General features: G+C 40.0%; 3 protein-coding genes and 1 long non-coding RNA gene across 6 annotated transcripts; 3 read left to right on the forward strand and 1 right to left on the reverse strand.

Moving 5' to 3' along the window:
• Positions 1-5,755: 5,755 nt before the first annotated feature.
• Positions 5,756-20,439, forward strand: LOC124064909 (pituitary tumor-transforming gene 1 protein-interacting protein). The gene is made up of 7 exons (XM_046399771.1): positions 5,756-6,035; positions 6,297-6,343; positions 7,047-7,155; positions 9,369-9,474; positions 11,190-11,255; positions 15,291-15,337; positions 19,980-20,439. The coding sequence occupies exons 1-7, from the start codon at positions 5,915-5,917 to the stop codon at positions 20,027-20,029; spliced, it is 546 nt and encodes a 181-aa protein (XP_046255727.1). The 5' UTR covers positions 5,756-5,914; the 3' UTR covers positions 20,030-20,439.
• A 3,414-nt stretch (positions 20,440-23,853) lies between these two features.
• cdk14 (cyclin-dependent kinase 14) lies at positions 23,854-187,402 on the forward strand. Of its 3 annotated transcripts, XM_046400560.1 has the most exons (15): positions 23,854-24,356; positions 33,341-33,372; positions 78,288-78,533; positions 85,062-85,156; positions 85,777-85,856; positions 88,785-88,879; positions 92,218-92,280; positions 103,579-103,702; positions 111,858-111,978; positions 116,121-116,214; positions 128,633-128,696; positions 133,233-133,281; positions 139,765-139,904; positions 145,944-146,094; positions 182,754-187,402. In XM_046400560.1, exons 1-14 carry the CDS (start codon positions 24,263-24,265, stop codon positions 146,057-146,059), a joined length of 1,413 nt encoding a protein of 470 aa, XP_046256516.1. In that variant the 5' UTR covers positions 23,854-24,262; the 3' UTR covers positions 146,060-146,094; positions 182,754-187,402. The 3 variants fall into 3 exon arrangements, with proteins under 3 accessions (XP_046256516.1, XP_046256518.1, XP_046256517.1); XM_046400562.1 differs by lacking the exons at positions 23,854-24,356; positions 33,341-33,372 and adding an exon at positions 58,896-59,373; XM_046400561.1 differs by lacking the exons at positions 23,854-24,356; positions 33,341-33,372 and adding an exon at positions 66,557-67,484.
• A 5,080-nt stretch (positions 187,403-192,482) lies between these two features.
• Positions 192,483-197,061, forward strand: fzd1 (frizzled class receptor 1). Its single transcript, XM_046400559.1, has one exon. It carries the CDS (start codon positions 192,850-192,852, stop codon positions 194,509-194,511), a length of 1,662 nt encoding a protein of 553 aa, XP_046256515.1. The 5' UTR covers positions 192,483-192,849; the 3' UTR covers positions 194,512-197,061.
• Positions 197,062-208,070: 11,009 nt separating this feature from the next.
• On the reverse strand, positions 208,071-241,552 carry LOC124065172. The gene is made up of 4 exons (XR_006844372.1): positions 241,200-241,552; positions 214,901-215,120; positions 214,327-214,422; positions 208,071-211,136 (listed from the first exon to the last, which is right to left on the reverse strand). It is a non-coding gene; the product is annotated as an uncharacterized LOC124065172 (long non-coding RNA).
• Between the last annotated feature and the right edge of the window lie 32,816 nt (positions 241,553-274,368).

The raw sequence follows: 274,368 nt of genomic DNA on the forward strand, positions 1-274,368 counted from the left end.
AACAACTGAAAATAAACATAAAATGGTTCCAAATAACTCATCTGGCATAATTCAAGTCTCTGGATGCCCAGAGATCTAAAATTGTTTTTTTAACAATTGATTGTATATTATTTTCAATTATGAAGACATAATTAATGAAGAAGTTGTTGTTTTTTTAATTTTTTTTTTCTAATTTCAGAATGAGAATCAGAAGTCTTTATTGTCATTGTACAAGGAATACAATGAAATTGTAACAGCCTTGGAGTGGTGTTATTCTAGATCTACATTTAAGTATGTAACAGACAAGACAACACAACTTCCCATTTTTACATGCGAAGGGCTTTAGATAACATCATAGCAACATCCTCAACTTAAAGTGCTCAGACAAAATGGAAATCAAAATTCCATAAAGTCTGGGCAAACACTATCAGATGAACGCAGATGAAGATCATGAGATGTCAATAAAAGTTCCAGAAGAGCTACTAATTGGACTTGTCTATGGGGGTTTGATTGTTTTCTCCAGAATGAACTTTGAGCCTCAAAATTATAAATTATATGACATTGTGTTGTGGATTTTTTAAAATGACAAAACATTGTTAAGTTAATGAATTCTGATCTCTTCTACTGAGTATAACTACATGACCCTGTCAGAAGCAGATTGTTTTGCACACTGAAGAGCAGCAACAACAAATAAAAATTCTTTCTTAGAGGCACCTGGTGGGACAACTGTGGAGAACACCTTATGATAGAACATTAACGACCAATTCCTGGAAAGGCATTTTCTTATTCCTATCCTAAACATCATAAACCACTCATATGAGTGTTCCAAATCAGATTCAATAGACAAACCTATCAAAATCAAAAATCAAAACAATTGTATTGTAATTGTAAATCGCACTTCCTTTCAGCTGCTGAGGACCGTCTGTTTATGGGGAGATTTGTAATATTCATAATACAGAGCTTCATGTCCTGCTGTAGGAAATCAGTCAGGCAACATTGCCACGCCAGCAACATCTAAATAGGAAAAAGCTGTCAAAATTCTCAGCAAATTAATTAGCAAACATGGCACACATCACATTGTGGTGAATCGGATATGCATGTTAGTATTGTTTTAAGTCATTTTTATTTCCACTGGTAACTTGGTTAAACCTGACAAACAAGTGTTTTAGAGTAGGAGAATGACTCAGGACAGGAGTGTGTGAGGGCACCGATCAGACAATATGGCACAAATTTGATTTTTTTTCAATTCTGATTTAGGACCACTTCCATATGTGGTCCTAAATCATATAGTCTATGCACACAAATGTTTTCACTTAAACTACCCAATTAGACCTCTTGTGAAGACTGTGCTTGATTGACAGCTCCTTCACGCTCCTTTTAACTTTGTCTCACCTGTTAGTTTATACAGTTTGTTGTCGGCTCAACTTAAAACAGGATCAAGTACAGCAATTTACTTCCTGACCTATATCGCTGACAATACAATGTATATTTTTATGTGCTAAATACATTCCAGCTATAAAATGCCCCACATCCTGCAGTCAGAACGCAGTGAGATGTGCAAAACGCGCAGGTGCTGCTAACAAAAAAGCTAATGATCCACCTCACCAGAATTCAGGCCCTCCGAACAGAAAGACACAGGAAGCTTTACAAACTACAAATACAAATTACATTACAAATGATTGCAATTAGTGAACTCGACTTTATGCCTACAATCTGCATTAAAATATTCAGAATGCTCCCATGATATGACTCTATGAGAAAGAGAGTTGAGTATCCCCACACAGACATTCATTCGAATTTTCATCATTTCAGTTGATGACGTTATACTCTCTACAGTGCTTCAATTCTGTGTACAACTTTACCAACACCAACGCTTAATGTAGCCCTCAAGACTGAATTTAATAGATGAAGAGTAAATACATTTATTCAGTCATGATTGGATCTCATGAGGTAATGCCTTGCAGTCACGCTAGATAATTTCTCTTTACACTTTCATTCATCTGAAGGCATCCTTTTGTTTTAAAGTAAAAGGAGGAATATGTCTGTGCCTGTCATGATTCAGAGAAGAAAGACTGAAAGGTTCTTCTGTGTTCTGAAATCACTCACTTCACCATGTGTGGTTGACACTCATTGAATTTATGTATGCAAAACAGAGAATGGGTCTGTAAACGTTTATTTGTGTTGGTATTAGAGCTAAGGGTGGCTGGGTGGTGGTGCTGGAGTGGGAGTGGATGGGGGCCACAATTTGGAAAATTTTGTCCATAGTTCCTAATGGCTGTCCTGGGTTTGACAGCACAGTTGTAAAAATGACACTCATTTTACTCCTCAAGGAGAGCAAACTGTTAAGCTTCTACTGTATAGGGTGTAGTGAATGACAACGGAATGGCACAGCTTAGAGGTCTAATTAGCCTTGCATGAAGACTGCCCCATGGTTTCCATATCGTAACTCCAGCCATAGACATTTTCAGGTGAGAGTCACACTCTTGTCAAGTCCAGGAAACTTTCTGTTATATATTTCATCTCTTCTTTCGCTAAAATGATGTTTTCTAGATAACCTCTTATCATAAATTATAACGTTGTTCGTCAAACTGACAGCCATTTGTGTCTCTGCGGAAAGGCGATGCCATCCAGACAAACAGCCCTGTGTGTTCCCACATTCACTCAGTCATTCAGACAGACCATTAACCCTCATTATCCCTCACTGATCAGCCTTTCAAATGCAGCAGAGAGAGAGCTGGGGGGGGGAAGCCGATTAGGACCATTAAAACATGACTCAGCTGTTGGAAAATCTAAGACTGTCACTTTGTCAGGGGCTGAACTTTTCTCGTCTGTTACAGTTAAGCTGAGTGATGCTGTTTTAGCACAAAATCAGACAGCAGCATGTGGTTAAGTTTGCATGAGCTTCCATCAAGACAAACTAAACTACATGCCTTAATAATCTTACCTTTTTCAGCATATTCTTCAGCAATTACTATTGGGGCCCATAGGAGATATTAGCAGTACTGAAGCTGAACTACTCACTATTATATTATATTATGTTATATTATATTAAAATATAAGGTGCAGTGCCTAGGCCTTCTGCAGAGCTTATTTAGCATCTTTCAGCTGTTTGTTTTGGATTTAGGGCCCTCAGCTTTACTGTCTGGGTTCACATCAGTATGTTTTCATAAGCTCTGTTAAACCCACTGCACACTACCTGCCCTCACAAAACAGCAGACAGACACGATTAGTAACTAGCTGGTGAACATAACATAGCATTTAGCAACTAAAGAGACATGATGTTGTCTCTGGAGTTCACGGAAACCAAAGTGGACCTTATTTATCAATTAAAACAAATAAAACTCCATTAATGCTAATGTTTCTCTGTGCCTGTATGCAGTAATATGGAAAGGATATGTGAAAGTCAAAGTGTAAAGGTTCTGTTTAGAACTTGTTGGGGGCAACAGAAGGACAGATCAAGGATCTTTCAGGATCTTCAGCCTATAATCTGTTTTAACATGAATGAAGGGGCTTTATTCATTCCCATCATACCAGTTATTTAGGTTAGTGCAGTATTAGTGGGAGGGTGGAGAGCCTGTACCGCTTGTTCTAACGTCTAGACAATGTGTTAACAATGCTGGAGGTAGAGGTAGGTGGAGATGTGTTCAGTTTGTTCACTGTGCAGGTGGCCAAATATTGATTATTACAACCTTAAACAAAGGCAGACTAGTCTGATTATAACAACCAACCGCACAGATTGGTAAATGTTTTGCATTCACTGACAGTAAACAGTAAAAGACATTCCAAACAATAATTCAGCATTTTAGCACAGGCATCTCAGAACAATGTGCAATTTATATATACAGCTAAACATTAGCTCTTATGTGCTTTTCTTTATCTGGTGTGCATTTTTTTTATTATTTCTGTTGCTCCACATTTTAAGTCTTAGTCTTCATGAAGTCCACAGCCAAGCTACCAGCGCTGTGAAGCTGTCTTACAGCACAGAACCTTATATTCACCATCTTAGCAACTGCCATTAGTTTACAGTTTTATGTGGTCATAAACCAAAGTATTGGAATAATGTACTGATGAAATTTTAGAGAAACACCAAAGTGATCAGGGTATCAGGGAACCATGGGTATCAGTGTCATATTTTGAAACAACCCATGTCTGAACATTTCACATTTCGTCAAAGTCACAGTTAGCATAATGATGTATCTAAGTGGTGATTACTGCTTCAAGGCCCGCCACAAGTGTGGGTAAAACAAAAACCAACTCTTGTCTCATTATTTTTCAAACAGTTTGGGATTTGGATGTTTGAGCTGTTAGTATGATAGGAGTCTTATCTCATGTGAGCCTTTCATAAATGAGTTGACATATATTGAAGTAGTAGAAGAAGAAGAACTTTATTTACATAGCACCTTTCAAAAACCAGACTTCCAAAGTGTTTAACAATCATTTCAAAAGAAAGACCAACAAATCATATACAAATAGAAGGCAATAATCAAAATATAAATTTTATACAACCGCTGAGATCTCCACAGAGGTTTGAAAGTTTAACGTTCACTGGACAATGTTAACGTGTTTAAGATCTCTGCTGTCTTCCTGGAGACAAGTGGTAATGAGGATGGATCGCTGTGTCACCTGCTGCAGCTCGAAATGAGCGTGTCCAGGCTCAGCTCGGGTGGGATGGTGTTCACGAAGAACACGTGCATTTGTCATTTACATGAACTTGTAGAGAACATAAAATATCAGGAGCTCATGCAAAACCTGTCAAACACCTCATTAACAGACAGACAGATGCAGTCATCATGAGGATTCATGACTTCAGGGTAGTTCCTCCTGGGCAGAGAGCCAGACGTGTGTGACATTACTGCCACCTGCTGGTCACCCAGGGTCAGAGGCTTTTCAGTTCAGTTTTCATTAGAACGCAACACGCTGGGTTGCATCATGACGCCATAGCAGATAAAAAGTGGTAACACAAGAGTGATTTCGCTCTGAAAGGATCACGTGTGGTCACTAAAACACAATTTCCTCTCAGTGATTGCAGTTAAATAGGTGTTGCCTCTTCCGCCTCCAGTCAGCTCACACATAGCCTACACAATGTTATGGACTTCAAGATTCATTTTCAAAACACCAATGACTTGACATTGAAAACAAGTTCTCAGTTGACACAGACATCTTTTAAAACATTTACTGACATGGGCAAATCTCAAGGCCATAACCACTGAGTCAACATTTAGAGGAACCAAATCTGTCAGGATCTTCATCTCCCATTAGTTTTTCAAGTTTGAATACATTTACATACCGGGTTTGATATGGACTTCATCCAGCAGCTGAGCTACAGCCTCACCACATAAACAACATAAAACTGCAGTAGCCAACACAGTTAACACTTCAAACGGTGGTACTGTAATAATAATTTGTTAAGATTGGTTATTAGTAAATTACGAATGTGTTTGCTAATTATTATTAGCTGTTGACGGCGATGCATGGTTCCTGCAGCACAGCAACTGTTTCACCTATATGTTTTATGTCAACATATTAAGGGGGTGCACCTTTTCCTTTACATAATTGTGCTTGCATATTTTCTATCTTTATTTATTAATTTATTTTTTATTTTACTTTATTATTTACTGAAATAAATGTATAAACCTAATAGAAAAAGAAAAGGCGTAAACATGTAGCTGCGTTTCATTACCTGTTAATTTTGAGCGGACGGTCGTTTGTATCTTCGGTTAAAAGCATAACTCCTCCCGCCCGGGCTGTCAAGATTACACCAAACGCGCTAACCCAAGACGCCCAGGAAGTGACAGCACATTAGATCCAGGGCAAAACAGCAACAACAGTTTATCGACAGAGGCTCAATTTAAGAAGGGCAAGTGTCGAAAAAGTGTCGACCAGCAGATATTCTTTATTTTTCAGACGCAGTCAAACTCGGTCTGCTGTTTTAATCATGGCTTCTTTTACAACCGAAAGACAAACACTGACCACTTCGGTGTTTTTTTGTGCCGTCGCAGCGTTTGTTAGCTTTGTTAGCCAAGGGGAATGCCAAACAACTCCACCACCACCGACTCGTAAGTTCAGTCTTGGTTTGAAAAGCAGTAACGGTGCAATCCTCGTTGCAATTGACAAAAGGTAGCGGGTTTTTCTGCTAATAAGAAACTTTAATGACAATTTGTAAGTAACGCGAGTTTAGTACTGTGAAGTACTAAAGTACTAAAGTGAAGTAGTATTTCCATAATACGTCACACTGTACACTGCAGCCACAGTGCTATTAATTGATTTTTCTACTTTCGAGTATCGTCAGTTCCATTTTTGGTTATCTCTCTTTTCAGACTGCTCTGCCTACAAAACCTGTGACGACTGTGTTCCACATGCCAAGGTAACGGTGCCAGGAGCAACTCGGCTGCAGTTTTTGCAGATTAGATCAGACCTTTGCTCAACCAAACTAATCTTCTAAATCGTCATTTTATTGTCCCTTGTTTGTTTAGACAGTGACACAGTCAAACCTACTGAACCTCCCACGACTTGACCTGCTTTAAAAGCCGAGTGTGCCTTTACAGATGCGCGAGAAAGCATAAATGCGCCATATTTTGTTTGATGTGACGGTTTTTCGGTGCAAATGTGAATAAAAATATAATGAGGGCAGGACACGATCTGATGACCTTGTCGTCAGCGTACACCTTTGATTTATGTAATGCTGTAACTAAAGATTTTTTTTCCCATGATTCATTCCTCTGATTGTTTCTCACATTAATAGTTTGATATGTAAAATGTTAGCCAGATTAGCTTCAGAATGTCCTAAATCCCAATTTGATGTCTTCATATTGCTTGGTGTGTATGTCAGTCAGTCTAAAATCCAAAGATGTGTTCAAGTTTATTAACACATAAGACAAAGGATCACAGCAAATCCTTAGAAATTAATGTAAAGCTAGAGTCAGAACTGATTAATTGATTAGTAAAGTAGGTGCCGATTAATTTACTATTGATCGATAAAATTGTCAGCAGGTTCATTGCAGGTTCAGATCTGGATAAGCTGAAGCATAGCATGTGGATGGTTTGATGTTTGTGTTTTATCTGCACAGTGTCTGTGGTGCCTCACCACCAACAACTGCACAGAATACCCAGTGAGCTGGTTGCTGCCTCCAGCATCAGTATGCAAGTTGTCCCAGGCCCGTTGGGGAATGTGTTGGAGTGAGTTGGTCCTGTTTCGATGCATCTGCTTTTCTCTTTCATTTGTCATGCTACAAGATTGCAATCATTCTTCCCACGGATTTCTTTCTGAAAAAAGTAAATGTTTAAAATGGTTTTACTGGATTCCATTGGAGAAGGAAACGCAAATGAATTAGTGAAGTAGGAACATGTTTCAGTAATCGGGGTATTGGGTTGCGGTGTAATGCTGGTAGTGATATCAGGAAGTTGATTTAATGGTTCAGTACTCTCAAAATATTTAATTTCCATTTCCAAATGCCAAACAAAGACCTTACACAAATACAGTAAAACCTTTATAAGGTATGTACAACAATAAGATGCCTGTAAAAAATAAAAATAAAAACAATGCAATTGCAATAGTGAGAAAAAGAAAAGATTCAGCTTTATAAGATACTGCTAGTTCAGGTGGTAAATAGCTGTGTGATATGTACAGTGTGGAGATTCTTTTAGATAAACTCTCCCGTGTTACTTAAACATTTAATTTAAACGTATAGAGGAAACAGCTGCAAATATCCATATATCTATACTATAACCAGATGAGTAAAGATGTCAGTTGGCAAATAAATTGATGAGGCCATGAGGCTGAAAGAGGTCTACATCAGTTCAACACAGAAGTTGATCGAGCGTATTTTGTGCTGCACTGACTGACTGCTCATTGGTGCATGCTGCATACTGTAGGCTATTGGTTATCTAGTCTCAGTGTTTCTGCTTTTATCTGTAGCATTTCTCACAACTCTGCTGTGAAGAATGCAGGAAGACACTGTAGTAAGGTCACATGCTTTTCTTTTTGTTCCCTCATCTGTGACGGAAAGGGCAGTATGGGGCCTGTCTGTAACTTTGTGCACCTAGGTGAAGTCAGGCTGTGCGTGTGCTAACTATATCAGTTCAGTTGTTAAAGGCATAATAAAAACAATTTATACTAAAAGTAATCTCTCTCACTCATCAACCATGACCACATCATGACCCACTACTCTGCATGGACTTTGCCTTCTGTCTCTTTTTTCTTATTTTCCCCTGTATTCTGAACATTTCTGGGCATCAACCCTTGGGCAGTGGTTTGTAGCCCCCAGCCAATAACAGCACAAAGTCATGACTCTATGAAAACGTGGCGACCAGGACACACCACAGTCTGTCTCTCTTCTGTTCTCATTTTGTCATAACGAGACACACAGACAAACAGGGCATGGAGACAAATAGTAGACAGGATGCAGCTTGCATTTGTGCTGTAACTCTCAAAAAACCTTTAGGGTTGTTTGGAGGTGTGGGGGTGTTTTTATTTGTGTTTCACAACCTAACCACTTAGAAATAATCCCAAAATACAGTCTTATTTCTCAAACTGAGCACTTTATTCTCACTGAACACCGCTCCCTCTCTGCATTCATTCTCTAATCTCCACTGCTTGCTCTAGACAGAGGTTGACAGTGGGTTATTAGTGCTTTAACTCAAGCAACAGATCTGAATACTTCCTTCACCACTGCCTAAGATCTCTGCTGCAAGGAAAGGTCCTGCACTGAAACTGTTACTTCTGTAAAAGTGTGTAAAGCATAATCAGAAAAATTTACTTAAAGTATTCAATGTAAAAGCAGGATAATGTTCCCTTTTATATATGATCTATTGTTATTTGGGTTTTTTTGACTCATGCATTCATGTAAAAGTGGGATTTTACTGCTTTTAGTTGAGGTGGCTAATTTTGATTCGAATACTACCTCCAGTGTGAAGATCTGATGCACGACAAAACATGATCATTCAGCTTCTGTGTTGCAGTGATGAAAGTTTGTAGTGATGTCAGCCTATTTCAACAGATTGCCAATAGCAGCTGAGCTCATTAACCTTATTCAACAGTGTAGAATTTATCTTGTGTTTTGATTTGTGGTAGTTTTAGAGTCTAGGAACTAAGGAACTAATTTACATCCTTTTTCTCACTGTGGTTATCTGATCATTGCTGCGAGTTCAGGTGTTTTATCACTGACTTTGTCACTGGCTTTTGATGTCTTAGTTATGTTTTCATTGGAAACAGAAGTGTAGTTCACAGCTTGATCGTTACAGTGTGATGACTTGTAGTGTTGCAGAGATGTCAGCAGATGGTGCCATTGCTGTTTCAGTTTCTATATTTCTGTATTTTAAGCGGAAGTTTCTTTGTAATATAAAATCTATATATTACATAAATGTATTGTTTGTCATCTTATGTGATTCAGTGAACTTTGAGGCCCTGATCATTTCCATGGCCGTCCTGGGAGGAATAATCCTCATCAGCATTGCTGTATGCTGCTGCTGCTGCTGCTGCAAGAAGCGTCAGTCAGGGTAAGATAAATTAGTGTAAATGTAATGTATGTTTTACTCTACAGTGTGCGTACCTGTACGCTAACTAGACTTGGACCAAAAATCATGACTTACTCAGGTAAGTTAATAATGCAGTGCAGGTAACTCCAACGCTGACTGTAGCCTTAAAAAAAATCACTCTATAGGTTAGTTAATAACTCTTTGACACAGTGTCAAACATTAAGATGCTTTGAAACTTTTTTTTTTATATATTATAAAGTGTCAAAAGTAATAAAGGCTAGGTGTTGCTGTGTGATTAGTCATTGATTTAAAAAAACAAAACACATTGTATGTGCCTGAGATTTGTTTTTTGCTCTGTTTGCTGTGGTACTTGGTGTTTTTTATTTATTCTAGTATTGGATCAAAGTTCAAAATTCTTGTATCTGATCATGATAAGCTTCTTAAAGATTTATTGTAGCGCTGTTGCAGTGGATTACATTAATGCCTAATATATCTGTAACGTCACTGTGCAGGATGGGGGCGGGGGGTATGAATTGAATTCTGGTGTATTAGTGTCATTAAAAAAATATTTGTTGAGCCAAAAAGGGTCATTGACAGTGATATTTTTGAGGCAGTTGAAACTCTCATACTGCTGCAACCCTAACACCAATACTATGAGCCTGTTGCAAAGTAACTCTGAGCTCGTAAACAAGGAAAGTGTGTCAGCCGTGTCTGTGAATCAGAAGGTCTACTTCGGTGACATTACTGCTGGGCACAAATAAAAGGAGTTCTTAATTACTCTGTGCTAAACAACTGCTGAGTGCAGTGAACCCTCTGAGTTAAGCATCCATTAATCTGGGCTACATTCACTCTTGTAGCTTCATCATTTTCACTTCCTTTAAAAGACTCTGTGTGTGTGTGTGTGTGTTTTCTGATTGTGGTAGAGTGCAATGAAAATGTCATGTCAGTCAATCAACTGCAGACTGGCCTGTCACAAAGTGACAGTCTTGTGGATATACGAATCTCGTTCATGTCTATCATCTGACAAAAAAAAAGTGGGATGAAGAGCACGCCTGGAACACACACAGACACACACCAAAGTGTCCATTTTACATTTACTGACAGGAAGTTGTATTTTCTTACCTCCTGATTGCACAGCTGCCATTAAAAGAGATCATTCCTTTATCAAAGGTGACACATCTTGCATCTATAGCAAAAGCTTTGACTTTAGTTAAGTGTGCCTGGGTTCCAGACCTTTAGCAGTAATAATACACCCAAATAATAACAGTAATATGGTGGCTACTATAGACAAGACAGACACTGCTGCTGTTTTCTGCCCCACTCTAAAAAACCTTGACGAAAACAGTGTGTTGCATGTCTATGCACCAGACGTTAAATTTTGGCAGATACCTTGGTCTGTGGTGACTGCTTAGGGAAAACTGAACCACCCTCTCTCGCTGAAATCGGTTCAAGTGGTGGCAGCGTCAGACTGAAGATTGAAACAAAATTAATCAGGCAACTTATGAACATCAATATCCCTTTTCACAGGCCACAGAGCCAATTCAGGAATCAAATACAAATCCTGCTCACAGAGAATTTGAATCAGTGTAACTTGTAAATTATTATGTTTTGTGAAAAGAATACCCCTCTAGCAATTGTGGCGGTTTGTAGGTGTACGTAATTTGTTAGATTAGGATGAATGTGTTTCTGTTGTTCTCTGGTGCTGATGCTCTGTTCATGCCTCCTTACATCTTCAGGCCTGACAGAGATGAAGAAAGATATGCCAGGAAGAGAGAGGAGATCAAACAGCGTGCAGAAGAACGGTAAGAGCTTAACTCCAGGCTTAAGTAAAAATGGGCTGAAGCTGTCAGTAACTCAAACTGTGTTTGTTTAACACATTCACTCTGCAGTAACCTTCTCGGAATTTAAGCTTTCCAGTGAAGCCAAGATTGTTCTAAGGTTTGGTTGTCTGATGCTATGTCGCTCCCATCTGGTTCAAGCGAAAACCACACAATGTAAATGTAGTAGTGCTGAGAGGTGGGTCTGGAGTCATTTTCACAATATTAGCAGGATAGTTTCAATGAAATTAATTTAGGAAGCAAAAAAATATGGAACCATGACATGTTGTGATCATATTACAGTATGATAATGCTGAAGAGTTGATAAACAGTGCTATTGAATTATAGCCCACCTTTAGAACAAAGATGTATTTGATTTCAGCTCCCAGTGCTATCGTCTTAGTGGAGTGCATACCTCTGCAGGGTTTCCCATACATTCATTTATTTTTGGCAGCCTGGCACAATATCAACATTAATTTTCCTCTCTCTCTCATCATGTCTTTCCCACTCATAAACTTTTACTTGAGCAGGTTACCCTGATATATTAATGGCCAATTAATCTTTGATGACCCCCTTTAATTTTATTATTATTATTATTATTATTTTATCCATTCATGTTAACAAAAGCATTTGCAAATAGTTACATTTCTTTGAAATTTTGCATCTTGGTGGTCTTATTCAAAAGTGGGTTGTTTTGTTTTTTTTCCAAACATGCTGCTCATTGAGGTAGATGGATTAATCTGTTTGGCCGATTAATCGACATTAAGCGGGACATTATACAAACAGTGTCGGTATTGGCTTGATCGTGGCCAGTGGCTATGCAGCCTCCATCTGTTAACATCTCAAATGGAATGACTAACTTTGAAAGAAAATAAAATAGTTCAAAAAATAAAATTTGCTTCTAGCTAGATTTTAAGAGTTAGTTTTGATTAGTTATTTACTTATTGATTACTTTTGGGTCAGATCTTCAGTTCCATATATATACATATATATATAATATGTATTCAGTTTCTAATAAAGTCAAAGATTAAATTTATTTTTTTGATGGCTATGGGGGATGTCGGTTGTTGACCTTTTCCTCCAACAAACATCACATCAATATTATATCAACCAGTTGACCTCCACCTGTTCCCCATCTGACAGACAGAAAAACAATACCAAATACGTAAGCTCTTTGGATGAGTTAATAGCAATACTGATACTAATATAAATTGGTCATTTTCATCTTAAATGACTGGATGGCACAGACTGAAAAAAAGTGCAGAATAAGAGAATGTCTTAAAGATCTAATCCTATTCTTTCAGCATGTTGCATGTTTTTTGTCTCTCGATATCCCAACTGGACCTGCAGCTGAATAGTTGATACTATCGAACAAAAAGGGCTTTTGTATGTTTGGGGTTCAAGCAACTGGTGTGTGTGTGTGTGTGTGTGTGTGTTGACATGCAACCCCAACAAGTCCATGTCCCAGAGGAGGAGCTCAATGCTCCTCCACTTGCATCCCAAAACACCAATTGGATTGTCAAGGCTGAGCAGCTGCTCTTTGGTAATGTGGTCATAAATAGAGAGGGCTACATCCTGTGGAGTACCATGCACTGTCAAAGAAACAATGTGTTATTCAGAATCATACAGCAGCATGTGTTGTAACAGTCAGTAGACCTGGAAGTCTTCCTGTTCTACACTCCATAAATGTTTCAGCCTCATCTTTCTTTTCACTGTCTGTAATCCCAGTGCATTCAGCCTCAGAGGATGGCTGGGTGAAGTGTTGGTAAGCGGTGCAGTCGTGCAGAAAGATAGCCAGTAACTGTGGCTTATTATCATGACTCGCAGTGCTGGGAACATGAGAGCTGGTTCTGTTTATGTGTGTGTGTGTGTGTTTGGGGAAAAAAGAGCCTGTGAGTTGAATTATCCAATCTCTATGAGCTTTTTCTCTCATGTGCCAAAGAATCAAGTCAGGGTTTGCTGCAGTGAGCGTGATCTCGTCTCTGAAGTCAAAGTTAGTGCAGTGACCTACATAGATGCTGTTCATGCTGGGAACAGGACATTCAGAGTAGATCGGACCCATCATGGGAAAGACTAGTGTCTCTAGACACCGCTTCCTGGCCCCTAGAGAGTCAGCTCACTGCGCTGAGCCTTCTGAGCCCGAGCCCGAGTGGGTTTACAGCCCACGAGGGAGGGACCTATACAGCTTTTTGAGTGCTTAGTGATATCATTACTTAGGATGCAGAGCGTGCAGTTGGTGCCGCTCGGGGTCTCTCATTGAAAACCGTGAAAACAAAAGACATAGTTTGCTGACATGGTGAGGCAGTGTGAGATCATGGAAGTTGTTGTTAAGCAAACAACCACCAGCACAGACGAAAATCTATCTGACGCAGCTCGGGTCACAGGTGATGTTTTAATCAGGTTACGTTTAGTCACACTGACGGACTTCCCTGCTCGCTCTCTGACTCTCTGCTGGAGCCAAATGAAACACGCCACTAACTTGAACAGATTTGCAGATCTCACTGGGTTTGGACATTGTTGGAAACATTTGGGATAATGTCAAGTGTACAGTTCAATGAAATATATAACAAAGGTCTCATTGTTGATAGTCATTTTAATGCAGAAATTTTATTTTTTTTTAGAAAAAACACAACTAAATCTTTTATTTGGTAATAGGATTTCTTAAGTTGGGCTCATGCGTCTCAAGGGTTTTAAAGGGACATACATTGAGAAAAGTTGGAGAAGAAATGAAACAAATGTGATAGAATTTGGATCATCAACACAAGTGTGTGGGAAAAGAATATGAAGAGCCTTTTGGAAGCGCTGGACCTGTTGCCTTCAGGTCTAACTCGGCGTTTCCACAGAGCAGTGCATGAAACGATTCCATCTTTTGCTCAGCCTGCCTTCTTTCCGCTTCACTTTTATCGTATTTCCTTATGTCACTTGTTGAATGCAGCCATTTTTTTTCTGTGGAAGGAGTGTGAACATGTCATTCAGTTAGTTTCACACAAGCTGGCAGCAGGGTGGGGAGGACAGATGGCAGGCAGAGCTCAGCCGCTCTGATTGCTCACAGATCACTACCTGGAAATAAAACGCTGATTGATTTACAGCAACTCTTTGTGCAGAGATGAAGTGAAGTGACGCCCCTGGAGGTCCAGAGCACAAAACCTCCTCCCAGGCCTTTGTTAGTCATCATAGTGGCTGAGTGAGGAGCTGACGGCAGGCCCGTTGCTCTCTTTGTGGATCACTGCCAGCTAAACAGTAGCACTGAAGTCAGCAGTGAGTGAAAATGTCACTCAACACCCCACAACAAGCCAGCGTTAAAATTCCATAAGATATGAGAACATGCCTTTTCGTACTTGGTTGGCTGTTATAGACGGAGAAATATTGGGAAATAAAAAAAATGTGTTTTTCATTTTTCATCCTGGATATTGCTGTACCTCGTATTGATGTTTTGTCCGGATGATACAGTAAACAAATGGAGCTGCATCATACTGATGTGCTGTATCACCCAGCACATCAATATGATATTGATAGCATAGTAAGAGACTATTATATGGGAGGCTCTCTCTCTCTTTTGTTAAACAGCTGTTGTCTTTTCCTGGTCACTTTCACGCTAGATGATAGAAAGTTTTTATTTCTTTGTAAAACCGTTCATTCACGTATGTTTTATCATATCAGCAGTTCCAACAATCATTTTCTACATTTGCTTGTACGTAGTGTATATCTTTTCAAAACCAATTAACGTATTTCCTAAATATCAACACATCATCAACATCAAGATGTTGCATGAGCAGAAAAAACTGGCCTCTTATCAGGGACACAGTGTGATTTATAAAGTAAATGTGAAAGATCACGTTAACCATACCTGTGGTGACATTTTAGCTCGAAAAATGTCAAACATTTGAAAATGCTGATCAAAATAGATAGCAGTTAATTTTCTTTTGACAGACAAATTGATTAATGAACTAATCATTGGAGTTTGACACTGAACTGCTGTTGTGGAATAACTGTGATCCTCCTTTTCTTATATATATACAGGAAGGTGGAGAGAAAGGCAAGGCATGATGAGATCCGTCGGAAGTATGGTATGTATGAACCTTTACCGTATTGCCATGCATTCAGCCTCTTTAACGACAGTCTGTGCCCGTCTGTCCTAATGATGGATACACCTGCTGCACCTGAGCTGATCAGTAAGCCGAACGCGGAGCTGCACGTAGACCGCCCCTCCTCTCTGTTATGTTCCTGTCAGCTTTGTCTCAGATGAACGTTGAATTGGTTTCAGATTTTCCAGGACATCGTAAATGACAATCATTCTCTAACCCCAGTGCCAGGAATACATTATTCAACAGTACAGTATATGGCTTGTCCTCAAGGTAATTCAGGTCGCATATAGATTACGCTCACTCCTGTCTGCTTAAATCAATTTAAGCATAATTTATTATAAGCTGGTGTCAAATGTAAATGCCCTCATGGCTGTGAGCGGGATTGTACAGGTCACTGAAGCAACAGACGAAGAACAAAGAGAGCTCTTGGTATCATAGCCCCGCAAAAAAAGATGACTTAATGCATGGGACACTGTACAAGATTACCTACTCTCCATGAGGCACCAAAATGTTTAAGCCGACATTTTAACAACTTGGATTCTTATTTTGGTCTAACGGTGTTGCTGTGGTCAGCACTGTCACCTCACAGCAAGAAGGTTCCTTCTGTGTGGAGTTTGCATGGTTCTCCCTGTGCCTGTGTGGGTTTTCTCCGGGTGCTCCGGCTTCCTCCCACAATCCCCTGCACAGATAAGGGATATAGGATATGGATAGTTTCTTATTTTCACATTATGGTAATTTTACACTCATTAAGAAAATTCTGAAGGTTTTGGAACATGGTAACAAGCTAGATTATCTAAACCAGTAGTTATTAAAAATCCTTTACCAAGATCCCGCAATCCGATAAGCATTCATATGTTTTATTACCAACAGTGTATGAAACCTATGACCAAAATTTTCAAATATTCAGTCATTGTCACTTATGGATGGAATTACGGTGAAAATGAATGATTCCCCCTTTTGCTGAGAACCCTCCCGAAGACCCCCGATAGAAAACCACAGATCTAAACCAATGTGATTGGAGGTAAAGGTGAGCCCACCCATAAGGTGCGCCTCGGCCCTTTGTGTTCTCTTTCAAACAAGTCTGGTTCATAAATAAAAAATAAAAACTTGCTGGAATTATGACCCGTGAACTTCAGTGCGGATGTGCATGAGTGAAGAAAGCTGATTTTAGCAATGCAGCAAAAAGTTTGACTGGAAGATTAAGCCTGTGATCTGCGATCCGATGTCTGTGGTCCTGCTCAGTGCTGTAAAAGAGCTGACTGAGCTGTCGTGTGATCAAACGAGAGGGGATTACTTTAAGGTGACGCTGCGTACTTTAAAACACATGCTTCTTTTTCTGCAACAGCTTGCTTGAGTAGAGCTGATTTAAGTGTTTTCGATTGGGGGTGGAAAAGAAATTAAAGCAGCGGTCCACGATGAATGAGATGAGATACATGCTCTCAGCTTAAACACTGACCTCAGTCAAATGTTGGTGAAGGGAACCTCCCTCGACAAAATTCCCCAGGTCAGAAAACCCTGTGTCATCACCGCCGCACATCTCACTTCCTCCGTGCATTACCCTGGGATGCAACCCCCGTTGTGTCCTGGCATATTTTACGCCACTGAAATAAACAACTAATTCGTGCCATTAGAAAAAAACAGAGCTAACAGAAAAATGTCTTTGTTTAAATAAGCTGGTGTCACGAATAGGTGTAGATGTATAAACGTGATAACTGTCTACCCGGTCGTGTTTCTTGCCCCCATTGGACTTCTCTGATGTCGTCATGTTCTCAGATTTCAGCAGTTAGCTTTGTGACTAGATTTTTACCGATGCCAACAGTGGTCAAAATTATATACAGCAATATATATATATATATATATATATATCTATATGTGAAAAAAGAGATTCAGGTTGAAATGAATCTTATGGTAGAATTTAACATCGGCACCTAAACATCACACAGCATTGCTGCACCATGATTTGATCAGTGTATTGACAGACTGATAAATCACTTCAAGCCCAGCGTAGAGCTGCATGACAAATAAAGTTCAGATAAAGGTGACACTGACGTTAACAAAAACAAAACATTGCCTCTGTCAGAGTTGTGATAAAGAGGGAATCATTCTTTTTTTTTTTTTTTTTTTTGCTGTTGATGTGGAAGTTGTGTGTGAGGATTTCCTTCCCATTGATTAACTCCTGATGCTCTGTGTGCTTGTGTGTGTGTGTGTGTGTGATTCCCCTGGCAGCATCAGTGAAGTAAGATGTCAGGTTATGTGGTTTTTGTGTATGGACAACATGACAGATTGATGGATGGCGGTCTGCTCCTCGGACTCTCCTCCTCTCATTAGTTTTCTTCCACGGGGACTGCAGACGAGGCTGCACTGCTTTCGTACTCCTCCTGGCCTCTTCAGTAAAACACAAGCCAGGGAGCTGCATTTCAGCTTCTGTGGGACTAAACACAAAGTCGTGTTATCTCCTTAAAGCCTTGGCTCACAGTTGCTGATGAGGATCATTGAAGGAGGCTAAGGATTCCTTGAGGGACAGAGAGGAGGTTATTCAGCAAAATGAGAAATGGTCCCGTGTCACTGTCACTTCAAATTATCCCAGTGAGGGGATCTGAATTCTGACCACAGGTTTGATCTGGGCACTGTGACTCTCAGCACAGCCTGTATGCATCACACAGTTGTACAGTTTAGGAGTAAATCAGTACAATCCTGGATAGAATAAAAGCAGCATTCTGCTTGCTGAGAATTCTTTTGCTGTTGTTTGTTTGTTTCATTCAAACAAAGACATGATGCAACAAAAGGCCCAGTGTGACTAGGCTTGCCCTCCAGATTAAAGGAATAGTCGACCATTTTGAGAGTGAGAGGGGAATTTGATGTCTTTGGGTTAAAGGGGAACTTAAAGCTTGTCACATCAAAGTCTGTTCACAGGCGATCTACTGCATACATGAAAACAAGTTGTGTGAATTCTGATCAGTGTGCTCACGTGATGTAACTTGATTCTGCGCTGGTTGGGGTCAAAGACTACAAACTGAGAAAGGAAACAGGAAAAAAAACCAAAACAAAACTAGCTCGCTCCTCATCTCTGCTGGAGGCCAGAGACTCCATGCTACGTTACCCTCCACTGTAACGCATCCAGATTTCCTGCTGAACTGCTGGTGATCACGTTGCATTGTGGGTAACGTAGGTGCCAGCTTTTGACAAGGAATAAGAATGTGTAGAATAAATAAAAGATAAAGCTGAATTTTGAGTCGATGATGAGTCCAGTGTTACAAGAGTGCGACACTGTTGGTGGAGTACTCTTAAGTGTAGAGCTGGCGTCAGGATATGATTGTTCGAGATTAGTATAAAGATTGGAAACGGCAGTGAACAGCTAACTTAGCTCTGTTCAATGACATGGAAAAATGACACCCACCAACACTTAAGGCACGGTCATACTATGTCTGGTTTGCTAAATCTGTTTAACGGAAATGAACAAAAAATGAGGGGGAGTTATATACTGGGGCCGTTTCCTGCTATTTCTCTTGCTTTCAGTCTTTATGCTACGCTAGCACGGTCGCGCCACAGACGTGACGCTGATATCCGTCTTCTCATCTCATCCATGGGACGAAAGCAGATGTTCATTTTCAAATGTGTTGAACAAGTCCTAAGTTGTTCCACAGCAGACACTACTGTCTGACATCAGCAGTTAGTCTAAATGAGTCTAACCTCCCCATGCTGACATCTCATGGTCTCATGCTCAGGTTTCCTCCAGCTCATTGAACTTGTTGGAGGATGTCCGTGTCTAATGACCAGTTTATGGTTTAGAAATCCTCAAATTCTCTCGGGCTTTGGTAGTCCTTCGGTCCGGTTGCTGTTTTGACAGCAGCAGTGTTTCTGGTTTGCTTGACTCGCAGTTAACTGTTTAGTCATCATGGACTGCAATAACACAAATAAGACAAAGCTACAGTGAGTATATACATACACACACACATCTGTGGCTTGATGTGTTTAAATTTCTCTCTTTCATACAACTTTGGATTTGTTGTTCACAATACTGTAGCTCAAAGAAAGAACACTCCATGAATCACTTATTTTTACTTCAGCCCTGAAGCCAACAAAGAAGTACACGTTCATGTTTTACTCTGAGAGCAACATTAATGAAAAATATCTTTCCACTGAAGGAGTTTTGTAAAATCGGAGGAAATTTCCCCCAGTGATGTCATCAGGGTTACCTCGGTTTGGCTTGCAGAGTCTCACGGTGTGCATTTTAAAAGACGTGGGGAGGTTCCAATGAAAGAAGTACATCATTGACCTAGTGTTTTATGAAGCTTGATTCAGGTAAAAGTCAGGATATCACAACCATGATGTTGTAGGTGAAGAGTCATTCTGAGAGATGTAGAAAGAAATTGTGGTAGAATTGGATAAATTCAACAATTTCAGTCATGCACTGAGTACATCTCAACAATGTAAAGAATATCTCTGGTGGATTTTCCATTTAACTTAAGTATGCCCTTGAACTGTATTATCCAATGTACATCTCAGAGGCCCTACTACAGAGATCCATGGAAAAAGTAGCAAATCTAAGCAGAAGAGCACAACCCATCATGAGCCACAGTGAGCTTCTGTGTTTTCATTCTGTCTCCGTCTTTCCTCTGTGCAGGTCTGATCGGTGACAGTGACCACCCATACAGCAAGTTCGAGAACGAGTAAAGCAGCCGCACTGGAGGAGTTCCACAGGAAGCGTGTTGAGCTGCTCTTACGTTTTAGCTTGGAGTGATGCCTGCTTCTCGTATAAACCGCAACACTGCAGGATTATCCAATTCAGACAAAAATCACCACATTACACTTTTCAAATAACAACAAATCTGATTACAGAAAATTCAATTTTTTTTATTTTTTTTTTGCCTCCCGATTCTTGACATGAATGTTGAACCTTGTTTTAAAACTTCTTGCCAAGTTCTTTGGTCTTTTTGAAATTTCATTGTATGAATTGTTGCTTTTAAATGTTGTAGTTTCATGTCAGTTTTTGCACTTTGTACATACAGTACTGATTTTAGCAATACGAGATGATGATTGTACGGCTTGTGTTTTGACACATGAATAAAAATCTTCTCTTTTAACAGTGAGGTTTTGTTCATTTATATTGTAGGTAAAAATAGTTTTGTTTTGCAGTAACGCTGGCTGTTTGCAGGGTATCTACAAAGTTTTGAGAGGTTTTGGAGCTTTTCAGTGCAGAAAACCACTGACCACTGAATGCAGCAGCAGTGTACAGGCCCGGAAACTCATAATGACACAGCACAAGACACTGAGAACAAACAGTTCATCAGCTTCTGCCCTCACGCCTGTGGACCTACTGACGGCATCTCAATTAAGCTGTTAGAGGAACTTTAAAAGTGCTGTTTAGTTGCTGAAATGTAAATTTTTACGATTAGGCTATCTACAGCCTTTTTCTTAAAATAGTTTCCTATGCAGCGACTCTTCTTTGGAGAGGCAGTATGGCCATGGAGCTGATTACAGCCGTTACAAAACCTCCTATTTTTATGAATGTCTTTGAGCTCTGATAGAGAGAGACTTCCCTATTTGTTTTCTGTGTGCAGCTCATAATGTCAAATCATTGGATTATGATTGGATTTGATACTCTGAGCAAAATGATTGGTAGATGTTGGCGTGGTTTGCAACTCTAAGTGAATAATTATGATTTGCATTGTTAGTGCACATCAGTTGATCATTAAATTTATATGATCTTTATATAGTGGGATGTAACTAAATGTATTTGTACATATTCTCTGAGTATTGGCATTTTTTCAAAAGGAAACATACTTTTTACTCCACTATAGTTAGTTCACAGGTCTGAATTCTAGTTACTTTATAGTTAAATATTCTTCATTCAGAATGTATCATCACTATATAAGAGATGAAAGTGACATATTTCATCATTGGAGGGAACTCACTCCAATGAAATTCGTGCTCTGCATTTAACTCACCCAAGTGACGTGCACACACACACACAGCAAACCCGGGGCAGTGGGCGACCGCATGCAGCGCCCGGGGAGCAGTGGGGGTTAGGTACCTTGCTCAAGGGTAAATTACCCAAATTGTATGTTAGTTGTATATTAGGTCCACCTTGACCAGCTGCATTAAAATGCCAGTGTAAATAAAATGTCATGAGAGCTAGGGGATCTACAGTGTGTGATAATGATAATGATAATGATTTGTTGGCTTTACTTTTGCAAAAGACCGATATCATCACACGTCTTAAAACATTTCTTCAGATAAGTAGCACCCAACTGTAAACGAAAATTCACAATTTCACAGGGATTAATAGTAAAATTACACAATGCTGTTAATTCCATTCAGTTTTATTTGTATAGCACCAAATGACAACTAAAGTTGTCTGCTGAAAGTTTCCAAATAGAGCAGGTCTCCACATGGAGAGTGCGATAAATCATGTCCCTCAGCTACACTGAGAACAGATCCATGCATGTGATCACAGCTAAGATAACCTTCAATCTTTACGGTAACATCAGCTTAACCCTTTTGTTCTGTTGGCACCGGCTCTAGGTTCTTGTTGTAAAAGTACTTGTATCTTTTACTGAAATAAAAGTAGAAACACCACCGTGTGAAACACAACAAAAGGGTCACAGAGGACCTCCTCAAAGGTAGCGTTATACTCGCAGCCATGACCTTAACAAGCAACTGCCAAGATGAACACGATGTCTACAAAAAAAAAAATGTGGTGGCATCAGGCTCGCCCAAAGATATGGCTACGACCCCTGTAAAGGTCGAGTGAGTGTGCCACCCCCAAAAACTGTTCGTGCTGCCTCCCCAGCATAAACATACCTGTGCTGCTGCCGACATCATCCTCTTTCTGTCAGGTGGCGGCCGCTGCTTTACTGGCACGCGAGCTCGGACATCGGCCTCACATTTTTGTCTACATTACATTATTATTTGGCTCTAAAGCCCTTACCAGCCCCCCCTCCCTTTTTGGCATCCTGGTTTGTGTGCAGGTCCTGGTATATCAGTATAGCAGTTTAAGTTATCATTGCTTCTTTAGGATGAGCAGGATTATCGGTGGTCGTGCTGGGTCTGGGCCCTCTTCCACGGGTCAAAGTGTTCAGTGGGATATCCACAGTTTCTTCAGCCTGTGTGTGTTCCTCTCATTGATTTCTCTAACATCTACAAACGGCCTCTGGGGAGAAGTTACTGTACCAGAGCAGCTTTCTCTGCTTGCATTACCTGACAGGCTTTCAGGAAATCTTTCAAATGCAGTTAACTCACCGCCATCTGGTTCCACCGGTATGCAAAGTTACTTTCAGCGCCATAGCAACTTGAACGCCTGTCAGCTTCTTAAACATGTCTCCTCAGCATTTGAACATAAGCCCCATAGGGGATGTCTTTTCCTGCCATATTAAAACATTAGATTCGTTCCATGGATGCACTTTTTTTACAGACTGTGGTGTGCTGCTGCATGCTGGATCAGGACAAACACATTATAACGAAGGGCCGATTCAAAGTGATGATGCTGTGCATTCGTCTCAATTACCACTGTGCTCCAGTCAAAGTGAACAGGCAGCAGCGTGAAAACACTTTCGGCGCTTTGCAGTCCACAGATGTCTTCAGACCGCGCTGATCTATATCACTTTAACAGATGCAGAGCTGGGACTCGTTATTGTATACATACACCGCTACGCCATTGTTCTTCTGGTACCTCTGAATTACCGATGCAGCTGCCGTGGTGACTGCAGTACAGACATGATCAAACTGGAGATCCCAGCCAGCACATAAAGACACATGACAGAGGCAGAATGGAGCTCATGAGCTCACTGCTGCAGGATTTAGATTATTGATGCAGGGTTTGGATGGCTCTGATAGCTTTAATCTCAAAGCTCTCTTTAATCCCATCTATGTACTCCTGTAAGTTAACTGACAGTATATGTGATATTATTGTGGCAGAAATGGACTGCTGGATATTATCATCAAATGACAGTCAGCTGTGAGTTTTTGCGAAAAGGTCAGAGATGACATGAATAGGAGTATGAATCATAATCATGGAAAATCATATTATTTGATCATTCATTATCTCAAGTCATCTGCATGGTTAGAATATAATACCTAAATATTTCCTCCAATGCAGGAGGTACAGAACAACTTTGTTGGTGTACACAAACAGCACACACACACACACAGATTTTTGTGTATTTGATTTAGGAATTTATCTTCATTATATTAAATAAATCACAGCAGTCGAGAAGATCAACTTTGCTCTTCTCAGATGAAATGAGGAAAGGCGCCGCTGACCTGCACACAGTGACCGGGTCTTGCAGAGGGCAGCAGTCTCAAGCAGCAGCACTGACATCAATCTGGTTCACCATGAAAATATTCCTCCTCCTGCAACACATTACAGGGCGGGGTTGGCTCTGTGACGGACACTCTGCGGGGCGAATAGACACGCGGTGCTCCCACGGAGTCCTCCAATCCTCGCGTCCAGGGGCGGGCTCTTGGAGGTCGAAACCAGAGAGAGAGAGAGAATCCCAAAAATGACATCTAGATTGCGGTGAAGCGGGGAGCGACTGGGACGCTGAGAGAAGAAAGAAAGAAGTGAGCGCAAGAGCTCAGTTTAAGGATCCTAACCAATCCAGACGCAACAGAAAGGCGCAGCAAATTACGCACGGTTTCCTCTTTGGATGCCTCTGGCTCCAGCACGGACTTTTCTCGCATCTTTGGAAATGTAGTTGCCTTCTTGGGAAAATCTCAAGAAAGGCATTTGTTGTTCTAAGTAGTTGATGAGAGAAGTGAGAGCCGCTGAGGCTCCGTTTCCTGTTTGCCAGCGCGCTGCAGCTGGGCTGAAGAAGCCCCGCAGGGCTGAGTGAACGCCGGTCCTCCTTCCCCGCTTCAAACCACAGCCAGTCCGCAGCGAAACTCGGTGGAAAAAAAAAAAGAAAAATGTGCGACCTGATGCCAGCCTCCCAGCCCGCGGAGAAAATCGGCAAAATGAAAAAGTTGAGGAGAACTTTGTCTGAGAGTTTCAGAAGTATTGGTGAGTAGCGGGATGTGTTTTCCATTTTGCAGTTCTTTGTGTAAAGCCAGAGTTGAGAAATGTCTCCAGCAGCAGCAGCAGCAGCACTACAGCCTGCTGCTTCCTCCCGAGGTGATGTCTGCTCACAGTTGGTGCTTAGCAGCCATGGAAAAACCCCATTAACTTGGCCTGTCCATATTTCCTTTACTCCCCCCCTTTTTTTGTTTTAAAGTTTATAAAGAGTTAAAAGGCAGTAAAAACATCGAAATGTTTTCCTGGAAATCTGAGGTTGAGAATTTGAGGTTGATTGCGCAATTCTGATCCTCAGGTTTTCCAGAAATATGATCACAACCACAGCTTCAGAGACCTCGTTGTGTGTATTTTTCCGGTCCAACCTCATGTGCAGAGTGTGCTTTGACATCTGCATAAATACAGTTTTATTGTAGGGAAATAAATGCCATGTAGGAACAAACGTGAACTCTGTGTAGGCTCAACTGGTTTTTACAGTGCAGGAGGTGAAAGCCCGAGGACTCAAAGTGAATTATTTCACTTAATTCACCAAAGGTGGCAAAACTGAAGCAGGTACTGTTGAAAACCAAGCTGAGCAATAATGACATCAGTCATGTGGGGTTGAAACTGGTGATCTGATCTGAATGTGCTGATTTGTGTTGATTAACTGATTAATCCTTTGGGTTCACAGTTGGTTTGCATCAAACAAACGCCAAAAAAAGAAAGAAAGAAAGAAAGAAAAGCAGAATATCTGAACTGGACCTTTATTTATATTTGCCATTGCCAAACCAGTTTTTAAATTGCTAAATTTCCATGCAAGTTAACTGATTGATTCATCTTCATTTTTTTTAAAATAGTTCAGCCAATCGATATTGACCACCCAAACACATTCGGGACATTTGGTTAGTGTGATTCCTCGTTGCTTATCAGCCACCATACTTTACTTTACTGTGACACAGACGGATCAGCTCGTACGTCAGCTCTGATCATCGTTATAAGTCATCACCGTGGTCATCAAGCATCATCTTCAGCATCGTGTTCCAGTGTCATGTACAAATGTACTGGATCATAAAAGTCATCATCCGTCACTGTGCTGCGTGTTTGAGAAATCAGCATAGAAAGGAAAAACAAGCACATTTCCTTCATTATTTCACAAGAAGGAGGCACATTATAAGAAGGCGTTGCTGCAGACTTTGCCGCCGTTGGAGCAGAACTGGATTTTTGCAGCTGACGCTCTTTAAAGCTGATGACAACAAGTCGCCCATTCAGTTTTTAACAGAAAGTCAGTGCTGTTATTATTAAAGAGGATGTTTTAAAGTTAGTGTTGTCAAGATATGTGCTACACGGGACATTTTGTTAGTAACTGTCAGACATTCTGATCATTGAATAATCCACCAATAATAGTTCAGTTAAACAATTGATTGATGCCTCCATAACATGGTTCCTCACTGGGGGTGCTTGGTTAGATTGTGGAGTAGCTCATTTGATTAAAAAATAATTGAAAAGGATAAATAATTGAAATAAAAAAAATAGCCCAACAGGCCAGAACTAGAAAACTCACAGATGTTACTAGGAATCGGCCAATATGGTTTTCCCAGGACCAAATGAGACCGTTATTTGAAACCGATGTACATTTGCAGTAAAAAAAAACAACAAAAAAGCAAGAATCTTAGCATTAAAATTTAGAAAAAAAACAATGATGCAATGTAACTAAGTATAATTTTCTTAAGTACTGTGCTTAAGTATAATTTTGTTGCTAGTATTTCAATTTTTTGCTACTTTTTTGTACTTCCACTTTGCTGCATTTTGGAGGCAAACACTGTACTTTTTACTCCACCGCATTTACCGAATAACTTTAGCTAGTAGTTTCTTTGCGGAATCAACTTAATAAAAAAAAAAAATAGAAATCTACTATTTTGAACAATTAGTTTTAAATGTATTTATCTGCAAGCTGACCCAAAAAAAGCACAGTTTTTTTTTTTTTAGGTTTCAGTCTTAAAAACAAAGAAAAGCACCGTATGTTCACATTTGACCAGCTGGATTAATTGGAAAAAAAAAACACATAAGTGATCAATTGAGTATCAACATCGTTGCAGTTTTACTGTCTGCCAGCAGACTAATTTGTTAATCAAACAACATCAGTGCAGTGTTGGTAGTTGGGCGTTGGCGGTGAAACGTGGGCTGTGGCTTTGTGCAGGAGAAGTGCGTTAGAGATAAATCCCTGCACCACCACTGTCATCACGCTCTCTTTTCTCTCTCGCCTTTTAAATATCTAATAATAACTACTGTGCTGCTAAAGTTACCTTGTATGCGACTACGTGAATAAAAGTCATCTCAGATATTTAGCCACATCACTGGTTGTCAAGGTGCGCCCATCATACCTCTTCTTTCTCTCTCTCTCTCTTTGCTTTGTTTTCTTTCATACACACAAACGCATCCTGCTGCTGACACACACACACACACACACACACACACACTCTATGGCCTTTGAAGCAGCGTGTGCAGAGATTCAGCCCGTAAGAAAAGATGAGAAATGAACAGAAGTGAGCTGGGGTCGATGTTGTGGGAGAAGAAAGATTGGCATTGACTTTTCTGCTGTGCTGACGCTCATCTCCTATTGGCCATCTTTCCTCCCATCTAAATCAACACATCTGAGCATCGATTGGGCTCTCGCTCTGCTCTACGGACGCTTTAACAAGCACATTCAAGAGCCAGCTTTATTGTTTACGTCCTTGTAACAGTTTTGGTCCAAATGGTCCCAGTGAGCAGGGCAGCGTCACATTTGAAATTAATGCTCTGTGTAACGTGATGCATTGTGGAACTTTTCATTTTAATAGCTTCAAACCTGGTTAATGAGCCGGCGCTGAGTTCTAAACCTTTTGTGAACTGTGAGCCCAGGTTTGGTGCTCAGGAACCAAGTCATTAGAGAGCTGTCAGTTTGTCATGAGGATGCGAGGGTGGCAGGTTTTGTTTATAGGATAAACAAGAAGGCATCGGATGGATAAAACGCAGCCTCTCAAACCACGATTAAGGCGTTCTTATTGAGGATGAATCAAAAAACAAATCAGCCGTGACCCCATCATTAAGAGACATGTGGGACCCTGACCCCAAGATTAAATATCTATGGATTCAAGTTAGGTTCTACCTCAAATGAATCATTTTTCCACGTTTATGCTGTTTTATAGTCTTTTTCAAAAAAAAAAAAAAAAAAACTTCTGAAATTATTTCCTCATTGTCTTCCCCTCAGAACAGTTAATTATTATTTTTCTGCAGTTGTGAACAAAAGGTCAGTCCCATCCCTGGACAATAACAAAACTCGACCAGGGAAGTAAATTAACAAAGCACTGCTGCCGTCGAGGTGGCCCTTGAGCAAGGCAATTAACCTTCAGCTGCTCCTGAGGAGATGCAGAGTGGCCAGCAGATCAGAGTGTGGCCGTGGCTTCATGGTGTAAACGTGTGTTTAAGAGTACATTGGAGCAAAGCTGGCACGTTCGCGGCCCTGGCCTCCCTGCTGCAGTTTGCACAGAGGGAGTCAAATCTCCTTACAGCTTACAGGCAGGAGTGGCTGATCTTCTATCATGGTGTATGTAAATGTTATATGACAGTAGCAAGATATAGTAACTGTTCTGTAACTGTAGCCGTTCTTCATCACATTTGATCATTTTCTTCCTTTATTTGGATCTTACGAAACTGCCAAACTAAGATTCTGTCAAAATGGAAGCTTCGAGGTGACACGAGGACAGCGATTTCAAGTCTTACGGGTTAACAGGCGCAAATAAATACCAGGATGGCTTCAGTCAGTGCAATATCAAAAAATAACACAAGAGAGAGGTGCATTTCCACTTCCAGCTGTCGCTCTCACGTCACCTCAGAATGTGTTACGCACTCGTGCTGCCCAACTCATCGGCTGCATTTTGCGTGAATGGTGATGTCACGCGATAACCCGGCCCGGCGTGGCACAGTCACTGAGGCGTGGCTCCTGTGGTGGAAACGGTGATGGCAAACACTTCCGGTGTGCACGTTTCTACTGCTGCATGACACGTGTGTCGTGTCGGTCACCCCTACTCGCGGGGCAGCGAGGAGAGCTGGATCCTTCTTCCGAGCCAGTCAAACGCTGTGGCCTCATTACCGATGACACTGTCACTGCGAGGGGCCTGTGGCGTCTCATGTTAGTCAAGGCTCTTCTCTGTTCTCTGTTCCCACAGTGGGGGAATGAACTCTGCTCTGCTGGAGTCAGGACAGCCCATGTTCTACTGCAGGCTGTAAACACACCTTGTCAGTCCACACCTACACATGTCATGCTCAACCTCAGCACTTGTAATGTACCCCCTGATGTGCTTTTGTTGTCACTTTCACTTTTAGATGACTTGTAGCGCTTGTTCCTATCAGGCCTTTAATGTCACGTTTTTCCTCATTCCAACGTTTGGAAAATGATGACAATTTGAAGCCTTGTTGGGGTGTGTGTGGCAGTAAAGACAGATTGTGTTGTCTCTAACCCTGTCTGTGATCAATATGTTTAAATGTCAATACAGCTGATCACTTGATAGAGGTGTTGTCAGTATGTCCATGTTTATTTTCTCAGTCAACTTTTTGAGAAAGTGAAAGTGTGGACATATGTTGTTTTTATATGTAGAAGGCATTTCTTGAATTATTGTGGAGATGGCACATCTATGTAAATGGTTATAAAGTCCTGAAGAGTTTTTGTGCTTACCTGGATAAATCAATACATTTAATATACTGTCAGTTTTAAAAAATACCTAATGAAGACTGAGGTTTGTCTGTATTCTGGTCATAAAGTTACTTCAGGTGAATTTATCCACACATCAGTGATGTTAATTTACCAATGAAAATGCTTTCTCGCTGTGAGAGGCAGGTTGGCCTTCTTAATGCTTTCCTCACTGCTTTGATCAAAAGGCAATTTTATCCAAGTGAGAGATGCAGTGTGAGAAGCTAGACACAGTAATGAGGTGTTGTGGGTTTTAATCCAGAGGTGCCATTTTTTTGTGTGTGTGTGTCTTTTTCTACAGTGAATTAGGACAAAAACAGTCTTCTTTCCCTTCTGTAACACTTTATGTCTCCCTCTTATCATTTCTATCAGAGAGTGAATCTATTCTTTTCTGTATGCGCTCAGGAAATAAATATAGTATAAAGATTATCTGAACAAGAGCTCTCTGACGGCATCTCACCCGTCTTAAAACCTGAATGTTTTGACAGATGAACGTTCTTCACTGAATGCTCCTAAGACAGCACAAATTTTTGTCTGGGATTTTCCTTAAAAAGCTTTAAAAAACATCTTATTTATTTTTATCACATGCAAAAAAAAAAAAAAAAAAAAAAAAAAAATCACATGTAATAAGTTTGTGGTCAGCGCACATCCTCTCTGCACTGCTGGGTATGCTAACAACACATAAATGTGAACTGATCTCTCCATATGAATATGCGGATGTGAAATACTGTCATATCCACAATAGATCATTGTTTGTGTCAACGTGTGCTTATTTTCTGCCTACATACCACTGCCATATCTCTATGAAACTGGAGTCTCATACTGACCCTATAATACCGAAACTTGCAGTTTTTAAATTTCAGTTTGTAACATATTGATGGCACAACAACGTTGATTCCACCTGCTGTCAGTCTTTATGCTTAGCTCAGCTAATTGCTGTCTGGCTGTAGTTTCACGCATTACGGATTGAAAGTACCCGTATTGATCTTCCCATCTTACTTTCTACAGGAAAACAAATCAGCATATTCCCAAAATAATGAACCATTCCTTTAACTCTCATTTATTTAATTAACAGTGTCTTACCAAGCTTTGGCAGGTGAACATTTTAGCCAGTGGCCATTGATTTTAGCTGTAGCTCTAAGGACAACTTTGGCTGGCAAGTTTAGACAGTTGTAAGTAATTAACAAAGTCTACAAAGTGGCAAAACAGCACCAAGAAAACCCTGGCTCTCTGGTTTACATTCTCTCTGCATGCTGGTGCCTGTATGCTACATATACACCCTGTCAAAGGCCGGTAATTAAGCTTGACATAAGTATAACATTGGCATTTGAAATACAATGTGGCAGTGTTTCTGTGGTTTGAAAACCCCAACAGAATAGCATGTCTTGCTGTGGTTAAGTGATCTAGGTGATTGTAACATGGTAGCTTTTGAAATTTAACAACATTCGGGATAGTTGGATAGAGTTGTTTGAATCCACTCTTTAACGTGTAAACAATATCATATTGATGTTTTAAGCTTATCGCCTTAAAATGTTAGGAATGTAACTTCGGTGTGTCATTATCAGTCAGAGAAAAACAGATCAGTATCATATGATAATACAGAAAGGTGATTATAATGAGATTTTTCACATTACAGCAAGATATTTTCACATTATTACAACATTCAAACATATCATGTTATCACAAGAGACTTTTTATTGTACCAATGTAAGTTTGCATGTTATGTAAGATATATTGGTCGACAAGGTGTCCATTATGTAAAGGCTTTCAGCTTGGGGCTGAACCTGACCTATCTGTCCGTTAATTCCTAATAATGGATCCTTTGTTGGTCATTATCTTATTTATACCATGGTCGCTTAGCAAAGAAAAAATAGACCATTCATTTTTTTTAAAGTTTTACAACTTGGCTACAGGAGATATTTCTATTTAGTTTCTCAGTTACGAGCCAGAAAGTTATGCTGGCAAGATTCAAAGTCATAATGCTGCATACAGTCGGCATATAGTGCATATAATTTGACAGTATGTTTAAAAAGAAGACAATCTAATTATTCAGCCATCTTAGTGTCTATAAATCTGCCTTAAGCTTTTCACCAAAAAATGATAGTCAGCTCCAGCTCCAGTAATATTTGGTGAAACTGTGAACGTGGAAACAGAGTTGAGGATTACTTCAAGCTACAGCAGTTTGAATACATTTCCCACTAAATATTTTCATATAATGATTATTTTCACTACGAAATTTTAACTCGACAGTATGAAATGCTTTTCTTGTCCATTGTGAAGTAAATCTTAGGTGTCAGCCAGTGCTGAAGCTTTATTGTCTACCTGCAGCCTAATCCATTGTATTGAGTGTGGATTTGTGGCTGTGATGATGCTGTCTGGAGTGTCTGGGAAGTCTTTGGGGAACGTGTGTGTGTGTGTGTGTGTGTGTACGTACTGATCCTCTGAGGACAAGGAAGCAGCAGTTTAACGGCTCAGTGGCTGGGCTGACAATGCTTCCGAACACTCACTCTGACATAAAAAAGTCATTTCACCATGAATCAGCCCCCAGAGCAGTCTTTTAGCCATCTGTACTGCCTTCCTCATTAGACAACATAATCATGATGAGGAGTTAATAACTGAAAAAAATCATCATTTGCCTTTTCAATAATGCTTTCCACAAGCATCTTGAATTATGAGAGTGACTCAGAAATCAAAGCTGCAGAAACAAACAAACTGTTTAACCTCCTCCTCATAAATGAAGAATATTGATGTCAAATAGAACACTGCCTTCCCCTGCAGGAAATCTGGGCAACGCAGTGGATTGTCAGTGTGGATGTAGACATAATAAATTATTGAAAAGCTTTTTATATACTTATACTATTTGAAGGGTTTCTCTTTTTTTCTCACTGAAGTATGGCTATTTCAGAAAGAACAGTTGTAGTTCTGTTTTGTGGGAGATCATGATACATCTGTATATGAATAAACCTAACCATAAAGTGGAGACCATACAGCAGCATCATGTCGCTCTCAAGGATCCACTATGACATACAACACCAAAGTCACATAGATGAACCATCACTAGTGCCACTAGTGGCATAGTCAGCAAAGCTGCCAAAAAGTGGTCATGTGACCAGGCCTGTCACAACAGCTACTCTTGTTGGATAATATATTGCCCCAGAAATAAATGCCATAAATGAAACTATTGAGATTTGAGACTTTTTATATAATCAATATACAGATTCTATGAAAGGAATATGGAAAAAATATTAAAATGTCCTACATAAGTGAAATAGAAACAAAAATAAAACCACACCACCAGAACAAGTAAAACCCACAGGCTTTTCCCAAAAACTGCATGTAAAGACAACAGACAACACTGAGGTGAGCACAACTGATCGAGGTTGTGCACATATATTGATAAGCTGATATGTGTATCTATGATAAATGAGATATCTATGATACATTTCTTCCTGTCTGTATACATGTTCCCTGTAGTCAATTTAAAAAAAAAATGATTAGAAAACCTGAGGTGGCTTGGAGTTTTTGACAGGTCTGCCAGCTCTGCCTACCTAATTTACATCTCAAATTATGATCAGTTTGAGTCTGCAAATTCAGTCTTTAACCCGTTTATGTTTATATATTCTCAGACAAAGGATATATGTATATATATATATAGGTATATATATAATTTGGCCTTATTAATGTCAGAGCTGTGATGTCATTAATGTGGTGATGATCCCTTTGATATAACCTCAGGCTGTAATGCGTTACAACAAAGTTTACTGTTTTAAGCAGATTTCACACAAAGACATGATGTCATATTGTAAATACCACTTGAATTTCTGCTAATTAGGATTGACCACAACCACAACATTACGTGAAAACACTGAATTTATAAACTCCATTTTAATAATAGGTTGAACAAATGTGAATCTCAGAGTGTTATTTTTGAACCGGCTGACATAAAATGTGATTTACATGAGCTGTCTTTACAAGGGTTTTAAAAAATCACAGTTATTAATCTGTCTTTCTCTCTCTTTCTTATTTTACCTATAAAAGTTCACTTTTCTTTTTGGGCAGAGTATAAAATGTTGCTCGCTGCCCTGATGAAACTCAAACCAAACCTGGGCCCTCACCACTTTAATGAACGCTGCATGAATACCTGACAAATTTCAGCAAAGTGACAAGGTTCTTTGTTGCCTCTCTTCCCTGAAACTTTTTATTTTGTTCATTCATCAAAAGATGTCAATACGATAATGTCTGATTTTATCTTCCTTTCTTCTTTTTGCAGCTTTCAAGAAAGAGGACAGCGGCTTTGATGAGGTAGGATGAAAACAAGTGAATTTCAGAGAGCTTGTGACATTACTGGCCCAGTTTCAGGGCTATACCCGTGTTACATATACATAATTGTTCACTAAAATTATTCATCAAGGTCTTGTTGGCCAGATGTTGTCAGGACTGCATTGCAGTGCATTGCAGCTGATTTTTTTTTTTTTTTTTTTTTGAGGTGTGGGGGTCTGAATGCTGCTATAACTCAGTGCATATGGTGTGTAATATATTCATGTGTAGAGCATGGTGGTTTTTCCTCTCATCTCTGAGACGTCCCTCAGGGTCAGTCAGTCGCCGTCACAGAGCTTCTCTGGTCTGCCAAATGAGACTCCACCAAATGCACCGATCAGATTCTCTATGCATGAGTCCACCCAGGGCTCCAGACTTGTTTCACATCCATCTCATAACCACCTCAAAACACTGTGCTCAATGTGCTGAGGTGAAAACTGTGTAAAAAAAACTGTGTTTAATCCCCATTATTCATACTTTGAAATTCTGTCTCTGTCTCAGTGGAAATGAGTGGTTGATGAACCCATCGTAAGCTAATGACCAAGGTCAGCTCATGTCCGCATTGATAGCTGAGGTTGTACACATTCATGGCCTCTTCTCATTCACTGTGACTAGGTAGCGTGATCTGGTGGATTGAGTGCACGTTTCTCCTGTGCTGCATGATGCAGTATAATGCAGGCACGTGCCTATAATTCCCAGAACCCTTTTCCTACCCTGGTCTCAGAAAAATTCACACTAAATGGATGAAATGTGGTGTACAAACGTGCCAAGTGAACAGCATATTAAAAGAAGTTTCCTGTTTAAAAAATATATATTTTTGGATTTTGGCTAAAAATTGGCTTATATGTATTGTATATTCCAGTAAGAGATGAAGCGCATATGAGTTAAAGCTGCATTTATATGTTTTTTGTTCCTGTTTACATGTTCAGCAGACACTGAGTAACATATCATTCATTTGTAGTTTTACGCAGTATACTAATATTCAGTTTCTACTTAGCTCTGTTTTAAATTGTACCAACCACTTGAGAAACAAACCTACCTCTTTAACTGCTAAATGCTCAATTCTGTCAGTAACAGATAGTCACAAACTGTGTCTGCCTGTCAGCACGTAGTGTTCAGTTGCTTGGTCAGAGCTTTTTCACTGAAATATGCTGCCTGAGAATCCTCACACAGTAAAGTAACAGACCCTGAAACTAAAAACCAAAAAACGTTGCAGACCTGAAGGGAACTGGAGAGTTGGTGGTCATTCTCTGTGGGTTTGTCAGTGTGAGTGATGTGCTTCACATTTCACTCAGCCATTTTAATCTTTAATATAAAAATACTGATTATCTCTGCTTTGTAGGAATGAATTTACAGCCAAAAAGGTAATTTTTCCATGGTCTTAAATAGTAAGTGTGCTGTTTTATTTACCATAACGTGCGTGGTATTTTACTGAGTGTGAGTCTCCATGTAAAATCAAGAAATTATAAATGATGCTTTCAGGAGTGGGCAGTAACATTTAGAAAATCAATTAAGAAGCTGTTTATGGTTAAAATAATCAGACATGAATGTACAACTCATATCAGAATCTAATCATAATCGAATCATAAAGTGGTCCTGCTCTTCGACTGTCAATATTTTACACAATGAAATTAAACACCAGTGATACTGAATGGATAGTTGCCTCAGTGTAAATGGTATTAGAAATTAGTCTCAGATCATATTTGTTGGATTGAGTAAGCCTAGGTGCACCTCTGTTTCTGTTACTTGTTGCCACAAATCCATCATATCCCAGAAATGTATTAATTTATCCTGTAGATTATTTTTATTCTCCCAGGAACGGTGTGATGGTGTTACAGTGTAACATATCGATTCCTCTCAGATTGTCTCTCAGCCTGCTGTTGTAGGCAGCTGGTTGATGAGGCAGTCAATAGGTCTGAAAATACTGGCATGTTGTGTTTGTATTGACAGGGAAATCCTGCTTGGTTGCTCTTTTGAGTTAAAGTAACAGTGAGTGTTCATCTGTGCTCAGCCTGCACCTGCTGCAGTTGGCCACCTAAAGCTCTGACCTTGTTACAAACAACCACATGGCCGCTAAGCTTTCGGAACATTTCCAGTGTGTTGTCCGTGATCAATAAATAAGTGATAAGACAGCTGGATGCTGTGTTTATGTGGCAGACATGTTGCTGCTGTGGTTGGTTGTTATTATATCTATCTAGATATACTCTATATGCATATATAATGTTCAGATATTTATCAAATATTTGGGGAGCAGTATACCTTCCAATATTCAAACATAGAAAAAATCATTGAAAACAATACCCAACCCTTTTTAAAAGACAACAAAGGCACATGATGTTCTTCACAGATTAAAAGCATAGTATGCAGGACTTGTCAGCTGCTGTAAGCTATTCTAGAGAAAGACTGATTATTGATTATTGAAACTCCCTCCCAGATTGTCAAATTGCCACCAACCCAAAACGGTGGTATGTGACGTATCTTTAATTAACGGGTCAGGAAAACATATGAATGGATCATTTTACAGGCTATGTTTCAAAGGAATTTTAGATGGTTGACATTTATTATATTGTATAGAATCTAAAATGTAGATCCTAAGAGGTGAAGAAAACCACTTTCTACCTTCCCTAGCTTTGGGAATTAGTGTCTTGGAGCTCCAGATGCTTTTATCCAGAGAACAAAATTACTGTTAGCAGTACAGACATCCTTTAAATCCAGCATCGTGCACTTAAACCTTGAAGAAAGCTGACATATTCACATCTCATCTGGCCTCATATCAGTCCTCTTGTTCAGCATGACTTTTTCTTGGTTCCATCTGATTTCATGTGTCACATATTCACCAGAAGAGGAGCAGTTTGCTCTCATAATGTTGTCAGCTGGAATGTGGTGGTGCAGTGTGGTGCTGTGGCGAGAGGGCAATGGAAGAATGCTACACTGTAAGCTTTTTCCATTGAGAGAAATTTGGAGAAACACTTATTTTTGTTGGCGAAAAGACATGAGAGCTCAGACACTGCAGACGTCACATGTATTTGGCAATGTGGCTGTTTGTCAAGTTTCCTGGGATTATTTGGATAAGAAGATGTAGCTAATGTTCTTGTACAGGAAGGGACTTTTGGGGTGAAACAACGTGAAGCAGACCATTTCTAGAAGCCAGAGCCATGAGAATTGGCTTGGGCCATTTGCTATAAATGGGCCTTGCTGCTAAAGAGGAATGTAAAGAATTTAAGAAGGAAAAAGACTCCTTCCTGTCTGCCAACATAATGTTTGTAAGAAACTGAATGATGGCCTACAGCTACAGTCAACAAATGGGAGTATGACTTGTGATAGTATATGTGCATGTTTTCGTATCTTCTGTTTATCTGGGAGAGGCAGAGACTGGGAGCCTGTTTGCCAGTTGTGTCTGTTGAATTGATTATCATTTGTCATAGTGAATAGGAAACTATGCGTCTGTTTAAAGCATAGGCATGGCTGGTCAGACTGAGAAGTGGAAAAGGAAGATTCTTCTTGCTTTTCTTTCGGCGGTTTGATGCCTTGACATAAAACCATAAGTATGCAGCAAAACTGACACAGTAACATCACATTTGATAAAACTTGATGTGGCAGAAAGCCAGCAACTCCTCCAAACTGGTCTTATTCCCAAAGGCATCAAATTCTACCAGTTTGACACATCCTTTGCAGAAGGTACCCTTGTGCATCAGGATGAGACACACCAGGCTTTAATGTACCTCCAATGCAAACACATCCACACAATGTAATTTACAAAGGGAGATTCAGGTTTGCAGGATTTAGTCAGACATAATGACATGTGCAAGGTGGCCACATTTCTTCCAGGAAAGAGAGGAAAATGACTCTTCAGATATATGATAGGAACCACATTCTGGTTATTAGATTAGGTGCTTTGGACACCCTTCCATCCACCCTAACCTCCCTAAGTGGGTTTGTTGCAATATAACAAGGTCATGCTTTTTGTGCTTTTGCTTCTCAGAGACTTATAGTCACGACTCAGATGGCCATAAGAGGTCAGTTATCAGAAAAAATATGAAGAGAAGAACTTTGTGGTGTTCAAGGAGTTTTATTTCTGATCAAACTGCTATTCTGCCTTGAATTCTCTGACCAAGGAAGGGAATCTCTGCTTCCGTGTGAGTTGTTAGAAATGGATGAAAGATTGGAGAATACCAATTGCATCCTTGTGCTTCTGTGCGTTCATCGGCTGTGACTCTAATGGAAACAGATACTGAAACCTGACTAGCTACAACACCTGTGATGCTGAAATAGCCCTAGGTAGACTGTGGTTATTGACTTGTCTCTGAATATCTGCTTTGTGTGTGTGATTTTATTGTCATGAAATTGTCTGGAACATTGAATTGACAGGTTTTGTTTAAAGTTTTTGATTCACTGATAGAAGTCCAGATTGCTATGAGGTTATGATTTTCTCATTAGCCATCTTTGAACCGTTGTTCTCTTTCTCTCTTGTGTGCTTTGTCTCTTTTTCTGACTCTTTGTCTCTCTGCATTTTGTCTTTGTCACACTCAAACTTCATTATCTTTTCTCAGTTCAATTGGAGCCGAATAATTTCATGTGTTTGGTGTCAGGATAAAAAATGAATGCAGCGAATGTGTTTCTTAATTACTGGAAGCCCTTGGAGAATCCATTAAAAGCAAAACGTTGTCATTAGTTTCAGGGAGCGTAAATCACCGTGGAGTCTGTAGAATTCTTTTTTCTTCTTTCTTTTTTTTTTAGAGGAAAAATTGGTGCTTCCATGTCATGGGTCTCATCTGTTTTTGTCATGGTTTGAGCCTGAAATTGTAATGTTCCATCTGCATTCAGAGCAGGATTACGGTAGACTAAAACAATCTCAACCTTTTCCAAATTTCTTCTTTTACTTCCTTGAATTACCATTTGAAAGGCCGCCAAATATAATTCAGCAGCCCATTTAAACATGAATGCTTTATTTTTGGCTAAGACATGAAATCTTGTAGATTCAAAGCAAAAAAAAAAAATCATCTTCTCACCTTACACTGTTGTTTGTAGTCATGATTCAGCTTTGGGAAAGTCACCTAATGTTCAGTACATTTGTGATACTCTGAAGTAGCCCTGTACTGTCAGCTGCCTGTAATTGGATTTCCTAAACATTGTTTATATGAGAGACCAGGTTTCTGTCATTTTGGCAGGGAATTATAGAAATATGGTCTTCCCAGCTAGTCTTCTCACAGATAATGTGTGCTTCTGAACCACCTTTGCTTGTACACATGCATGTAAAAGAAAAAAAAAAAATCAGTCAGTGCTGTCTTCTGTAATAAACATAAGATAACTAAGTCACATTCTCAAAACAAGGTTTGGGGTATGGGAGAAATGTGATTACTGACCTGCATGTATATGTGGATTTTACAGAAACCAGGTTACTTCATTGTATCTAAATGCACTGTCTGATTTTTCAGCATAATGTGGTTTCCTCCCTCTTCGCAGTTCTTTTGTCTTGTGGCAGTGTGTGGCAATACATGTAGTATACTTGAACAGATGTTTGAATTAACCATGACCTCCTACCCTGATCCTGAACTGATCTGGAGACATAAGCTGAAATAGAATCAGAGTGGACAAAGTGGCTGACATGGTTTTTTTGATGTATTTTCCCATGTGAGACAGCCTCACAGGTTGATTGACAGTTTTGATCACATTAAGTAAACGTCTCTCTCAGACGGTTAATAAGCCCTGATGAATTTAGAAATGCCATCACCATCTGCTCTGTCTGTTTTCATAAGATACTGTCCCATTACAGCTAGGGGGATACATATGTGGATTTTCCTTCATGTATACTGTATGTCTTTTTGATTCAACATCACCCCTTTTCTAAGAACAAGGTCAGTTTCATGACTGACTATTGACTGAAACATTTCCCAATAGAAAATTAGCATGCATGGAGGGTTTAACAGCAAAGGCACAGTCCCTTTCAATTGATTTTTTTTTTTTTCTGGTTGAAGTTCAATTACCAATGTTTATTTTGACAGCTTTGAAAATCCCAGTCAATGTGTTGCATTGATAGTGTTCCCTCAAATGCCAAAAAAGGGCTCACTGTTTATCGCTGTGAAGAGCCCTTGGCTTTAATGTGTTGCATGATTGTGGATGTAAACCTTGACATGAATTCAATAAAGTGTTGAGCCAGAACACAAGAGGTGACTGGGGAGGAGGAGAATAAGCATTAGTACCTACCAACCTGTAAAACAGCAGAGACTTCTGGTGAAAGAAGGGGATGGGGTGGGTTCGCAGCAACACATGGAGTGAATTCTGGCCCATGACTTTGATCAGTTCACCTTGCTGTGAATGTTACCTTCCATGTCACCCTCTCTACTATGGTCATACAGTCTGCGCACTTTATCAGACCCTCAACATGCCCCCCCAAGTGAACCATTATAAGAGATCAGCCCATAGTACTATAATGCGTATAAATGACAGGTGAGGGTTTAGGAATGACTTAAGGTTAAACCATTGTAATGGTTTGTCACTAATGACTTTTTTTGTTTGTTTGTTTGCTTCCTGTATCAGTACCTGGAAGCCATGTTCATGAGAGATTTCAAAGACTAACACAGCAATATATGTTGGTATGTTAAAGTGCTGTTGACAGTGTGCAATATAAAACTCAAATATAGCTCTTATGTCTTAATAAACAAATCGTCAATCAATTACAATTTTTTTATAATTGATGATTCATCTGAGTGATTTATCATGTAACAGGATAAAAAGTCTATAGTCATGCTAGCAGAATATTTGAGCTAAATGCTCCACCAAAACCACCAACAGAATGTGAAGAAGGAAAAGTGCTGGTGCTCAAAGTGTGTCAAAGATGTCTATGTATATGTGTTGAAGAGATATCTACTTAAGTTTAAAGGAAATAGTCCATTAGTATCAACTCTCTTCTTAAGTTTAATAAATAAACAAATTAAACTGTCAGGAAGAAAAAAATGTCAAGAAAGGGAATATTTTGAGACTTTTTTCCTTATTGGATAGAAAATACAACTGCAACTTTCTGAATTCAAGTTTCTCTATTTTACTGAACAAAGACAAGCTTAATTGTTTTAAAGCAACGTGGAACACAAAATTAAACTGTCAATTATAACTGTCAAAAATTAAAAACTGTTTATCATTTTTTTTTATCAACAATTATCATAAATCTGTTTTGGTTGAAATAAAGCCTCAATTCACACAGTAAGATTTTAAAATATTGCTATATTAGCCACCATTTTCAACCCCTGCTCTTCGCCGTCTTACTCCTTTTTTGCTTCTCGTCTCTCCTGTTTTCTTCCATCTCTGTTGTCCCTGGACCCAGAGTCCTGGTTGGAAGCATTGTAAGCCATCTTTGTACTGTATCCCATGTGACTGCATGACCTCCGTCGGTCATATGCATGGCCCCAGTAACGGGTCTAGCCGTGTTCAGTGGGAGGCTGCTGTTACTGAGATAACTAGCAAATGGGAGCAAACAATACAGTGAGCAACACTTACTTACATATAAGTTCCTCTTGTGATGCCCTCTCTTTGTTTCTAGCTTTCAACATTTGGCAAAGTATACACATTGAACCTTTAATAAGCTGATTTAGCAGTTTCAATTTTTACCACATTCACTGTTTTAGTACAGAGTATTAGTATTTGCTAAATAGCACTAAACAAAGATAGCTGAGGTTGATGGGGACGTCTTTAGTTTCACAGAAAACATTTGACACTGGAATTTGTATGAAATTTGAGACTCACAGTGAACTAAAAATGCCAATCTGATGTTTGTGTTAGTAGAAAAATCAAGACATCATCAAAATCTTTAGGAATCACCAGGTTGTGAGACACATTTTGGTCATTTGAATACTTTGGCGTTTGTGGCGAATAGGCGGTTCATTCATGCACATTTCAGAATAAATTTTAATACCTTTAGTTTTTGCCTCACTTTACATCTAGCACCATCATCAGTTCAAATTTCAGTCTGCCCTTTACTTTATGACTAAATCTCTAAAACTAATGACATTCCCCAAACTTTATTTCGTGTTTAGTGTTAATTAGCAAATGTTAGTATGCTAAAATGCTAAATCAACATTTTCAAGGTAAAACTTGGGTTAGGATTGGCTAAAACCATCAAGCTAGTATGGTTGTAGGCCTTTAGCTTTATTAATACACTGGTTGTTGAGAAGATAATCAGTGATTCTGATCACCGACCATTTAACCATGAACGGCATGTGTATCCACTTATTAAGAGGAGAGTTTTTGTTTCATGGACTAAATGCTATTTTAGAGGCTTTTCAAGACTGACAATAAATCACAAATGAGGAACAGTTAATGAGAGACAATGAGAAACAATTAATAACATGTATTTTATGTCCTGAAACACACATAAACACATAAGAAAGATAAAGAATGTTTAAATGTCTTCCGTACTTGGAAAAAAAAACAAAAACAAAAACAAAAAAAAAAAACGGGTATTGGTTGAACCTAAATGATTATCAGTGAAAGAATGAAGAAGAGGGCTCAGGCTCACCTTTCAAACAAAAGTCCTTTGATGTGATTATATGTGACGGACTTCATATGATTTCAGTGTCACGCTTTATATTTTCTGAGGGACAGGCAGCCTCTGCACAGTCTGTAATGGCAGACACAATACATCTCAGATAGCTATTGTCAGACACTCATTGTCACTGTCATATCTCAGACACAACATTTCCAGTCGGTGGCACGACGTCAGCCTGCTAACTAGCAGAGGATTGGAACAAGCTGCAGCGTATACATTACAGTAAGAGAAACGAGCTTCTGCAGCAAAAAACACTTGATGTCTTATTTATTATTCATTCACTCCTTTTTATACTCCTGGGAAGTGTGATTGTGTGAGGTCACACACTGACTAGCATGCTGCTCTCAGGATTGTCTGGCAGCAATCACAGCCAGGAATTCACACATGTGCTCACGTTGTGCTGCTAATATAAGCTCCTTTACATGCTATCAGTCACTTCCATTTGGAAAAAAAATGGCAGCTGTAGTAGAAAAGAGATGCCTAAATATTGAGTCAGAATGAGATTAGTCTTGACCTGGTCAGAGGAAAAGCAGTGAGAGAAGAAAATATTATTATACTGTGACTGTGTGTGATTTTGAAGCTTATCACACTTTAAAAAATGGTTTTAATTGTTTTTCACATAAAGCATACTCAATCTTGACTCTGTCATTAGTATACTGCTGTCTCCACTGCATGCTTGATCCTGTGCCAGCCTATATAGCACTCAGATGGTACCTTGCTCTCTTCCTTCAGGCCTATAGAGAGACAATCAGTGTCTGATTGATTGCAGCAGCATTACTGTACAGAAGAATTCACCATCCAGCACGCCTGAGGGACCTCCGTGCTTTCAGCAGTAACCTTTGGCACTTGTGTATAGGTACTGATCACCTGAATATAGCACGGTGTTGAGTGTCTAATGGAGTCCAGTCAGTGTGTTAGGATCACTCATTACATTTACACCTTTGAAATGAATTCCAGGTATTGCAGTGCATGTCTGTTGAGAGTCAGCAATGAACATGCACATACACAATAAAGTAAACTGCTCAGTTCTTAATATAACATACTGTAATGTGGTTGCGTTAAGCTGCGGAGGGGCTCTCCTGGGTGCTAGCATCTGAAGCAGCCAGGCAGGCAGAATCACTGAGTGGATTGTATGTTCTTTCTATATGTGTTCATGTCACCAAGTGTTAGTTGCAGGCTTCATGTGGTATTGATGTTTGTAGAGCAAACCTGCCAGTAGTATGTATTTTGATATACTACTTTACATTTAATGTTTCAATTTTTATTTTTAATGCTTTTTCCAAACAAGCCTTCACCAGAGCACCTTGATGACTGTTCTTCCAGGCCTAATACTGTAACAAATAAAAAGTGGTATCAAATGATCAGATTGCATCAATAACAAGTGGCACGTGCTCACAGCCATTTACAATAAATTGTGCACATGAATTAAGAGAATATAATGAAGACAACTTGGTGGAGGAGAGGTGGTAAGTAGGGCTGAGTGAGTACACAGCCAAGTGAATGCAAGCCCATTCTAAGGACTGATACAATACATAGATAATTTAGCCAGTTGATGCAGATAATCATGTACTTGCTCATCTCTTGTTGGAGGCCACCAGTATCCTGCCACAGCTCGTCTTTCATCAGTTTAGTTGGTTGATGACACACTAAATATGCTGTTTGCTGCCTGAAATAGCTTTGTTTCCCTGAATTTTAATGTCCCATTTTTTTAAATGCATATAAATGTTTAGGGAGATGACAGAGGTGGGCCTCCTCATCTGAAATGAAGAGCACGTCTGCTGTCAAACACTGTGGAAACCTACAGGTTCCAGATTATATCTATATATCTCAGTCCAAAAACAAAACTGTGGTTACCCATTTGACTCATTTACCGGAGATTAGACATTAAACATTATTTCACATTAGATTAGAAAAGGTATTTCACTGTTTGTCATGTGCTGCAATCATGACTGAATCCATAAACTCATCAGCAAACACAGATATATAGACTCCGGGTCCTCTCACCTAACTGATAAGAGCGGACACAGCAGCCTGGATCTTCAGTTAATGTGGTGACCCAGAGCAGAGACAGATGGTTTGGACTGTCAGGCCATGGACGATGTTGGGTATTGTTAGGAGTTTGCCCTAATAAACCAGGTTGTCATTTATTTATTTATTTCAAGTATTGTAGGAGGGATTTTTGCCCTTATCTAATAGACAACAAATGACAGGAAATGATGGGAGAAAGAGGGAATGACACGCGACAAAGCCAACCCTAACCTGATACCACAGCTTTTAGAAAAGGTCAGTGATTGCTACAGCTGTAGATAGTGAGTAAGTGGCCTGTGGTGACTGAGTGAATGCGACTGATACACAAAATGTTGCAACACTGCAGCATAACACACTGACAAAGGAACTGTGTTGGTTCGCTGTGGTAATGTGCATTGGTCACATCATGGCCAAATCAAGTTAATAAACACTGAATTATTGATCTGGTGTATCGACTCAAGATAAATGTCTGTTCTCTACTATTTCTGTGAATTCCTGTGTATAAAGTATTCATTAAAGAGCACAATCTAGTAATTTGTGCACACAAATTATTAATTAGAGAGCATGTGTCATAATGTACATAAATATATTCCCCCCTGACCTCTGCTGGACTCTGAGCTTTAAACTTTTGCTTTTCCTGTGTTCTTGTGAAACCTCCTTTATATTCTTTAAGGCAAATGGCTAAATTGTTATACTAAATGAAATTGGTAGAGCATGCCAAATGTTTTTACGTTGTCTCTGGTCAGGTGTACCACCGGGTGAAATCAGAGTTTTAGTTTAACACCAGTGTCACCTTGGTATGTATTGGTCTTTGTGCAGTCACCAGATCCCACTGCAGGGCAGGATCAGTGTTTAAGCTCTGTGTTTGAAAATCACTTCAAGAAGTCCTGTTTGACCTCTGAGCTCTTCTTTTCTTTTTTCTCCCTCTTTTGCAGTAAGAAACTCATAGACACCTTTATGTGCTCCTTTCTCCTCTGTGTGTGTGTGTGCTCTTGTATTTGGTTTTATTCTAAGATTAGCACTGAGATTAGGTTTATGTTGGAGTAAATATTCCAATCATAAAGCCTCCATTAAAGCCACAGATTGAATCTAACTAATGACTACAAGATACTGACTTCATAAAGGCTCACATTCCAAAAAGATCCTTTTGGGGTAAAGAATCTCATAATGTGATTCTGTATAATTTACTTGGTGAACTGTTTCCTAAACTCACATGTTTTATGTCTTAAAGTTGATACATCTTAAACATGTGCATTTAGACATTCAGCAGAGACAGAGCAACATTAGCTTTTCTTTTCATTTGGAGTTTTGTCTGGGGCCACCAAAGAAATTTTCGGTCCAATAGTTCCTCTTCTTCCCGTTTGCTGTTTGGTGCTGAACAGGTAGTGTACAGTGGATTTATAAGAACTTGTAAACAGCTGCCCACTGCTGTTAACAAGATTAATAATAAGTAGAACTAGAACTAGAACAGTAAATGTAGTGGCTGCAAACCAGAACAGAGCTGAAAACTGCTTAAAAGCACCACAGAGCAGAGAGGGTTTGTTGCTGCTGTCGATGCCTTTCACATTACACATCTGAAATTTGATCAAACGGATTGATCAGTGAAGCATTATAAAATACTTCACCAATTTAATGTTTCACTCCTGTAACATTTTTGACCTCAGGATGGACGTTTTTCTTGTAAATTTTTAAATCCAAACTTGGTGCCACAGAAGCAGAGATACTGTCTTTTTATTTTATTCAATGCATGCTTCATCATTGTCAAAGTCTATATTAGCCACATTGCAACTCGGCCGCTGACTGTAGGGTCAAAGATTAGGATTAGGACATTAGCCTTAGCCAGCTAAGATAGTGTAGCCTTCAGCCACAAGCCTCAAGCAGAGATGAGGAGTGTGCTTCAGAGGGCTGGTCAACTCCACATCTTCACATTTAAGTTTTAGAACTATAGTATTCAACCGCAACCTACACTGACTTGGTGACTTCACTTGGTGACATTTTTCAGACGTCGCACAGTTCCCCTTTCTGTGTTCTAACAAGTTCTCTAGTAGAAGTAAAAATAGAAATAGCATCAAATCAAAAAATATGGGGTAAGGTGCGGCAAAGTGGGTTAGTGCACTTACCCGATGCATGTGAGGTTGAAATCCTTTCATATCGGCAACCTGGGTTCAAGTCTGGCCTGCGGTCCTTTGCTGCATGTCTTGTCTTCCCCTCTTTCTCACCCTGCATTTCCTGTCACTCTCTCTAACTGTCCTATCCGTTTAAGGGATTTTTGTCTCACCTGAATCCCTTACTAGTCCAGCCATTATTCCAGAATACTATTGTGAAGAGAATAAAGAGTGAGTGTATCTATTTGATAACAGAGAGCCAAAACACATGTGGGATCAGAAGATTATCAATTGCTTTGATGAAGCAAATTAACAGATTGCGCAGGGAATGTTAAATGGATAAAAAAAATAGCAGAAAGGGCAATGGAGAAATGGTGTATTGGCTAAAGGGAAAATTAAGTATTAAAACTACTAATATTTGAAAAATATACATCTTAATTGAAACAGTGGTAAACCATGCTAATGCAACTAGTAACCTGCAAACGTTTGATTTGACAAGGGCAGGTTTTGGGTAATGTCTATATGATTGACATGTCTCCTATTACAACAAGTGATGGTGGTTGCTTCTTGTTTGTCTCAACTCAGTCAACCAGGCTCTGTTCCCCTTGACCTAAATTGAATCCTTCTGGTTTTGGTAACTAACAAAGGTAGCAAATAATCAACGCCCCGAAATGTCCATCACTGACCGTACATCCATGTTTTTCTACAGCCCATAGCTCAGGTCTGGAACATAGTGAGAGTTAAGAACTGGGGCTTGAATAAATGAATTTACTCAATGGAAGTTAAAAATATGCATGCGATGATCTGCTGTCCCATTCCACGAGGCCAATTTTAGTATATATCCTTTTAGCTTCAGTGAACTCATTAACTTTGAGTGCTGTGCATGTGTTTGCCTCCATATGACTCCCACTGTAGCGGCTAATCCTGACTGACTGATTGTCACAGTTCAAGTTGTCGCCACTGGCCATGTTTATTTGGCTCTGTCAGTCTGATTTGTGACAGCTGCTGGCTAATCTGCGTGTTAGCCTGTGAGGGGTCAGAAATTCTTCCAATCTGAGGATGATGGCTGAGCTGAAAGTGAACTGAACGACTGTTAACACTCCATGTGCTCACTCAGCTCTCATCTCCTTCTGGAGAAGTCCATATTGAAGAGTAATTTAATTTTACTCAGTATAACTTTCTCATATCCCGCATCCAAGGATTAGCAAAGATTCTCCTGCCATCACACACACACACCAGCCTCTGGGTCCCGAAGAGGTAATTCTGGAAGATGTAGTATTGGGTATATTTATAGATGGGTTCTTGTAGCCTTCATGGACAGCAGGAGGCCCTGAGTGTTAGCACAGGGGCAGGTATAGCATCTCATTATAAATTTGGAGTCTTTAATTAACCCTGTGCTAATCGGCCCTTGAGGTAATCTAATGGATTAAATATTGCTGAGGTATTAAAATGCAAATGGAGATGAGGAGCTGGCCTGGTGGGTCTTGTCTTGAAGCATGCCGTGATGATGGTGTCGAATGTGATGTCACATCCATCATGCTGGAGACTGTAGAGCTCCCCCATATGCTCTGAGGTTCTGTGCTGTTGGTGTGTGCAGGTAGGAAATGGGCCCTGACTGTGCACCAGAAGAACTGATAGAGGAAGGTGATTCCAGGAAATGAGACATTAGAAGGGTAATGGAATAGGATATAACTGTGAATCAGCCTGACGGTTATGTTGTGAGTTTAGTGGGTTAGGCAGGCAGTCATGCAGATTGCTTATTACCTTTGCAGGTTTGAAGGCCTACATTCCGGCTGGCCTTCAGAGGCTTCAGTGTCCATTCTACCCAACAAAAGGAATGTGTGACATTTCTCTAATTGTTCAGCCTTTGGAAATGAAAATGTAAATGTTGTCCACCCATGGTGCAACAGAAAATGGAACCGGTCCTCACCAGAGAAGTGGCAACATCGGTCTTTTGTCTAATGATCATGATCATAATCTAATGCTAAATAAGTAGTTTTTCCGGCAGACTTGCATGATCACTTTGTTAGTTGAAGGAATTTTGGTGGTGGGGTCATCAAAAACACTGGGATATTTCTTTCAGTTGCTTCTTTATTGGACTGGTTTATTACTGACCAGTTCAGTTCTGCACTGCAAAATTAATAGGATTAGGTACAAATAATACTCCTAAGATAAGATAAGATGAGAACTTTAAGATAAGAACTTTATTGATCCCGCATGAAATTGTTGAGAAAATACACTAAGCTGTGCAAATAAAATGTTTGAAAAGAGAATGATGATAAAACCTTGCTCCAAATGTCCTGATTTTTAATGATCAGAAGGCCCAGCAGGTCTAAAATCATCAAAATATACACACCCCTGACACAAAAAAAGCAAAAGTTTAACATCAATGTCCAAGGTGTTTGAAAGATTGACTGATGAAATGGATAAACTGACAGAACTCACCATCCTTAAACTTTCATGGCAGGGCTGAAATTAGGCTTTCATTGCACTTTTCCATCATTTCTTGTCTCTCACAACAGGCCACAAGAATTGATGCCAGCTTTGAATGTCAAGGTAAATATTGCTTTTAATGAATGGCCTGTGTGTGGATGGAGTGAGGAGTAATAAAATCATGCTTTCTGACCTTTAGAGCAAAATAAATACCAGCTCTTCTCTGTGACAGAATATTATTCTTCCCTTGTCTAAATCTGGAAGTTGTTTTCACCATAGCCATTAGAAGAAGGGGTCATGGTTTGGTCATGGTGTGCATGCCAGGTGTTTTGTGTGAGTCTCTACCTACACACATTCGTGAAAGGTTGGTAATGTGTAAACGTGTTTTTGCTCCAACATTTCACCCCCATCCTTAGACCAAGGAGGCCCTTGGAGGGAGCATGACATTTTTAGGAGGCCAGAAATGGAAGAGGGACATGGGAACATTGTGTCTCAGATTGTGGATTGCAGTTTGTGGGTTGAGGTTACTGATACATCACTTTGCTCATAAAATGGGCCAGCTTGGGCCTTTTTTTTTCTTTTTCAAATTGAATACTATTCACTTGAGGTTATGAAGCGATATGATGCAGCTTATATTCCTGTTGTACAGAACCCACCAGCACCATGAAAATGACAGGATTGTTTTGAGGGTGGAAGTTCATTCTAGACATTAGGAGCACTGGTGTATTTGTGACAGTATAATATGAACTTAGATTTCATTATCTCAGTTGTGATTGTAACCCGTGTATTCCACACGGCATATGATTAGTGAATAACAATGCTCTAGGCTAAGTGAGGAGCCAGGTGTAATAAGCTGTAGCCACGATGAAAGCCCAGGCAAGGTAAGTGATAAACAACAGAACAGTTGTAAACAACTCCTTAACATATTTGGGCCCGGAAAAACTAACTGAGTCTTTAGTCTCTTGTTTGTTGTGTATGCTAATAGTCCTTTATGTGTGTTTGTGTAGTGTTTGTAGTGATCACTTTCAGTGTTAGTCAGTCCACTTTCCCTTTCAATGGTAACTTTTCCTTCAACAGTTATTGGAAAGAGTGTATGTAGCAGTCCTGGTGACTGGCAATGTCCTGCCGCCAGGTGAAGTATCCAGGGAGGTATTCCTATGTCCTAGCAGGATCGCACTGGGAGGCTCGTAATCAATGGAAATAGTGGAAAGAGATGTTCCGACCCGTTTTTTAAATATATTGCTCTGTATGTTGTACAACAACCAACAGCAGAACAACAGCAATGTTAACACCAAGCACTATATACTATGTACTGCTCGGTACTCATGTATTAAGGCCTTTTATCAATTCAAAATTATCAGGTCAATTCAGTAGTCTTATTCACTGAACACAGTAAACTAATGTATACTGTTGCACACTGTAGTACTATTTTAATAACATCAAAATATACCCGGTGCTGTATTAGGAAAATTGCAAGCAATCCATTTTACTATTATACCCATACTCTACTAATGAAAATACATTGATAATACAATCATCAACTGATGATAAAACTCATCATAAAGAACAATCTACCATTTTGCCATACCTCTCCTCAGAAATACACTTGTGCAATTCACACATCTACTCTTTACAACAAGGAAAAAAAAATAATACAACTGTACCCCAGCTAACTGAAATATTAAGTTTGTGGTAGTGCCATTAATCAACACTTGTCGCTTAAATCCTCTGTCAACAATAAATGGTGCTGAAACCTGGCCACGAACATTCTAGCAACGCTAAGCGAGCATGCAAGAAACATTACATTAGCATTAACATTAGCATCATGCTGCTCATTAGCTTACAGGGATTATTGGAGCTGGGAAATGTAATTTCTCTGTGCTCCCGATTAATTCTCCCCAGTCTGCCTTCTGTGTCAGGCACTTAGCTTGTCAGTTATACTGATTTTAGTCCACTCTGCAACTTTAATTCTGCTCTTAGTGTTGTCTTCAGTCGCTATCGCACACGTGTCTCTCCCTCTCATTTACACACAGACAAACTGACGCAGTCATGTCAAGACCGAGTGTCTTCCTTAGCCTATTTCTAAAGAGATATTTCAGTGTATATGTGCATATATCTTTTCACTGGTTTCTTGTAGCTGGATTACATGATCATTTTAAGTGTTTATACAAATGGAGCTTGTCTTTGACCTCACTTTTTTAACTAAGAAATATACCTGTTTAGCATCTTAGCGTGTGGATACCACTGTGCCAAAATTAATTTCCTCCATAGGTTGGCTGGGCTTAGCACTAGCAGGATGACATAGACATTTTATTAGTCGCTGTTGCACTATATGCTGATAGTAGAAAAGCAATAGCCCGCCAATACCCTACCATCAAAAATGGTACTATACCCCATTTTATTAGTAGCTGTACTTTAAAACCTTTTAAGAGAATGACAGTGAATGATAGTGGGTGTGCTGTCTCTGTTCTGGTGAAAAAAGGAGCGGTTTGAGTGCAAGTACATGTGGTCTTGCCACTGTCCAGAACGAAATACAGTGTTATTTTGATTCCATAGCTGCCCATGGACACCACAAATCCTGCCTGTAAAAGATGTTTTAAACTCATGCAGACCAAGGGCCCTAACATGTCCGACTTGCCCTCAAATTTCAAAGTCAAATAAGTGCAGAAAAGATTCTTTCCCATTTTTTTCACCATTGGAGTTAGATGAGGGAGATAAGGGCAGTGGTAACTGTTTAGGACTTTTGCCGTTTAGCTGTGGCAAACATCTATATATACATAATACGTTTATATGTAACCTGGTAAAGTTATCTGATTAGGCACATTCAACTGGGAGCAGACCCTTAGGTAGACCCAGAGCTCACGGGAGGGAGGACATATCTCACCTGTTTGAGGAATGCCTTAGGATCCCTCAGGAGGAGCCTGATGGGTGGATGGATGGATTGAATGATGAAGGGACTTAAAATAGAGTTGATATGGTCTGGCAAATTTCAAGACCATTTATCCTGTCATCAAAGACCAAAGACCAAAATCTCAAAGACCTCGGGGAATTCATGGAACCCTAAATTTACTTACCTAATTCAAAAGACAGGAAGGGAACCTACAAATGGTTCGGGTTAAAATTATATTGACAGGGGATTGTGCACAGTTCTGTGGTGCTATAGGCGAAGTGCTGCATCTCAAGCAGCTCTCCACTTGAGAGGAAAGAAGCCTTGAATCCTCTGGCTTTGGTAGTGGTAAACTGTTGAATGACAAACTGCTTTATCTGGAGCTAGATAAGGGAAGGTTGCAGCATCCTGCAGATAGCAATGCAGCCGCTGAGGATGAAAGACATCTTTTGTTGCCAACCCAGATTCAGCAAGGGAGCCTGTCAACAAAGCAGCTTTTGCTAGCTGTCTGCAGCAAGGAAAAAAAAAAGAAAAAACTGTCATATGGCCGCCTCACTGTTCTGTAGACTTATTGTGTTGTTTTGTGATGTGCAGAAGTTGATTTCATTGGGCGTATGAGAAGTATTTAACAGGCAGCATGAGTTAAATGTGCTGCCTGTTAAATACAGAACCAGTGCATTTAGTCACCAGTGTAGTGTTTAATGTTTTATTATCTATAAATACGTGTATTAGCCTCTTTGTTTTGCTTGTGGGGTTACTGTAGTAAAAGTGTGTCTCAAATTTCTAAGGTTTCTTTAAATCCTTTTTCACATTTTACTGTTAAAAAGTCACTGCTGTCCATTGAGATTCCAACTGGACCTATTTGTTAGAACTCAGAGAAGATAAGATAATGCTTTATCAGTCCCATAACTGGGAAATTACAATGTTACAGCAGCAAACAGGATATAAAGGGTGCAAAGCATGCAAGGATAAGGGAAGGATGAGCATTCAAAAAGAACTAGGGATGGAAACCTGTCACATGGTAATATTTTTCAGCGTGTGATGCACCATTATTTTCAACTCTTTTAGTTCTGTCGGGACTGAAGAGTTGGTTATTCAACTTTTTAAGTGTATTCCTGAGTGGTGTCCCTGGGGCTTCTTAGCTCATAGACATTTTTGGTCAAAATGGCTCTCATGTAACTATCAGAATAAACAAACTTCAGTGGCTGGTTGTTTTGAGGTTTGTTTGTTTGTTGTTCTTTTTCCCTTAATGTTCCTTTAGTTGGTTCAAAATAATTCTGTCTGCGCTTGTTATGCCTATATGCCAACTCATACACACATATCATGTTTCATTGAACTGGCTGCTCAATTAGCTGTCCATTTCTATAGCATTTTGCAGTCATGTCAGCATGTGTTGCAGTGCTGATTAAATATTCAGACTTGACATTTTTCTGTTGTGTGTTTGGCACGTTTCTGCAGTGCAACGGTCTGGGGCCACCAACACACATCATCCATGTTTATGCTTGTTGCGTTGATTTAAATGAGGTTTGAATGAGGAGACATAGTGTGCCACCACCATCATTCAAGGATGATTAGATGCTTTAATATAGGCACCAGCTGCTGCACACCATTTAATCACCAGTATCAACATGAGAGCTGAGTGCCTCCAGCTCTGTACAGCTGCCTGCCACCTACAGGACTCTCCCTGCTTCCACTGTTCCTCACTCACATACTGTATTTTGTTCTGTGCAATATGATCCAATGTCTTTGGCTGCACCATAAGCCCATTTTATTGTTTAAATGAAATATTACATTTTAAATTTTTCTGTTCAGACTCAATGCAAACTAACTTTTTAAAACAAAATTTCATTGTACACACACACACACACAAACCCCCAAAACCCTTTGCAGTGATTTGTCAAAATCCAAATATCCTGTCCATAGTACATAGTACTTGATTAGCTGGATGTCCTGTAAAATCAAAATAGATCACTTTCTCCATCTGCGTTTGCATTTTTATGCTGGCTAATAAGCAAACATCTGGGAGACATAAAAACAACAACAACTATGAAACAAGTCACCTCAAGCTGTGGCCTTTGTGATGATAAATCACTCTCACATTAAGCAGTGTTACGGTTTGAGGGCATGACAGAAAAAGGCTGACAGAGGGTCCATACATGTATGAGCTGACCTCACCACCATGCTGCATAACCCAATGTTCTAAGGAGTGAGTGAAAATACTAACACACCCCTCATACAGTCTGAAATATGAAAGTATGTTTCAGTATGAAAAGTCTTTCTGAGCCATTGCTGGGTGGGTCACAAATGATATCATCTCAGATGTATTTACTTGTGCTCCCTCCCATATACTGATGGTCAGAGAGCAACAAAGTTCTGGAAAACACAAGAGGATCATGAGACTTTAGTTAGTCATGTTATCATCAAAGCTCCCATTATATTGATGGCCCTGTGTGTCCTACCAACTCTACTGTGTCATACACTATTATGTCTAATAGTACTGCAACCAGAACGAGCGCCAGTCATTATTGTTGCTAATATACTGTAAATAACACCAGTACTAGTGCTATTAATGTCATGCAATGAATTCTAACTGGTTTCTATGACAATGTATCTTGACAAGGACGAAAATTATGGTCAGTCGTCTAAAAAATGCTCGTCACAATTTCCCAGATGCCAGAATGATGTTGCTTCTTTTGTCCAACCAACAGTCCAAAACCCAAAGAGTTGTCATTCACTTTTAGAGAGGACAAAGAAAAGCAGCAGATGCGTACATTTAAGAGAGTGGAACCTGTTAAATGTTTGACATTTTTGTTGTTGATGAAAGTTAAACAATTAATTGATAGTAGGAAACAAATTTTCTTTTGATTGATCAATAGATTAATTGAATAATCATTGCAGCTGTAGTGATCATATATGGCTGTTTTCACTGGCTACCTGTTCTGTATGGCATTGACTTATGGCTGAGGTCTGCTCCAATTTATATATGACATGTCTCCTGTGCATAGATTAGCAGGAGGTGTACATCCCACCTCTCCTTTAGACACAAGCCCACAATTGTCAATTGTCATTTCCTGCCTGGTGATTAGTCAGGAAATGAAACTTGCCTTTTCTAGTTTCATTTCCTTCATTACCACTGAAAACACATGTTAAAATACACAGTACCATATATGCTTTAAATGCCGCAGTTTGTCAGCCTTTACATGGGCTTTAAAGTTTGAATTTTCACGAGACGTAGTTTTGTTGATCACTGCAGTGAATTTAGCCTTGGCCTGTTTGGCTGCAGTGAACTGTGATTTCAGTGTGATGGAAGTCTCACATGTTCTGGTAGGGGGGTATTTGAAACCCTGCAGACTTTGATATCACTGCATACATGTCCAATCGCTGTTTTAAGTACACGTGGTTGACAGATTGTCTTGTCTTTAAATTAGTCACAAAAACTCAACAATAACAATTCAGCCATTTTTAAGCGGGGTTTCACATGCTGTGTGATAACTTGACAAGGTCTTCATTTTAAGATGTAAGAAGATATGTAGAGTGATCAGACCTTTGAAGCTGTCTCATATGCCAAGAAAGTAACATGCTCATTCATGAAGTCAGTGTCTGCCTTTTTTTTCTTTTTCTTAAATCTTTGCTCTATTTTATGTATTATTGGCTGAGTACTAGTTTGTCCAAATGCAGCTGAAGGTTTTATATTCACTGACAGATTGTCTTTGTGAACAAATTCCACACAAAATATAGTTTCACTTATGTCCTCAATATATCCAAGATCTCATTTTGCCAACCTGTAGGAGACTCATTGCCATCTGCTGGCCATGCAGAGCTTTCATCCTGTCTGCACTTTCTGTCAATGTGTCATCTTCTACAGCACTGACAACCAGCCAGTAACACACAGCAGCCCTCTACATTTGTCTCATTCAGAGCAGCTCTTGTCATTATTTCAGCGCTGAGTTCATGCCTGACAGTGATGCCTTTAGACAACAATCTGCTTGACTGATTCTCACAATGAAGGCTGTGTGAGACATTTTTGTTAGCATCATTGCCCCTGCAGCCAAGTCTTCTCTTTTACTTAAGTCTTAAAGGCTGCAAGGAAGTGAAGAGTCAAGCCAAGGTCAATCCCGCTTTAGAAGTCTCACTTTTACAGCTTCGTACGCCTTGGAGAGTGTGGCAGGTTAGCTACAGTAAAATGTAAGCGCTAATCTGAGGGCCTGGAGCAGTGTGCTTTGTGATGAATAGGGATTATAGTGCTTCTTTAAATTCCGCAGCAGTTCTGTCTGTTTCATGTGCTCGTGTTGTATCATCCTACTGATTTGCATTCTGATGCTCGTCAGCAGCACAGAGCTGCTGTTTTTCCCTCACTGCGAGCAAACTGCAGTCTGATGAGCTGTTTGACCACCACTATGAAGACGAAATTGTCTCAGGGTTCTTTCCCTCAGGCTGACCTATTGTTTTATGAATTAGTTCTAAATTAATTGCAACACTGAGCTTGGCAGACAAAATGCAGTTTTGTTTGTGATTCGCTGTCTGCTCCTCTATTGATCTGCAGGGCCCAGAGGTGGCGGGCAATGTGGAGCGCACTGCAGAATAACAATGATAGAGTGATGGAGGGACAACATGGAGGCTCTCTTTTTTCTTCTGGAGAGCAGCCAGAGGCATCAGCAGGATCCTAAATCCTAATACAGACAGTGGGAGGGAAGGACAGCGCACAGATGTGCTAAGGGGAAATTTAGGCCAGTCACGGGTGTGAATATCACTGAGCATTTGTCCACATGCACAAGCACACATGCGCACATAAACACACACAGACACAGAAACCTATATAAACAGCTGGAGCGCTAAGAACAGCAGCTGGGTGCTTCATCCTCACTAGGTCATTCAGTTCTCCGTCATGGCCAGCGTTAAGTGGATATGGTGCTTCTGCGGCATTATACGCTTTTGTCCTTGTCCATCGATTGGCACTTTTCTGCGAGAGGTAGGTGCCAGTTTGTTGTGTTGGAATTCTTTTTTTTATAGACAAGGAGGAGTCAAGGTCAGCAGCAGGCCAAAACTCATCGTTATATTTTTCTCTGTAGCTTTACAGAGTTACAGTCACACACTCTTTAAGGAATCTGACGGAATGTGTTTCACAACTTCTTGTGTCTGTGCCCATGCAGAGTATACAGCCAATTACAGCATGCAGGCAGCATGAGGTAGGATTCATCTCTGAGTGTGAACACACTGGGTTCATTTTAATAGCCACCTGAGGCGGGTCCTGCCCCTCTGATCTCATTCTGGAATTTTCCAGTTTAGCTTTAACTCCTGTAATGATATCCAGCTTCTCTGGCAGCTTCTGTGTCACCTTGTTGACGAAACACAAGGTTGATGTCAACTCAGTGAATGTGTGAACATCCAGCTGCTGTTCATGTGAAACGATTTTCCGCATGAATTTCCTACTTTGAAGTAAGCTTCAAAGTAGGAAAATAACTGGCATTTCACACCATGACATTGAAGTTTTATACACTCGGACAACCCTTTTCAGGATAATATCAGGATGAATATTCCACAGGGGGGAAGGTAATGAAACACACGTCTAACTAAACTTATATTGCGTTCACACTGATTCAGACAAGCAGTAGATGACAAATGGGATATAATTTTAGTTGACAGGAGTAGGTGAGTAAAATTAGGTAAACCCAGCAGAGAATACTCCAAGCAGGTGGATGATTCATGAGTCTATGTGAATTCAGATGAACTTTGAGCCAGTTACTAAAAAGTTACCAAAAGTCATTAGTTACTTATATACTTTACTATTATGAGTCAGATGAGGGGAGGAGGACAGGACGGGCTCAGCCACTGTTCCTATCCCAATCCTTTGCTCGCTAGGCTGCATTTGAGCGCACTTTGCAGATGTGCTAAAGGATGTTCTGTCTGTTTGTATCATGTACACTTGGTTTTTATGCTGCCAAGTTTAGAGACTAATGAATTGGCATTATAACACTGTTACTGGATCTTGATTACCATGGAAACAGCCAGCCTTCAAAACTTTGAAGCATTTGGTTTGAGCCTGATTGTAAATTTATTATTTTCACTTTTTACTTTATTATTTATTTTAAATTGTTTCAGTTTTCTGTCACACTTTGGTTAACAAAACTACTCCGGTTTGAGTTTTGGTTTCACAGGGAAAAGATCACAATAAATGAAGAAATCATCTCTGTTTGAAGTTACAATTAAGTCTCCTGAGCCTAAAGTCTCCTGTAGGTTTCATCAAGGGTTTAAGTTTGGCTAGCTCTCCTGCACACAACACTTTGTGTGATGCAGGACGTAAAGCACCGTCCCTGGGTTAAATACCAAGTCTTTGGAGAGTCCCAGCTGTTTACAGTGCATTCAGAAAGTCCTGTTGTTTTAAATAAATAAGGAATTCAATAATAATAACAATACTAAAATAATTATTCACTGAGCAACAAATGGGGTTTGATAAATGAAAATCTGAAATTGAATGTGCAGATAAACTAATTTGGGCTGTAATGTACTAGGATATGGGAAGATAAATCTCATGGATATGTGCTTTTTTTCAAGATTAAATTACTCATAAGTAATATTAAATCACCCCTCCTTCCCAAAAGTAGAAAATCCCATCCAAATGTGCCAATGCCAACTCCATGTACATTTTTATTTGGCTGCACCTCTACATTAAATGGAAACATTTGTACCATGTGTCCTGTCATTAAGCTTTCCATACTTTGTATTATGAGAACTGGTTGAATCTTCACTTGAAAGAACAGATTCTCTCTGGCTGTGTGTCACGTGCCTGTGCCCACAGGTGGATCGGACAGTAGAATGATACTGGGATATCCAGGTCAGAGAAATTCATCAGTTATTTGATGTAATGGATGTGGATGAGGAGTTAGCCTCTATGATCATGTGACTCATCTGGATGAATCCTGTTATAAGGCTGGTGTAGGTCTGTTTGCAGCTGAAAGAAAGAATCCCTGTGATGACCAAAGAGCCAGCTGTGACTTCACAGGTCTGTTGCTTACTTTACTTTTAATGCTACAATTACTTGTTGGCGAAGCGTAAGCTTGTGGTGCAAGTTGCTGCAGTAATAGAGATGAAAATTTATGTGGAGATATTATTCAGCATTAAAAGTGAATGTGGTTGTTCATATATTTTTCACATATTCTACCTTTCCATCATGCCAAAAAGACTTAAGGTAAGACAAATATTCCTTTAAACTGTGTGCTATAGTGTTGTCCAAGGTGAAAGTTGACAATCATAGACCAAATCCAACACAGTGGTCTTAGATCACTTGTGAGACTTGTGCACTTACAGCTGAATTATAGCCTGTGTTAAAATTTAGTATCTAGAACAGTGGTTCTCAACCAACACCCCCTCACCTCATCATGACCCTCCTGCCACCCCTCCTCCAAAAGAAAGGAGCTATTAGTATGCTGAAGACGGTAATGCTAGCATGATGATGACATTATTATTATTATTATTATTATTATTATAGCAATAGTAACCGTGGATGTTTAAGTATTGGAATGTTTATCAGTAGCCTAAAGGCTATGACTGAGGAAAGACCTCAAGTGCTAGAATTCTGCCAGGGCTATGGAACATTATATGATCAAATTCATTGTAAAATTAATTTCAGTTAAGCCACAATTAAAAGCAATGAGGGCCTCAATTGGCCAATTATAACATGCCAATAAGACCTATATATAATTCGAAATTTTAAATTAACTGCTATTTGACTGACGGAAGGAACAAGATGGCGGCAGCAGCCTGACGCCAATTTAAAGTAGTCCAACAAATTAGCAACTTCCAGCAAAGAAGAACTTATGCTGATTAAAAGGGTCAAATTAGTGTGAACCCTGTGCTTGGTGACTCGCTGGCAGCTTTTTAACTGCAGGACACAGAGATGTCAGTTCTAGTCTGAGTGCACCGGAGTCCACAAGATTCGGAAGGTTGCAGCACTTCGTCTGCAAGTGGAGAGCTTGGCTGGATCCCTGCTTGACGAGGTAGGACGTGGGAACTTTTTCGGCTGCTGTCAGCCTTCGAAAGCCGTCAACCACTACCTGCTACAAAAATGCAAAACATATATTTATTTATAAACATATTGAGTACTCTTTGTTTGTACAATATATCTGTACAGTATATTCTCAGCTTAGGGAGGGAAGTCAGTGTCGTAGTTGTTATGAACAGTAAGAAAATGCCGCTCCACATGTCCCTTCTTCGGAATAGCAATTGTAGACTGGCAGATGAGACAAAGGCACTTCGAATATTACAAAATATGACATTACGAAAAAAAAGTCTTCCTCTCATTCCGTATGGAAACGGTAGGTTTTTGGCTTTTTACTTGGTCCAGCTCCCCCACTCATTTTTATACCCTTTCTTTAATTTAGAAGAAATAAATTGGAGGCTAACTAGGCAACTCGGTAGCTAGCTAGCTAGCTAGCTAGCACGCTCTGCGCATGCGTGGTTGGTTCAGATGTCAGACTGGTTGCCCTGTATGTCAATCAAGTGACAGATTTCACAGTGAGGATGATAGGCTGACGTCTATTTTTTTTAATGCCGTGCTATCTACCCACGTTCGGTCGCTTACTGACTCGCGCCACGACGCGCGCTTTGCTATGCGTGTCTGCGCTGTACCCTGCGGTGGGCGCAGCGCAGGCCGCGTTCGGTGTGAAACGGGAGAACGCTAAGCGCTTTGTCGGAATTTGTTTAGAGGCGTTGCTATGGAGATAGCATGCCGGTAGTAGGAACACGAAAGAACCTGCGGCGCTGGTATTTCTAATCGCACTCAAAATACATAGTTACCTATAATTTCATGTTCAAATGAACAGTGTTTGTTCTGGTATATACATTGTTATACATTGTGATGAATAACAGTGACTAACGCCCCCCGTTTGTGCCTGAGTGCCCCCCTTTCAGCTGTCTCATTCAAAACGCCCGCCGACTTTGTCCAAACGCCCCCTGGGGGGCGGTACCGCCCCCGTTGACAAACACTGATCTACAATAAGAATATGTTTTGGCTAAAAAACAACAGTATCTCAAACTCACATTGCAAAATGACCTGTCTACATTACCCTCTGTTCCCTGGCTATGACCAGATCAACACACTTGTCCAGTTGTAATATTTTTCAAAACAGAGTTATATAGATGGATGGCATCTTTGGCAGTTGGCATCTTTTCTTTCCTTTTTCATTTGAATGTGCATTGTGGGTCACATTCATCAGATAATCTGACACTCTTCAAACTTGATATTGTACACTGTATGACACAGATTGCCACCAAGACTTTATTAGACTTCTCTCACACTGTGTGACATGCAATAAACCTAATATATTGTTGTTATTGCACAATGTGAAGATGCCATTAGAGTAAAGAGTGAAAGAATTTTCATGAATGTCACCGTTGTAAAAATGGTAAAAATGTGTACGTAATTAAGAATAGAACTACCTTAAACACATATAAACAAGTGCTATTACTATAACACCTGCTGTATCTTCCAGTAAGTGATGAAAGTACTTACGTTTAAAAAAGTTACCATTTATAAGGGAAGAACGCATTTTCTTAAATTGTGTAAAAATGCCCATAACTATTTCTGAAGGATTTGTTATCTATACATATAGGACTTACAGTCACTAGCAGTAAAAGCAAACTAAATTGTGAATACCTGTGGCTTTATTGTAAAGGGTGCATGGTTTTTAACTACATATGGGATGGATGAAAACCAGGTTGTTATGACCATTGAAACTATAGAGACAGAATAAAAGAAATACAATGAAAAGACTGTTAGCAGTAGTGTAAAAATGATTAAAAGTCTAAAATATGCAAGAGCACAGTAGTATCAGCCTTAAAGTCTGTTGTAGGATGTTTTATCATTTACAGTAATCCATCTTCTTGTGTTTAACCGTAATAACTTTAACAGTATCAGGTATCACATAAAGCAGACTGCATAAGAATCCCTTTGGCTAGTCAGGCCAGAGCAGACATAAGTACATGAGCAAACATACAGCTCAGAAGAAAACACATCACTGTTTAATCAGACCTCTGTGTGCTCCATATTTGAGCTCTGGGCTACCAACCATCAAGGACCAAATTCCACTGAAATTAGCCTTTGATGGATAAATCAATGTGAGCCTCCTGCCATGCTGGCCACTGTTTAATGAGACAACATCTCAGTGGTTGGGTTATGGGCAGCCTGTGGCCTGACTGTTTGCTCTCTTCAGTAGCTGTGACACTGAATGACACTTTGACTTTGAACCAGCTGAATCAAACACCTTTGGTACCCACTAATATTGCACATTGTATGGAAGGATATTGAATATTGAACATGCTTGGATATTGATTACATGGTCAAAATATGTTCACAAATTTTACTAATATAATGGTATTTTGTCAGAAAGTCACTGATCTGAAATAATGTATTATAATAATGAAGTACAGCACGAACTAAACACAGAGACTCACTCCCATGTTTGTTCATTGGGTTTTCTCACAGTTGTCTGTCATTGCAATGCAGCTCAGAAACCAACTCTGATCTCTCAGGTTTACACAGTAGAAGCACTGTACCTCAACAGTAAAACTCAAATGATAACATACCTGAAATCAAGGTTCAAGCCTCTGCAAGTTGATTTTTAAAATAAATGAACATATATGAAGAGCAATGGCCCTCTAAAAGACAGGAAAAAACATTAAACAAACAATATAACAAAGCTTTATATACAAAGTTTATATCTCGAAAAGACCAGTTCTTCGATTATAGCTACGTTTTGTAAAAAGTATCCACTCCCTTGGTTGTTTTCCTCTTTTATTGCTTTTAGTCAATATAATTCAGATTTTTTTATGACAAAAATTCACAAAAAAAAACTCTTTAGTGTCAAAGTGAAAACAGATTTCTACAACGTAATGTCAGTTAATTCAAGATATATAATCTAAAATAAGTGACTGAATAAATATTACCCCCTTTAAAGTGACTGACCTGATTCAGTAAAGGTCCAGCCAAATGGTGTCTCACAATTAATGAAATGGAGATCACCTGAGTGCAGTGAATGTGTCTCACATGATTATAGTATAAAGACACCTGTGTCTGGAAGGTCCGGTCACTGGTTAATCAGTATTCCTGGCTACAGTTACAGCATGAAGATAAAAGAACACTCCCAGCAACTCCAAGAAAAGGTTATTAAAAAATAAATGTAAGGGGATGGACACAAAAATTTCCAAGTCTCTGGACATCCCCTGGAGTGGGGATGGCACATGTGTAAATCTGCTTAGAGCTGGCCATCCTCCCAAACTGAATGACAATACAAGAAAGAGACTAGTGAGGGAGACATTACAGACACATGAAGGAATTAAATAGTTCTTCTATGTTCTATGAGATATAGATAGATAGATACTTTATTGATCCCGATGGAAATTCAAGATAGAGCATAGAACAACTGTTGTCCGGGTTCTTCACTAGTCAAAGCTTTATGGAAGACATTGTTGAAGAAAGCTCATATTAAATGTTGACTAGATTTCACCAAAAGGCATATGGGAGACTTCAAGGTCAACTGAAGAAGGTTCTTTAGTCTGATGAGACCAAATTTGAGCTTTTTAGCACTCAGACACGGTGTTTGGCAGACACCAAACACTGCACATGACCACAAACACACCATCCTCACCGTAAAGAATGGTGGTAGCAGCATCATGCTGTGGGGATGCTTCTCAGCAGCAGGACCTGGAAGGCTTGTAAAGGTAGAAGGTACAATTAATGCAGCATAATGTGGGGAAATCCTGAAGGTCAATCTGATTCAGTCTGCAAGAAAACCAGGACTTGGGAGAGGATTTATTTTCCAGCAAGACAATGACCCAATACATACAGCAAAAGCCATACAGAAATGGTTTAACAACAAGGTGACAATAAATAGTAATAAAAACAATAATGTGAGTGTTCTGGAGTGGCCGAGTGAAAGTCCAAACCTCAATCCAATAGAGAATCTGTGGCTGTACTTGAAAAGGCCTGTTCACACCTGATCCCCGTTGCAACCTGACAGAGCTTGAACAGTTTTGCAAAGAAGAACGGAGTAAAATTGCAGTGTCCAGATGTACAGGCCTGATTGAACCTTATCCACACGGACTCTGTGCTGTGATTGTGGCCAAAGGTGCATACTGACTTGAAGAGAGTGAATATTTATGCAATCGCTTGTTTCACTTTATATATTTTTTAATTAATTGACATTACTTTGCAGAAATCTGCTTTTGCTTTTTTTCATGATTCCGTAAAAGTAGTAAAGGTGAAACTGGGTCACTGGACCAGTCTCAATGCTAGGATAAGCTAACTGGCTGCTGGCTATTGCTTCATATTATCTAACGCATCAAGAAAGTGAATGAGTGTATTTTACAAAATGTTTAACTGTTCCATAAGGATAGAACAAATACTTTTGGTTTTGGTTTCTTTGCTATTTAAATTATAGGTGAGATTTCTTTATAAAGCTGACTTTATGCATAGAGGAAACATTATGCTGAAACAGGAAAGGGACAAACATTTATGGTTGCCACAAAGCTGAAGGTACACTGGCAAATGTGTCCTCGAAAGACAAATGTTCTTTATTCAGTGTTATTGTTCTGCAGGCTAGATCTGCAGTGATAAGACCGTTAACTGATAAGTTGATAGAAAGAAAAGTAATAATCAGCTATTTTGATAATCGATGAATCGCTTCAGTCTTTTTTCAAGCAAAAAGTCAAACATTAATTTGCATTAATTTGAGTTATTGGTCTTTGGACAAAAGTAGCAATTTGAAGTTGTCGTTTTGGGCTCTGGGAAACTAATGAGCATTTTTCTGATAAAGTGGATCATCAGTTAATCAATTAATTGTGACAATAACTGGTAGATTAATCAATGATTAAAATATTTGTTAGAGGCAGCCCTTCTACAAGTGACCTAAAACGTCTATTTTACACCATGGTTTGTCTCCGTATGTGCTGGAACCTCTCTGTCTGTTTGTCTCCAGTTCTCATTCTCTGCTCATCACACATCCAGTCAGGCTGTTCATTGTCTCTCTGCACTATCTCACCTTTTACCCCCCGATGGACCCCCAGTCAGCTCAGTGGCCCATATACTGTGTTATGTTTTATCTACTTCCTGACCAGAGGGTGTTTTGTGTGCAACGCTGAATAATGAATGACCTGCAAGGTTTTTTTCCCCAACTGTTCTGCATCTCTCTTCCACACATTTGAACCCTATGTGTGTGTGTGTGTGTGTGTGTGTGTGTGTGTGAATTTGTATATGTTTACAGGGTGAAATCCTGTTAAAATGCAAATAATCCCCTCTGCACTTTTTATGGTTTGAGCTGATTGTTGTCTGCTGTGGCTTGGAAATCGACTCCAGTTTAGATCCAGTCTGAGCGATCATATTGTGAATTTCACACTTTCCTGCCTCACTACAACACAATAGACATGGTGTGGTTCCTGTAGCAACAAGCCTGTCAGTCAAGGTCATCCATGATAGAAAGAAAGAAGGAGCTAGGAGAAACAGGGTGGAGAGTGAGGCTGACTGAGAATGTGAACAAAGGAAAAATCTCCTCTATCTGATGATTTGTATTTTGGAGCGTGACAGAGCGTGACATGATTTGGGAGGCAGCATCTCCTCTGTGTGGACTAACAAACCGGATTAATTGAGTAAACAGGTTATGGAAGTCTATACACACCTTGTGACACACACACACCTCCTGCTCTTCTGTCCAGTTCTGTTTAAAATTATCATCATTAACTCACCATTTTACTGTATCTATCACTCATTTCCACGTGACGTTTGAACTATTACTGTCACATATATATTCATACATTCATCTACATCTGTCTTCACCTAGTGGTTATTAGAAGGAAATGCCGCTACAGAAAACAACCTGACGGAAGATAAACCACTTATCCTCGCCTCATGTGTCATGGTGATGGCTACACCTATGAGACATTTCAACTCTTCCTTAATGAATATGAACTCCCATGGTGTTAGTAGTATATAACTTGTCTTTTTTTACCTCTGTGTTTTTCTCTCCTACCCTTTCCCCATTTTCTCCAAGTTATTTTCTAATGGGAGACAGGTAGAGAGGGAGGTGAGGCCATCGGTGGGTTTATTGTAGTGGTAAAGTGGTCGAGACAACATTAGGAAACACAGCATCAACAGGCAGTGTGTCAATATGTGCAAATGTGTCTGTACTAGTCTGTAGTAGTGACTGTGTGCCTGATAAAGTACTTAACTATAAGTTAAGTAAATTGACCTAATACATTGTTGAGTACATTGTCCACTGGTGTTTCTGATAGTCATTTGATCCATATTTATATATTCGTCAAATGATTGTCAGATGATGACAACAGTCCTAAGTTTTTGTATATTACGTGTATGTAATATGTCTTGGTCGATCATGCAGTCCGATATTCAGCATTTTTCCAATTATCTGTATAATCTGTATCATGCTTTGATAACTTTAGATAGTTATTGATACAGACAAATGTAGTTGAGTAAAATGTGCAATGCCTCCATAATATTGGGAAGTAAAGTCAAATAAAGTTGCAGAAAATTAATAATCAAGTTAAGTACCTCAAAATTGTGCTCAATTCATAACTGTTTTTCTTCTTGTTCCCCAAATTAAATGTTTTGGGCTTCACTGTGTAAAATTATGCATATGCGGAGTCTGACACCATGAAGCTGCTTTCACATTCATTGCTGAAAGTGTAAATTTTCTCTGTGCTCAGTGAAAATCCGATTTTAAGAGGCGGAGCCTACAAGCATGATTTGTGACATCACAAACATTTTAGAAGCCAATCCTGGACTAACATACAGCATAGAGGTGTGATGTGGAAACTTGAAGCCTCCACCACTGTGCACTGAGAATAGATCTTACAGTGAAGGAGGAGACATGTACTGTCCAGCAGGAAAACATATTCTGATATTTGCATATTCACCTTTTAAGATGAATAAGTGCAATTTAAGGATATGTCATATGTCAGACACACATTAGAAACTTGAATGCATGCCTTCATACATGTGTGAAGGGGATCTTTATGTATAGTACTTGAGTAAATTGCACTTATTGTACATTCAATCACTGGTGATTATAAAGATTTTTTATTTTAATTCAAATGTATATCTACTGTTGGTCTCCTTGATTACTAATAGTCAGTATCTGTATGATTCTACTTTTTTGGATGAAGGAGGCAATGCGTTATATTTTGTAAACAGACTTATTATTTTATTTTTTGTGCAAAAACATTTGTTGAATAATTGGTTATGATTGATTATACTTATGATTATGATTTGGTGCGCTGTAAATCTTTGTGAATTTCTCTTGGAGTGGCTCGAAGGTCATGAGCAAGCATCTAAAGAGGTGCCGCAAGGTAGTCGCTCCTCTCCCCTTCCATATTTTGGAAAACACATTATTACTGATAAAGAGTATGTTGTTGTTCAACATTAAGCATGATGATTAAGGTTTGGTAAAGACATCTGGCTGTGTCTTTGTTAATGTTATCTGAGAATGTTATAGCAATACTCGATGCTGTGAGCTGGACATAGGTTTCATATTTCAACTGAGGTGCTGCAGCCCAGTGAGGCAGATAAAAACAAACCCAGACCGACACAGTTCATCTTCACTTAGCCTAGCTCAGCTCAGATTCACACTCATTCATGTCGTGGCTGCATCCTTGTATCTTCAGCTGCTAGCTGCTGCAGACACTGTTTGCTTCCTTAAACTCCTTTGGGCTGTACCATCTCAGCTGAGTGGGGGTCCTCCAGGGTTTCAGGATGTCCTCACCGGCAAACGTTTTTTCTCTCATCTGCTGCATCACACCCATTTGCAGCCCCCCCGCACCCCTCAGCTCCTCGTGCCTCATGAGCCAGAAGCTCACAGTCTCTCAGGGCTGTTGGCCAGAAACAACGCAGCGTCTTAATACCCTCCGCCGCCTCAGATTCCACTCCCCCCTCTGCTTATAGTACAATCTCATCATTTCCAGCTTGCGAAGGGAGCGGAAGAGAGGAAAGAGAGAGAGAGAGGGAGGGAGATGTTTTGAGCTGGTTTGCAGGGAGAGATTGGCCTGAATGCGTTCTGTCTGCTCTTCAGAGGCATCCAGGTGAGCTGTTTCCTCCTGGAAGGTAAGAAGCAGACTGAGATTGGTGATTATTTTGTCCTGCGTCCATTGTCATCAGCCCCCCCACCCCCTTCTTCCCTTAGTTCGGTTACATCGTTTCTGTTAATGTATGTGTGTGGCTGAGCATGAATAGTATTCCCCAGACATAGCACACACACACACACGTAATACTGTATGAGGCGATGTGCAGGCATCTTGACATATGTGCTTTTATAGAGCAGATATGGATTGTAGATGCGTACATGCATAGTGTGTATATGAGTGTGTATCGTTTAGGGTTTTTTCTGTGTGTGTGAGGGGGGAGTGAAGATGGTCTACCTGAGTATCTGTGTGTCCCAGTGGTAAGAACGTGACAAGAAACTCCAGGGACAGGAAGGAAGTAGCGGGAAAAGGGAGAAGATGGGGGAGAAGAAGTGGAAAAGGAAGAAATATAGTGTGTGTGTGTGTATGTGTGAGAGAGAGAGAGAGTGAGAGAATTAGTGAGAGAGAGAGAGAGTTCTTCTGTTTAGCTGTATCTGCAGTTTTTGCAACAAAGTCTCAATGTTGCCTGATACCACCCCAACAGACACACACGCACACACACACACACACAAATACTTCCTTCATCACTATCACCACTACCACCAATCCCTTCTGTGCTAAGAGGTAGCTTAATTTCCATTGTGGTGATGATATGGATGCTGATGTTTACTGGTCTAATGGACGGGATGGTCCGCTGCAGCATTTTTCTGCTCACTCTACAATATGTCGTTCCACTTCAGGCAAATTTGTAACACGCTTGCCTTTTGCGAGCCTGGAGGGATGGAATGTGGGCACTGTGGGGAGAACAAGGAAGAGAGACAGGGACAGGCCTTTTACCATCTGTGGCAGTGTCTTGTGGACACTTAGCAAGGCTTTCTGCAGGGCCATATGCAGCTCCTGGGGAAGACAGCAGGCCGGGCTGTTAGGAAGGAAAGAAAGAGAGAGAGAGAATAAGGAAAGGGCTGATAACTAGAGCAGTAGAATATCAGGATGTCATGTGTTTGAGAAAGGATGAGTGTTGTCAGGATACAGGGCCAAATGTAGAGTAGTGTCCTCTTAACTGAGAAGCAACAAAGGCTCTTTTTTGGCAGAGCTTCAAATGCAAAGCTTTCATCAGTATATGCGAGAAAAAGTGTAAGCACAGCCTGTCTTTCTCTGTTTTTAGGACACATATTTTCTTTTATTTAGCCTTGACGGTATATTATCCTGTTCTGTGGTTGCTACCAGAACTGTACCCTTGGAATGCCTGTGCATAACTTTTGCTTTCATTGTGACCTGGCAAATCTGTGTAAGCATTTGTGTAGGACAGATGTCATTTCAGGTAGGCTTTACAAAGGTGCCAGTTCTTAGGTTCACTATGCTTTGAACAAACAAGGTTGTACAAACTGTTAAGTGACCACATCGGAAGACAAAAGTGATCAGAGTGACAAAACCTTACCGTCATGGTCTCCCCCTAGCTGCTTCTCACTGTCTCTCTGATCTTTACATATCTTTGGAGGCTTATTGCAATGAATCATACCTGGGGTGGATGAGGATGCATACTGCCGGACAGTCTCCAATGGAAAACATTCAATGTCTTGTGGTGTTGAAAGGGTTTTAGCTTGAAAGAGAACATCATACAGTGACTATTTTCACAGCTTCATACACATGATGGCCAATAGATGTTTAAAGCCAGGTTAATTGTTGGACAGTCTGTTTTGCAAAACTACTTTACTCCACTGGATGAATCTAATAAGGACTTTGTTTGAAACAAAGGCCTTCATCGGCTTGCTTAACACAGTACCCCATTGTTAACCTGAAAAACACTTGGTTTTATGGAAATCTTTTTAAAATTTTCTACTCATGACCCTGAAGACAAGACCCTGAACTCTAAAATGACAATGAACCCATCTGCACTGCAGGAACTCTTTCAGGAGCCAAGCAACCATTTTGGGATCTCAGGAGCCTTATCTGTGTTGAGACTAGAACATGGACTAAATTTAGATGCTCTGCAATAGTTTCTTAAGTCATAAATATCCCTGCTCTTGAGGTACTACATTAAGGTAGTCTGGGCACTATTGGGACTTTCTTGCCCTGAACATTGCTGATGTCGTACACAAACAATCTGTCTTGTACAGTGTTTTATTCAAGAGGGACCTGCACTGTGCCACGTGTAACATGGGCATGTGAGGGCATGGAATAGACCATCCTTGTACTGTTAATTTACATTATAAACAAAGTTATGAGGATGCACTTTCTTGGTCAGAACCTTTGTCATAAGTTATTTATGGCTTCAAGCTGTGAACAGTGTATCCAAAAAATTTGGGAGCCACTAATTTAGACATCGGGAATGTAGGCTGGCTCTCTGATGCTGTATACAAGGAAGAAATATTTGAAAGCAAAGATTATCTTCTTTAGTATTCGTATTACCTGTTTGTTTTTATCTTGTCCTCAGTGTACTGTACCCTTCTAGCCATGTTTTGCTTGTCTCATGTAGCGGTTACTACCAAACTGGAATATTTAAGCATGGCTTTTGGAAGGAGAGGTCAGGAAAGGGAGTATTACTCTTCTGTAAGACCTACAGGCCTTTGACAACAGACAATGATTTTATTCAGATGCATTTTCACAGAGTGGAGTCAATGGTACACAGTGTGATTCATATGAAGTGTCCACAGAATGAAGGTGTTTGCTTAAGTGGCTCTTGTGCTAATGAGTCAGCAGTGAATTCCCAATTAGACTTGAAATCCATATCCAGTTAATGCCATATTGTTATGCTGATTTCATGTGGACATGGAACATGAGACACCAGGCTTTTTTCACTGTAAGCACCACACATCAGAGCATGCTAAAGGCCATCAAAATATGTTTTAATTGTTAAGTCACTGAAAAATATGTCAACAATTTCAGAATGAAATGTCATGAGATTTTGTACAGACACCCATGTTTCTGAAAGGAGGTATCTGAATTACCTTGGAGATCCTCTGGCCTTTCACTTAGCACCGCCATGAGCCTGACATTTTAATTTCTATTTATATATGTAGTTTAAAAAAAATAAAATCTAATTACATGATAGACTGGCATGAAATTTGATTCTGCCATTCATACTCCTCGCAGCATCAATTGGAATAACTTTGGTAATACCCTGACATTTTCCATGGACAAAATTTCAATGTGTACAATGTTACTTCGGCTCACTCCAGCACTGAATAAGCTGAAATCAATCAAAACACATACTTTGAAAGGAAAACATGCATATATATTAGGGTCAACAATTGCTTGATGTTCAATGTAAATTATAAAGCTGTGCTTCTACAGGAGGTTTGTCTAGTCTTAGTAAAACACCACACCCACTGATTTCATTGGAGTTATCTCAAGCTGGGCTCAGAGAACACAGATTTTTAACAGAAAGATTGGGTTATGAACTGTCAGCAGGTAGGCAATTAGAAAGCAGGTTCAGTCATACGAGAAAAGACCATCAATTTGTGTTGTTGGAAATGCATGACCTTCCGTCTTTGTGAAGCTTTACCCACATTAGGATCTAAAACCATTATTTTTGTCTCCTGTGAGCCCTCACTTCTAATGCATTACCAAACTGTCGGGCTGTGTGCATACATGTGTATAAATGTACAAATGCATGTGTTGCTAGCAGTCTTTGAATTGGTTTGCTAACATCAACAGATACAGGTCTACAATGATGAATGGTATGGCTGAGGGCACATGCACTTATCTTTAGGAAGGAATAAAAAAAAAACTGACATTAACACCTTTGCATTTAACAAAGTGAAAAATTTCACAGCCTTATATGACAGTGTTCTTGAAGACGAACAAGGGTGATTGGGGCTGCAGGGACTGGAAAGGAGAGAAATTAGTAGGGCGGAGGCAGAGGTAAGGAGCTGGCCACGTCACAGCCATTCTCCTGACTGTGTGCTCTCCTGAGGCCATAACTGCTGGGAAGACAGCCAATTTAGTCATTTATATGTCGATGCTTTTTATTCTCCAAAATACCAATCAAAGGCAATGGTCGGCTGTACTAATCAGGAGGTAGAAGGCCTGGCTGAGTCACTAACTGGCCAGAACATTTTCTCCTCCAAAAGTCTGCTGGACCTCAGAGGCTTCCTTCACTCTGGTTGGCAGGCACTGGTCGTTTGAACAGTGAGTTGAACAGTGTGATAATTTGCTAATCCTTTTTGACATACACTCAGTTGAAAGAGTATGTATTATTTTCATTATTATCATTAAGTTCATTCATTTTTGTAAATGTGTTTATTCTGAATTTGTTACCAGCAACATATTTGAAACAAGTTGGGACTGGCGCAAAAGCCTGGGAAAATTGTGTACTGCACAAAAAACACCTGTTTGGAACATTGCACAGGTAAACAGGTTCATTGGTAACAGGTGATAGTATCATGGTCAGGTATGAAAGGGGCATCCTCAGAAGGCTCAGTTATTCAAATGCAAGAATGGAGCAAGGTCCATTTTGTAAAACTGTTGTCAATAAACATAGTTCTTTTGCAAATTATTGCTTTTTGTTTTACACAGCATCTCATCATCATTGCAGTCCTAGATCTACCACCTTTTAACGATTTTACGATTGATTGGCGATTGAATGCGTTTCGAAACTTTGAGTATATTCTGGTTTTGAGGAGTGTTTGCTTGAGTGAAAGTCTTGAAAGTTGCTGTTGTGGCATTGTGGGGTTTCTGGGGGATTGAACCCTATTAAAGATGGTCATTATACATGAAAATGTGAAAATATTATACAGATCTATCATTTCAAGGATCTGTTCTGTTTTCTGTTGTGGCGACAGTGGTACTTGATTCTTCAACAAAGAGCCACTATCTGGGGCATCAGTTGGCTGTTGGGATGTTTCATTCCACCACATATGTTAATTAAAATTCTCATCCACAGTATCTTAAGGCTGGTATTCAAAATTATAAAGAGCCAGAGCAACAAAGTAACAAAAATGCATTTCCATATTTTATTTTGCCTCTGTTCTTAATGAGAGTGAGTTGCAGTGAAAAGTCACATTGGGTTTGTCAAGAGGCCAACAGAACTCAAGGATATGGGAAACTAGTCTGGTCTGTGCCAAAAATGAAAAAGTATTGAATCACAATATACCCTCTGCAATATATTAAACCTAACAGATGAATAAATCATATTAATTGGAATCTGTGTGAAGAATCATCACCATCAATCTTAGTTATTGGCTTCTCTAACCCCAAGGTATGGGAAAGCGCTCATCCAAAGTGATGCTCAACCATGTCTAAAGGCAAGCGTTTTTATAGATGGCCATGGCCAAAGGTAGTGTGAAATATTTGCTCAAATGGGTGCGTAACAGTACACGCTTTTGGACACCTTGCCCATATAAGTGGTCAGAAATGGACTAGATACCATACTGACTTGTCAGTTTATCCCTCAGTTAGATCTTCTTCTGTTAAAGTGTGAGTCATCTTTGTGTCAGTTTGTCATTCCTTTTTGTTAACCCTTCTCTGGTTCAAACCTCTGTCAGCAGGCAATGACCAAGGCATCGCACAACAAGTTGCTGTGTTTTAGGAGGCACCAGCTATATTTAACGCGTGCGCACACTCACACACATCTGCCATTTAAGAACACATAAACAAAGGCTTGTGTGCTCCAGACAGTGTGGATGGGAGGAGGATGAGGTGTTTTTTTCCAGTCTCTCCTCTGGTGTATCGTCTCACTATCGTCCTTAGCCCAGAATGATGAGCCCAGGCAAGCCGATAGCTCTGCTTTGTCTCAGTAAAATGGAAACGCATTCACACAGTGGGTAAGCCCTGAATGTGGCCAAGTTAACATGGCTGATAACTGTGAGTAAGCACAGCACATAACTATGTTTTATGGCTGATTGGTCTTTTATGGCCTCTGTGGTTCTTGCCATACTTCAAACTAATGTCATCAGTAACTACTCCTCTGGAGATAGTTGCATTAGCCTGGGCCTGCCCACTGTGTTGCTGCCTACCTTTTCCATTACTGTATGACAAGTGTAAGATAAGATAAATCTTAAATGATCCCTGTGGGGCAATGGGGTCACTGCAGCAGTATGGAATAAATTATAGATAGGAAAACAATGCAGTTTATCACCATTTGTTTAATGTGAGTGCATGTGTGTGTTAGTATATCAAAATGGTGGCGATGGTGATGGGGGGGTGGGGTTGTATTAGTGATTAAAGAGACTGTCGTTCAACCAGAATCAATATGGTTTTAATTGCATCCGTGGTGGGGTTTTCCTGTTTTGACGTTCCCATCCTGGCAACACAGCTGCCACAGACCAGTGAACACAGTCAGCCTTCCCATTATGCCTGCACTTCGCTTTGAATGCTTACACTCTTACTTGTGATATTAATATAATATTCGCTGAAAGCTAGAGTTATTTTTTTCCTCCTTTTTTTATATTGTAAATGATTAACAAGAGCAGACAAGCAAATTGCAGGATGTAAAACCAAAACAATGAGCTGATGGATGCTAAAATGCCCTGTATAGCTGAAAGCAACTGCAAATTCAGGTGACATGTTACTGGATGATTTCACATAAAAGTAGTTTTTCTTTGTTAGATTTTGGCTCAATCCCAGTCTGGACTCAGATTAACCACTTTATGGGCTATCCCAAACCAACTAAGGTGGAGTATAATTGGACAGTTCTCCATTATTTTTGCTAGAAAGCTGTTGTTGTGGATAATTAAGGAATTATTATATAAATGTTGTGTTTTTTTTCTACTTAGTAAACATTATTGTGTCCATACACACCTACATTTTACTGTTGTATGCGTTAGTGTGAATGAGTGCGATGGCATGATGGAGCCATGGAAGCCCCACGTCTGTTTTTTTTCCCATCTTGATGCTTGTGTTAGTGAAAGGTGCTGGATTTAGAGGCCCTCTCTGGCCCTTAATCACATGCCAAAGTAACAGATTTAAGTAAAATGAAGTTGGAAAACCCAAAACACAGATTTTCTGTATTTTCCATCACATATACAAAATGGTTTATTTCAGGTAATACTAACATGACAGAGAATGAGTAAGGAGGTTTGGCATGTATGAATACCTAAATAATTGGCCTTGATGCCTTATATCTCTAGTGTGATGTTTTCAGTGATGGCTTATGTCGGCATAAAGTCTGCATGTGTTTTGGATCAGCTCAAATTTATCTCACTGATATGTCCCTGTCCTGTCCCTCTAAGTCTGACAGATGACAGATGTTTTTGTCTTTTGATTTTAAAGTGGTTACTGTTTTGTGTGGATTTAGTATTGAACGTACAGGTCAACCATCCAGCCATCCAGCTATCTCTCCATCTATTTTAAGGTGCTTGTTCTGATCAGGGTCATTGGACCAGTAAAACAACAGAGTAGTCGATTAGGGATGGGTTCAGTAGCAGTTCTGAATAAATATATAGTGTTTGCAGTGGACTCAGTATCACACTGGGGATTCTGTTGTGCTAAAAGGATTTCGGGCTTTTGCCACATAATTAGTCACTGCAAGTGAAAACAATGTTTATTCCTCACCAGGGGACTGTTCTGCATCTGCATCAGAAGACAACCCAGTTAAAATAAATTCTGCCAGTTCACTTCATTCAGCAAGTATCAAATGTTACCCATTTTTCTGATTGTATGCTGCACTTACCTGAAGGCAAAAAAAAAAAAAAAAAAAATCATTTCACTGCTGCAGGTGACAGAATCTGACAGGTCTGCTGCAGCGCACTCGTCCTTCTCAAAATGACACAAGTTCTTGCTTTAACATGATGGATGGTAGATGGATATAAACGCAAGGACTTATCCTCCCTTGCCATGAGTAACTTTTGGCAAACGTTACATTTGACCACAGTTTTGTTAACCACTGTAAAGACACTGAACATTTAAGTTAAGGCGGTCAGCCATGTTCAGTCAGTCAGTCAGTCAGTCAGTCAGTCAGCTAGCTGTATCCTTACAGATTTCTTTAGCATCAGGCAAGAGGCAAAAAAGACAATCTAAGAGTATTTCACCACCTTGGAAACAGCTCCATAATGGGACAACACGCCTCCCTATAAGCAAATCGAGCCTTTCGCTTCCAGCTCCTACTAAAGGGTCTCCAATTGGCCAGCCACCATATGATTCACACAGCCCAAAGGATTGCTACTCCCTCATAAGATCATTTGGGTGTTATGACACATTTTAAATATTTTGCTCAAAACCGCAAATGAAATTTCAAGGAATCATCAGTGTCATTTCATTTCCTCAGAACCATGAATGTCTATATAAAGTCTGTGCCAATCCATCGAGTAGAGACTGCAGTTATTTAAGATCAATCATGGTTCACGTACATGGAACAGTTCATCAAGGCAGGGGATATTTTGGGAAGGCGAGCTCCGTGAGCATTGCTACTGCAATCAAGCACAGGTGTGTTTTGTAACGCTAGAGAAGAGTAACATTGTAGCTAAAGGGGGTATCATATTCCAAACTCAGTACTCAAAACAGAGTTAATGGAGAAGGGCCTCACAACACAAGACCAAAACAAACCGTTGCTGTCATTCACACAAACAAACACCTCAGTGAGAAATCTTCTTTCGTGCCACAAGCAGGAGGAGGAGTGTTTCTGGTTTAGTGAGACAGAGGTGTAGCAGATTATCTATGAGCATGACAGAAAGGATACTTTTGCACTTTCTAGGAAACCTAACACACGTAAAAAAGGATATCCATGCACACCATGAGGTTAAGTTGGATCATTTACAGCACTGACATGTGACTAACATGTGATGTCTGCTGGTGGTTAGTATTGGGATCCTTTACACAAGTAAAAGTAACAGTGGCACAGACAGTAAAAACATAGAAATTCAGGAATTTGTCATCAACAAGTACAACTCTTTTCCAAGTTCTGAAAAACTGGTGACATTTTCATCCTTTCTGTCATGTCCCTCTGACTCTGATGACTCTCTGACGTGCTTGGAACATATCCCTTGTTGAACACATCCTTCCCAGACACTCTCATCATCATCATCTCATCAAGTATTGATGCCATGTAGTGTGATAGGTCCTAAATGATGGTATTTGTTTTTGTTACTTTATGTGCTGTTTCAGATGACAGTTTTTGTCAGTGACAACATACTGGATATGCGTGGGACAGCTTGGCTGCCTCATTACCAAACTCCTCATTCCTTTTGTGTTTCTCTTGCAACTTTCTCCTGTCAGTTTCCTTTCCCATTTTACATGCTTGTGTGCGTAGATTTTTTTATAAATATATATTTTATTTCTGGCTTGAAATGTGTGTTGAAATGTGGTGCAACATTGCTACATTTTTAGTCCTCACTAACTTTGTGTCAAAATCTGGGATAAAAAGGCAAACTGGACGAATTCATTTAGTTTTTGAACAGTGTTATCTAGATCTGGGAAGGTAGCCACAGACTTCAGATTAGAAAAGTCTGGTACACTGCGAAATTCAGAGAGATTTACTATTGATAATAAGCTTAATCAGCACTTTGTGAGCCCATTTGACAAGGGCTTGAATGTAACGGACATTCATTTATATGTAAATGTCCTGCAGTGCAGGTTTAATCAGCTAAAGTGCAGAGCAGTTAACTGTACCACCGTTATTACCATAACTGCCAGTTATGCTTTTTGCTATACCATATTTAAATATTATCAAACAATCTACTGCTAATATATTATTTTAATAAATATAAGTTAAACTGGTGTTGCTCTGTATGTTCCTATAGAAAAAGTTGAGGTAAAAGATTCTGAATGGTCGAGCAAAAATTGAATCCATTAAAAAAAGCCAAATGATTATTATTATTTTTTTTTTTGTATAAATGAAATAAATTTGTGATTATTCTTTGTGCAAAATATGTACCATTCTATGTAGAGCACAAATACAGAACTCGCTCTCATTTAATTTCTAGAAAATAATCACAGTTTAAATCTCGATTTTTTTCAGAGGGAATGAAATATCTTCCTGCCATGCTCTGTGTTGCATTCTGGATGGTTTGTAGTAAATTACTGTATTTTATCAGCCCATGTGTGAGAGGCATATGTATGACACGACATCATGGATGACAAGAAAAACATAAGAAGTCATTTCAGAAGTTTCCACGCAGAGAATGGAGCCTGTCTAGTGAGAAATACTGTGGTGTGTCCAATGAAACCTGGCCCATGTTAAAGGACAGGCCAGAGAACTGTAAGATGAATCCTCCTTGTGTATTAGAGTAATTAGAAGTTCTTCCTGCAGGGGAGCCCAGGCCTAAATATTTAATCTGAAGGGAGCCGTGGCAAAACATGTCATGCCACCTGCATCTTTTGTGTCCAGCATACACAGTCCATGGTGCAGGAGCAGCTGGTAAGGTGCTTTGTGTTGGAAAACGGACAGGGAGCGTGAAGAGCTGTGGGTCTGGCCTGATGGGCTTGTAGGAGACAATCTGTAGCATGTCTACACAATTGTATGGATGTGTAGATGTATGTCAGAGATAAGGCGGAATTGTGTGAATGCAGGTTGGGAACAGCATCCGCCGGCGGTGTGTGTGTGTGTGTGTGTGTGTGTGTGTGTGTGTGTATGCGCAGCAGAGCCGACAGAGGCTGGAGCTGTTTTGATCATAGAAAAGAGAGATGGAGATAAAAAAGACTCTCATCCTAGCAGAGAGGTAGCAGCAAGTCTCTACAGGGAGGGAAGAGACCCAGGCTGACAGAGAGATGAAAAACAGTCAGGATCTGGAAGGCGGGAGCACAGTCAGTTTTTGGCTGCACACTGGTAATCGCAGATGGATTTTTTTCTTTAATGCTCACTTTTATCTTCTACCTCTTTTTTTTTCTCTTCCTCTTGCTTTTTTGACAGATATGTGTCACAAAGATGTCCACACGCAGCTGCCAGGGAACAGACTCAGTCATCAAGCCCCTGGACACCATCCCTGAGGACAAGAAGGTGAGAGTGCAGCGCACGCAGAGCGGCTTCGACCCGTTCGAGAAGCCCACCAGTCAGGTGAAAAGGGTCCACTCTGAGAACAATGCCTGCATCAACGCCAAGAGCTCATCCGCCGGCAAGGAGTCACCCAAACTGCGCCGTCACTCCAGCCCCAGTTCTGTAAGTACACCTTTCACATACTGATGGAGCCAGTTACACAGTTAACCTAAAATTTATCAATACACCAAAATATCCATCACCTTTATCTACCTATGTTTGCAACTAACATTGCATTTTTATCACTGTGCACTTAGCAAACACTGTCCCAAATCAATAACAGTATCCTAGTGAGTCTTTCTCACATCTGATTGGTTGGTCTTTGCATCACCAGGGATGGTGGAAGTATTGTAACTCTTGCTAGACAAAACTTTCCTCTTAGAATTGAAAAGGTATCTTAATAAGTAATACAATGTATCCTTGCTCACAGGCTTGTAGCCGTTTGGTCTGCTATGGCAAGTATTTTATGGTGGCTACTGTGATCAAACTTTAGACATTTTGATGTACAGGAGTGAGTAACACAGTGAACATGCTGTACATCACATGTTTTCTGCTTCGTGCCCTTTGTCCCATTTTCACATGCTCTCTGTCAGGCAGCCTAATGATGACAACTTTGAAGGAACAGCTCCGTAGTTTGAGAATTGTGCTCGTTTGCTTTCTTTTTGTGACAGGAAAAGATAATATTAATCTCATGTCTGCAAAGGTGATTAGCCTAGCTTAGAATAAAGATAACAATAATTCAACAATACATGAATTTTGTATTTGTGCTCTCTCTCAGTCTGTACTGCCGGTTCTCAGATAACCTGAACACAGGTGTTAGTGTGGGTTTTCATGTAGGAACAATGACACCAAACAATTACAGCAACCTCACTGTGATAACAAGACTCAGAGAAGCTGCATACAGCGCCTGACTGGTGTTCGCCAAGAAATAGTCACAGTATGTAACAACTCCCCAAAAAGCGAAGAAGAAACAATAAAGCTGAAGAAAGACCACAGGAAGAGCCACCATCAGCAATGGTGCTGATGATATTTGGTAGGCAGTTACCTCTGTTTGAGTTGATAAACAGTGGGTGAGAAAACAGTCATGCCAGCGATGCCATGGAAACACAGCTTGTAGTTAGAGCTTGTAGCTTGTAGTTATGAGATAGGATGGGGGTAGAGGTGGTAATTTTATTTTCTTTTGCTCATAATTAGTCACTCTTTATATAACTTTTAAAGTCACAATCAGCCAGTTAGACATTGAAAGACTAGCCCAACTGAACAGAACATTCAGTTGGGTGTTTGTAAGCACAAAGTAATTCTATAACTCTATGTTGGATGAACAAAAATTCAGAGATACGACCGAAAATAAATAAAGCGGACCTTCCACCTAAAGTCATTAATGTTACAGTTAATGAAACTCACACTTATAAAGTCACGTTATTTTTTTATCCCTTTACAGTGTGTGCAGATCTTGCTGTCGACCTTCTATTCACCACCAATCAGATGGCTAAGACAGCCTGCCTGGGAATGAAAAATTCAGGGGGAAATGTCAATACTGTTAGTCACTGGTTAGTTAATACACTAATTGCTGCTGATAACAATGCAGTCAAGCCAGCGTCCGCCTTCTGAGTGCTGAAGCAAAAAAGAAAGCTGTAGGCTGGATGTGATCAAATCATATTTTTTGGATAAAACAGGTCACTCCCACATCCACTCTCAATGTGACCCTCGCCATTTTGTTTGTGAAAATTTGATCAAGTTAAATTCTGCTCCAAGTGACCTAGACAGGGTCAATTTAACAGGGAAGTGCACTCCCATTCATCTTTTTCAGTGTGCCTTTTTAATAAGAGCATAAATAAAACTTAAGTGGAAAAAGTAGACATTGGAGAACAAAATCAAGAAATATTGCAAAATAAGTTTTTGCGCTTGTCTGAGGTGTTAAAGTTGATGCATGTGTGATGACAACAGACAGTATATAAATGATGACAGACATGAGGCATGTCACCTAATTATCCACTGTCGAGACGAATGCATTAGATCAGCGTGTATCGGTGAGACCGTAACCTTGCGCACGTTAACACGTGACATCAAACATAAGTGTCATATTTCGTATCACATTTTCGGTTTGACAGACGTGCTTTTAATGATCTCACTTATCAGTTTATCCAGGGTAGTTGGGAAGTTAGTGGGACAATGGATTTTGAGTAGTGACATGTCGACCCTGACCACACTGAAAATTAGGCCCTTGTTTGGAGCGACGTTCACTGGAAGCCGATTAAAAACAAAGGAATCACTGCTTTCACGTGCCTTTAAAAGTGGTGGTTTTTCTTTTGAGGTTGTTATATCATTCTGTAGCTTCCCAGTAGTGTTCCTTATGAATTCAAAGGTGCACACTGCCACACTGGTACACATTTTAGCAACAAAATGCTATTTTCCCCAAGCCTTTCTTCAAACTTCTTCACGTGACCAAACGCAGGTTTCTGAATATGACTGCGTATTAACCTCCAAGCTGCAGGTCTGTGTGTGCTTGAACACAGTGGTGGCATGATTAAATGTTTTAAAAAGCCAGAAAAGAGCACAGATAGAGTTGTCCATCTGTAGAATGCACTTGCTTGGCTTTGACATACAGCTTTTCATATAAAGTCAAGGCACCAGGCACATCTGTATTTCTCAAGTGTTTTGTTTTGGCGTCCAAGATTTGTCTTTTCTCCACCTAAAATGAATTTCCCAGCCTGTGTTCCATCACATGTTTAATTGAAGGTTGTTAACAAACAATATGATTTTCTTAATCATGCAAATACGATTTTCAGGTTTTATACATCCGTGGTTCCTTTTTTTTAATTTAGCTCCAAATGTGAAATGCCTAATGAATGTGCACGTAAATACGATTTAATGCGTGTGATATGAGGCTTGACTGATTGCCTGCCAGCATCGCTGTGAGACACTAATGAATTGTTTCATCCATCAATAGGAAAACGTGTAAAGTGGCCTTTTCACAGGCTTTTTGTTTCAGCAGCCCAACTCTCTTAGATTTCACATGCAACCTCTTGGACAGAAAAAGAGGTTGTGGCTTTCTTTTTAGCTTGTACTCAGATGGATTTTAATTAGCATATACTCTTTATGTGAATGCTGCACTAATGTCAGTTGGCTTAATTAAAACCTTCTAATTGCTGCGTTTCTCAATGTACCCATTAGGCTTCGTTCCTTCATACCTGTTCCATTTTGGATGTCTCAGTTGGTAAAATTCTGTGTACTCACTGCTAACGAATCTATTATCAAAGTTTTAACTTTTTTCACTCTTTCTTATTGGCAAAGACCAATATAAATCCTCTACACAGATGATGTAGATCTTTTTGATAGTAGCCTTTGGCTGTTTAAAAACTTCAAATTCAAGTTGCAGCTGATTATACAGGCTGTAGCTAATCTGTTTTTAAAGCACTCTTTAAAAGCCATTGCTGTACTCAGTCAAAGATTGCATGTGAGGGAAAACAACACTTTATAATAAGAAGTGGAATGTGTATAGTTCAGACTGGCACCTCTTCTCAAGTCAAGTCATTTAATTGATCATATAATGTCAGTCCCATGTAATATCTCAGTGAGACTGTCATGCATATCAGTTGCTTTGGACAAAAGTTGTGCCCAAAGGCCTCCAGTATTTGAAAGAACTAACTGGTTAACAATAAGGTGTAAAAGAGAGTATAGGCACAGTTGTTATTTCATTGTGTCAGGAACATTTAATTAATGTTTCATATCTGATATTGCCTACCTTGTTGTCAGTGTGCATTAGATTAAATAAGAGGTTGAAAGAAATCTGACTTGATTAGCAGCAGTTGATTTGATCCTGAATTCAGATAAAATGCAATTAACCCTAAATAAATGGTTTGGAGGTTTTTTCATCCTCATTGCGAGTGGTTTTATTAGAACCATTTGGTCATGTGCAGTCATCATTAAGTATCATTTTCCTCTTTCTTGAACTGAATTCCTTAAGTCTGATTTAGTCACGTAGTTCTGTGTTGGATGAGGGACTTTGATGTTAACATATGTTTTTTTTTTAAATAAATATAAAAAAGCACAGCTGTAAAAGATTGATGTGGAACAGTGTAGACAAAAGCAAGACTTTATTTGCGGATGAAATATGCATGAGAAGGGAATCTCTTTGTAGTCCAGTCTCAGCGTCACTGAGAGAGAGGCAACATGAGTCTCTCTGAGAGGTTCCTCAAGCCACCAGGAGGAGAACATCTTACTGTCCAACTGAGTTGTTTCACAGATAGAGTTACACTTCCTGCTTGATCCCAGGAGGAAGTCTAATTTGTTTAGAGAAGCGCTCAGAAATGCTGAGCATATTAGAGCTGCACAGGATGGTGAGATAACAACAGAGGGAAGATAAAGCAGTGAGGACAGCACAGATGTAGCAAAGATTGCACTATGCCACATTCTGTGGAGGTGTGTGTGTGTGTGTGTTGTGATGTGAGAAGCCAAGTTTCTTGGAGGTTGTCTTGGGCTTTCTATAAACACATGAAAGCCTGGGATTTGCTTCCAAATAAATTAACAATGCCAGATGGTAGCACTGTGAATTCGTGCATTGCAGTGTCACTGTCAGATGAACACAAGAGCCGCCTGCTGATGCCTACGTACAATGCTGAATTTAAACAGGTTTTGAAGTTGTAGTGTGTTTATACTGGAAAAGTGACTAATCAGACATCCAAAAAACAGTTTGTTCCTTTCTGTTCTGAAGTACATTATTGATTCACAATACAACGAAATGAAGCTACTTGCAGGTGCAAAAATCACTGTCATAGGAACACCAGTGTGCGTCAAGTCTCCTGTCACACTGCCAAAAAAGTAGTAGCACTAGTTTACTTTCTTTGGTTGTTTTCATAAAAAAGTACCTGATACTCTGCTATAGTCATATGGTGCACAGTGGACACAATTAGTAAGGAAAACACAACACAACGCAGTTTTATGCTGACCTGGTTCCTTAATTGCTTCCCCCAGTAGCTGCTCAGCAACAGAATACTGCTTATCTTCTGGGTCTGTTCACACTGGATTTTTGTAGACAAAGAGCTGTAAACATGAAGTTATGCAGACTTGTTTCTTGGACAGTTTTGGTGATGTCATCACCTCTACATAAGCCATAGAGAGAGAGAAAGCCATCATACTTTGAAAATCATGACCACCAGTTGTGGTTGCCTCTCGCAACCAGCTTATAGCAATAGCAGTGAGCTCCGGAAATTGCTTAAAGAGAGAAAGAAACGATTCATTTAACTGTTGGTTAGCAAGTCAAGGTCAGATAATCTTCAACACAGTACTCTACAACAAACCATCACAAAAGCATTTGATTTAGAACTTTGTAGCCCTCTTAAACATACCAGCTGAAAGAACGCTTTTACTAACAAAAGCTAATTTCTTAAAATGTTTAAGCAGATCTTCTTACAAGTCAAAATGCCTGATGTGGACATAAGCACTTACCAGCATATCAGGACCCACCAGTCTGTATCAACTTTACCTCTTTAATAGCTCATTTTTTGGAGTCAGGAGCTTATAAAAACTTGTTCTTTGCCCTGTTGGTAGCGCATCCCACCACAGAACAACGTTTTTCTGTTGTTTGCTAGGCATTAGAAGTGACAAGGAGGAACCTTTATGCAATAGAATATCAATAGAGAGAGATGAATTGTTTCCCCTCCAGTGTTGGCAGTCCTTAATTACACTCTGTCTCCATGTGGCACAATCAAATTCTGGTGACTGGCAGGTTGTATCTTATGTATATATTAATCTTTTGTGATGTCATAAAGCGCTCATGAAGAAATAACTTATTCAGAGCGTTATCAGTGTTATGATATCGCAAACAACTGCATGTCATAAACAGTGACAAAAATATTTTGTACAGTAATATGTAGGCTAGTAACCGAGCGATCACACACTTTTTAATGAACTTACTGACCTGCCAAGATACACAGAATAGGATACAAGCTCAGCAGAGCACAGTTTGAACTGCTTTTGATCAGGGAAAATCCTGCACACACGTGCTGACATGCATGCAGGTTACCATGGAAATGTTTTGCATGAATATACATCGCTTATGCAGAGCAGTTTTAAGATCGTTTAAAACCCATGCTAACATCACATCTACTCACAAAACACTGCATTTGATCTGTTTGCTTTCAAGCCACAAACAAACTGTATCAGTCTCTGGAAGTGGACCAAAACCCTCCTTTTCAAGCAGTCTTGATCCAGTCCATGTTCCATATCAGCGTTTGATTGACAGCTTTCATGCCAGCTCAAACAAACCAAACAGTATCCAACAATGTTCAATTTTAAAGTTTTAAGTTTTCAGGGCATTTTTCCAACACATTCACTCCTGTGCTTCATTTCCTCCGAGCTGTAGTTGCCACTGCTTTCTCTGTAAATGGTTCACAATGAAAAGGGTCTTAAAGTTATGAGCCAATGTTTAAATGAAAAGCAGTCTTCAGCATTCTGAAGACTTTGTGAAACTCTCTCTCCTCCTTCTCACTGACATTACACCTCCCAGATGATACAGTGGGGAGCCTCCAGATTTTAATATCTCTCACAGACTTGTAATGTCTTGTGTGAAATCCTCGGAGAGCTTTCTTTTCTGGGTTACTGAATTCATCCTTTTATATTACCTTTTCATATCTCTTTGTTTTTCCTTAGCCTACAAGCCCCAAGTTTGGAAAGGCAGATTCCTATGAAAAGCTGGAGAAACTGGGAGAAGGTTCATATGCTACTGTTTACAAAGGAAAGAGCAAGTAAGTAGTGCATGCATGTCAAATCAGGCCTAATCCAGTCACTCTTTTTTATAGTTCATAAGAGCCACTCATTCAGGCAGCGAATATTACATTTAATTATACAGGAGCATTGCTGTAACTGAATGAATTAATTAAATGGAACAGCAATGAAAGTTACACAGTCTCGTTTTATGTAAATAATATTTTTAATTTGCAAATCTCACGCATGCAGTGTCATTTATTTTCATCACTATAGGAAGGATGTTTTTATCCGTTGATTCAAAAGTTATGTCCCACGTTTTATGGTGTGGGGCTTTCTTTCTTGGTTTTGCTAATTAAATTCCAGAAAATGAAAAGTTCACATGCTGAAAATGTCTGAAACTCCGCAGACTCTAATCTTGTGAGTAATGATGTTAGCGTGTGTTGTTCCGCGCTACAACAGCTTTAATTGGTGAGCGTATTTCAGTTGTAATCCCGTGGCCTTGTACCCGGGTCTCACTCCACTGCTACTAAATTACATTTCATTGACTTAGAAATCCTTTCTGTTCTCCAGCTTCGCTGATTTTAATAGATTGTTTTTTTTTTCATGTCGCAGAAAATCAGGATTACCATATTTTGTCTGTCCTGTGTGTTGTTGCCAGGGTGAATGGGAAACTGGTGGCTCTGAAGGTGATTCGTCTGCAAGAGGAGGAGGGAACTCCCTTCACAGCCATAAGAGAAGGTAAGAGCTTCAGAGATGAAGCAGACACTGTTGCTCTTTTCAATTTCAAATCTCACTGCGATACAAATTAACAAATTGCCAATCTGATTGAACATCTGCTGGAAGCACCAGGAAAAGCCCAGTCCTCATTGGTTCCACCCACCAGCCCACGAATGCCAAAGGATCTGTTGCCAATGTCCTCAAACACCACAGCACACGCCCAAAGGGAGGGAGAGGTTTAAATGTTGTGACTGATCAGCAAACTCAATGGATTGTTTTTTTTTCATGGTGCGTCCTGTAGATGCTTGTTGAGGTAGGGAACTGGAGAGTTTGGGGCCTGATGCCTTGGTCTCTCTGTCATGTTCCTCGGGCCATCCCTTAGCAGTTTTTCTGGTGTGGCAGCCAGGGAGTGCCGTTGCCTTTGGGGGGAGGGGTTCTGCCTGGGCTGCATAATGTTTTTTAACTCTGGTACATTTTAGTCAACATCGACGTGAATGCCAGGACCCAAGGTTCACCTTGTAAAACACTTGAGTTTACTGAAACATTCACCTCCACACGCACAACGTTTCAGGATAGAAGAGAAAAGGATTCTGTCTGTTTGATCTGTGTATGATCCGGGCCTGATGAAGTGAGAGCCATGCTGGGCTCCACACACGCACACACACACACACACACAGTTCAAACTATCCCTGTGAGCGTATCAGAAAGGTACTTTGAAATTGAACTAATTCAGCAATTACTGAGCAGGAAGCTCCCAGCGCTGATATGTGAGAAGCATTACAGACTGCTGCTGAATAAAGTAATACATCCAGAGGAGAGGGAAGATGAGTTCATGTACTTTTGTGTGTGTGTGTGTGTGTGTGTGTGTGTGTCCATGCCTATTAAAACTGCACACACCCATGCTCATTACTAGAGATGAGGTGGGTGTATGTGTGTGAGGGAGGAGGCTGGATCTTCAAACGGTGACAGGATCTTTGAGGTATCTATAGTGCTAACCTCCTGTTTTATGTGATTTTTTTTTTAACAACCTTTAGGTACTCATACACGATGAATGTATTCATGAGGCTCCATCACTCGCCAGTTCTCTGAGGATTTGTCCGTCAAAACTCCCCTGTGCCCTTGGAAAAGAACTTTGCTTTTGCTAAATGAATCACATTGGCAGCCGTCTGAAAATCCCATTTATGTCCCATAATAAAGACTGTGCTTATTATGCTGCTTTCGCATTCTGTTCTAATGAAACTGTCCCCTGTATTGTCTGGCTGTGTCCCGATGGGTTTTACTGTCAGATCTTTGTTTGCCTGCAAATTTGTCTCAGCGATTGCTGGAGAAAGCTTTGCAGCTGAACTATAATCACACCTCTGAAAACTTTCTTTTAGTATAGTTTTTTCCTCTTTAGGTCAAGTGTAGTGGCTTTAGGGCTCTGAAAATTACCAGGATGGCATATTGCTAACAAATTAGTATGACAATGCTGGAAGAGAAAAGTTTATTAATGAAGTAATGAGGCGGTCCAAAAGTTTTACTGAGGCCACAGAAAACGCCAACAGAATCTTTAGAGTTATGTAAATACGTGTAATGCTAATTTCAGGGAATCAAAATGGTGTGTTAACCCAATGTGTGTTATGACAGTGGTTCCATCCACTATTCATTATTCACTTTATAATTTTCATCCTTTCTTCTACTACCCTGTTTCTAAAAACAAACTGCTGTGTAAAATGTACATAAAAACAGAATGCAATTATTTGAAACCAAATTGTTTACCAACAGCAGTTTCCCATAGTGTTCCTAAGCCCATGTAGTCATATCCCTCATATGTCTGTCAAAGTGATGAACCTCACCCCATCCCTGCTTGTAAACAACTGAGCTTTTCATACCCAATCACAATCCTGTCACCTGTCACCAGTGACCCTGTTTCCCTGTGGAAGCTTCCAAACAGGTGTTTTCTGACCAGTATACCACTTTCCTAGTCTTTTGTTGCCCCTGTCCAAACTGGATTGAAATGTGTTACTGGGATGAAATTCAGAATAACCATATATTTATAAAAATCAATGAAGTTGATGAGGTCAGACATTAAATATATTGTCTTTGTACTCTGTTTTGAATTGAGTATGTGTCAACAAAGATAAGCAAATCATCACATTCTTCATCACATTCCAGAGTACAGAACTGTAATGTAGGCTATTGGATGGACAGCCCGTGCATATAAACTGACATATCAGTTGTTTCTATTTTCACAGGAGCTGCTCATGGACTGTTGTTGACTCCACTGCTTGATCCTAAACATAACCTAAAGCCTAAAGATGTTAAATTTAATTTTAGGTCAAATCATTGAATGCTCCTGGTCCATGTCAGCATAAATACAGATAGTTTTGCGACTTGAGTATGACTTCAAGTCTGAAGGTCCGGTAGGGGTTTAGGTACACCAGGTTTTTAGAGATGTAGAATTTTCCCACATTAATCTAACTGGCAGCTGCAAATTCTGTAAACCTTTGCTGTCTGCACAATGCATTGTTTTTTAGATCTCCTTCTTTTATTTGCACAATCCTCCCAGATTGTTCTCAAAGCAAATCACACATAAAAGTCTTAACAAATCTCTCCCAGAATGTGCTGATCACACCCAACCTCCTCAGTAAGACCACGAGAAGCTTTGCCAGCAAAGTAATGGGCAGTTTGATCTTCCCAACACATCATCTCACTGCTCTACTTATTAACAATGTCTATTACATCATAAACATGTTGACAAATGAGTGTGAGAACTTACAGCAGTAAATCCACCCTGTATTTTCTGTCTTTGTTTTAATCTTTTCTTAATCCCCTGTACGTATGTAGTCAGGCTTAGAGAGGACCTGTGTTACATTCTAATCATGCAGCTAACGAAGGCATAGGTCTTAGCAATTCCTCCAGTAGCTCAATATGTGCTTCCCGGTAACTCTGTCTGTTCTGTCTCTGCAGCATCTCTTCTGAAAGGCCTGAAGCATGCCAACATTGTGCTCCTCCATGACATCATCCACACCAAGGAAACCCTGACTCTGGTCTTCGAATATGTGGTGAGACTGCACACTACCATGCTGAGATCACCCACTTGGACCCTGTTATGGGCCTACTGTAGAGGTCTGAAATTAGCTCAATAGTCTGTTTTTACTGGTTGTTCATAGAGAAAAGAAACCCCACAATTTTAAAAGAGCTCAGAGCTCCTTGCTTGTCTATGTGTCTTCAGTTTGATTGATTTGACCTCAGCGTCAGCTCACTGACTGAGTTTCAGTTTTTAATACTCTGCCTGCAGAAACATGAGCTGTGGATATTTTGATTGGCATACTCCTGTTTATAGGGTACTTGAAGAATGTTAAAGCAGCCTTGGCTTTTTCCACTCTTTGTTCGGTGCCATATGATGGCAGCCAGAAGAACCAGAGGCTGGCCTGTCTGTGCCCAGAACAGGAAGCCAGTGCAGCCATTTATTGGAAGGTCACTGTTTTAATATGTTTCCACAACTGTCTAGTCAAGTACAGTGGACACTGAAGGATTTTCCATCTGTGTATTTGTGGCCTATAGGAAAATGTCCTACTAGAAAATGCATTAACCACACTTTACAGATGGAAACTAAAATATGCTTGGGTTAGAGATTTCCTTTGCTAGGCTACGTCAATAATGGAGTTAATCGAGGTCAATAGAACCTGTCACAATGTGTGTTTACAATAATATCCCGATAGCAAGGCCCTGCATCGTGTCTGTACAGTTACTTTTTTAAATTACATTATTTTAAAGTGTATAAATCTCATTGATCTAAAATACATCTTTGATGGTTAATGTTAGGTTGGAGACCTGATTTACCTGTTGGGCCACAGGCTAAAGAAGACCTATAATTAGCAGCTAGTTCAGTTGCTGGTGAGATGTCACTGTTGGTTGCACTTGGTTTTAAGATGCAAGCTATGCAATACAGTATATAAAATAAGCACAGCAGAACACATTTTCAGATTTTTAAACATTATAGTTTATTTATATCTATTTGGAAATGAAGTTGCTGTTGTTAGCGTAACATCACATTGATTTGGGTGAGCAAGTAACTGTGCTCTGTTAACCAAGTGGCAACAATCTGATCTTAAAAGCAAGTTAAACAATTGGGATTCTATGAAGAATTTAGATATGCTACAATACTAATAATAAAACCCAGTCCTAATGTCATCTTTTTATCTTAAAAAGTAGTATTTTACAATAGATTATTATCAAGTTTTTTTTTTAATGAACTCCCGATCACTGACATTGACCACAAAAATTCAGATAACTAGACTTTTCTGGGAACTGCAGCACACTGTTGGTTCATCCATCATGCTACTTGTATTGTTAGCTAAGTTAGCTAAAAACCAACTGTTTAACAGCTTTATATGTCTGGTGCTTAAGATCTGGCATCTTCAGTCATCCCAACCATTTGTGTGATCCTTGTCACCCTTGAGCCACCTTCCATAACTGCTAAGATCACATCTAGCATGAACGAAGCTTCAAATTAGGGTCTTTTCCTAATCCTGTTCAGGCCACTGAAAGTCAAAACAATATTGCTGAATTATTGGGGCAGAGAAACTTAATCAGAGCATCTTTACTAGTTATTACTGTTCAGCACAGCCTCCACACATATTGTATTCCTGGTTTCTTCTTTAGCTTTATGGACAGAATTGGATAACACTAAAACTGCAATGTTCAGAACAGTCCAAATCCTCTGTTAACTCTCTGCATATCAACGGGCGACCATTTTTGATGGGTAAAATGCTGAGAGAGGTCAAATCTTACTCAGCTTGTCATTGCTTCAGCATTTAATGAAATTGAAAACAGTTCAATGCCCCCTGTTGGCAGATACAACGCATGTCAAAGGTTCGGCTTCTGAAGGAGACTTGAGTGAAGCTCAGTAGGTCATGCTTGGTAAAGAATGAGAGCAGAGTTCATTTTGCGTTTAAACACAAAAGTCTCTTAACCCTCCTCGTAATATCCTCCCTGATTATTTAAGGTCCTTGAATTAAGATTTTTTTGAATATGAAGAATGAGATGTTGAAGGTTAGCATATAGCCTGTGACATTCAGTGCCAATCGCACTACAGCACTAGAATCTCAGATCAACTGAAACATGTCATTCATTTGATAAAACTGGATTTAAAAAGCCCTTATGAACACACGCTACTCACAAAACTCAGATTAAAGTGTAAAATCAGGCTGTGCGGCTCGAACATGAATGAATATTGTGTTACTGCAGAGCCTATTTCTTGCTTGAAATGTTTTCTGAACCATATTTAGTGTGCTGTCTAGCTATATTGTGTGTCACCGAACTTAACATAGCCAATTTTGTGTTTTCACATATTTTAGTGTACTTTTTAGTTGTAATAAGGTTTCTTACTAGCGACCATATTGAAAATGGACATGAGAAGGACATCAAGGGACTCATGCACATGCAAATAACAAAGCAAAACATACAGTCTCAGATTCTAGATAATTCATTCTGTTTAAGACACCAATTACTCCACTATATCTTTACATAACAAATACTTGTTTGCTGCTATATTAATGTTCAAAAATCTCACATATTTAATGTTTAAATCCCAGGCTGAGCAAATGTGTTGGACTACTGTTTGGTTTCATGTTGATTCATCATTTTGTGTCGTGGGCTGTAATCAGCCTGTGCTGTTTTACATACAGAGAGCTTTTCAACCAGAAAATATCAGTTCATTGCTCTCCTCTCAAAGCCTAATGATGATTGACAAGAAGAGTGCGAGACACACAGGAAGAGGGGGCATCGAACTGAGGAAAAGAAACAATGAAATGTATTACTGACCGGCTAGAGGAGAAGTGTGAGATGGACAGACATGTCCATGATGGAGCATCTGTCTGAATTATTCAGCAGAGACTCTGCTGGTGTGATGAGCAGTGGGAGATAGTTCAGATTGTAAATATCAGTGTGATTCCAGAGCTATCCTCAATCTGCTACCAAAACACAGGGGTGAAGGGCAGGCCAGTGTAACACTGCATGTCAGCAGATGCTGACTCTCTGATAGAGAAGACATCTGCTCAGCTTCCAAACAAATCACCTCACGACTCATGCGGTAAATACCACAAAAAATGTAGATCTCTGCAGATCTCTTAAAGACAGGAAGGAAATGCACTAAGTGTCCAAAAGTATGTGGACAACACTGTCCACAATGAACAGTTTATTTTTGTATTTAGCAATATCCGATTTCCACTAAATTTAGAAATGTCCACTTATGGGCTCTTCTGCCTCACACTAAACAGTATTGACATCCAAACATCATGGTGTCCTATCCGTAGATTCTCAGGCTTGTTTTTAAGTTGTTTTAAGATTGTCTCATGTTTTTATATTAACATTGTGGTCTTTTGCTTTTATTTTACAGCACACAGACCTGTGTCAGTACATGGACAAACACCCTGGGGGTCTTCATCCAGACAATGTGAAGGTACAACATGCATAATCATGCTGGTCACAAGACATAAGGTTTAATGAGCACATAAAGGTGTGGTGGGCGTGGATGGTAAACAGAAATGTTGCCAACACATACAGGCGAGGTGGACGATATAACAAGAAACATGCATCAGCACAACACGCATCAGGTTTTGGTAGGCCTTCTGATGAACTACTGTGTAGAGTCTACTCTAGTGGTTATCAGCCTGGGGGTTGGGGCCTTATGAGGGTCCATGAGATAAAACTGCAGGGCGGCATGGTGATTAAATATAAATATCTGCTGCCCAGCCATAAATCAAAAAAGTTTGGGACACCCTGGTTCACATTTTAGCTGTTCAGTTTATAAGCTCATCAGTAGCTATTCTATTTTTGGACCTTTTCTGTTGTTATTAAGTAGCAATGTTAGAGAGGTAACAGAAATGAGATAGAGAAAGAGATGCAGCAAAGGTCCTCAGCTGGGGCATTCTAGTTCATAATTGGCATCTTAACACCTAAGTCTCGTATACACCCTCTTTTCAAACACTTAAACAGCATATTCCCTCTATGCTGTCTGTGTTATTGCACCATACACTTGTGGAATCAAAAATAGAAACAATCAGTTTTTCTGAGAGAAGTCATTCCCAGCCCCTCTCTGCAACAGGCTGAATATCAAAGGCCCTCACAGTTTAATGTGTCAAACCTCAATCATATTGAACTTGTTGAGCGGCAGAGAAACAGAAGCATCGTGTGTGTTCTTTAGGGAAAACACCTTCATCTCCTTAGTTTGACGTCAATATGTGCTGACACTATGCACCAAGCCAGCAATAATGAGCCTGAAAAAGAGGGGCTGATTAAAACTAAAAATAATGAGCTGCCTGGGTTATCCCTCGACCAGACATTTCAGTTCTGAGATCCACCAGCCTCCACAACAACAAACAGGAGAAACATTGCCTCCATCAACTGAGAACAAGTCAATGCGTTTGCCACAACATCCTAAGTGGCTTATTTAATGAATTTAACCAATAAAAGAGAAATGTGTCATTAATTATACCAAACGTATGCCATGAATTCAACAGGTTTGGATGGAAAATGAAAGTAGCATCCAGGAGGATAATTCAACAACAAGAAGGGTTCACTCGGCTCATGATTTTCTCTCCTTTCTAACATGTCACAAGTGAACACTCACTCATTGATGTGTTTCCTCTTTGTGAGAGGATGTTGATAATGTTAAGGTGGAAAGAAACAATGATGGAGTGAATGAGGCCACATGGTGTTGGTGCTGGTGTTGGGATGTTCTGTCACACAGGAAGGTGACAGTTCAGGCTACATGGGTTATGTAACACAGCTCGTACCTTTTGCCACTGAAGATTTACATAAGTTATATGTTTTTCCTGCTGACAGCAGCCTCATTGAGATTCACATGAATAATTTAGGATTATTCCGAGTGAACAGAGCGAGGTGTTGCTTGGCTCCCGCTGACTTTGTTACTTACTGGTGAGATGCCTGAGTTGTGATTTCTAATCTGCTGATAGGCCTTTGTTCCTGTGCAGTCATGTAAAGGTGGCTGCAGTCGATCTTCCCAGCTTGAATACAATAGTTGTAATAATGCGTCATAAGAAAAGAGAAAGAAAAGAGATGCTATTCTTTGCATCTCTTTTCTTTTTAATCTCAGTATCGTTTGGTTAATCCTAGATATTGGAGCTTTTGGTTTTCTCTTTTGTTTCTCAAAGTGTGCACTGAATTGTATTTGAAATGCAATGAATGGTATGAGTCTTGACATTCATGAATTCACAAGCTGTGGCAGGGGGTTTTTCAGTTTCACAAATGACAAGCAGTTTGTACAACCAACCAACATCCGAATATGTTTTTAATAAAAACTGCAAATACTTTTCATACATACAGCTCAATTACATTTATTTAAAACACTGAATATCTTTCTGTGCACTGAAAAATATTCTCCATATATATTTGTGAATCTTTCTGTGCACATTCATTAACACTGAGACGCCTCTGAATCCACAGAAATGTGATGTGAAATGTACTTTATCGTGTAAATGTCAGACATCCTAATGCTCAGCTGAGAGCAAGTGACAGTAATGTAACTCCGGTTTCTCACTACAGTCCATATTTTAGTCAGTCCAGTTATTCTCAAACTGTGAAGCAGACAACAAGATGTGTGTTCTACGTGCACTTCTCACCTGCAATGCAAATACTTTTCAAAAGCAGCTCGTGTGATGGCCAGTACTGTTTTTTTCTTTAGTCAGGAGTGTTTCATAAAGAAGAGTCAGAAAAGCAGAAACAGCCTGACTTGAGTGAACCCAGATGAACCATATAATTATCTGTATTCAAAGCATGCAACACAGACCCCCGGGCAGGCTCAAACTGCAGAGTTGCATGATGGAATTATTTCAAAAACAGCCGCAGTGGCTCTGTGCAGCTTCCCCGTGTCAGCCTTGTCAACGCAGGGAGGTTGCCAGGTTTGGTACTACTGTGCTTTTACAGAGCTAAAACCAAAACCTGTGCTCACTGACTGTATCTGGAAACCTGCCCTATACCCAAAGGTTAAATTGTCCAGTACTGTCAGGGCAGTACTGGACTCACAGCCCCACCCCCTACCAGCAAAAGAAAGATGGCAATCGAGCAACTTGCATTGTCAGCCCACTTTGATTATGCATTAGTAAGCTCTGAAATTAAAAAGAAGATCTGTCACCAATTTGGTGGTCAAAGATGACTTTGACCTCACCAAACACATTTTCAGTTTTAACCCAAGAATTTATGTACTAATTAAGACAGAATGTCTAACAGAATAAAATGAAGTGATGACATTTTGGATCCAAAAGGTCAAAGATCAACTTCAGTGTGACATCATAATGTTTTCTGTCCATTATTCAGCACCATAACTCAGGAACAAAGAGGCAGATTGTGTCCATATTGCACATTTGCTCAGATGCTGAGTTGGTAATCATGGGTGTCCACCTTTAAACTTTGCTGATTGTACAGATGTTCTGAGCTGCTGTTAAACATGTGTATGAAGCCTCTGTGTTTTAGAATTTGTAGCCTCTTTGCAGTAACATCCCTATTTAAAGCTTTGTAGACCACAATAAGCTCATTGGTTCTGGTGATATTGTGCTTCAGATAAATGTTGATTGTTGGGTCTGTACAGACATGGATGTACTTGATTTGTGTGTGGAAACATTTAACTTTGAGTTGGTCATTTTAGTTTTTCCACTTTGAGTGGCAGTGGGCAGTCATATATTTCACCTTGAATGCATCTAATGCCACACTGAAAAGACAAAGCTTGCGGCTGTTTCAATGATGTGAAATCAGCAACGTTTCAATTCTGACACAAACATAAGCACCATGAAGGAGGTTAGTATCTGTTAATGTGTGTTTTATGACTGGCTGTGAGGTAGTGCAGTCACTCGACCATCCTCATATTTACTAATCAGCAACATAAAAGCTATTAGTGCTTCCACTCATGCTAGATCAAATTAACATTCAGAGACACACACTCAGACCCTCACTGCTAATGTAATTATTGGTCAAGAACCAGAGAGCTGTGTGGGGGGTCTCTGCATGTACGTGTGTGTGTGTGTGTGTGTGTGTGTGTGTGCGTGTGTGTGTGTGTGTTTTTGCTGTTTAGAATTAAAAAATATACTGAAGTTTCTGCTTGAACTTGAACTAGATGATCTGTGTAAAATCTATTGGAAACTGTCTTGTTGTGCAGCACCATTAACTTTTCTCACCCCATGTACAGTACTTGCGGGCAGTTTGTTAGCAGCGCTGCTGTAACTGAACACAGTGTGTATGACCTCATCCGGGCGGCCGCTCAAGTGCTCTTCTTATTAGATTATATGCAGTCAGCTTAAGGCCCCTGTCTCAATGACAACTCCATAGATCAGTCGGAAACTGACACCCACAAGCCATGCCAAAATACAAGCCAAATAACAGCTTTCATTTGCTCTCACAATCACATTACAGGGGAAGCTACAGATAGCACATTAGTCATCATGTTTCGTATGAAAGAGAGGTCATCACAGCAAGTATCTGACCCATGGAGCTTAAAAAAAGAATCAAACACAATAGTCAAGTCCAAATAACAAAATCATTTGGTCACTTCATAAGATTATTTGGTGTTAAATTTTATTTTAAAGCATCAATGGTTGGTTGTTTTTTTTTTGTTCCACACTGGTCTTTCTTTTAGACATCTTGAAGAAACCCTAAATGAATCTTAAAAAGTCTTAAAGAACTGTGTAACTTGATAGTAATTATGGAGATAATAGAGACATACGTCTGAAACATTTATTTGAGTTAGAATTGAGTCAGCTCCGTGTTCATAAGATGGTGTTGACTTCCTTGACAGAATTATGTATTTTAAACACAAATAACCATTTTATTTATTTATTACTGGTAACTACCCTCTAGTGTTGCAATATACCAGCATCAATGATAATATTAAAAAAATGAAATATTGATATCATGTTAATAATACTCAGCCCAGATATTTCAGTCTTTCCACTATTGATTAAGTGTAATTTTGTACATTTCTGCTGGTTGATCTTCTGTGCCCTACACTTGTATTTTGAGTGACATTTATTTGCCAAAAAAGAGACAACACACACAATAAGAAAGGTTTATGATCAATTTGATGGATAGAATTTATTTATTTATTTCTAACTTTTTTATGAATATTGTGATCACAATGATTAATGGTTAATTTGACTAATCTTGTAGTGAAACTCTGATATCACAAAAGCCCTGTATATGTTGAATATTACGACTTTTCTTCTGTTTAGCTGACCTGTTTTGTCTAAAATACACTTCGTCATGCTAGCAATAGTGGATCGGTTAAAAACCACCTTTGTTTTATCTATAATTAGTTAACAATAACAAAAATATGCTCTTGCACTTTGTCAGCACTTCTTGTAAGTGTTTTCTGTAAATGATTACTAATAGAAACTTGCGTGTAGGATGTAAATAATAGAAGCCGTAAAAGAAGAGCTGTTCTTTTAATAAGTTGATGCTGCTTTGTTTTAAGAGGACACAAATCACAAATGTTTAGAGCCGCAGCCATATCGCACAAATGGAAATTATATGGACTTATTCACCATCTGCCTGAGGTGAAGCCTCACGACTTGTAAACCAGGTTATAATAGCACATGTTTGTTGGCTGCAGAGGAACATCCTGTTGGAGAAATTCCTGACTTTATGAGTCTTTAGTGCAAGTCAAGTGCAATCAGTTGTGTTCAATAAAGAAGTATGTTTTGGGGTGTGTTTGTTTGATTGACTGCTCTCTCGTCCTATTGCAGTCAGCTGTGGTGGTTATTGTTTGTTCATCCACACTCCGTCGATCCTCATCTTTGACCAAATATAGATTTTTGTGACCACAGTGAGTACCAATATGCCAGCAAGTGGGAGACAAATTTTAGACTTGAAAACATGTCCATAGAAATGTTTGAGTGGCATCAAAGACACTTGGTCTGTGTTGTTTTATGGCCTGTGTACTGGTGTCTCGGTAGTCCTATATTTACACACAGAGGCCCTGCATTACAACACAGCTGCTCATTAAAACATAAGCCAAAGACAATTCTGGGCATATCTGGAACGTTATAGTCCTCTGCGGCCAGTGCACAGTGCAGGTTGATGCTGTCTCTTGACTCAAACCATTAAGGACAACACTGTACAGATGCTTAGTGGAAAAGATTAGGGCTCTTTCAATGCCTGCTGGCAGATGGTGGACCCTTTTCACTCCATTTAACACTGCTTCATTTTAGCGCTCCATGACTGAGTCACTGCTTTTACTCATTTCAGCAAAACGCTGCTTCATAGATTGGTCGGTGACTTTAAATAAATAAAAAATAAGGTGTTCTGAGTCTTTTCAATGATAAATTCAGTACTATGATGTTGATAAATTGATGATAAATTCAGTACTATGATGTTCTGAACTGTTACTGATACACTTTTGAACACTTATACAAGACACAGTATTTACAAGGCCAAAAAGATGTCAGTTGCTGTGTTGGGGATATTGATCGCTCTTTTGGCCTGTCTTGAGACGTAAAGTCACCTGACAAGGACCTCTTGTGGCTGTCCAGTTGTGCTACATTCCATTTACTTCAGAAGTTGGAAGTCGCCTCTGGGGTGTCACTAGTTGACCCCATTGCTATAGACAGATTAGCCATTGTTAACAACACGACTTGATAACCATGGTGCGTGGTTATCAACGTGGGCATACAAAATACCCTTCAATGTCAGGGCTGTGTGTACCACTGAGACACAAATAAGACAGAAGTGTTAGTAAACAGTGTATTATGCTACAGCATTAACTACTGCTGAAGCATGGGGTAGCCATCTTGGATTTTGAGATCAAGGTTGTTAAGTTTCTCTTGACTTTCCCAGGCGGAATTCCAACTTACATTTATGCACTCAACCCTTATGCTCTTTTGTCATATAATTTTGCCAAGTGTGATTGGTTATCCACACAAGGTAAACAGTGACCTGTCAACACATGAGTGTTGTTAGACTTCCAACTATTTGTTAATGAGACACAATTCATTGATTGCTATTAGGTTACAAGGTAAGGCGTTACAAGGCTACATTTACTGGGATGTTTGTATTTACACTGTTGCTCTCAGGAGAAAATATCATGTATACAATTGGAAGCAAAGCCTTTTCGTATCATTGCTAGTGGGACCAGGACTTTAAGACTTGTTTTCGTTTGTCCTAAATCAGTCAGTCTCCATGCCTGAATGTCTGGAAGCTTGCAGGCTTCGAGCGTGTTCCATATTGACATTGCACTGAAGCACAGTATCTTTCCTCTGCTCTTGTGTTCTGTGCTGTTTTACTTTGTTTTCGTCCTTGTGAAACCATATGAACCCCAGTGTTCTGCTGTCACTTTGATATATTGCCTCATGCTTTGCTGCACATTGAATATCAGACAGAAGGGCCAAATTTCACTCTATTCTCCACGTAGATAAGACAGAGCCGATCCAGTTCACGCATTTTTCATAATGCTTATCTTGATCGAGAGTTCTGTTGGCCCTAGGCGTGATGGCAATAAGTATTTCATCATTAGAAAAATGACAGTGTGTCTATTGGTGTGCTAATGATGGATTGTTGTTCATGCAGTAGGGTCACTCCTCAGGTGATAGATTATGTTAATGGTTGATTTAACTACGATCACACGGTTTGTTTCTCCTGCAGTTATGAACTAATAATGCATCATGATTAAATAGAGACTCTCTCTCTCTCTCTCTCTCTGTCACTCTCTCTCTCTCTCTCTCTCTCTCACACACACACACACACACACTAACGAGTATGCAGGGGTTTTTCTCCTCAGTGACAGAACTATGCATTAATTTATGATGTGAATTACCTATTAGTCTCATTGCTTTTCAAAACAACTTGTTGTGGGTATGTTTCAGACTGAACAGGGTTCTTCTCCTAAAAATAAATTTAGATAATGTTGAATGACGGACTGCAGTATTTCCAACAATTAGATGGATGTTACGTTGTCCTAGTACAGAGCAAACAATGAGACAGCTGTATTAAAAAATAAAAAGTCAAAAGTACAACACTGTACACTTTGGAAGGGAGCAGTCCCACAGTGCATTGCAGTGGGAAACATCCAATCACTGAGCCTCAAAATTTGTTGCTATGCAGCTCATGATATTATGAAGTTATAAATGAATGCACCACTGCAGTGATTTTACATATGAAGATCAGTCTCTTATTCATGAGAATTACTAATCAGTCTGTGAAAAAAGCTGAGGAGCTCTGAATGTGTTAACTTTTTTTATTGGCTTGCGGTTTTATAACAGAAAACCTGTGATACAAACTGGAAGGTTGAAAGGAGTGCCACAGCGTTTTCAAGTGTCCTCTCTACAGCAACGCTGAATCTCATTGATGGGCACTACTCTTGAATCAGCCATCACAAATTTCTTGAAAACTATATTTAAAAAAAAAAAAAAAAAAAAAAAAAAATCCAATAAAACGTTTTCCTAGCGTAGAGTTCATAAAAGTATTTGTTCCCCTCCAGCTAGCAACACTCCTCAGTGAAAGTTCCTACCAATACTGTAAGTGACCCAAAGCAAAGAGGTGACACTTACTGGAACAAGGTGGTGTCCCATGTACAGTGAAGTGAAATGGCTCCTACATATACTTCAAAAGAATAACAAAGATTAGTTTAATAACCGACTGGTATTTCTAAATGACTCGTCGGTTAATTGCGCCCATCCCCAGTCATAACTCATTTCAATAACATATAACATCATACAATCACACTAGTTCTTGTACACTGAATCACATCTACACAGACGACCACCGAGTGTTGGAGAGGACAGTTGCTGAAAGTGAAAACTCTTTCATCTGTTATGTATTTTCACTCTTTTTTTTCCCCACTTTGTACGGTCATTATGTATGTTCCATCTCACTCTAGTGGTTAATTGGTGTGGTCACACCTTTAGCTGCAGGGGTTTTTTTTTTTTTTTTTTTTTTTCATTACATTTACCCAGATGGACATCTCATAGTCACTTATTATACTTGGGTGAGCTTGGACTGGCAAGCAGATGTCTGTGTCAACAAGCCAAATGCTCGCCTCTGACCATGCTGAGGCTTTTTGAAGTGTGCAGGAGCATAAATCTGGCTAATTATTGACTAAACTGAAAACTGGCCATATTGAGAACAACATATAGTATTATTATTATCATTATTATTGCTGAACGTTCAGTCTGATTAATCTCCACAAACCACTTGTACTTTTCCTCAGATATGGGAATGAGAATGGAAACGGGTTGAAGCCAAACAGAAAATGAAAAAAAGCCTCTTTAAAGGTTTGACGTTTGCATTGAAGAGCTGACTGAAGAGAATGGAAGTGTGATTTCTCTTTCTTTTTATTACTGTGCAGTTGCGTTTTTAACAAGGCGAGTGCTTTTCACAAGTGTGTTTTGATATACATGAGTAAACACACATTTCCCATGCTAATTTTCTGCGCCATAGCTCATCTCTCGCCCGCTGAGTGCAGGAATAGTAAACTGTTGACCCGGTGACTCCAGATGCCAGACAGGGCCCGTCCCTGATTGGACTCCACGGTGCTTCAATCAGCTTAATTGGCCGAGACTGGAGTTTCAGTGAGAGGAGAGAAACGAGAAGAGAATGTTGGAATTGGAATAAAATGAAAGGCTGGTTCGTGCGTGCCTCATTATTTGTTGATTGACACGTCTGCAGGGGGGAGGGCGGGTAGTGGGGGTGAGGGGCGGGGGTGAAGAACAGAAAGTAAAACAAGTTCAATGTAGTTCTGACTTACGCATTAGAATTGCGTTGTTGCTCATTTTTGAAAGCTGGCACAGACAGAGGCAGATTAGACACTTACTGCAGCCTGCATGTGCATTTGCTATGTGGCTGCAGCTTGTGTTCATGAATTCCATAGGCAGGTGGGGGAGCTGTGTTTAATTTCACTAATAAGATAATTGGCTGTAAAAATTTTAATTTAAATGCAATTTAAGTTTTATTCACATCAGCAAAAGTGAATTCATGCATTTTTCATGAGTATTTCTTTCATGAGTGAAGCCTTTAGGGTTGCTTACTTTAAAATACTTTAATAGTTTCAAAGAAAAAAAACATAATTTTGTCCCAGAAATTTACTTAAAATGATACGTTGAAGTACTCTGACATAATATAAATAACTTAAATGACAGCCCAGCGATATAACCATGGCCAACATTACGCTGTGTAGGTCAATCTGTTGGGCAGTTACACCTACAAAACTGTGAAATTACATTATAAGAGGGTGTGAGTGGTTATCATGTCTAAGAGCACTGTTAGTTGAACTTATGTTTCATGTTCCTGCAGTCCAGGAAGCTGTAAACACAACATTGACATTAAATCACCTTATGAAGCTGTATATAAGTAAATATCTGTCTATTTACACGTATAGCAGACAGGAGCAATATTAGCATTAATAAGCTTTATCATAGGATAGAGATGAAATGACTCTTACCTCATGTTTTAGCTTTGGTGTCTTCAGCTGCTTCACTATGCTCACGAGCTTGCGGACTGCTTCACAAAATGTCGAGTAAAGCCGAAAAGAACAACCAATCTGGTGATGATTCTTAGTGTGTTCATCCAGCAGTTTGTGTAACCATCCACTCATACATCCATTTCCTGTAAAACGTTATCCGTGCAGGGTCATGGGTTGGCTGGGGCCTATCTCAACTAACAATGGGTGATAGATGGGAGAGAAAGGCTGCCAGTCAGTCTCAGAGCCCAGGTTGTGTATTTCTGAAAAACATTTTTTCTGAGATTTATCATACATGTTCTCAGATAAATACATTAAATTTAACAATATGTGATTTCAAAGCTGCACTAACCAGTATTCTTATATGAAAACTGGCTGTCCATGTTCACAACTTTTCAAATTTCACTTCCAGCAGTTGTGTGGTATAAATGTATTTATCTTAAAATACAGATGATAAACCTCTCAGTGGGAGACTGCATTGACTTACAGCAGCTTGTTGACTTCATCTGTCTAAACTGGCCAGGCCAACAACCTTCTGTTTCATAGCATACACTGGACCTGGAAATAAATGTTGTTTAGTACGAAAAATTTGGATTCTTTCACCCTCTCTGGGTCAAAGTTAGCTGACTTGAACTTTTCTTTCTGCACTGCCTTCCTGCCCCCTGCTGTCAGCAATCCTGTCAAGGTCTGTGCAATCGATTTGCTGCCCTAAACAGAAAATGAAAAGGAGGCAGCAGCCCCGCCCAGCTCCATATGTTTGATCTGATTCCAGCTAAAGTCTGCCACACCTTTCTGCTGTCGCCTTCCTCTTTTCTTTCCGCTTTCTAAATCACCATTCTGAGTGAAATTAATAAAATGCATCATACTTCACAATGCATGCACTGAAGAAGTCATTTTCAAGCAGGAATAGACAATTTACTACTTATTTTTACTCTGACCCATTTCAGCAGTGAAATCAGTGTTCAGTAGTGGAGGAAATAGTGGTTGCGTTCTTGACTGAACACAGCCATCAGTATTGATTTTGGTGTTTGTGCCTTTGTGAGAGAGACAGCATGTCATCGAACCATTTGTAAATAACCTGCCTGTTGTCATTTGGCTGGAGTGAAGTCCCAGCCCTTTCTGATGGATAGGTTATTCCACATGTCTCTGCAGTCAACAGTTGCTTTGTTTAATGTGCACAGAGAGCTGAAGGTTTAAGTCTTAAGAGACCCATGGGAGAATAGCCATTAAAGGGAGCATTGACATTCATGTTAATTATAATATAATAATAATTTCTTTTTGTTCACTTCTATATTCTAGCTATTCCTGTACCAGTTACTGCGAGGCCTGTCCTACATCCACCAGAGGTACATTCTTCATCGCGACCTGAAACCACAAAACCTGCTCATCAGCGACACCGGAGAGCTCAAACTCGCTGACTTCGGTGAGTAGGCTGGAAGCTGTCACTGCTGTTTGTGTGTCGGAATAGCTGCTCTGCCACTGTGCATCAGTTCTGATGTGATAACAGAGGAGACTGATGATTGCACAATCACTGTTTTTTGTTGTTGTTTTTTTTTTTTTTACACAAATTTGTATTTATTATTGTCATTATTTGTCCTTTTGCAGAAGACACATTGAAATGTAAAATGTAAAAATCATCACTCATCTTGAGGTTGAGGTTATTTGGGGTCCAACACACTGACTGCCATGTGTCTTGGAATATATGACATTATATGAAACACATTATACATCATATTATTACACAGTGCAATGTTTTTGACTCAAAAGACAAAAAAAATGTTGCCTGTTCCAGAGTAATGAGGTTCTTGGAAAGACCTGCCATTTTGGGGGATTGACTTTTTGGCCGACTTTGGATGGTCTGTCGGTCCATCCATCTGTCCGACATTTTGGCCCAAATCATGATATCTTGAACTACTAGTTGACCCGTTGACCTTTTCTTTTTCACAAACGTTCATCTACTGCTTGAATTTTTACATCATGGGCATATCAAAATCAAAGAGCAGATCACTGGGAAAGTCACGTAGCACTTTTATGCTTCCATCTATTTATTGCCTCTGTGTGTGTGTGTGTATGTGTGTGTCTTAGAAACCCCTCCTGAAGTGGCACCATATGGCTTAGATCCATGCTCAGTAAACACTGCCTACATGGCCTGTCTGGCATCCTAGGGGGCAGACAAACAGGCAATCCAGCCTTCTGTACACCCCATCCATCCATCCATCCATCCATCCATCCATCCATCCACACATACATACACACAGCCATACATACATCCATACATACATACTTACATATGCACGTTCAATGTCCTCAGTCCAACAGCTCATTCTTTAACCCACCCATTCCCTAAGTCCCTCAACCTTTTTCATTCCCCTCTAGCATCCATCTCCTCCACTCTCCATCCCTCTGTCAGACAGATGGTGGGAGGAGGAAGGTGGCAGCTTCATCAATAATGCAAACTTTGTATTAGTGCAGAAACATTACTGCAAGGGAAATGAGAAGGAGAAAATATTGGACAAAATACCAAATGAGCAAGAATGAAAATCCCTGGCCTAATAGTCTGTCACCGGAGCTGTGCTCATCGACAAACATGCACAAAACACAGAATCAGCCTTTGCCTGAGGGATGCCAGATGAGGAAGGTGTGTGTGTGTGTGTGTGTGTGTGTGTGTGTGTGTGTGTGTGTTAGTGTGTGAGAGAGAGAGAGAGAGAGAGAGAGATTATGTGGCCGCCAGGACTCCCTGTGGTCCCGGGCCTTGGCAGCAGGAATACTAACGGCCGACAGCTGAGACCCATGGTGCTGGTTGGGGTAAACAAGAGAGAGTGAGGCAGAGTGTCAACAAAGGAGGGCAGAGAGGTACAATGAGAGGTGGCAGAACACTCACTGGGAATGAGACTGTGTGCTGATAGGATGGAGGGTACAACAAGGAAAGTATTGAGAGGGGCTAATAGTCGAATCTGTTAGCATAGAACTTGATCTATCTTTGAGTTTCTTTCCTTTCTTGGTGCTCACCAGTGCTTTTGCTTTTGTATCAGTAGACTGATCCTGCAGTTTTTCTCATCCAACTCTGCAGTCCAGAGATACAGACTTTGATTTTAGCTATTCATGATTCTCAGACAATGATTCCCAAAGAAAAAGTCCAGGAGCTCCTCAGCAGCCAAGTCGTCACAGCCTTGCAGCGCAGTCAGTCTCTTTGGTGACCCCCTTCAAGCTTTGCTGTTCCCGTCTCCTATTCCCACAAGATTCCCACTCTCACTATATTACCTCATAGATGGTCAAAGCAGCTGGTTTTGTTCCTTCTTTTTCTTGTTCTTAGAGGTTTATTAACTCAGTGCTTGTCAGGCTCTAAAATTTCTAAAATTATTTTTATGATTTCTCATCAACCACAGTAGCCAGAGCTCCATATACGTGCTGCTGGGTGTGGAGTTGATCCAGATGCTCCCCTCTGCTCCTCTGTGGGTTTACTCACTTTTTAATGAGCTGCACAAACAACCGCCACCTAAATGAAGCACTGAGGATCCCACGTTTGATATCAAGGACACAACTAATTGAGACCAAATTAAACAGTGTGTGGGGAGTGATTTGTGTCATCTTTATAGTGGAGCTGTGTGGACCATAATCACTGCATCCCTCCCTCTCAGATGCTTAAACACCACCAGTTAAACTTATATAAACCCGCCAAAGTGAACTGTGAGCCCTTATCACTTATGCTATTACCGTTACTCAACTTGCAAATCTAAAATTGAATATCCTTTAATAAAAAGTGCAGTACCATCCAATGTGAAAATCTGTTATTGGACTAATGAAACGTGCTTGAGCTGTTTAATCCCCCACAGTGATCTTCGTTTCATTTCGTAAATTCCAAAAATCAGATTTGCAGATGTTTGAAAGGAAATGCATTTGGGCCCCAATGTCTTTTAGCCAGACACTGAACACAAACATAATGTCGCAGTGCCACAATGCACCCATTTAAAGCTTCAAGCTTTACCTTCATAGCATTTTAACCAAAAGCCCATTTAAATTATGATCCTCAAGACAAAATTAGTTCACTCATTAGCACTGACATTCACAGTGTTCTGGTCACAACAAAGTAATGCTACTGCCACGTCATGTGAGATTTACACTTTTTAAATATTTTTCTTGTAGATAATTACCAGATGGAATCTGAATCATTCAAAATCTGCGTTAATCACAGCCACATTATTAACAACTTTACTCACAAATGACCAGTCTGCTGGTTGTTTGTTTTTGTTTGTTTGTTTGTTTGTTTTTTGTATGATTTTGGTTGTAATCATTTAAATGATTTAATTATATAAATAAATGATATAAATGAAGTTTAACACTTCAGAACTGTAAAACTGTAGTAATAATGTGCCATCTTGCTTTTCATAAACCCTCATGGAGCCACACACACACACATATGTAAGTGCTGGCAACCAGCACACATTGAGGTCAAACATGAAATGACTGCTTTGAGACAATTTTATGATTACAAGCCCCTAAATATGAAAGGGGATTAAAAAAGCAGAGGAGCATTGCTCGTAGGCTGCGTACATAAAAGCCTCACGAGTGAGTGAATGTGTCCACAGTTTGGATGGACGTGCTAAAAGCCTTATGACAAGCCTTTGGACTTGAACACTGACTCATGGCCGTATGTCAGTCAGTGTCCTTTATCAGTTGCTTAAATTTGAAGAACTTACATTTATTTACGACTTTTTGGAATTAGACCTCCATCAGGTTGGTGGTTTGTTACACTGGGAGACCATCTTAAATAAAAGGAGCTGGTATGTCTGCCACCAACATTATTCCCCATGTGAAATAGAAGGCATAAATGCCAAACATCAATTTCCTATATGGCAGTCAATATCTCATTAAACACTATAAAGTAAAAGACATAAATGTACCACAGAATTTTCACATAAATGGGTAGATTCCTATAAAACAGAGCTGCCCAAAGTGCAGCCTGTGGGGCAGAGTTGGCCTGCCATAATTAATATATGATATAAAATATAAAATAAATTAAATTAAATTCAAACAAAATTAAATAACATAATACAAATCACAGAAAGTCAGTCAGTTGAGGGAACTCGGGAACATTTTTGCCTCTGGCCCCTGGTTCATCCTCCAAGGGACAAAAATTTGGGCACCCCTGGTATAAAATTAACACAAAATGACCTAAGCAATAAACTAGATACATTCCTAAATGCTGCAGGTTACATCTGTAGATGAACTAGCTACTGTGCATGAAATAAATCTGATTTTGCAAGTTAAACAGTGTGCAGGCATTTGCTTCCAACTTTTGATCCACTCATCCTTCTCCGCTACACCTGGTTCATGAAATAGTGCTAAGTATTCTTCTGCTCAGTGTCTGTTATCAGAGACCTTCTCTGTGGTTCATTCACACAAAAATTGAATGCTCTGACAGAGCCCCGTGTGCTTGTGAGAACCTGTTCCAGTTTCTAATGGAGCCCCAGGTTCCTCTCCAATGATGTAGTGAGCCAGTTGTACTCTCTCACAGAATGTTCGGGGGCCAGTTGTACATGTACTTTGCGTGTAGAGCTAGAAAATATCGAGGTTGAATAATTCATTTAACCAAATGTCCAAAGCTGAGAGATAGTTTATATCATGGATCATCTTACAAGAGAAGCATCAATTCATCACATCTAAACTAAAACATTTAATCCGTTATCAAAGTAGTTGTCATTGATTTTCTGTTGCGTGACTGCTCAATTGCAGATCTAGCCTCCCTCTTCTGTTTTCTACGCATATACTCTACTACAATACTTTATTCTACCTTTTTGGTACTTCAAACCACTCCACCCACAGTGAAATCAAACATGTCTGCTAACCTCTCCTGAGCTCATTCCTCTATTGCAGGACCCCAGTAACAGATTGCACTAAATGGAACAATAGTTTAATAATTTTGCTGTTACTGAGCACAGCTATAGCTAGCTAATGTGTACTGATGTGTGTTTTGTGTTGCTGTGCTGTGAAGTAACAGCTGCTGGGATAATGATGTGCGAGGAGTGAAGTAATGTGACAATGGAGCTGGAGGAATGTCGCAGCAGACTGTTTGCCTCTCCCTAGTGTGCTATTCCACTCAGCGGCTCTCCACAGCACAGGGTCGGCGGGCTGGTCCCAGTGTCTGTGTGTGTGTGTGTGTGTGTAGGTAGGTAATGACCTGAATGGTTTCATGTAGACTACTAATGCAGAGCTCATTACAGTCCACTTTGCGTTGGGAAATGAGCTGGGACGATGGCAGGTGGTTTACTGTCGAGGCACGCACACACACATTAGACGGTGATAAAAAAATGTGAGGTCTGAAGAGGTGCACATTTTAACAAAACAAACCAAACTGTCCAGCCCTACTAATTAAGCAACTGTACAAGTGTAAAGCATTAAAAACCGCATTGGTAAAGCTTAAATCGAAGAAATAAAAGGATTGATGACAGAAAAATCTTTTTTCATGTAACCTCAGCACATTCTCTGCCTTTCACTTCAGTTCAACCTTCTTAGAAAGCCTGGATGTTCTTTTCCAGCCAAGCAGATCAGTATTTACCTGCTTTGGTTCTTCATCCATATTAGATGGGTGTGTTTTCAGCTTGAATGCAACAGAAACACAGCCAAGGGAAGCTTTGCCGCGGAGTCTGTCTCAACTGTCTCTGTGTTTTTGTGACATACGAATACACCATTATGTCTGCAATCTGTTTACTGTGGGAAGGCTGCTGCCAGCACCAGCTGGACAGGTTACTCTAGCCTGGTTTGATCACACTGATATTCCCTGTGTTTGTTTGTAAGATACTTTTGTTGTCCTCTGTGAAATTATTTCCTTAAAGCACATCTTTCAGTCTGCTTCATGTTGGAGAGGAGGAGGAGAAGCAGGCGACAAACTGCCTTTAAAATCCAAATGAACTTCAAAAGAACAGTGGGCTTTTTACCACAAGGACCGAAACAATTTTAGTCGTTCTCTTTTTCCTTGCTCGTTCATTGCACCTCTCTGTCGCCATATTTTGTCATCCAGGTTTTGTACGTGAAATATAACTCACAAACGACCTTCACCCTAAAGGCTACCTGGACAAGATAGCGGGTCAACTGGTGAACCAAAACAGATGAAGGTGGCTGAGGGCATGCATGTGTGTGGCAGTGTGTTTGTGTATGAAGCCATAGGTCACGTCTTTGAAGTAGTACCCTCCTCTGCAGTGGGCCTCGTGGGGTTTTGAGGGGAAAGGTCAGCATCATATTTCAGCTAACCTACAGAACACAAGGTGATCCACATACACAAAGAAACCATCAACTAAACCAATATCAAAACCAATTCCAAAGTGGAATTTGTACCCTTCCCCTGTAGAGCGTTGTGATTTGCTCCAGCAGTTAAATCACTTTGTGATACATGGCTCATATTATAGGATTCAAAAGGTGCTGTCAAACTAACATCCATCTGTCTTTCACTTCAACGCAATGCAAGACCACTCAGCTGAATAAAATAATTCAAGAATGTCTTTCCAGCTTGGGTTTGGTCTCTCAGGTCAGAGTGGGTCTTTGTTCAACTTTGTGAACCTTTGACCCATGAAAACACTAATGTATTCTGTTTGGGAAATTTACTACACCTCACCATGTCACAGCTAGGCAAGCCTCCTACTACTGATTTCTTTTCAAAAACTCACACTACAGACGCCTGCAGTGGAAATGATAGCCTCTCAGTGTGAGCAGGCTCATGGCGTCTCTTCCACGATAGCTCAGTATGTGGAAATTACAGTTCTCGGCAATGATGAATGCCGACTGAAGCTCCTTTCTCCTGTGGGTGTTCCAACACTAGGAAATGTTAAATACCCTTTCCCTTCTCTCATTTATCCTCCCCTCTGCCCTTCTTCCTCCCACACACAGGGGACTAACATCAGGGCAGGAAGTCCTCTTTTACTAGGCTAAATGCTTTAATTAAGCCCTCCGACCACTTGGGAAGAGACAAAGAGGTAATGCCATCAGCCTCATTAAAGCTTTCTACATTTGCACTCTGCTCTACCACATGTGTACTGTCAACGGATTCTTAACTAACCTAGGTTTGTGTCAGCACATAGATAAATGTAAGAAGAAATGTTAGAACAACCTGGAGAGGCTCATGCACTTATATAAAAAAAAAAATCCCACAGAAGGTTTTGAAAATACACCAAGTATGGTTCTCATAAAACCGCTCTAGCCCATGTACTCCAGTGATTCACTCACTAGAAACAGAAATCTTTTGGTCCTTTGGGTTCCTCTGACTGATATTTGCATCACACGGTTTCTCATTGAAACCTCAAAGGTCTTCCATCATGATTTTCATTTGATAAGGCAATCTCAGGCCTGTTGGGGTTGAATGCACAGAAGCCAGAGCAAAGATAGGTCTGCCAAGCGGAGTTTGCACATTGAATTTTGCAAGTAACAGCCCCTAAGAATATAATGAAGCAATGTATTTGTCAGTTAACATCAAGGATTTGAAAGTAAATTGAATGCAGAGTCTTGGATATTAATATGCTCATACAATATTGAAATAAATGTGCTTTTAATGAGCAGTTTAACTTAGCTGAACCCAACAGGTACAACATAGCACAACTACACTACACAATAACATCCAGCCATGATGCTGGCTTGATGCTGTGAACTGTATCTGAATGCAAATAATTGCACTTCTGATTTTTTAAACCTCTCTGATACTTGAGAATTTTTACTTCAGTCCTAGTGGGATGATACAGCAGAATTAAACCCCGCTCACAGCAGCAGTGACTGTGACACACAGCTCGTGGAGGTTGTTAAGGTACTTTAAAAAACTGTCTGATTGTGACAGTTTGTGTCAAACATCAGACTCTTTCTCCGAGTTATAACTCTGTCAAATCAGAACACACCGACCCGAAACACGATTTTTATATTCAATGTCACATACATTTTCCAAGGCTTTATTATCTTAGATGTCCATCATTGAGGAGCTATAGATAAAGACAATAGATCACCATCTTATAACTGCAGAACCTGCTTGAGAATCATCATGTTTTTAAGTTCTTTGGTATGAAAATTAAGCAGTGATATTTGTCTATATCTTACAAACAGGAACTACTAATAGTTCATCTGGCCATGGCAACATTAAACTTCTTCCTTTGATACTTTGTGAACGGTGGGGGGGACATTTTCAGACCTGATCAACTACGGGCACACAGTGCACTGTCCTTTACTGCTCAGCCAACATGGCAATGAGACCCAATAATGTTAACATAAGAAATCAGATCTTCTTAAATCTGTAAATAGATTTAGAAAATAAAGATCACCGATAATACGTATCATGATTGTTGTGTAATTTTCTTAACCACCATCCAAATATTTTGTATTGCAACAAACATAGTGCCCCTGAATTTAGTGAGTACCTTCATGGAAGAATAAACCCTTTCTGCTCTCTTTAACTTGCATTTTATACATTGTTGTGTGTGTGTGTGTATAACCAGATGTCAGAGTTCTGACTACATCGAGTCTGGCTGCTTTGTTTTCACAAACCTCCTGAAGGTCATTCAGTGATAATGCTTTCTGAGACAGTGTTGTTCTGTTGTTCCCCTCAGGCCTGGCCAGAGCAAAGTCGGTCCCCAGCCATACTTACTCCAACGAGGTGGTGACCCTGTGGTACCGGCCTCCAGATGTCCTGCTGGGATCCACAGACTACTCCACCTGCCTGGACATGTGGTGGGTACTCCTAGCCCCTGACCCCTGAACCCCCACCCCATGCTCTCATCACCTGTGTAATTTATCTTGGATTTATTCAGCTAGCCCCATCTAGATTTAGATCTCTTTTTTGTAAGTGGAAATCAGAAAATAAATCATGAAGTAGACAAAAACACATTAAAACCCACTTATCTGTAGCTCATCCTAACCTGAGGGTGTCTTCCCTGTTGTATGCTGGAGATTGAATCTCTGTTGTGAATCGCCTTAGTTTTTTTCTTCTTCTTCTTCTTCTTCTTCTTCTTCTTATCTAATATATCTCCTCAGTCACCCTTCATCTTCTGCATCCTTCCTCCCACTGACAGTGTGGATCTGTGGAAGCACAACCATACACATTCTTCACATTCACATAGAGACTGAGCTGCTACCAATGAGGATAAAACACCTACCAGTATTTGATTGAACTCTTACTTGTCACTGCTGGACTCAAGTGGGCACCAGCAGGACAATTGTAAAACATAATTACATGCCCTCCATGGTGCCATTCCAGTGCTGAAATGTGATGTAGTGAGTTAGTGGCCTCCATCTAAGTGATTAAATGGTTAGTAGTTCCCTGTGTGTTTGTATTACAGATGTATAGTAATTGTATCATCATAGAGCCATTTTAATCTTAACCTGATTAACCTTAATCTTAATCTTAATTGTGTTTGTCTTAACACTTGTCCTGCCTTGGTGTTATGATGTAGATATTGTCTTAAATCAGACTTTTTACTTTTCTTTCTCTGACATATAGCGGAAAAAAAAAACTCTTCATGCCTAAACAACAAGACAAACAGATGAACACAGAACCTTTTAAATAAATCAAGAAAAGATCAATCAGCAGTTATCTTGCTCCTAAGATTTAATTTGTATTACTGAGACAGTCTTTCCAGATTTTGAATATTTTGACTCTGATGGAGATGCTGAAATACATGAAATTATATCTGCCTCATTTTCTGGTCTTCTCACAAGCTAAGACTTTAAATCTAGCTGAGCAGAAGTGCTTGAACAGGAAATGGAAAATGATTAAGAATGGAAGGAATGGAGGAATCTGTTTCGCCTTGTGGAACGGCCATTGTCCATGTATAGTGTCTCTTACATCAGGGTGTTGGACTCTCAGTCAGCCGTGGTGACCCATTCTGCCTGGACAGACAGTCAGGGAGATGCCATGAGCCCCAGCTGCATTCTCCAGCATCCAGTTTAAAAACAGTTGAGGCCTTCAAGGGAGGGAGATAGTATGACTGCTTCAAGGATTTTCAGGTGGACAGATCCACAGGGTGGTGTTCCATCCCTCTGAGAGTCACCATGCGACACACACACACACAGATACACTCCTGGTCACTTAGGAGGCAGTCTACCATGAAAAAGCATCTCTTGCAGGACCAAAAGGTTGTGCCGATCTGTCTTCCTGCCATGAGAAGCATCCATCACTGCAGCCTACAGGTTACGGGCTGCCATCTGTGAGGAGGGAGGATGTGATGGAAGACGGGGAAGGAACTGCTCTATTTTTACCTTCCTTAGCACATCACCCAGCTCTCACACATGTCTGTCAATCAGAGTCAATGCTGAAATCACTCGAGTGTGATCATGCAAAGATTAATGTACATGTTCAGTTATGGTAGGCTTCACTGCAGAACATCTCTAACCTAAACTGTGGTTAAGCTGAAGTCATTCTCTGCTACTCAGCTCCAAGCCCACTAGTTCTCCATACAAATTTAGAAAAATGGCTCATAAATATATCGTTTTGATTTAAATAGCGGTCAGATTTTTGTCTGCTCAAATTAATTTATTCTTTTTTGCCAAAAATATATTTTTAATATATTGTATTATATATACAATAGACAACAAGTTCTCCTTCTTCTTCTTATCATCATTATCATCATTATTATTATCAAACGGATTCTCTAATTTCAACTTGATCTCCTGGTTGGCCGGTCAGTTTGAGTAAGAGCTTCGACTTCGTGTTACTAGTGCGCAGCAGTTTAGTGGAATCTTGTTTATTTCTGTGTCCCTCCCACAGATGTGTTTTGTGGTGTGAAATGTGTTTGCTGTGTGCCTGCGGTGGAGGTTTTCTTCTCGGCCAGGTCTGCTGCCGTCACCAGGGTTCATTATGTGTGTGAGCAAACAGGCCTGTACTTACTGAGGCTAATTTACTGTGTGCTAAAACTTAAGGAGCACAGCTGGCCCCGCTGACTGACTAATCTGCTTTAACAGTCACAGTATCTCTGACACTGTGTAATTATGAAAACAACAGCGTTAAAACACTGTGCTGTATGTGCTCTGATCCAGCAATTATATTGAGCGAATGAAACAGAATTAAAAAGAGGAAATTTACGTTATTAATTTGTGTTATTTAAATAGTGAGTGATTTCGATAAGTTTTGTTTTGTTTTGTTTCTTAAAAAAAAAAAAAAAAGACGGAGATATTGCGTTTTAGAATATTTTCAACATTATCTCATGCACATGAAAGTATATAAATAGCACTCCACTTCTAAGAACGTTTTGCATGTCACTTTTGGTTTCATACAGAACTTGAACTGTGGTCTCCTGGGTTAAAATCACACTTTGGCCCATCCGCCATCCCAGAGTCCTACTGTTTATACTGTCATCTGACATTATTTTCTTTGAAAGAAAAACAACACAATATTCAGTCTTGTCTGCTATTATATAAGATCATAGAAGACAAAATCCCATCACATTTCCTCTGCTCTTTCTTATAAGATAAAAGCTTCACTTTGCTGTCTACTTTATGTGTATATGCAGATAAATACATATCTATATAAATGTATACATTCCCACTGAACAGAAATACACTGTGCAGTACAATTAAGAAACACATTTCCACCTATTTTTTCTGCCAAATTTCAATATGGCTTATCTCCACCACATGTCTGCTGGCTGCCTGTTGTTCCTAATAAATAAAGAGCTCATGAGGGCCGTGCAGCAGCAAGTAGCTTTTTTTTCTGCTGCTTTCAGATGTGTAAGATACCTTTTATTGACGTAAATTACCTTGCTCATGTCAGGGTACACCGATATTTTACCTTAACGTCACAAGTCGCTTCACTGAATCATCTCGAGGCTTTCACGCTAACTGGATTGTAAAGTATTTTAAAATCATGATTACACAAAATAACACAGAAGCCGACTGCCATGATGAAAAGAAAGCAACGGATAAATCATGGTGCTTTCCACAGGTCCACGGTGAGAAAGCTGTTTAAAGACATCCTGTCCTGTCTTAATATATGGGTTACTGATAGTGGGTGCTAGTTACAACATGCTTGCTTTTTTGCTTTCCTGATATATATGAAATATACCAACTTAACATATCTGTTGTTTGCAGAAATGTACTGTATAAAACTCATTTTTTCCTCCTGGTGAGTAGGCTGTTATTCGCTGCCCAGTGTGTGACCCACCTTTTCTGTTTCATGTAGTCACACAGTCACATCATCATTCAATGTCAGATGTAAATCACAGAACTGCGCTGACAGCAAGCCGATAGAAAGGCATCACCCTATAGACAGAAACTGTATTGTTTAGAAGCTGACCCTTGTCCATACTCACGTTCAGCTAACAGAGCTAGTCTGTATGCTCCAGTGGAAATACTAGATGTTGAGGTCACAGCTGTGTCATTGAGATGGATAGTTCCTTGGTGATACAGGATCTCATTCACAGCCAGCTTCAGGAACGTTAAAATGGAAGGAATGTAGAAATTTTGAGGGGTGAATTTTGAGCAATCTTTCCGCTCAAAATTGTGTGCACTGAGCCAGAAAGTGAAATTGTCAGGCAACAATAGCTCTTTGACAAATGAGCGCTGGCAACAGTTTACACGCGCACACACGCGCGCACACACACACACACACACACACGTACCTGCTTTGCTCTCCTTCTTTACTGGACTTGATATTTCTCAGTGTAACAGCTTCTCACAGGGTTGCACCAATCTATACAAAGAACCAAACCTGCCTTTGTTAAATTCCATTTATATTTTTCAGGTCATTGCGTGATACTATTACTATTATTACCGATGGTATCAGGACAAATAAAAGCAACTTACAATTATGAAGCTGAATAAGCTACCAGAGACAGTATTGAATGGGAGGCCTTATCAGTTGTTGTTGTCTCTTTAAGGGGAGTGGGCTGCATTTTCATTGAGATGATCCAAGGAGTGGCTGCCTTTCCTGGAATGAAGGACATCCAGGATCAGCTGGAGAGGATATTCCTGGTGAGTCTGTAAGACTACATTGTCTGTGTGATTGGTTTGTGTGTGTACTGATGGCAGCTATTGTAGAAAATATCCTATCCTGAAGCATAGTGTTTCTGGGTGTGCTTTCAGGCCAGTACCAGCAGGAACAGGGCTGAGTACTGATACAGGTCTAAATACCCGAGGTGCAGTGCTGGATTTCACTGTTAGTAATACTAACACTTTTCTTTCTCTAAAGCCTTTTTTCTTAAAGCAACACAAACAAATTAAAAGAACTTTGTCCTAAATGCATTTAAATTTGGATCCTGCTGATCAGAATTCAGTCAAGTCTGAGTATGTTCATTCCGAGTTAAGCTCTGATACGATGATTCACCATGGCAACGGGTAAATAAAGAGCAGAGCCTCCATTTTAATCCTGTGGAGCTAGAATTATGAATGCATCCCAGTGCCGACCCTGACATTTATCCTAAGTTCTTACTATTTTATTTTATTCAGCACAGTCTACCTATTAATTGTTTAAGTGGAATTTCTTTAATAAACGATAAAATTCCAAAATCCCGCTTAATTCAGCTGTGACCTGTTGGAGATAAAATACAGCAACTGAAGAGAAAATATCACAGGCTAAAAGTCCAATTATGTGTGGTTTCTACACACACACACAGGCCCATGAATGTCATTCAAGTTTCATTTGAATGCCACAGTGTTGACCAGGTGTATCCACCTGTGGCCAGAGTCTGTTTCAAACTGGCTGGCCTCCAGCAGGATGTGACACCACATGTCACTAAAGCACTTATCTTCTCAAAATGCTTACGGGAATGCTATAGTCACATCAGCAGAGTGGTTTTAAATGAGATGAAACAGGGTATGCAGCATAAATGCAAAGCTGAAAGATCAGCAGGAGCTGTTGTTAGTCAATCAGTACGGACCAGTCCCAAAGGAACATGGCTGGAACATTTCTGCCTTGTACAAGTGAACAGTCGTACATAATTACATATACTTGTGTATCTGTGCAAGAGATTGTAGGGTGGCTTAAATATTTTAAGGTGAAGTGAGCTCTCATGAGTTGCCTACCCCCCATATAATTTCATCCCCAATCTCTTAATTGAAGCAGAGTGTAGCAGGGCAGACATAATGGATTTATATTCATAGGCTGGAGGGGCCTGAATAATTAATGTAGAAAATTATAGAAGAGTATGAAAGGGTTCGACTAGGGAAGAAGTCAAGTATGGAGACAAAGGATGTTAGCTGCTGTTTGGCCCCTGGGCTGAAGGCTAAAGATACGCATCTGAGAATGGATGGATTTTGGATGAAGGGATGAGGAGAGATGGAGGAAGCCTCGCAGGCAGGGGGTCTTTCACAAAGCATGGAAACCTAGCAGGAAGAGAGGGAGATGAGGAAAATGCTTCTTATTGATTGTCTTTTATGCCAGAAGGGAAACGTGGGGCTTCCTGCACACATCGGTAAGAGCCCTCAGTGATCCTAGCTCCTCTCTCAGTCACAAAGACACACTGTGATAGGACGAGAGAGGCCCAACAGTAGGATGGCCGCTGGCCAGACTGACAATGAGGCTCAGCTGCACACTGCTTCCCCACAGAGGCTTTCCAGTTTATTTATTTATTTATTTATTTTTTTTGGTACTCTCTGGCACCATTATGGAGGACCATAATCAAAGAACAATTGAATGTATTTTAACCATTTCTCCATATATAACAGGCTCAATAGCCTGAATGCCTGAAAGAATGCCTAAGTAACTGATACAAGATAATTTGGTGTCACTGTAGGGAGAGGGATTTTGTAATAAGTCAGAATGACTAGTCTAGGAAGGTAGATCAGCAACACGATCACTAGAGTAAACCGTAGTGACACTGTGCCTAAGGTCTGATTAGGTTGAGGCACAAAAACACGTTTTGCCCTGTAACACCTAGTGTTTTTTATGACAAACACGGTCAGACACAGGGTGGCACGGGGGCGTTGAACCCTCACAGTAAGAGGGTTCTGGATTGGGTTCACAGTAAGAGGGTTCTGCAGTGCTGACTCTAAAGTCTGCAGAAATTCATACAACATTATAAAAGGCATTTCAAATTTAGAAAGACTACAAGACATTTAAATGCATTGAGGAGCTCATATAAACACAACATTAACTTAACTTTCTTTGATATCCCAGCTATTTTCCCCTGATATTTTTATTCAAATGTACCTTTGTTTAGAACAAAACACTAAATATTCCATGCCTAGAAAATGCAGATAGGCCAAACTGAAAATCATATTCTGTGTTTTGTGTTTGTGTGGATTCAGCTGTCAGCTAGAGCTAGAAGAGACAGATGAATATGGAAATGTGGAGGTTTGCGGCTTGGCGAGACGAGGTGTGATCACAAAACTAGCCCACCTGTCAGAGCATGCCTGATGCTGACATTTCCATCCATCCTGCCTGCTCTGCGGCCCTGTGGGTCTGCCGCTGGGCTGTCACACGGGTCAGAGTTTGGATGCACAGCCTCAGAGGCTTATGTGAAGGGCACCATCAATGAATTATGCGGAGTCAGAAGCATCTTAAAGGCCATGTTGTTTGAAGAGAGGAAGGGAAAGGTCAGCTTCCATCAGTGTTTGAGAGGCACCCTGCCAGGAGTTGAGTCTGCACATCGGGCACATCGTTCGCAGGGCTAGAATGTCATAAGGTGGCCTAGAGTTTCTCTCCTGTTAGCCAAACCTTCAGTCTAATGGGGCGTTGGTATTCTTGTGGAAATACAAAGGTTCATGGTTGTTCTGCAGTTCAGTGCCGCTGCTCACCACATCTGAAGGTTAATATTTTATGACAGAAGTGTTCTAGTTTGACCTCAGTATTACTATAATTCAGTGTTGCATAGCTTAATTCATAAATATACTGCAATAAAAGTGCAACCCAACAGGAAACACCTGTTCGGAGCATGAAAAGTGCATTCTCGAAAGGCTCAGTCGTTCACAAGCAAGGGGCCACTGACCACTTTGTCAAACATATATTGTATAAAGGATATTACTACTTGGCTCAAGAACATTTTGTAAAATTGCTGTCAGTAAACACTGTTTGTTTGCAAATAATTACATTCTGTTAGAATCAGGGTTGTGGGAAAAGAAAAATCATACACTGTATAATAATATAATAATAAGTTTTGCAAACCTGGAATCTCCATCCACAGTAATACATACACATAATACTTGACCGAGTCATTAACTATGTTGACTGAGATCTCTGGGTGCATTGACAATGCTGGCCAGGAAACATGAGCTGTCAGACAGTCAAACAGGCTGTCAACAAACTCTCCCAAGGTAAATCTAACACAATTTGAAGAAACACCAAAATGGAGCGGTAAAATTCTTACCCAAATTGTTTGTTAACAGTCACCACTTACCGCTTTTACACAGTTTCCCTCAGTAATGGGAAACTTTTGCCAGCATTATGTTGATACTGACTTCTGGGTTAAAAAAATATCATAACCAATAGAAACATTACCAAAATAACCGCTCCTTTAACTGGAGCAGTCAGTTGAAATATTTGTTACACTCTGAATACTTTTGATCTTTTAAATTGATCAGTAATTAAAAATGCACCATAGTACATGCGGGTATATTAACATATCCATCCATCCACCCTTCCATGCATTTTCTGCTGTTTATCCTGGGTTGGGTCATGGTGACAGCTGGCCAAGCAGGGTGTTCCACATGTCCCTCTGCCTAGCAACATTGTCCAGCTCCTCCTAGGGGATCTCAAGATGTCCCCAGCTAGACTATAATTTGATCAGCAAAAGAGCTGTAGCACCTCTCGCGGAATAGTCTTAAACGCATCATTTTGTTAATTTACTACCAGCAATTGAAAGTTTTCTAGTGATAATTACTTGTCAGGAAGGATAAAGCAGCCTCCACATGGGTGTATATTCCATGTGCCATTTGGTGTGAGATTTTTTTTTACCTCCTCCCCGGTGTTAATTACAGCTCCACATACTTTGTCTCTTTCAACCCTGTGATAATGAATGTCCTGTCCTGTTAGACATCGTGTGATGTGAAGTGTTTTTCTGGGTGATGGTAAGGTGATCCCTTCCCCCTGTTTTAGATCCGGTTAGTGTGCCGTTTGAGTTTTGTTTGGTGTACAGGAAGAAATTGTTTTAATTTGTATCGTTGATGGTTTTACACCAGCATGCTGTCCATAGAGAGAAAAGAAAAACCCGCAGCTCTTTTTCTTCACAAGCCTCTGCTCATCACTAATGAAGCCATTAACAGTTAAACAATGAATCATGCTCCTGTGGCAAATGGATAAAAAAATAAATCCTCAAATGGCTTTTCTGTTCTCTACTTGTTTGTTAAACCAGTTTGTTTTTTTCGCCATTTTTCTTCTGATACCACACCTCCACAGTGTTATTATCCTTGACAGCATTAAGGCTGTGACACTTGCTGGGCTTATCATCATTCCTTCGGTTTGGGTGAGGGAGACATGAAGACATGCTTTTATTCATTCAAGGCGTCTGCTTCATACACATGCGGGTGTCTTTAGTAATGAAATGAAGAATGCATGTTGTGGCCTGTGTATTTCTTTCAATAAGTGTTAGCCTGGTTTTGTGACTTTTTTACCCCCCCACCCCACCCCAACTGTCTCTTTCACACACACACACACACACACACACACACCGCTGTAAGAATGTCTGTATGGATTAAAGTTCTGGTAGATGAGGCCAGGCTCAGGCGAGCTGGTTAACTGGCTGTCACCACACAAAAGATTATGTCCGCTGGAAGGACTGGATGAATATGGACAGGTCTATCTGCAGGAAATGGCCTGTCAGGCAGAGGTGAGTGTGTTGCTGTACAAGTGTGTGTTTGTGTTTCTACTCAAAAGACAACGAGCTGCCTCCTTATATTAGTGTGACTGAAATAGCTGTTTGTATGTGAGCACTGCCAATTTGACAGCCATGGATAATATGTTAGCTTACTGTATGTTTGCATATATATGACTTGTTATTTACACCAACATATTGACTAAGTTTACCTGATTATAATAATCTTATTAGTCAGATTAGGGCATTACTGTAACTGAGATGCTTATGTGTTGCTTATAGCACTGCAGGACTGTTTCATTAATATTCCTGTTTCCATGCAGCACAGCAGAGTCTCATTAATGGTCTCATAGGTGCTACTTCCACATTGCACATAAATACGTTTATAACACATAACATATGAATTTCCCCATGCATATATGTCGATACTGATATATTGGTCAAGCTATCATAAGATATAGCACTTTCAATGTGTGTTTTCAAACTGTGCTGTTCCTTTTCTGATGACTTACAAAAGTGTATGAACCTATGTCATCAAATGTATTTACTCTGTCCTGGCCTTCAGTGCTGTAACTGAAATAGGAGTATGCATATGATTTTCTGGTAATTCTTCCTCTGTCCCATTAACTTAATGTGTTTACATGGGCTGTGCTAGAGCTAGCTTTAAATACGCTGAAGGTCAGCTTCTAAACGCATTCATGGCATGACTCCAACAATGTTGGTTAGTCAGTCCAGACTCAGCAACAAGTATTGGAAGGATTGCTCAGAAATTCTGTACAGACATCTATGTTGCCCCTAGGATGATTTGGAATAACTTGTAGCTGCATTACCAAGTTGTAATCTGTCCAATACTTCATTTATTGACATTCCCACCCTGTTTAAACTGTACTTTGTGTTTAGTGCACAATAGCAAATGTTAGCATGCTAACACACAAGACTAAGGATGTAACCAAGACAAACAACAGAAGTAAACAATGGATTTGTTTTGGACTATTTTCAGTGGTGAATATGCTCTGTCCAGCAGCAGGACAGTGTGTATGGGACTGACTCCAAGTAAACTACACTAAATGTGTGTTCACATTAATGAAGGAACATGTCACCCAATGCAACAGTGTGGCTCATTAACATGTTTTTACTCAACAACAATGAGATGTGATTAACCAGGCTTTGGATACACACACAAAATACCTTGTAGGATATATTCACTGTTGGTTTGGAGCTTTTTACAGATTTTCACCAGACTTAACCATGAAATGGTCTTCAGCAACCAATAACTTTCATGCTATTGCCGTTATGGAGCCTTTGTTAAAGAGTCCCCTTACAATAGAACCATCTGAACATTTTGCTATAAAGAACTCTGAAAGGGTTCACTGTAGCAGCAGAAGTGTCCTCCAAATGGTGCAAATACCCATTTTCTCTCTTTAGAGACCCTGTTTATTTAGAGTGTATTCCTGCTATGAGGAGTAAGCCAGTGCACATGTGAACTGATCTTCCCCCAGGAGAGAGCAAGAGGCTGCTGGGGAGATAAATAATGCCATTCACCAACAGCCGCTGTGTCACTGACATGAGCATCCATCTGCTGAAACCCAGACAGGATAGACAGGGCTTACTGAACACATTCCACCAGGTCGCAGTGGGAGACAGCTGATCCACTTGGCTCTGGTTCTGATCCGTTTGACCCCTGCCTGGAGGTGACCCCAATCTGCTTGGCTTGTGAGGGGGTTGGAGAGCAGCTAGGGTTGGGACTGGGATTTTCAGAGCACAGGAGGAGATGAAGCCTGGGGTCAGCATTAGGACAAAGACAGAAAGTAGAGGTAGGAATGTGGATTAGGCAGGGGTGGGATATAGCCAGGACTGGGGTCAGTATTTGTACTTGCTTGGATTAACGAAATGATCCCTGAGGGAACAAATGCAACTTACAAACCTGCAGGTGCCCAGAGTCCTAAGGAACAGAATTTAAACAACTGAAACTACACAATTTCTCTGACTTAAATGATAAGTTCAGTGATTATTTGCATAAAAGCTTTTGTCAAAGCTGGACTAGTGTTTGCAGTTACCTATACATTCATTGCCACAGTAACAAAGCCAAAGACAAGCCACCAGTGCTTTATGGAACTGGTGGGACAGTAGGATATTTAAGAAATATGATAAGGTGTAATACTGGAAAACTACAGTTGTCATTATTTACACAGCGTTGCATTCCACTAAGGTTTACCAGTTTCAGGTCCCAGTGTGGTACATGACTTACTGACCTACTGAGGCCTTAAAATTATCAATGTTGTCAGTGTGCAGCCTTTCTGTCTCTGCTCTCTGTGCCACTGTCTGTCGCCTGTTTTACACAGTGAGGTTGAGCACAGCACATATAATGAAACAGACGTTAGGATATATTTTACAGTTGTCAACCATGACAATGCTCATTATCCACAAGTGAATAGGGAGACAGTATGAACAATTAATCATCACCTGTTGAACAAGAAAGGCACAATTTTGCAGAAATATGATGTCTGCAGCCGCTCTGCCCACAGTGACTTGCTACCCTTTTAATTCACAATTAAAAACTAACACAAAAAACTTTTTTGTTTTGGTTGTTTTACACATTTTTAATGTGAAATTACCAAATGTCTTTCTTAAAAAATATTTTTAGGCCATTTAAATCACCTAATTTAGGTTTTTATTTTGGCTAACCTAACCAAAAGCAGATTTCAGATGTTTTTCTCCTGATCATGGTGGGCTGCAGGATTTCTGTGTGCCCTGACACACATAGACTCTCACTTAACAACTGGAATGAATCCCATTGTTTCTTATGAAGCTGTTCACTGTGATGAGTCTATCTGACCCGCTGTCAGTACGTTGGCTACCCAGACCTCTCTAATCTCTTCCTTCTCTCTCTGGCAACATAAGCAACATAATTAGGGGTCCCTGTATGAAGGTTAAACTTACTGTTTATATCTGGCTGTCTGGGTGGTCTGTAACTGAGCTGTCGGGGGGTCAGAGTATGTATGTCCAGCAGAATATGCATGCAGAGCTCAGGGTCGTGATCTGTGACCTCAGAGGAATTTCTCCTCAGCGGAACTCTCGCTCTCTCTCTGATTGCTCCTTCTTTCGGCACATGCACTCATACACACTGTGAGGTGAATACTGACCTAGACCTGCCCTCACTGATGGATTGCCATGTCCTCCCTTTCAGTATGCTTTTCATATGTCCATTACCGCGTCTGTGCTGACATTGGAATTCACTGTCCTTGCAAAGGGATTTTTCCATGCGGGTTATGGAGGGAGGAGAAAACGACAGCATCAGTCATTAGTTCAAAAGTCAAACGTGGTCAATCTTTTCTAATAAAGAGAGCAGTGTGATCTATCTATCTATCTATCTATCCATCCATCCATCCATCCATCCATCCATCCATCCATCCATCTTAAGACAAAACAATTGACCTGTTATAGAATGCTGAAACCTCACAATACCCGCAGAGAAACTTTTAGAAGATTTTTCAGTGTTCATATAGACACTTGACTATTGTTTTAAGTCCAACGTGAAAAACTGACCCTATAGTTTCTGTTTAAGTGATTATCACTTTCTTTCAACAATCATTATCCAATCTTCTTTAAGGAATATTCTACCAATTTAGCATTGCACTCCTGTAACATTGTCAAATGTGATGATAAGGATAAAAATTGATGCAGCAGAACTAAATATGTTGTCCTTTTTTGTTTCATTCATTACTTATTTCATGACAAAATGTGGTGCATACATTACCCATAATGCAGTTTGATCGTTGAGAGTTGGGTTGGAGATTTGGGTGTGTTATGCCAGTAATGGCTGTAGTCTTAAACCTCTAGGCTCAAGCAGAGATGAACTCTATTCCCCCAGATTTGTTTTATCTTCTAATTTCCTCAACCCCAGCCAGCAGTGACTCGAATGACATCTCTTTCGGACATTTATCAAACTTCACGCAGCTCCCACTGGATACAAAAAAGGCTTTATACAATTTCCCTTCACATATGTAGCAATACTCCCTCATAAAATGCCTACAAACAGAATTCAGTGTTTAAAATCTGTGGATTTCCCCTTTAAACTGTGACAACAAGGGTACTTAGTAATCTAAAACTACAATGCATTAAGCATTCCCTGAAACTAGCCAATCCTTAGTTGTCATGGGGTCAGATCAGAAAAAAGCTTTGCTAATCACGATTTATTATCTTTGCTATTATGACCAAATGTATATTCATACATGAAAATTTAAAAGCAAAATGTCACATGTTTCTGAGCACACTGTTTGTCTTTCACAAGTCATTTCTTCTATGGCTCATACACCAACCAAAAATCCGTTGCACCATAAAAGACTCATCGTCATCCTAGTCTCACTGGCATTTTGTATACGGAGGAGGAGGGTTCAAATGTAATTTTTGTCTTAAGAGGATTCTCCACCTGCGGGGTAACCGCCTCTGCATCTCCAGATCAGTCAGACAATATGAGAACTTGAGAGTTTGAGTCATGTAAACTGTGATAAATACATCTAAGATGATTTAATTAAACCCTTTCTGAAGCCACATAATTACAGACATTATAGGATCTGATGTGGGATAATATGTCATTCAATTCACAAACACAGTCCTGCCACTGCTTAGTTGAACAGGTATAATAGCTGTGTGATTATAACTAACTGCTGACATGTTTGTGACAAAGCTTTTGAGATTGTATACTTTTGCCATTGTGTTCCAGCTTCTTTAAGTTCATCCATCACAGTGTTTCATGTCAAATTTTTTAAAATTATAGTTATTAGCACAAGGCTGGTCGCTGGTCAAAACAAGGGAAGATAAAGTGCAGTGAGAAAGAGGTATGACAGTGACAGATTTTGTCGTTCTGGCTCTACTCCAACTTGGGATAGACTGATTGTCATTCTGGCTAATTATCTGATCCAATATTCAGCATTTTTCTGATTACCGTTATCAGTGTTTTGTATTTGTATCTCAAACTGCAAAGTAACTAGAACATAAAAGTTTTAAATACATGTAGTAGAGTTAAGAGGACAATATTTGCCTTCAGAATGTAGTACGCTGGCAGTGTAAAGTAGCAAAAATGGAAATACTAAAGTACAAGTACCTCAAAATTGACTTGAGTACTTGATTAAACTGTACTTAGATACTGTTCCATCGCTGGTTGTTCTAAATTTTGGCCTTTAAATAGTATTATTTTCACTGCAAATGTGTATCTGTTGGAATCAAATTTTGTCTGTCCTTCTCCCTTATTACTAACAAACAGTATCAGTGTCACCCCCGAAAAAAACATATCGGTCAATGTCCAACACATTATATTTTAAATTAAAAAGCGATGTTCATTACTGACTACTCAGTTTAGCTCTTTGTGAGCTGGTTTGATAGCTTCTGTCAGAGTGTGCGGTGATGTTTCAGCTCTTCTCCTACACCTCCGTCTATACTGCTACAACTCCTCCACCCCCCTCTGATGTCCTCATACAGACTTTGACATTCACACCAGCCACAAACCCACCCTCTGCCCTGCACTGCCTATCTTCACTTCAAAGGCCGCTGAACCTTTCCATCAATAATTTAGGCCGGTTTCATCTCCGTGGACCTGATTGAGATCTACTCACATGTCCTCTCATTCCCTGATGTCACCCATGTAACACTCCCACAACCTTTTCTTTCCCTCATAACTCATCTTGCCCACCCTTGTCTGCGCAAGACTCACCCATCCTGTTATGATCCTGCTCGTCCAAGATGAAAGGACAGTCTGCAACTCTCCTGATCAGTGATGTCAAACTCTTTTTTTCCTTTATTTGGTTTAGCTCTGCTTATAGTAAATGTTATTTTTGGTATGAAAGCAGATTCTGCCCACAGACCTCCCTCTTATTGTCTGGGCATGTTGGTGGCAGAGCAGTGGCAGGTATTCAGAGAAAGAAAACCCAAACAAGTAAGCATACACAGAGAACAGTTGCGGTCAGTCCTCATGAGGTGAGGTAAACGTCTCCATTTAATCATGTCGTATTTGACATTGCTGCTACCCTTCTATATATATATCTTACACATGAGAAGAAAAGGGAGAACAAGTTGTGCCAAAGCTGCATACTATTTTGGGTTATTTATTTTACATTTCAGAAAATGCAAAAAAAACACAAGCTCAATACAAAATTCCCTAAAACAAGAAAATGCAAACAACACACAGAAACATGCTGTATTTTGTTCCATCTGTAATTTCAGGTCTGTAATTTCATTCAAGCTGATAATGTATTGGTTAGTGAGTCACGTCAGATTGACTTTCAACAGCAATGGAGGCTATTAAACTATGCAGACAGCTCCCATGATTCCATGCTATCTCACTACATCATCAAATGACAACTTTTGTTTTCATTGGTTTGATTGAGAGGCAGAAATGACATACTATGTGTTCAAAGAATTAGTAGATAAAAGCTTTGATAACAGAAACCAATAATAACTCATGAATGACCAGATTGGCCACGAATGTCATCCCACTCCCTTCACTGTAGTTGGCTTTACGTTTCGCTTCCAATCCATAAAAACTCTGTAGAAATGACGAATGATACTCTCGCAGTACTGGAATATTGTGTCTAAACCCAGATTAAATTGATAACATTGGGGCTTTTGAGGTTTTATTTGAGAGAAGTTCAGCGTTTGATCTTGAAAATTACTCTCTTTGTCCGGACAGATCTGACTGTGGGCTCTCTGAAATTAGGCTCATAGAGCTTTACTGCCCCCTTGTGGTGTTTTTGTTGCTACACCAACTGTGACTACCATGAGTCAGTAACAGGCCAACAGCATGAGCTAAACAAGTCTCTGACCTTTTGTAAATTCCTCTGGTTTCCCCTACATTTCAGCTTGGTTATGGCATTGTAACCACTCTATTATGTATTTTCTGACTTTTTTTGCATACGTGGACTAGATACTGTTCTGCCATGGAAATATACCCTGTGATTCCTTCCACCCTTGCTTGCCTTTTTCTTTTTCTTTATGACTCAGCCATGCCAACTAGAGCCATCTGAATCAGATTTCACCCAGTGATCTCACAGCACGCTTTCACCCAGTGTTTGCACAAATTGTGCTTTAACTTGCCTTAAAAATCCAGCAGTTCCCTGAGCAGCTACTCTACTGTAGGAGTGTGCAGCATATCAGAGACAACTGGGCAATCTGGAAACTATTATGCTGCTTTGCTGTGATGGATCATGTGGAAGGCATGTCCGCTGCTCTGGGTTTTGTCATCATAAACCCAGGCGGTGCGTGAGAACTCAGCCAGCCTTTCCATAAAAGATGTACTCATCTTTGCATAAGCACTGAAATGCCTTTATTCCGGAAGTTCAAGTTGTCATGCAGCCAAGGTCATGGTGCCAAGTTAATCTATCTCTCTATTTCAAATGCTTAAGTTTTCTTCAGTATATGCTTTGACCTTACAAGTAATTTATGCAGTGATATTTTCGATGAATTGCTTTGTCTCTGTCCTCAAATCTCAGTTGTTGACTTGTTTCTCGTGGTACATTTGTCCACTAAAGGCACATAGGAGCTGGCATATTCAGTTTTTATTTATTTGAAAATTGATGGAGTTTCTCTAAGACATTTATCTTCACTTTCTGATCTATGTTCTTGTTTTTTTTTTGTTTGTTTGTTTTCAGGTCCTTGGCACCCCATCTGAGGATACCTGGCCTGGTGTGAACTCTTTGCCTCACTTCAAACCAGGTGAGGTCTTTTATTGTGTTATAGAAAGTGACTATATTCTTGCTGTAAAGCCTTGCTAACCTCATTAACCCTCTGATTCATAACTAAACGAATATCAAAGTTAACATAGCTAAAGGATTAGCTAAAGTGTGGGCTAAGGTCTCTCAACATTGTGCATGATCAAATGTTAGCAAAAAGCTAGAATGTATCAAATATACGATGATACTATGGACTCCTTTATCAACACATGATACACACATACATTGCACATCTGAGCTATATAGGCTCCTTGCCAGCTTATTTTACACAATGCTGAATAACATCAGGTTTTATGCTAACACTTTAGCTAACATTAGGGATCAGTACACCATAACGTCTAGCTGTTCAGACAACTAAGTTATCTCTATCAGTATCTGTTCTCAGGATGAACGGTACTTAAACCACAAATGGTAGGTATACAATGTGATTACCCAAAAGTTATTATTTTAAAACTGACTTTGACATAGGTTGATCAGAAGTTTCTATATTTATTATTTACTAGAAAAGGGAGGAGCTTAAGACCAATGTTTTTGATCACAGGAGTAAGAGAACTATTTAATGAACACATTTTTTAATTAGCTTGAATGTATGACCCTCAGTCAGCTACCCAATGAGGATTTTCCTTCATCACAAGTACAAATATTGACACATTTTACTCAGATGATAATCATGTATGTAGTACACATTGTCTATACTGGATATTTTCATTTCAGCCAAGAACTCATTCAACCCTTAGCTAACATGTTAATATTGAGCAAATAGAGCCATCTACCAGGGTCACTTTTTTCCAAACCCGATCATCAGATTCACCCAATGGGACAATCTACCAAAAGCTCACTGTACTCCATTAATGCAGCAGCAGCAGCAACAGCAGGAGGAGGAGGAGGAGAAGGAGTGGGGGTGGCAGCTCTGCCAGGGCAGCCATGCCCTCTGGGAGCTCATTAGGGCTTTTTAGAGGGAGCATGAATAGAGGGACTACAGATTAGTGTTAACTTATGGAGAGAAGTAGAGTTGGAGTGGAGGACAGGGGACAGGCGAAGATGGACATAAAGAGGGCTAGAGTGCCGGTGTGAGGCAGTGAGACATCACAGAGCTATGTGACCCAGCCTTCCTTCTCCAGTGGCCAATTAGGGACCGACTGGGGCGAACCTCATGGTCACAGGCACATGCAGCACATACAAATGTAATCTCTCATCATGTGACCATGGCGACAGTTGGCTCTTGTTTGCCTCTCACACACTGTGTCGAACAGCTGTGCTGCTGTCTGAGCCACAGACACACATACATGGGCAGCTTTGCCTCATTCTAGCCTCCGAGCATTGCAGCTGTTCATGTGATGTCTGCAGATCTGATGGTTACTCTTTCAACAAACAGAGGAAGATTGAAACGCTACCAGAGAAGATCTGGTAAAATGTAACCACATGATGATGCTCTTAAAGCGTCGCAAGCCTCAGAATGACAGTAGAAACAAATCAGAGTGTGCAGTAACTATTGCAGTCAGAATCCGTATGTTTGTAGGGAGCATCGGGAACAAGATGCAAAGGGATTATGATTTCCTGGTAATGTACACAATGCAGAAATGTTTAAAGGGAGGGAGCGTTTTTTTTTTGTGAATTTATTTATTCGCATATAACACACTCATAACGCATATAAGAAGATTTAAAATGTATGTATTTAGAGCCCAAAGATGTACTTTTAACCTCCTTTTAAATTGAGCTTTGAAGTGAACACAGGAAAATAAGGGATGTTCACAAAATACGTTACTTTTAAAAAAATATAATTATTTGCGCAATTCAACGGATGGATGTGATCTCTATACATCTGAATAATTTTGTTTTATCCAAATCCTGAAGTTTTTGCAATATTCCAATAGCCTAATATTTATTGTCTTAAAACATAAGAAGTTAGATTTGACAGAAGCAGTAAAATGCGCTCCACCCCAGAAGCTGCAGTCGGCAGCAGGTGGCAGTATTGCATCAAGTCTGGAAAACCTACCCATGACTGAAGATAAGTTTCCTCAGCACCGAGCTCCTCTGAGCTGACTCTTGCTTGTACACTTTTCCAAAACACAACAGCTGTATCACTCTTTGTGCTACGATTCATCACATTCTCACTCTAGCGTCTGCATGCACAGTACTTTCTGTACTTTTTTTTTTTTTTATTTAACCCAAACTTTGCAGTACATCTTTTAGGTTTGGATTTCAGACATAACCATGTGGCTTGACCTCAGAGTGGAGGCGCCACTTATATTTCACATTTCTGTGGTTATCCACAGATAGTTGCTCATATCCAGTCATATCTCGCTCTAGCTCTCTCCCTCTCCTCTACACTCTTATTGATATATTAGGTCAGGCTTTTACACCACATTCTGATCAAGATCAATTTATCTATGAACAGAATCTTTATTATGACATTGGGAACAACTATTATTCATACAGTTTTAATCTAAACATGTAATCTCACTAAGATCAAGATCTAATTTTCAAGTGACACCTATACAATACAGACATGCACACGGAAGATTGTAACGACAAACAACATCATAGACTAGACAGTAGTTAGCTTTAAAAAAATAATTCTGTAATATCTTAAAAGAAAGGTAAGATTTGAACATTCTTTTGAATGATTCCATTTGCAACAAGTTGCGAAAATCAGTTTTTCCAAGCTCAGTTTGAACATGTGGTGATGTTATATCAATGTAGTCATGTGCAGACTGAATTGCAGATCATACAATGGTGTGCAGCCGGCAGTAGGAAAACATGACTTGTTTCTTTGCTGAAATCCAAATTTGATTTTTAGTTTGTTTGTCAGTTGTTCCGCATGGGTAAAATTATTTAGAACTATTTTAATTTGAGAACCTCAGAGGTTGGAATCTGGACAGGAGGCAGGATACTCTTCAGTGACCTTGAAAGTACATTTTGTTTTGTTAGCATTTAAATCAACTTCATGTTTATTCAGTCATTTTTCTTTCTCTCACCTCTACTCTGTCAATGTCTGGGTATTCTAGCTGGCTGCTTTCACCTCTGGTACCCAGGAAGCTGTTGCCAGTTCAGGCCAGTCCTGACACTGAAGTGGTTGACTGGACCCACTGTTGGCTAGGCTGAAGGCTGAAAGTGAGAGACAGTTGGGTGGTTGGCTAGTAAGATTAGGCCAGCAGTGTGGGGGGTGGGCTAGCTCACTGGGTGGCTGGCTAGCTTGTGTGGTAACGAGATGGTTGGAAGCTCAGCCTGACTGTGTGTCCACATGGCAGTGTTGGATGAGATGAAGCGACCAGTGCAGAGCGTCACACGCTCGCAGCATAATAAACATAGCTGTGGAAACATGGAGAGACTGTCTGACCAAACTCTTCTCCAAATTATGACAATTTAATGTGGTCTGGCTTTAGAGCATAGGAACATAGTTTATACAGTGTTACTCAATGGTATTTCTGAAATGATATGAGCCACTCCTTAATTTGGCAAACTGATATACAAAGCAACACACACACAAACATGTGAACTGGTTTGCCTGTTGTCTCACAATCATCTTTAAAAATAAGTGTGGCTGACACAGCCAGCAGACCTTTTAATATGGCAAAACAGGAAAACCACAGGTGTAATTAATTACATTCATTATGGCTGGATTCTTTTAAGATGATCTGACACAGTTTCATGACTTTCTCAGGCACTTAAAAGTCTAGTGTGTAGGATTTAGGGGGACTTAAGGACAGAAATAGAGTATTCAAACAATTGAAGAGACCTAAATACTGGCAATCACAAACAACTTAAGGCAGAAACTTTGTTGAAGGATGGAATTAACCTTACTGTGTTTCATTATGTTACCACTGTACCGTTCCCCATCAGTACAGCAGTTGTTGTACAGTTCCATCCTCTCCACTGTTTCACCTTTTACAAAGAATACTTCGTTCACTAATGAGTTTTGTATTGATTTTTTCCCATTTTGTAGGTGTGTTTAAGTTAATGTCTCTTCCTGCACACACATTTTACATACATTCCAAATGAAAAGACTTTCAAGAGGGGATATGCCCTTTGAGCCACTGCAAGCTTTGGATATGAGGAAGTGTTGAGTATTATTGACTGTAGATTGATACTTATTAGATTAGGAAATGGTCAAATGTAAGCAACGGATTATACTCGGTGAATGAAATCAGCAAACTCAGAATGATATGCATGAAGTTATGATGAAGAATACATTATTAGAGCTGTATCAATATGTACTACTCCACACATACAATGACAGCTTGTGATGGACTATTCCAGCATATTATGAGTCCTTACTACAGCTGGCTGTTGAGGTATGTATAGGTCAATCTAGGTAGTCGTAATGTATTATAAGCCTATCAGTCAAGCCAGAATTTTTCTACTACAATTGTCTTGGTGTATCAGTGTTAATTAATGTGTTTAGTTTGAAGGTAGTTTGAGAACAGTGCAGAACATGTGAGATAAATGTACATAAACAAGATGCCAGGTGTTAGTTCACTGACTGATGCTTGCTTGCTTTGTTGTCTTCCCATCACAGATCGCTTTACGGTGTACAGCGCTAAGAAGCTCAGACAAGCGTGGAATAAGTAAGTGAACTGTTCAGAGCTGTGTGTGTGTGTGTGTGTGTGTCCCTATCTGTGCAAATGTATGTATGGTGTTATGTCACAGGGTGTTTTAGCTGACAGACACACTATTATCCTTGTTCATGTCTTTAAAGGCAAACTCCCACGAGCAGTGAACACACTGTCAATGCAGCTCACACACTCTTCATCTAGCCTACACCCTTCCTGCAGTGTGTGTGTGTGTGTGTGTGTGATTGCTGTGGGACATCAGATGCATATGGAAGGGAAAGGGCATTGTGGCACAGTCAGAGCACCCTCCCCAGATGTGTGCCACTGTTTGCCCCAGGCATACATCTGGAGGAGAGACCTCTGAGGGAAAAGGGATGTCTGTCTCTTTTCCACAGGGAATTTTAAAGCAGCACCAGCAAGTGATTTATGTAAAACTCCAGCTGTCTAATCAGCTGGAATCACAAAGTATAGCTGCTTCAGCGAGGACGATCCATCTCTGCTAACTAAAGCCCTCATCACACAGGACCCCTAATACCTGGCTTCCTCTTGTGATTTATACTAATTACACAGGTCATCTGTGTCTTTAATCCCAGGAGAATCTTGGAAGAATCTGCTGTGCCTGTGATCTATAAACTAAGAATCACACCGCAAATTACTGACCTGAATATGCCGAAAATTCCATCTCAGTATGAACACACAAAGACCAACAACCACACACTCTCACCTAGGGGCAATTTAGAGCAGTCAGTTAACCTAATGTGCATGTTTTTGGTATTGTGGGAGGAAGCCGGAGTACCTGGAGAAAACCCACGCAGGCACAGGGAGAACATGCAAACTCCACATAGAAGGGCCCAGTCCGGGATTCAAACCTGGAACCCTCTGGCTATGAGGCGACAGTGCTAACCACTGCACCACAGTGCCGCCCCTGAGTGAACTTTTCTTGTCTTCAAATTAGCTTTTTGATTTGAAATTTAAATTTCACAAAGTAACTACTAGTAATACTATGAGTGAGCCAACAAATGAGCATTATAGCAATAATAACTGTGGAAGGTGGTAAAACACAGCTCATTATTTCTTACACTAAACTGCATTACCTCGCAACAAACTGACCATGTAAGGTTAAAATGTTGATGCCGCGGGGGCTTTGTTTTACACAGCCTCCCAAGTATTGGGGGATTGGGGTTGTAACCAGTACTTACTAAGTGTGTTGCAACCCCACTCATAAATGTAGTAATGGATGTATAAATGGCATGTATAGGTAGAAGTGCAAGGCCTGTGCAGTACAGATCATGGCTGGATCCATTTGCCCACATTCCCCTGTCCAGCACACTCAAACCCTCAGAACCATAGTTTATTACAACTTTATTATCACTTGTTACTTGCATTATCGCTTACTTATTGTATCAGGATGCTGTGAGTACAGGCAACTACTGACTACAAGAGTGGGGGGTCAAACTCCAAATAATTGAGATAAATGACTTTGTTTACATTCTGTCTGATAGCCTAGCTGCTCATATTTCTCACTGTTTTGGACATATTTTTGCTGTTTGTTTTGAGCAATTACTTTATCATACAGTGTTATCAAAACTGATAGAGTCATTGAAAGCAAAGATAGGACAAGCAGTTAGAGCATTTTTCTGTAATTGGGCCCATGCTTTGTAGTTCACCCTTGTCACAGACCATCGCCCCTCTTTACACTCAGTGTCTTTCCCATTTCTTAATTTTGTTCATCTTATATATTACAAATATTATATCAGGTATCTACAGATAATTTGGGAGATAAAGCAATAAAAATCTCACTTGTTAGATCAGTATTTTAGCTGTTGTGTCATTATATGATATGTAGCTTCAATAATAAACAGTTGGAGTAATGACAGTTTGCATTATTGTGCATATATTCCTAACAAAGAAGTCTCTTGACAAGATTTGAAAATGAAAAGCGGAGTAACATGAGTTGAAGTGAATTTCCCCTCTGCTCCCTCCGTCCCCTATCCATCTCCTCCCAGTCTCATGACCTCGCTTCAGTCCAGGAGGAAATAAAAATGTGAAGAAAGAAAGTGAGGTGGAATGTTAATCACCATAACTTCCTCTCCGCTGCCTTTTATTCGAAGCCAGGGAACGATGAAACTGATATGAACTTGCGCTCACTTTGTCTCTGCCCTGAGAGTTGGCTCACCCTCCCAGTTTTTTTTTTTTTTTTGGTTTCTGCACTGTTTTTCTTCCTCTGTCTGTACAAATGTTCATGATGGATGTACAGTCATTCGGGGTTTCTATCTTCTGATGTATGTGATGTATTAATTGACGTTTGTTAACTCATGCAGAAATAGACAAAAGGTTATGGTGTCCTGGTTTTTGTTTGTTAGCAGGACATTTTTCAAAAATGTGCTCACTAATTTCGCTGAATTTGGTGGAAAGTGGACCATCAAGCAAAGAACAACTTTTTTTCTTTTTTGTCAAAGAGATTGTGAGATTTGGCATGAAATTTTGCGTTAAACATTTCCAGAAATAACCACGTAAATGAGCGTTTACCAGCTTTGCTAATCTGTGTCATTCATTTGTGGTATGATGGAAATGAAGATGGAAATGAATGACTTTAATTTATTCCTCATGTACTGCATTATTTCTCATCATTATAAAGCTTTTTGCTTAGATGAATTATCATTCTTATTTTTATCAGATTTCACGCACTGTAGTCAAGAATTCTTACCATAAATTAAAGGAAATATAATAAGAGTAAATGCAAACTAATTACTGTAAGAAAATACAATAACACAAAGAAAACTGGCTCCAACTTCCCTAATGTGAAGCTTTGCTGCTTGTATGATTTGTATCAGTGTTATTTTTGGGCTGTTGCTAATAATTCTTGCTAATTAATGAACTGTATGAAAAGGAATCACATGAATGAAAATTATGGCTGGTGTTCAGGTAATAAAGTCCTCTTATTGCCACTGTAATTATGATAACAAAGAAGGAGGAAGTGAGGTGACGGTATTATAGAGTGACAAATTATTCTGCATAGGGAGGAGCTCACAGTGGATGGTTGAGTCAAGAAAATATCAGACATGGAAACACGGAAGAATAACGTTCATTTCCAGTTTGCAGCCGACAGTCAGTGCCGTTGTTTTTAAAACCTTGGCCACAGACATTCCCCAGTATTTCCCGCATGTTTATTATTGTAGCCACAATGATAAAGCTCCACTAACCTTAACAATGTAATAACTGTAACCCAAACCATGTTATTTCCCTAAACCTAACCAAGTGGTTTTTGTGCCTAAACCTAACCTTAACCATTGTAGTGTCACATCACGAAACAAACTTATTTAACAGCCGTGAGTTGTAAGGGTTTTGAAAGGCACAGGCGGTGAGATCATTCTCGTGATAGGAGCATCAGATCAGAAAACACTTCTATGTGTCCGACCAAAGTGGTGGAGAAGCTGCATATTTTGCCGTTTAATTGGAAGGGCTTGTTGCCTTTAATCTTGTTTATTCATGGAAATTTCACTGAGATCCAGGCTGTCCTCTGCAGGCTTGCAGTCTTGTCCCCTGGTAGTCAAGGGATTGAACCAGTCTCCTTGTGGTTACAAGTCTGGTGTTTAAGCCTAATAACAATTCATTCTGAGAAAAAAAATGTAGTGGTTCATTTTTTCTTTAGCTTGTCACAAATATTTTTTGCATGAAAACTTGATTGATTTAAAAACAGTGGATATTGTCAGCAGCTGTAAAAGTGTTGGTATCAGCTTTCAATAATCCAGATCTGCCAGCTGTATACAGTAGTTGATAACAGTTACATGCTAAGGCCTGTTTGCTATGTACAGTTTCAAGTTGTCCTCACAACACCCTCATCGTCAAATGAGACATGGTGAAAGCTCTTCATAGGATGCCTTCAGACAAAAAACACAAAGGCTTTCTTCCAAAACAGCTGCCGGTTGCTGCTTTGCTCAAACAAAGAGACTGCTCTGCCACTTTCCGCTGTGGCCGTGAGATGATTCAGGCAGGTGGTTTCCTCTCTCTCGCCCCTAACACGTCCTTGTTGTACTTTTCTGATGCCATGAAAAAGCTTGCGCCATGCACCACTGAAGAAGGAATGCTGCTGCAAATGTGTCATCACTTGGATCTGTTTGATAGTTTGAGGAGATGCCATCGATCTTACTGCAGATGTGCGATTATTCACTGGGCCTAGCTGACAGAAGTAGCAGGAAGGAATGTGAGCCTACTGCACATCAACGCTTTTCAAAGACCAACATGCACTTATCCAGGTGATTTCACACCTACACGTTAGGAGTATGTGCCAAGGCTGATTAGGGGGTAGAGATGGTGTAGATGGTGTGACATTGTGTAAACAGAGAGCCTGGTTCTGGTTCTGGTTAACCATCAGTCAAAGTTCCAGTGACATTATGAACTTAAGTTATGACCAAAACTAAAACTAAACTAAAAAAAAATGTAACCATGGAAGAGATTATTTCATGTGGCTCTTCATATGGTTATATAAGGATGGCAAATTTTAGAAAAACGTCCCTGTTAACCCAGACATCAGGATTTTGGTTCAAGCAGAAAATCATCCCCTTGCATGTTTAATTTAACGTTAGGTAAAATCAATTCTATTCAGTTCAGTTTATCTATGTAGCGCCAAATCACAGCAACAGTTGTTTCATGACACTTTCCAATTATAATAGGTCTAGACCAAACTCTTTCATTTGATTTTTAGAGAAAAAACACATGAGAAACACTTGGCGACAGTGGCGAGGAAAAACTTCCTTTTAGAAAGCAGAAACCTGGGAGAAGACCCCGGATCTAGGTGGGCGGCCATCTGCCTTGACTGGTTGGGTTGTGAGAGAGAGAAAAAGGGAGAGTCAGAGAGTTGGGGGGGGGGTTAGATACACAGAGATGCATAACAACAGAGTATTGGAATGACAGTGACAGTATTGACAGCAGTAATAGTAGTAATAATGCAGAAATATAACAGGTGTTAATAAGAGTCGTTGGTGTCAAGCAGGACCGCAGCAGGAGGTCCAGACGCGATCCATGGGAACCTGAGAGACGAGAAAGCACAAAGACTCCAGGGAAGAAGTGAAGTTAGTGACATGCATTGATGGGACATGAATATGTGTGGAACGACAGTTAGAGGGGGAGAGAGAAGCTCAGTGCATCATGGGAAATCCCTTGGCAGTCTGAGTCTCTAGCAGCATAACTAGGGGCCAGCCTGGGCCAGCCTTAACTATAAACTTTGTCAAAAAGGAAGGTTTTAAGTCTACTCTTGAACTTACAGAGGTGCTACAGTACAGAGTGAACCAGTAAGTGGTTTGCAGTAAGCAGTTTGTGTGGAGAGCTTGACTTCTATTCAAATTTTTTATCTTTTCATTTGACTATGTTGTACTGGATCTCTGAGAGTTTGCTTCCCTCATATAGCATAGGGTTTGGATGTTGAAACTCTTATTATTCAATAACAACCTATCACTGCAACCGGTTCAACTTTGCCACCAACTGTAGAAGTCACTCCAGTATAACATTTAAAATACTGAACAAATGCACAAAATACTGTCTATTGGCTAAACTAAAGCTCAGCATCAGCCTTAAAAATCCATGTACTTAAACGAGTAATCTAGGAGACCTTTTTCATCAGTATCATTTCACACAAAAAACTTGTGTCTTTAAACTTTGCAGTGTAGTTACACAGAGTGCTCTGCTTGTATAAGAGAGAGGCAAGTAGAGGCCCTGATGGACTTCATTAACTTTATCTCTGCCTCTTTGCTGAGTGGCGTTGATGAGTCGAACAGAGATTTATCCTCCCTCTGTCTCTCTGCTGATAAGTTGAGTCGAGATTCCCATTGAGAGCCATGGGAGTGGCTGTCAGAGTGCTTGACTGGGGAGCCAACCATAAGAAGCCTGCAGAACATAAGAGGCAGTCTGAGTACTGCAAGCGGCAGGCCAACGAGCTGCGCCGAATAACATCATGTTTATTTTATGCGATGGATGCCTTATCACTGAATGAATTTGTTGCTCTCCGTTTATTTTCAGTCCCTTCTCCCCCTCGGTGCTGCTAGGTAGGGCTGGTTCAGGAGTTCAGTGACTCCCAGTGCGAACACACACCCAGACAGGAATTCATACACATATACACACATTCACAGGGTATTCTTGCATCTTAGCTCCTGCTTAATGAACACTTTCTGTTTCTCACGATGACCCAATCGTGATGTGCGAGGCAAGCTCAAAAGAGAAAGGTGTAAGCGTGTGTGTGCTTTTTTCGTGTGTGTGTTGAAGAAGTGTTTTTCCTCTTGAGTCAGCAAACCTTCAGCATAATTAAAAGGCTTGTTTTTTTTTTTTGTTTTTTTTTTTGGTTGTCAGCAGCTCTGTGAGCTGGAGAAAAAGTGAGTTGCTTTCTCTGTGGGGTGAATGAATGGTATGATAGGTAGCTCTAGATTAATAGGTTAACTTAATGTATCTCTGTATGTGTATGCTTCTGTGGTCACTCTCTCTGATAGTGTGTGTTTCTGTGGTCAGGTTGGGCTATGTGGACCATGCTGAAGAGCTGGCCTCCAGATTCCTCCAGTGCTTCCCAAAGAACCGGCTGTCAGCCCAGGCAGCGCTGAACCATGAATACTTCAGCAACCTTCCTCCACGGCTCTGGGAGCTGCAGGACAGTAAGTAACGCCTCACATCAATAACTGTAGTTTGAACAGCACCTGCATCTGCTGGCACCTTGAAGTTTTCTTCTGGTACTTAATTCAGTATACTTTAAGTGGTGCCAGTTTGCCAGATATAGGGGCTCAGGTTTTAGTATCAGAATATGTGTTAGTAAGGAATAGGACTATATATACTATAGTATATTATATATATTAGTATACAAATGTGGAGTATAGTATGGTGTATATTAGTTTATGGGTAACAGTACAGTATAGTAGAGTGTATATTAATAATAAATATTACAATACAGTATTGTATTCTACCCAGCACTTGAAGGGTGCAAGAACCCACTCAGAGGGCTCCACCAAGAACCTTTTTATATTTAAAGGGTTTCATCTAAAACTCCAAACATAACCTTTTTTGTAAGGGTTTCATCTATAACCATGTTGTCTTGAAGAAAAACCATATTGTTTTCTACAGAGGAGGCTAACAAAAGAGATTGAGTTCCATATATTGTGGGCATCTATCCTTTTAACAGTCCATGTTAGATTTACCAATGTTTAATCAGGGATGGTGTTCAAACAATTTTTAGTGATTTTCAATTTTGCAACAATAATGGATAAGGAGGGGAAAATCTCAAAAGACAAGCCAGCAGAATAAGAGGGCTGTAGGTCCCAGGGGAACAGGTCAAAAGGAAGCACAGGACCAGTGGAATCAGCAATAGGACAGTTAGGACACGTCTCATCAATGGTGATACAGCAGAGAAATACAGTTAGTGGTATCATTCCAAGGTCCATTCACTACAACAGATGAAACAAAAACGATCTACAAACAACAAAAGATCAAATGTCCAATGAAGGACCAGGTTTAATCCTTGTCGGAGGAAATGAGCCACTATGTTTTATACCAGTTCTGTTTAGAAAGCCACAACAATCTGACAATATATTATACTGTAGCTCAATATGCAGTGCTGCAGATCCTGGTACACTTTGGTTTGATGCCAGGATCTATAGGGGAAAGCAGCTCTCAGCTCCCACATACTTCACCCCACAGGGCAGCCAGCTCCCAGCCCACACATCAAACCACAGCCTTTCCCCTGGGAGACCGGGGATCATTAGCATGGCGATGTGGCACTGAGCTAATCGGCTATGCTGGGGCTCGTGCTAACTAGTCACAGAGCGCTAGTTCTCCACCTACACCAGCCGTGTCACAAGCCAGTCATGTTTTATTGTTGGACTGAATATTTTGCTAAGTTTGTTGTTTTATGTACCAAAATGCAAATGCTTGTTAATATTTCAGTTTGTAATGTGTCATAAGTGTTTGTTCAGAACATGGTGGTTTATGTTGCTTAATTGTCACTTTTGTGCTGATTTATAATGAATGACATTTACCAGTTCAGTCAGCTCATAATAAATCTTGTTTATGCCGGTATAGTGGACTGGACTGACAACATAGATCAACCTTACATCTACAAAAATGCCCTTTGAAACATGGGTAAATGTTTGAATATTTGAGGGTGAGGAGAATAAAACTTCTTTGAATGAAAAATAGATTTCAGTGGAGCTCTTATTCTCACAAAGAATCCCTGCAGGACCATTTCTTCTTCTTCATAAAATGGTTCCGGGTAAAATCTCAGACCTTCAGGAAGAACCTTTTTGAAACCTTTTTCAAGAGCGTAGTTAGTATAGTGTATATTAGTATACAACAGTGCAGTGTATACTAGCATGCATTAGAACAGTATAATATGTGATAAATGTTTACAGAAGTCACTGTAAATCATAACCTTAATTACACCCAGTAAGAGTACAATTATCTCAATATGTGCAGAGGATCTATTTTTGCCTAAAATTAGGGTTATCTTGACAGTCAAACTTGGCCTCTCCCTCGTTCTGTTTGTTTCTCTTCCTCTCCGTGACTCCGTCTCTCTCCTTTGTGTTTTTCTTTCCTTTTTTTTTTTGAGCTCCCTCAGCTCCACTGGATCATGCAGAACCCTCCTCCTCTCTGTCTCACTGTAAAGAAGCCGGCGAGCAGCGACCTGGGGTTGTTTTTGTTCGTGCACAGAAAACTCGTCTTATTCTGTGGATGCCGCTGGGACAGTAAGCCCAGCCGGACCTCTGCTGGCCGCGGCAACATGCTCAGTTTGATTTTCTATCTTCCTGACTTGTTGTTTGCCCAGAGCAACAGCACGCTGAGGCACTCTTTAAATAAGAGCCCCAGCTTTAAAAATGAAGCGCCTCAGAAACACACAACATCTTGGTTTTAAACACTTTAAACACTTCAATTTTGAGGCAGATTTTGATTAACACTGTTGATTTCCCGTGTGTATCCTGGGTATAAGAGTCAGAGGCTTTAGCCAAAGCTTCACAGTTAGGCAATATTTCAATTAATCCTACAGAACTGGGTTATTGCATGAAAGTATGCCAGAGCTCACTGAATATCCATATTATTTGACGTGTTACATACACATACATCACCAATCCCTTAAGCTTCATTAGTGATGTGAAAAGCCTGCTCAGCAGACCTGCGTGTGCTACCACTGACACGGTGGTAATATTAATGGGAGAATTCCATTTTTAATTCCCCCCGATTAGGATTTTTCAGCATTATTAATCCTGTTATCAGCACCCAGCAGGTTGTCATGTCTGAAAAGAATCAGAAAGTGGCGGTCACTAAAAGAGGGAGCGCAGAGAGATGGCTCATTTTGATTTTTGTCATGCTCGCTCTCTCTGTTCTCCCTTTATCTCTCCCTCTCTCTGATTCTCTCTTTTTTTTCCACATACATGTGAGGCACAGGCAAAGCAGCAGAGCCACTGAGGGAAGGACGGGAATGAATTAAAACAGTTTTACAAAATGAGGACAGGAGTGGATAAAGTATCTTCCATGTGTGCGCGGAAGACAAGTGTGGATTTGCCGCTTGCACTTTTGTGGGGGATGGATGTGTCAAAAATATGCAAATTAGAAGTGAATGTGAGATAAAGAACAGGCTAATTACTCCAGTTGTGTGTTTGGCTCCAACAGCGGCATGGTAATCATGTTCTTCCACCAGGAAAGACTGGAGCCAATGGGAACAGCCCAGTGAACGCATATTTTACTGCTCTTTAGCTAAAAGTACAATGCAATCTGTACAACAAAACAAACCAAAATAAAAGATAAACTAGCCATGACAAAATGTCATGGATGGCTTTGAAACTGATGAACCTTTCAAGTAAATGCCCCATGTTATCCCTGTGGAGAAGAGCAGTATGTTTTCTATGGCCAACTGGGCACTCTACTGTCATGTGTATTATGGATTTATGCAGACAATAGCCAGACAGATTACAAGGGACAATGACAGAATTATTGAGACAATGGAGCTCCTGAGGTTTGCTGTTACTGTGTGAATTGGATTTTGACATTTTTAATTTGATTTCACTGAGAGAGTATGGGTGTCTGGCAGTGCAAGAAGTGAGAGCAAAGACCTTGGAGGACTCCTGCCTCTCTGGACAAGATTTGCATGGAGGTGGAAGTGAAACAAAAGACTTTTCCTCCAGTTACCCTGCTCTATTGGCAAAACCCACTGCCTTTATTTCCAAGTTGGAGAAGATTATGCACTCAGAATGAATTTATTTTTCCATAAGAGGAATTAGTCACTTGTTACGTGAACTACTTTTTATCCCCATTGTTTCCAAAGATGTAAGAAACAGCAATGGGCCTATAAATTTGCAAATTGGGAGGAGCTAGTGGTTCTGTAAGTATCTTCCACATACTGCATTAGTAGGCTGGCATCATCAGGCCAATTTGCAAACTCACCAGCTTGAACTAACAACAAGGCTGAGTCTCTATGTGATCCAAACATGTCCAGTCACTCCAGAGTGCTGTAAAATCCAAAAGTCGAAATTAATTGAAAAATGATTCACGGCATGTCATTACCTAAAGAAGGTAAAGAAGGTAAAGTTCATAATTGTTCTGCAGGCTAACTGTAACGTTAACCCTAACTGCAAGAAATATCCTAACAGGATTTCATAGTCTATACATGCTCACCATGGTTTATCATTTCTTTTCGTGAATGAAAACATTTCAAAAACATTTCCCCCTCTCATTGCACAATGGTAGTGACAGATTGTTTTGTGAGAAGTACTTGTTGTATCATGTATACTATATGGGCAAAAGTATTGGGACACCTGACCATTACACCAGCAGGGACTTTGATGACATCACACTCTAAATACATAGACAGCTTTCCAGCTACAACAGCTTCCACTCTTCTGGAAAGGCTTTCCATAAGAGATTTTTTGTCAGTTCATGCAGTAGAACATTTGTGAGGCCAGGCACTAATGTTGGACCAGAAGCCCTGGCTCACAATCTCTGTTCCAGTTCATCCCAAAGGTGGTTGATGGGGTTGAGGTCAGGGTTCTGTGTGGGACAGTCAAGTTCTTCCACACCAAACTCATCCAGCCATGTCTTTATGGACAATGTTTTGTGCACCGGAACACAGTCATGCTGGAATAGAAAAGGGCCTTCAACAAACTGTTGCCACAAAGTTGGAAGCATAGCATTGTCCAAAATGTCTTGGTATGCTGAAACATTAAGATTTGCCTTCACTGGAAGTAAGGGGCCGAGCCCAAGCCCTGAAACAGCCCCATACCACACCTGAATTCAATAATAAAGAGTTTGTCCCAATACTTTTGTTCATATAGTGTACTTTGACCCTCTCGCAACACAGCAGGTACAGCAGCAGTGGCTGTGACACAGTATAGCATGGAAGCAATTCAAGTTCCTTTAAAACCCTGAGTGCCCAGGTTTCATGTCAAATCTTAGTCAGATCTGAACACATGGTCATGATGCACATTCATTTACATTCAGGCTAACATTTTTTGAATGCATCAATATGTCTGATGTCCTTAATGAATAAATGCCCATAAATCCACTTAGAAATTAAGTGGGGGGAAAAAAACATTTCAGACCTTACCTGTGACTCATCTGGTTTTTTTAGTTTTCTTCAGTGTCAAATCATCGTAGTTCAATGTCTTATTGGCAATTTTATGGACACAGACTTCAAAGAGCCAGACGTTTTCTGACACAGCTGTTAATCTTTTGCACTGATGAGTTGCATGCCAATACACTTCTTGGGATGTGCTCCAACTGTCTGTCACTTAAAACTAAGTGTGCAGAAAATAAACAGTACTGACAATCCCAGAGCCAGGGGTCTCTAAAATAACTCCTCTTTGTAACTCTGTTTTAAATTGTTTGCTGGTCACACGCAGATATTTTAACATAAATTGTCATGAAACAATCAAGCAATTCATTGTTAAGTTCATCATTAGTTCATTGTGTTACATAAGAGTTTATACTGCATCCTAAGGTTGATCAGTGGCAGTATAGATGGGCTCACAAAATCTAACTTTCTCCAAATGCAGCATGATACCAGTGGGGAGGAAGCTTTTTATACTTCAAGGATTCTAGATTTCTGTTTACTTGTGCAGAGTGAGAGATGTGGGCTTCTTAACCCCAAAAGCAGTCGCTTTTACCACTGCAGGGACTTAGCAAATTGAAACATAAGGTGAAGTCATTAAAACGGGTTCTGCTTTTGTTCCAGAGACAAGGTCTTTGAACTGAATTAGGAGATAATACTTCACGAAACGTTTCCATTTTCAGGTACTTTTAGGTGTAGCCAGTAGTGCTGTCAATCATGATCGATCAAGCAGAATTGATCTCATATCACACCAAGAACAACTTCAGCAAACACTGTCAAGCCACACTCACAATCTATATCACATCTAGCAATTAAACATCTCCTGCTCCTTGGACCTTGTACACTGATGGTCTTACAGTATTAGATTATAGAAATAATCTAAATGTTCCAAAATTAAAATGTAAATGAGCAATAATAAAATGTCACTTGTTACCTCATGGCAAAAAAATAGAAAGGTAAAACCATAAAAAAATTCTGACTGCAAATAAATATTCAAATATTCACTTTTTAATAACCGGCTCTATCTTTAACAACTCACTTGGAAATGTTCTCTTTCCTGTCAGCCTACATACTTCTAATCCGCTTGCGTCTTCTCCCCCTGCAGTGTCTTCTATCTTCACTGTACCAAATGTCAAGCTGCAGACAGAGAGCGGGGACAGCATACAGGTGTGTGCACGAAGGAACAGTCATGGAAAGGCATCTTCTGGCAGCAAACACTGACCTGAGGCGGCATCCCGCACGTGATTGCCTGACAGGTACGTGCTCATTACCACGCAAGAAGCAGACTCAAACAGTATGCAACATGCTGTTTCACACACTCACAGGCAAAATGTTAAAGCATACAGAAGCAAACATGAGGTGAAACTTTAATGGTCTTAATTGCTTCAATGGAACTATGATTACCGTAGGCCCAAAAACGTATCTTTTTCTTTCAGAATTCAAAGTCTTATAACTTAACATGCCTGGAAATTTAGCAAGTGTGGCATTTGGTCTGAAGTGCGACAGTGAAGGTGTAGCTATATAGCTATATATAGCTACATTTTAGTTTTGAAGAAAATGTTTCCATTTCCCACTTGAGGGCTGATAGCATGCTAACAAGAAATTGTATGACTTAGCTTATATTTGTAAACAATATTTGAAAACAATATGTGTAAACAGAAAGCATCTTTGACGTAAAAAATTCTGTGTCAAGTTCAAGAAGTTAAATGCATCTAAATAACATGTTGGCAACTAATAACAAAATTAGTTCTCACTATTTTCATCAAGTCAGTGTCCAGGAGATTTCATCTTCACGAAACTTTCATTTGGTGTTGGTCACTTAAACACCGTTTATGGCACAAATATTTTGAGACAAGTGATGATACATGGAAGGCCATTTATTTCAGAGGACAAAAGGACAAAATTTGTTTAATGTTGGAAATGAGTTAAAATACTCTAAATTAAAATTGCAAGATTTGCTATTATTTGATGTACTGACTGCAGCATTAGAAATAAATCACATTAAAAATAATCAGAATATCAGCACTGAGTGGAGCCCTGCGTGGCTCATCCTCACCACAGGATGGCGACCGAAACACACAACCTGCAGAAAGCCTACACTGCCTCTCTGAACTTACTGTCTGGGCTGTCAGATATTAGTCACAGATATTATCCAGATATTAGTCAACTCTTACCAGGGAAACAAATCAAGGAAATAAATTAATGATCTTGTTTTGTTTCCCTTTGGTGAGTGACCATGGTGTAAGCCTGATACTGCCCTTGGAGGTTTGCCTGTGGACACCTCAGAAGGCATTATCTTTTACATATTTGGTACTATGGGCTAATATTATTTTAATCTGGTATCTTAGAATTTTGCCCTATGAAGTTAAACTATGTCATAATTATGAGATCAACCATGTCAAAATTATTAATTAATAGCTATGCTAGTTCTATAAAGAATAACATCCCCAATAAGCCACATATTGTCTGCTGCTAGTTTGCCATTTCTCTCTGCCTAACACTTAACTGCATCCTACCAACCACCACAGCCATTTAACGCTAACACCATGAGATCTGTCCCATCCCCATTGAAGCAGAAAATGCAGTAAAAGAATGGCTTTGAGCGGGCAAGGAGGGTGTCCCATTCTTTAAAGATGGGGTCTCATTCACCACTCAGATAAAGCTGCACTATTTGCATGTAATAAGAGGTGCAGAGGCCAGGAATGGGGATAATGGCCGGCCTAATGATGGAGTAGAATCTTGAGGGCCAGCGTTGGGCTGCTACATAGCACTATGGACCAGATTATATCTATAATTACTGACAGGTGCAAAGACACACAGACACAAAGACACATCAACAAGTTCCAAGAGAGAATCTTTAGCATTGTATCTCATGATGTTTTCTCTACAAAATCTAAATGTTCCTTAAACAGCCTGGGTACTCTGTACTTATTTCAGTAAATATGCGCAAGCGTGAGTATCTTGATCTGAAGGCTCAGGGTGTTGCTTTCTGTGTGTGTGTGTGTGTGTTGTGCATGTGGAGGGTGGAAGTCACCCCACTGAGAGAGCTGTGTCCTCTCAGCTGCTTCATTTACATTGAAATCAGCCTCTTTGTCCAGGCCCATCCTAAAGCCTGACAGGCTGGGAGAGCCTCACTGATAGCAGCCTAATCCCTGTGCACACGTTCACATTAATACACTGACAAATCACATTAATACACACACACAGCCATTCAGATGTTCCCACAAACATAACGCACGCACATATTTGAACTGGGTTTCCCACAAAGTATTTATATTTACAATCCATTAGAAAATCTAAATGACAAAAACTAACATTTGTAAATTGTATAGAGTATGTACATAATATGTAAATTAGAATTAAATATATGGTTACTATGTGAGTGAGTAAGTAAGGGAAGGGTACAAAACAATTAGCAGTGCGTACACATTCATTTTTACATAGCAGAATATGACATCATTGTGTAACAGTTGCTGTTTGCTTTTTGAAACACTTTGTGTAAAAAGCAGCTCAACTTGACTTTGACTTCATAATGTTTTCTGTCCATTATCCAGCATTATCACTGAGGAACAGAAGGACAGATTGTGACCAAATTTCACATTTGGTCCGATACTGAATTGGTGACACTAATTTTGGGTGTCCACTTTGAAACTGTGCTCGTTGTACACACTTTCTGTACTGCTGTGTTGAACATGTGTGTGTGAAGTATCCACATTTGTAGCTTCTTTACATCGACATCCATATTTGAAACATTCTAGTCCAGCACAGTTGATTTCCATTATATTCAGCCTCAGGTGATTGTTGTTGCATGATGACATGATTAAGAATTTCCCTTTCGGGATAAATAAAGGAATTCTGATTCTGATTCTGATGTGACAAAGCTCCCTACCACTCAGTACATATACAGTATTATATCTGAGTCTGGACAGATATGGATGTAAACTGCAACTTGATTGGTGCGCAGAATCAACTTTGAAGCAGTACTTCTAGTTCCCAAAAACATTGTGAATATAGATTTTTTCTGATTTATGTAAAAGCCTTTGACTCTAATGTGATAGCAAAGCAAACAATAATTTTGACCCATTATGTAATTATGCATAATTGCCTTAATGTAGCTTTTTAACTGTGGATGTCTCATGGTGATATCTATTGATAAAAAAAATATTAACATGTCCACCTGTAGTACCTGACAGGTCAAGTATTTCCTTCAGCTTTCTTGTAACACTGTATCATAGTGTATGGATAATAAACACAATGAGCACAAATAAATCACATACATTATTTAGTGTAATATCTATCTGGATGTGTCTAAGCCTGCTCTTTAGTAGTGTTTTTTCAGTTGAGTAAAATTAGAGGTAAAGAGGTGAGGAGAAGGGAACCAGGGGAAAGGCAGAGGAAGGGATGGAAGCAGAGGCTTTCGGGAGCAGGGCAGGGTTTCTTTTTGTTGAGGCAGCGTTGTATTATTTATATGAGGTGGTGGAGGCAGGCCGCTTCAGACGGAGCGCAGCAAAGAAGGCGAGCAGCCCCTTTCTCTTTTGTGGGTCTATTCCCAGTGGGCAGGCTTTGTGCTGGCTGGATGGCTGCCTTTGAGGACACCCGGGCATCTATTGAGCTCAGAGTGAAGGCTGGGCCTGACTCGCCCGCACTGAGACACAGCAACACTACAGCACTACAATGTCTGTCACTGCTGTGGCCAGAGAGGAAAAGAAAAGGACGAAGAGAGAGTGACAGAGGATGGGGGGGAAATAGTGGGAGTGTTTGATTTTGGCAGGGAACGGGGGGGAAAAAAGAGTGTTTTTGTGGTGAGAAAGCCAGAAAGAGATAGAAGGAGTTGATTGAAGAGAAATGGAGGCAGGGGTGGAGATGAGAAGAAAGAGGGGGAAAGGGGAAAAAAGGCAGGTCTCCTTTACAGTACTGCACTGCACTGATCTATGTTTATTCATGATTTTGCATTATTCACAAGATTAGCTGATGCAACCCGGTGCCGAGGGTAGGCAATGGCTCCCCCCATCAATCCAGTCAGTGACCGCACAGTTCAACTCTGAGTCCCAACAACAAGTGGGAGACAGCTGCCCTGTCTCTGAGCTTCAACACATACTTCACCGGTACTCTAGCCTGGAGTGTGCAAAGAATTGGACGCAGTGTGTTTGCAGTCAGAATACATAACAAAGCATAAAACATTGATTCAATCAGAGATTCTAAAGCAACATGAGAGAAGTAAAATCAACAGCTCAGTTTCTCAGTCCAAACAAGAATTTAGTTGTATTTTGAAAGGGAGCCTTAAAGAGGCTTCAAGCATTGTTCCCAATTTATACTGGGATATAGTATTTAATTATTTGTGTCATGCAGCTGGTGTTGCATTCTGGTGTTAATCCATTTGGATGAATTTCCAATTTGTGAGATTATAACGTTTCAATAATCTGTGTTTTTATATGAACAATGAATCCCATGACAGGGTTCAATGTTAACGTTACTTAAAGATTTCTGTCAGAAATCCACTTGTCTGTCAATTTTTGCCCCCTTTCTGTTCTCATTGTCAGTGGTTATAAAATAACTACAAAGACTAAAGTTAATTGTCATATTTAATCTTATCTGCTTTGTTCTCAATCTTGTAGTAAACTGTGCAAAACATACAATAGGTGGACCACCCAACTAAAATCCCGTTGCCAGGATAACTGAAATATTAGCTTGTGCTTCACCTCATACATATCTTTATCTGCCACAATTTTCTCACAATTATGCAATGAGTACTACACATGTACATGAACTGTGAACAGAGATGAGAAGGAAATGAGTTAGCTCACTTCTTACATTCCTCCATCATAAGCTCCAGAAAAAATGTCATTAATATATATTTTATTTTATTTATTTTGCCACTGGCTAACCAGGCAAGAGAGATGCTAGATTTCTTTGCCTGAGGTGGTATTTTACTTGCCCCAGGCAATCCTTAGCTCAGAATTCTGATATGTAATGTGAACAGGGTCACTCCTAGCGATGAACTAACTGAAAGTTATCGCTGCAGTTGCCCTCAGCTTTACAGTGCATTTTAGTATCTTCCAGTTCGTGTTTTTTGGTTTTACAGCAACTGCATATTTTTTGGTTCACTTTCAGCCTTTTCATCAACCTGTTTTCAGGTGGAAAAGCTCCAATAATCATAATGTTTTCTACCTGCACCAAACAACTCAAAGACACAAAGACTAGCTGGAGGACATCCTGGAGGGTTTAGCAGCTAAGATTTTAGATATTTTTCTCAAGATCTGATCAAGACCAAAGGCTGACGACCTATAGATTTTGAGGTTACCAGAAAGACAAGTTGTGAATGAAGAACACTTATGTTAAGGCAGTTGTTTGCCCTAAACATGTCTAAGCATGTATGATTTCAACTTATTAAGGAGTTCTGGCCCCAAGTGGCCAAAAGAAAAAACGTGTCTAATGCTAATTTAAGTTTGTAACAAACTGAGAACATCAGCTAGCAAAATACTGAGATTATTATTCTGCTGTATTATATTACTACTCAGATCATAGACTGTAGATTACAGAGACTGACATGAGGATCTTTCCAGCAGTAACAGTAGGATGCTTTATGGCTGGTCATTGCAGAGGGTCAGAAGTTTATTTCTTTCTGTCCAGTTGAGTGTAACGAGCAGCACAAAATCTCCCAATCTGCCATTCGCAGGTTTGTGAAACATTTGTGCTTTTAAATCCTAAACCCTGACACAATATACTCTGCACTGTAGCAGAATGAGAATGAAACTGCAGCTAATTGGTCCCAAAGGCCAGTTATCAGGTTTGCGTCCCGTATGTGTAGCGATTAGCTTTTGTCACAGATGAAGAAGCAAAATATCTTTCCTAAAATTTGTGCAGCTCATCTCAAACACAATATTGGACATTTGAATGGGTAGTACGTTGTGATCTGAAGCACAGGACTTTGACCAATGAGAGTGTGATTTGCATCCCAAATGAAATAAGTTGGTTTCATTTTTGCATTTTGTAAGATACCTAACAAATGTACGTATGTTAACAGACAACAATCTGGTCAACAGAGCTCTGTAGGGATGCTGTAATTAAACAATAACCACACCTTAATCTGGTACAATTCTGACAGCTGTTGGTGAAAAGCAAGCACTCTTTCATGTTCCCTTATTGCGTGACGGACATCGGTGCTGTCCTCTACAGTGAGGGACATCCTCTGGTACCAACAAGACGGGGTGTAAACACCATTCACCAGTCTAGTCGTAAGACATTTTTATTTTTTGGCCATAAAAACGTTACTTCTTCTTTTGTTGTTGTTGTTTTTTGTTTGTTTTTGAAGAGTCAAAATGTGTTTTCTGTCGCGGGCACTGACGGCTGAAGTCAGAGTCAGATGTGTGAGTGCTGTTCTCTGAGCTTCTGCCGGTGTCATGGCCGAGCTTCACACAAAGCAGCAGGCTTTCTGCTGTGTGCAGTCAGCCATCACAGGTCGGCGACAGGACACTCTGGACCTGAAGCATCACTGTGTCACTTTGAAGATAACAGCTACAGGCAAAGCTAGACTGCAGTGTCCAGAATGCAGAGTTGCCAGCTATTTATCTAACCGCATACACACAGACGCATACACTCATACTTGCCTGTGGTATCATTTTAGTGACCACGCCACATTTTTCCAGGAATAAAATGCAGGGAACCTTCATAGCTGTGCAGGCATTTCTCTTGAAAGTAAAAGCACTATTTGTCCCCTGGTGTGTGTGTTTCTACTCTGGTGTCTTTCTACTGAAGACATCAGTGTCCAAAACTTACAAAGTCAGCACGATAGAAAGGAATATTTTTGGCTCTGTGACAGAAAGAAATAGATTTGTGCCGTCCACAAAAACGACCTGTCAGAAAGTTTTTCTAGGTAGAGGACAAAGTGATTTAAAGTATATCCCTGCTGTGAGCCGGAGGGGGGGAAATAGGAGGTGGGGGAATGAAGGATAACCGGAGGCATAGCCTTGAGAAATGGAGAGCCTTCAGTAAAATCAGCCAGTTTTACTCTCCCACTACCTCTTATAACTTTACAGCTTCTGTGCCTGCCAGTAATGTGGGCTTTCATTTCATCTTATCCTCATGGAAAAGCATGATGAAGGCGCTAGATGTTAACTGCAGCTCTACAGAATTTGTCTGCAGTCACTTTCCACCCCTGTTTACCTTATTTACCATTTGCATCCCGCTTTTACGGACATGATGTTTGGAAAGCAGGCTCTCGTTACGAAATGTGAACGTGCAGCGGAGTAGGAGCAGCGGTTCTATTTTATATGAAGAGATATTTATGTTGTATGCGCGTCTTTTAATATTAACTTCTCAAAGGCAGCATGGAGTTCAGATTAAAATGTGCTGCAAGGCTCCACTCTTTTCATCTTTACTTCTTATCATTCTCTCTTCACTCCTTTCCGAAATCATCATGCAGTATATCTGTCATTTGCCAACACCAACTATGCTCCCACAGTCCTAAGCTGGATCTCATTTGCCTGTTATGTGGTTTATTAAAAATCACAGGCGAGGTTTTCTTGACTGGACTGAATATCAGGTAAACCAGTGCAGCATCTTTACAAATTATATTCTTATTGGATGGCTCGATCCCTCAGTGTGCCTTTTAAAAAGTGAAAATTGTAACTGCACTTGTGAACCTAAAGTTCACATGAGAAAATAAGATAATGCCTCATGTGAACTACCCATTTTAATGAACGACTTTTTCATGTATGCATGAAAATTTCACATGAATCACATACATTCATATGTGATTGGGGTTTTTTTTTCACATGTCTAAGAATTTCCACATGTGGAATCTGATTATGTCCATTACCAACATTCAGATTATGTGTTGTACCGTCATTATCAGAGTAGTGTATTAACTGTGACGTTAGTGCTGCTGTTTTTGACCGTGGTTGCCTGTTAATTGGTGGAGCACCTTTGCTGCCTGTTTTTATCTGCACCAGTTCAGCAAACTGGATCATGCCTCTTTTTCTTTCCTCTCTTTATCAAAAGTTCATTTATGCACATTAGGTTCAGGCTAGCTGCTGCCATTGTGTTGTTAACAACAGTCATACTGTCATAGCACTACAGCTATCAGCAGTGATGCTAATAAAAATGGTGGTGATTACAATAGTGTAACAGCAGTGTGAGTAACACTGGTTAACCATTTTCTATGACAGAAGTTATTGCTTCTTTTTCACGCATTCCGTGTGAGGATAACTGACAGGTAAGGGGATTGGATGTGATGAACCGTGCACACCATCAGATGGTCAGAAGAGAGGCAGAGTTAGGCTGAGAAGGTATGGGAGGAGGGGGAGGATGGAGAAGGGTTGCATTCGTCTCATGGCTCCCTCTGGGTAAAAACTTCTCTGCTTGTGATCAAGTCCCAGGATGAGAGACAAAGTAGGGCTAAGAGAGGACAACGAGGAGGAGAAGCGGGGTCACTTCTCCTTCTCTCTCACCCCTCCTCCAATCCTAGCAGGACAAAGGAGGAAGAATGAAGACAAAACAGAGAGTAGAGAGACAGCAAAAGGAGGAGAAAAGATGTGACGGACAGAAGAGGAGAAGGAGGATGGAGGGAGGAGGTTCAGGAATTGATTTCATGAATAATTTGTTGATCACTGGAGACAGCAGATGCCATCAGGCTGACATGTAGGAGGAGTCCCATTATCACAAGCTCCTCTCGAGTCGCAGTGACACTCTCCTTTTTCTCTGAGTCCTCCACCCCTCATAACAAGTTTGTCATGGTGACATTAAGAAGATTATTGATATATTTCTGCATGTTTCTGGTGGTATAATCTTAATTCATAAAGTCAGTCAGATGCACATGAAGAAAAACCCTCTCAGTTCATTTCTGTTCTTTGTTGAAATGAACAGCATATTCAGTTTGTGCACTTTTTTTTTCGGATTCTGAGGAAAAGCTAAAAACAATTGAGGAACTGAGAAGAGAAAATAATATGACAGCAGTGTGGTGGTTGCCTCCAAACAGCTGTAAACAAGTATCAACAATAGACGATGTTTTGCAGAGATGCAGATGAAGTCTGCTTTACCTTTTTCACTCCATCTATCCATCTCCCGTTTTTTTTTTCCTCCTCCTCTTTCCTCCACCATATGGCTCTCCCTAATGAGCATTGCACATGTACCTCCTTCCTTTTTTGCTCCTCCAAAAAGAAAAGAAAAACCAATTCCTTCTTATGTGGTGCAGCCAACAGCTCCTCTACAGTAACAGATCTGGAGCTTCTCGTCTCAAATGAGTGAATTAGTGTCTAATAAAGTATGCAAATGAGTTTAACTTTATCAGTCTGCAGTTTGAAGCATTGTGGGATAATGAGATGGGCTCAGATGGTTTACAGAGAGAGACAGTCCATATTTTTATGATTTTTAGTTATGTTGCTTCCTCTCACCCATCATTGGAAAGCACCATCACTTTACCAAAATATACCTGAAAGATTCAGTTCTGGGCAAGCAAAGGTGGTTGAGCAAAAGGTCAGCCAGCAATGTTCATGTCACACAGGTAAAAAGAGGACTTGGAGATGTGTCCCACTTTGTGTTTGCATTCCTCCTGGCTGCTATAAGAGCCAACTTATCTTCAATAAATGACTTGAGTGTCCCTGACAGCCCAGGAGAAAAGTCTTTTCATTGTAAATCAAGAGCGAGTCACTTACTGTATTAGTCCATTCACACTCATGCATTAAATTTAAAATGTCTCCCTCACTAATCTATTAAAGTTCTGCATGAGCCTGAAACAGAAATCCAAACTTGAACTGTAGCTGAATCTTTTTGATACTTGGCATCAGAGTGCAAATTACACATTGTGTATTGGAGGGGGGTCAACTTGTTCTCCAGGGCATAAAGTGAACCTAGTAAAGCACTGCTTTACTGAACTGAAGTCTACAGTTGGACAGTATATTGCTTGTTTAATGTAAAGTCTAATTGGAAGTTCATGGCACGTCAAACAGTTTGCAATATAAAACCTCTAGCGACAAGCTGTAGTAAGACAATAAAAGATGATTTCTCAAATTACCTGTATTCACTGGACAGTTTAACTTTGACCTATGTTGGCTCAACAAGGATTGCTATTTTATGCCTTCAGTTGTCGGACTCAGTCAGTAAGTCATGTGGACTTGTTTCTGTGCTTGGACCCCTGAAACGCACATAAACTGAACATAAGAACAAACTGGCAAGACTAGAAATGGGCTAAAACATTAGATTAGAACCAGATTTTTTTAAAAGGTAAATGATTAATGGAGCAAAGAGATGGAAACAAATGCAATGTCCTTGTTGAAACATTGGGCATTTTTCAGTCAGGCATAACAGTGATGTAGCTGCATCAGCACTAGGGATCATCAAACATCAGTTCTTTTTTCACACACAGGTATGAAAATGAGAGGACTACTGAATATGCAGGGGCTCTAGCTGCGTATTATCCAAAAGACATTCACCCTTAGAGAAAATGGTCCTGCATCTTCCTGCCATGTGTGGCCACCTCACACAGTCTGCAAGAATGTGCTTTTCCCTTCAGACCCTTTCACTCTGTATATACCATAGCAATACATATTTCCCCATGAAAATCAGGCTGAGAAGCCAGTCTGAAGGGTGTAGTATGTAGACAGTAGAGCCTTTGTCCACTGAACACTTAGCTGCTGAAGTGGATTGAACAGAGCTTTTGTGAATGTATGTGTGTATATGTGTGAGTGTATTTATGTCTGCCTCTGTCTGTGTGCTCGTATGTGCGTGGGCCTGTTCACTAAGTAGAAGAGAGGAGTATACATATGTATCAGTTTGACATTATAGAATATATATATGTATCCTGCTTTCATTAACAAGACTGAAAGTGTGAAGACCCTCTGGTGGTCCCTAGTGACTCAAATGTTTATTGCAAACAACATAGTGATGACTTTTATTTTCAGAGTATTATTTACAGTGGGGCAGAGGATGCCCTGAGGGTGGTGTTTGAAGGGTCATAAGGTCATCTAATGGGCTCTGCAAATATCTGCAAATGATATATATATATATATATATATATATCAGTGACAGTCTTAGGAACAGCTAAGATACTGCGCAGAACCCCCAAACTCTTAGTCCACTGCTGGTGGACCCAAGGGTCCTCAGGGTTGCCAAGGTTCACCCTAGTCTGGTCAGCCCCCTTTCTTCCAGTCAAGGTAATGTTAATGTTTCAGCATACCAAGACATTTTGGACAATGCTATGCTTCCAACTTTGTGGCAACAGTTTGGGGAAGGCCCTTTTCTATTCCAGCATGACTGTGTCCCAGTGCACAAAGCAAAGTCCATGAAGACATGGTTGGATGACTTGAACTTGAGTGACCCACACAGAGGGAGGTGTTAGTTAAAACAACTTTAATTGTATTATTTAGCTAACTAATATCATAAACATTGTCTACTTGCACAGACCAGATAATCAATCTTGGGGTCCGTGTTGATATAAGAATATTTTTGGTAATTGATATGTTTGCTCTGCTGATGGGTAAATCAGGGAACTCAGCTACAAGTAAAATTAGCTTCTGCATTGTTTTCCTTAGTTTTTGTGGTTGCCATGGTCACGTGAGTAGCTGTGGTAGAAAGTTCATAAGAATTTCAGTTGTGCTTTTTTCCTGGCTACTGCCACTGCTGTGTAATTCGGTATGTGTCTGCCATCATCTTTCTATTGGGAACAACAGAGGCAACTACTAACTGTCTAAAAGTATCTTTAGGCTGTTTTCAGTCAAACGGTAGTGCTTAGTTATAAATGAATTGTCTTCTTTTGTTTTGACAAGACTATTGCATTGGTCTGTTTGGGTTCATGTAGAGAGCTTGCTGTTTAACATGAGTAGATGTAATTCAAGTGTTTCTTTGGCCTTTTGCAAGAGAGATTAAAATATAATTACCACAATAATGACTTTAGTAGTGTTTTGGGATCTCAAAAGCTCATGGATCTATTGCTCAAACCAATCTTTCTTGTCTACCATCTCACTGGTATCTGAAGCAGCATGCCTTCATTAACACTTTTTTCTATTTCAATATAGTGCCATGTTGTGTCTGAACTGCTACTTTGGTGTGGTGAGACTGTAACATGTATCATACATGTCATAATGGAGGACTTGGAGACTCAGTCTTGACCTTGGAAACTCAAAAGCAAAAACAAATTCAAGTCAAGGTCCAGTTCCTTGTTTGTTGGTGTTTTCAACTGCATCACAGTCTTCACCAACAGAGGAGAATTTTTCTTTTTTTTTTCCATAGAAATTGTATTTATTGTAACAGCCTTGAATTGGCTCTAAAGGCTCCCTGTATTTGTAACTCGGTGTCACTGCTTTATTCTCCTGTGTTGGAACTTTCTGGTGATGGTCTAAATGTTCTTTTCCTCTTTGACTTGAATAGAATTCTGGTATGACTGAAAAATGATGATGAATTCTTCAGCTGGAAATGAAACAACTTTTAGCACAAAACATTACAGCTTTAATCCAAGAGAGCAGAGTCATCCTTAAGCATCTCACCCCGGTTGTTGGCTAAAGCATGAGGGTCTTGTGACTGCACTGTACCAGTTCTGTTTTCCCAGCGTCCATCAGCAAGCCGAGTCAGGAAGTCAGCAGGAGACTGACTCAATCCGAATTGGACATGACTCACAAATTATACACTCGCCGGGGAGTCTGCATGTTAACAGCACACTGCAGCCCTGTATATGCATGGCCTGGAAACACTGAGCCCAGTATACATGAGCCCACACTGCAGGGGAAGAGAGTGGCAAGAAATGAATGTCAGTGCATGAAAGGGAGGAGTGTTAAAGGAGAAGCAGGGGGAATGCTTCCCCACCATTCAGCCTGTTTAGATAAACTGCAAGGAAATATTATGATTATTGATCCTCTTTTGAAGCTATGTTCAGTTGACCCGCCCCTGCAGTGAGATAAGTGCCCTTATTCTGCTGGCAGGATAGGTCAGCCTTCACTTCCTGACTGTTGATGAATACTAAAACACTTATTTCCATTGAGGCCTTGTGCCTGGTTGATGTCAGGCTCTCTTTACTTGGGTTAAAGTGTTTCTCAGATTATGCGCAAAAGTATTAATAAATTAAATTTCCAACTAAAATGTGAATAATTGTTTATGATAATATATTCAAGAAGATGAAATGAGGTTTCATTAGTAAACAAGCACCAGCATTTTGGACTCATCATGGTATTTTATCACTGCTTCTTTGATAAGAGGACCTTGTGGGAACTGATCCACTGGTGCCCTGTAATGTGACATGTAGTAAAGGCTGAAGTACTGCTACCTGGCAGGTGCCAACATAGTGTCATGTTGGCAAGTTGCATAAAGCTTTGGGCTCAGGGTGTGTTCAAGTTTGTGTAGCCAACGCATTGCCTTAGCCTTGCAGGTTTCAAATTTTGCACTATTGCTTGGTTTCACTTTTTGGCCCATGCAGGACAAGGAAACCCATCTAGACCCAAATCATCTACACTCCCAACTGCTGTGCTCTTTGTATTCTGTATGTTTTGGGCTTCTGTTGGAGTGAACTAACAGTGAGTGGTGGAAGTTTGTTCTCTGATAACTGTCGAAGAACAAAAGAGACGGGAAATACATTGTCACTGTTTTTCATGTAGGATAGGATGGTTTTCTGACTTAATGGCATCTCCAGAGTGTGCATCATGACACAGTGATGGAAAATCCCATGTATGGCGAAGGGTTGGGAAGGTTTCTGGTTGTGCCAGTGCTGTCCAGTGTATGAGGCTGCTTAAATTTTATATGAACCAAGTGAACTGGCATTTGTCAGGTTTAAGTAGAGAGAGTGAGCTGCATGTGGCCAGTGAGCGTGTGTGATGGAAAACTCATTGAATTTTCTCATTGTGATGTTAAACTTGAGAAGAAAAAGAGTTAAGTTGAACTGTTTGTTGTTAAAGCTGAAAACACGATATGTCACAGACGTCCACTTGGATTGTGTTTCTGGTTCGATAGCAAGCCGATTTGATTTTTACACCAGCCCTACAGGAGTTTGACCTTATGAAATTTTAATGCACAGCAGTCTTTGAATACTTGTTTAGTTGAGTGTTCACATTTAAAAAGTAGAAAGTAGAAAAAGATATTGCTACATTCAGCGCTGGCCTTCAGTCGCCCTCTCAGAGTAATATGTCCTCACCCACCTGCCCACATTACCCCCACCCACCCAACTCCGGCATGGTGCCTAACCATCTGATCCAGGAGCAGCCTGACAGTGCAGGGCTTTATCGGGGCCGTGCAGTGCTGTGCTACTGGCTGGTACAACACACGGCTGTGGCTGCTTGGCTCTGCTGCAGCAACACATTCCTGTCCAAAAAAACATCCAGCTTCTCTTCCCCCTCCGTCCCTCCACCCCCTCGTCCAGCTCTCTGCTCTCTCTACTGCCGTTACTGCTTCTCCTCAAAATGCAGTCATAATTTACTTGCTGTTTGCTCCTGAACTTAGTTTGCAGAAGCTCTTATAAAAGGCCTGAGCACTGCACTCTACCCGTCCAACCACTGCTGTTTGTCAAGACCTCCTATATTTAATCCCAAAAGTCAACATTTTAAAACACTTGCACATAGGTGGAATAACTATTGAAATCACCTTTTACTGAAGATTGAGAAGCTTTCTTTCATGCAGTTTTTCAGTATTGTTTCCCAAGTGTGCTATCATTCTCACTAAATGCAAAAATACTTTGACTCAATAAGCTACTCATTTTCTTTACATTAACAAAAGTCACTTAACCCAAAATTCCTAATTGAATTCCAGGGGTGATTGTAGGATTTTTGACTTTAGAGGGGGCTCGGCTCTCATGTATATAAAACTTTATAAAACTATATACTATAAACTATAAACTATATAAAACACTTTGTCCACTCTCTCACCTGCTTCTACCTGCTTTCTCTGTCCTTGTCCTGTCAATCATCCTCTCTCCCTCTTTTCTCTGACAGTCACCCACAAAAATATTTTATGCAGCTGGAAAATGACATATAATTTGATTTGAATTTATAAAGAAAACAGAGTATTGTCAGAAGAGGTTGGAGAGAATCAGCATTTGATAACGATTTATCAGTACACAAAATCCACTGCAGTGTGACATTATAACTGCAGTCTGACTACCTGTCCAGTTTCTCACCTTGTTCTTACTCTTTCTTTCCCTGTGCTGACTCTTTCCTGCGTTCTCTCCATTCTTTTCCTTCTCTTCCTCTCTCCAGGCACAGTATTTAAAATATAAATAGAGGTAGGAGGACAGGAGAAGAATCCATATCAATTTATAACATCATTTTAAATGAATATTGGGTTGCTGTGGGCAATGCTGTCAGATACCATCAAAGCATCAACTTGCCTGAACCTGGCTGTCTTGATGAGGCAAAAAAAAAAACAAAACTGTGTATCAGTCTGTGTAAAGAAAAAAATGGAATTTTTTTAGGATCGTCGTCGTCTTCGCTGGCTCCAAATTCATGCTGCATCTGAAACAAAAGAAAACAGAGAAAGAAGTAATGAGAGCTTAAGTAACATTATCTTCACCTGACTCTTCTGCTCTGTTCTACATCTGTGTGGAGGGCCAAAACCTAAGCCCTGCCCACAGTGGAGAGGAGAGAAATTTGGGCATATACATGTAGAACAAAAATTATCTGCACATGTAGAAAATGACGCTTTTATCAGGAAAAAATATGCACAAACTCATGAGACACGTAATGTTCGTTTACAGTTGATGGTGATTTGTTGATTTTAGTTTTCCCTTTCCAAGTCCTCCTGGCTCACTGCACCCTGTCTGGGTTCAGCAGAGTCTCTGAGGTTAGAGGTTCCCTGGCAAAGCCTCCCTCTGCTGATCTTCTCTGGACTAAACACAACCCAGCACCTCTCTGCAGCCCTCTCCGTGTCTTCCCATGCCCCAGCCAGTCTGCTCCGTAATGGGTTCACTCTCCCATACAATCCTTTCACTCCTCAATGCTCTGAATATCCCTTTTGCTGCCTTTCTCTCTGACCGGCAGCCCCCCTTTCCTCTCTCCCAACCCTCTCACCCTTCCTCCACCCCTTTTCTCTATCCCTTTAGGAGTGTGTCCATGAGTTTAGAAGAGGGGGACTGATGTGTTTCTCAGCGGCTGGTCTTGTCTGATGCAGTGAGGCCATCTCTCTCCCACGGGGAACATGTTATGTTGAACTTTGTCTCTGTGAGCTTCACACTGAGCCCTTTGCCCTTGTAATAGAAGCTGAATCAAGTTCTAAGGTTATACCTGCTTTTCAGCTTTGGGTGTGACTGCTTTCTGAACAGCAGCATGTGTAAACTTTGTAAAACACACTTCCCAGTATGTCAGTTCTGACACGTTGTACACAAAGCGACTAAACAAGACATTTTTATGCATTTTCCACCGCACAATCGGAAAATCCAAACCATTTCAGCTCATTTATACACTGGCACTTATTTTTCCCTGCTGGCAAAACTATAAAACATTTTGTATATTTATTATGTTGTGCAGCAGAAAGAGCAGAGCCTTTCTTCTCTGCCATTCCTTTGCCTAATGTATGCATGTGACTGGGTGAGATGGTTGAACACAGCGTGGTGAGCAACAGAAAGGAGACGGTGGATTGCAAGGAAGCTGTTGCATTATTCATCATGTTGGATAAGGTTTAATTAAAAGTGCTGCTTGGCATTGTGAGAGGAATGAATGTGTGTTTTGCCTCGCCTGTCGTTGCCTCATTCATGTTCGCCATGCTTGACTTATCAAAGCAGCCCCTTGGCCCCTCCCCTTTGCCAGTGTAAGTTAGCATAATGCCGCAGCCGAAAACCTTGTGATTAGTGGAAGAGAACGAGCTGCACAGAGCTTCATTGCGGCAACTGATGGCCCTCAGTAGGCTCTTTAAAGAATTCCAGTGGCACAAAACAGGGCACTGTCACAGGAAGTGTTTATGTGTTGATGCAGTGCTTCTGCCTCGAATGGTGAATCCAGGAATTAACGCGCTGGTGTTTGCCTCCTGATGGTATTGACATGTTTGGACTTTTGGATTTTTTTTTTTTTTGAAAAGTCTACTGAAGAACAGATTTCATCAGATAGTGTTATGTGGGCGTTGTGAGAAAACAAAATCACATTCAGAATATCTTTAAATTTTTACCCACTGCCCCCCCAATATTGCATTAATGATATTTTTAGTAATATATTTCAACATTTTCAGCTCTTATATGCCTCAGTGAGGGCTTTCTGCGTCATAGTCGTTAGAAATAGAGCAGAAATAGAGAGACGAACTGAACTCTTTGTTCCAAAAGTAGGAAAACGCTAAAGGAAAAGGTCAGAGGAATTCTAGTTTCTTATTGAAAGCAGATTCCGTGATGAGACTAAAGCCAACAATCTGTTCTTCTCTTACAGGAACAGTTTACTCAAAAAATAAGAATTCAGTCATTATGTACTCACCATCATACTAAAGGAAAGTCAGGTAAACTTTCTTAGTCCTCTAAACATTTCAGGGGCTGCACAACAAAACAGTGTTGCAGCATGTTAGCAGCTTACGTACACCACTAGACAAAATCAGCGAGAACTCGACCTCTGCTTTACCCCTGTGTTTACCTGCTACCCCAAAGCTTGCATCGCATCTAGTCTAGGGGCACATGTTTGCATGTTTGAGCTTGCACTTCACGTTACGATATGGTTCACTACTCAGTCACGATGCACTGCACAATTCAATGAGTTTGATTATTTATCGATCAAATAAAATGAAGTCATCTTTGTATTAAAAAAAGGAAATAAATTACCCTCTCACAAAGAGATCTTCCATAGCTGCTTATAAAACATAACATGTAAACTAGATTCAGCAGATTTTTCAGAGAAAAGCTTCCTATTTGGCATTTGGTACCATGGGTCCAAGACATGGAGGAGGTGTTTGAAGCCTTCATTCTCAATAACACTGTAAGGCTGAACGTCGTTACAAATAAAGAAGGCTATAGCGTCATTTATTGTTCTTGCACGAGCGGAGCTGTTAGCCAGCGGAGCATGGAAAAAGCTTTCAATACGTCGCTCACCGCTCATAGACGTAGTCTCCACATCTGACGGCGGGGGATGCCGGGTTACTGGCGGAGGCCTCCACAGTCACACCGTGCAGTCGTTTCAGGAGATTTGTGGCACTCCCTGTGACTTGACAGGTTCTCCTTTTACTTTATAAAATCCCTAGTATTGCCAAACTTTTCATTTATAATTGACAGGGGAGAAGATAATATTCTCTGCCTCCACCACATTCATATTGAACAGCGCATCCACGTAAAATCAATACACCCCAGGCGCACATGCAACAGTATACATCAGCCGTGCACGTTAACATAACTTAGATAGATATTTAGTCAGAGTAAAAATGTCCAAAAATAACATTTGTTTGTACGTTTGTTGCACGTACAAATAAATGCAGAATCCACTCAATGATTAAAAATATCGAATTTTACCGACGCAAACTTTTAATAATTGATGCATCTTGATTTTGTTCAAAAATTGCATCCGTTCACAGTTGTTCTACCGATGCACTCGCATCTCGTCTGCGCGTGTCTTTGTATCGATGCGTATCGGTTAATCGTCCCATCCCTAATTTGTATGCTGTAGTTTGTTTTCCTTTTTTATATATGTTCCAGACATTTCATTCAGCGCCTTTCTGCACAGGTTCAAAGTGTGCACAGTAACGGGTGTATGGAAATGTACTCAATAAAGACCTTCTCATTTAAAGTCGTGAAAGTTAACTTAATCCTCTGATATTGTGTTTAGGATGCACAGCATGAGGTGTGCGTTAGAGCTGAGCTGTAGAGGAGTCTAAACAAAAGACAGACAACCCAGTCAAAGATAGAACTCTGCGTGGCCTGGAGGAAAACCAGCAAACACACTTACGCACAGACACACACACACACACGCACACCCACCCACACACACACACACACACACACACTGAGGCGTGAACAAAGAGAAACAGGAGGTATAGATTGACTCATCGTGGTGGGAGTACGGTGCAGTGATTTCATGCCTGGTTGTTGGCTAACAAGGCCCTACGCTTTCTGCACTGCAGGGCCTGTTATTAAGAGTGTGTGTGTGTGTGTGTGTGCATGTCTGTCTGTCTGTCAGCAGCTGTGTGTGTTACCTGGGAGATGGGCTTAAAGCCCCAGCACTCTGGGACAGAGAGGAGTGGTATGGGGGGAGGAGGGTGGGTGGAGCCCACTTTGTCCTCGAGGGGCACAGGGAGGTCCAGCCTCCTCCTCTTCCTCCTCCTGCCCTTCCCCTACCAGTGCTGCTCCCAGGACCAGCACAGCCCAGGCTCCTGTGAAGCCTAGCACCGGGGGTGTTTGGCAGCTTATTAACCCTTTGCAGTGTTTACCCAGTTGCAGCTATACTTCTGTTCCCAGCAGGAAATCCGATCTCTCTTCTGTTCAGGAAAATACAGCAGCTGATTATTCCCACATTATTTACTTTATTTTTTTTCCATCTAGGGTAATCTGATTATGTTATGTTATTACCCTGTTTATTTGCTTAGCTGACTTTCTTATCCGAAGAGAGAATAGTTTGAATTTTTCACAGGGCTATGCCTGCAAGGAGCTCAGCTTCTTTTAATGAAAGATTAGAGCTTAACATTTATTTTGCACTGCCTCTTTCTCCAGTGCTACCTCTGCTCACTAAAAGGCACTGCTTTACTTTCTACCGTGCAAGGCAAATATCTCATCTTGTTCCAGACTTTTGAATAATTGCTCAGATCTCCCACATGTTCAGAGACAGGGCTTGTGTAGTGCTCACTGACAGCCCTTTACGCCAAGCAGAGGAACATTCAACCAATCAGAGCCTTGTAGACTTTAGTAAAGTTGGGAACATCACCTTCATCTTTGTACATGAAGATAGGGACAAAATTGAGCCACAAAAAGGATGACTAGTGTGAATTAGATTTACACAGATTCCTAGGCTCTTGTAGGTTGATTTGATACTTAATTATTGACAACAGCCATGATATTAGAACATGAAATATTGTAACTGTGTTAAAAATACACATATGATTATATGGTGTAAATAACCCAGTGTAGATGTTAAATGATTTGAATTTTTTTGTCTATCAGGTCATCTGGTTGCTTTTTCAAAACTCATTGAGTGAATTTATCATTTTGTACAGTTATGGTCACAGGCTCTCTCTCCAATTATATTTTAAGCATAATTTATTTCCCAAAAACACAATATACCAATCAACACATGAATTTGACTAATAATACCATTCAGACTAGCTGTCAGGATAGGAAAGGTTGTGGTTTTCGTTCAGTATGAATGACATGTCCTGTATGGCTTCAAGTCACTGACTTTCAGTATTTAACCAGGACCACAATGTCCCAAGTGCTTTAGAAGTCTGAACTTAGTGATTGTACCCAATATTTTAGACTAACAGTGTATCAAACGACTATGTGCAAACATTGCAATTTGAATGGTGTCTCTTGTAGTGATAAACCTTCAGAGACTTACAACCTCAATTTGCATCTCCCCTCGGTTTTATGAATTGTGCTTCAGCTTGTTATTTGGCTGTCCAAGATGTAAATTTACTGACAGACACAGTTAGATACTATCTGTAGAACACAGAGAAGCATTTAGCAACAAGATGATTTAAGAATAAAAAATCTTGTGTTTCACCCTCAGTAAAACCATTAATAACTGCTTGCATTTGTTTTTAAAGTTTTTGAACTGGTCAGATGTTTATTAAAAATCAGCAGCTGTTCAACACCACCTTCAGCCTTGACAAACAATTGTCAGTGAAAGCCTAGTGTACAGTATGGTATGTCTTTCTGCTCATAGCAATGCAATGAGCAGAATCCTGGTAATTAGTCGTTTTAAGTGTAAATGGGATCTCTGGTGGTTTGTCGTGGACTGTGAGGTTCATAGATTGTTCGCTCTTCAATCTCTGCTCATTTACTGTGTGTATATGTGTGTGCATGTTTCAGTGATGCAGGCTTGAAACAAAGTAGCTGCTCAAACAGAAGGCACAATTACTGAATGACTCCTTCTCTCTCTTGCTCTTTTTTTTTCTTTCTTTTTGGAAGCCAAAAATATCTTCTAATTGTTTGTGTAAGCAGCCTCAGACTGACTTGTGGGGGTCTCAGCAGGGGTGTATCGACAGAGACAGGAGATAGGAGTGGGAGGGTGGGATGGGGAAGGCAGTAGCAGATCCATATTGTCATCTTCTGAAAATCCTCCTTTTACATGATGTTTAGGTTGGGCACTATTGATATAGTCCAAGTCTTCAGAGTATATGGCTTAAACTTCACAGGGAGAAAGTGAAAATATTACATTTAGAAAAGCTCATCTTAACAGCCTCAGTGCCAGACCCCATGCTTGGAAAATGAATTATACATATGCTTGATTAACCAGCTGAGTCCCTGTGCACAATCCCTGAGCAAACACAAGCCTTTTGGAATAAATTAAAGTCCAAAATTTCAGTTTCAGCATCAGCAGGAGCTCCTAAATAATTATGTAAATATGAAACAAATTTCCCAAGCAGATTTCCTCCTCTGCAATCCCCCTCATCATTCTTATGCATGCCTCGTAAATTAACTAAACTATGCAGATCGTTATACTTACACAAAATAGGCTAATTAATACACTTGACAATAGTGTTCTCCAGAGGGGGCGATGCTGAACTAAATCTTCATCACACAGAATTGTAAACCGGAGGCCAAACAGCAGCATAGTGAGCTGTTCTTGCAGAAGCTGCGTAAGTACAAAAGACGAAGGATTTACACAAGAATCACATGCCTTAATTTTTTCCTACTTGGTCTTTACATGGTGTTTCTTGCACAGTTATAGAGGACATAAAATAGAAGGAGCAAGAATTTGGATCAAGACCAGCTTTGCAGTCTTTCATTTGGTTGTTTTTGTGTTTGTCTGCATTTCTATCTGCAAAAAAGAGGAACACAGAGCTCATTATCCAAACCAGTGGTCCTTCAAATTACAGTCCCTACCCTTCCAAATCCTTCGAAAAACCCTGCAACACATCCCCAAGGCCGGGATGGAGTGCTGAACAGTGCCAGTGGTGCTCTTTGGTCTTTACAGCGCTGTTTCTGTGTCAGCGTTGCATTTGAATATGGATTATGGAATGTACAGCTGGTGGGGAGGAGGGGTTTAGACTGTCTAATTACATGGCGTGTTATAATGACCATCCCTATTCCATCTCATTCTTTTCTCTCCTTGAGAAAATCTAATGAGGACAGAGCATGAATCTAATGTATATCCACTAATTCTGTTGCTACTCTTGTTTTCTATAGGAAAAATATGTAAGAATATGAATGACCGCATGAATACATTTAGTGAAGTGCACTGCAGTCTTTTGCTCCGTTAATGGTACTCCTCATATGAAAGAAAGTAGACCTGAATATTTTTTCCTGTGGGAGAAAGGTGTTGAACAGCCAGACCTCACATATATTGTTATTGTTTAGTCTGCTCCAGACCACAGAGCCTCAAAACTGTGAACCTAGAGATCAACACTGTTTGAAATTGAACCATTACATTTTTATAGTGCACTTCATCAAATTGAATATATAACAGACAAATGGGTGACAGATGAAAGGGAAAACTCTCATTAATTGTCTTAGGAAGGTGTTCAACCATGGGACTTGAGAACAGATTCATATACCCCTTGGTGTAAAGAAGAGCAGTCATTATAACAATACAAGTAAAATATAAATACAGTTTAAAATATAAGACAAAGGCAAGCTAGGTAAACACAAAACGCATTTTTATAAATTACAATTTCATTCACTGAAGGAAAAACACCAACTGGCCTTCCCATTCGTGTTGAATCCAAACATCACTTAAATAGAACCTTTCCAGCATTGTGAAGTTAGATAAAAGATCTCAGTATGCTGAGATCAAAAGAAATTCCAGAAGAAATGAGACAGCAAGTTATTGAAATATCTGTCTGTCTAGGAAAGCCATTTCTAAGGCTCTGGGGCCCCAGTGAACCACAGTAAGAGCCATTATCTTTAAATGGAAAAAAACTTGGAACAATAGTGAATAGTCCCAGGAGCGGCTAGCCAACCAATTTCTCATAGAGAAATATCTCATCCAGGAAATCACAAAACAACATAGACAGATTGCAGTTTACATCACTGTTCATGATTCTACCATAAAAAGAAGCTGGACAAAACTTGTTTCCAAGGAAGAGTTGGAAGGCAAAAAGCACTGCGAACCAAGATGAACAAAATTCTATAAGTAATCTTCAAATCCTGATCAAAAACACTCCACTGTGGTTCAGTTAATGCAACTGGTTGCTGCTAAACAGGACACAACCAGTTACCAAGTTTAGAGGGGCTCTTTCACAAGTGACATGTGTTGAACATGATGCCAAACAGGGGGTCATCAGATTCATTGTAATAACTCTTTTACACAAGTACTTTTAGTTTTACTTGAAAATAATTTCTTGAAAATAACCAAATAATATAATACTGATATGAGTACTCTTTTCATCCCTGCTGCACACCTATACACCAGCCCAACCTCGGCACCCCAGCTCTCTACTTCCTGTATAAGCATTGAACACTGTCAGGTGTGGAATTGTCTGTATAGACAATTTCTAATGATACTAATAAAAAGGAAAAATTGACTGTACAAGGCTGAATTTAAAATAGTCATCATCTGAGGGCTTTGATTGTGTTGCATACATTTCATAGCCCTTGGTGTCATTTGTGCACAAGTGCCTTTCTAGTATACATATATACTCACTGCTGATCATATCCACAAACATACTGTGCACGCTATCACAGACACGGGGAAATAAATAGACACATGCAAATAAATTTATGTAGATGTAGGCTGTTACTCACATTCTCTCCCACATCCTAAATACCTAAATTTTCTCTATGTGCCATGCCCTCTGTGTCTCTATTTGCCTATAATCCCATTAGGAAGAGAGAGGAGAACGTACAGAAATAGAATGGTATGTTCAAGCTGATTTCCTCACTAAATGCAGCCGTTTAGGCCTCAATAAAGCAGCTTTCACAGCCACCAACAGCAGCGCCTTCACAGTGTTGGAGGAAGACTAACATGCTTAGATGGCCCATTTAGTGTTGGGTACATGCTCACAGGCCCATGAATGGTAATAATGAAAATACAGCGGCCTTATTGTTGCATATTTTTATTGCGTTCAAGCTTGATTGAATTTGTAGTGGCAAGTATTGTTATTTCACTCAAAAGTATTTAAAAATGCTACATGGCAGTTGTGTTTTCAAATGTAAGACCTCTCTTTGAAACCATATAACAGTCAATTTCAGCCTGTTACATGTATATTTTCTCTATACATTCTAGCAGGAACAATGTCTTGATGACACTACCTCCAGCCAAACAATTGCAAATATCAGGTTGGCCTTCCAAACAAATGTTCTCAGGAATATGATACGCTGTCTAAGTTCCAGTGTGGACAACACCCAGTCTTTTCAATGCAAGCTGTAATTCACACGAAAGTGACACCACAACTGCCAGAATGCAACCACAACTACCTGATCTCACAGTTGAACTCTTTGGACCAACCGCCTATTACATAATTCTGAAATTATAAAGAGACTGATGTGTGATATGTATGCAAAACATGTATGTTGAACTCAGACAGACTTGCAAGAAGCCTAGACAGAGGGGTAGCAGCAGGCTCCTAGTGACACCACAGAGCTCTAAAATTAACCTACTGGCCTCTTGGCTCTTCACTTGGCCATACAACCCCAACAGTTGGTTGGAGTGGGACTGCTCTGTCATTTCAGAGCTCTGTGGAGCCCAGAATGCAACCATTCAGTATTTACTTGTGAAATTCTGTGTTTTTGAATTGTAGAATCAAAACTGTTCTTATCAGACAGCATTGGTTGTTTGTTTAGACACTTTAAGTGAAATCTTCACTTTGTCTGGACAACCAAAAGCCAGAGAAAGATGTTGTTGAAATGCCACAAAGCTTAGGGAGGATGTCAGAATTTGACATCAGACACCGAGGTGTCCATTGTGTGCCCATTCAACAAACAATATTGTTTTCTTTTAAGCATGTCCACAATCTTTTCCCAACTCTTCCCCAAGTAGTGTGAACTGTCCTTCAAGAGCACGATGTCCTTAGGGAATGTAAATTCTGTAAATTTTGATATTTGTTGTTCACAAACAAGAAATGTTGTGCTGATAGAGATGCCAAGCACAGAATTGTCAGATTAATTTTGACACATGTCCTCTCCACACTCTTTTTCTAATATACAGTCTTCTCTGTGCCATTAATTGTGTCTGCAAAGCCTTGAAAAGTCTTCAGTCTCTTAAATTCAAATTTATCAGGCCCTATGAAATATTAACTTGTCTTAATTTGAATTTGTAAAGTCTTCAGTTCAGTATAAATATTTTATGACGTTATTTGTCTTTCTGTCAGAATCATTGAATTTCTTCAGCTGCAAGTTTTGATTCTGTAGTTTTTGAGTCTGTAAAGCAATAAGTCACCCTAATACAGGCCTCTGTGCACAACCCAGCATACTAATGCTGCTTTGTACCTGCTACCTGTTCCATAAAGGCATACATAAAGGAGCTGTCCTGCCTTTATTCAAATATATTCTCCCACTGTCCTTCAGAAAGAATTCTTGCAAGTTTTGTAGCTTTACTGTATAAAAACCTTTAAAGTTAATGTCCAAAAGCCAATGAAATGAATGTATAATTCCAGACAAATACACCCTTAACCATACTGTAGCTAAAAATATGACAGCAACCAATGAAGTCAATTTAGCTTTCTCTTATGGAGGGGAAGAACACTGTCAGCCTCAGAAACACTGTTAGGGATCTCTGCTCTTGGATCATTTTTTGTATTAATAGTCCTCATTACACTCTCACTAAACTTCATGAACCTGCCCTGAATGCGTTGTGTTTGTGTGCCTTCCCATAGTTCCAGTGTTGCTGTTTTAAGACCAGTTGTCACTGATCATATGAGAATTTAATCTTTAGATGCAGGGAATAGTTGGTGACACTGAAAAAGATAAAGCAGGAGGGAAAACAGGCTTTAAAAATGATACAAATCTCCTTTTTTTCTGCTATCATTTTCATGACAGATTTATCTTGAGAGAGATTAGGCGAGCTGCGGTGTGTTGATGTCTTCATCGTGAGACTCGGTTGGGTGAGGGTTTAAGCCTTGCTATATAAATAGCCTGTCAAAGAGATCAAACTGTGCAGTGTTTCTACAATGTTCAGGCTTTAATGTTTTAACTGGTCATGGAGAGGCACTGAAATTTTCCCAAGATTATTTTAAGGAAAAGATACAAGTGTATTTTAACATTCTGCAGATGAGTAGTTGTACGCACATGGTTTTTTGCTTTACTGTTGGCGGGAGTCTAAATATAGAAAGCATTGCTCAGTCAGTCTGTCCATCCATCTAAAACTTTAGTTATAGAGTAAGTTATCTATGTCACACCATTAGAAAAAAGGGTGCCTTTACCCACTTCTCTGTTTTATTTTAGTGGTTAAAGTCCTGATTTCATTTCCTTGGAGCTTGAAAAATTTCTTAGGTCTTCAATTTGACATTGAGAAACCTCCAGATACTATGTACATAGACTGGTGATTGATTGATGTAGGTTAATGGGAGGAGGGAAACATTGCAGGTTAAGCCATAACGATCTAGAGGTGGGAATAGATAAATATATTCCAGCAAAAGCATTGATCAGCCCTTCCCCCAGTAGAGCACAGCAGTGGAGATGGAAAGGGGATGTGATCACAGGGTTCTAGCTCATCAGTGTCATCAGCTGATGAATAAACCATTAGTTGTATTGTCATAGAGTCCAGCAACAATGTAGTTTCAGCAGGTGCTGTCAGCATACAGGAGTTCTGTAGAGATACAGCTACCTACTGAGATTTTATGATAAAACTCTCAGTTAGATCTCTGTAGTCACTGACATGCAGCAGCGCTTTGTGCAGGAGCAGTTTGGTGTCATTTAGCTGGTCAAAAAGGCATGCTGATTTTACCTGTTCAGCATTTGCTTGTTAAACTTAGTATAAATTTTCTTAATTCCCAGACAATAACTAGTAGTTATTGTATTATGATTACCCTGGCTTATCATCTCATTACCCCTTCTACCCAGCCAAATTAAAATCTAACAGGTAGCTTGCCATGAGACTTACTGAACACATTTATGACCCTCAGAGGATGAATCCTTAACAGTCATGAGCTTTGGTGCACGATGAATCATGAATCATCATCCACAGAAGATGAATACTGTTGTTTGTGGTCATCATATGACCTTTCCACCACCATCTCACTAAAATATCCACTTGTGCAGAAAAAAAAACATAGTATCATATAGTATCACAAGTTTGAATGGCTGGGGGGGGCAGTGTTGATGTGACACCTGGAGACTAAGAGACACCAGTAAACACCACAAATGAACAGGTCATTTTAGTGACATTTTGTAGGCATCTTTGTAGCACCAACAGAAGAGTTTTCAGCCATGTTAGCCAAGTTTGGTGTGACAAAACTCGGTTAGGGATAGGATAAGATCATGTTTAGCTTGAAATACCAAGTGTTTGTTGTGGCTATACCTAAACAGACCTCAAACACACCATTGTAATTAAAAATTGAATCATTAAGTTTCAACATAATCTCTGGTTTTCTGAAACATACAGTGCTAACATTTATTTTGCCCATTATAGTGTCACCATCAAATCATAATTTTAGTTTTGAACACACAAGATATCTATTAACCTGTTAATTCAGATAATTGCTAGACTCTTGGCAGGTTGTCAGATACTTTACTGAGCCTCTTTCTGCTTCCAAGAGAATACACCTAAACTCTTTCAATGTGCCGTTCAGGAAAAACTTTACCTTTCTGTCCACACTGAAATGGTAAGCTATGGCAAAATCATTAGCTGGTTCTGTCCAGTGCTTTAATCTTTTGGAGTGTGATGTAGATTGCAGACTCCAGGTTCTGCTAGCAATGCTAGACTTTGTCTTGTTACTGTTTTTCTTGGCACATTTTCCTGATGCGCAGAGAGAGAGAGAGAGGTGCAGATTGTACTTCCTAACACTCAGAAACTACTGAAGCTGTCTGGGGAATGATCATGAATTTAATAGAGCCTTTCACCATGAGTTTGGCAAACGCTCAGCTGGCTCAACAAAGCTAACTGCCCTCAAATGAAACACCCTTACTTGTAATCAAGCCAATTTTCCAAACTGCTTCTTTCTTTCCAACGCTTGCCTTCCAAATGCATGCAATCAAGCACAGCTTATAACATAAACTAAACACACTCATAGAATTACTTAAACATAAACTGAAACTGATGCATATCAGATATTTTTTTGTTTTTTGTAAAAAGCAGAGGCTATGTAAGGGTTGTGTGGTGGTGAATATCAAACCCGCAAGACTGCAAATACAAGAGAACAACATTGTGATTAATGTTAATGTTACATACTTTCATAGATTCCCATGAGTAACAATTAGCCAGTTTCCTACAGAGAATCATGTGAATAATGTATATTCTTTCTATATGCTACTGATCCTACTCATTTAGTCAATATCTTGTTCTCATTGGTTGTATTTTGAAGCCTAATGTGACCTACATGAGAAACCCACTAATACAAGTTACTCATACACAAGTTCTCTTGTTTCTCATCATACTTTTCATTTTGTGCATTCATTCTGCTTCATGCTTTGTAAAGCTTCAAGTTCAAAATACTGATTTGTAGTCATTGTGATCAGAGTAGTATGAAGTATAAATTAGTACAAGTTCTTTTAAAGGCACAACTAGATGCATAGGCCCAGACTTTTTTTTAAAGATGACAATGTTAAAGTTTTCGCATATCCAGTAAAATATTTCAATATCTATCTGAATAAATTGGCACAAAATTTGGTTCAGGCATTCATGTTTCCAGATGAGGAACCACAAACAGGGGTCACTTCACCTTATATTATAAGATGTTTGAAAATACATTTTCGACAGATAAAGTCATAGGTATACACTATTTTTGCATATTAATAATTCCCTGTATATAAAGACGGATGGCACGAGAGCTTGCCAAAAGTGAAGCCAAACTTCTTGATTGCCCCCTGCAGGCTCCAGTACAGGTCATAAACCCCTTCCCCTACACGTCATCAGAGCAGATTTTGACTAAACTAAAAACTCAAAGTACATGTTAGATCATTTTTTGCCAAAGAAGGTCATTTTCGCTAGTTCTTTTCACGCTGATTAATGTTCAACTGCTTTCCTGATAAGTTTGGTTTTAATCAACATTTTGACATTGTTGCTGGTGGTCGCTGTGTGGGGTCCAACCTCTGCGCCAGTCATCTTATCAGTCTGTTCAAGGTGGCAATGTTGTACTGTTTTTTTGCCTCGCTATTTTGTATAAAAGGTTCAAAGATGTGTTGTGGAGGTGATTGCTGTTTTACCTCTGAACAGCAGAGCAGCAGAGGTAAAAACAGAGCCAAATCGATGTTTTTCTAAAAACAGTGAGTAATAGCGGCAGTACACGGGTTTTCATGGGGAGTTATGCATGCAACCAACCACTGGGGAATTTTAAAAGCAGCTAGCAGCAGCTAACTCAATGAAGAAGAACGGCAACAGAAATTGTCTGCGAACTGGAGAGATGATGAGGCTCAGGAGCTCCTCACCCTGTGAGCAGAGGGCAAAGTCAACCTATGTAGAACAGTGATGGTAAAAGATTATTGTAGCCATGTTATGTCGTTCAGGAAGTGCTACCTGCATGTGGGCCCTATGTGGCTATGTTTAGTTCAGAGTGAAAAAAAAAAAGTTCTTTTATTAGTGTAGTATGGAATAATCTCCTTGCATAAAGTGCTGATTGAACTCAGCCTCTTATAGCTAAATCCCATACCAACTTTTGCCTTGACAATTGCACTCACCCTGCTGCTTTTCTTTCCTTTCCCACATACATTCTAAAGCTTTGCACCTCCCATTGGCGTCCTCCACCCGCCTATGTGTTTCCATCACCTTACATAAACCCCAGTTAAGGGAAAGTCAGCCAGGCCCCAGACAAGAAAAACATACCCCCAAACAAGGATTTATAGAATGGGAAACTGGTGAACTCCAGCGAGTGGGAGTGTTTGTGAGTTTGTGGATGAAGGCGTTTCCACTCGGGGCAGTCTCTGACCCTCAGTGTGCACTCATTACTCCTCACCACATCTCCACACAGCAGAACATAAGCTGGGTGAAGGAATGGTGATGAATCAGCTTTAACTACACTTTAAGTGACATTGTAACTTTCCATGCTGTTAAAATGTGTCATTGTGTCATTCTGCATGAGTGTTCAGGGTTTCAAGGGAATGTTTTCAGATCCAGTTTAGGTCTAACATTTGAAAAGCTCCTCTAGCCTGACGGGGTTAAATAGATCTGCGGAAAGAACGGAATACTTTGACTTTTATGAAGAAAATACACATTATTGCTACTTTCCAAACTTTACATTCAGATGCTCCATATTGGTTGAACCCTATCAGTTCCAATGTGGCATTATTGTTATAGCGTTCTGGTGAAGCAGAAATGCTGTCTCTATTTTAGCTATCATCTCTTATATGTGCTGAGACACCATTTTTTTATGTTAGTTCATGCTAACACAAGGTTACTTAATGTAATGTTAATGAATAACATTACAGACTTTATTTAGAAATAATTTACTGGGGGTGGGCAACTTCTTGTTTTTAAAAGCTGAGAGGGACATGTACCCATCCCCCATGGGATCGGCACCCATGCCTTGTTTGATGCATTCCTGGACTTGAATGATGATTGTGATGATGAAACCAAAGGGGTTTCTGATGCAGAGAACAGACGTCATTGCAGATGAGCTCCCTTTCAACTCGGTGACCTCAGTGCATGCAGGAATGTGTGCATAATAATTTGCACCTGCACTTGAAGAGCCAGGGATGAGCGGGTTGAGAATGTGTAATGTGATGTGTGTTTGTGTGTTAGTTTTGCAGTTCATGTTTGTATGTTGAGTGATTAGTTGACAAGGTTGGAGTGCATGGTTCTTAGACTGTGTGATTCCAGCTATTAACTGCTGATTCTGGAGAAACTGAACAGAAAAGACTTTGCTGCCAGGATATGGAGTAATAGGAAACACATGAATGTGTAACTTAGTGTAGGTACAGAATAGTGTGTGTGTTTGTGTGTCTCTGTGTGTGTGTGTGTGTGTGTGTGTGTGTGTGTGTGTGTGTGTGTGTGTGTGTGTGTGTGGGAAGGGGGGGCGGCAGGGGGGTGTGTGTCCTGGATTGTGTCTGTGCATGCTTTAAAGACTCAGATTCACTGAGTCTGGCCCAGACAGCTGTGGTAGGAAAAACAAAGAAGAAAGTGTTTGTATTAAAGCAGAGAGAGCTGGCAAGTCTGCAAGCTGCGTAGCTGAGTGTTCATTTTCCCTTTTCATACCAACTGAATCTGGACTACTATTATTTCACAGTCTGAGTAGTCAAGTTACTGAAAGAAATATACTGCAGTCCTACAGTTTGCTAAACTCTTTGACTTTGTTTCTTTCCTATCCCCTTTGGCCAGCATGCTTGGCATGAAAATAATCAAATATAATTAGTTATTCTGCTGATTTTCTTAATCCAGAAACAATATAGCAGTCAATCTTGAAAAGGCAAAAACAAACCACTCATGCAGCCTGTGTTATCCTGTCATGTTCAGAAATGAAGCACACACAGCTTGATGATAGCGTGTTAGGGCTGTAAGCCATGAGCATGAAGCTAAAACAACTTTCCCAGCTAAAGCAGCAGAGTATAGATCAACGAGCAGAGCCTCTGTGAGGCCCCCAAGGTGCACCGGCTGCTCCACAACACACCAGTTCATCACAAATCCTCCTGTTCTTCCTTTGTTGTCTCACATTGACATCAGGGGCAATCAATAGCATCACTGTCCTTTTGTTCAGTCATTTGTCTGCTTTTTTTAATACTCTGTGTATTTCAGAAAGCCGTCCACTTCACAAAATTATTGATCCACCAAATTTCTTTGTAAAAGGTCTGTAATTGGCCTGCCAGACCAGAAGGCTGTTTCCCGGCATGAAATGTACAATGTTTCAAGTGGGACAAATAACTTTTGTTGATCACTTTGAGGTGGCTGTATGCATCTGACACAAACACACCTTATAAAGTTGCCTATGCAACAACAAGCGAATGTTCATGTTCATTTGCACATTATGAATGTAAGTGCAATATTCACTCTATTTTTACCTCTGCTTTTGGTCTCTACCACCTCTTGAGAAAATATTGCTGACTCTTTAGCTGCTAAATGCGCCGCAATCTAAACTTTTAATATATAACAGGAGCAATTAACTTTATATTCATTGTTTCAAAAATGTAATTAATGCTGAATGTTGATGTACAATACTTGACTAACTCAAGTTAATTAGCCGTTAGCTCACTATGAGCTCATGTTATCAGGTGTTTGCTAATATTTTTAGGGGTCCATTGTCTTGTCCATGTCCATTATTTTTGCATTCTTAAACTGATAAATTATAGCATCTACATGTATTTATTCGTGTTAATGTTATTTATAGTATTTTGAGGGCTTTTCTTATTCTAGCATTAACATCCGTTAGCCTCTATAATAAAAAAAATCTACTCATTAAGATAGCTCTTTGCAATGTTTTTTAACATTGGTTGCTAAAATGTCATAGTTCTCATTTTCTGAGCTATTCCCATTTATCAGGCTTAATTAATTGTGTAATAAAATCTATTATGTCCATGTAACATTTCAAAACAAGTTCCAGACAATGAAAAACAAGGAGAACCTCTCTGATAACATGTGCTGATGGCAAATTTCATTTTCAACAATTTACAGCGAAAGCAAACCAGTGGCTTCACATTTAAATGCATTTATTCTGAAGGACATGCAGTTTGACTGACAATTTTTTCTTGAAGAAAAAGAAATTAGACCTTCCCTGTGGATCCATCATGAGTAAGCCAAGTAACATTTTAGCTACTTAGTGACAATGTGAGCTAATGGTTTTGTTTAGAAAAAGCAGCTGTTAAAGCAAAAATAGTTAATGCTTAGACTCCAATAGAGTTCTTTTACTTGTGCAATAAATCTCAATAGCTTTTGTACATTAACATGTTTCTATTATACAAACAGTACGCCATCAAAGCAGCCAACAAGCTGCAGGAAATCACCATGTGTGTTTGTGTGTGTGTGTCATTGCATGTGGAAAAGGTCGTCTGAGAGGTTTAAGTGGAGCATGTTCCTCCCTGCTCCTGGTAATTATCAGTTCACTGTTGAGACAGTGAAGTGTTTTTTGTAAATGAGGCAGCTCAACACACAGACTTGGCAAGATGTATCCCTCCAAATATCACTGAAAAGTTCCAGTGCAAACTTTAAATAAAAAAATATGGAAAAAATATTCACTTCAGTTCTTTCCTCACTCTACACACACATACACTTGGGCACAGATATATGCACACATACAAAACGAGTCAAAATAAGGCAACTTATTAAACTATCAGCACCTTCCCAGCTCAGGGTGTTCAGCGAGTGACATTTAAGGACAGTCTGACTCAGTTCATTAAACAGGATCAGTCATAACGGGACCTCCCTGCAGGGGGAGGGGTCAGATGTCATGACCTCCTGGCTTTGGGGTCATGGGTGGCTGAGGGGAGGGGGCGCGGGTCTGTCAGTCTAATTCCACCAAGCTAGTTTGAGAAATAGAACCATGCAGCAAATGTCTGAGACTCAGAAGTTATTTTCATATTTCAGCAATTGGATTGCAGCAGAAAGCCAACAATATCCAGGTTACTGAAGTGCACATTAAAACACTATATATGTCTGCAACCACACATCTGGGTCTTATTAAGGGTTCAAGTGTTGTTCCCTGATAATCAAGGACAATGTGTTGTCTGTTTGGGAAGTTAGTTCCCGTCAGGATCTAGGGTATGAAGAGACGATTTATAATAGAACAAGGTAGGTAGGAGGAAGAGAAAGAGGAGGATAAAGAGAGAGGAGTGAAGTAGAAGTTCATGTTTTTGAGGTTGTACCAGTTCATGTAGCAGATTTCCACTTGTCCTTGATATGTAAGATTAAAAAATATTAATGTTTGGCTTCAAAGGTGTACATCTGTGAAATTTTAGCTCCTGAATGACCTGTCATGTCCACAGGTCAGAGTTTTATGTTATTACATTGAATTTATGATTCATTATAAGTCACACGAATGCCCCATAACTCATTGTAGATGTAGTCATAGTGTAACTGAATTTTGTGTTAGCAGAGCAAGTTATTATCAGCAAAAGGAATTTTAAGGGAAATGAAATTGCTACCTGGAGTTTGACTGAACAAAACACTAAACTTTGTGCAGAACTGAAGTCAGATGGTGGATGTTCAAAGGGCAGGAGAGCCTGATGGTTTGAGTCCAGACCCTGATCTGTTTAGGTTTCAACAACAAAAGCACTTTGGTTAAGGTTAGGGAAGCATCATTTTGGAAAACAAATGAAATATATCATTTTGCTTATTCCCCTCGGGGATAAATAAAGGAATTCTGATAAATTCTGTATCATTTGTAATATTTTTACATTCTAACATTCTTGCCACGTGTTAATTAACAACATTTAATCGTTATGTTAAGAGAAAATGTCTTTCATCAGCATTGTGTATATTTGCTGTTGAAAATTAGCTGCATATTAACATAATTTCTAGGAGACAAGGCTGTTGGGGGGAGGGTCAGAGTGGCTCTATGAAAGGACAGCCAGCAGCTGGCCCCGCCTGCTAAATCCTCCCCACAAAACCCACCCACCAGCTCCATCTGCTTCCCAAGTGGAAGCCCCTGACTCTCTCTCTCTCTCTCTCTCTCTCTCCTTCCTCACACACACACACACACATACAAACCTACGTGGTGTTCTTTGATCCCAAGAGAGCGGAAGCCTACATCTGTTCTTAGTACATGAAATCCCTTTAAAACAATGCATGCCTTGTTGGCTTACAGAGTGCATGACAGTGGAGTGAGGAGGGATGGCTCTCGCTCACACAGACACGGCTACTGTATCACCTCACACACAGGTACAGTGCTTCAGTGACCTTGACCTTGACCGACCTTGCTTATCTAGCTTAATTTGCCCCTCAAACCTCACCTCGTTTCTCAGTAACTGACCAATGGCCAGTGCTTCCACATATTGTCCTACCCTACCATTTTAATATACACCTTTTAAAAACAATATAAATTGAAGGGATATGGACCTCAAGATTGCTCCTGCATGGGTCCTGTCTTCAAGACGGGCCCTGTGTTTGACTATAAAAATAACGTGTGAAAATGTAGTTTTAACGGTTTTTATTTTTTAGTTTATGATACTCTAAGAACATGTTGCATGCAGTTTATTAAATTGCAGCAAGCTGGCTCAATAGGGCACACAGCTCCTTTTTGTCCTGTTGCAGCTGTGCCTTCAGACGCCTGAGGTTCGAAAAGTCACACACATATGACATAATTTTGTATTGGCCTCACCGTGTACATGCATGTACTTTTAAGCCCACAAACACGAATGTCAACGCATGTACGAAGACACATAATGTATGCATGTTTGGAGACAGAAAGCTACAGGAGCAGCAAATAAACGAGTAACTCATCCGGCATTTGAGATTCCTGGTGTATACAAGCATGCTTCCACTGGGAGCTGACAACCAAAGGCTGGGCGAACCACATAGACAGACAGAGAGAGAGCAACGAGAGAAAATATGAGGCAGTGAAGAGGAGGAAAGTCAGAGTAGGACCTAAGAGAGCCGATGAATTATTGATTAGTCCACAGCACCCTCCTCTTCTTCATCCTTTACTCCTCCTCCTCTTTCTCTTCTCACTCCTCCCCTTGTTCCTCAGCTCCCGCTTCCTCTGCATCCTCTCCTCCTGTTTCTCTTGTACTCTATCCACCTCCCTATCCTCCACTGCCTCTTGCTCTGCTTCCCCTGGTCCTTCCCTTTTATCTTATCACTCCCCTTTTCGCCTCCTCTTTATCTTCAACTCCCTCTTGGTCATCTTGCACTTCCTCCTCCTCTTCACTACCTTCTGTTGTCTATTCTGTCTTTGTTTTCATATAATCTGTGTTCTTCCTGTCCCCCCTTCACTGCTGACCCTTAAAACATTTCCCCAAAACGTTGTGTGTGTTGTGTAATTTCTGTTGTACCATCAAGATATCATACTGTGGAGGTGTTGTGTCAGTTTGACACTGAACTCAAATTAAGTGTGATAGCTGTATGTTTCCACAATGGAGACAGCCAGGATTGCCGTTTCCCCCCACCCTCCATTATTCATGCTAAGCTAGGCTAATTGTGTCTTCTCTCATCCTAGAAATGAGAGAGACCAAGGTTAGTCAAGACAAATTCAGCTGGAAAATTTGTCTGGTGATGAACCATTCTTGAGTCACAGTTGATGGCGTGTGTTTGTGTGTGTGTGCAAATGGAAATAAGGGCTGCAATATAAATGTAAGTTATAAGTACAAATCCTTGCACCATGCTGGAAGTTATGGACAGTGTAATTGTAAAGTACAGTTAGCAAGTCCAGTAAGACCTCAGCAGCCTTCCAGGGATGAGTTAAACTCTTTTGTCACGCGTCTCATTCAGACATGTGCTGTAACCTTTGGCGTCTGTGTGTGACGCTGCACAGTCTTCCTGCCACAGGAAAAAAAAAAATATAACAAAAAACCTTGGTAAACCTTTGTTAGGTTTAGGAAAGATAACTGACTTCTGTAGGTATAGTGAAGCCCAGTGCATTTCATCAGAATGCTAAAGGTTACCTTGTGTGTGTGGAGGGCGTGACAATATGGTGGGATTTCATGCTCTGGGAATGAGACCGAGCAGGATTTCTTGTGCTCTCACATTTAATGAACTTAGACTTATGTGCTCATTACTAGGTCAGTCAACTAATGATTACATGCTGCAAGTAAACCTAAAAAAAACAAAAGGTGTAATTGCTTCAGTATCTTTTTTTTTTTTTTTTTTTTACAGTGTCAACTGTCTGGACTGTGTTACTGACACATATGCATTTTGTCTCTGTGTCTGTGTTTCAGGTGGCTGTTGGAAACAAAAAAAAACAAGAAACATGAAGACAAAGATGCTGAGACGGAGAATCCAGATGAATGAAAGAGCCCCAGTTCTCTTTATTTATTACCTTCACAATATGTGTGTGCCTGAGTGTGTGTGCGTGTGCGTGAGAAAGAGAGCGTTGAGTATTGAGGATAGATATGAATGCATGTGTGCATTATGAACGGTACCTAAGATTTCAGGCTATCATTTGCAAATTTTGTTTACTTTTTATAAGGTTCCAATAACTCATATATCATTGTCACAGTATAAACAAAAGGACTTTACTATTGGTACATATTGTGTTTTGTGTTTGTAACTAGCCTCCTATTTAAGAATGTATATTTGTATGTATGATATACTCATCTAGAAACTATATAATGGACAATTTTAATATTGCATCATCTTGTTACCACTATACTGCTCTTGCCAAGACACACAACTCAACAGATGCACACAGGAGACATGTATACAAAGATACACCTGTAAAACAAAAAACAATGCAGTCAGTTCAAGCAAACAAACAAAAAAAATTCTTAAAGAGTTCAATTTTCATTTCTTTCCGGCCAGGACAACGATATCAATAATAATGGTGGGCTTTCAGGTGGTGTAACACATCCTCTGGTTGCCATATTGGAGGTCCTTGGTTGGGGGTAGCTGAGAACAGCTGGTGTTGTTTTAGGTACAAAACAAAGTTGATTTGCATTTACTTTAACAGTTGATGTTATTATGTCATGAGACTGATTTGTGTTAACATAATGTTAGCTTGTTGGCTAGTTAACTGTGGTATTTGTCAGGTGACTGTCACCATTTTGGTACCATCAAATCTGATATGAAAGTGCATATCTACTAGGTCAGATTAAATAACCAAGGTGATTAAAGTTTTATGTTTGGATATTTTCAAAGGAAACTTTTACAGTTTTCACCATCATTCCCATCATTTATCAGAGTATTTCACTTACAAGTAATAGTAGATTTTGGCACATGGGTTGAGCGCCATCTTGGAGTCTGTTATTCAGTCTTTATAACACAGCCATTGACTAATAATGCACATATTTGCCCTCAATTTCCCTGGGGTTAAAATATCTGCAATGCAATGTAATGCATGACGATAGTGGACTTTTCAATGTTTGTACCGCAAGATAAAAGTTTGTGAGTAAATGGTTATCATCCGTAAGAATGTTGGCCAAAACAGGAAAATACTAATGAGAATGATTCTGCTTGATCTTTTCCAATGGACCTCCATGATGGAACCTGCTTGTTATGAGTTTTGTGTTGCAACTTAAAAGCCTCTCTAACATGAAGGATCTCTGCTGGAAATGTTGACGGTGCACACATAAGACAACAGGGACAGCACAAATCAGTGTGCGTAAGAATATGGACGCAATACTGCAACTGACAACTGCTGTAAGCGTGTGTCTGACAGAGAGGTGAGTGTGTGTGCTGGTGTGTGTGAGTGTATAAAACATGGGCAATAGCACTGGTGCTTCCATCCATGCATATGAGCTAATGTACAAAAGGTAAACCACCAAGGCAATAGGCTGCGTGTCCTACTGTTTGATCCGGCCCACGACAATCCTCCCTTTCACTTTATGTGATACCTTCGCAAGCTCTGCAATATTCAGAAACAGACGATCCGAGTCGATAACTTTTTGTTCAGTTCGTGAGTGAAATGTTAAGATTGATCCGGAGCTTTTCTGACAAATGAAGTGTAAGGATGAGTGCTTTGCAGTGTGTGTGTGTGCAGTATGTGTGCTGTTAGTGGTGGTTAACTGATCAGTCCCTTCGCCGCCAACACGTGCTCTCATAAAGAGGCGTCCCCTCAACATCCTACGTGTTCTAAACGTTCCGGACCTTTTATGACACCATGATGAGCTCAGCTGTATAACGTACTTTCGTTTGCAAAGATGTTTATACAGTGTTTTGGTCTTTCTTTTGATGTTTTGTGTGAAACTATATTACAGTTTAGACGTATGGTGATAATTGTGAAGTACTATCAATACAATGGCTTCCTCTTTGATCTTGATCAGTTTGAAATCGTCTGAAACAATAATATTGGCCCTGCACTGTTGATTAGCTGAGGAGATAAGGCTGCAAATGTTTCGGCATGGAGAATTGGAAACTGTGGCTACTTACTGAGTCACTTCATTGCCGCTTGAACACACACACACACACACACACGCACACACTTGTAACATAGATGTCTTGTCTGCTAGGATAAACTTCCCGCACCCATCTGGTCCTATCAGCCACAGTACAGTATAAACCTACAGCCCCCACCCCCCATGACCCCACCAGCTCTGCAGTCTGTCACATTTAAGGACATGTTCTGATTTTTTTAATGTCTATCTTAACACAGTGCTCACATAATGTAATTATCCCTGTACTCCATCGCAGCCGTGAAGTGATACTGTCAGTGTAAGAGTGACTCTAGTGTCCATAACAAAGTGCATTCCAGAGTTCAGCTAATATGAGGTTTTATCAGTCGGAGTTAGTTCAAACGAGTTTATCTCGTCTGGTGCGAGTAACTTTACTGACATCTACTTGTTTCAAGAGCTGGTAGACCAAAGAAAAGTTTAAATGACAAGCAATATTGGAGCTTGTTGATGTTTGTTTCAGTACACAGGAAACATCAGTATCATATGTCTATCACTTTCTTTAAGATTGACATTAATGGCAATAGACTGGATATCTAGCACCACCAACTGTACATCTTAATCCTGAACTCCTAATACACTTAACTTACACTTACTGTTGATGATTTTTTTTTTATATGACTTAGCTTTGCTAGTCTGTTGTGCCTGATTGGAAGTTTTGTTTTTAACTGGTTGTTAAAAAGCACATTGGGAACCTGGTTCTTAAAAGGTGCTATATAAATAAAGTTATAATTAGAATACTTTTTATTAAAAGTAATACATTTCTTTGTAACAGTAGCGGATGGAAATGTGCATTAATGCATATCATCTTGTGCTGATTACCTGGAAATTTATTAGATATTGGAACAATGTTCAGACTGCTGAATATTAGCTTCGATTGAATTTTGAAATGCATTTTGTATTGAATAACAGCTATGGATTTTGTCCCCACAGTGCAGTCACTTCACAATCATTGCAGAGAGTCTAAAAGTCATAAAACGCGGATGGCGCTGAAAGACATGAGAGTTGTCTTTAAAAGTTGCGTGTCATTCGCGTGGCGTCCCGTGGGATCATGTTGGTACTGAGTTAAGATGGGCCTGAAAATATGTGAACCTGTGCTTTAACAGAGGAAAAGCAATGAAGAAAATTGAATTGGAGAATGATAGTGCTTTGACATTTTACCACGTTCCAGTCCAGCTTCTTCGACTGTGGACGGTAGTGGCTCTGAGGCAAAATAAATACTTATGGGCTAAACTCTCCCCAGTAGCGTTTTGAAAATGCACTTTAAAGAAAAATCAGTTTGCCCTACATTCCAGCCTGTATGGTCACTTTTATGCACTTGCTTTGCCCTTACTGATAAATATATATATATATATATCTATAACCTTGCTTTGCCTGACAGAAACAGTCCATCCCTTCTTACAAATGTAAATACCGTCCCTCATTTTGAATCTGTACCACAGATTGAATAGAGCTCGTAGAAATGCTGTACTTGAAGTTATCTTGCGGCTTTTCAATGTCATCCCCAGGCTGTGATTGTGCGGCGGAAAAAAAGGGGAGGAGAGGGGGTGGGTAATGCCAGTAAAGCGGCGTGACAGAAGAGGGTTAATACCATCGAGCTGTGCTAAGATTGCCCAGCCTCATGTGGCTTTAAGGGATTGCAGGCAGTATTAGCAGCTGAATAATTATTTTTGGGATGTTTCTCCTTGTGCACACTTTTGGTGTGGCACCCATCGCTTCGTTTCTCCCTCAACACTCTTTACTTCTGTGGAGCTTTGGCAGCCTGCAGTCTTGTACAAAAAAAAAAAAAAAAAAAAAACTTATATTTTTGAGTCCTGTGTGGGCAGAGTTCCTGAAGGCACTCTGTTCAAACTTGAATGTTCATATATTTCAGATAAAAGTCCAGAGACTAGGTGGAATTGCACATTTAGCACTGTGACGGGAAACGTGAGAAATAATAACATGAGACATGTCAAAGGTGGAAAATGACAGGGTGGTGACACACCAAGTATGAAGTGAAATAGTGATGCTTCCACTATGTTTGTTAACAGGGTTGCATATGTCCCCTTAATGCTATCAGAGAGAATCATATATGAATATACATATATGATGAATATAAATATAAGGCATCTATTTTTGGCATTCTTTATCATGTGGACAGAAGTGGTGTAGGTGTGAAAAACATAGGTGGGATCATTGTGCATCCTCGCTGTGCTGAACAATGAATCTGTGTTTGCAACTTTTTTTTTTTAACAAAGCTTCTCTTTGCATTTTATTTTTCTTTTTGTATGCTGCACTGAAAATACATCATTTTCACAAGTGGTTTGGAAAACAGAAGTGTCGTCAGTCACTTCATCAAGTGAAACAATATAGTATACTGTAGAATAGCTGTTGCATTATTTGTTACAACCTGTATGTAATGTTATTATGGAAGATGTAATGTCCTTCTGTAAATGTTGTTTAATGTTGTTTTACCTGAAATAAAATTTATTAATGCTTCAGATGTGTTTGTGGAGCTCTGACTTTGACTCTCTGTCAGTTATCTTTGGATGTATTACAGTATTTAATGTTGTCCTTTTCTGTTTAGCTGCAGTCCCGCCTTCATCACCAGCAGAGTAAACAGTGTTTCTTCTTTAACTTTCCAGTACTTTTGGAACATATTTTGTTCATACGGGGTCATATTGGACATGGAGTCATTTAAAAAGACAATACTTTGTTTGTTTTTGCATGTTTCTGTGATTCTATTTCAAACCGATTTTCAGAAATGGACCCTAGTATTTTTCACTTTATTTTCCAACCTTCCAGGCAGCAATTGGTTGAATGGCAACCTTTTTGTTGTTTTGCAATCCTTTCAAATCAGCCCATGCCAATGATTTTTTTTTTCAGAGCATTCATATCATCCAGTTTATTCCGTGTATATAAATAAGGATAGTGTCAGGGCACAGTCAGGACTGGTAAAATGTTTCTTTGTCAGTAGATTTAGCTACCACCTAGCCCTATGACTGTAAAAACTACTACAAGAAACCATCCATCCATCCATCCAGAGGAGCCAGATGAGATATGAAACCCCTCCAGTGAGTTCTGGGTCTACCTCAGAGTCCTCCCAGATGGTCAAACCACCAGCTGGTTCATCATCAGGTGAGAGTTGGAACGTACTGTATGTCCTTCTGGCTCAGCTCCCTCTTCTGTAACAGGCCACAATGTACTCTAAATGCCATCCAGAAGAAAGAATGCAGGCCTCCCCAGTAAGCAGACTTGTGGTGCCATGTCAAAGCCCAGTTAATTCAACCTTTATCTGAACAACCCTGTAATCATTCAACCATCTTGAGTTGTCTCATTGTGTGAATGGCCGCAAGTTGCAAACGTAGAAATCTACCATCCATCCAACATGCTATTAACATCACCAGCTCAATAGACAGCTGTAGCAAAAGCAGATGGACTGTGACGATAAAGTCCGTGAAGAACGTAGGCAGAAGGAAATGACTTACACAGCTTTTGCTCCATGTGCATTCAATTTGAGTTTGAAATAAATAACTGTCATGGTACTTCTGTTTCAGGTGACTGAAAATTCACAGTCAATACTGTCTGAGAAAACAGACAACATTTGTGCAGTCATCTGCTACTTCAGTCTCAAGGGCTTATCACCCAAGCGGGTCGGGACAGCAGGGGAGGGCACCACCCTCAGTCTGCTACACCTTCCTCAACATGAAGATGCTCAGTGGTCACAATTATGACAGTGATAATGAAACTATCACTCCTATAGAACACTTTCTGGAGACGCAAGGTGCTGACTCAGTATGCTCCATAACCACTGGACTAAGTGTGTAAATGTGGGAGGGGAATAGGTTGAAAAAAAACATGCTAGGTTTTGAAAAATGGTTTCTTTTACCTTGGGCCATGAACTTATCAGTTGCCCCTTGTATAGCGCTGTCGAAAAGAGCCTGAAGACCACAATCAGCCAACACATTCTGCTAACATTAGCCTGGTTACAGTTGTTATCCCTCTCCTCTGTACAGCCTGGGGAAGAAAACATTCCTATGTCAGTGTGCATTTTACACTCCTTGCTTCTCTCCTCCTGCTAACAGACCGTCAGACCACAGTGCCAGTTGGAAAGCCTGCACTCATCTTTTCTGCATTAGGAATCGTATGCATTTTTCCACCTTGGGTTGATGTCTCCCTTCCTAGTAATAAACAGATTTTTCATGCAAGGGCTGATTACAGGAAGTTATGTCTTGACTAGTGCTTGGAAATGACACAAAACATACTCTGAAACTACATTCTGTCTGCAGACCTGCGATGTGTCATGCATACTTGGTTCCCCTGGAGTACATTCTAATTCATGTCAAGGATTAACCCTGTGAGGAGAAGAACCATTTCTACCTCACGGGCAATCAGAACATAATTATGTATATATAGCTGGACACTGACAAGCAATGAAGAACATCAAGAGACAAGCCTTAAACATGTGATTTTAATATGTAACTCTTTTTATGGAAGTGTACAGAAATCTCCAAAAGACTTAAAACACAGTGCTAAGTATTATCAATCCACATCAACACTTATATAGCAAACTCATGAATGCAAGTCCAGTAGTCAGTTACTTCTTGTCCTGTTTGAAATGGTAAATGCACTGTACTTATATGGCGTTTTTCTAGGTGTACTGACCACTCAAAGTGCTGTTCATTCACCTATTCATATATTGATCCATCAGGAGCCTCACACAGATGCCCTTTGGGGTTAGTTAGTTAGTTTCACCACGGCACGGTGGTGCAGTGGTTAGCGCTGTTGCCTCACAGCAAGAGCAACCCAGGTCGAATCCCAGTCTGGGCCCTTCTATGTGGAGTTTGCATGTTCTGCATGGGTTTTCTCCAGGTACTCCGGCTTCCTCCCACAATACCAAAAACATGCATGTTAATTGGCTACTCTATACTGTGTGAGTGTGTGGTTGTCTGTCTTTGTGTGTTGGCCCTGCGATTGACTGGTACCCCGCCTCTCATAGTCATCTGGGATAGGCTGACCAGCTCTCCTGTGACCCTGAGTCATGCTCAAGGATACTTGGACATGCAGACTGGACGAGCAGGGGATCGAACCACCAACCTTCCGATACGGCCAGCTGTACCTCCTAAACCACAGCTGCCTTCATCTGACTTAGCCATGAGAAAAATATCTGACTCAATAGATGCACTGAGGCCACACTACACAGCCGTATAATGAGCTGAAAGACGGTCTCTTGGATAGGCACAGTTAAATGACTACCACTAATTATGTTCTGAGTTCAGTCAGTTCTGAGTAACTGACAATTTAGTCCAAATGTTGCTAAAACTTCCCCTGTCACAGACAGGCCCCTTTTGGGACCCAAAAGCAACAATAGTTGTAAGCATTTTTATAAACCATTAATCTTGAGAAGACAAGTTAAATATCTGTTATCCTGGGAGAACTCTTTTTTTTCTTGTGATAACAGGATCTCAGTGTCTAAGCAGCATGACATTCTTTAGGGACAAGGTGTCTGGCTTTCTGGACATAGTGATCTTTGATGGTTTTCAGAATATTATTCAGTTACTACAACAAGTCAACTTTTGTTATCCAGAGATTAGAGACTTTTAAAATACATTATTTGTAACCATAGTTGTGCCAGGCTTCAGCAATGGGGCTGTAAGAGACAAAGAAATGTATCAACCATCGGAACCAATGACAGATGCTTATACTGACACTGCTAACTGCATTATATGTACATTAACCTTGAACATAGTTTATTTCTAATCATTATTTCCATGTAAAACAGCAATTATTTCAGTTTTGACCATTGCAGCCATGGGTGCTTGCAGGTTCATTACTTTCTAACTTGTCTTTCAGGACTTGAATAATCACCTGCAGATGTCTCTCTCCTCCGTCCAGCATTCTGTTCTATAGGTGTAGCTGATTATGAGTGTAAGCCTTTATTGCACCAACAGCTGAAAATTTAAATTTGTTATAGTCTGCCATCTATTGATGGGGGGAGTCGTATATTTGAATGGCAGTTCAATACACAGACAGATTCAGAAGTGGAACATATTTGTCTTTAACAGAACAGGGGAAAAACAGAAGGAACAGAATTCTCCATAGCAAAACAGATGAGGTGTTTTGGATGGATACTGTCTACAGTTGCAGGTGTCCAGTTGTTTCCATTCTTTGTTATATGATGCAAAACCCAAACCTTTCAGACATACCTGAGTTAATATGATCCTGCTCAGTGAGCACCTCTGCTGTGACTTTTCAGATTGATCTAAAATTCACCTGCATTATAGCAGAATTAAGGCGAGTATGATTTTCATAACATACAGAAATGACCTCCCAGAGCAGAAAGAAGGACAAGTTTAAAAATATAGAAGTTGTAGGTGGGTTTATACAGTAAGAAAATGGTCCTTTAAGATGCTTGGCATCGTTGTACATCCTGTATTCAAGTCAAAAACAGTGCAGAGATGAACTGAAATGAACCTTTGCAATCCAGGCATTCAGGAGAGAGAGACAGACATAGAGAGAGAGACGGGGAGAGAGAGAGAGAGAGAGAGAGAGAGAGAGAGAGAGACGGGGGGAGAGAGAGAGAGAGAGAGAGAGAGGGAGAGAGAGAGAGAGACGGGGAGAGAGAGAGAGAGAGAGAGAGAGAGAGAGAGAGAGAGAGAGAGAGAGAGAGAGAGAGACGGGGAGAGAGAGAGAGACGGGGGGAGAGGAAGAGAGAGAGAGAGAGAGAGAGAGAGACGGGGAGAGAGAGAGAGACGGGGGGAGAGGAAGAGAGAGAGAGAGAGAGAGAGAGAGAGAGAGAGAGAGAGAGAGAGAGAGAGAGAGAGAGAGAGATCTGTAAAGGCAGTCAAAGTGAGGCAGAGTTAAACAGGAAGTGTGTCAGTGCAGATGTAGTTTTGTAGTTTCACTGACAGGCCTAGCTGCACACTGTACTGTTAGACTTGGTAAGTGACAAGAAGATATGCATGATCATTCTTTTTTCCCGTTTGTTTATTTTATTGTTTAAAGCTTTGACAGATACTGATAGTACCAGGAGGAGACAAGTGTGTTTTGTGCCACATCAGGGCCCTCATACGTTGAAACTTTGCTACACTATTTGTTGACATCGTTGGGCCTGTTAAAACACAAAACTGAATAACTTTTACTAATAAAACATTTTCTTTGGTAGCCTAAAATATTTTTTGATTCATCTTTATGTAAATTCAGTTTTGTTTTGTTTTTTTGAATATTCTTAACTTTCGTAATCACAAATGCGACTATTTTTTCTATTAACAAAACTCCAAACAACAATGATAATTACTCACTTTATCTTTATTTTATATTTTTTTCTCTTTGACTCCTGTGTTGAAATCGGAGATTAAAATGTGCCCCTTTTCCTTGTCAATAAAGTACAGAAACAATTGTTAAAACATTGAATATAATTCAACCAGGTCACGACACATGCTAGCAGAGGGCATTAATCATATGTAATTTAAATACCTATAGCCAAGAAGTCAAACCTCTTTCAGAACTAGTCTGTATAATGCGGCTTTAGGGACTTTTATTTAGAAAGGTAGGACCGGAAGCGCCTTTGGATCGTTGTTTACTTGCCCTTACTGGGAACGTGTGAGGGAGCGCAGAACGGGTTTGAACCTCAGACCGACACGGTGTCGGGCATACTGAAAGCTGGAGCGGTCCCTTTGCTGAAGGAGTACACTTTGTTTTTCTGGATTTCATTCGGAGAAGTCCAGTTTGTTTCCTAAATCTGAGGATTTCTGTCACGTTGTCGCACGAGCTCGGTGCCGCGAGAAGCCCGATGAAAGAAACACTGAAATTCCACTGAAAGAAGCCGCGTTTACCTCCAAAGAAACCCCAACAAAGAGAATTCAAGGAAGTAGCCTGCTGCCTGGCGAGGTAACGTAAGTTAGTTAAGCAACAAATAGAAAGTGTGGCAGCGGAGAAATTCCTCATCATGGTTTACAACAGACTCCTTCGTGCGGGTTTGACTTTATTGTTTTTTATTCTGTGCCTAAACGTGGGGATTTTTCGAGTAAATGGGCAATACGGCGGCGGTGACCGAGGAATGTCTATACCGGAGCACGGATTTTGCCAGCCGATTTCCATTCCGCTGTGTACGGACATCGCGTACAACGAGACCATCATGCCAAATCTGCTCGGTCACACCAACCAGGAGGATGCGGGGCTGGAGGTCCACCAGTTCTACCCGCTAGTCAAAGTCCAGTGCTCTCCGGATTTAAAGTTCTTCCTCTGCTCCATGTATGCGCCCGTGTGCACGGTCCTCGAGCAGGCGCTGCCTCCGTGCCGCTCGCTATGCGAACGCGCGCGGCAGGGCTGCGAGGCTCTCATGAACAAGTTCGGCTTCCAGTGGCCCGAAAGCCTCGCGTGCGAGTCCTTCCCGGTCCACGGCGCCGGGGAGTTGTGCGTCGGGCAAAACATGTCGGACCGCACCGAGCCTGAAAGCTCCGGCCCGTACCCCACCGAGCGCACACTTTCTGACCCCATGCACGGACAGTTCAGGTGCCCGGCCTCGCTGAAGGTGCCTCCCTACCTGAACTACCGCTTCCTCGGGCAGGAGAACTGCGGCGCTCCGTGTGAGCCAAAGAGATCGCATGGGATGATGTACTTCAGCGAGGAGGAGCTCAAGTTCGCGAGGATATGGATCGGCATCTGGTCGGTGTTGTGTTGTGCGTCCACTTTATTCACTGTGCTGACCTACCTGGTGGACATGAAGCGCTTCAGCTACCCAGAGAGACCCATTGTCTTCCTGTCTGGCTGCTACACAATGGTGTCCATTGCCTACATTGCTGGATTTTTACTCGAGGACAAGGTTGTTTGCAATGACAGGTTTGACAATGACATCAGGACTGTGGTGCAGGGCACCAAAAAGGAGGGCTGCACCATCCTCTTCATGATGCTGTACTTCTTCAGCATGGCCAGCTCAATCTGGTGGGTCATTCTGGCCCTCACTTGGTTCTTGGCAGCAGGGATGAAATGGGGCCACGAGGCCATCGAGGCCAACTCTCAGTACTTCCACCTAGCAGCCTGGGCCGTGCCCGCGATCAAGACCATTACCATCCTAGCTGTAGGGCAGGTGGATGGAGACGTGTTGAGTGGGGTTTGCTTTGTGGGCATCAACAGCGTGGATGCCCTGCGGGGCTTTGTTCTGGCACCTCTGTTTGTTTATCTATTCATTGGAACCTCATTCCTCCTGGCGGGCTTCGTGTCCCTGTTTCGCATTCGGACCATCATGAAGCATGACGGCACCAAGACGGAGAAGCTGGAGAAGCTGATGGTGCGGATAGGAATCTTCAGCGTGTTGTACACTGTGCCGGCCACCATCGTCATCGCTTGCTACTTCTATGAGCAGGCCTTCAGGGAGCAGTGGGAGAGGACGTGGATCAGCCAGACGTGTAAGACGTACGCCGTGCCGTGTCCGGCTCAGAATCACCCCAACATGAGTCCTGACTTCACCGTCTTCATGATAAAGTATCTCATGACACTCATTGTGGGCATCACCTCCGGGTTCTGGATCTGGTCCGGGAAGACCCTCAATTCCTGGAGGAGGTTTTACACGAGACTGGCTAACAGTAAACAGGGTGAGACCACGGTGTAATGTGGTCTAACCACGTCCTTCACACAGACTGCTTCATGACAAACTGAATGATAATCCTCTTTATTATTTTCTTTCGATTTTTCTCGGACTTACAGGAGACACCTGTTATGTTTTTAATGTACATATACATTTGTGAGATTTTTGTAAGTATATATTTGTATTTAAAGATTGAAAAATCCTTTCTCTTTTTTTTTTTTTTTTTTTACAAAAAAACAACAAAACAAACAAAAAACAAACTCCTTTTTTCATACTTTGGACATAATGGAATTGTACTTAATCGTCAGAAAGAGCCAGCTGACCGTCAAGGATCCTGAGGTCTTGTGACCTGAATTACTGTGGACACCACTGGGAGTATTTCACATGGAGTGCTTGTGTCTTTGGTTAGCGAGCTGCCACTGAGTGGTGGGTCTATTCTAAGCAGAGTCCCGTGAAACCCAAGTGCTTCCTCGTGGCTCCCTCTTATCCTGATTAACCAGCTGTAGTTTGTGTCTGTTGTACAGCTGAGCAGCAGTTGCCTGGGTCTGAAGGGAAATGTCAGCAGTCTGGAAACAGAAACGGTGCACAGGTTGTGAATGTGAGTCATTGTGACAGATGGTTGTGGCCTGTAGCTCGGGCCTCGACAGTTATGACATTCCTTTCCAAATAAAGCACACATAATCGTGTCAGGGTCAAAGGACCACACCAGTGTTTTTGCATGTTTCAGTTCAGCTAATTATGTGTATTTTGCAGTTCTACCCACGCTTGGTCAATACAGATTTTTTAGTTTAGCTTTTTGTTCGAGTACAATTCATAAAACAACTTACAGACCCTCTAAATTTGCATGAGGTAACTCTGCATGATGTATGTAATGTAGGCAGAAGTGCAGATGGATTCCTTGCAATATGATGCATCAGTTTCGTAGCTTTGCTCGAAATCAAAGTGGATAAGATGTTCACAGAATTTTTTTTTTTTAACTGTGAAGTTTCAAAACTCCGCAAGTGGAGTGCAATCAAATGAACTGAAACTGAGGGCCTGCCTCGTGTGAAAGAAACATATTTTAAAATATTCTGCCTTTTTACAAAACAGCCAGCTGCAATTGAATTCATGTACTGTAAGGATCTTTAACATGCAGGAACACTAGTGTGTTTATTTGTTTATCAATGATTCACGACAGCATTAATATGCACAAATTTGTGTTCAGTCAGCTTTCTAAATTTAAACTTTACTGTATACAGTGCTGTGTGAGACCTCGGACACTCTTTGAATCTTTCCAGTTTTGCTACCTGATAATCTTGTTTTCCGTGTATTTAAATTCAAGAAACTGAGAAAACGTGCAGGTGCATGAGAGTATAGCAAAGATAATTAGTCAAATGATCAGTAAGATGTCTGAAAGAAAAATAACCATCAATCATATTGATAATTATTAAACATTTCATTTATGAGGCAAAAGCGCTAAATATCTGCAGATTCCAGCCTCTCACAGGAGGGTTTTTGAATGTTGATGGGATAAGACAAATTTCAATATGCGACTTTGTAATATTTGAATGGACATGTTCGTTTATTTTCTGACATTTAAAAAAAAAAAAATGATTACCTGAACAAATAATCAGAGACGAATTGTGTCACTCAGACATCTCGCATCTTATGCTGCTCTGTTTGGGTTTTAACTGTAGGTTTTCACTCAGCCGTGCAATCATTCTGACTTACATTGGCAGCAAAAGATAAGAGGTAATAGAATTCCGGTGCATTTTAGGGTTCGGAGGACCTGAGCATATTGTGGAATGTGACAGCTTTGTGGTCACAGGACAGGTTTCACAGGAAAGCTAAATGATCAAACTCCCCTTACTTTACCTGAGAGTACATACGAGGTACTGTGAGTGGAGCTCATGTTCTCAGTAAAGCTGTAAATGCACCTTCATTTGTTATTTCATGTTTTTTTCTGTGTATACCTGATGGTACAATGGATCTAAGTAACTTCATTAGAATTGTTCAAAAGTGTCCAATCTTCAGCACAGCACTGTAAACAGGATTCGGTCTGGAGTTGACAGCTGTTTGTTTGTTTTATTTTGCAAATATGGTGAATGCAACCAAACATATTGTTGGGATTTTTACCAATACATTTGCTTAATCTTGTGGTCGAACGTGTCGGTGGTTGTTGGCTCGGATTGATCTACAGGGCGATCCTGGTGAACGTTGCTGTGTGTCTGCGCAGTGGGACTGAAGAGCACCCAGCATGTCTTCCACTGCAGGAGAAAGGAAGCCTTGTGTTGAAATGCAGAACGGCTGCTGTCAGTGCAGCTCGGCTGGCTCGCATGCACGCGCGCACACACACACACACACACACACACACATCATGACTTGTGTTCCTGTCAAATGCTCCTCCACACGGTGCTTCCGGTTCATAATAATCCTTTTATTGTGTTGACGGCTCTACAATAGTCACAGCTTTGAAGTAATTTCCTTTGCATTTGCTATGAAGAGAACCTTTATATTTATAGAAAAGAATCTTATATATACACACTACATTGATTGCTTTATGAGAATAAAAACAATCTCACCATTGCAACTGTACTTTGTAAAATGTCTTTATTTCTTCAAATGATAAAGGAACAGAAATGTTTGCCTTTAAAGGGCAGATTAATACATATGTCAAAAGTGTGTGAGGAAGGGATTGCTTCAAGGACAGTAAGGAGAAATTACTGCAACCTGCTCTCTTTGTACATAGAGACAGCAGTGAAAAGTAAGAATAGTGCTGAGGTACTTGTATTTACTTAAGTATTTCCATTTGCTGCTACTTTATATTCCTGCTGCACTACGTCTCATATTGTAGTTCATGTGTACCTGCAGTTTATTTACACCTTGCAATTACAAGCTGTTTCAAGCAACAAGAGTTTTAAGAATATGTGAGTCTTTTGTAAAATATGATGCATTTTCAGGGCACAAAATGTGCTGAATGTCCAATTTTATTAAGAGACAAAATTTCCCAGGGCTGTAAGAATATTCCAACCTGTTAATGCCAGATTCCTTCCTGGAGAATTTTTAAAGAAGAAGAAGAAGAATTTCTATAATGTGCTTTTATTCCAGTACAGGCTGTGAATGCTTCTTTCACCACTGAGCTGGACTTGAACATTGCTCCTGACCCAGAAGAGTACTGAGCAGCACTAGATGCTGAGTCCAATGTGGCACCAGCCTCACATCGAATCATCAGAGCTATGCAATGATGCAGCTTTACATTCACAACAATGACGTCAGAGAGCAAAGCTTAGAGTGCAGCAGCTGTGAAGGAAATGCGATCGACCTGAGGTCAGCTCTTCTGACCAAACAATCAATTAATTAGGTAGATAATGGGCAGATGAATCCATAATGATAATCCATAATCCATAATAATCCATAACAAACAATAATCATCAGTCCCAGGGGACAGTTTGCCACAGTAACTGCTCTTTTAATGCTTTAAGTACATTTTCCTTCCCTACATAACATTTCATTGCAGTATAGTGTAGTAGTTGCTGTATGAAATTGAAACCTTTGGGATTTTCAGTGATTACTTTGTGAGCACAGAAAAACTACAGCTCTCGTGAAAAACACTGCAAACACTGCAGGGCGGGTACTTTGGTCATCTTAACTTGACGACAGCCATATTTATGAAATTCACCGATGCTTTCTTATAAGCAATTCTCCCACTTTACAGCTGTATTTTCTGCTGGCACAAAAATTCTACAGTGTTCAGTCCTCTTTGTCCTGCTGTCATTACAGACATGTCTGAGCTGACTGCAGCCCCTTGACTCGCTCACTGGCTGCCTCTTGCTCTGTGTCCAGCCGTGACTTTCAGTCCACGGCAGTTATGAGCTTATGCCAAATGGGATGTGAAGAATGCGAACAGAAAAATTAAACAAACTGCCTTATTTTTGAAAAAAGTGCCTCCAAACATATGAAACGACCTACATGACATACAGTTGAGAAGAGCTCTGTTCCAAGGCTGCGTTTTAGTTAGGTTTACATATTAATGTAGTTAGAAATGTCAGTGCAATTTTGAATTTGTTTTCTTACTACTGGATCAGAACCCAGTTTTCTCGTTTTGGTTCTCTATATCAGTTTCACCTCTGTTTTTGCAGTTTAACGATAGTCCTGGCCTATGTTAGCACAAAGACAGGCTGCAACAGTTTGCAAGTTTGAGCTTTGTATAATAGTATAATAAATAATAATGTATGTTTGAAATTGAAGTAAAAGTAGAGGTATAAGTAGCCAAATGTAGTCGGAGTATTAAACATTACCGTACTCTAGTATTGGATTGTTAGCTTTAACTAAGGATAACAAATGCAATAAAAAGTGCAATATTTACTCTTGAAATATGAAGTTTAGAGTACCAGGAAATGAAAATACTCAACTACAAGTACCTTAAATTTGTAATAAGTAATTACTTTCCACAATTGTCTGGTAGGTTCTCCCAGTATTTGTGCCAAGCCAAGCTAAACACATCCCATAGCTACAGTATTGCTGTACTGAACACACAGACATGAACCTGATATCAGTATTCTTATCGGAGTCTGAAAATAAGAAAGCAAAGAAGCTAAAAGGAGTATTTACCATATTGCAAGGAAATAGTGTAAAAACAAGGAGTTTCAGCTTTTTTGTTGGCTCAGACTCAAACAGATTTGTAACTCATCGCCTGCTTCTCTAGAATGCAGCCCTAACCCTATACGAAACCCTGCGTGTAGTCGCACCAGTAACTGCAGCACCTAAAAAAAAAGCATTTGACGGTCGTGCTGCAGCCATGCTCGTGGGTCAGCTGCGCAGTCATTGTTCCCGGCTGCTCCTCGCACCATGCTGCTACCCGCTACATCAGTTACACGGCTTTTAAATTCACCAGCACGAGGCCCTTTGAGCTCTGACATGGATTGTCGTATGCATATGACAACTGTGAAGACCGGCCTTCTTTGTTAGAAACTGGAACATATTTCTGACAGAGTAATAGTGAATAGTCAGTGTGTTTCTCACGGTGAGTCAGTCGCTGCCTTACAGGCTTACCACTAGTTTTATTGTATAGCATCTGCAGAGGACTTCTTGTGAATTTCATCTCCCACGTGGTCATCAGCAGCAGGAGAGAGAGTGAGAGACAGGAGATACAAAACATGGAAAACACCGCGAGGAGTTAGCGCTTGGAATGCTGACGTTCTGCAGCCTTGTGTTCATTATAACTGAAGCTGTGGTGGGGTTCGGGGCTCACATCTGGTTTTGTTGTGTGGCTGGATATGAACATTGAGCATGTTGTTTTACATATGTCATGCTTTTTGGGTGGCTTAAGATAAAATCAAGCAACAAGAATGTTCTGGCTCCTTCAAGATCTATTTTGTAAAAGCAACAAAGCAACAGTGCGTTTTTTTTTATTTGGATAGATGGTCCTCAGGTCACACGTACTGTTGAACCTACAGGAATTGTTACGTGAAGCTACGTTCAGCTTTACAGAAATTTATAGTGAATCTGTCCAGCTGCAACTTTACTGTTTTGATCCACTGTCACAGCTCTCTGAGTGACAGACACAGACAGCTGTTTACAGAGGAAAAGCTCTAGAAAGTTTGATCCGATTTATCAGCCACTGATTATCTGCTGATTTTCATTCTAAATAGTTTGACTGTTGGCCTCCACAAAGGCAGATCGGACAAACACAGACAATTTGTTCATGTGCTGCTTAAATGCCATAGTGAACTGCAAGGCCCAAAGAGTGGAGTGGAATCCTTAATTAACCAGGCTACAAAAAATATGTTTGAGATAAACAATCTGTCACTGAGCAAATGATAAATGATGAATTGAACCAACCACTGACCGCATTGGAGCATGTCTTCTCATGACATACACCATAATCAAGACCATATCAGGTCATTTTGGGTAGTTACATGAGCTGAATTGGCTGTCTCACAAGACATTATCTGAAGCCATTTTCTAGTTATGTACACAGACAATGACTTGGTACATAGCTAAGGGTATCAGTATGGTATGTAGTATATATGGTGAAAATGCTAAAGGAAGTCATATTTTCTCCTCTGAATGAGGAGGCAATTAAGAAATCATTTTGCAATAAAGGACAAGACTACATATTTAACCCTGTTAGAAAGGGCGGATTTGCAACCCAAAACAAGAATCCAGTAATTTGTTGCTTGGTTGGTTTTGGTTTGTATTAAAATCTAATGTATTTAATGAAAAATAGTAATTGATGAAATAAAGCAAAAATGTAGCTGTGCATCGTGGGTCAGGTCTCAAATTTGACTTTAATTGGGTTATGGATTGAAGGTATAGGTAGAGGCCCGGATGGGGTTCCAGTTTTAAGCCAGTGTAGATCTCATACAGTATGGAGTAGCTCCCTTAGGTGGCAGAAGACCGCAAACTGACTTTGCTTGTGCTCGGTGTTTCTGCTTTCGTGCCTCTCCTCTTACTTTTCAGCAAGACTTGCTACTGCTGTGGGCCTTTTTAGACCCGCCTGGTGTCTTCAGCCTGCTCCGATGAGCATCACCTTAGGGTGCACTTTATGAAGAATGTTAAACTAATTGGTTGCGTCACCGTCCAGCTTAACTAGCCATTAGCGGAACCAGTTCCGCAAGTTTTTCCTCCCCTAGGCGAAATCAGAAAGCACAGATACTCCCAGCAAGGCGTGTACTACTGCTGCCACGTGTTTCTGTTTTTACGTGAATTGCCTCAGACACAAAAAAAGAAAAAAAAGTCCTTATTTGAACATGTCAGAGACAGTGTTCAGATCGTCATGGCTGTTGTTGCCTTGTACAGCCAGGAAAGACAGAGGTTTCAAAACCTGAGACAAACAACTTGGCTTAACTCTACCTTATGGCATTTTTAGCTTTGACTTATAACAACTTTAATGGATCATGCAAGTGTTTTGCAATTTTTTGCAAAATTACTATAAATTACAAACAGTTATAAATTACTTCTTACCGTTTTCCAAATTTAGTGGTGTTTGTCCTTCTTTTCAGGCAGCTAATGCTTTCAGTTCATTCAAAGATGATATGACAATCAACTTGCAAAGGGAGGTAATCCATCAAAGTGAATATAATGTATGTTCAGTATTTAGACTGGTATAGTGCAGCATGGTCATACAGAAATAGACTAATAAAGGACAAACATAGTTTATTATGCCTTTCCATACCTACTTCTCAGACAATTACTAAGACTTCAGGGACAGGAAGACACGAGAGTCGGGCATCACCAATGGAGGAAAATGGCCTGTAGAGCTAACCATTGTGGAACCAGTACAAACCGTGACATTTTTCATAAGTTTTATTTCATTAATATTTAATTGAAGTGTGTTTTACCATTAACAACAATTGAAAAGGAAAATAAGCTTAGAAACCTGAGAGAAACTTACACCTGTATGTGTACTGTGTACAGCAGTATTTAGCAAGGAAGTTTAACAGGTGTAATAAGATTTCCTTTCTTGACCTTTTGTGAGTGTTTTGTTTACTTACTAGACTAAATCCTAAGAGAATTTGAGAACCTCAGCAAACAAACCTCTAGAGGTACAAGGTGGTATTACAAGGCAGAGCAGGCCATGCTGGTTAGCTTGCTGATTTAGGGAGATTTCTCTATAGATATTTCTGCAACACAGTACACAGACACCTTTGACACAACGTCAGCACTGTTGACCTTCTGCTGATAATGTTAATACATTTTTTTGAATGTTTAAAACTAAATTTTTGGCCATGTCTTACAAATTGCACATGTCGGTGTTGTACTTGACCAAATGTACATAGTTATTTTCCACCACTCAAGCAGGGTTCAAGTCACTGACTGGATTTACATTATGTGAAAGGATGCTTGAAACATGGTAAAATGTACAGTGCCCCTCAGAAAATGGTCAACAATAATGTAAAATACACATAATAATGTACAGTATGTGATATGCTAAAGCTTACTTTAACTGATCCTCTTTTGATTCTAATTACTGCAAACAGCCAGTGTATTCTCAGACTGCATGTTTTTTCACAAGATATACACACAACCCATTTGTACATGAAACAGAATTTTTGAATACAATTGCAGTGAGTGGAATATTCTATAAATAAGAACCATAGGCCTCAGGAAAATGGACCTACACTGTTCTTTTTTTTCCCAAAGGTTTCTATTTTACTCCTCACTGTTGAATTTCAAACTGCCTTTGGGTCAGCAGTGTGTTTCTGCAGCTCTCCTCTTACCGCAGTAGCAGCAGCATCTCGCCAAATGAGCTGGCACCATGCTGCCTGACACTGTGAACTCCACCTGCCTGTCTCCACCTGTGGATGACTGATGTGTTGTTTTATATACTTCTTAAGCTGTCTCTCACTCATACACCCACGAATGTCACTGCCTATGCTGTGCAAGTCAGATCACTGCCTTTCACTCGTTCTCTTTTTTATCTCCTTTCCTTCCTTCAGCTGTTGGTTCCCTGCACTGACAGACAACGGTTACATGCATGTGTTCACATATCATTTGCATTACAATTTAGATAAGGGCTTCTGAATCCCTAAACCTATACGTGATAATGCCGGTGTGGAGATTACAACACAGTCGGAGCAGAGAGAGGCCCTGCATTTGTCCCTGAGGAGTTGTTGTCAATTCTTTAGTGCAAATCATAATGAAGGTTTGTGATACTGTGTGACGGTGTTATCAAAGATCTCGCTGTTAAGCTTTTCTCTAGAGAAACGTAGAGGGAGCAGCTCTAAACACAGTGTCAATCACAAGGGCACTGTGTCTTCTGAGATGGAGGGGGGTTGTGTGATTATTTTTCACAGCTCCCACCCATATCTCCACTCTCAACGCCTGCCCAATCCACTCTCTCTCTCTCTCTCTCTCTCATTTGCTTTCTTCTTCAGTCTACATGAAACCACAGAGTCGAATCCACTGTTCATGAAAATTTCAATTACTGCTCTTCTGTCATGTTTGAAGCCTCTGCACATCTTCAGACCCAAAACACTTCTTACACTCTCGGAGTGCAGTTTATTTAAAGCAGCTTTTGTTGTTTATGTGGGAGAAATATGACCTCACTCATAAAACTCAACTGCCCGTGTTTTGTAATGGCGCTTATTTTGTGGTGTGTCCTGCACCTTTGACACTAGTCAGTCCTTTTTGGCTGATTGAGCAAGTTGAATCGATGGTTAAGTCCATCAGGGAGGGAATCACTGATTGGCTGCTCAGCTAAGCGAGTAAGTGCACAAAAAGAGAAATGGAAGTTAAGAAAGTAAGCCAACTAAAGACTAAAGTCAAGATTGCATACACAAGGGCAAGAAGATTATTCCAAGGTTCTCACCATCACGTGGCTTCAGGAATGAAGCAGCTGAAGACCAACTGAAACCATTTAGAGTGGTGCAGTTTGTATATGTGCGGCCCTTTTGGAATAATGAATACAGACTACCATCACCCACTGGTACTGAGAGTTATTTCCTCCCGTGCAGGCGCACTGTGTGCTAGTTGGTCATTGGTTGCGGTCTTCACCATGTTTTTACAGTTGCAACTTTTTGGCATCAACACAATTTGATGTGAGGCTACACAACAATTGGCCTTTGTCTCTTTGATGTTGGCTTGGTGTGTCTGGGGCTAAAGAAGTTGACCGGAGCTTAAACATACAGGACCAGCCTAGCTTAGCCTGGCTGGCTTGGTTTTGTCCAAAGTGAAACAATACGCCCGCCAGTCCCTGACTAATTAACACACCGATTCCGAAATTGTTGAATCTGTATACAAAGAGCTTTGTGCGTGGAGGCAGCACTTCTGTACAGAATCTTTTGCTAGTAGGGGTTACCAGAGTCAATGAGTCCAGGTTTTGGTATAGGTCTGTATCATCTCAATAGTACCAGACCTGACAACATCACTGCAGTGTGTAGGCTCTCTGGATGCAGCCAGCTTCCAGTCTTTGTGCTAGGTTAGGCTAACCACATTAAGTTGATTTTAGTAATTCTATGAAAACGACTTACAGGGACTTGACACTAGTAACAGATGTTCTCTCACCATTAAAATAAGGCCACTTTAACATACATGGTGTAGTTGCTGTTTTGTGCCGTTGATGATGATGTTGCACATGTACTGTATGTTGTTTAGACATTTACCAGATTATCAATTTGAAATCCAAACATCTCCAGCGTCTAGGCATTCACTGTTTGTTTTGGAGATGTTCCATCAGTGTGTCCTGTCATCAGCATAGAGCTTCACTGATGGTACAGCACCTTCACCTACAGTGCTGCCTCCAGTTGTCAGATCAGGTTCTGGAGGTGGATTCTGTATGGAAAAGATTTACTCCAGTTTAATACAGTTTATCCTAGTATATGCCAAGAACTGAAAAAAACAAAACTGAAATATTCCCAAAACATCCATCTTTCCGACATTCTTTATTAATAAAGTGTTTTTATTTTAGCCAAAGAAACCGGTGGGTGTTCACTAAGGATACAAAGATAAGTTTTAAAAACACAGATATGTTGATCAGCCACATATGTATTCAAAACTAAAGTCAAAGAATTTCAGTCTGCCTCCAGTTGTTCAATGCTGTGTGTCACAGGACCTTAACTGATCCCCAGAGGGAAAAGAAAAGGAATAAAGCTGAAGAGAGGAAACCTATCAAATTCAATTTTTGTGTGCCTGTTCTCTCCATGTCTGAGGCTGAGGTGAATGAAACTATGCGAGCATGAAATTCCCTAATGGAAGCCGTCTGTTTTCAACCTTCACTGTTTCTTAAAGAGCCACAGATAAGAGCCACGAGGAGAAGAAAGACCCGAGTTTCATGCCTTTAAGAGCTACAAGGGAGGAGGAAAACTGTCAGAACGGAAGAGTCACATGCTTTTAATGGTTCAAATCAACTGGTGTTCATATTTTAGTGGTTTCATAAAGACTTTATGGGTCCACAGTAACCAGGGATGTCGTGAGGGATAAACATACCACTTTTATTTTTGGAAGAGAGTTTCACAGAGTTCAGTTTAAAATACACTGCACTGTTAGATATCATCCATGTCATGTTTGCCGCATGACACATTTGTTGTTTAGAAAAAAGTACTTTGCCAATATATTGTGCAATTTTATGATTTTCCTCATCAAAGCCAAAGGGAAGGAGCAAAACTTTTTTCTGCAAAGATCCCACAACATCTCTCAGCCAAAAAGCTGCAGTGGACAGTTCCTGTTCAATGAACAAAACTATGCAGTGATCACTGGTGTGCGTTTTAACACACTCTCACAAACCTAAGATAAGATAAGATAATCCTTTATTAATCCATCAGATTGTAGCTTGTTGAAGAAATAATACTTTAAAGGGGAGCTGACGGTACAGGAAGGGAGTGATAGCAACGAGGGGGAACGAAATGCAACAAAGCATTACAGCTCATGATAACCCACCTGGGTGCCCCAGAATGTAGCTTCCAATAGTCAATTAGGTCAAGCAAAATATTGCAGAGAAGGACTTTGAGATCCTAAGATGTTTTTGTTTTTTTAATGTATCTTTTTCTGTTTCTTTATTGGTATAACAGAACTATATATATTCACAGTCAGTTTACCTTCTCTATTGCACATTTCAGAGGTACATCAAACACTTACTAAGTTTAATCATCTAAAATACAGAAAAACACTTTCAATAGTAACATGACAATGTTACAGTTATGTTTCACTGCTGTTTACCTGGCTAACGCTGTTGAAGTGTCTCATTGATTTAGTGATCTTTATACTTACTTACTAGTAATAAGCACCAAATAAAGTTTTGGTTTTGTCATTTAATATTTTTCTCTTATTATGAATGGACAATTTTTATTTAAATGTAAGTGCAGTTTTGCACTTTGTATTAAAAGTTTTACGCAGTGAAATATTTCAGATTGTAACCCTTTGCTGCGTTGGCTGTTGTTCATGTTGAGACGAAGGGCTGCTTGCTTTAAACCCTTTCCTCATTACCTGCACTTTTCCTCCCTGAAGTCTTTTGACTCTTCTTTGTTTGGGCTCATGACCTGAGGTGTAAACTGTGCACATGTGGTGCAGAATGTCTACACCATATTTATACTACCACGAGGTTTATGGGTCAATTGGACCTGGATGCTTTAATGCGGTGGTTCCCAAACTTTTTTTAAGAAGTACCCCAGCAGTTCTGTCTGAATAGCCCTTCATCAACACCACCAGCTATGTTCCAAATATGATATATTATGATATTTTACTATTAAAATGGTGAAGGGGTGGAGGTGGGATGCAAATATTCACAGGGTTGAACAGACAGCTGAATGACAGTGGAGAGAGAGAACACTTTTAAAATTTGACAGGTTGCTAGCAATTGGCTGTAGGGGAAATGTGACAGGTTGTGATTGGAAGAGGAAAGAATGACATAGTGGAACTAAAGGATCTCGACTTAACGGGCATGCGCAAAGAGGTAGTCTTCCTGATTGAACTTTGACAGTTTCATTTCATCTTCACTGTTTGTTTGCTGACTAATTTTACTTGCAGTAATTTAACTGGTAAAAGACTCCATATGTGGATCTACATTTTAAATCAACAATCTACAATTTAAATAAATTCAACTTTTTGAAATTTCTAGCTCACCCCTCCTAGCTCACAACTTTAGTGTATGCAAACAGTTCCACAGACAAGTAATAAAAGTGCATCTGTGATGATTTGTTCTTGCTATGGCTTGATTTATTGTGTTAACTGGTTCTGCATGGGCTGTCAAAGCAAAAATGAGTGTTGCCACTCATGCCGGAGAGGATTTTGCCAAGGTCGTTTTGGCAGATTTTTTTTATTCTTGTACGAGTTAAAACACACTACTTGTATACTTCTTCTGTTTTTTTTTGTTTTTTTTCTTTTTCTCAGTTTTAAACTTGACTTTTTAGAGGAGCTTGATCAACCAATCAGCTTGATTACACTCCCAGATCAGAATCAGAATCCGAATCAGAATTCCTTTATTTATCCCTGAAGGGAAATTCTTTAAATAATAGCTGATAAGATAAGATAGCTGGGAGGTACATCGGCTCATCCTGTGGAGAAAACTAATAAGGTGAGGAGATTAAAAACAACATAAAAATACAATAAATACATATATTATAAATCAATGGAATAATAAAAATGTATCTACAGTGAGTGTAAATGGAGTTACATGTAAGACTATTTCGAGAAAGTGAAAATACCTGCATCCATTCATTGAAAAATGTTGTTATCAACATAGTTTCTGAGAAAGGAAATCCTCATTAAATAATTGTTAAATACAGCACATCACTGTACCAAATGTTGTATTGTATTCCTCTTTGTGTCTGTTGTTGAGGATTTCCCTCGTCAGTGCTTCATAACAAGTGCTGGAACTGTAAGGGGGGTTTCTGTGAAGCGACTGAGCCCAGAGCTCTGTTTTCTCCAGTGAGCTCTGTGAGGTGGAGCAGAGACAGAGGCAGAGCTGTCCTAATGGGAAACACAGATCTGGGTATAAATATCCACACTGCAGTGCTCTCTGGTGTGTGTGTGTGTGTGTGTGTGCATTGCCAGGAGGGGGAGGAGCAGGGGGGTTTATGCCAGCACACTCAAGGCTATGGTGAGGGTAATGAGAACCATGTTGGTGGGGGTTAGACCTTGATAAATGACTCATTCCATCACAATGCTCCATACACAAAATGCAGAGAGGAATCATATATGAGATCTCACAGCAGTAGGTTGACATCTATATAAAGCTTTCTATTTAATCTTTTACAATCTGAGCAACATATTTCATAATTATAACCAAAAGAATATGCTGCAAACAGTGTTAAATATACATACATCTCATTTATTTACAAATTCACATAGGGCAGTATTTATTTTCGGCCTAATGTTATGTAATCTTGTTTTTTAATTCAGTGTAGTTCATGCAACACTCATATTCATTTCAACTTCCTGAGCTGCACAGTACAACCAGTACAACACTGGTGCAGTGCCTGACGTGTTTTGTAAAGGAGGTCAGTGCATGTTCAGTACAGCAAAGAAGGCTCTCATTGGGTCAAGGATATAGTAGCTGGGATTCTTTGGATTAGTTTTCGGGTTGTGGTTCTGTCCCTTCAGCTCTCACACAGAGAACTGCAACCAGCTTATGAGCTCATACAAGCTGATTGGACAGTACCTAACTGGTACGACATGATAGAAAGCCAGGTAAGCAAATGATGAGAAAAGAGGAACAAGTAAAACAGAGATGAGGATCTGGTGGGAGAAGAATTGTGAACTTATGTGTCAGGTGGCCAAACAGTGGACTCCAATGGGAGACCCAGGTTTTACTGTTTCTTCTGTCTTTTTTCTTGTGTTTTTGTGTTCTTGTGTCTTTTGTGCCCACTAGATGTCAAAAGCACTTCATCAGGCCATCATCATGCTCAGTGGTGGTTGATTAGCAAATGAGGATCAGCTGGGCAGGACACAGCAACATCAAGAGCTGCTGAAGAGGTGTGCCTGTGCAGACAAGAAGAGGCTAAACATGCAAGTGATAGCTGGGATTCTTCTAATTTCTCTTTACTTTTGCCTCTTCATCCTCCTTTTCTCTTCCGTCTTCCCCTCTGTGAAATTGATCTTTGCGTGTCATTTTGAAGGCATCTCAATTCCTAAAATGCATCTCAAGGAGAGAGGAGCTGTGTCAGAGGAGCTTCAAGTTTCCATTTGTATCCTTTGCATAAGTCTTTTCAAAAGAGATGTGTAAAGGAGGTGCCACAGCTGGAGTATACAAACCATGGTGGGAGCAGTACTTGACGAAAACTTCTTTTGTATTCATAAATTGTGTTGAAATGATGAAAACGTGCCATCAAACTTTCTACTTTAAACTAGTTAAACTTAAAAATGAGATGATTCGTCTGACAGTGTTATGCTAGAGCTAAAATTTCATTTCAAATACATTTCTTACATATCAGTGCTGAAGTAGTCAATTTATTCATTAATAAGCCAACAGAAAATGAAATGACAACTGTTCAGATTTTCTAATTATGGATTTAATCATTATTATTAAAGCAAAGTTTTCTTCAGATGCCTGCTTTTGATTTACTGTATTTAGACACTGAACTCAAAGAAAAAAGCCAGTAATTGGACTTTCAGTTAATTTTTTCTATGACTAGTCAGACATTTGGCCTCAGTAATGTTGATAGACGCTGATATTTCATCTGTGATGCAGACTCTCTATTGCATCTCTGATTCAGACTCAACACCACCTTGTGCACCAGGCTGAAATGAGATGAGAGCAAAGCCTGCCTCCTTCAAAAAGCTTTATCTCTCAGATATCATTTTTGGCTGAGCAGTAAGAACTTGGATGGAGGGAGATGGATTGTGTGGTATTAACACTGTGTGAGGCCTGAGCAGGAAACTCAGCCAGAGTGTGGCTGGCAGCTTCATCACAGGCTTGGGAAGTGAACAATCTGCAGTGTGACTGTTGTGATTTATACAGAACAGCTGTCAAGGGGGGTCGAATCATAGCACAAGTAGCAGTCAGTGACTTTCAGTGAACAGACAAAGACCTATTTATTTTGTTGTGTCTTCTCTATTGGAGATGGATGTGCTTTGTGATGAGCCCCAAATACTGCAGCCCTCTCTGAGAGAAAGGGAGAGTTGGAAAGAGAGACTTCAGAGGGTAAGAAAGGAGAGAGGGATAGAGCAAGACGTGGAATCCCCGACCGGCACCAGCCTTTATTAGTGGCGTCCCAGTAATATAACCACCTCTCAGAGGACAGCCATAGAATTTCCTGTTCCTTCCAAATCTCGGCCAAAAATGAGGCCATCGTTACCTCTGGTGAGGAGAAACCCTGCCGCAGCCCATAGAGAGGAGAGAAAAAACACAAATTGAGCCAGGCTGGCTTCACACCAGACCTGCAGCATGGGCAAGGAGCTCTGTGTTTTCCAGTCCTGTACTTCCATAGTTTTTTTTCCATGTGGCATCTTCTTTGCACAGTCCAAGTGTTAAATGCTTTGATTTCCCTTTGTCTGTACACCATGTCCATCTTCATTCAGTCTGTTATTTTGTGGGTGCACACAGACATTTTTTAAATAAATAGTTTATTTAAGAGTTTTCTTAATTCAGACAGAGCCCTTTGAGACACTATAAGGCACATAAGAGAAATTGTGCAAATGAGCCAAAACCATAGTAGGAAATGGTTTTACTGGCTAGCTGAAGTTTGGGTCTAAGACAAGAGTCAAGAGACAAGAGAGTCCACTGGCAACAGTAACTGTTGGTAAAATGGATTTGAGCTACAAACATACATTTGCATCTATATTCCAACATTTTATTTAGAAATCAGAGTCATTAACCTGTTAGGGGGTCACATGGGCGAAAGTAAGTGACTGGCCCCCATTGAGGCCCCTCACAAAAATTCTTGTTGTCCAAGGCTCACAGAAAAACAGCTTCCCTAGCTCAAGTTTTTCAAGTATCCTGTGATTTATGTGAACCAAATGATAACATGAAATAAGAAAGATATTAAAACTACATGTGGAAATATGGCCCTTTGTTTAGACGGGGCTTTAAAGTTTGGTGAAAACTCTGGGGCCACATTGCCCCAGCCCTTTCAGTTTTTACCAAACCAATTTGCTGTATAATTATCAAGTCATCACAGGGTATTTTCCCGAAAGAGAACCTCCGGCCTTCAAAGGTTCTGGTGGCTGTGGTCTCCTCTGTCTGGTTGGTGATCCAGCCTTGTTAGTAGAAGCTTTCTGACAATTCCTCCAACCTAAGTTCACAAAAAAATTCTCCTTACAAACAGCTTACTTGTTTAGGAAGGTTTCAATGACATCTCAATGAATCTTCCATCAGAATATTAAATTTGGGTCATGTGATATAGTCATATATGGGAGGAGATGGTAACTCCTGTCTCTGTTCAAAGATGCACTTCTCAGACCTGTTGCCCCCTTTCTCTGTCATCCTTCTCCTCAATGATAGGATGTGTTCTGTTTGCAAGGCTCCTCAGCACTAATCTTTTATGTGGTTTGGTTTGTCAACCCATTCTCATCCCAGCTTGACACACACCGCTGCTTAGTCACACCCAGGTTCCACTTATCTGGACGTACATGGTACCCTTTAGCATCTGCGTCCAGTGGTCAAAGCCTTTTATCTGTTCATCCCTTGCGTCTCATCTAGATACACAAGGTACCCTTAAGTGTCTGTGGCCAATACATTAAACCTTCCTGCCCCAAAACTTTTCTAACATGTGCTCAACCTGAAACAGCACTTTGGTCAAGTTAGTTAAACTATGTGGTTAGGTTAAGGAGAACATTGGTGGTGTGTGTATGGTTACACTGTTGTTGTGAGTGAAAGTCGTGTGTGTGGTCACATAAGGGTAGCTTCTTCAACTGGATGAGACACACAAACGGCAGTTTTTGATGAGCTGGGAATGACACTGACATTTTGGAAGAATTGCGCTTTTTTCCGTTATGGATGGAACAGTTTGCAGTTACAATAACAGAGGGATAACTAATAGCTTTTAACACAATCTTTGTTTAAAACTTTTCCTTATAGTCCATACGTTTAGTGTATCCCTGCCTTGAGTATTTTATCTTAAAATTAACATGCCCTCTCTGGGCAAGTCAGCATTGCCATTTTGTGCTATTTAACCGAGTCTATGATCTTTACTTGCTTTACTGCTTGAGGTCATGTACACACCATGGTCATGCTTTCCCTCAGCGTTTTATAATGGAGACTGCAACTGACATCAAATCAGTGGTTTTTGTTTGTTTTTGTTCCCTTCTATTGGAATATGAGCACCCTATAGGGTATGAGGGTGTCCTATCCGGTCTTTGTTGTTGTTAAACTTATCATGAATGGATGAGTGTTGTGTTTGTTTGAAGCACAGGCCCTGAGGCTAAAGACGCTCAGAATGACAGGAAACTCATTCATGCATCTCCTGCTGAAATCTGACACCCGAGTCACCGAGGCACCACGCCACAGCCCAAATATCTGCACTCACTCAACAAACCAATTACCCACATATCTAGATTAGACCATTTATAAAGAGAAGGAAGTCAAATGGTGCCAAGACTATTTCCTCTCATTTATCCAGTTGTAAAACGAGCCTGCTCACATGGTATTTTTCTGCCATGAGGGTCAGGAGATCTTTCCATGTCTTTCTTTCTAGTTCTTACTTTCTCAGTTAAAGCTCCATAACTCTAAACACTGCCTGGGCCATTCTTCCTGATTCATGAGCAGACAACCTTGCACAACATGGACTATGATACCTCAGAAATGCCCACCGGTTACTTTGGAAACACCCACTAGGTGAGTAGTTACACAATTTTCCAATGTTCTGGCCGGGTCCTACAGTTTCAATGTGATTTCTTCCAGCCTGACTACTGTTTTACTGTTTCAGTTCCAGCAAATCACATTTGCATAAAGTTTGTGGTAATTATACTTTATATATATATTATATATATTTTGCTTTTCTTTTCTTTTTTAATAATAATAATAAACTGGAGGATTAAGGCCACATTTCCATCTGGTATCAACATGTGATCTGGATCTGAATCTGTTATCTGGATCATAACATCCAACCCGGGGGGCTTTGTATTCACATCTGGTGTATAAAAGTGTCACACTGTGATCTTATCTCAATATCATAATTAGTTACATGGGGCTGGCATGGTCATAGCGCATCCCAGGAAGCAATGGCTGGAGATGATTCATTTTAATCACTTTTTTTTTTTTTTACAAGGAAGGCTAACTATTGATGCCACTTGTAGCTATTGCTGCATTTGTTTAAGCTAGCAGCATGAGGTTAAGTTAGCTGACTTTTCGACTTGCTTGTAAGACTTGTTTTTGAAGAAACAGGTCAGCAGGGCACGTTACATTTACACCTGTCTACGATATGATCACAATGTGACCCAAAACACCTCCAGATGTGGTCTGACAGTTGGATTCTGATTACAATTAGTTCTGTGTGCACTGACACCATGCAGTAACATGCTTTTATTCTGTCCAGATAAAATATCCAAAAACAAATTGCATGTTCTTACCAGATGTAAAGGTTCAGAACAGCCTTTATAAGTTAAGAAAAAAATGATCTTACTACTTAAACTGAATCTGGCTAGGTTTTGACCTTTACAGACTGTGAAACTATGGCTTTCAGGGTCACCCTAACTTTTTTTAATTTATTTATTTCAACATGGCTAGCAATATTGTCAGTAGGTTTTTGGCTCCACCTTTAATAAGCATTTGCCTCATTGTTTCATTCTTCAGTATAGTGTTTATGTACACAGACTATTACAGAGTGACTGTCAATGCACTCAGGAAATAAATCAGTGAATGAAGAAATGGAATGGACCAAATTACAAAATTCTTGCCAGGGAAATAAGTTTGAAAAAAATGTTTTGTACGTTATAGCCACTTTGACAGTATCTTTCTTCTGTATAAAGCATTAAACCGTTACTGGACTAAGACTCCCTGCTCTGCCCTTATAGCAAACACATGCTGAAGCTGACATTTTAATGATTTAGACTGTATTTGAACCTGCCACGACCACTGCTGTAAAGCAGTTTCTCATAGTCCATTTTAATTAACCAAGGCGCTAGGCCACAACTGCATGCAGTGTCATGGCAAAGCTGCTTGAACTTTAAACCACGCTGGCAGGATTTGGGTTTCCCAGCTTCCTGGATTCAATTATGTTCTCCAAAACCTCTCACAGCAACCACACAATCCCAACCCTGGCTGGTGTGTGAAACAGTATCATACTTTATACTGGTCAGGATCAGGACGTTGGTTATGTTTTTTGTGTGCGGATTTAGCGTGTTTATATTTGACTATGACATGTATACATTTATGTTTTATGTTTGTTTACAGTATGAAACTCTGAAATCAGGTTTACTTAATAAGATAGTTAAAGCAGCATTAATTGTACTTTTGGCCACAAATCTCCTTCTTTTAGCTCTTACCTGCTAAATACACTATCTGTTGCCAACTTTGTCTGTTGTTTGGTCCAGAGGAGGTTGGGTACCAAGCTGGAAACGAGGTTGATGAGATCTGTAAGACTGAGCCAAACAGTGCAGCTGTGAGCCGTAAAACCAAAACAAAGCACTGAATGTCTTTAAAACACTTAATAGATCTGAGGGGACCTGATAAGTCAGCTGATAATGCTCCGCTCCTTTGTCACCAGAAATGACTCCTTTCACATACACCTACATGAATCCACTTTTTAAACATAAATTGTATGAAATAAAAAGAAGTGATTGCAAAAAGAAAACATACATAGTAAAACGAAATCACATTATATCATTGCCTTAACCCCACTCACACCAACCCTTCCCTCCAACTATTATTGGTAACAAATAATGATTGATAGTACATTAACAATAATACTGAGTTTAACAGGTAATTTAATTTGAGGTGTGTGTGTGTGAGAGAGAGAGTGTGAGAGAGAAAGAGAGAGAGAGAATGTGTGTATTGAGTTTTTTAATTAAGAGAAGAACAGTTCAAGTTTCTACAAAGGAACTCCATGTGTTGTGATACCTGAGGTGGGGTGGGGTGGTGGTCTGGGACTGAGCGTCAAACAAAGTCATCCATTCTGGCTGTTTCCTCTTTGGCTCAGGGAGATGCAGCAGTGGGGGGAGTGTGGGGTGAGAGGGCAGCTACAAGGGGACGTCGGAGATGAGTTGTGTTGTGGCTGGTAGCCCCAGGCAGTGCAGGTCCCTGGACAGACAGAAAAGCTCTGCAGTCTCCTGTTACCAGTCTGTAGATAGAGATGAGTGAGTCGAGGTCAGAGGTCAACAAAGCTTCCTTCTCAGTAGAGAGGGAGGAGACATCATGGTCTGATGGATCCATTTCAGCCTGTGTTATTGTCTCTCAGAAAGCTTTACGGACTTTTATTCCCATCGGACTTAAAAAACAACACATACTCACAAGAACATCACTGAGGTACAGAAAGGTTATTAGTAATCACAACTTAACCTGTAACTTTATGCTATGTATGGGCAGTGTAAATATAGACGGATTAGATCTTATTTGAACTGCTCAAGAATAAGATTTATGATTTAGAAGTGAAAACTAACACTGACTGTATAAAGATGTAGAATAGTGAAGCCAAAATGTTGCAGATACAAGCACTGCCATTTAACAATGATGTCATTTGGAGCCAATATATGAGCAGTAGAGATAAATCAAACATGAACAGCTGAACATACATCTGCGTGATATAAACTTGCTAAAATGACAGAAACCATCTTTGAGTAAAAATGTATTTGACAGGCACCTCGATTTTTTATTTGGTCTATGTCTCATATGCTAACATGAAGATTACATGGGATTTATGACCTGTACTGCAGCCAGCCACTAATGAGCGATCAAATTTCAAGTTCCTGACAAATTTCAAGGAACAATCAGTTTTCAATATACTGTATCATATCTAAAATTTTTGATCAGAGAGAATATTTTACTTGAAAGAAGAATTGCAGAAAATGTCTGAAAGGCTTTGGAATTTGTTACAAGTCATCATCTAGACAGCATAAATACTTAATAAATTTCATAGCAATCAAGATTGTTTATCAGTGATCAACATATTCAGGTCCTGTTTTCAGCTGGCAAAAATATTAGCAACATTGGAAGCTTTTTAAAACAGTGAAAGCAAAAATCATTTGGACACGGATGGATCAGCGACTTTTAAATTGTGGGTGTTCTAGGGACATAAGCACCCCACCCCCCCCTGCCTTCAGCCCTGTTCCAGAAATGCAGTGCGTCTCTACGTTTTCTTTGCCGCCATATGCAGACAATATATAAAATGCAAATGCATAAAATTTGAATTGAAAATATGCAGGCTTTTTTAGTGTTTGTTGAAAAACATGCTTTTCACAAAAAAGTAAAGAAGACGCTTTTTTCTTATTTGACCCATAATATGCAGAAAATATCACTCATAAGATTATTTAAACTACACGATAACTATGGCCACAGTAAAGGTGTAGTTGCAAGCGAAGTTAGCCAGAAAACAGCAGCTTTCATATTACTCAAACAAACCCTCACCCACATATACTTGAATACGCATACAAATTGGAAATGTTGCTAAGCTACCTTGTTCAACTTAGCCATACACACTGCTTCCAGAGCGGCTTTCACTGACACGTATAATACCAAAGTTACAAGAGAGAATTCTACATTACTTGCTAGTGAAGTAGTTAACCATTTAACTATGGCCATGGTTCTCACGTAGGGAACTCTAGTTCTCTGATCGACTGTTATTACAGGTTTTTGTTTAATTTCATCAGCTGCTATATCAGGAAAAAGTAAGGGCATTCGGTGTGGTTGTATTCAGGGGTTTTGTTCATTTTTTTGGAGAGTTACAGACATTCAGGATAAGCACTTACTGGAACCCATCCTCAGACTCCAGCCTGTGCTACCTCCTAATAGTCCATGCACCTCATTCAGATGACCTGAAAATGCCTGAATATTACTAATACATTCAGCCCAAGCACCAACCTGAGCTGGGTTTATTTGCTTAATCCTGTTAATCTAGTTGATAGTGCTGCAGGGAGGGGCCCGAGGTGCCATGGGAGACCCTGATTGGGTGTGATGTCATCTGTTTCTGCTACTTAACTGGGCTTTGCCTTTAAGTGCTTTCCAGTATGTTTGGAGATCAAAAGCCACACTCGCCAGAGCAGCTTTAATCACCTCCTCTGCTAGGGGCAGGTGTGTGTGTGTGTGTGCGTGTGTGTACGTGCGTGCGTGTGCATGTGTGTGGTATTGGTTGTGTGGTACGGATATGCAAAGGGTTGCTGGCATTTCCAAAGATAGCCAGGCTGACATTTCTATTGACTTTGATGTTGATAATCCCTCACAAGTTCCCCAAAGCTAACTGATATTTTATGTGTGAATGTTTGTGTGTGTAAGTGTGTGTGCATAGCCACAACTTATGTGTATTTACAAGCAGGTTGTTGGGTCAGAATCAACCTTATCAATGTTTACCTATGAAAATGTTCCAGATTGGAAAGTAAACAGGTTAGCAGGTTATTTTTCATGAAATTCAAAATCCAGAGGAACATCAAGGATTTTTTTTATTTACCTTCTTTGATCCTCATGATTTCCCCACAGACAAATTACAGTTAAAGGGCAGGACATCACAGTTTAAAAGGCACTTTAATACTGTGTTTATTTATGGTCAGGCGTGGGAGGTCAAAAGTGGAAAACACCTCATCAGGATGTGTGCTTTAAAGATGTGAAGTAGGAAAAAATAAAACTAACATTTACTCACTTTTACTTTTTATTATGAGGGTTTGTTTGTTGCCACATTTGACAACCCTGACCTCTTCATGAGGAAACCAGACTGAAAGTATGATTTTATTTTAGTTGTCCTTGTATAGCATAGCTTGTAATCCTTATAATCAACCAGGCATAAATAACATCAGATGATCTCAGCCAACATTCACTTCTTTTCTTTGCCTCCTATTATACTTTTTTTAAAAATTTACATCTGTTGCAGAAGTTTTTACATTCCTCATGTTGTGTTTTTTTGTCTTGTAAAAATACTAAATTGGCAGTAAATGCATGTCTTGGTAAGTAACAGGATTGGATGGGACAGACTGACATTATCAGCCAGAAAACAAGACAAGACTTAAGTCAAACTATAAATGTGTAAGTCTTAACATCTAACAAAGCTCTACACGATGACATAAAGTTATCTAGCTAGGTCTATTTCCACCTTCCTCCAGCATTTATGCTAAGCTAGGCTAGGCTAGGCTAGGTTTATTTAATGCACAGATGTGATATTGAAATTATCCTTCCCACTGACTGTGGGAACACTGACAATGTTGAAATATTCCTTTAGTTACACAACAATACTTACATACCATGTAAGTAGAATAAACAATTCTGAACAACAAAACAAAATTATGAAGTAAAACCACAAAATGAGCATACATCAGTACATTCAGGCAATTAGAAAAACTTAATAGACAAAAACTAAAATCATATCGTGTTTTTACAGCTTTAACTGGAGAAAGTCCATTAGGTGCATTTCGTTTGCAATCTTTAAAGATGCCTCAAGTAAAAAGCAGTTGTCTTCACATTTGACAGCAAACAGACATGCCTGACAAGCCTCATCCTGCTCATGTTTACCTTGTAAATTGATGATATCCTTCTTCCTCACAGAGCTGTGTTTGTCTCTGTCAGAGGTTAATGGAACTGTGTCATTAGCCCCGCAGGAGAGCAGAAGACTTTAGAGGTCCGTCTCTATCACTGTCTTAGTACCAGACAGTATATCTAATCATCTGACAGCAACAGTAATGACAGCCTGTTCGGAAAATCTTCTCCCTCTTACATTATCGCTGGATCGCTCAAAATGCAGCTGTGTTAGACATAGTGGGACGACTACACACTGCATTGCAGACTCCCTGTCCCTGTAAGGGACCTTTTGGCCTCTTTGGCTGGGGTTCATAGTCTTTTATTTCCATGCACATATATACAATCTGCCCTGGTATACACACACAAACAACAATTCATGAACACTGAGAGAATGCAGAGTTAATTGTTTTTTTTTTCATTCTGTGTTTCTTATAGCTCTTTTAAGCTGGACAAAACTAAAATCTGGCTTTTGTCTTCAGTGCAAAAATGGTACGATCAACAAAATGCTATGACGCTACAATTAATATTATCTTTTGATTTACTGTACTGTTGTCATTTTCTATATCATTTGAGTCTTTGTTTGATTATGAAAAAGTCTGTCTGCTCAACAGTGATACTCTCATTGTTAACAATGGGTTAACTTTGGATTTTCAGGGTTATAATGCTGATTCACGCCTTCACAGGTACAACGCCATGATTATTTAAACAGCATTCCTAACCTGCTCCAGAGCAGATTATGTTCAAGACAACTGATCAAAATGTATAAAAGCACTGCCTACAGACTAATCAGTTCTCTGGAAAAGGAAATCGTCATTCATGGAAGTTCCCAGCAAGCGACTGCTGAGGTGTGTCAAAGTCATCTCATTGTGCTGTCGTATACCTACAACAGAGACTGACTGAACTTAAACCTTGTACTTGTTGTACTTGGTTTATAATGACTGTTCTGTTGTGAATGACCTTTTCATTCTTTTTTTAGTCTAGTCTCTAGTCCATGGATATTTCAGCTGAAGGAATAAGGCTATGGTTGGTTTTTCAAGTTGATGACCACCTATGAGTAACCAATGCTTAGTGTGACTGCGACGGTTAGATTTCGTGAAGCCAGAAAGCGCAGAGATATCCAGGAGATGGTGAACTCACTTTGTAGTACAGATCTCAGATGTGGCATTCACTGATGTTTCCACTGGTTGGAGACACAGTTGACCAGTTAGGATTGAGAATGGAAGTCATCCTCTTAAATACCTAAATTAATGAAAAATAAACATAGAGAAATGATGTGATGTTTCCCTCTTGTTGTAAGTACACTAAAAGAACTCGCTGCATATGCAATATGCAAATCCGCATATTTCTTTGAGCTTTTGGCAACCACTACCTCAGTTTCCATGTTGACTGAAAATGACACTGCGGCTGACTGCTTAGGATGAAACATAATACTTAAACTCCCCTTTCAAAAAAGTTATTGTATAATATAAACACATAGGCAGGGTGAATGAATAAAATTAAACAAAGCAACAAATCAGTCTGATTATCAGGTCACAGTTACAGAAAAGACTTTATCTTAATTTCCCAAGATTTTCTTGAGTCATTTGCCTCACTGACATGACCAAAAGGCAAGCTGACTGCATGAGTGGAAGGACCCACAAGCATGTCTCCTGGTGAGCCGACAAGATAAAACCTGTTGCAAACAGTGACAAGTAGGTTAGTCATGAAATGTAACAACAAATCACTTATTATACTTGTGAGTACCAAGAAAACAAATGGACAATCATGAACAAACGAATAACTAATTTGCAAGTTATTTTATATAGAAAAGGTATAATTGTAAATGGAGACAAATGGGCAACACTAAAACAGAGAAAAACTGGAACACAATTTATTTGCTATTTTCACCAAAGACATTTTGTTCCATGGAAAATAAGACACAAAAGCTGTTAAGTTTACAATATGTGCATCACAGAGACGCAATGTGTATATACACTGATTCAACAAACATGTTTTCCTTCCTCATCCAACATTTGAAAAGATGTTTTGCATAGAAGTTTGAATCCTGCCTTGTTTACATCCATCTGTACCTCCTTCCTCCTGCCTTTGCTGGCATATTGCTGTATTACCATCTCCTGCAGTTCAGTGTGAAATCATTAGCAGGAATATGGATTGCATGGCTGTATGTGTGCATGGCCATCAAACAAAAAGCAGGCCTACACATAAAAAAAAAAAGTTGTTCTGCAGCGCTTATGGTGGTCAAAAACTCCAACGAGTACCTTCAAACTGCACACAGTTTAGTTTCATCTCGTGCCTCTCATTACAGATGGCCCAGACTAGACAGGAAATGAGATCACATTGTTTAACAGTCACCTATTAGATTTAGATTAGTCACATATTAAACAATGTGCATTTTGACTTTTTTAAGTCCTCATTTATGCCATTATCTTTAAAAATCTTCTGTACACGGCTCCCTCCAAACCTCTGCTGGCTTTAACTGATGAGGCCAACGCAGAGGCTATTTGTTTGTTATGTTTTCCACTATACACGCACCTTTGATGCTGACTTCAGTACAGTAAATGCGACTAGGCAATGTTTCCTAGGAGAGCTACTGACAGTACATGTGTACATGCTGGGTTTGCATTCACATTATCATTAGTGTCTGTGCAGACAGCAAATAAGCAGTATTACAAAGAGGAAGGAGAGTACAGTTAAACAGAGTGTGACCACCGATGCACTGCACCCTGATATTAGTAAGTGAGGCCTAACAGCAGTCAGTACTAGTCCATGCTTGTCTTTTGACGTCTGTCTTCCATTCTGCACCCTGAATGAACAGGTGTTAGAGTCAGTGAGGCTCTTATCAGAGCATAGTGAAGGCTCTGGAAGCAGAAATGAGTGGTTTTCTAGACAGGTCATCTCCTGCTGGAGGAAACCCTGTCATCTGATATGCTCTGTCCCAGCCTCTCCTTCACCTCTCCTTTATCCGAGCTTCCCTCCCACTGTTCCGTTCCCTCCTCTGCTCATAATATCTTCAGACATCTCATCCCCACCCACCACCCTTCTACCTTTCTCTTAGTTCAAAGGGGCTTCACTTGCCACAGTACAGAACACTATACCCAAGCGATTCAGTAGAGTTCATGACAACATAATCTATTGTGACATATTAACCTGTATGTAGGTAGCACATGACCAAACCTACCTTCACTTTTGCTTAAAATATTGCTGAATACGGTCACATCACAGTGTTCTTTTGCAGGTCTGTATCCTTTTGAATCCTTATTATTTTATTTTATTTTTTTTTTTTTTAAAAACTGCATCCTGCACTACAAGACCATTAATTCAATATTTACTAAGCCTGTAATTGTTTACATTTATCAGTGACTAGAGCAGGGCTGGTTTGGTCACATATCCATGTCTGGAGAACAGGAGAGCACAAAAGGAAGCATTTTCTTCTACTGAACAATGATTTCCTTATGCGCTGTGTCTCTGTTCTTCCTAAGAATAAATGATGTTCAGTCAGAATTACACATAATAATAAAATGTTTTCAGACTTATATTAAATGTTTATGTTCTATTATACATTACAAGACTGTAGAATAGCAGCTGCTGCTGTGGACATCAAAAGTTCATCTGTAAAATCTACTCAAAAGGTGTTTCCTTTGCTCGCCCAGACACAGAAAGGAAGTGTTTGCTCCTTCTAATACATATGTGTCAAACTCACGGCCATCGGGTCACATCCGGCCCGGCGTATAATAATATTTTACAGCTCTATAGCTCTCAATGTATTTTTGTTACTAATGGGCCGCCAACATGAAGCGCTGATAACACACAAACTACAGATCCCATAATGCAGCGCAACTGCCGCCTTGCCTTACTATTGGCTACCTGGGAACATCCCCGCGTCAATCAAGTCGAGCTCTTTTGCCGTATACAACCGAGGCTGTTGATTTTGTTGTCCTAGCTTGCTCTTTTGTTATTATTTTCAACACAACAACGTCTCTACTTGCGCTATTAGCGCACTGCTTCCTCCTGTCGGAAAACGGTCACGACACGCCCATCTGTGCCGCTCCGGGCTCGAAGAGGTGATGTAACCGAGCAGGAAAACCGCAATGCATTGTGGGCTTTGCGGGCAACTGAAAAGTGTGTTTACGCCGGCTGCATGCGTGATGCTGCTCTTGTGTTCTGTTGTTTTGTTTCAACAAGTTAAAACATGGTGCCAACGTGCTGTGTCGTTAACGGACACGATCGTCCACATGACCGCGTCGGTAAAACAAACGGGTGAGTGTTTTTCTCATTTCCTACGTGCACGCAAACCCAAGGGCCTCGGCTCTGTGAGCTAACGAGGAGACGCCGAATGGCCTGGCTAGCAGCCGTGAGGCGACCAAACATCACTTTTACAGTCACCCGACACATGTTGGTGTGTTCACGGCATTTTCACGCTGGTGTTGGTGGTGGTTTTCTGAAAATAAAATGAATGGCTGGCTAATCTTCCATGTCATTGATATGTCAGGCACAGGAAAATCTCCTGATCTGCTACTTGCTCATATGGTGACAAACACCAGGCCTGCACTTTACAAAGAAAGTTAATAAAACTATCCCTGATGGTGATAATAAATATTGTAGTTCACTAGCAATATATGAAACTGTATTCCACCTACTTTAATTGAGCCATAAGAAGTCCTCTGTGAGACCGTGTGCCATTTACTCAAGCAGTAATGTCTGAACACTTCTTATTTTCAAGTCTTTTCAGTTTATTACAAACATTCTTGTGAGAAAAGCCCTTTTTTTCAAGGTTTTTTGCAGCATGTTTGTATTTCTAATTTGTTTTGACAGGAGATTTTATTATCTATTTATCTAACTATATATGTTATATTTTATTAGAATGATATAAGAATGATATTCTTGTCCTGGTTTTATTCTGTATGTTTAAAAACGTGTTCAAAGTGTTCACTTTTTCGGCCCGCGATCTAAAGTGTACTTTGAGTTTTGTCCCCCTAAGGAACTGAGTTTGACACCCCTGTTCTAATACATGCCAGTTTGTCCCGAACACAACATGAACCATATCGTGATTTAACTGCTTGTGGTGCATTCATAGTTCTGTGTAAATGCAATTTGGTTTTCATTGTGTAAAAACTCAGAAATATTATTAGAATTACATTTAGCCAACCTTTATTTCAGCATGGGGTCGTTCTGAGACCAATGCCTCTATCCTCTAGAGACAAAATTGAAAAAAGTGTCAAATGGGTAGAATGACTGTGAATTTATTCCACTTATTTTATATTGGGGTTACATTGACCCTGATTGGTTTTGCTACGTAAATATAACACAAATAATGTTTACCTGAAACAACTGGAAACTAGAATCAAAGGATGGTAAATTGGCTTTGAAGGACTTACGTGGATTGTACAATTAAAGGTGAAGATTGCATTCATTTATTTTACACAACATGCATATAAACTAACTTTCATAAATAATAATCTTTAGTTAGTGTCGATTTGGCTCACCAAATTAAAAAAAATGAAAAAGTCATTAAACAGTTCAGTTTTATATCTTAATAATAATAATAATAATGATAATAATAATATAACAGATGTTTGCTTTTGGTTTGTGACTTAAGTTTCAATTTTGGCCTTTCAAGTGAAAAGGTTTGGACACCCCTGAAATAGACTGTTGCTTGCTTCTGTAAACAGGTTAAGATCAAGATTTAAGAGTTAAAGTGGATGAAGAACGAGTCGAGTATCAGCGGGTGAAACAAATATTTTCACATCTTGCTCTGTGAACTGAAGATTCATTTCAACCAAACCAGAGATGACTGTGGAAAGACAAACCACAACAGTTTTGGTGACTTTTATTTAGTTTATGTCTCTTTGAATTAATTAACAAGGAAAATAAGCTTTGGTTTGCTAAAGATGGAGAGAGAGCGAAGGATACTTGAATTCAGAGGTTGTATTTTTCTGTTTAGTAAGCGTATCTGAAACTATACAGCTGTATTGGACTACCTTATAGTGGTGTTACAAGACAGGACGGGTCAGAGCTAGCTGGTTAGCATGCTTTGTTTCTGTCCCTTTGAATGGGCCTGTTAAAATACTGCAGTAGCTTTTACACCCATTTTCCCCAAATGTTAGATTTCCTATGCCACAGTGATCAGTGTGCATGACATGGAAATGATTCTGGTTAAATTTAGGTTAAACGTCCAGTAATGGACATGTCATACCAAGAAGTATCATACTCTGTAGTTTTTCCTCTCTCTCAGACTGAAGCCGTGATGTGTTCAAAGGCCTTCGCTTTACTGAGCACACTGTGCAGCTGCCCAATCTCAGGTTACAGCCCAGCAGAACTGCTCTCTTCACTGTGGATACAGGGAGGGGAGGAAGAATAGCAATTGTGGGTGGAAGTGAGATCAGACACCCGCGCTTCACTGTGCTGCCATCTGATATTTTTAACACTAGCACAGACAGGACCAGGTCACGTGACCACCATATAAATATATAAATATCTCAGCTTTTCCTGATCACGGTGCGGTTAAGCTTTTGTGATTGCACAGTTTTAGTGGTCTGATTCATTAAGCCTCTTTGTACATATATATGTGATGTCAGTCTGTTGAGTACATTCACTGATTATCCATTCAGAACATCTAGTGTGCACAAGTTCAGGTCTGTATAAACAAAAGCAAAAGCAAATCAAGACAGCATAAATTATTGTCTTATTGCCTTATTGTCTCTGGAGACCTGAGGGGTGGTAAATAAAAACAAGTGAACTAGTTTTCAAAGAGCTTTGAAGCTGTTAAATGAACAGACTGTATTGAAACTAGGGAAAGGACAATTATTGTTAATTCTTAATTCATAAAGAAGTGATTTTAAGCAATCAATAAATCAAATTGTGTGTGTGTGTGAAACTACAGCTCACAATCCACTGTACTGGGGGCTGTTACACAAACCATTCCAAAAAAAAGAAAAGAAAAGAAAAGAAAAAACAGACACAGTTTGTTACAGCAGTCTCAATGCTTTGACTCAAACTGTTAACTCACTGTCATGTCTGACAAGCAGTGACATCCATAATAATGCTTTGTGGAGGTCCTGAACACAGGGGTGGGATTTTTTCAGTTGAATACTTTCCAAATATAGCTTACAATTGCTATTTCAGCAATGTTAATAACCCCAGTAACTTCCAGTATTTTGTCCTGACTACACCAAACACATAGTATGCAGTTGTCAGTAATCTAGCTCCTGACTGGTTCATCCAGCCTGCTATAAATTTCTCAAAGTTGTGAATCCGGCCACAAGTCATGTGACTTGACATCACCAAATCCTCTGCTGGTATCAGATTAAGTAATATTAATTAACTTTTGAATTTGTCAAAGTCCTGCATAGTGATGTTTTTTCCATGGGTATTAAAATGTTAAATCCATCCAAACCAAATTTGATCAACAACAAATGCTCTAACACATGGGGAACCCAGTTAATACCCATGACACATGGTCTAAGTTTTCTGGAACATCTTCTGTTATCCTTGCAGCCCCCACCGGGACTCCTGGAATCTCTGAAAGTTCACTAAGAGCTCGTACAAAAACAACTAAACCCCCTCACCCCCCACGCCCCCACCCCCGGACCCTTGTCGGACCTGGCTGTCCTCTTTGAGAAGCCCTGATCAAAAGGAATGTGTGTATGAGAGCATGAACAGGTGGGCAGCAATCATCAATGGGCCGTTAGGGTTAAATCCTACCAGTTGCATTCAGAAAAGGCCGCCTGTCTGCTTGCAGCTGTTGCACCAGTACTGCGCCATGCATAGTGCAGCTATCTAACTACTCTGTCCGCGTCTTCCCACACCTCTCATTGGCCTGCACCCCTATCACACTCATTTTCTCACGCCTCTCCTTCCTCTGATCTGGCCTCTGGCAGTAACCCTGGGACTTCTGGATACGTGGTTATCTTTCATCCCACCACTTTGGGCTTGCTGCAATGACAAGTATCCCTATCGCATAGCAGGGCACCGGATGTTTCAGCTCTCACAAGGAAAAGGCTTCCGTGTGTCAGGGTGTGTGTAAAGGCACGAATGTCTCTCACCACCCTCATGGTTCCGGAGATGAGACCACAGGCAGGATGTTTTGTCAGGAGCTTATAAATGTAGGCTGATGATAACTGACTTCCCCTACTGTAATTGCACTCTAATTACACTGCACTCTGTGTGTGTTAACATGTGTAATTACATATCTGTGTGTCCCTTCATATGTAAACGCTACAGCTGTCCTGAAGGAGAGTACAACAGAAAGTGAAGAAACACTAGAAGTGAAGAAGTTTTTCCCCTGTATAGCAGATCAGTGTCTGAGGTAACTGTGATCCTTCCCAGTGATTTATCCAGCTCTGTTGTGTTGCTTGCCCCTGGGGCTCAACTCTCCGTGTTACAACACAACAATCCATCATCTTGTCAAACTAGAGAGAAAGAGCCAAAAGGCTGTATCCTCTACCTACCAAGACCAACTTCCAAACCTGTTCTTCTGAGTACATAATTCATATACTCTAAAAAAATAAAAGTAGTAAGGTTTTAGGCTCTCCAGGGGTAGGTGCATGCTGATAAATTGCCTCAAGTGATGGCATTTGAGTCAGCATCAGTTAGAGAGTTTGAAAATGAAACCAATCTGTTGATTTGGAGTTGAGAAAAGTGAGCCAAATAGACCTCTTTAGCCCACTCCTCATCACTGCTTATGTCTCTTTGTTGTGGTTATTATGGTTAGGGGAACTGCTTGCAGTAAATCCATGCAAATCTTTTGTGTTGAGTTCAACTTTAGTGTACTTCAATACATAATTTTCCAATGTTATGCTGTCTTGACCTCTAACTATTGCACCATCTGTTTTTATAAGTAAAAGCGTTCCAGCAAAGTAAAATGATTTTCGGGTGTTATGAGACGTCAACACTGTAAATAGATGTGTGTGAAAGTGCAGTAATTTACCAACTAGTCCTGCAAAAAAAATCCCTACGTCACCAAGCTTCTGGAACCAGCCTAAACAGCTGTAATGTTCATTTTATACACTGAATGAAAGGTCGTGCAAGCTCTAAAATCTAGATTTAGATGAACTGACCAGGAAACACAGTGATCCACAGTCAAACACAAAGCTGCCTGTATGCCTAACATTTCTGCTCTGTGGTTTCCTTTTCTTTTTAATTTAACACCACTATATTATACTCATTTCATCTATTTTGCCCCGTCCCTCTTAAACCAGAGTGGTCAGCTTCAGTTCAAGCAGAGATATAAGAAGATACTGGGAACAATATTTCTATCAGCTATCAGTACGCGAGACTAAAAGAGATCTAAATTTAAATACATTTGAAAGTAGTTAGTAATTGCAACTCTTTACTATATTGTAGACAGTGCAAATTTACATTCTACATATCTGTATGTATAAAAAATTAAAATCTGGTCAATTATTTATAAATTTATGAATGATTTGTCAATCAGGTCAATTATAAAATTTGCAGTTTTGATTCAACACTGTTATTTAGCAGTTCTTAACCTGCAGTATTTTGAACATATTGAAGCAATAAGTGGTGTACGGATGAATGTTCTCTGTACTTTGTTGAATGATACCATTCACACTAGGCTCCTGTGGGAAAGGCTTGTCCTAGATTTAGCCCGGCGTTTTGTTTCAATTGATGTTGTTTGCGTCCTCTCTCAATTCACTATGGACTGCCCCTGCAGAATCATGTACAGATACTGGGCTGAATCATAAGGTCAGCACTACTGTGTGTGTGTGTGTGTGTGTGTGTGTGTGTGTGTGTGTGTGCATGTAGTTATCATATTCCTAGTACATTGACAAGAACAGCAAAAACTTTGTGTAAATTAAAAGGAAAACTGTAAATCTATTTCATAACTACTGATTTATTTATCAATCAGATTTTCAACTAAACACATTCAACACTTCCTGGCCAGTTGAAGGCATATTAGGATATAGATGCGTAGCATTTACTTGACCACAACAGAATAGGACCAAGGTGCTCGGTGAATCTGTGACTGTGCTTCTGTTTGTGCTTGCTTTTTTTGTTGGCCACCTTTAAATTGCAGTATTTTTTGTTTTGTTTTGTTGCAGGCCCTTACAAGCTATGATTCAACAGTGGTCACTCCACTGAAACAGCCCTGCTGATGTCTGCGACAGAGGCCTTGAAAACTGCAAGAGCTGAAGGTCAGTCCTCGGTCCTAGGTTCGACACTGTTAAGCACAGCATCTTGCTAACTATACTCTCAAACATGGGTATCTCAGGCAAAGCACATGCGTGGTTCAAGTCTTACTTCTCTGGGCGCTCCCTCAATGTGTCATGGCTGGGGCAAACTTCTGCACCCCACTTGCTATCCACAGGGGTCCCCCAGGGCTCGGTGATGGGGCCCCTTCTCTTTGCAATATACATCACTTCCTTGGGACCTCTGCCTGGATGAAGGCACACCACTTGCAACTAAACCTCTCTAAGACTGAACTCCTAGTTATTCCGGCCAAACACTCTATCCGGAACAATATCAACATAACAACTGCCTCCACCACTCTTGCCCTTACTAAGATGGCAAAAAAATTGGGTGTCATGTTTGATAACCAGTTGTCCTTCTCTGACCACATTGCATCTGTATCACGGGTCCTGTTGCTATGCGCATTACAACATATGAAAAATCCGACCTCAGCTATCTCAGTATGCCACTCACACACAGGTTCTTGTACAGGTCATGGTTATCTCCTGCCTTGACTACTGCAGTGCCTTTCTGACAGGCCCCCCTGCATGTGTGGTCAAACCTTGACTTATGATCCAGAATGCAGCAGTGTATCTGGTTTTTAACAATCCCAAATGGGGTCATGTCGCTCCATTACTCATCCAAGTTCACTGGTTACCTATGGTAGCCAGTGTATCAAATTCAAGTCACTAATGCTAGCTTACAGAGTGACTACCTGAGTGTTCTCATTCAGGCTTACATCCCTTCTCAGGCTTTACGTTCATGATGATGAATGTCGTCTGGCTCTGCCATCCCTTCACACATGGCACCCCGAAGCCAGACTTTTCTCCCACAATGTTTCACGCTGGTGGAACAACTTACCAGCCACAGTAAGAGCAGGGGCGTCCCTCTCTTCCTTTAAAAAGCATCTGAAAACTCATCTCTTCCAACTGCATCTTCTCTCTTAACAACCCTAACCCTCTAACACCCCTTCACTCTCTCATGTTCTCCTGCTTTCTACTCTTGCTCTTCTTCTTAAGCACTTTTAATTATGTTTTAGCTCTTATTGCTTTAGTCTAATTCTATTGTATTAAAACTTGTTATTCTGTAAGTCGCTTTGAATAAAAGCGTCTGCTAAATGAAGTGTATGTAATGTAATGATGTGCCTCAGGCCCTTGCACCGCATTTGCACATGGGAGAAGTTAGCATTGAAGGAAAGTACATAGTATAACCAGGGACAAAGTCAGAGAAACCAGCATGGTTTTGTGGATGAATGGGTCGTACACTGGGCTTTCACCCAGGAAACTACTTGGTTACCTGTACATAACCAAACTACTGTAATTTCCTGTCTATTGAGCGCACCTGAATATAAGTCGCACCCACTAAATTTAAAAAGAAAAAAAAACATATACATGTACATATATAGGCCGCAATTGTCTATAAGCCACAGGTGTCCACGTTGTCAGTCTCTGTTTCGTTGTGTTTTGTGTTTTGGTTCACCTCACCACTGATGGTATTATTTTCTGCTGGTTTTTTATTTTCAGCACAGAACAGAAGACAGACACAGTTAGCAAGTTTGCCATACCAGTTTAAAAGGTGATGACATGCACCAATCCTTTGTCACGCCTTTGTGTGTCTCATCCAGACACACAATGTACATTTTGTCATCTATGGCTGACGCACGTCACTTTTATGTTTGGACACAAAAACAACAAGATTAGGTTGAGGAAAGAAAAGTGTAAATATAATCCATAGAGCTTGGTAAAGATTAACTGATGTTTAGTTCAACTTTCTCTCCTTTAGGTCTGTGAAGGTCTCTTGATGGTCATAATGAAGTGAAAGGTATTTTGAAGAGGACATACTGTGGCATGTTTGAACTTCATCATCACCAGGTAAAATACAAAGGTGTTTTGTGAATGGTGTGTTGAATTACTAATGCTGTGTGCTCTCCTGGCTCAACACAATGCTTTTGGATCTCAGATATTACTGATCCAGTATGTACCAGATGCATGGGTAAATAATTGTTTTAAATCACAAATTCATATTCAGAGAATATGTAGAGTTTGAAAGCTCAAAGACGTGAACTCAACACTAAACCCCAGCTGAAAGCTACATATACACTCGAGTGAGGACTAAAGTGAAACTCTGGAACACTGTGTTTTGAATTATTTGTTTGCTCGTTCTACTTCTTTCCTCTTTGACTGTGATCAAGATGCACCAGCTGAGCACAAGAACTCACAGGTAGAAAAATACCATGTGGGCAACGCAAGCAGAAAAAAATTGCTACAACAAAGAAAGTCTGTGTCAACCCCGATTTCATTAACTTGGATTTGGATTTCTTTGTCGTGTGCAGAGCTGAAGCGATTAGTTTACAGAAGTAGAAAATAATCTGAAAGCTCTTCTAGAAATAAATTCATGATTGTAGTCATTTTCAAGCAAATGTGCTTTAAATTTTTTTGTTCTGCCTTTGAGGAATGTTTGCCTTGGTTGTCCTACAGCATGTATTAGTGCACAGAATAGCATTGCTGCCCTGTAATGTATCTTCAAAATCTCCAGGAGCATTTTCTTTATTATGTGCGCCAATGACGTGTGGTTATTTACGATCCTCCAGTCTCATTTTTATGTCCCACCAAACTTGATTGCAGGCTATTCTACATCTTCACTTAACACATTATGCTAACAGAAGCTTTTGTGTTGCATTTTATATTGAAATCAAGATAAATCATGGGCAGATAGTGATCTGATATTGACGTGCACACATCAGTTTGACTGATGGTTGTATAAATACCCAACACATCAGTTGCTAGGGAGGAATGCGGACATGCCGTACAATGTAAAATGTCAAAAACGTAACAAGTGGAGATACGTTTTTTTTTTTGTCGGACAGTGACGATATGTTTTTTGGAAGATGTCTCCATTTTGGAGCGACTTAGAATGACTCTGTGTAACAATACCATTTGGTCAGTATACCACTTGGGTTCTGACTGACGTTTCTGAACAACTACTTGAGATGAGTTGCCATGCTTTCCCCAGGGTTCTGTGTGGGCCAGTCAAACTCTTCAACACCAAAGTCATCCAGCCATGTCTTTATGGAGCTTTGCTTTGTGCACTGGGGCACAGTCCCAGGAATAGAAAAGGACTTTCCCTAAACGGTTCCCACAAAGTTGGAAGCATAGCATTGTCCAAAATGTCTTGGTATGCAGAAACATTAAGATTTACCTTCACTGGAAGTAAGGGGGCTGAGCCCAACCCCTGAAAAACAGCTCCATCTCAATACTTTTGTCTGTATAATGTATTCTGTTTTTACTGTTGTAAGCAAAAATTAGCCAATTTTATATAAAATATGGTACAACTGTCTCCTCCTCCCTTGTTAGAGACTTCAAATAATTCAGCTATGAACCAAAACCATAAGAGGGAGCACATTAGCCCAATGTAATCAGCTCATATACCAAACCGTTAGTGGTCTAGGACAAACTACTGTACATTGCTAATTCCCATGTTCACTATTTGCCTCCAAGAACACTGCATTCATCTACTGCTGATTTATTGGAGGTTCCTGGCAAAAGTCAAAAGAAAGTCAGGAATGCAGCCTCTGTCAATTACAGCTAAAATCTCTTGATAACTTTCAGCAGATATCTTGGAAGCTAGCTTGCCGAGTATTTTTAAAATAAACCTAAAAACTTATCTCCTCACGATAGCATTTAATTAGCCATGACTTTATTAATACAGGCTTGAAACACGTTTGCTCTTTCCTACTTTTAAAATGTTGTACTTAACTTTTCACACACTGCATTTATGCTATCTGTAACTCAAATATTCAGCTTATTTTCCGTTATTATTAAAGTGGGTCCAATTCCAGTGCACATTATTTTCCATTTTGTAACCCTGTTTTTTATATAGATTTTGTCTTATATGTGTGAAGCACGTGGTGGTTGTAATTTGTTGCAAAGCACGATGAGCTGCATTTCACATATGAAAGGTGCTATACAAATAGAGTGTGTTTCAAGGAGATTTGCACTTGAAACTATCGGCACTCTGTCCTTAAATCCCCCAAACTAAGAATACTATAAAAAGGAAAAGAAAACAGATGAAGGATGCCTCTCCCTGGATGGACAGACAGATAACAGCTGTTGTGGTATGTCACGATTTAACTAAAATTTAACTATATACATGCAGAAACTCAAAAACACAGAAAACATTGAATTAAGAAGACAGTGCTTGAGTTACAGGCCAGTCTAGCTCTTTCAGTAATATGACCTCAGGATCAAAAGAGGTCCGACGGACAAGGTTCAGAGTCAGTGTGTATCAACATTAAGTGGGGACACTTTTTCTGTTGCTGCTGACAGGAACTAGAGGAATGCTTCTGTAGAGAGATAAGAAGGTAGTGTGGAGTACATGTCTAATTTTAGCAACATTACCCATTTTAAAATTCCGATACCTAAATACATATATTAACATAGGCAATTTAGTTTCCGGTTCACTTTGGACTCCACACAGTAGGGAGCTGAGTCTTGAAAATGATGAAAGTCATGAAAAAGTATCTTCAAAATAAAATTTACATGAAGACAATATTTTCAGCATCACTGGTGAAATACAGTGGTATGAAAAAGTTTGGGCACCCCTGATCATTTTCAGGATTTTCCTTTATAAATCATTGGTTGTTCGGATCAGCAATTTCAGTTAAATATATCATATAGCAGACAAACACAGTGATATTTCAGAAGTGAAATGAAGTTTATAGGATTAACAGAAAGTGTGCAATAATTACTTAAACAACATTAGGCAGGTGCATAAATTTGGGCACCACAACAGAAAAATGACATCAATATTTCGTAGATCCTCCTTTTGCAGAAATAACAGCCTCTAAACGCTTCCTATAGCTTCCAATGAGGGTCTGGAGTCTGGTTGAAGGTATTTTTGACCATTCTTCTTTACAAAAAATCTCCAGTTCAGTCAGGTTTGATGGTTTCCGAGCATGGACAGCCCGCTTTAAATCACACCACAGATTTTCAATAATGTTCAGGTCTGGGGACTGAGATGGCCATTCCAGAACGTTGTAGTTGTTCCTCTGCATGAATGCCTTTGTAGAGTTTGAGCAGTGTTTGGGGTCGTTGTCTTGTTGAAGTATCCAGCCCCGGCGCAACTTCAACTTTGTCACTGATTCTTGAACATTGTTGGCAAGAATCTGCTGATACTGACTGGAATCCTTGCGACCTTCAACTTTTACAAGATTGTCAGTACCTGCACTGGCCACACAGCCCCACAGCATGATGGAACCACCACCAAATTTTACTGTGGGTAGCAAGTGTTTGTCTTGGAATGCTGTGTTCTTCTTCCGCCATGCATACCGCCCCTTGTTATGTCCAAATAACTCAATTTCACATTCATCAGTCCACAGCACCTTATTCCAAAAGGAAGCTGGCTTGTCCAAATGTGCTTTAGCATACCTCAAGCGACTCTGTTTGTGGCATGTGCGTAGAAAAGGCTTCCGCCGCATTACTCTCCCATACAGCATCTCCTTGTGCAAAGTGCGCTGAATAGTTGAACGATGCACAGTGACACCATCTGCAGCAAGATCATGTTGTAGGTCTTTGGAGCTGGTCTGTGGGTTGAGTTTGACCGTTCTCACCATTCCTCGCCTCTGCTTATCAGAGATTTTTCTTGGCCTGCCACTCCGGGCCTTAACTAGGACTGTGCCTGTGGTCTTCCATTTCCTCACTATGTTCCTCACAGTGGAAACTGACAGCTTAAATCTCTGAGCCAGCTTTTTGTATCCTTCCCCTAAACCATGATGTTGGACAATCTTTGTTTTCAGGTCATTTGAGAGTTGTTTTGAGGCTCCCATGTTGCCACTCCTCAGAGAAGATGCAAAAGGGAGAACAACTTGCTACTGGCCACCTGAAATACCCTTTCTCATGATCGGATTCACCTGTGTATGTAGGTCAAGGGTCAATGAGCTTACCAAACAAACTTTGTGTTCCAATAATTAGTGCTAAAGGTACTCAAATCAATAAAACAACAAGGGTGCCCAAATTTATGCACCTGCCTAATGTTGTTTAAGTAATTGTTGCACACTTTCTGTTAATCCTATAAACTTCATTTCACTTCTGAAATATCACTGTGTTTGTCTGCTATATGATATATTTAACTGAAATTGCTGATCCGAACAACCAATGATTTATAAAGGAAAATCCTGAAAATGATCAGGGGTGCCCAAACTTTTTCATACCACTGTATATACCCTATATATATTTAAAATCTCAAGCCAAACTAATTATATATTATGTCAATATAGTGCATTATAGAAACTGACTTCATGAAGTCATTCTATAATTAACAGGTATTTGTACTGTATCACTGTAACTTGAACCTAATGTGTTCTCCACTAATATGATTTTAATCATACATGGCAGGAATGCTGCTTTTCTTGATTCTTTTTTCTTGTTGTTGTTTTTGTTTTTGTTTCCACTTTCACTACATGGCCCTGTTTGTGTGTCAAGCTATCTCCTTTTCTCTGTTAGAGAATTGACACTTTTTTGACAGGTCTTGTACAAGAATATAATGAGTGATGCTTGCATGAGTTGTTGATGCCTTTCCCCCAGGAAGCTTATAAGATCTGTCACTGTGGGGAATTAGGTTGTTTATTAATTTGTTTTTCAGGGCAACATGTGCCTCAAGTCATTCAGTCGGTTTCCCACTTTGGATGAAATGCAATATCTTTGGTGACTCCTGAACTTTTTGTCAAGCACCATCATTTGGTTAAAATTTTAATATGGCCAATACTTTGGTTCATGACGAAGGCCATGAAAAACTGATATTCATCAACCTCAGCTGTACTTTGTGTGCAAATTAGTGTATGTGAGTGTGCTTACACACTAAACTAAGATGCTTAACATAGGAATATGGTAAACATACCTGCTAAAAATCAGAATGTTGACATTGTCAGAGCAGCATTATTATGGATCCCATTGATATTCCTGACAGGACTTGTCCTACTCTGCTTTTGATTCATCTCTACTTTACCGCTGATTGGCTTACCCTGTCCCTAACCCCTAATCAACTTCTAATTCCAGAACTTAAGCAACCCAAGCAACAAAGACAACCAATCAGAAGCAGAGTAGGGCTCATCTTGCCAAGAAAAGCAGTGCGACCCACAATATAATAATGTGTCAAAGCATGTTAGCACTTAGCTTAAAACACTGCAGTGCCTAAGTACAGCCTCACAGAGGCCCTGTCCTGGTTCTAAATGCTTAGTCTTATTTCAGTATAACATGTAACAAGGCCCACAAAAAGGGATAGTCCACCACTTTTACAAATAAAGCTCAGTTAAGTAGTCCAGGCAAGTACTAGGCATCCAAAAAAAAATCCCTTTGTCAAAACTTCGTAAATTAAACAAAGCACATAAAAAGTTAAGTTAAGAGAGCATGCAAAATAAGTTTTGCTGTATTTATAAACTTGAGTATATTCAGGTATCCATCTGCATGTTGAGTATTTTATTGTTTTACTGTGTTAAACAATGCTTCAAGTGAGCTTTTTTTTCATCATCATGCATGATGCATTGCCACTCCCTTCCCAGTACAAAAAGGAAAAATAAATAAATACATAAATACACCCGTCTGACCCAAACAGGTCTCAGGACTCAGCTGCAAATCGGGATATTTATGCTGTTATTTTTAAGTTTTTATAACTAAATAATTAATAATTGTCCATCTCTATAGTATACAGACAATAGGACTGACAGCTAACACACTGATTGGACAGTTGTAGCACTTGCCAGTCAGTTATAAGCACAGGATGACAGATCTGTTTTAAACCCTTTTTACTTTTTGTTATATCAGGGAAAATCCAGTGCTATCATGCTTATGTGTCAGGAATGAAACCAAAGTACCAAACCAAAGTATATCTTGCAGAAAAAAAATGAAAGGCTATTACATATGGGAGATCTGTTTTTAAACCAACCATGATTAGCATCTGGACTTAATAACGGAACCACTGATCAGCTCTTTTGCTTTCACATCATAAACGGCAGTTCACCTGGTACTAGACAGTATCTGTCCTCATTTGAGCCGCACAGTTCATTAGCCGAATTAATGAACTGTGTTAATGAACTTAGTGTGTTCAGCAGAATATCACCACTGTAATCAAAGCTAGATTACTGTCAGTCTGTGGTCCAGCTGGACTATCTAAGACTCTTAATATGGCCCCTTTTCTCTTCATCCTGAGATATAGCCCTGTGTCTAGGTACTCTGCAGTTGCATACTTCAGTGAATTAGTCCTTACAGTAGGTCATAGTGACGATAAATCAATGTTACACCAGCTCATGGGGTAGGTACCACAGCTTTGGTAGTCAGGGGTCCTCAACAAAAGTGAGGCAGTAGAGCATAATTTCTGCTCAAACTCAGACCCACACAGTGCACAGCCAACGGCACTATCGTGTCATAGAAGTTGGCAACATATGTATGAGAACCATACAGCATTGAAGCCTGTGCCTTACTAAAGCTATAAACCACAAAACAATCTAATTTTCTAATTTTGTAATTCTAATTTTTTTAAATTTGTCAGGCAGGTAAACTCCTACATTCCTGACTGAAAATAAATGAAAATAAATCGCCTATTATAGAAGTTAATGTCAAAAATGCCATAGATTAACTAAAGTACCACAGCAACACAAAAGACTATTAAAATGAAAGAATAAACTCTATGACAACTTAAAAGATACCAGCTTACATTACACTTGCATTAACTGAGGCAGGTAGACGAGACTTTCAACTAATGCCAGGGTTAAGAGACATTATTATACAAAAGGCGTGTCTGAAATTATATTCCAGGCGTGAAATAATACATTGTAATATTTAAGATTACAACTGAGAAGGATATATAAGTATCATATTCTGGACATATTACATATGCCTGCCTGGAGTTGAATCAAACTCTAACTTCTTTTGGACCCTCATCACACAGATTGTGTGTGTTTGTGTGTGTGTGTGCAGTCTTCCCTGTTTAGAAACCAAAATGATTACAGTCTCTTAGTGAACAACACTCTGATTGCATGTGTGGACAGAATCCGGATGAAGACAGGACTGCAGATATACTGCTCTGTGGCTTAACCACAAAGTGTTTGTATCTGTGTGCATATAGTCTATGTGCATGGATGAGCATATTGGTGAGTGAGGGTGACTTTGTGTGTGGCAAATGTCATGTGAGAGTAGAGAGAAACCCTGACCAGAATTATAGTGTATTGCTCAATCTAGAAGTGCTCCTGACACAACCCTCTAATTACTTTGACTAAATGAGTCTTGGGGCGGACACCTGAATAAAAAACTGGGATGTACTACTTTGCTAAACCCCTGCACAGTGCCATCTCCATGTAAAATTGTTGTTGGTTACATACCGATCAACTGTCAAAATTCCAAAGACACAAGCAGAATAGAGTGAAACAACAGAGAACAACAACAGCATAGGAGTGTGCTGATTCTTAGTGTCAGATAAAACCAGTTTAATAGTGAGTTTTAAATCAGTGCTTGTAGATCGAAGTCAAAACCTCTGTTAAAACAGTCTTTATGTGCTATAAACATCCAGAGCAACCAATTATCATTGACTCTATATAAAGGTGTCCTACATGAGAATTCCCCAAAAGTTCCCCTGGTGTTGTGTGTGGAGGCGATGGTTTTATCATTTTAAGTAATTCTTATCATGCTGATCTATGTTCAAATGTTCATTTTTCTTTTAAGTTTGGTTTTAATTAGTAATTTAATGGGGATGAAACATCATGATTGACAGCTCAGACGGGTGTATGGGTGGGAACTCAATCCCGCTACTCAACTGATCAGTTGCACAAAATGATGTTGTTGGTACAAGATGGCAGCGCTTGGATCTCGGATATTTCAGCCTAACTTTTGTACAATGGGAGGAAGTGCAGATGCGTGATCCAGTATATGTCATTGTTCTACACACACTGAAACCATGTGCACGCCACATAGGTATGGATGTCTTAAAAGAACTGGATACAGCAGAGTCAGTAAGCATTGCTGTTTGGTTGCCAAATTCCCATTGGCAGGAATCAGTGCCTGATTCCCATTTTTGCCCAGGGAACCTGTCTTTGGTTTTGTTCTCAATGATTTAATTTGCTATTGATATTTCCAATATTACATAAAATAGTTTATTCCAGTGTCTGCACTGTGTCTATTTTGAAATTGTATTTCACCAAATTAAAAACCTGTAGTCATTTAAAGGCCAGGCCAGAGACAATGGCCAAAAAAATGAGTGAATAAATTCTTGGTCCCTGTCATATAATGTGCATGCCAGTTAAGCACCACAACATTAAAACCACCTCCTTGATATTGTGTAGGCCCCCTTGTGCTGCCAGAACTGCTATGACCTATCAGTGAAGGGACACGGGACCACTGGGCACAGTGTGCTCAACCCAAGTCAGAATCCTGCCAGTAGAGTTTTGGGTGGGAGGATTTATTTACTGATGCCAGGGAGCAAGCAATTGCAGTTGTGCAGTCAACTAGTTATAAAGGTGTAAATAACAGATTCTTATTAGAGAGACATGGTCTAATTCATGAAGTGTTTTTGATCTGGTGAAAGAAAGATTGAACAATTGAATTTACATGTTCATCTTTGCTGATATTTCAATCAAAACTGACACAGACATTTCTGCTCTTGATTTATAGTATGGGACAGAGAACCAAGACTGTTTAGTATTTGGGTATTTATACAATCTTGTCTCCATCTTGTCAGCAGTTAACCCCAGGAGATTTTGTGCGATTCAGTTGTAGGTATCGTGAAGGCAGTTTAGCAGGTTTACCATGTTCTCAAAGTTGTTGGCAGGATTACAGTTTAGACAGACCTGAGTATCATCTGCATTCAGATGGAGACTGATACTATGTCTGTGTACGTCATTGTTGAGCAATAGCAAAGAAAGAGCAGCTGAGTGTAAATGAGAGGAAGATATGATAGATTTGTTTGTTTCACCAAACACATTAATGTGCTGTGTCCTGTGTGAGGGCAAACCGCTCCACAGAATAATGTGTGGTTTGCAGATAGTTATGGGGCAGGAGTCACAGATACAAATACTGAATACATTGTGTAAATGTTCACTTCCGGTCAAGTTAGCAACCAAGTTACATACTGTGTTTTCACATGACTGGAAAACACATGAGAAGTATTAAAACCAAAAGAATTTCACGAGATTCGAGTGGAGAAGTTTTATATTAGAAAGTGAGGATGGCACTTTTAATGTAAGGCATGTTGTCTGTCATTCAAAGTCATTATCCTTTCCCTGGCTATGGAAACCCAGATGTACATTTAAAAACAAATGTGGTGAAAACATCTTGCTCAAGTCTGCCTGTGAAAAGAGAGATGCTGTTCATTTACAGATCTGAATGGCAAGACAAGACCACAAGTGGATCAGTCCTGGTTATACTTTCATACAGCCTATAAATGAAACATACAATCTGAGGTAAGCTATGTGTTTACATCAGCTCAACTGTAGTGTCATATAGAATTACACCCAGGCACACTCTACCCAGGCACCAACCCACGCCTAAACCAAATGGAATATTTATACTCCTTTACACATGAGAAAACAACTTCTGTCTGTAGTCACCACTTTGTACTATTGCTCAATGTCCTGCCCACAGCTCTATCAGACTGGTTTGAAGTCAAGAATAGCCTAGAAGCCTGTCAACACTTAAGGCCACCATGATTGACAGGCAAAGAGAGATTCTCCAGTGAGAACAGAGCTGATGGATTAAGAAGCACTTTTCTCCTAAAAGTAACGAGCGATTGTTCAATCAATGAGAATCAATGAGGTAAATCTTAATGTTTCAGCATACCAAGATATTTTGGACAATGCTATGCTTCCAACTTTGTGGGAACAGTTTAGGGAAAGTCCTTTTCTATTCCTGGGACTGTGTCCCAGTGCACAAAGCAAAGCTCCATAAAGACGTGGCTGGATGACTTTGGTGTTGAAGAGTTTGACTGGCCCACACAGAACCCTGACCTCAACCCAATTGAACACCTTTGGGATGAACTGGAAAAGAGATTATGAGTCAGGCCTTTTCGTCCAGCATCAGTTCCTGACATCACAAATGTTCTATATGAATGGGCAAAAATTTTCACAGAAACACAACAAAATGTTATGGAAAGCCTTCCCAGAAGAGTGGAAGCTGTTGCAGCTACAAAGCTGTCCATGTATTTAGAATGCAATATCATGAAAGTCCCTGATGGTGTAATAGTCAGGTGTCCCAGTACTCTTGTCTATATACTTCATAGCTACAATGCCACAATTTGTTCACATTTTACATGTGTTCAGGTTGGACCATTGCAACAAGGGATCCTCAAAAGCCAGTTTACTACACACCTGCCTCATGCACAGTAGTCTTACCAGTTACACCAACAAGTTAAACTGCAACACTGTTCCTCAAGCTTTGTAATCCATCTTTGAGCAGCAGTGTCTTCTTAACAATACATTCAACACTGAATGTCTTCTGTGATTATTTATCCATTTTTCTGTGTTAAAGACACTTACTGTTGTTGTTAGCTGTCAACTTGCCGTCCATGATAGCCTGGGTTGAGTCTGAGACTGACTCAACAAGTAAGAGACTGCAGGAGTCCCTGACTTGTCGGCCAATCAGAGACTGTGTTTCTGACTGTGCGGCAGCTCTGATCTCAAATCGATTATCTCCTCACAGTAACTCACAGCATTCAAACTCACTGTACTGCTGCTAATTGGGCAGGGAAGCATGTGGTCTGGAACGAAAAGGAGTCAGTGTCATGTCACATGGCCTGGAAAAGTCACTGACTGTAGAGGTGGGGCAGGATTGGTGCATGCCTTTACATTAGTGATTCAGCACAATGTCAGAAACATCTATGCACATGCAAAGCTACGAAGACACTGGCCCTGGAAGAGGCCGAGGCACAGATAGCATACAGCATACAGGACAGGTAGTGTTTCCAAGCAAGCTGTGACAAAAGGCACATATTTTATCTTTAAAACAATTATTCTGACTAGTTTTACTGGTGTGTAATGATGTGTAATCCTGAGACAAAATACGAATAATTAAAATTTGAGATACAAAACATTTATAAAATTCTAAATTGTAGATATGAAGAAATGATTAAAGGCTGACTTCTTTTTCACTGTGGTGAGGCACTGCCTATCCTGAGTGCACATCACTGATGCCAGCACTATTATACACTATATATATATATATATTTTTTTTATATTTATGCCATTCATGTGTTTATGCAGACAACATCTATTGTTCTCAATACCAACTGTAAACCCCCATATATGTTAGACACATGCACACAGTCATATTGTAATCGCTGAAGACAGTGATATGGCAGGGCTGCATTCTTCTAGCCCCACTGAGCCTTGCCGAGCGGTGTAGCAGAGAAATGTCTTAGATCACTGTACTCTGACATGTTTGGCTGACCTGATAGGAATTCACTGATAAGAAAGAAAAGATACAGCACACCGAGAGGGCCAAGCCAAGGGTGTGAGAAAACACACAGGAGTTTCAGGTTAAGAAAAAGCAACATAAACAAACTGCTCGCTTTACAGCAGCTCCATTTCACACATTTGAACTTAGCCCTTCTGTGTATGATGCTCATATGCTTTTACATGCAATATAGAACAATATACTACAATGACTATCTGTTTTCTAATGACTATCTGTGTGAGATAAGACCAAATGGCTTTCAGAGGATGATGAATGATTGAGTGTGAGCGTATGTACGGATATGCACAATGTGAGTGGTGAGCGTTGATGGGATCTGTCAGCACAGCCAGGCACTGACAGGGAGACGGAGAAACCTGCCCAGTGAGACATGGCTCCTCTGCGTCTCCTCAACTGGAATTCCTGGGAATTCCAGCCAGCTCAGATTGTTATCAGAGCAAAAGACACCCTGCCAATCATCCAAATTATTTTGTTCTTACTGAGCAAGATACACTGTGTACCGGAGATGAATTAATCACTAACAAATCACACAATGGAGCATTTGGAGCGCAAGTGCCTTATACCTGCATTCTTTCCAATAACCAGCAGGGGGTGATGCCACTGGTTTCAAATTATCTGATTGTGTGTACGCTTATGAGAAAATGAGCCTACTTCTCACTTGATCTGTCAATGCAGTAAACAGTTTCTTAATGAGTTTATGGTTTCAGTCGCTAGTTTCAAGTCTTCAGTACAACATGATGTTCAGTTTGTAAATTATGGTCCAATTTAGGGTAAAATAAACAATAAAGCAAGATATGCTTTAGGGTCTGGCTACCTTATGTTGAAGACATTCACTGAAGTCCAACACAGAAGTTTAGCTGAGCGAGTTTAACTGAGTATACTGTGAACTGGCCAACAATTGTGATTCACAAGTTGCTACCAGAGCATACAGCAATGTGTATCCTACCCAGCACCTTCATCCAAATATGCTCGCTTCAGACTTCAACAGAAAAAATAAATGGATATGGCTGTAATGCCAAACTCAAGGCTTCATCATGGTAATTTGAAAACCAATGAGTGATGTCACAATGGCTTCATTCACTATTCATTTTCAGCCTGTCAGTGGTCTGAACTTCAAACTGTTACCAGAAGAAATGTTTTTGAAATTTCTCCAGGAGAACGGTCCAAGGAGACCTTTTACACAATAACGAGACCTTAAGTGTTTTAAGATAAATATCATCCAGTATCCATGAGGACCTTTTTCAACCTAGCCACCTGGATCTGAGATATGCTTGAACGGTCCACAATGACCATTTGGATGGAACATGAGGAAGTGATCAGGGATACCAGAGTGCTTTGGGCCAAATCTCAGCATACTTCTCTTGTGCATGGACTGAATCATTTACAAAACACTGCATTGTATCAGTGGACAATGCTGTTCTGATTTTAGAGCTGTCAAAGGGTAAATCTGATCATATTCCAGATTTTTTTCATAGTCAACTAATTCCACAAGATGACCAAAAGCAACAATAAATTAATCCAGTTAGCATATGTTGTTTGTTTTCAAAGTCTGGTTTGTCTTCTTCCTCTGTGCCATGGTGCTTCTTTGCTCTCTAAAAACTATATTAAACAGCAATGAGCTGCACTGTTGCCCTGGGTGATATGTTCATTCATTATCATGAAAATCCATGAACCCATTATCATGAATTAAACTACACATCAGAAGATTTTAACTTTCAGTATGTATGAGTAGGCTAAACCTAAGTGAGAAATGTTCATATACAATGAGATTCATGGACAGTAAGAATAATACAGAATAACACTTGCTCTATCATATAAGAGCCTTTTGTTTCCAACCAACTCATAGCGGTAACTAGAGCTTTGAAGATTAATCAATTAATCAAAAGATTAGTTGATCAAAAGAAAATAAGTTGCAAAATGTTTTGATAATCGATAAATCATGTTAGTCATCGTTCAAGTAAAAACGTCGTACGTTTGCTCGTTCCAACTTCTTAAATGTAAGGATTTTCTGTTTTTATTGTCATTTATGATAGCAAATTAGGAGTGTTTGGATTTTGAATTGTTGGTTTGTCAAAAGAAATTGTGATGAGCATGTTTGGGTTTTTTTTGTCTTTTTTTTTTTTTTTACATTTTATAGAGTCAGCCATTCATTAATTTATCACAGAAATAATCAGCTACAGTTGATAATGAAAATAATCATTAGCCCTAAGTTAATGAGCTTGAAAGCTACAGTTGCCAGTGTCGGTTGTCAATTTCTGTCTGAAATTTTGCTTGCACAAATTTTGACTGATTGCTACCAAACCGCGTGGTCCAATAGTGTGATGTATGCAAGCATATATAGGCATACATACGTATGGATGGGGTTTGTGTGTGTGTATGTGCACATGTATGTCCTCATGGTTCCCACTAATGAGGACAAAACAATCAATCACTGTTGGAGGCCTAAGCTTCTAATCTATAATTCATAGGCATCTCCACAACATTTTGACATGCGTGCAGATTTTTGAGGTGTGTACATGTTGCTGTGGTAACACACACTTTGCAGTCTAACTGTTCAGTCAACAGATCAGAGGATTGGAAAACCGTGCTGGTTGTTGCTAACCATCGCCTTCTCTGAAATGAAAACAAGCAGTAAGGTTCGTAACTCAGGTTTAACATTATTGATAGGTGCATACTCATCAGCGATTCCTCCTTCTAGCAAACATATGATCTTATTAAATGATCCCTGATCATTTTAAACCAATGACCTCTCACGCCAGTGCATGCAAGCTATGTTATTGAAGCCTCGTTACAGCCGCAGTTTTTCCCAATCCAATACCCTTTGATCTCTGAGTGTTGTCTGTGTTCACCTGTAATGGCTTCCATTTTGGAAAGACAAATGAAAAGAGTATGAATGCATGACACAACATTTGAAAAAATGTTTGCAGATGTGACTTGTGTACCCTCCAAGATTTTTATTTAGACCTACTTTTGGTAAAGCTTACTGAGAAAAAGTAAAGTCCAAACATTTCTTCATCTTCCCCAGCTGCGTATGTAAAGACACATCTGAGTCACTGATCCAGCCTTCCTGTCTATCTGGCAGCCGATCTGTTAGTTCAGCTGCTAGGCTGACTTGGACAAATGACAGGCTGCCTTCCCTTTCCACCTTTGTATCTTTCTCATTCAGTATGGACATAATACGCAGCAGTACATCTGGAAACAGCTCCAGAGCTTATAGACCAGAATTTTAGTAGATACCTTACCTCACTAATTCAGTAAGCTCATACTTGTTACAGTGACATGAGAAAACGCATATATGATGCTGGATTATAACTGGATGTAACCCATCCATCCCTTTTCCATACCCACCTCATCCATGCAGGGTCGCAGGGAGCTGGAGCCTGTCCCAGCTGACTAGACTCAAGAGGTGGGGTACACTCTGGACTCGTTGCCAGTTATTTGCAAGGCGGACACATAAAGACAGACAATCACACACACTCACACCTAAGAGCAAGGCACAGCAGCCAGTTAACCTAATGTGCATGTTATTGGGACTGTGGGAGGAAATTGGAGAACCCAGAGAAAAACCATGCAGGGAGAACATGCAAACTCCACACAGAAGGGCCCAGATCCAGACTCAAACCCGGAACCCTTTTTTTTGTGAGGTGACAGTGCTAACCACCACTCCACTGTGCCACCCTCTTTAACCTTTAACTTTAAAGTATATAAGCACAGGTCATCTTGTGCAGAGATACTTTAGACTCATACTAATATATCCAAAATTAACTATTTATTAATTAACTATTAGGGTAGAATTTGCACTTTCTAGAGCAAACATCTGGATGGCAGATAGGCCATTATCAGTCTGAGAGGCATTTCATTTGCATGTTAAATCAGTGCAAGTGTGGATTGTCTGAGGTGTCACACAAACACAGTGCAGGTTGTGAACACAAGGTTGGCGATTAACAGAAAGCTGCAGTTAATTAGAGCGTGGTTGTAACTCTAGCCACTGCTATCAGTTATGGTAACATTATACTAGTTTAATAAGATTCCAATGTCTAAACCACCGTGAAAGCAGGAAGTGAATGCATGTGTAATGTTGCTAAGAATGTTTCATTGCGCTGGAGTACTAACATCTATGGCACGTACAATTAAAGTTAAACCAGAAAGTCAGTCTACTGTGATGGATATCCATGTTCATTAATCATTTCATACCTCTCCTTTGTTATGTCTATGTCTAAATCTGGAATAACCTGTAGATTTCCTCACAGTAAAAACAAACAAACAAACAAAAACAATCAACTTGTACTTTGGCAACTTGTACATTTATCCAGTTATGCTTATTAAAAACAAACACAAGAACATTTGTGCAAATAAATTAAAGCAGAAGTTCAGGTTTCATTCAATCTGAATGCATCTTTTTGACCATATTGCAGGGCAAGAACAGCAATGAGCTTCTAATGACTGCACCGTGTAAGCTCTATAAGCAAACTTCATGCAAGCATTCATCATTACTATTCTTCATCTATATGTGTCCATGTTTTTGAGGTCATAGTTTCTTTACATGACAGATTTCTGAATTTCTATTGACATTATATCTCTTCATTTCTCTTTTATTAAAGAAAATAAGTTCAGTTTTCTATGTACCATCTGCTTGCCCTGTATATGAACTCTGGCACAGTTCTTTAAGCAACTTTCTATAGTTCTATGCCAGCATGCACATGAAATTTCATCAGGGAGGTAGTAAAATGTTGGGTAAACGTGTACATATAGTCGTACTCATTTGGTATGAGTTTAAGTCTTTTACTCCTTTATCACATGTCTCATCATCTTATCCTTAAGGACAGTTTTAGCCTGTGCATCTGTTCAAATGGTCATTGTTATTTCACACAGAAGTCTTCATGAAAATGAAAGAAACTATATTATGCAGCTGCTCTTACATAAAAATTCAGTTCCACACATCTGAGCACCATGATTTATTTACAAGTTAGCTCAGCTCAGGTCTCATTAGTGTTATTCAACTTGTCAGTCACCACGGGTTCATGTAATGTAAGAATGAACTGAAGCAGATGAGCCAACAGTATAGCTTCATAGACTTTGTAGTATCTCTTTAAGGAGAGGCATACTAAAAAGCCTAGGCTATAAAGAACACTACGGTCAGTGTGCATGTTTTGAAAATTTGCAAGAGGAAGATAAAACAGTTTAGGACAAATTTGTGGAGACATTGTCTGGGAGGCAGACACCCTCTCTACATTCAAGACTAGACTTAAAGCTTATAGTTAGGGCTGGCCCAGGCTGGCCGCTAGTTATGCTGCTATAGGCTTAGACTGCCAAGGGATTTCCCATGATGCACTGAGCTTCTCTCTCCTCCTCTAACTCTCCTTCCATATATATTCATGTCCCATCAATGCATGTCACTAACTTCACTTCTTCCCCGGAGTCTTTGTGCTTTCTCTAAGACATTCAGTAATCATACATTGTGAGTGACTTTGTAAATCAGTCCACATTTTACTAACTATCTATACTTTAATTTCTCTGTCTCTTAAAACATTTAACTCTGTCCTTTTCAGCATACAGCCACTTTTGTCCACAGTGGAACCACTCTGCGATGGCATTCACTCTGTTACAACAACAACAACAACAATGATAATAATAATAACAACAACAACAACAGACTGGCTTCTCAGCTTCTTAAAAACAAGGAAATTTGTTTGGATGGATTTGTTTAGATGCCTAGAGCGACTGGAAGGATATATCTCATCAGTTGTAGAGAAGGACCAGGTCTTCACTGGGTAGGCATGCTCAGAAAGTCATAATAGTCTGTCCCAAGCCAATGCAGGGGGCTCAGGCAACACAATCCAGGGTCTTGGATTGGCAAAATAAGTTGATCCTGTCTCAACTGTTGCAATGTGACATCATCCAGTGTGTTGAGTCCACTGGCAGCTCCTGCACAATATTTTTATCCTGAACTGTCTTATAGAAACGGGCTGTCTAGCCAGCTGTTAGCTACTTAAAATAGTATTCGTGGGGCCCACTTGTGGTGATGGCATATGACCAGACTGTCAAAACTCAAAGAGGTAGTCAGCAGTCTGTATGTGATTCAAAAGACAGAGTAACATACAAAGAGCCAAGGTAGCTGAGGCTATGCCACAGGTATCGACATGTACTGACATAAACATCTGGAGGGCTCTGTGAATGTGAAGGAATTTACTGATTGGAGAACTGAATTTACTGATATAAAAAAATCCATGCCCACTGGAGAACACTAATGTGAGGGGCACACTCACAGCAGAATTTTTTTTTCTTTTTAATTTTGTTATTTATGTCAGGTTGGTAATCCTCACATTATTTGTTCAGAACAATCTCTCAGAGTTGAGTCCCAGTGCCAACTTGACACAGTATGTGCTCTTGTTTTCAAAAAATGTCTTTGTGACAATGGCAGCGATGCATGGCACTGGAAATAGTGCTGAGGCCATGACTTGTACCCATGTGGAGTTGAAAGGTATGTGCTAATTCATGTGACCTTTGTGGGGCAGCAGAAGGACAGAAACAGAGGCACTGAAGGGGTTAGGGTGCCAAACTGATCTGGCAGAAGTTCAGAGAGACTCAATCTCTGCTACAAAGCAGGCCAACGGAAACCAATTTAGCCCACCCAAGGTTATGGCTTCTAGGCAGCTGGAGCTGTAGCAGCTCCAAATCTTTCTTCTGCCATAAAACCTCAACCTTCTCCACCAATACTAATCTCCACCATACATACAATCGATAAAAAGATCTTTGAATGGACATTTTTGCATAGCATAGAATTGTATTGTATTGCTGTATAGTCAGTTAAATCCATCATGTTATTTGGAATTCTAAACCTACAGCATACCCACAGTACCATTTCTCATTAGTCTTAAGGTTTCTAATTCCGTTTGCTTTGTCTTGTATAGTGGGCAGTAGAGTTCTTGGTCAGTGTAGACTACTCTTTGATGTAGTTCCTGAGTGATGATGCGAAATGGGGGGTGAAACAGTAGTTTTCCACACACACACACCACAATAAACTTACAAGCATTAGCAGACAGCAGGGTGACACAGAGCTGACAGCCACCAATGTACTCAGTCTGTGGTCTAATGTAACTACTGATGATTTTTATCAGAGTGGTGTACAGGCTTGAAGTATATGTGCCAATAGATGAGATCAACTTCAGCAGAGCTCCCTCCATTATGTATGATGAGAACTTCTGGGTAGCAGGTAAATACTGAGGTAGACAGTGATCACAAGTTTTCATTCATCTCATCTAGTAGTGCATGTGCAGTCATTTTTATGTGGACCATTCCTTTAAGGTACCATCATTGGGTAGTCATCTAATAATGTTGTAATGACTACTCATGGGTCCGCATGTTGACAAGCTGACAGGCTTTGTAACTGGTGTGATCCCATTGCAATAAGGCCTCTAACTGGTTCTGCAAAGCCCCAAATTGCACTAAATAGCAATGATTGTTTCATTAATTTGCTTTAAATGTATGTGCATGGCAGCTACAGTTAATGTTAGCAAACTGACACTACTAAGTTAAAGGCAAGGTAAGACAGTTTCATGTAGGAACTATTTTCTTTCTGTATCACCGCACAGAAGACAGATGCATTCTGCTCATGCCTGAGAGGCTAGCTAACTACACTAAACTGGGTAACATTCCTGCTCAGCGAGGGAGAAGAGCATCAGTGTTTACACCCAGTTCTGTCACAGGGACAAGCCTTTCGTTCATGCACATTACACACATTACCTTCTGCGTGTTAATACGGTGTGGCTCGGTAGAAATAAAATACTTCCCAGACAAAACTGCCCACAACAAGGATTATCTTGACTATGTGTGTCATGATTTCTGGAAAAAGACACGTTGCTGTTTAATTTTTCAAATGTAAATTTTGGCACTTTGAGCAAAACAAAAAAAGTGCCATGTACTTGCATTATTTGAGAGGGGGCTGACATCTCTACAACTGATATCTCATGCCAAAACTATCTACATGGATAAAAAGCACTAAAAGTACCAGGGAAAGTTTTTTTTCTATATATTTTTTATTTTATTTTGGAGTGAACTGTCCCTTTATTTTATTTTAAACATGTTTCTGACTTAAATGAAACAAATAGAATAAAGAATGATATATTATGGTTTATCTTTCATCTGAGTCTATAAAAAAAAGAAAAGAAATCACACCTCATTTGGTCATGCTGCATAATTAAAAAAAAAAGGTTGTGGGAGGAGATTCCGATAAATACTGAATATTTGATGATGCTTGCATCTGATCAAACATTTGTGCATTTCTGCATATTTTGTTCTTTTACAACAAATTTCATGAGAATGTGCTTTCTTGGAGCACAGTGTTGTTCATGTGTACGCTCTTGTCTGACAGAGGGAATATGTATATCCACATCAAACTGCGGGCAGATTGACTTGGATCCCATGCTAGTACAGCCCTGTGTTTTGCTTTGCTTGATGTGTATACAGAGCACCGCTCACAGAACTTTTCACAGCTCAAGGTAGAGGTCACACAGCATGTTGTCTTTTCCAGCAGCTTTTGTCTGAACTGGCTCAGTGTATAACTCCTTGCGCTGAGGTCCAAATACAATCTGTTGAAATCCTTGGCAGAAAACTTGACCACATACAGGCTTCTTGTAGTCAAGAAACAAATCCAGTTAGAATACTGAAATATTTGTATGTTCGGAGGGGAATATTGTTTTAATATTAGATTACTCAAAAAATCCATTGGATAAGCTAGACTACACTATGATTTCATTATTGCAAAGTAAGGCTTTACTAGTAAGGACAAGAACCCAGATCAGCTTTATCACTTATGAACACTGCCAGTTATTTTGTGTCTGATGTGAGTGGCAATATCACCACAGATGTACACACATTGTTAAGAAAACAGGCTTTATAATGGAACTACAAATAAAACAGAGGTCATATTAAATATATAATCTCAGAAAATTCCTCTTTTGTTAACGAGATTGTTCTCAGCCTGGAATTAGTCATTAGATTATGTTCAGTAACGTTTGTGAAGTACACCAGGAAAATCTAGGCAAGACAGATTCCCTGCTGCTTGGTTTTCTTAGAAGTGGAAACTGGAAACAGCCATTATTCTCTTTCAGTAAATTATGAATAGACACTGTCCAGTTTATTGAATCAGTGAGATTAGGAAATACCAGGCGCATGTTAAATGTATCATTCATTTGTGGCAGTCCTCATCCCAACAGCTGCATTGAGGCCCATGAGAGAGACAGAAAGTCTGTTCCAGTAATACTGAGCCAGTCATGAATCAAAGTCATGTGGGGTTGGTTGTTGAAGAATGGACAGGAAGGAGATGAGGATGAGGATGAGGATGACTTTCTTTATAGCTTGTTACAGGTCATCCACTGTTAGAATAGAGACAAATATATCAAAGGCAGCATTCTATTTAAAACTTTAAAAGCCTTTATTATAATGGTGATGGGCGGCACGGTGGTGCTGCCAGGTTCAAATCCCGGTCTGGGTCCTTCTGTGTGGAGTTTGCATGTTCTCCCTGTGCCTGCGTGAGTTTTCTCCGGGTACTCAGACTTCCTCCCACAATACCAAAAACATGCACATTAGGTTAATTGGCTACTCTACATTGCCCCTAGGTGTGAGTGTGAGAGTGTGTGATTGTCTGTCTTTGCGTGTTGGCCCTGCCAACTGGGATCAGTCAGCTGGGATACGCTCCAACACCATTAGCATATTGTTTATGTTAATACAATAACATAAGATGGTAAATATTATGTTGAAAAGCAGTAAGTTAGCATACTAATCTTAGCATTTCGCTTGAAACACAGCTGTATAGCATCACAGACCTACTGCATGACTACACTTTTAGTGTTGTTTCCCATCTTGTGTACAGAGTGGCCATGAAAGTGCCAGTGCTAGTGGTGGCTGGAGTGAGCAAGTGTCGCATATCACAAGATAATGCATTGGCTATAGAAAGATATATAAAAAAAAGGTGGCAAGCACTGTAGACACACAAAAACAATGTAGCAAACACTTTTGAATAAAGTGTCTGACTGCACTTTATTATTATTTTTAATATTTAGTGCCTTACCTCTTCACAAATCATTTGTTTAGCAGGGATACGCAGTTCCCAGCATGATCTCATGTATTAAGATTTCATGTTTGGCTTGCACTCAGCACACTTGCACGTACCCTGAGCTGAAAAAGTCATAAACTGCACCACACAGGAGGTCAAGTGTTGCGCTTTTTCTTGTTCCAGCTCTAACTTGAACACACAAACACACATTTTCACGATTTCTGATTTAACAACATTTTTTTCCTTTGATATAATCCCGGGTCAGGCCCCATGTTGTTGTTAAGACCTTATAAAGCAGGGGTGCTGGTTCCAGTTTGGCACGCAATATCCCCACGAAACCAAAGCCTGAGCGCTGCAGCCTCAGTTGCTGTGATGCTCACTTGTGAAACGCGTGATTATGCAAACCAGGCTGTTTACCTTGGATTACAATCAATATCTAGGTGCCCTGCGAGATTCGTATTAAAGCAAGCGGCAGCAGGCGGCTTACCCTGTGAAGTGGGCAACGGCTGTATGGAACAGCAAGCAGGACTGTGAGTGCCAGATAAAAGATGAATTATAGATATCCAGCCCCAGGGCTAAACGTGGAGGTGGGTGGAGTGGGGTGGCAGTTTGCGGGGAGGCAGTGCATGTCTTGAGTAATGACTCTCAGTGGCAGTGCTCGAAAAGGTGAAAAGGTGGGTATATGTGTAGAAAGCAGATAAATTACCAGATGTATTTTGGAGGTAAGAGGGATGAGAGATGCGGGCGCATGGATCACTTATCATCGTTTGAATTATTAAAAAAAAAAAGAAACGGTTCAAGAGACAGTTAAAGATGTGTCAGGGACAAGGATTTTCTCCGGTAGAACAGAATTACAATTTGGAGCTGCTCAACTTCAAACACATTGCAATACCTCAGAGAGTGACGGGCATGTAATTTCAACACTGTGTTAGATGTGCTGGCTCCAACACTGATGCTGCAGTTGTGCTAAAGTTGTTAAATGTATACCAGCTATTAGAATGACATGAGTTTGAGCGAGCTCTGCACAGGATGGTGCAGTCCAAATTCCCAGGTGAGCTTCCGTAGCTCCTGTATGAGTCTTTGATTTTTCTGCAGCGTGCAACTGAAGAGACAGCTACGTATTTAATACAAATCCTCAGCAAGCCTTAGTACAGGTTTGTTATCATTGCTACTACTGTATTTTATCTAAAAGTACTATATTTTATGTAATAGTACTGCGTATAGTGTTGTTTCTAAATTATCTTTTTATTATAACAGTTTCTTTGGAATGATTCTGACTGAGTAGCACAGGTGGGTCAAAACAACGCAAGCATATTGGTATACAACTTAATCTGAAGGGGTGGAGTATAAAGGGCCCGCCACTTTCAGGAATATTTAGCATGTTTTTAATGCAGTTCACATTTTATGGGTTTTATACCTGCTAGAATAGAGTCTTTCTTCATGTAACCTTTGTCGTCTTACTCACATGACCTGTGGTTGCAGTGTGGTTAGGTTTAGGGAAAAAACAGTTCAAATAAGTGTACTTCCATTACATATGTAACGTAAGTTAAAAACATTATGTAAGTTAACATAAGGATATTGCAGGCACTGATTGTTGGTTTCACTCAGGACTCAAACACTGGTCTCCTGGATCAAAGCCCTGTGTTTGCTTGACCGATGTATCTCCCAAACCTGCTCCATTGCCATGCTCTTTATACCAGGTCACCTGACTTTTTTTGACATTTGTGCCTGAATAATATAAAAAACGCTTTATCTAGATGGCATTAAATGCCATACAAGAACCAAGAAAGACATTCATACACCATTTGGTAAGATTAGACTGCAGTGTACAGTGTAAATGCATTTCTTACAATGTAAAAGACATTTAAAATATAATATCATTTTGCCACACTAATTAAATTGACCCCTTCCGTCTGCAAATTACAAAAGCAGACTAAAGGTCAAAGTGTATGCAGTCATTCAAGCAAAGCTTGAGTCAGCAAAAGTGGAACATGAACCAGAGCCTATAGTTATCAAGCTCCTCTACTATGAAACCATCTTCTGGTTTCGGTCCAGGAGGCGGATAACCTCTCTATGTTTAAGAGTAGACTTAAAACTTTCCTTTTTGATAAAGATTATAATTAGGGCTGGCTTAGGCCTTAGTTATGCTGCTATAAGCTTAGACTGCTGGGGGATCTCCCATGATGCACTGAGCTTCTATCTCCTCCAACTCTCCTTCTGTTACCTACCATTGTTACAATTATTGTTATTATAATTATTATTATTATTATTATTGTTATTATTATTAGTAGTAATAGTAAAGTGACATATTTTGTCATTGGAGGGAACTCACTCCAACGAAATTTGTTCTCTGCATTTAACCCACCCAAGTGACGTGCACACACACAGCAAACCCGGGGCAGTGGGCGACCGCGTGCAGCGCCCGGGGAGCAGTGGGGGTTAGGTACCTTGCTCAAGGGTACCTCAGCCATGGACACCGGGACGGGGAATCGAACCAGCGATCCACCGGTTACGGGTCCGACACCCTAACCGCTGATCCACGACTGTAGTAATAAGTAGTAGTATTGTTATTGTCACTATGTCTGTGTCTCGCTCTTTGCCAGCCTAACTGGGCAACCTGTATGGCTGCCAACCTAGAGCATCTGTCTGCTCTGAAGTTTCTGTGTGTTAAAAGGCAGTTTCTCCTCCAAGTGCTTGCTCATGGGCCAGTGTCGAGTAAATTAAAGAGGGCCGTCTGAGCAGAAGTACACAGCTGTCCATGTCTGCATCTGTACTGAAGAACAACAAAGCTTTAGTTTCCTCTATCAACAGGTGTAGCAGGGCATGTTGCAACATTATGCTCCAAGGACCTCATCAGCTCCAAGGAAAGGGGAACTGCTCAGCTGTGGCAAACACCACTGACTCTAGTAATGGCAAAGAAAAGAGCTGCAAAATAACAAGAGAATGTGATGTTCAAGAGTCTGACAAGTAGCTGCTGCAAGTGCATGGGTAGTGAGTTGACACTGGTGTGCTGTCTCTCACTTTTTCTCTTGAAAATTCTGGGTTCCCCCAAATGGTCCAAATTGAATCTGGTTGTCCTCATGTTAACACAGAATAAACAATTAAATTAATTAATCCACCACACACTCCTACTGGTGGTTCTGGGGCAGACAAATGTCACAGAATAAGTACAGTCCTGTAAATGGAGTATTGCTGAAGCTCTGACTGGATACACCACTGTAGTTGGATAATAATATGCAATGATTACCTATGCACAGCAGCTCGAACTGCTGCAGGATTAATGCCGTCGACGTCTCATATGTGCAGAGCAACACTCATCATTGTTTCACTTCCCACTGTGCCTATGTGAAGCCTAAGCAGGGAGACAGTGTGATGATTGCTGCTGTGTTCTGCTGTGCACAGATGAGATATGATGTGTGTGTGTGTGTGTGTGTGTGTGAGAGAGAGAGAGAGAGACTGGGAGATTTTCCAGTGGTGAGGAAAAAGCTGAGCTCAGACTTCAAAGGTGTGTCAGGGCAGCACTCCACCAGGCTGGCATAGATGCCAGCACTGTGTGGCCATGTAAATTTAATGACAAGTATCTGTCTATCAAGCTATCTCGTTATCAATCTAGCTTCATGCACATGTATTTTTTTTTTTTTTTTTTGCTCTAACATACTTTCAAATCCAACCACAAACAATAATTAAAGTGCATATTACACACAGTCATGTGCATTCATTTCTTTCCCTTTGTGGTCTTCCCATTGGTGTATTGTGCATTTGACAGCTTGCCAGCTGTCAAATGCAAGCCAAAGTTTCCCTCCACCTCTTTATTTTACCCCTCCTCTCCAACTCTTTCACCCAGTTGGCCGTATGTCTTCCGCACCTCTGTAGCGTTTGACTCTCCAGCTCTCTGAACCCAGATCCTCTCTCTGGGGCTGGGCTGTCAAGGTGAACTGAGCCCTACAGCTCAGTTTCTTTCCGCCTAAGAAAGCTGGAAGCATCGCTGAACATAGCAAGCAGCGCTGGAAAGTCTAAAGACATGATCACTGAAATGAAAGTCCTGCTTCAGTGAAGTAGAAGTCAAACTAATGAGCTGCTTGGGTAAAAGTAAAAGAGTAGCTCCTATAAGATGGAACCGCACCTAACCCTTTAGACCCTAAGGCTTGATTTTTCTCAATTTTCTCTCTAGTTTTTATTTATTTTTTTCAGTTGCCTCTTTATTGACAGATTTTTGACATAACCAGTACATGTACGTGAGGTTTAGACTACCAGCAATTCTAGCAAGGAAAAACATAAGAAGAGTCAGATAAGAAATAGTCAAGCCAAAATTAAACCCTGTTTGGATTCCATACATCCCTCAGCATGTTTACTTTGAGGGTAAATCCGCAGCACCAGTTGTACAAAGTTAAAAGTACAGACACCTATGTGAATAAACACGTTGCTTGTCAACGCTGCTGTGGCTTCAAAGGTATTTAGATATTTAAAAGTATTACTTTGTGTTAGTATCTTGTGGAATGGAATGATGTTTGGATGCATTTTAGCATTGGATATCCATCAAGCCAGTGTGTGTGTGTGTGTGTGTGTGTGTGTGTGTGTGTTTGGTTAGATTTGTAGAGCTATCATACTGTGGTTAGACATAAATATTTTGCATCTCATTTATCCTTCTTTTAACTGCTCTTGTGGTATGCCTGTTCATGGTGGTCCAAAGAGTTCACGTACTGGAAGAGCCCTGTGGAGAGCCCACAAAATATGAATTGGTTAAAGGGAAAAAATGTAATGTTATTGTTATATTATTATTATATTTATATTTTGCCTTTCTAGTGGTTGAATGAGAGAAAGATAATATTTGCAGTCTGTCAGTCCAACACTTGAGCATATCTTTACAGTCATAGTTCACAGTCCCAAAAATTAACTGGTTCATGTTCACTTTTGAACAGGACTGCAAACTAATCTGGTGAACATAGGCTTTCTGACATTGCTCAGAGGCTGCAGATCTCCTACAATATTCATATGAACTAACTCCAGCAGTGCCAATTGCTGCGTCTGAATTGCCAGTTACACTGTTCACGCCAGCATGTCGTAAAACACAGTACACACTGATGTTTGTTATTTGCAAACTGATATGTTCAGTTGAACGTTTGCCAAGAAGTGTTCAGGCACAACAATGCCATAAGGGGGATCAGGATATTTTCACATCGTAATAACATACAATCTGAATCGGGATATATTATGTGGAATATGACATCTGATCAAGGGCTAAGCTTTATCATTATCTCGATTCCTCTGCACTGTGATTTGAGAAGGTAAGAGGAAGAAAAAAACACAACACATCCTAGACCAAGACCACCTCCAGATACTGTCTGGCTGATTGCATTGTGACTACAATGTATAATGTGTGCAATTACACCCTTTATTACTCTGTACTTTTTCCATGTCCAGATATCTTCTCCTTCTGTTATTTTAAGAGTGCTTGTATTGTACTGATATTGTAATTTTTTTTAAACAATACCCAGCCCTATCCAGTATGGTAGGTCTACTCTCCCAGTTGGTCGGCATGATGTCTGTAAATATGGGAGATAATATTTTCCCCAGGCTCACATTAATTAATCTTCACTGCAACAAACAGCAATAAAACTTGTTAAGAGGTGAGGAAAGAAATAAGACTCCTGTCTGCTGCCATGCAGACTGTTAGTTAATGTTAGTAAAAAGTTTTAAATGTGAAGAGCATTTAGTGTTAAATTCTGTTTTAAAACTTTAATTTAGTCAGCCTGAGCATTTGGCTTCCATGGCAACCAGCACAGGGTATGTCCGCTAACTGAACTGGTTGATTTTTTTGGGACTCGACAAAGAATTCTCAGATTTTTATATCATTATTATTTGTAATTTTTCTGCCTGATCTCTGCCAGTCACTCAGCTTTGATTGCAGCATTTGGATGTGAGTTGCTTCAATGAGAAACAAATCTGATGTCTTAAACATTGCAGTGATGGCATAGCAAGATTTATTTTTTGTTGACATAATTTCAGTCTGTGAGGGTGACTGCTGACAGACTAGCCCAAATGTTACTTCATGTAGTGGGGCTATTGTAATATATATTGTAATGTTGTAACAATGTGGGTATAAAGATCACCTCGCCACACTGACTGTACCAATGGCTCATTAACTTATGTTGCCAAAGCATGCTTCATTCAACAGTGTCATCTGTCTCTTCCTTTCTGCATCCTCCCATGGGATCTCTGAGTAAGCAATCATTGTGCGATAATTAGAGAAGACTGCACAGCAACATTTGCAAATTTACACCCATGATAGAGAAATTCCTATGAAACCACAAATTATGTGTCTTATCATAATGTTCTTGTAACTACTTATGTTTGGCTGTTACGTGCTGACTGTTAATTGGCTATGGTGAAACCGTCACTATTCTGCATGTGGGTTAACAGATGAGCAATAAAATACAACAGGTTTCCATTTTGTTGTCTTATGTTTATGATAGGTAGCCCCCAGGGAGCAGACAGTGAATGTGTGTCACTCCACATATTCAGTATTAGCACCATATCCCCATGTCTGCTCATTAGCAGGCTGTGACAGCACTCTCGGCCAGTTCTCATATAAACAAAGTTGGAGGGTTTTCAAGAAGAGTGTAATTACATGCAGAGCAAGGGACTAAGATGTTATATTCTTGTCAACACAGTCTGCTATGAGTGTATATTTGTCTGCCCGACCAGTGACTATCTCAAGATGTTAGAGATGCTATGTGTAGCATTTTGGGTTTCTGAAAAAGTGCTGTCTTCCTGATAAACAAAGCTGTGAACTAACACATTGCACTGACTCTTCTTCCCGCTGAACCCACAGTGTGATGTTGCTTCATTCACTGTAGCATTAGTGTTCCTAACTGAAACAAAGACAATGCAGCAATCTGGTGACAGTGTTTGATAACACACAATATGGATTCAATTTGTCGTGCAGCTGAAAATGGGGAACCATATCAACTTTTTGTGAATTACCTTGAACAGCGAAGTGGTTTCTGCTATATGCTGGAAACCAATAACCACTGAAGGTTGCATTCAAGGAGTATGTGTGATTAGTTGATGTTGCTACCCCCATTAGTCAACACCAGAAGTTCTAGTCTGTGATGAAAGTAATTACTAGAATTGAACAGTGAACTACTGCATCTAAAATGTTACTGAAGAATGTAATTAATCATTTCAAACAGCTCTTACACACAATGTGTAATGTTAAAGGTTAAAAGTTTTCTGACTGTTTTCTTTTTTAGGCCAGTCAACTAGTCTCCTGTTTAAATTTCAGGGAAATTGTTAAGTAAATAACGCTTGGTTTGTTGAAAGTAGTAAGTAAGGAGAGTTACATGTTCAAGTTTAATGGTTTTCATAGCACTGGCCATATGTGTCACAATAATGTTGTCCTCACCAAATTATTTGCTGCAGTTTTGTAGCAGCACTGCTAAAAAATACGACAGGGCAAAAAACCCCCAAAAAAACAAAAAAACACATCAGACAGGATTTAGACAAGCAGTTAAACCATATTATCTGAGCACCTTTACCTAAAGGTAAAACTGAAAGTGAGAACTCCCATGATATTATTAATAATCCTTGCCTGTCAGAGAAAACTGAGTGTGCAAAACTACCGTAGTTACATTTAATTGAAGCTTAACTAGGAAACACTCTTGAAACTGTGTTTGCAATAGACTGTTGGGGTAATAATTCACCTCTTGCCTTCATTTTCTCCTCCAAAGGTGCCTTTACACTGCAGTGATTGTGTAGCGTTTATTTTGTGTCTCACTGTGAGAGAGATCGGTCTAATAATATCTTGGTTGAAATCTGTGTCATGTGGAGTTGCGACATGTCAGATTGTAAAGATGAATGCCTGGTGAAGTGTATGGTGTAAATAGGAAAAAAAGTTTGAGAGCATAGGCACGTCATCAGCTTCCATCTGTGCAGCAAAACAATGAAGTTTTCCCTGCAAACTTCTTTTTCATTTCATCTCCTTTGTGTGTGTGTGTCTATGTGTGTGTTTACTCCAGGGCCTTCATTCAGATAACAAAAAACATTTTCTTTAAAATCACTTAATTTTGCAGTCAGTTTCTAATAGCTGTTTAATGACGATGGTGAAGGCCATAGGTCGTAACTGTTGTTTCCTTTCACCTTGCCAAGAGATAAAGCTGTCCCGGAATTCAAGCACCAGTTTTTCATTAAAAACATAATTTTTGTCAGTTGTTGGAGGAAGAAAATCAAAGAAAATGTTCACATTGGGTTTGTTTAAGCCTGAGTTTGATTGCCATTGCCAGGAAATGGTATCCCCAGCTTGACTTTAAATGTCAAAAGTCTTCAGATTCAATCTACGTGCACCTTGAGTTGATTTGAATTACTCTGAAAGGCAAAATCCTGTGAGCAGTTTTGGAGCAAAACTAAAGAGCAAAATAATGTGGCTAAAGAAACCGCTGAATGTAACTTTTCTCATATTAGATTTCAGTCTTCAGACATTCAGCTGAAGCAGCTCTCTTTTGACAGGAGTAAGAAGTGAGAGACAAGGAAGTGGCAATATGATACGCTGACTCTCCAGCCCAGTAATTCCAGATGACGGCATCCCTCGGGGGGTTTGCCCTGCCTTCTGAGAGTCACTTTCAAATTTGGCTTTGTGTCACTCTGGACCTTCAGGGTTGCAACACTAACCGGCCACAAATGGTGGCATTGAGAGCACTGAGAACAAGGTCGTGTTTGACTCTGCTTTGACTCAACAATGCATAGGCTAACTTGCTCCATGTCATAAACATAGGCAGGATGCATTTCAGTTAACCCCTTTTAACAAGATGCACAACATCTGAGATGCTCTTTTCCCGTTTAAGCACAAGAGGAAATCAGAATCAATTGCTCAAATGGGACCCCAACCCATTGCTAACTCATGCTGGAATGGGCCGAGCCAGCAGTAAACTGAGCACAGTGCATCATCGCTGGAACCTGTGTTTTGCCTTTTGTATATTCACAAAAGAGAATAACTGTCAATATTTCATCTAGTCTTTTGACCATAGTAATCTCAACCTTGTCGACTTCCAATAACCTCATAAAGAGGACCTTTTAGTCACATTTTCACCACACCCAGAAAGAAAGGAATCCATAGAGTTTATTGTTCGCTTGAAGTGGTCTTGAACAGTGGTCTCTTGTTTGCCGGCTGTCTCACCCAGGAGCCACGCCAGCGCCAACCCCTCTAGCTCCTAATCAGGAAATCAGCTCACATGTAGTCGGAACGTGATATGACATATATTATTCAAATGTTTCTGTATGAAATATACAAAACTATCATTTTTGTTAGTTTATTATAACACTACCATATTTGACAGGGCCTGCTGTATGGGTCCCTCTCAGTGTGCTCGGTTTTAACCACGGTCAAATCCATATTGAGCCTTTCAGGCCTCTCACAATGTGTCCATTAAAGCTAGTCCGCTTGGTACCCATATAGTCCATATTTAACTTCAATCGCATGCTGGTAATAAACAGCACCGTAACATAAGATAAAACTGACAGTTAACTTTGTTGTCTGAACTATTATTGGTATGTCTTCCACTAAACGCCGGCTTTTAAACCTGCACAAATGTTAAGTCCACTCTCCTTAAACTCTTTTAGCTCTGTGTCAGTTTCCTGCTAAATGCTGTGATGCTATGAGCATTATATAACACGTCTTTGCTCTAGATATAGCAGTAGCAGAGGCTATATTATAAATATTACACATTATAGTAACACCTTTATATCGCAGGTCTAAGTATGGCATTACAGTATCTTAAATACATGTAAATTATTTTGTGTAGGAGTACAAAGTCAAATAATGTAGTGTTAACTCACTCCTCCATACAGTCATGGGATATGCTGCTGTTTTACCATTTGCAGTCAGTAAATCAGATAACAGTGGGAATGACTTCACTGGATCTGATACACTGCTAGACTGTGCAAACTGGACCTTTACAGTAAGACAGTGTGTATTTGTACACACAAGACTATCAAATACAAACTGGATCAGGGTCTGTTTTCATTGTGTAGGTCTGTGGATGTTGACACAGCAGATATTGTGGTTTGTGGTTTGTAATGGCACATAGATAAACATCATAAATGCCCTTTATAAATATTCACATGTTCATATAAATGTTCACGTTCACATTTGCAATAATTGTTTGATGTATCACAAGTACTGTAGTTGGGTATTCCATACAACCTACGCATACACCAAATATGTATGTGTGTCTGTGTACACATACATACAATAGAGTATAATAGAGTGTGAAATGTTTTGTAGTTGAGACCCATTTTGTGATTTACAACATGCTATGATGATGTGCAACACAGCCTGGAGGACCTCAGGGAAAATAATGAGACACTCAGATGTAGAAACAGATGGGATATCCCTTCTCTCTCTCTCTCTCTCTCTCTCTCTCTCTCTCTCTCACACACACACACACACACGCACATACACACATACTTCCCCAAGATGCAGCTCTAATCCCTTAAAGATCATGAACTCATGATTTCCCTCCCCACAGGCCGACCGCAGCCGGACCTTCGTCTCCCGTCTAATTGTAAGCATATGTGACACTCAGAGGCTGAAGCCCAGTGCTAGGTAAAATATGATCTGTTCCTAATCATACAGCAATCTCCACGCAGCAGTGGAAGACCAAATATCCTATTGTTTATGTAATTTGCATGTTTCTATGTGGGAAGGGCCAAAAGAGAAATGCAGACATTTTTTTGAAAAATATATTCAACTAGTTCAAGGGAATGAAAGAAAATGAAATGGGGGAAATAAGACCATCAGAATTTGTGCATTTATTGTCCAATTTCAGATGATGGTATTCATTGAGATGATGATCAAGAAGTGTGTGTGTGTGTGTGTGTGTGTGTGTGCCCATGATGCATTATTATGCATTGCATTGCTTTTCCTGGCAATACTTGTCCCACTCAGCATCGTTGCTTGACATTTTTTGCCTTAACTTTAGGCATGAGGAGGCAAGTTTCATTTTACCTTAATGGCAACAGACAACAGCCTACTGTGCCACCAGGTGGCTAGTGCTTCTTGCATTAACCTCCTCATTCCTAAACCTAACCAACCCAATCAGAGAAAAAAGTGGGACTGGTCTTACCAAGAAAAGCAGCAGTCTCATCTATAGTAATATCCCCATGATTCTACCATGGTCATACATAATAGATGGTTTCAAAATAGAATTTTTTTTTTTAAATGTATATATATATATATATATATATATATATATATATATATATATATATATATATATATATATATATATACATATATCTGTGTGTGTATGTGTGTGTGAGAGATTGTGTCAGTCCTTGAGAGTTTAGGAGTCTGATGGCTTGGGGAAAGAAACTATTTTGGAGTGTGGTGGTGGTGGGCTATATGTTCCTCTACCTCCTACCAGACGGCAAGAGGGTAATGTGTGTGTGTGTGTGTGAGCGGTGTATGGTGACATCTACAATGTAGATTGCTTTGCGGATACACCGTGTGGTGTAAATGTCCATACTGTATCCAGCTGTCACTTGTCTTTGGCTAGCTATCAAGAAAAGTCAGGCATTCAATTTTAGCTTCGATCAGTCAGAGGGATTAATTGTGTCCAAGGAGGAAAGGATTTCCAATAATACATGCAAAGGCGCCTGTTTATGTTATAAATGTTTAGCAAACTTGGAAAATTATCTAATTGGAAAGGGGTCTGGGGGTTTTCTCCCAGAAAAAACATAATTTCAGACAAAAATGTGTATTTTTACACCACCAAATGACGTGGATTAAATGGATCAAGAAACAGCCACTTGCACTAGTCTAGATCAGTTACCATAAGGGTGCCACAAAAACAAAGAATATATCAGGAACATTACGCAGCTCAAGTGGTAGGTTGCAGGCTGCTAATCCGTTCAAGGTTGAACAAGGACAAACAATCTGAGTGATGGCACATTACAATTTGATTGGATGATTAAACCTAGTGAATCAGTGTTTAAAACCTTAACTTATATTATCTAAAATCAAGGACAATTTAAGACACAATTCAGAGGATGACGTTTGAAACACTTTTCTATGTTGAGTTTTTGTTCTTATATATAATAAAAGTGAGGAAAAAAAGGGTTTGTGTCCATTGAAACACTTTAGGGCTTTGAAACAAACAGTAAATGCTGAACTCAGATTGAAACAGCACTAAAAATAGTCAAATAATGTAAATATAGGAAAGTAATACCTCGGTAACCCTAATTGAATAATATCAATTGGTCTAGAGTCTGTGAATAAATGGACAGGAAAAATTAATCTAGTTATCATCAGTGTTAACTTTTTCAACAGGCTAACAACAATGAGCAGTTTTTAAAACTAATTCAGTGTTCATGTTGTTTCCCATCTCTATTGCCATTGCTATACATATATGCTATACTTACAAGAAGTGTGTCAACATGCTAACATTCACTAATCAACAACAAACCCAAAGAGCAGCTGAGACTGTTAGTTTAGCGGTTTTGCAGGTAATAAACCGAATTTACAAATCAAGACAAAAAACAGTTTGACCTGATGATGATGCCAGGTGAAAAGCGAAGGGATCTCCAATGTTATTACAGTTTTGAAGGGGGCGCGAAAGACCATCCATCCAGTTTTCTCAAGCTTAATGTTAGTTACCTCAATGCTGCACATGAGCCTCTGGCAAAAAAATTGTGAAGATTAATTGTGCCATGTGCTTGCAGTTGCCTTTGCACTAGCTCTCAGTTTCATTAAAACAGAGCCGTAAGTCTGAAAACCACTCAGTATGTTATTTCTTCTTCAGTCTTTTGTTCTAGCTTTCTCTTTCTAGGTCAGTTTGATGTTTCCTCAGGGTGATAGTGTGTAAATAGGAGCACTTGTCTGTTTTGATATTGACCTGAAGTCCTGTGGGAGCTTCTCTCTCTCTGTTCTTTACTGAGATCCCAGGTGACTCAATCATTTCTCTCCTCACTGGTGCTGCAGGGGTTGTTCTTGTTGTTCAAATGGAGATGGAGAAGATGCTGCATGTGACTTGGCCCAGAAGAGTTGATTCAGACTTACCCCACAGCATTGCTGTATGTTGAAAGAGACCACCCTGCTGCTTTGGATTCTTCTCATGTAGCCACAACTCCATTTCGAACAACCAGAGAAACGTAAAAGGTGCCACGGAGACTGAGTGATGGAGAGCTTTTGTCTCATTGAGGTGCTTGCCTTTGGTTTAGCAAGGTCATGTTACTGAACAGGGCCGCATTGTTAACGATGCATGAAGGGTTGTGGATTTGAATTGAATTTTCAGATTTAAAATATATGTTCATGGAAGGCTCATACAGACATAGTTTAATGATGGGAGGGCATTTGAGGCTCATCAACAAAAAAGACTCATCAAACTGATGAAGAGGCTGTGTCATGGCCACAGTGGACTGCAACGATGCTCATTGCTAGCTACTACTGTGGAGACTACTGTTAGCAAACTAACAAACTAACCTTAACACACCAACGAACCATGATAGTCATTTCCAATAGGTGTCCAAGCTAGCTAACTGCTACCAAGTAGCTAATCAGATAATGAATTAGTACAGTTTTTCAACATGAATTTGTACATTAAATGGTCATGTTATATGGCTGTTGCATTCACTTGCACTTTCCAAAACTTGCACAACTTGCTGATGAAGACCGCGAGATACTGTTTAAAGAAAAGATTAGAAATTGGAGGTCGCATGTCTCTTCCCATGTAGTTGCATGTCTCTTCTTTATGTAGATTTCAAGGTCTCTGAAGTGGAAAAAGACAACTTCACAACTTTACCCCATAGAGTTTTCAGGTGTTATTATTGTTAAAACCACTTCCAGGTTTCAGAAAACAACAGCCTGGCTACTGTCCAAAGCAAGAAACAACCATAAGAATCCCAACTGGAACTAAAAACTTTGGTCTCAGTATGATTAGAAAAAGCACATCAGGTTAAGTTGGCAGGCTTTGTTACTTGACTGATCTAGTAAAGACTACTAACATAGCGTAGTGTTTAAAACCAATCAAAAGTCTAGGTTAACTGGAGTCAGACCTTTCATGGTAAGTTAATTTTTTTCTCAACCTCCTCCCTGGAACACCTTTCAGGTCTCCAGCCTGCCCATTTGGTTAAAATATGGAAAGCTTATTTACATTTCTCCATCCTGCGCAAAAGCGCTGCAGAGGCAAGGCAGTAGAGAGGATTCTAGCTGTCTCTGTCCCTGTCCTCATTAGTGCAGAACTGGTCTGTTTCCTCCCTCTCTGCCTCCCTCCCTCTCTCTCTTTCTCTCTCTCACTCTCTCTCTCTCTCTTTCTCTTTCTCTCACTCTCTCTCTCTCTCACACACACACACACACACACACACACACACAGAGAGAGAGAGAGAGAGAGAGCAATCTCCAGCTCTAAACAGGCTGACAGTTTGAAGATAGGCCCACTGTGCCGAGCAGAGCAGAGGGCTGTGAGATGAGAAAGCCCCTGAGTAAAGGAGAATGCAGGCGAATGCTTGTAATTGGGCCCTGAGTATCAGCTGCCAAATATCTCCTGTTATTTCTCTGCGTTCTCTCTCTTTTTTTTTTTTTGCTATTACTATGCTAATACTATGGCATCCGTGCATGCAAATGAGATGGGGCACACTTGACAGAGTTCCTGCCCTCAGCTGGTTTCTGTCACAAGGAAAGCAATGATCACTTTTCTCCCCCGACACAGAAACACATGTACAATACAGTTTACCTTTACCAGGTGTTCTCACTACCACCATTATATGCAGCTCGGTCAGGAACAAATATTGTGCAGCCTAAACCTACAGTATTATTCCATCTTTGTGACACTATGACATCCAACCATTTCTCTGTGATGTGTGCAGAGATCATGCTGCTTAATGCTGAGACATGAAAAAATACTGGAATATTTTGATATTAGGCATATCTAGATATTTATTTATTTTTTAGTTTGAGAATATTGATGCATTCAAGTTAATCTGTAATCACCTCCTACAATAAGTTGTCTTAAAACAGTTTTATAGTAAGGAGCTGTCAAATTCTTTTATCACGTTCACATTTTCCTCGAGGTTTGATTTTCATCTCTCATGTAGTTATCCGGACAAGAGGGTGGAGCTGGGGAGGATATCTGATTGGATCTGACTGTGAATCTGAGGATACACTGTGGTAGCAACTCACAAAGTAACCACACTTACCATACTTTCATGTCTGTTTTACCCTAAATGGGAGCATAATTTACAAAATGAATATCATGCTGTATTGAAGAAGACACTAAATTCATTAGGCAACTGTTTACTGAGGTGATAAAATAAAGTGAGTGGTAGGCTCATATTCTCATAAGCATACAGTCAGGCTTCTTTTTGAAACTATTTGCCCCCTGTTGGTAATTAGAAAAAAAAATGCAGGTTTAAGGCAGTCCCACACCGACTTCAGTTTTCAGACCAGTAAGGTCCGTCCACGTACCAAAGGTACCACCAACCTGGTCTCATCATATACTGCATTAGAACTTCTTACCAGCATGTGGATCAACCGTACAGACTTTAGCCCTAATTTCAACTTAGAGTTGAGCCACTAAACAGTTAACATGCATCTTTGATTTCTTTCATTTGATCCAGGCCAAACCAAACTGTGATACATTGTTGTCTTTTACTTCAAGTCTGTTTCCCTGTTCTCACAACTTTTTACAAATAGTAAACCAAGTGATCAAGTGCAACTCACTTCTATTCAGACAGCCATGTTGCACATGTATGAAAGTGATCAGTTGCTCGGAGTCATTGTTAGCTGCAGAGCTGCGCACTGTTAATATGGCCACCAGGGTGCTTTGTCACAAAAGCCCTTTGTTGCTCTTCCTTATGTTTCAGCGAACTATAATGGCTCTTTGAAAACAGGAGAGCAGTTTCTGATCCTGTCTCTGGTGTTCCAGTGTATCCGTATACATCCTGAGGATGAACTAGCAGTGTCTCCCACCTCTTGTTGTATGAGGTGGGGCCGGCTGTTGTCTGAAGCACTCTTGTCTTAAGTAAATTATGACATGATGTGTTGACAGATGAAACAAAAGTAAAGAGAAATTCCCATGGTGTAGGATGCCTGGCCTCTAGGCTGAACACTCTACACGCTGTGTGTTCCCATACAGACGTGCCAGAGATAATTGCAAGTTAGAAAAGTTAGGATTACTTTAATGAATGTAAAAGCTGTTTACTTTGGCTCAGTTTAGCAGCTCATCCCATCTGTAATTTGCCCTTATAAATACATGCTGTACATGTTCAGTGTTGTGACTGGAAGTTATTGACAATTACAGACACAAATGGATACATTTCATTCAGTATTTTTTATTGATTTCTTAATAAAAATATTTTGCTCTTTCGTCTTCATATTGATTACAAATGAAAACAGTTTGTAATCTGAAAATATTTTCTGAATTTTTATTTATTACTTCTGTAAACTTAATGTTGGACAAACAGTCATTTGAAGACATTACCTCGGGGCTTCAGAATCTGATGGGCATTATTTTACAGTATTTTTTTTTTCTTCAACTTTTCACTGACCAAACTTTAAAACAATGATCAAAATCCAGTAGAATAATCAAGTAAATAAAACAGCCAGACTGGGTTGTGTTACTTATTTACATAGTGCCATACATTACTTGTTAGTTGTGTTTTAATTATTTTTTAAAGTCCAGTTCCCCTACAACGATTGAAAAGTACACTGTATCAATTCATTGTCAGCTGCAAAACACTGAATATCTTGAAAACACACAATGATGCAGTTATGCTCAGGACACACATGTAAACAATGTGTGTCTAGAGGCATCCTGACAGCTCCTATGTGCCTCATGTACTAAGGCTTAGTCTTTAGCAGGGGCCTGGGTTCATTCCAGCATGAGACCCTTTGCCAAAAAAGCTCCAAAACAGTCTTGAAACAGTCTTAAAAGTATATATTTGCTGTTATTGGCTTGTAAGCCACACTTAACAGCAGAAATACACTTTAGTTTGTCAGCTCAAATGTTGTGCAACAGTGAATGAAGACGTGTTTAGGTGATAAGAGAAAGAAATGCAGAGCATGTGAGACTGAAACAGACTTAAAAAAAATATATTTCTATAGAGATTTTGAAATACCACAGTGGAGGGTGACAATGAAAAATGAAAGGTAGCTCTTTTAGGATCAATGATACATTGCTGGAAGCAGATCAGTGATCAGCAATGAAAATGTTGTTCCTTATCCTCAATCCTTGTCTGTGTTGTGTTTAGATGCTCTGTTAGCTGATAGCTCACATAGTCAAACACACTGCAGGACTCTGCTGCTCATGGCTGCTACTGCTAACAGCTAACAATTAACAGCTAAAAGCAAAGAGCCAACAGCTAACTAGCTCTTGTCTTGTTGATTTTTAGTATAGATTTCCATGTTTCCGGTGTAACCAGTGAAATATATTCGTGAGGTCCTACCAGTGAGCTGTTTGTGACTTAAGAGACAGATGGGCTCGTACCACAGTAACATTTCAGACCTAAATAATCATCATTTCTTAAAGTGAAAAACCTACCATATACAAATTTATTCACATCTACAAAATATCAGATCTATAACCAAATAATGACAACATTTCTCAGTTTTGTTTAGACATCATTAACCATTTTCTTGGTTGATTCATAACTACTGCAAAGGTTTTGTGACTATGGATACACTGCAGAGGACCAGAAATGACAGTGAAATGAAAGCAAATCCATGTACGTATGTCCATGTTTTCATCCCAGTCATACAAAGGATGTTTTTACAGTTGAATAAGAGCAGAGAATGCAGTGGGTTGGGGGAAACAGCTCTGATATCTGGCTCATTTGAAGTGTTGATAGGCGACCAGCCACAAAAAGCAGAGTTAATAAGCAATTTAGAGCTTTAAACCCAGTCCATGATGAAAGTTTAATGATATCAACACAAATTCGCTGTCACATAATCTCCCCTTTTAATCATTTCCCACTGTCAGCACAGGGGCTAACAGAAAAACAAGCCTAATCCACCTGATTGACATCTCCCACTAAATTGGCTGGGAGAAGGACTGAAAAATATGTCAGGCAATTAATTAAGTATTTTTTTTCTTTCTTTCAAGTTTTTGTCTGGAATGTAGAGTGGCGTAGCCGGAGTCAGAACACATGGAGGCAGTGTTATTACTGAGGTCAGTCACTGGTCACTTGTGTAATCGGATAATATGTGCCTGTAAACTGTAGCTACAAAGGAGCAGAATTCGCATCAACCCTGAGTGATGTAAAACCCTCGGAGTTGCCGGACAAGCAGACACACGCACACATCAGGATCGAATCCAGCATGGATTCAGGACAGGTGTGACTGATTTAACACAGTATGTAACTTCCGCCCCTGGGGTTTCTCAATTAAAAACAAAAGACGTAAGTAGTGTGGGATCAAGGCCGTTGTTGTTTTCATTGCTAAACAACCACCACCGCTGATAAAAACCTGACGTGACTCAGGCAGAAATGTTCACAGATGAGGTAATGTTTTAAAATTTTATTCACGTTGTACTTAATCACATTCAGCTACTTCCTTCCTCACTCTCTGACTTTCACCTGGAAGTTAGGCCGCATAGAATTCAAATTCACTGATGTCACTGTTCACTGTCTTATTACTGCTTTAACGGTATTGAATTGTCCAGTTTTTCATACTTGCATACTTACCCGCATTACTAACATTAAAATGTCACGAGCTGCTACTGCATTAAACATGTATTAGACTTGTGACATATGGTCCAAAGTGTAAATAAACTCTTTATTGGTTTGATCCAAAATTCATTCTAATGTGCAACTTCAGACCTCCAGAAGTGCATAATTGCACCAGTCACCAACAGACATCAGGGCATGTTTTTCATGTGGGTAAGTTACACAGATCAGAGTTTTGATTATTTGACAGTTATTTGACAGAGTCTGGATTTTCTGGTTCTTTGAAGCTGCATAAAATTCAAATTGAACTGTTGTCATAGCAACAAGTCCTGAGGTCTAAACCAGCAAAAGTGCATCTTATTAACAGTTAGCAGGATCATGGCAAATGGACTGCATTTATGTAATACTTTTTACACTGGTGGAAGAAGCTACCATACAAAGTATCACCTGCTCACCTGGAGCAGTAAACATTCACACAAACACTGATGGAAAGTGGGGTATCTTTCCTTCTGATTGGTGGTTGGCAGCTCTACCTCCTGAGCTGCAGCCACCCAACCAATAGGGTGAAAATCATGATATAAATTGCTGTTTATGGTTCTTTTTTTTTTTTTAAAAAAATCTCTTTAAATATGCAGGATCCTTAATTATTAATTATTTTTATAACCAATCTTGGCAGACAGAGTGGTCAATTAAAAGATCCTAGTGCCATTTTTTATATTAATAATAATAATAATAATAATAATAATAATAATTATAATTATGCAATACATGAGGTGTTTGTTTTGGCCCAAGGTCGCACCATTGCGTTTCAGTTTTGGCCCTTCAAGGGAAAATGTTTGGACACGCCTTTAACTGCAGAACTCACTTTGCTAAAAATTGTTGGTGCAATTACAGCTGCTTTTTAAGAGAGTAAGGTCTCATTTTCATAGCAGGCTTATAATTATCACACAAAGTTCCCCTCCAGACATGTTTAAAGTATGTAAAATACTCTGCTATGACTAATATTATGTTTTTGCCAAATAAAAACTAAAATTACAAAAACACTGAAAAGCATTGGAAGCTCATTTACTCTGAAATATTCTGCATCTATGAATCACAGGCTTTGCACCCCACCCATCACCACTGCTTGCACCAGGTTGACCAGTGAAAGAGCAGTGTCAGTGAAGATGGCTAGTGTTCAAGGAAACATGGAGATATTCAGCCATAATGTTACATGTCTGAGATTCAGTCAGAACTGGCCTCAAATGAAGAGTCACCAATATCGGTGACAGGTAGAGGTATCAGAATGGAAAGTGTAGTTAGCATCATGTGTTTATGTTGTCGGCTTGTTAGCTTGTAGCTGACCATAGAGAGTGGTTGGTGGTTGTGAAACATACCATAATATCTGCTAAGATGTTGCAATGTGTTGGCAGTAGTGTTTGCACATTAGACGACTGGCTTTTGAATTGAATATACCAAATCTAGCTTACAATTGAATCGCAGGTGCACAGACATCTACCCCTTCAGTAAAAGGAAGTGAAAACACTTCAGTAGTGACAAACTTTGGACAGACACAAGTCAGTATAGTCCTGGTCTGACAGTTTACAGGACATAAACATAAGTTGTTCTAATATGTAATTTGTTTAACAGTGATCAAAGTGTGGGAACAGGAAGCACTGTTGAGTACAGTGGAGAAGAAAACAACAGCAGTGATGACACAGGAACACATAAAATGAGACGTTTATCCATGAATGTGTCATGCTAAGATAAGATAACATAATCCTTTGCTGATCCCCTAGAGGTGTTGCTGACGGGGCTAGGGTGCTTTCCAACACACCTACTTCATGTAATTGCTTTCATATGATTAGCTCTCAGCCAGTCACATAAATGCTAAATATGGTTTCAACTCTCATGTTGCTTTTATTTCAAAATTAGAGCAGACTGTTATTCAGCATAACGTCATCCAAGATTAACAAATCAGTCCTTGAACTGCATTCAATGATGCAAATTAGCTGGATGATAGTAAACAGGATCATTTTAGCCTGGTGACGTCATGCTAGCCCGAAATAGTTAAACCACATTTGAAGAACATGCGGAGCCCAGGAGTCTCAAACTCTTTTTTTTTTTTTTTTTTTTTAGGGGATTGGTTCTCCTAAACCACAATCCATGTCTCTTATTAGTAATAAACCAAGCTCACAACCCAGCCTATTTACTGCACAACCTGTTCGCAATACAGTTTACACATTTTACTGTTACTGTTACTACAGCAGTTATATCTGATTGTATATTATGTTACACAGTGATATGACTATGACATGACAGTTTCAATGGAAGTGGACAATTTGGTGACTTATCTAAAAAAACAAAGTTGTACTCTTAGAGACTAAAATCTCCGCTAAACATGTAGATCAATGTACAGCTCAGAAGAAAGACCAAGAAGAGCTGTGCAGCCTTAGAATTTCTTTTCCCTGGGCATCTGTGAGAGAACGACTTGTCCAAGGGCCCTCGGGTGATTCTGAGAACCCTGCTGTATGAAACAGTTAGATTGAAACAACCTTAAACAACACGTAGCCAAGTCTGTACTATTTTTAGGAGGGTGCAGTCTTGTAAAACATTTCTGCTTTGTTGTACTACATCAGTAAAATAACATGCAGTCTGCACCTGTGCAGTATTTGTATTGCATACAACTCAGGCTTAAATTCTTATGCTGAGTAAATGTTATCTATACACAGTAACGTTATCGATCGAAGATCAACACAACACAAAGGCTCAGTCTGTGTGTTGAGTACGACTGATAACTCCTTTCCACATTCTTTACTCACCTGCTGCTGCATTAAGATTTAAAATAATAAAAAAAAAGGTATGACTCAGAAATGCTTGTAACCAGGTGTTAAAGTCCCATCTTTACTGTTTGGTTCCGTTGCACACAGTAGATGGACACAGAAGATGCAGTGGATGCTAATGCCGGGTATTGTTATGAGGAATTCCCTTTTGGCCTGTAGTGCCTAAGCTGATTTTATTAAAGCAACACTGCCACCCAGTGGTCTGTAGGCATAGAGTGCTCATCATGACACTCTACAAGCGCCTAGCCTTCAGGAAATAGCTCCACAGTCACTAGATGTACCGTTGACGAGTTGCATTTGTGTGTTTTCTGCGCTGTGTGGTATTGTCTGTGTGATTATAGACTGCCACAGTGTGAAGGGTGTTTGTTTCAGCCGTTTACTTTCTGACTAAAGCTTCATCCTCATGCTGGATTTGTGAGAGGACAAAGCTGGCCAGAGTCCAGAGCATAAGAGTACAGTACTCAAGTACTGGAACCAAGTGACACTTATTTCTACCTTGCCTGCTAGTTTTGGTGATTAAAAACACATTGTAACCTCCAAAACAACACATCAAGAAATTAAAAGAGAGTGCTGCATTACAAAAATGGAAAAATAAATTTGAAAAACTCAACAGCAATGTCTCTTTTCAGACAGAGCAGTTTCACGTTGGAACTATTATGCCATTACTGTTTATTTCATGCTGCACAATAATTCAGTGTAGTTTTG

This window comes from Scatophagus argus, chromosome 9, assembly GCF_020382885.2.
Source record: "Scatophagus argus isolate fScaArg1 chromosome 9, fScaArg1.pri, whole genome shotgun sequence".
Lineage (NCBI taxonomy): Eukaryota > Metazoa > Chordata > Actinopteri > Scatophagidae > Scatophagus > Scatophagus argus.

What these genes read in the sequence shown, in the direction of transcription:
- fzd1 (XM_046400559.1), top strand. Translation starts at nt 192,850, where the DNA reads ATGGTTTACAACAGACTCCTTCGTGCGGGTTTGACTTTATTGTTTTTT.
- LOC124064909 (XM_046399771.1), top strand. Translation starts at nt 5,915, where the DNA reads ATGGCTTCTTTTACAACCGAAAGACAAACACTGACCACTTCGGTGTTT. An exon ending in AAACAGCGTGCAGAAGAACG is followed by an intron (nt 11,256 to 15,290) that starts GTAAGAGCTTAA and finishes ATATATATACAG; the next exon opens with GAAGGTGGAGAGAAAGGCAA. An exon ending in TGAGATCCGTCGGAAGTATG is followed by an intron (nt 15,338 to 19,979) that starts GTATGTATGAAC and finishes TCCTCTGTGCAG; the next exon opens with GTCTGATCGGTGACAGTGAC.
- cdk14 (XM_046400560.1), top strand. Translation starts at nt 24,263, where the DNA reads ATGTGCGACCTGATGCCAGCCTCCCAGCCCGCGGAGAAAATCGGCAAA. An exon ending in CTTCACAGCCATAAGAGAAG is followed by an intron (nt 85,857 to 88,784) that starts GTAAGAGCTTCA and finishes CTGTCTCTGCAG; the next exon opens with CATCTCTTCTGAAAGGCCTG. An exon ending in TCCACCTGCCTGGACATGTG is followed by an intron (nt 111,979 to 116,120) that starts GTGGGTACTCCT and finishes TGTCTCTTTAAG; the next exon opens with GGGAGTGGGCTGCATTTTCA.